Below are 288,358 nucleotides of genomic sequence, written 5' to 3'. Positions count from 1 at the left end.
TTCCAAGACAGAGCCCAGAGGGGAAGGCAACCAAAAGGCTGATGAGCTAGCCAAGGAGGGAGCCAAAACAGTGGAGTTTTGGGATCCATATGAGTTCAGCCCAGTAGCAGCAATCCGGGACAAAGGGGGAACACAAGGGAGTGTAGGGGTAGCATTGGCTCCGGACTTGAGGAAAGTCCAGGCAGAGGATCCCGTCCTCAAGGTTGTCCTGGAACAGCTGGCTAGGGGAGAAAAGGTAGAAGGCCCGTTCGGGGCAGTGGGCATTTCTTTAAAGGAGGGTATGCTTTTCAGGGGGGATCAGTGGGTGGCTCCAGAACAGCATGTAGACGATACCCTGCTAGCTTCAAACACGGAAGAACAACATGAACAAGATTTACGAGCTCTGCTGGACCACCTTCGGCTGAAAGGACATAAAGCCAGCATCGACAAAGCACAAATATCCCAAGAAGAGGTTGTATACCTGGGACAAAAGATTTCACAAGGAAAGAGAGAACTTACCCAGGATAGAACTGCGAAAAAAACACCACTATTCAGGAACTAAGGTCTTTTTTGGGATTGTGTAACTTCAACAGAAATTGGATTGACTCCTTCACACAGCTTGCTCAGCCATTGAATGATATCTTAAAGGGGAAACGTGCCTCTAAAGAAGCCATCACCCTCACGAAGGAACAGCAAGAGGCCTTCCTGAGTTTGAAAAAGGCCTTGTGTTCGGCACCAGCTCTGGGAATCCCCGACAATGATAAGCCATTTACCCTGTTTGTCCATGAGAAAAAAGGATAAATGATAGCTATACTGACACAAGAACATGGGAATCGGCAAAGACCAATTGGCTATTATTCGGCAACACTGGATGCGGTAGCCCTCGAATGGGGAAGTTGCCTAAGGGCCATGGAAGCTACATGTCTAGCGGGAATGATCACTGCCGGTCTAGTCCTCAACCAAAAGCTTATTGTCAAGTGCCCCCACACCGCACACACTTTGCTGTCTATCAATAGAATGTCTCAGGTGACGGCAGCTAGATGGACCCGCTGGACAGCATTTTTGGAAGCTGCTAATCTTCATATCGTTCGGGCCAGCCCGGTTAATCCCGCAACTATGCTCCCGATGTCAGAATCGAGGGAGCAAGAGAGGGGAGAATGTGAAGAGCATGACTGAATGGAGATTTTAAAAGAAACAGAAGAAGCAGCCTAAGCAGCAGAGGAGCCTCTGCACAACCCAGACCTCATCCTGTTTACAGATGGTTCCTCCTTTGTTGACAATGGTACCAGAAAAGCAGGATGGGCAGTTACAACCTTATATGAGGTAGTGGCAAAAGGATGTTTACCCTCAGGAACGTCAGCACAACAGGCCGAGTTACGGGCTCTGTCAGAAACATGTCAAATAGCAGAAAGACAGACAGCTAATGTCTACACAGATTCGCGTTATGCTTTTGGAGTTGCTCATGACTTTGGTCTGTCATGGCAGAAAAGAGGATTCCTCACTGCTGCTGGTACACCTATCCGAAATGGAAAAGAAGTCCGAGACTTACTAGAGGCCATACAATTACCTCAGGAAGTGTCCATCCTGAAGTGCAAGGCCCATATCAAGGAAAATACCACAGAAGCACAGGGAAATGCCCTAGCCGACCAGGCAGCTAAAGATGTCGCCTCACAGGGCGCTCCCCCAGAAGAACCAACACAGATGTGCAGATTGAAAGCACTCAGGACTCTGACACGAGACCTTCAAACAATGCAAGGCGAGTGCTCCCGAGAGGAAAAATGGACATGGATTGAGGCAGGAAGTAAGCTATGTGAAGATGGTGTCTGGAGACAAAGAGTTAACGACAAGCCAGTCACGCCACAAGCGCTTATGCCTTTTTTAGCCCAGCAGATCCACTCATGGGGACACTTGGCCTCACAACAGATGACGGCACAGTTCCAGAAAAGTTGGTGGGGTCGGGGATTTAAAAAGCACGCATAGCTGGTAGCAGACCGCTGTGTGGTCTGCCAGAAAAATAATTCTGGACCCTTCACGGTAATGCCCCAACTAAGGCCCCCTGCCCCTGTCGGACCATTCTAGTATCTGCAGGTCGATTATATATCTCTCCCTCCATGCCAAGGAAACTAACATTCTTGTCATGGTCGACAGATTCTTTAGATGGGTAGAAGCTGTCCCAACTAAAAGAGCCACAGACAATCACACTGCAAAGGTCTTGTGTAAGGATTACATTCCCCGATGGGGAGTCCCGAGTAGCATTGACTCAGATCAGGGAACACACTTCACAGGTGCTGTCTGCCAAAAAGTCTATAGGTTACTGAACATTACGTGGGATTTACACTGTCCTTATCACCCACAATCATCAGGACAAGTAGAGCGAATTAATCGAACTCTGAAACAACGGCTTGCCAAATATCACCAGGAAGGAACACCATGGCCCCAGGCACTACCAATAGTGTTATGCAGCATTAGGGCTACCCCAAACAGAGCTAAGCCCATTTGAAATTGAAACAGGAAGACCCATGTCGCTTCCAGGAATTATCGATTTACGGAAAGCTGATGTTCACTTAATGAGTGACACTTTGTTATCATACTGTCAGAACCTAACCAAAACTATTAGTTCTGTTTCCCGACAGGTATCGGCAGCTTGGGGTAATCCACCCGAAGGAGGACACGACATAATCCCGGGAGTCTGGGTTTACGTGAAAAAGTTACATAAAGAACCTTTGGGTACCAAGTGGGAGGGACCTTACCAAGTGTTATTGACCACCCAGGCAGCTGTTAAAGTCCAAGGAAAGAAAGCCTGGATCCACGCTTTACACGTCAAACGAGCACCCATATCAAGAAAGACTGGATCAACTGGGCTTGTATTCACTGGAGTTCAGAAGAATGAGAGGGGACCTCATAGAAACATTTAAAATTCTGATGGGGTTAGACAGGTTAGATGCAGGAAGAATGTTCCCAATGTTGGGGAAGTCCAGAACCAGAGGTCACAGTCTAAGGATAAGGGGTAAGCCATTTAGGACCGAGATGCGGAGGAACTTCTTCACCCAGAGAGTGGTGAACCTGTGGAATTCTCTACCACAGAAAGTTGTTGAGGCCAATTCACTAAGTATATTCAAAAAGGAGTTAGATGAGGTCCTTACTACTAGGTGGATCAAGGGGTATGGCGAGAAAGCAGGAATGGGGTACTGAAGTTGAATGTTCAGCCATGAACCCATTGAATGGCGGTGCAGGCTAGAAGGGCCGAATGGCCTACTCCTGCACCTATTTTCTATGTTTCTATGTTTCTATAACTGATGCTATGATCTGATAAGGACATTTACTTCTTGCCAAATTTATAAATTTACTGTATTACTGACTGTAGGTATTCTAGGCATTTGCCTACTTCTTACTAGCCAACCCTCTGCACCAAAGGGAAATAGTAGAGTACCCAGGGAATTACATGTAAATACTTTTTTACATATGTCATATGTTTATGCCAAACAAGCTAACATTTCCAGTTGTTGGGTGTGTGCGCATATTCCTATTCACTCAAAGGGAGGGATTCCCTTGAGGCCAATTCCTTTGAATATCTTGGAAATGGCTGAGTGGATAATTAATCAAAACAAAACAGGCAATGCGTTTCAGGATACGGAAGACTGGGCACCTAAATGGAAGTCAGCAGGTTACAATCTGACTACCTTTGAAGGGGGATACCAATTGTGCTACAATAATTCCAAACGGCACCCATTTTTTGTTATCACTAATAAAACGGGGGTAGGTAGACCGGAGGAATTGGTCTGTCTGATTAGAAACATCAAAGGAGACCAAAATATGGGGTATAGTAACTGCTCTCGGAATTATAATGTAATCAAGCCACGGAACCGTCCAAACTGGGCCGATGTGGGAGTACTTAACGTAAAGGGAATTCTGAAGAAAAAAGATGGAAAAGCCTGGACAGGCCCCAGAGTGTTGATGACAAAGAAACAGCTAACATTCATTGCCTATAATGGCACCTATTGGGTGTGTGTCCACAAGACTTACCCTTGGCTGCCCCAGAATTGGATGGGATCCTGCTATTTAGCCTACATTGTGCCATATATGTATCATATAAAGTCCCTGTCGGAACATTTACACCATCCTAAGAGAGCTATCACAGAAACAGAGAGGTTCTTTGCCATTCTGGTCCCTGGGTATGGGGCCACCAAACTGGCAAGGGAATCCATTAACATGGCATCCGTTGTGGAACGCGTAGCCAATGATACCTCAGTGGCCCTAGTTAAAATCAATGCAGAAATGGTAGCAATCCGCACAGTAGCCCTACAGAATAGACTGGCCCTTGACTACATCCTAGCTGAAAAGGGAGGTACTTGCGTCCTAATCAAAACTGAGTGTTGCATATATATCCCAGATAGCTCCAAAGAAATTATCCACTTAGCGGAGCATATCCAAAAGGAGGTAGAAAAACTTAAGCAACCACCATCATTCACTTTGTGGAGTGGGGCCACTGGATGGCTAGGTTCAATAGGAACTTCATTGGTGGAAGGTGTAATTCTATTCATTATAATTATTTTACTTTTATATTGTTTGTTTATGTTGATTAAATACTGTTGCAACCAGGCGGCTGTAGCTGTTGTCCCACAGGTGAGATGCCTAGCAGGTCCCAGCAGACCGTCTGTATGTGGCACAGGGGTATGTTATGTTTAAGGGAAGGTTGTTTACTGGTTGAATTAAGATATTGATTTGGATTAAATTGAAATGAGGTTAATTAACCTAATAAAACCAGACTTTCATTGTGGCCACGATGGAATTCGGGCTGGTGTAAATTTGTGTGGAAGATACTAGTCTGGACATGTGGTGAAACACATCAACAAATTTTAGAAGGAAACTCTATTAGCATGTATGAAGTTATTTTGTAGAATGTTTAACCAGTGATACCTGATGTTTTATGATTCAGTTTTTGAAAGAATCAAAGGGGGGATTGATAGAGAATACAAGCAAGTTGTTAAGTTGGGAGAAACACAGACAGCAGTTAGATGTGTAGGTGTGAACTGGCATGATGCATTGAGCCATCAATCACATTTGACATCTCAGGACTTTGGGCTGAGAGCCAACCATGGGTTAACAACACATACTGTTGAATCAATTGAGCCAATAAGATGAAAGGGGGTGGATTCATTGTTGTAAGTTGATCCAGGTATAAATTCAGTCAGTTGAGCCATGTGCTGCCAATAAAAGAAAGACACGGCATGCTGCCAAGAAGCTTGTTGCTGCTGTTGAAATAAAGTTAATTTAAACTACAGTGGGTGATTCCAGAACAGCACCAGAGGGAATTCCTCCAGATAGCCCATGGGGGCCCAGGAATAGGACACCCAGGGCCGGAGAATACCTGGCAGAGGGTAGAACAGGCAGGGTGGTGGCCGCAACTGAGGGAGGATGTCCACGACTTTTGGGCAGACTGCCTGGTGTGTGCAGCGAACAACCCTGATCCCCAGAAAAGAAAGGTTCCCATGGGACACACAAGAAGGGTAGAGAGACCATGGCAGTTGGTTCGAAGTGGGTTGAAGCCTTCCCTTGCTGATCAGCCACAGCATTGGCGACGGCAAGGATCTTGGTAAGGGAAGTATTTATAGGTGGGGACTGCCACAGATTGTGGAGCTACTTCACAGGGCAGGTCATGCAGGCTACCTTGAAAGTGCTAGGGATAGAAGGGAAATGGCATGTGGCTCACAACTCACAGTCAGACCATCAAAGAAAGGCTGCGTGAGGAAACAGGATAGTCCCCTAAAAAGTGGTTTGAGGTCCTGCTGTTTGTCCTGATGGGGGTCCGAGCCAGCTTCTCTAGAAGCACAGGGTATTCCCCGCATGTGCTCATGACCTTGTAGGCTCATGTGCACGCCCACCCAAGTTCTGGCACTGGTTCTCACCAGCTAAGAGAGCCCAATACAGCCAACGCCTCACCGCTAACCTGGCCTGCCTTGACGACCCCGAGACGCAGAATGCCAAAGCGCTTGGTCTTCCCTCCAGGTCTCTATAACCAGTGCCTGCAATGAGATGCTCGGTTACTCAACCAGGAACCAACACCAGGACTGGTTTGATGAGAATGATCAGGAGATCCAAGAGCTAATAGATCATAAGTGCAGGGCATTTCTGAGCCTTAAACAACAAGCCAACGCGGAAGCAGCAAAGCAGCATTACCTACGGCTCAAGGCTGATGTCCAACAAAAAACCCGGGACCTAAAGAACAGGTGGTGGATGGATAAAGCACAGGAGATACAGCAGCTGGCCGACAACCATGATGTCGAGGATTCTTCATCGCAATCAAGGCCATCTATGGGCCAAACACCCAAGGCCCCACTCCACTGCTGCCCAAGAACGGGGAAATACTCATCAAGGACACCGAGGCAGTCAGGACCCGCTGGAAGGAGCACTTCGAAGATCTCCTCAATCGAGACTCTGCCTTTGACTCAAGTGTTCTCGACTCCATCCCACCACCACCAACACTGAGACCCCAACACTGCACGAGGAGAAAAAGCCATTAGACATCTCCAGAACAACAAGGCTACCGGTGCGGACGGAATCCCTGCTGAGGCATTGAAGTATGGCGGAGAGACACTGCTGGCGCAAATACACAACCTCATCTTTCTCAGCTGGAGAGAGGAGAGCATGCCGGGGGATCTCAGAGATGCAGTAATCGTGATCATCTTTAAAAAAGGGGACAACTGCGGCAACTACAGAGGAATCTCCCTGCTATCAGCCACTGGGAAATTCGTTGCGAGAGTCCTCTTCAACCGTCTTCTCCCTGTGGCTGAGGAGCTCCTCCCGGAATCACAGTGCGGATTCCGTCCCCTATGGGGCACAACAGACATGATTTTTGCAGCGCGACAGTTACAGGAAAAATGCAGAGAACAGCGCCAGTCCTTATACATGGCCTTCTTCAACCTTACAAAGGCCTTTGACACTGTGAGGATCTATGGAGCGTCCTCCTCAGTTTCGGATGCCCCCAGAAGTTCATCACCATCCTCTGCCTGCTCCACAATGACATGCAGGGCATGATCCAAACATCACAGACCCAATCCAAGTCCGTACTGGGGTCAAACAGAGCTGTGTCATCGCCCCAACCCTCTTCTCAATCTTTCTCGCTACCATCTCACATTCAACAAGTTCCCCGCTGGAGTGGAACTAAACTACAGAACCACTGGGAACCTGTTCAACCTGCACCATCTCCAGGCCAGATCCAAGACCAGCCCAACCTCTGTCGTCGAGCTACAGTATGCGGACGATGCCTGCGTCTGCGCACATGCAGAGGCTGAACTCCAGGACATAGTCGACGTATTTACTGAGTTATACGAAAGCATGGGCCTTACGCTAAACATCCGAAAGACAAAGGTCCTCCACCAGCTTGGCCTCATTGCAAAGCACAGCCCCCCAGTCACCAAGATCCATGGCGCAGCCCTGCACACCGTGGACCACTTCTCATATATCGGGAGCCTCCTATCAACAAGAGCGGGCATCAACAACGAGATCAAACACCACCTCCAGTGTGCCAGTGCAGCCTTCGGCCGCCTGAGGAAAAGAGTGTTTGAAGACCAGGTCTTCAAAACTGCCACCAAGCTCAAAGTCTACAGGGCTGTAGTAATACCTGCCCTCCTGTATGGCTCAGAGACATGGACCATGTACAGTAGACACCTCAAGTTGCTGGAGAAATTTCATCAACAATGTCTCTGCATGAACCTACAAATCCCCTGGGAGAACAGACACACCAACATCAGCGTCCTCATTCAGGCTAACATCCCCAGCATTGAAGCACTGACCACACTCGATCAGCTTCGCTGGGCAGGCCACATAGTTCGCATGCCAGACACGACACTCCCAAAGCAAGTGCTCTACTCGGAGCTCCTTCACGGCAAATGAGCCAAAGGTGGGTTGCGGAAACGCTACAAGGACACCCTCAAAGCTTCTCTGATGAAGTGCAACATCCCCACTGACACCTGGGAGTCCCTGGCCCAAGACCACCCTAAGTAGGGGAAGTGCATCCGAGAGGGCGTTGAGCACCTCAAGTCTCAACATAAGAACATAAGAACATAAGTACATAAGAATTGGGAACAGGAGTAGGCAATCTAGCCCCTCGAGCCTGCTCCGCCATTCAACAAGATCATGGCTGATCTGGCCGTGGACTCAGCTCCACTTACCCGCCGGCTCCCAGTAACCCTTAATTCCCTTATTGGTTAAAAATCTATCTATCTGTGATTTGAATACATTCAATGAGCTAGCCTCAACTGCTTCCTTGGGCAGAGAATTCCACAGATTCACAACCCTCTGGGAGAAGAAATTCCTTCTCAACTCGGTTTTAAATTGGCTCCCCCGTATTTTGAGGCTGTGCCCCCTAGTTCTAGTCTCCCTGACCAGTGGAAACAACCTCTCTGCCTCTATCTTGTCTATCCCTTTCATTATTTTAAATGTTTCTATAAGATCACCACTCATCCTTCTGAACTCCAACAAGTAAAGACCCAGTCTACTCAATCTATCATCATAAGGTAACCCTCTCATCTCCGGAATCGGCCTAGTGAATCGTCTCTGTACCCCCTCCAAAGCTAGTATATCCTTCCTTAAGTAAGGTGACCAAAACTGCACGCAGTACTCCAGGTGTGGCCTCACTAATACTTTATACAGTTGCAGCAGGACCTCCCTGCTTTTGTACTCCATCCCTCTCGCAATGAAGGCCAACATTCCATTCGCCTTCCTGATTAACTGCTGCACCTGCAAACTAACTTTTTGGGATTCATGCACAAGGACCCCCAGGTCCCTCTGCACCGCAGCATGTTGTAATTTCTCCCCATTCAAATAATATTCCCTTTTACTGTTTTTTTTTCCAAGGTGGATGACCTCACATTTTCCGACATTGTATTCCATCTGCCAAACCGTAGCCCATTCGCTTAACCTATCTAAATCTCTTTGCAGCCTCTCTGTATCCTCTACACAACCCACTTTCCCACTAATCTTTGTGTCATCTGCAAATTTTGTTACACTACACTCTGTCCCCTCTTCCAGGTCATCTATGTATATTGTAAACAGTTGTGGTCCCAGCACCAATCCCTGTGGCACACCACTAACCACCTATTTCCAACCCGAAAATGACCCATTTATCCCGACTCTCTGCTTTCTGTTAGCCAGCCTACTAGGATAGGTAACATGTATTAGCATGTTACCTATCCATGACTCCGCGTACCTTTATCTTCTGCAGTAACCTTTTGTGTGGCACCTTATCGAATGCCTTTTGGAAATCTAAATACACCACATCCATCGGTACACCTCTATCCACCATGCTCGTTATATCCTCAAAGAATTCCAGTAAATTAGTTAAACATGATTTCCCCTTCATGAATCCATGTTGCGTCTGCTTGATTGCACTATTCCTATCTAGATATCCCGCTATTTCTTCCTTAATGATAGCTTCAAGCATTTTCCCCACTACAGATGTTAAACTAACCGGCCTATAATTACCTGCCTTTTGTCTGCCCCCTTTTTAAAACAGAGGTGTTACATTAGCTGCTTTCCAATCCGCTGGTACCTCCCCAGAGTCCAGAGAATTTTGGTAGATTATAACGAATGCATCTGCTATAACTTCCGCCATATCCTTTAATACCCTGGGATGCATTTCATCAGGACCAGGGGATTGTCTACCTTGAATCCCATTAGCCTATCCAGCACTACCCTCCTAGTGATAGCGATTATCTCAAGGTCCTCCCTTCCCACATTCCCGTGACCAGCAATTTTTGGCATGGTTTTTGTGTCTTCCACTGTGAAGACCGAAGCAAAATAATTGTTTAAGATCTCAGCCATTTCCACATTTCCCATTATTAAATCCCCCTTCTCATCTTCTAAGGGACCAACATTTACTTTAGTCACTCTTTTCCGTTTTATATATCGGTAAAAGCTTTTACTATCTGTTTTTATGTTTTGCAAAAGTTTACTTTCGTAATCTATCTTTCCTTTCTTTATTGCTTTCTTAATCAATTTTTGCTGTTGTTTAAAATTTTCCCAATCTTCTAGTTTCCCACTTACCTTGGCCACCTTATACGCTTTGGTTTTTAATTTGATACTCCCTTTTATTTCCTTGGTTATCCAACGCCGAGAGCATGCAGAAATCAAGTGCAGGCAGTGGAAAGAGCATGCGGGAAACGAGTCCCATCCACCCCTTCTCTCAACGACTATCTGTCTTACCTGTGACAGAGTCTGTGGCTCTCGTATTGGACTGTTCAGCCACCAAAGAACTCACTTCAGGAGTGGAAGCAAGTCTTCCTCGATTCCGAGGGAGCGCCTTTAATGATGATGATGATGACAGTAATCACTCCCAGCTCTAGAACTAGTGTAACGTGGGAGTACGTCAAAAACACTTACAGATGCAGATCATCAGGCCCTGGTGATTTATCTGCCTTCAGTCCCATTCGTTTCTCCAGCACTATTTTCTTACTAATTATTATTTCTTTTAATTCCTCTTGCTCACTAGACCCTTGGTTCCCTAGTATTTCTGAGACATTATTTGTGTCCTCTTCTGTGAAGACAGAACTGAAGTATTTATTTAATTGTTCTGCCATTTCGTTGTTCCCCATTACAAATTCTTCCATTTCTGTCTGTAAAGGTCCTACATTTGTCTTCACTAATCTTTTTCTTTTTACATACTTGTAGAAACCTTTGCAGTCGGTTTTTATGTTCCTTGCAAGTTTACTCTCATACTCTATTTTTCCCCTCTTAATCAATCTCTTGGTCCTTTTTTGCTGAATTCTAAACTGCTCCCTATCCTCAGGCTTACTACTTTTTCTGGCAACTTTGTATAATTCCTCTTTGGATCTAATACTATCCTTAATTTATTTTGTTAGCCATGGTGGGACACTTTTCCTTTTGTGTTTTTACACCAGAAAGGAATGTATAACTTTTGCAATTCATGCATTTGTTCCTTAAATATTAGCCATTGCCTATCCACCGTCGTGCCTTTTAGTGAATCTTCCCAATCTATCATGGCCAATTCATTCCTCATACCTTTGTAGTTTTCTTTGTTTAGATTTAGGACCCTAGTTTCGGATTGGATTACTTCATTTTCCATCTTAATAAAGAATTCAATCATGTTATGGTCACTCTTCCCTAAAGGACCCCGCACAACAAGACTGTTAATTAACCCCTTCTCATTACACAATACCCAATCTAGGATAGTCTGTTCCCTGGTAGGCTCCTCAACATACTGGTCTAAAAAACCATCTTGTACACACTCCAGGAATTCATCTGCCATAGTATTATTACGAATTTGGTTTGGCCAGCCTATATGTCACCTACGATTACCGTAGTACCCTTGCTACATGCATCTCTAATTTCCTGTTTGATGCCGTCCCCTACACTACCACTACTGTTTGGAGGCGTATGGACAACTCCCACCAAATGTTTTCTGCCCCTTGGTGCTCCTTAGCTCCAGCCAGACTGATTTTACATTTTGATTTTCTGAGCCAATATCCTTTCTCACTTTTGTTCTGATTTTATCCTTTACTAACAACGCCACACCACCCCCTCTTCCTATTCAGTTCCCAACCCTGGTCACCCTGCAATCATGTGTCCGTAATTGCAACTATATCGTATCCAGAATCTAAGAACAAAAGTTCTGCGACAGATGAAAGCAGGCATACAGTCTGCATTCTGTGTGTGGAGCTGCAGGAGGAAAAAGCAAAATGAGGGAATTAGGGGACATTTACAACAGGAAGTTTTTATTTTTATTTTTAAAGCCTGATTTAAGCCTTTTAGCAAAAGACATGTCTAATTAACATATTTTTTTTTTTAAATTCCTCTCACACAACTGCAAAATGAAATGCAGGTACTTCAATTAGATTGAGGAAATGCATGAATAGCTAGAAAATGTAATTAAACTAATTCAGCTGTTGGTAACTCTGAGAGAAGTAAAATATGTGTTAAATATGGGTTAAAACTTTATCTGGAAATGGAAGTATTATTTGTTTGACAGTGATAAACTAACATGAGAAAGTTCTCTGTTAAAAGTAAGGGCTTTTTTAAGAACAGTAACTGCAATAATTTCAAGCAGGTTTCATTATTACCCAATGTGAATTTGTACCTACCGACTTTAAAAATGAGTTCTACAAGTATTTCCTTCTTTCCTCCTATGTGTACAGCATCTATCTGTGAGGGAGAAACATGCCTGCGTATGATCTTCTTATCATACATATCTGTGACAGTCTGGAGCAGAGAAACATACGTCGCAGGTAACAAATAAGAAGATTGGTGAACCATCAATGCCGCCTCATCAGAAGGAATAACTATCCACCAGAGAGAATGTACAGGGAGAGGCTATCTTTTGAAATGATGTCGGAGGAGTTATGTGTGAGGAGGCTGTGCTTCAGCAAAGAGGCAATCGGACGACCGTGTGACATGTTGAGGTTTGTGGTTGCCTGTTGCGCTTTGCTCTGAAAGAAGGACTAACTCTTAACCCTTTAGATGAACTCCCTGCTGAAATGGAAGATCTTGAAAATGTCCCTGTGGGGGTGCGTGAAGGGGAGGAGCAAGCTGTTGCCGAAAACAGAGCTGTCAGGGAACAGCTAGTCGCCAACACGTTTACGAGGTGATGATATTGTCGCCTCCTCCCTCCCCTGCTGTCCCAGCCCAGTAAGGCACAGAAAAGATGATACAGAATTTAAAGTGATAAATTCAAATTTTATTGCATCAAAGTTGTTATGTCTTTAGATGCTCTAATAATGACTCCACAAGGCAAATTATTGTACTTGAACTGTAGTGACCTTAATCCATTTAATGTAACTCCAGAGTGAGGATACCACATGGTGGACTCCCTTTTATACCTGGGTACCTGTGGTGTACAGGTGACCCCTGGGCCTCCACCAGTTGCACCCTCTGGTGGTGCCAGCATAGTGTACATAGTGTGAATCTTGTTAATGGTACCTCCGGTAAACAAGTCACCATCTTATGCAACTATGCAGTGACTACACAGAGAGTATATCTATAGTATACATATATAACATCACTCTCCCCAAGTCTTTTGTGCCAATACCTTTGCGCTGTGTGCTCTGGCTTAGCTCTCTCCAGACTTAAGTGCCAATAGCCCTTGCACCTTGGCTGTGCTTTAGCTTGGCTCTCTCCCTGTTAACCCCCAAGTCCTTATTGCTACACCGTTGGGTAGTGGTTACCAGTTGGGATAGTTCAATTATAAAGTGCAGCTTCAGTGGGTTCTGAGTGTGATCCATGTGTGTGTCCATGGCTACATACATCCATTTCCCCCCCAACATGTAGTTCATGCTGATGGCTCATCACATTCATATACATTCATATACATTTAAGTCCAGAAAAGGAAATTTGCATTTACATCATTGCATTTGTGGTACAGTTGTGAGGCAAGTACATTTGATTGATGAGATACATTGATGGAACATCTTTGGGATCAGTGCTGGGGTCAGCACCGGTGCGTGAGGACAAGCTAGTTCCAGAACTGCTGGAATGTGTCCAGGAAGCCTGGTGGCGGTGCGTTGCCCGGTGCTGGCAGTGGGAACCCGGTTGGCTCGAGTTGCCTGCTCTCGGGGCCTTTGCCATTGCTCCTAGTGTCGGGCAGGTTCACAGATGCCTGTGACCTCCCTGTCCTTTCCTTACGCCCCGGGTCGCTGCTGCTCCCAGAGGAGCTGTCATCCAGCAGTGCACAGGGAACTGCTAACTCGCTTGCCTGGGCGTTATTTAGTTTGGGATTCTGACTCGTCCCGGTCCCAATTGGGAGAACCGTTGTGGGTGACCCTTCGTTCCCGGGTGTAGTCTTGGTGGCAATGGGGTCTGGGGGTTGCGCCTTAGCGCAGTTTTCTCTTTCAGGCTCGTGGCGGTTGGTGTCATCGCCTGAGAGGTGGAGCCGATCAGGGGCAGGGTATCGATACCGATGCCGTTGCCCTCCTGAGATTGCTTGCTCTGCAGCTTGTCTATTTTAGCTGCTTGTGGCCACACTCTGTGGTACATCACTCTGGTCCCAGGGGCGCAGGCTACAGCATTGGGTAGCCTGCTGGACCTGTGTGCTTCCGATGGGTTTTTGCCCGCTACTTTGTCAGAATATAGTTGAAATCCTGCATTGTACAACGTTTCATTGCTTATGTAGATAAACTGTAGCTCCGATCACAATCGCATGACTTTTCTTTGCTTATTACATGTATAAAACTCAGATCATCAATTACAAGCTTTTTATTTAGCTCACAGTTGTTATTACATTGAGTGAGAATGTGGGACTGTACCTTTAAGTGTGGTGGGTTTCAGGCCTCCTTTAAGAGAGCCTTGCTATCTTTACCCCAATCCTCTTCTTCATTTGGTACCACGTGTTGCTCCATCAGCGCTGCACCTCGTGGTCTGGCCGCCGCCATCTTTTTCTTCAGCGCTTCACCTCGTGATTTGGACGCCATCTTTCTTCCATCCTAGATGTTGGCTGCTGTGATCCTGATCCTCTTCTCCCCGGGTTCTGCCAACGAAGCTGGGAAGTCGTGTTTGGATCCGATTTTCTTCCTCCAGAGTCCTGCCACTGGGGCCTGGAAGGTGCGTTCGGGTCGTCTCAGCTGGATCATCTCCACGCAGTCGTGCTGAGCGGTCTGTGCCTTGGGTGCTGAGCTGGCCTGCTCTCTGGTGCCGGGTCCACCCTCAGGTGGGGGCTTGCTTTGCCTCTGAGCACGGGGGACACCAATTGCAGGAGGGATGAAATCCAATGGATCTTCTCCATCCACCTTCTTCCGAGTAACATTGGTCATCACCTGCAACAATCCATAGTGGTAACTTGTGCACCGCGCCATCATGGAGCACCTTAATATTCACACTAGCAACGACTGGGATAAGTTCATTGGTGTAGGTGAGCAGCTTTGCTTGAACTGGGACCAACTTGGGTCGTTCAATTTGATTGTCCCATTGCCTCTCAAAGGCTTCTTGATTCATTATTAATTGGCTTGCCCCCGTGTCCACCTCTATGAAGACTGGAGCGCCATTTATCTCGACTTCCATTTTCAACGGGGAACATTCGGTGGTCAATGTAAACATTGCGTACACCTCATCGTGGAGCTGAGCTGCCTCTCTGACCACTTCTTCATAATCCGCGCTGGATTTATGGCCCTCTGCAGACTCTTCATCAACATGGTGAGTCCTATTTCTTTTACACATTCACTGGAGGTGGCCCTTTGTGCTGCACCCTTTACACACATCGTCCTTAAAGCGGCACTGGTGAGCCCGGTGATTTCCTCTGCAATGCCAGCATGGTGCTACCTCGGCGGACTCAGAATTAAGGGACTCGAGGGCCTGTTCTCTCTCCCCTGAGGAGTTTCACGTTCTATCGCCCTGCCTCTAAAAGACGCCAGTCTGTGTACAGTACTTGCCGGGTTTGAGTCCTGAGGATGAGTCATCCGCCGAGAGCCACAGGTCGAGGTCATGAATGCTTGGCTCATGGTGATGGCCTTCTGAGTGTGACTGTCGTATCCGCAGATAGTAACCTGTGAAGAAAGCCCTCGTGGCCGATTCCGATGAAAAGATATTCCATAGCGCTTCGGTGAGGTGTTCGCCGAAATCACATGGTGTCGCCAGCCTCCTGAGATCTGCAGCATATTTCGCGATTTCTTGGCCTTTGGCCCATCAGTGGGTGTAAAACTGGTGTCTGGCTGTGAGGATGCTCTCTTTGGGCTTGAGTTGTTCTTGGATCAGTGTTACAAGCTCCTCGTACGTCTTGGTCATTGTCTTCGCTGATGCCAGCAAATCCCTGACGAGGCCATAGTTGGTGATCAGGATAGCTCTGCGCCTATCAGCCAGTGTGGCCGGATCATCACCTGCCAGGTCGTTTGCTGTGAAGAAATGGTTCAGCCTCTCCACAAAGGTGTCTGAATCATTCCCATTGGTGTACTGCTGCAACGTACCAAGGTTAGCCATTTTCGCGTGAAAGTCCGTAATCTCATCGCCAACTGTTATGTCTTTAGATGCTCTGATAATAACTCCACGAGGCAAATTATTGTACTTGAACAGTAGTGACCTTAGTCCATTTAATATAACTTCAGAGTGAGGATACCACATGGTGGACTCCCTTTTATACCTGGGTACCTGTGGTGTACAGGTGACCCCTGGGCCTCCACCAGTTGCACCCTCTGGTGGTGCCAGCATAGTGTACATAGTGCGAACCTTGTTGATGGTACCTCCGGTAAACAAGTCTCCATCTTATGCAACTATGCAGTGACTACACAGAGAATATATCTATTGTATACATATATAACAAAAGTTTTTCATCTTTGTTAGATAATTGCTACTTTACAAACATTTTCAAAAGTCTTTGATAAAAACATGTAAACAGTTTAAAGTGATTGCTTTGGTTTCTTACTATAATAAAGACTCAATGAGATGTAAACTTATTTGCTACTTTTCCAACAGTTGTAACATTTGGTTGGTTGTTAATAAAAAAGTTAAATCAAAATTTCAAGTGACTAGGCTATAAATATTAAATAAAATAGTGAAATACAAAATAACACACCAACATAATAAAATGGGGAAATACTAAAAGAAAGGAAATTTAAAATGAGGTTTTTAGCACCTCAGTGACTTTTTATAACTTAGAAGCAGTTCAAAGATAAATGTAAACAAGCCCTTTCATTGAACCACAGCCATAAAACTTCACAATGAGCTCAGCTAACCAGATGATTAAGTCAGTTAAAAATAGAATTTTAAATAGGTTAAAAACATTTGAAATTTCTTATAACTATCGAAACCTTAGCAGATCGCATCAAATCATTACATTTCTTGCGGCATTGTTCCGCTGTCCGTGGAACGGTGGAGTTGGTGCTAACAACCATCGCAACTTCATTCCATGCTGCAATTTGTCCTTTCCGCAGTGGTTTCGACTTTGCGTTCCCAATGAGCCGGAGGCATTCCGCCTCAATCTGATTGACAAGTGTTGTCAGATCACTGTCAGAGAAATTCTGGGCCCTTTTCATGACAACGTTAGATACATCCATTTTGCTCATCTGTTTACTGATAATTATTACAAATTATTTAAAGGTTTTTAACAGTTTTTACATTGCTTTAATTATCTTTTAAAAGTGTTTAAAACTATTGAAATGTTTAAGATAAATTAGACAATCTTTAAATTATTCTAAAATATTAAAAAGTCTTTGAAAAATCTTATCTTTCAAAGCCTTGAAGTGATCTCTAAAGCTGCTGCAGCACTGAAGTAAAAAAAAACAGGGGCTTGGCCTATTTAAATGACCTCCTTTTGACAGCTCCTGTGGGCAGGGACAGTTTCCGAAGGAAGCCACAGGCTTCGCGTGTGCAGCGCTCGTGGGCGGCGTGACATCATACACTGCCCGGGAATCTTCAAGAGAGAAACGGAAACTCAGGAGGGCGCAGGAGAAGATGGTAAGTGCGTATTTTTTTCTTTAATTTACCCGATTGCCCCGCGGGAAGGCTGTGGACAGGGATTTCTAGGCCAATATGTTCAAGTTCTTCCAAAGGGATTGCAATTACACTGCTATTTCTTCATCATGGCTATTTCCTTCTTCAGCCAGTACTGTTACCTCATGAATTGAGCTGAAGGATAGTATCTGGTGTTCATTGTTCTTTACAGCTGCTTTCACACACTGGAGCGATCAGTGCTGAGTTTTCTGTTTGCTTTTCCCTTTGGAGATGTTTATTTTTTTGAAGGATTGTTTGAGGATCAATTTAAAGGATGGATGCTGATAGAACTATAGATCAGGAACACAGAGCTTTACTGGTACATGTCATTGAAATCTGATGTATAATTTTCTGTTTACGATGTACCCTGGGTGAAGTGTTTTCTGCAGTCAAATCCTTCCATATTTTATGATAACTTTTCTTTGAGTGTAGTCCATTTGGCTGCTGGTGCCATTGTCAATAAAAGATATAACTTTTGCATTCTCTTTCTGTTATTGTTTTTCAATGTGCCAGTACAGCAGGGAATCAAAGGCCATCAAAAGAATAATTGCAGTTGTTCAAAGAAACAAACACATTGCGTAACATAGCAGAAAAGTAGATTTTGAGTAGCAGGCCATGGATTGCTGTGGCATCTCATCAGTAAGAACCATTTTAAGGTAGTGCCATAATATCCAGATTCCATTGTAGTACCAGGCTTGTCAAGTGTATAATTGAACCGTCCTGTCATGGCACAAGTTAGAGAACTAAATGGTTCTTTGCTGACAGGGTGCCAGAATTTTGCATCTTACCTAATTACGCCATTGATAACAGCTGTCAGGTGTAGAGCAGCCCTTAATGGTTTTCCAGTGGCATATTTCACAGTGAAAATTGAAGTGTTTGATTTCAGAGATACTAATATTTGGAAAATAGTCAATCTCGGTTGCTTTCATCGGTCTATTGAACTAACTTCTCTCCTGCATGTAAGAGGGTTTGATTGAGAGTTCCACCCTGCATAAGGAGTCAATCGGTAAAGTACTTTTTAATGCCATGCCGCTGAGCCAAACAGACCAAAAAGGTGTGATATAAAATAAAGATGCACAAGATGACTGTCAGCTTCTGAAAGAGAGAGATAGATCAATGTATCCTTCATTAGGTCATGAGGAAGGTCTATTCCCCAGTTTAATGTGGGTTATCCATACCTCAGTCAATTTGGCAACAGTGGAACATAAGAACATAAGAAATAGGAGCAGGAGTATGCTATGTGGCCCCTTGAGCCTGGTCCGCCATTCAATGAGATCATGGCTGATCTGATCCTGGCCTCAACTCCACTTTCCTGCCTGCTCCCCATAACCTTTGACTCCCTTATCATTCAAAAATCTGTCTATCTCCACCTTAAATATATTCAATGACCCAGCCTCCACAGCTCTGTGGAGCAGAGAATTCCAAAGACATGAGGGTACAGACCACAGCAGTGGAATACAGGAGAACTCATTTTTTAAATAAAAAGAAAAGCAAAGCTTATCCCACCTTTTTTTATCCCATTTTAATGAATAACAGTACGAAGCCTGTTAATTTAGTAAATTATTGAATTTAGAAAAATGCTAGCATTGCCATAACTGTATTATGGTTCCATTATGAGCTTGCCTGAGTTGCTTTTTATTTAGTTATATCAATTGCTTTACTTATCTGCAGCAAATTAAAGGATGCCTTGAGACTTCGAAGAACAAAAAGATGCTGGGAATTTAGCCAGGTAAAGCTGAGACCATTGGAAAGGTTTGGATCAGAGATGGAAAAATAATAAAAGCATCAATTACAGTTGGGAAAAGCTGGAGCAATAGATGATTACATAGGAACAGGCGTAGGCCACTTAACGCATCAAGCTTTATCCCCTAGTTATCGTAAGGTGTCTTTTTATTCCTAATTGCCGACTCATTCCCATGCATTTTTTGAGGAGCCTCGCTGGTCAGTAGCACGGGACATAAAATTGATGCATCAACCTTAAAATTAAAGACTTTCAAGGCTAGAAATTGGTCTGCACCTGAAAACGAGAGCGGGGATCGCGATGTGGGATCAGTAATGCAGGCAGCACGCTAACTTCGTGATCCATGCTAATTAACATGATTGTGGAGTTCAGCACAGCGCTGACCACGCTATTGAGTGGCTGAATGCTCAGCAACGGCCCAGGTTTGTGTGAGGCTACAACAACAACAACTTGTATTTATATAGCGCCTTTAACATAGTGTAATGTCCCAAGATACATCACAGGAGTATTATGAGATAAGAAATTTGACACCGAGCTGCATAAGTAGAAATTAGGGCAGGTGACGAAAAGCTTGGTCAAAGAGGTATGGTTTAAGGAGCGTCTTGCAGGAGGAAAGAGAGGTAGAGAGGCGGAGAGGTTTAAGCAGGGAGTTCCGGAGCTTGGTGCCGAGGCAACAGAAGGCATGGCCACCAATGGTTGAGCATTTATAATCAGGGGATGCTCAGGAGGGCAGAATTAGAGTAGTGCAGATATCTCGGGAGGTTGTAGGGTTGGAGGAAATTATAGAGAAAGGGAGGGGTGAGGCCAGGGAGGGATTTGTAAATAAGGATGAGAATTTTGAAATTGAGGCATTGCTTAGCCAGGAGCCAATGTAGATCAGCGACATAGGGGTGATGGGTGAGCAAGACTAGGCCCAATTAAAGCTAGCCTGTTCTTCTTAATGGCAGTTTGCATGTCTTAAAGGGGAGGTGCATTCTGCCTGCGGCAGCTGATTCAATTGGTTGGGGAACAGAGTCACAACAGAAAAAAAACTTGCAATCCTCCCGAATTTGGGTCTCTTACCCCCCTCCTGATAGCCAGGGACCATCCCCAAACACCCCTAGCTGTGGCCTCCTGCCACTGGTAATCCCTCCTGCCCACCAGCCAGGCTGTTCATTTGGCCAGCTGCTGGGTGGGAAACAGACCTACAAAATGTTAATGAGTTCCTACCATTGAGATCAGCAGTACCTCCGTGTCCCTGGCCGTCTTCAGCCTTACTCGTATCCTCTCCACCTCCCTGTAAATATCGGGCCATCGTGCTTTAAGAATGTAGAATGCTTTTGAAGATTAATGCCCGCTGGCCAAGCAATCAGAATACATAGAATGCGTCTTTTGTCGATGAATGTTCTTAAATCAATTATATTTAATGTGCTTTCTACTGTTTGCACTATTATTTTATAATGCAACTTGCTGCTAAGTATCTGCTATTAACATCTCTGTAAGTTACAGCTGCTGCCAATAGCAGTTAAATAGTACATACTTCCACTTCAAATGTGTGAGCTGAATATTAATTTAATCAAAATGAGATTGATAAGGATAGAGCCAACGTGTTCAATTAACTGTAAAGAATACCGTTCATTATAATCATTCAGCTGCTCCAGTGACATGGCTGCAGTCATCCACCTGCATCCCATTACCATGTCTGAATTTCAGAATGGATGCTCTTCGAATAGTTGAACCTTCCAAGTTGTATCTCAGTGTCAGAAGTCAGTAATAACAACACAGGCATCTGAAGCTAGCGTAACTCAGTGATCTTCAGAGGAATATCTTTTGACATAATAAGCTATTTGATACCATCTCTTTACATAGAAACACAGAGGTCAAAAGTCAGCTAGAGAAGTAAAACATTCTTATCGCCCAATTGATGCCAGTCGCAGTATTTGATTATTATTGGTTGAATGAATGGCTCTAACATATTTGTTTTTAAAATACATGTAAGTACATTGTACGCAGTAAGTATCTTGTGATAGCTTGTAGAGGGCAACATGCTAATAGCCATCCAATGCAAAAGAAGAAATGTTTGTCTTGGGTTTCTGCGTCAAGTGCTGCAGTCATCCCTTCTGCCAGCTGAATGAATGGTACGATGTGCAATTAAAGGTTCACAATCCCTTTTTGTATAGTGTGATTGCTAATGCCATGCCAGGCCTGCAGATTGCAAGGAGGTAGATAGTCATTTAGTATCAAGTTGTTGCTATGGCAATCAATTCTGCAGTCGTACAATGACCTACTATTGACAGTTCACTGAGAACAGAGTTTGAATTGATCACAAGCAGCAGGTATGATTAGATTAACCACATAGTGATTTTTGTAATGATTTTTCTGCAGGTGGGTCACAACACATAAAATAAATCTGTCACTGGCTTAGATATATTCAGAATGCACAACTCAGCGAAGTGACATTTAGCTTTCATTTCAGCATCAATGGTGTTAACCACCGATATTAACTCGGAAACGGGTTGGGAGCTGGGAGTGGGGGTGATGGGGGGGTTTCCGATATCACGCGGGAGACCCGGAAGGAATTTCAGCACATCTTGTCAGTGGCATTTTAACTCAGCTTCCTCATTATCATTTTACATATGGGTTTGGTGGCGATTGTGCAGCAGCAGATGTGATATGGACCCGAACAACGCCATCTTAACTCCAGTATTTAAAGGGCCAATCCCAAGAAGTGCCTGTGGGAACCCAGCCAGAGCCACAAATGCGAGAGCCTGCTCATTCTGACTGGCTTCATTGCAGGCAACATTGACATAATTCCCGACCCTGCCAAACAAGCCAATTTGCGCACAGCAAGCTCACACAAACAGAAATGTGATAATGACCAGATAATCTGTTTTTTTAGTGATGTTGATTGAGGGATAAATATTGGCCGGGACACCGGGGGATAAGTCCTCTGCTCTTCTTTGAAATAGTGCCATGGGATCTTGTACGTCCACCTGAGAGAGCAGATGGGGCCTCGGTTTAACATCTCATCTGAAAGACGGCACCTCCGATAGTGCAGCACTCCCTCAGCATTGCACTGGAGTGTCAGCCTAGATTTTTGTGCTCAAGTTCCTGGACTGGACAAGCAGTTGTGAGCGCTGAGTATTTATTGTAGTATTCCCATGAGTTTTATTCAGCCCCTCAATTACTATTGTGTTCTCGTCTTGCTTTCGAGGGCGAGTTTCAGGCAGCCTAGGGAATCTGTGGATATGACGTTAAATTTAAAAGTGTGTTGAAATGTCACTTCAATTGAGCGATTAGCATATGTGAATAGCAACCCGCCTCTCCCGAGGCAGTTTCGCTCAACCAACCTGACACACTCGAGTCAAACACAGAAGTCAGCGGATTGGAGCAGGCTTCCGAACACGCTGACATTTTTGACATTTTTACCCCCCACACCTGCATCCAAACCCAGGCATGTTAAAATCCCCCTTATACTCTTACTCCAAAGTAGCAAGCATTAAACTGCGATTTCATAAATGGCATCTGTTATCCTGCTGGGGAGGGTTTTTTCGAGGAGGAATAGCGCAGAGGACATTAATTCTTGTAACAACTACAACAGCCTGTGTGAACAGCCAAGCATTCTGGGAACTGTGGAAAGTAGCTCAGAAGCATAGGAGGAAAAATTTAGGTCGTTTCCTAACGACTTTTCACCCGGCGCAGTGCCGCTACCAACTCCCGCAAAATTCTGTGGGAGTTTAGTGGTGGTGCTAACCAGTAACGCCTTGCTCCTACCGGTAGTGCCTCGGGCCGCTGCGATGGCAATTACCTCATCACCATGCGCAGCGACCCATTTTCGTCCAGCAGTGAAACTTCCTTAGCGCCCTGTAAAGCTGCTGCGGGCGATGCCTGCGATAGTTTGGCGGGGCGGCACTTCCACACCTAGCGCGGGTGGGGTGCTACTGAATTTTCAGCCCATAAACTATAGCTGCAATGACATCTAGCTCATGCTCATTTATTAATATTCAAAGGTTTTTGCAAATCGTAGGAGTCATCATTCTCTGCACAGCTACTGGAAGTCTAAATAGCACTGGAATTTTATAGGTGTATTCGGAAATAAATTACTTTCAGGTCGATGAAAAACGTAGGATGATTTTATAATTTAGACTCCTTGCTGACCTTGCTGTCAAAACCATTGACTAGACATTCCACTTTTGTGCAGAATGCCCAAAAATGGGTGTTATTTCCAGCGTTGGCGGTTAATATGGTTTTTGAGATCGCCGGATTATCACCCATTTTCAAAACCCCAACTTTCCACCTTATAAAATGGGCATTACCACGAGCGATGTGAAATGGGCGTTAGCGGTAACATTTTTTGACCTTTTGCCATAAAATGTCGGCGTCCATAACAACGCCATGGGAACAGTTGTTTCCCACGTTTCAGGAGGTCAGGGGTCGTCAATACATGTGCAGAAGAGCGAGAGAGAGAGAGGGAGCAGGGAGGAACTGAAAGCATGTGCAAGTGTGTTGTTTGGCTGTTGTGGGAGGCAGGAGGGAGATTTACCAGCAGCAAAAATAATTGAGTGCGCAAATAACATTGTTCGCACGGAGTTTTGGGGGAAAAAAATATAGTTAAAATGGAAGGGATGGAGCAGTCGACACAGCAAGCTGTGAGGTGGGAGAGGAACTATTGGGAGGAGGAAAATGAGCTCAGAGATTCTCCAACGAGGCAAATGCCTTCCTCCTGCAGGAGGTGGAGTCACGCTGGGGTCAATTGACCCGGGGGTGGGAAGCCCACCCCAAAGGTTTACCAGAAGATGTGGGCCGACATAGCTGAGGTGGTCTCGTCAGCGATGAACGAGGTGCGTGAGGGCAACCAGTGCCGCAAGTACTGGAACGACCTTATTGGATCCGCCAGAGTAAGTATTACATTTATTTGTATATATTTAGATATTTATATAATTCGAATTGTAAGTGTAAGAAGTGATTAAAATCAGATGTGATGTCTTGCACTTATACCGGGAATGTTTTACTCAAAACCTGCGTTGACAGTGTACGTCTTTCGGTAAAGAATGATAATTTTCGCAATAATCGTGATTACATATGTTGGTTATATGTTGTGTCAGTCTCTGTGACATTACCTAGCAATGAACTCATGCCATGCCATGCTGGTGTTACCTTTTACAGAAGAAGCTTTCGAAGAATAGGGCCAAGCAGCAGCGAACGAGTGGCAGGCCACCAGTCATCAGCGACTTCACCGACATCGAGGAGCGGGTGCAGCCACTAGTGGGGAGCCAACACCGGTCAGCCATACAAGCAGCAGCAGAACCTAATGTGATGCCATGTGTGTAAAGTATACACCATGGCGTGATGTAAAGTCAATAGATGCCACACCCCCTCATATCCAAACAATGATATATGATAGATGATTGATAAAAGTGTTATCTAAATAATGATGGCCTCATGAAAATCATTGCAATGCATAATTTGGTCATGGTCATGAAATATGATGTCTGTGATGATTTTGATAGCGTTGGTGCTTTTGTCGTGAATATGCTGTGTGTAGCATTGGAATCACCTTGTGACCCAAGCACCCCCTTCTCCTCTAATAACCTCATTTATGTTTTGCAGCTCAGCCAGCAGCACGGCCCCATGCTGCACCACCGAGCCAAGAAGCTGGGGCTCCGGCAGTGGACTCGCCGGAGGATCATCAATCTGGTGCTGAGGAGCCCCGATTCTCGCCCGTGGAGCTGCAGGGTGCCTTCTCCACGGACGACAGTGCCAACTTCGAGGAGCGTGCATCGCCAAGCTCCATACTCCATTCGACACTGATGACATTTAGTGCTCCTGCAGCCATGCCCTCCTTCACCGTGGAGGTAGCGGGTCCAAGCACCTTGCCGCAGGGCACCCCAAGTGTCTCCATGATGGCGCTGACCATGCGGAGGTTGGTTCAACGCCGGTCTGAGCGGGGACATGGTGCAGTTGTCCAGGAGGAATGTTGACATAGGTCAGCAGATCCTACAGGCAATGGGGACATATCCCAACAGATGACCAGCATGTCCGCCACCATGATCAAGTACTTTCGGAGGCGCTGGAGGTGATAACCAGGAACACTGGTGGCAGAGGGCTCCCAGTGGTCCCGGAGCGCAGCACTGCACCCCAAGTTGCCGCACCCCCATTGCCAATGACACATAAGAGCCAGGAGGAAGATCTTGCTTCTGGCTCGGAGCACGTTCCCACCTCGTGTCCATCCTCTCCCATATCCGTCCAAACAGCGGATCTGCCATCATCCCCCCCAATGAAGCATCGCCTGAGGAGCTTCTCAGCAAGGCAGCTTGGAGTCGGGAGGGGAAGGGGTAGTGATGGGGGTGATAAGCGGGCGGTTGGAAAGGAAAGTGAGGTGCATGGCCACAGCAGTTGTATTGGTCACAGTATTTTTATGTTGTGGTTGCTATTTTTTTGGGAGGTTTGGGGGAAGGGGGGAGGAGGGTACCTTGTTTTTTTGCATTTGTGTTCTATGATTATGAAGTTTTGTTTGAAATTTGAACACTTTTATGAATGATGTAAATATTATCAATTTGTTGTGGGTGGGGGTGGGATGGGGTGTTTTTTAAGTTATAATTATGATTTTATACAAATGTTCTCATTAAATGTTTTTTATTTCACATAACCTTGTTATGCATTGTCTCAGATACAACTGCTTCTCCCTGTAAGTGCGTGGGGAGTATGTTCTCATCCTCCTCCTCAATATGCCATCTCTTTGATTGGGCACATAATGATGTTGAATACACCTTCTGCCATCTCTAGTCTGCAGCATGTAATCATCAAGACAGGCAGAGAAATTACAGGCCCCATTACAATAACAATCAGTATTATATCTATTGTTCACAAACAATAAATTTACCAACTAAAACACCTAAAATAAATTCAAATCGTCCACAGTACAATAAGATGTTTGTTCAAATGTTCAAATCACCTTAAAAGAACTGCACGATACATCAAAACTCCCCGGAACTTTGTTAGATCTCTTAATTTTCAATGAAATGCAAACTCCGGTTGTAGTTTTAACATAACTTTTATTCTGGCAGCAGCAACAAGCTTCTGGCTGATTGCCAGTTCCTTTGTCTTTCTGAGAATACATGGCCAAAATGGCTGTTCTTATACTTTATCAATTTACAGAAAAGAACGCGCCTTCTTTGACCTTATTGGCTCAATTGATATTCTGTTAACCTTTAATTGGCTTGCTGCCAAAGGTCCTAAAATGTCAAGTTGATTGATGGCTTAATGCAACATGCTCCCACTCACGTAACAGCTCTGACTGGGAAGTCTGTGCTTTCTCATAGACTGCTTGTTTGAATTCTCTATCAATCCCCCCTTTGATACTTTCACAAACTGAATCATAAAACATCAGGTATCACTGGTTAAATATTCTACAAAATAATTTCATGCATGTTAATAGAGTTTCCTTTGAAAATTTGTTGATGTGTTTCGCCACATGTCCGGACTAGTAGCTTCCACACAAATTTACACCAACCCGAGTTCCATCGTGGCCACAATGGAAGTCTAGTTTTAGTAGGTTAATTAACCTTATTCCAATTTAATCCAAATCAATATCTTAATTCAGCAAACAACCTGCCCTTAAGCATAACATACCCCTGTGCCACTTACAGACGGTCTGCTGGGACCTGCAAGGTGTCTCACCTGCGGGACAGCAGCTACAGCCGCCTGGTCGCAACAACATTTAATCAACATAAACAAACAATATAAAAGTAAAATAATTACAACGAATAGAATTAAACTTTCCACCAATGAAGTTCCTATTGAACCTTGCCATTCAGTGGCTCTGCTCCACAAAGTGAATGATGGGGGTTCCTTAAGTTTTTCTACCTCCTTTTAGATATGCTCCGCTAAGTGGGTAATTTCTTCGGAGCTATCTGGGATATATGTGCAACACTCAGTTCCGAGTAGGGCGCAAGTACCTCCCTTTTCAGCCAGGATGTAGTCAAGGGCCAGTCTATTCTGTAGGGATACTGTGCGGATTGCTACCATTTCTGCATTGATTTTAACTAGGGCCTCTGAAGTATCTTTGGCTACCCATGCCACAACGGATGCCATGTTAATGGATTCCCTTGCCAGTCTGGCGGTCCCATACCTGGGGATCAGAATGGCAAAGAACCTCTCTGTTTCTGTGATAGCTCTCTTAGGATGGTGTAAATGTTCCGACAGTGACTTTACATGATACATATATGGCACAATGTAGGCTAAATAGCAGGATCCCGTCCAATTCTGGGGCAACCAAGGATAGGCCTTGTGGCCACATACCCAATAGGTGCCATTATATGCAATGAATGTTAGCTGTTTCTTTGTCAGCAACACTCCGGGGCCTGTCCAGGCTTTTCCATCTGTTTTATTCAGAATCCCCGTTACGTTAAGAATTCCCACATCGGCCCAGTTTGGGCGGTTCCGTGGCTTGATTACATTATAATTCTGGGAACAGTTACTATACCCCATATTTTGGCCTCCTTTGATGTTTCTAATCAGACAGACCGATTCCCCCGGTCTTCCTATTCCCGTTGTATAAGTGATAACAAAAAATGGGGGCCGTTTGGAATTATTGCACCACGGTTGGTATCCCCCTTCAAAGTTAGTCAGATTGTAACCTGCTGACTTCCATTTATGTGCCCAGTTTTCCGTATCCTGAAAAGCATTGCCTGTTTTGTTTTGATTAATTATCCATTCAGCCATTTCCGAGATATTCAAGGGAACTGGCCTCAAGGGAATCCCTCCCTTTGAGTGAATAGGAATATGCGCACATACCTAACAACTAGAAATGTTACCTTGTTTGGCATAAATGTATGACATATATAAAAAGTTATTTACATGTAATTCCCTTGGTACTCTACTATTTCCCTTTGGTGCAGAGGGTCGGCTAGTAAGAAGTAAGCAAATGCCTAGTATGCCTACAGTCAGTAATTGTCCTTATTAGATTTCAGCTTCAGTTACAGGTGCTCGTTCAATGTGTGAAACGTGGATCCAGGCTTTCTTTCCTTGGACTTTAACAGCTGCCTGGGTGGTCAATAACACTTGATAAGGTCCCTCCCACTTGGCACCCAAAGGTTCTTTATGTAACTTTTTCACATAGACCCAGACTCCCGGGATGATGTCATGTCCTCCTTCAGGTGGATTACCCCAAGCTGCCGATACCTGTCGGGAAACAGAACAAATAGCATTGGTTAGGTTCTGACAGTGTGATAACAAAGTGTCACTCATTAAGTGAACATCAGCTTTCCGTAAATCGATAGTTCCTGGCAGCGACATGGGTCTTCCTGTTATAATTTCAAATGGGCTTAGACCAGTAGTTCTGTTCGGGGTTGCCATAATGCTACATAGCACTATCGGTAGTGCCTGGGGCCATGGTATTCCTTCTTGGTGATATTTGGCAAGCCGTTGTTTCAGAGTTCGATTCATTCATTCTACTTGTCCTGATGATTGTGGATGATAAGGACAGTGTAAATCCCACATAATGTTCAGTAATCTACAGACTTTTTGGCAGACAGCACCTGTGAAGTGTGTTCCCTGATCTGAGTCAATGCTACTCGGGACTCCCCATCGGGGAATGTAATCCTTACACAAGACCTTTGCAGTGTGATTGACTGGCTCTTTTAGTTGGGACTGCTTCTACCCATCTAGAGACTCTGTCGACCATGACAAGAATGTTAGTGTATCCTTTGCATGAAGGAAGAGATATATAATCAACCTGCAGATGCTGGAATGGTCCGACAGGGGCAGGGGGCCTCAGCTGGGGCATTACCATGATGGGTCCAGAATTATTTTTCTGGCAAATCACACAGCGGTCTGCTACCAGCTGAGCATGTTTTTTAAATTCCCGACCCCACCAGCTTTTCTGAAACCGTGCCGTCATCTGTTGTGAGGCCAAGTGTCCCCACGAGTGGGTCTGTTGGGCTAAAAAAGGCATAAGCGCTTGTGGCGTGACTGGTTTGTCAGTAACTCTTTGTCTCCAGACACCATCTTCACACTGCTTAATTCCTGCCTCAATCCATGTCCATTTTTCCTCTCGGGAGCACTCGCCTTGCATTGTTTGAAGGTCTCGTGTCAGAGTCCTGAGTGTTTTCAATCTGCACATCTGTGTTGGTTCTCCTGGGGGAGCGCCCTGTGAGGCGGCATCTTTAGCTGCCTGTTTGGCTAGGGCATTTCCCTGTGCTTCCGTGGTATTTTCCTTGGTATGGGCCTTACACTTTAGGATGGACACTTGCTGAGGAAATTGTTTGGCCTCTCGTAAGTCTCGGACTTCTTTTGCATTTTGGATACGTGTACCAGCAGCAGTGAGGAATCCTCTTTTCCACCATAACAGATCAAAGTCATGAGCGACTCCAAAAGCATAACGCAAAATTAACTGTCTGTCCTTCTGCTATTCGACATGCTTCTGACAGGGCCCGTAACTCGGCCTGTTGTGCTGACGTTCCTGAGGGTAAACATCCTTTTGCCACTACTTCATATAAGGTTGTAACTGCCCATCCTGCTTTTCTGGTACCATTGTCAACAAAGGAGGAACCATCTGCAAACAGGATGAGGTCTGGGTTGTGCAGAGGCTCCTCTGCTTCTAAGGCTGCTTCTTCTGTTTCTTTTAAAATCTCCACGCAGTCATGCTCTTCACATTCTCCCCGCTCTTGCTCCCTCGATTCTGACATCGGGAGCATAGTTGCAGGATTTACCGGACGATATGGAGATTCGGAGCTTCCAAAACTACTGTCCAGCGGGTCCATCTAGCTGCCGTCACCTGAGACATTCTATTCATAGACAGCAAAGCGTGTATGGTCTGGGGACACTTGACAATCAGCTTTTGGTCAAGGACTAGACCTGCAGTGGTCATTACCGCTCGACATGTAGCTTCCATGGCCCTGAGGCAACTTCCCCATCCGAGGGCTACCGCATCCAGTTTTGCCGAATAATAGCCAATAGGTCTTTGTTGATCCCCATGTTCTTGTGTCAGTATAGCTGTCATGTATCCTTCTTTCTCATGGACAAACAGGGTAAATGGCTTACCACTGTCGAACCTCCGGTGCCAGAGGCACCGAACAAAATCTGTTGGCCATATCTATAACCGAGAAATATTTATGTTCCGGTTTGAGGGCATTAAAAATGGTGGAGGCATCTACGACCAAAGGAACTTTTTGATCAATACACTGGTTAGCTTTCCGATAATCGACAGTCAAACGCCAAATCTCATTAGATTTCTGTACCGGCCACACGGGGCTATTGGGGGAGCTATGCATTTTAATAAGCACCCCTTGTTTCTCCAATTGCTGAATAACCGGTAAGATTCCCGCGATGGCAGTTGGACTGATGGGATACTGTTTAGTGCATGGAGGCTTGGTCCCGGTAAATGACGCAGGCTCCATCTGGAGTAGGCCACAATCGTTCTTATCTTTAGCCCATATCGGGTGTTCCTTCAATCTTTCTTCCTTCAAAGTTCTAATTGACCATATCACCTGACCATCCTCAAAATGCAACGATGAATCTACTTGGATTAGAACGTCCATTCCCAAAAAGGGTTGATCTACTGGGCCTATCCAGACCGGCATGGTTCGTTCATGTGGACCCAGCCCTATAAGTACTGATGTTGTCCTTTTAATTTCCATTTTATGGCCCCCAACTCCATAGGCTGTACATGCCCTACCTTCCAATGGCAAAGAGTCTCCATATTGTAGGGGTAAGCATGTTAATTCCGCCCCTGTGTCGAAAAGACAGTCCACATCCTTATCGCCCACCCTCACAGTTATATATAGCCCATCTCCCCTCTGTTGTATTAGTGCGAGGAGGGGGGCCAGGATGGGCTCTAATCGTTTTTTGCTATCCCAAGTAACTCCTTCTGTTGTTGTATTGTCAGTCTCTTAAATGCTTCTATAAGGTCGCTATCTTGTGACAAGTCTGGTTTGTTGACTGAATTGTATCCCTGGCTGTGTCCTCTTTTCCGACCGCGACCTTGCTGTTTTGCCCTGCACATCTTGGCCCAGTGACCTTCTTTTCCACAATAATGACATTTTCCGGGTAATTTTCCGAATAACTGTTTATCAGAATCCTGGGATTTCCATCCCATAGCCTGTACAGCTCGGACTTTAGCTCCTATATCCCGATCTAATTGGTTACATCGATCCACCAATGCTGCAAAGGTAGTTCCTCTACCTTCCCAGTCCGGTAACACTACCTTAAGCATTTTGGACAATTCTGGCTTTAGACCCGCCACGAAAGCTGCTTTCAGGGGTCCAAGCAATTGTTTATCCATTTCCTCATCCGTATTATTCATACCCGAATGTTCTAGCCACGTGCATCTAAACTGCTCGTCATACTCCAGGACCTCTTCTGTTCCTTTCTGTTGGCAGGCTGCAATTTTTCCCCAGTCTGTCTTAGCTGGACTGAAGGCTTGCAGCCAGTGTTTAATCGCCTCCCACCCTGCGTTTAATTCTTACTCATCCTGCCCCAAAGCTTCTTCTACCTTGTCGTGCAATTTTCTTCCCTGTGTTTTTGGCACCATTATGGTCAAAATTTGCACTCCGTCCCAGGGATGAAGTTGATATGTATTTCTTAAGCGGTCCAATTGGTCCCACGTTTTCACTCCCCCTTTCTTTGGATTGGGCAATTCCTTGGACCATTTATCAATTTTCTCTGGGTCTGCCGGATCATGAAATAAGTATTCTGCATCCACCCTTTGGATTGGGCAATTACTTGGACAATTTATAAATTTTCTCTGGGTCTGCCGGATCATAAATAAATATTTTGCATACACCCTGTTCTTCGTTGTTTTTGTTCCGTCCTCATCCGCAGTCTCTTCTGATTTGACTAAAACTCGTCTTTTTTTAAACGGGGCAAAGCACACCCCTAATTCTTCACCCTCCGACCCTATTTCGTCAGAGGACTCAGAATCCATATCTATTCCTCGGTCGTGTCTTCGGGTTTGCGCTTTTAATTTATCCAGACATGAGTACCCTGGGAATCGACCGATGCATTTTCCTTTTCTGATTAGCAGGCGGTTAAGAAAGCAAATGTCATGTTGGCCTTCATCACGAGGGGATTTGAGTACAGGGGCAGGGAGGTGTTGCTGCAGTTGTACAGGGCCTTGGTGAGGCCACACCTGGAGTATTGTGTACAGTTTTGGTCTCCTAACTTGAGGAAGGACATTCTTGCTATTGAGGGAGTGCAGCAAAGGTTCACCAGACTGATTCCTGGGATGGTGGGACTGACCTATCAAGAAAGACTGGATCAACTGGGCTTGTATTCACTGGAGTTCAGAAGAATGAGAGGGGACCTCATAGAAACGTTTAAAATTCTGACGGGTTTAGATAGGTTAGATGCAGGAAGAATGTTCCCAATGTTGGGGAAAACCAGAACCAGGGGTCACAGTCTAAGGATAAGGGGTAAGCCATTTAGGACCGAGATGAGGAGAAACTTCTTCACCCAGAGAGTGGTGAACCTGTGGAATTCTCTACCACAGAAAGTAGTTGAGGCCAATTCACTAAATATATTCAAAAGGGAGTTAGATGAAGTCCTTACTACTAGGGGGATCAAGGGGTATGGCGAGAAAGCAGGAATGGGGTACTGAAGTTTCATGTTCAGCCATGAACTCATTGAATGGCGGTGCAGGCTAGAAGGGCCGAATGGCCTACTCCTGCACCTATTTTTCTATGTTTCTATGTCTCTTGACCGAATGATTTTTTCCATTCTTTAATTTCACCTTTAAGATCTTTAACTTCCGCTTCCGACTTTTCAAGTTCAAGTTTTTTCTGTCACAACTGTGCACAAACAGCCTGCAATTGGTCCTTTGTACTGGTCAGGTCCCTATCATATTGGGAACGCGTTATAATTTCATTACGCTGTCGGATCTGTCCCATAACGGTTAGGGACCACCTATTTTGCTCTTTATTTTTCATATGGGTCGGTTTTACCCAGACCCTTTTGATCTCGTCCAAGGACCATTGTCCTTTGGAGGTACCGTATTTTTGTTCGATCTTAATACAGGTTTTAGATAAGTTGAATTGTTGCTCTATGTATTCTTTCAACTGTTTGAGGATTTCATCTATCGAAACCTCAGATGGTGCCTGCCCACCTTTAACAGTTGTAGGCAATTCTTTGCTCTTATCTCCTGCTGCCATAATACTTATTTCTTTACTGGGGTCTCGAGGCGTAGGCTTTCCAGCTGATCAGTGGGTCGGTGATTAATTAACTAACACACCGCCGAAGTTAGACGTCTATGGGAGCTCGAGCCGACTACCAACCGGAGGGTTCGCAAACCGGAGGCTTTCGGAATCACGTAGAAGGAGAGGCGAATTTAGACTTTTGACTGAAGACTTTTATAAAGAGGAGTCCTTACCTCAGTATGTAGGTCCGATGTCCAAAATTCAGTTTATTCGCTCAGCGATCCTGTTCGCGACGCCAAAATTGTTAGATCTCTTAATTTTCAATGAAATGCGAACTCCGGTTACAGTTTTAACATAACTTTTATTCTGCCAGCAGCAACAAGCTTCTGGCTGATTGACAGTTCCTTTGTCTTTCTGAGAACACATGGCCAAAATGGCTGTTCTTATACCTGATCAATTTACAGAAAAGAATGCGCCTTCTTTGACCTGATTGGCTCAATTGATATTCTGTTAACCTTTAATTGGCTCGCTGCCAAAGGTCCTAAAATGTCAAGTTGATTGATGACTTAGTGCAACATGCTCCCACTCATATAGCAGCTCTGACTGGGAAGTCTGTGCTTTCTCATAGACTGCTTGTATGAATTCTCTATCAACTTGAAGCAACCTTTTATATGATCCGACCTCTGAGTTACAACATGGCATCCATACCGCTGGGTTTAGTTCAGGTGAGAGCAACTTTTTCTCAGTGTTTTTTTTGCGAGCGATATTTTCAGCGATATGTGGGCGAGGTGCCGAAAGTAATGCTCGCCGATATTATGGCCGTTAGTTTTGCCCATTCTGATCTTTACGACAAAAAAAGTGGGCGGGCGGTATTATTAATTCTCGGCGTTAACTAAATGCTGAAAGTAACACTGGGCGATAAGTGAGCGATACATGATCGTTAGTTTCCATTTTGTGCCTAAATGGGCGATATCTGGGCGTTATACCTCATCTCAGCGTTAAAATGGACGTTAAGTGGGCGGTATCGATGCAAAAAAAATGGAAAGTCGAAGCCCATAACTTTTAGCACATCAAATGGTCTCCTCTTTCAACTTTGCCACAGGCCGTACAGCTGCTGGTATGGGAGATACGGGATATGGCAGGGGTCGGCGGGGGTGGGGAGAGACAGAAGGGGTACAGAAAGCAAGTAGAAAGGGAGAAGGAAAAGAAACATATATTTATGCAAGAAAGGAAGGGAGAAAATTAGAAAGTAAGGAAAGGAGAAAGATAAAAGGAAATAAAGGGGAAGGTGAAAGGATGGACAGAAGGTGAAAGAAGAGGGATGAGTGATCTTCTGGAGAGAAGATAAGGAAGACCTAAGAAAACACTTTTTCGAAAAAAGGGCATTTTGCAGAGTTCCAGGAGGAGTGCTAGATTCAACTCGAGTGAGTGAGTATCTAAAAATTGCATCAAATCATTCATTTTTCTCATTATTTTATTTATACATGACCCCAAGCAGTACTACCATCTTTCTGAAATTCTACCTAAAACTGAACCATAGGGATCTGCAATTCAAATAAGCTTGAGATGACTTACAACGGCAGCTTTTTCCATTGGTGCCACCCCTGACAGCACATGTAGAGGAATTGGGAGAGCTCACTGTAGAACAGCCAATATTGACTTCTGCAGCTCGCCCGGCTGACAAAAGGAACGTGACAGCTAAATTGGCATGGACAGGTTTGTGGCCGAGATCAAAAGCAGCAGTTCAGAGGGGTGGAAATTGTCTGAAGTGGCAGAGGTTCTGTGCTGAATGAGAGCAATGCTTGCCTCAGTCCCAATTTAGAAAAGCTGAAATTTTCAATGTGAAAGGTGGATGGTGGATCCTTGCAAAGCAATATCATTCTGGAACGAACAGAGAAGAATCCAACCCTTCCCCTCACACTTCCCATCGCCTCTGCTTTTATTACAAAGTTCTTGGTTGAGATTTTTAGTCTCCGCAGTCTGGAATTTATGATTGACTTGGTGCCCTGGTCTGATAATCTCAGACAGCTGCTGGTCTTCATAATTCATTGCTTTCTCCATGCAAGCAGAAAGGGATAGAGATGGCAGATTCACGCCGATCAGTGAAAAAGATCGTTTGTACACAGTGATCTCAAGCTAGAGTTCCTGAGCCATCATAATGAGTTTGACCAAGTCAAGCATGTTCTGCAGAAATAAAAAGTCAAACATGTTCACTTTATGTTATTTCTTTTTACCTTTTTATTACCCGAGGGAGTCGCAGTAAGCTGAACTGTAAATATTGATATGAGAAGAGGAGTGGAAGGATATCTGCTTCGCAACTGCCAAAGTTTCCAGTAGTAATTATTAATGGGTGTTCCAGCTAAAAGTCATCGGGGGGGGAATTTGCGCAGTGTCCCGTGTGGGGGTGGTAACTTCCTGCGCCGTTTGTGATATTAGGGTTACCGCCCCCGAGAGCAAATTGGAGCGCAAAATAACGCACTCCACTTACTTTGTGGGGCGCGAGCAGGTTGGAAGGAAAAGGAGAGTGGCGGAGCGCTCTGTGCTGGGACGAGTAGAATGGGACCTCTCCTTCATAAAAGGGGAGAGCCAAACCTCTGACTCTGCGGGTCTCTACCTGGACCACCGTGGCATCAGCCCAGCACTCAGGTTAACCCACAATCTTCTGACTCAGAGGTGAGCCGTTAGCGTCACGGATCCCGCGTTCCATGATTCAATGCGCCGATTTAATTTGTGTGAGTGCCACCTCCCCTTGAAGTAGCGCCCTGCGAGCGGCCGACAGCCCGATAAGCGCCCCATGAAACTGTCCATGTCATAGCCCGGCGCAGCTTCAGCGGGCGCTCCCGAATTTTCGCTCTGGGGCAAAAACGGGTCATTGCGCACGGTGATGACGCCATCATCGCTGGCGCAGTGGAGCGGGGCACTGCCGGTTACTGCAGCCACTAAACCCCCGCCGAATTTAGCAGAAATCGTGAGCAGCGCCACGCCCGGGCGAAAAGTAATTTGCGCCCCGTTAAAGCGGGAGGTGCAAACAACTTGAATTGCTCCCCCATATTCTACACCAGTAACTCTATTATTTTGACCCTGATTTGTGTTGGCCAAGCCAAGGGGAACCAGTAGCCTTTGTCCTATATATTGGACCTGTCCTCAGGGCGATTAGGATCGGCTTATGATTTTTGAGGAGATTAAGTCCATTGTGTGGATCAATATCAATCTGAATCCAATAGGACTGCCCCTGGAATCAGGGATGGCCCACCTTACTGATCTCCTCCTGCATGCTGCATACTACACTTCAGGCATGTCGGCACACCGACAAAGATCGGCTTATAAAAGAGATCCAGGCAGAAATTACAATGTTTTTCTTCCAGTTCATTCAGGAAAAGTATGGTCTCCCTTTCAGGAGTACTGACCAAGGTTGTGCAGGTTACACCCAGGGCTGATTGCAGAGGATTCCTTTATCAGGATTCTGGATGTGACTGACAGAGGGTTTGATTCTTTGGGGATCATGTTTTTTTAGCCAGACTTCCCCACAAGTACAATCCTCTCCATCTCTTCTGGAAAGGAGCGCCTGCACTTGCTGTCTGCCGATGTTGTATCTCACTGTAATTCTTTCGACATCTTTTTTTCCTACTTTGCTCAACTTTTGAAGTATATAGGCATAAATCAAGAATTATTTTCATAACTAAGAGTCTTGAGCTGCCCTGTTTTTGTTGTTGCATCTGCAGATTCTACCAAGCCTTTTCTTTTCTTAGAGTTTACATTACTAATTAACAGTGACCAGGTTACTGGGCCCTTCTGTTCGACACTTTGTAATGACATTTCTCAGGTATGTGATAAGGGGCTTTATCTATGCAAATCTTCCATTTTGAAATAGGAAATGCACATTTCTTTGTTGGTATTGTTAGCTGTACTTTGAGAATTATAAACAAAAGCTTCTCAAACAGAAAGGGGGATGCACTGGAAATGCAGAACAAATATAGATAAAGGAAGAACAGAAATTGACAGCAACTATTTTGTGGGGATTTGCATCAGTATGGGGATGATTTTCTGCAATGGTTCACCTAATTCCCTGCCTTCATTTTGGTGGAAGATCCGTGGAAACTCTGTAAACAGTGTTTACGCTGTCTCTCTCCAGTGTCAGCTGTGGCTCAGTGAGTAGCACACTCGCCTCTGAGTCAGAAGGTTGTGGGTTTAAGTCCCACTCCAGGGACTCAAGTGCTTTTTGTGCTCAAGTCTCTGTAGTGGGACTTGAGAACAAAAATCTAGGCTGACACTCCACTGCAGTGCTGAGGGAGTGCTGCACTGTTGGAGGTGCTGTGCTTTCAGATGAGACGTTAACCCGAGACCCTGTCTGCTCTCTCAGGTGGACGTAAAAGATCCCATGACACTATTTCAAAGACGAGCAGGGGAGTTATCCTGGTGTCCTGGCCAATATTTATCCCTCAATCAACATCACTAAAACAGATTATCTGGTCATAATCATATTGTGGTTTGTGGGAGCTTGCTGTGCACAAATTGGCTGTCACATTTCCCATATTACAACAGTGACTACACTTAAAGAAAGACTTAATTGGCTGTAAAGCGCTTTGGGACGTCCAGAGGTTGTGAAAGGCACTGTATAAATGTATTTATTTATTTGTTTGTTTCTTTGTTTCTTTCTTTTTTTCCACTGGATCTTCTGCTGCAAGTTACGAGGAAAATTCATCCCCTCTCTAACCTGTCCATTTTCAATAGAACGAAAGAAAGGTATTTTTATATAGCGCCTTTCATGACTTCACAGCATCTCAAAGCGATTTACAGCCAATGAAGTACTTTTGAAGTGTAGTCACTGTTGTAATGTAGGAAATGTGTCAGTCAGTTATGCACAGCAAGCTCCCACGAACAGCAATGAGATAGGAGACTGGGGATTATTTTGAGTCTTGAAGTGTATTGTACATGCCCCATTTCTTGCCTGTTGTAGTGAGCGTTTGTTCTCAACAAGTAACTCAAAATATGTTTTATCCTGGTAGCATGCATACAATGATGCCATAAGAAATGTGATAGAGCAGACCATTGGCATGTTGACACAACAATTCCACTGCCTGGACTTACTTACCTCGGCCACCTGACCTTTATCCCTTGCCCCCGGTAGCGGCAGGCTACCCCATCCACGCCTCCTGCAACTGTTGGTGTTTTTGCCCGGCGCTGCTGCAGGGTCTGGAAGTCAATTTCGGGTCAATGAGGTCACGATTTCCAGGCGAAGGAGATTGGGACGCAACGACATAGCACCGCCGCAAAACTCCTGCTGAGTATGACAGGATTCTATGTTAGTGCCGCTCCCAGTTGCAAAAATATTTGTGCCCCATTAGTGCTTCCCAGAGGGCTAATGGGAGGGGCAAAGACAGCTAATTTTGTCCCTTAAATGCTGTGCTACTCTGCCTTATTGGACGCATTATAGGAGTCACAAGGAAAAAGCTTGGTCATGGGCATCTTGCTAGGGGTCCCCCTTGGTTGGGACGAGGAATAGGAACAGAACATGAGGCCAGGCAGAGCAGCACCAGCTGCTGCAGGAGAGGGACAGGGGGGGTGAGGTGGCATCCATCCCCTCTGTGGGTACATCCTTCTCTGGACCTCCTCCACCAGGACCTCCAGTGCTGTATCAGAGAACCTGTGCGCCTTCTCCCTTGGCCCCTGAGCCATCCTGCAATGGGCCATTGTAAGCCAGTCAGAGCACTCCACAGCTTCAGTGGAAGTGGGTGCAAGGTGCTCACATACACTGCTCCACGAGCATTTGGGTCTAATCAGCGCTTGAGTGCTAAACCTGCAGATGTCTGATTTAGCACCTCCAGGCAAGTTCAAATTATGGTAATCAGCAATTAGGACGAACGTTGTCTGCTAAAACCAGACTTTCAAACAGGCGTGTCTCATTAACACAGCATCCATTTAGCACCTGTTTTCATCCTTTGGCCAAAATAACTCCTGTTAACTTTGAATTAAGCTTTAAAATAGTTCCTGCTGGAATGAGTGGGCATTAGGATTGCATTTCACCTAACGCACAGAGGCAAAAATCACTGTATTCGTAGTTAGGACTGGTGAGACTGGTGAGCCTTGCAAATTATATCGTTGCACACTCCTCTAACCTCAAGCCACACCTTGGGAAGCAAATTTCCAGGTGAGCATGGCCCCCTTAAAGGTTACTGCAACTATAAGGTCACAAGTATATCTGGAGGGGTTGCTCAATATAGTTCCAACAACTTCCAAACAACATTAAAAAATTCAGCATCATTTACGCATTCTTCTTTAAAAAAAATGATGTGAATGGGGATATTAATTCCCCCATCCACAGTAGTTTGCATAATTTTACATGTTTTCACATTTAAATGGTTTCAGAGAAACAAGTGCATGATCACAGCTATAAATAATTAGCACAGTCTCACTGCGTGTTACCAGCAATAATAGCAAAAAGCCAGTTATTGTTCCCTCGGAGCCAGGATTACAATTTAACACCAACACCAAGCACTGCGGGTGAGGTTTAAGGTCACTTTATGAAATAAGCTTATGTATCTGCCGGAGCTAATTTGAATCCACGTACAAGTATTACATTTTCCTGCTGAGAGCTGGAGAGCTCGACGTGCCGCAAGTAGATTTTATGCAAATGATGAGGGCTCGGTCTGAACTGACAGTTTTATACTCCCGTAAATAAACAGCCCACAGCACTTTCTGGAATTGTGCGAACTGGAATGGGAGGGCCCAGGTGGAGGAATTGGCTGAAAATGGCATCTCGACGGGACATCGGAAGAAACCCCACCCCCGCGGAATTTCAAGCCGCAGAATTTAAGAAGTATGAACAAAAAGCAAAACACTTCAGTTGGCAGAAATCTGAAACAAAAGCAGAAAATGCTGAAGCCATTAGGTAGGCCAGGCAGCATCTTTTGAGAAAATACGAGCGAGCTGTCAGCAGTTCTGAGGAAAGGTTCTGAACTGTCGACTGATTTGTGTTTTCTCGACAAACGCTGCCTGACCCGCTAGGGGTTCCCACCCCTTTTTTTTAAAGTTTCTGTTTAAGAAATACGATCCTCTGTTCATGTGGTCTCTCAATTTTACCTTACTTGTTTTGCTTTGGCGTGTTAAGATAAATTCTTAGGCCTTGAATTTCCACGTGGACTCTCCCGCCCATAACTTCAGTGGGAGATCAGTGGAACTCCCAGAGAAAGGTATATACAGCTACGAGCAGCTGGTGGGAGATTGGGACAATCTGGTCAAAAATATTCATGACATTCAAAAATGCCGCTGAATGCTATAATGGAGGTGTTAGAACATAAGAACATAAGAATTAGGAGCAGGAGTAGGCCATTCGCCCTCCCGAGCCTGCTCCGCCATTCAATAAGATCATGGCTCATCTTCTATCTCAACTCCACTTTCCTGCACTACCCCCATATCCCTTGATCCCATTAATGTTCAAAAATCTATCGCTCTCTGTCTTGAATATACTCAATGACTGAGGATCTATAGCCCTCTGGGATAGAGAATTCCAAAGATTCACCACCTCTGAGTGAAGAAAATTTCTCCTCATCTCAGTCCTAAATGGCTGACCCCTTGTTCTGAGACTGTACCCCCTGGTTCTAGATTCCCCAGACAAATTCCCCAGCCATTTTGTTTCTTTGGCTTATTCTTTTCTTCTTAAGAACATAAGAAGTAAGAACAGGAATAGGCCTTTCGGCCCTTCAACCTGCTCCGCCATTCAATAAAATCATGTCCGATCTGATCCTGGGCTCAACTCCACTTCCCTGCCCTCTCCCCATAATCTTTGACTCCTTTATCATTCAAAAATCTGTCTATCTCCACCTTAAATATATTCAATGACTCAGCCTCCACAGCTTTCTGGGTAGAGAATTCCAAAGATTCGCGACTCTTTGAAGAAGAAAGTCCTCATCATTTCCGTTTTAAAAGGACGACCCCATGGCCAAAAAGTCCAAAAATAGCCAATAAGAACGGAGTGTGTATGTTCGATTTTCCCTGGACTCAGTTCTACTCCTGTGGAGCAGTACCAGGCACAGGCTGCTGTACCACACATCCCCATAACTCACTCATGCAGCATTGGTGGAGACTTGAGAGCACAACGCCCACATAATTTAATTGGCCCGGGGATGAGTGGAAGGAAAAGGAGATTCATTATATTGCCCAACTCAACACAGGCAAATAAGGTGCGGCTGGTAAAATGAAAATATTATTCAACTAACTTTCCTGTTCTTCAATAAAATGTTTTGTTCAGGGTTTGAACTAGAAAATATTTTTTTCACCTGTTACCTCCACGCTCCTTTCCTTCTTACCATCATATATGCTGCTGTCACCATCTTATGCTGCACCCCAGTAATCAATCATTAAGGGATATAGGGCTAGAATTTCTCCCAAATAACTATATTAACATTTTTTCACGTTATTCGTGATTAACGACTTTTTTTTCGCCGAAATAACACCAAAAAATAAACGGCTAAAATTTGCCAAACGTTTTGTAATGTTTGGCGGAGCGTTACAAAAAGCGTTGTTTATAACAACAAAAATGAACTTTTCTGTGATAAAAAAACACCCATTCTGCGCATGCACGGAAATTTATTTTTTTACCGCCCGTTTTTCACGTGACGGGTGCGGCCGCGCATGCGCAGTACAGTTCCAGGTCTGAATCAGCCATTTTTAAATGATATTTAAAGTTCTAGGAGAGTGCTCCACACTTCAACATAGATGCTGCAAGGTCAAAAATGCATGGTAATTTGGGAAGAAAAAGGACTAGGAAGTTTACCCAGGATGTAAATGAGGCCCTAGTAGGTACTGTAGAGAGAAGATAGGGCCTGCAACCCCCAGTGGCAAATCCTGTTCCCTCATGATGGCTTAGATGTGTAGCATGCAGCACACCAGCGACCTACTCAGGGAAGTATTGCAGGGAGCATCCAGGGTGGTCCAGGCATTGGCAGCGCAGCTTTAGAACTCCAATTGTCTTCTTAACGATGTTGCAGGTGGCTATATGGCTGTTATTGTAGCGATGTTCGCCTTTTCTCTGAGGGTTGCGGAGGGTGTTCATGAGCCAGGTGGTGAATCCGTAACCTTTGTCCCCCAGCATCCATAGAAACATAGAAAATAAGTGCAGGAGTAGGCCATTCGGCCCTTCGAGCCTGCACCGCCATTCAATGAGTTCATGCTGAACATGCAACTTCAGTACCCCATTCCTGCTTTCTCGCCATACCCCTTGATCCCCTTAGTAGTAAGGACTACATCTAACTCCTTTTTGAATATATTTAGTGAATTGGCCTCAACAACTTTCTGTGGTAGAGAATTCCACAGGTTCTCCACTCTCTTGGTGAAGAAGTTTCTCCTCATCTCGGTCCTAAATGGCTTACCCCTTATCCTTAGACTGTGACCTCTGGTTCTGGACTTCCCCAACATTGAGAACATTCTTCCTGCATGTAACCTATCTAAACCCATCAGAATTTTAAACGTTTCTATGAGATCCCCTCTCATTCTTCTGAACTCCAGTGAATACAAGCCCAGTTGATCCAGTCTTTCTTGATATGTCAGTCCCGCTATCCCAGAAATCAGTCTGGTGAACCTTCGCTGCACTCCCTCAATAGCAAGAATGTCCTTCCTCAAGTTAGGGGACCAAAACTGTACACAATACTCCAGTTGTGGCCTCACCAAGGCCCTGTACAACTGTAGTAAAACCTCCCTGCCCCTGTACTCAAATCCCCTCGCTATGAAGGCCAACATGCCATTTACTTTCTTAACCGCCTGCTGCACCTGCATGCCAACCTTCAATGACTGATGTACCATGACACCCAGGTATCGTTGCACCTCCCCTTTTCCTAATCTGTCACCATTCAGATAATAGCCTATCTCTCTGTTTTTATCACCAAAGTAGATAACCTCACATTTATCCACATTATACTTCATCTGCCATGCATTTGCCCACTCACCTAACCTATCCAAGTCACTCTGCAGCCTCATAGCATCCTCCTCGCAGCTCACACTGCTACCCAGCTTAGTGTCACCCGCAAATTTGGAGATACTACATTTAATCCCCTCGTCTAAATCATTAATGTACAATGTAAACAGCTGGGACCCCAGCACAGAACCTTGCGGTACCCCACTAGTCACTGCCTGCCATTCTGAAAAGTACCCATTTACTCCTACTCTTTGCTTCCTGTCTGACAACCAGTTCTCAATCCACATCAGCACACTACCCCCAATCCATTGTGCTTTAACTTTGCACATTAATCTCTTGTGTGGGACCTTTTCGAAAGCCTTCTGAAAGTCCAAATACACCACATCAACTGGTTCTCCCTTGTCCATTCTACTGGAAACATCCTCAAAAAATTCCAGAAGATTTGTCAAGCATGATTTCCCTTTCACAAATCCATGCTGACTTGGACCTATCATGTCACCTCTTTCCAAATGCGTTGCTGTGACATCCTTAATAATTGATTCCATCATTTTACCCACTACTGATGTCAGGCTGACCGGTCGATAATTCCCTGTTTTCTCTTTACCTCCTTTTTTAAAAAGTGGGGTTACATTGGCTACCCTCCACTCCATAGGAATTGATCCAGAGTCTATGGAATGTTGGAAAATGACTGTCAATGCATCTGCTATTTCCAAGGCCACCTCCTTAAGTACTCTGGGATGCATTCGATCAGGCCTTGGGGATTTATCGGCCTTCAATCCCAGCAATTTCCCCAACACAATTTCCCGACTAATAAGGATTTCCCGCAGTTCCTCCTTCTTACTAGACCCTCTGACCCCTTCTATATCCGGAAGTTTGTTTGTGTCTTCCTTAGTGAATACCGAACCAAAGTACTTGTTCAATTGGTCCACCATTTCTTTGTTCCCCGTTATGACTTCCCCTGATTCTGACTGCAGGAGACCTACGTTTGTCTTTACTAACCTTTTTCTCTTTACATATCTATAGAAACTTTTGCAGTCCGTCTTAATGTTCCCTGCAAGCTTCCTCTCATACTCGATTTTCCCTGCCCTAATCAAACCCTTTGTCCTCCTCTGATAAGTTCTAAGTTTCTCCCAGCCCCCGGGTTCACTGCTATTTCTGGCCAATTTGTATGGCACCTTCTTGGCTTTAATACTATCCCTGATTTCCCTTGGAGCCACGGTTGAGCCACCTTCCCTTTTTTATTGTTACGCCAGACAGGGATGTACAATTGTTGTAGTTCATCCATGCAGTCTCTAAATGTCTGCCATTGCCCATCCACAGTCAACCCCTTAAGTATCATTCGCCAATCTATTCTAGCCAATTCACGCCTCATACCTTCAAAGTTACCCTTCTTTAAGTTCTGGACCATGGTCTCTGAATTAACTGTTTCATTCTCCATCCTAATGTAGAATTCCACCATATTATGGTCACTCTTTCCCAAGGGGCCTCGCACAATGAGATTGCTAATTAATACTCTCTCATTACACAACACCCATTCTGAGATGGCCTCCCCCCTAGTTGGTTCCTCGACATATTGGTCGAGAAAACCATCCCTTATGCAGTCCAGGAAATCCTCCTCCGCCGTATTGCTTCCAGTTTGGTTAGCCCAATCTATATGCATATTAAAGTCACCCATGATAACTGCTGCATCTTTATTACATGCACCCCTAATTTCCTGTTTGATGCCTTCCCCAACATCACTACTACTGTTTGGAGGTCTGTACACAACTCCCACTAACGTTTTTTGCCCTTTGGTGTTCTGCAGCTCTACCCATATAGATTCCACATCATCCAAGCTAATGCTCTTCCTAACTATTGCATTAATCTCCTCTTTAACCAGCAATGCTACCCCACCTCCTTTTCCTTTTATTCTATCCTTTCTGAATGTTGAATACCCTTGGATGTTGAGTTCCCAGCGCTGATCATCCAGCTTTGGCCTTCTAGCTGACGCTCAAACAGCTTTGAGACAGTGCTCTCATGCAAGATGAAAGCATCATGGATGCTCCCTGCAAATTTTGCATTTACTGCCATGATGCGCTGAGTATGGTCGCAGACGACCTGTATGTTCAGCGAGTGGAATCACTTTCGGTTTCGGTAAACTTCCGGTTCCTCAAAAGGTGCTCGCAAGGCGATGTGCGCACAGTCAATGACAGCCTGTACTTGGGGAAGCCAGCAAATCATGCAAAGCCTATAGCCCTCTCATTCTGTACCTCCTTGGTCATTGGGAAGTTGATGAAGTCCTTCCTGTGTGCAAACAGTGCAGCAGTCACCTGGCGAATGCAGCGATGTGTAACGTACTGCAAAATGGAGCATATGTCCCCCGCTGATGCCTGAAAGGAGCCGGAGGCATAGACAGCAAGTGCAGTCCTCCTCACGCTTGTAGGCTGTATGTCTGCCTTTATGAGCTGGCATATCTCTGTGACCACCTCTTTTCAAAAGCGCATCCTTCTAACGCACTGTGCCTCAGACATGCAGGCATGAGCGCTGCTCTCCATAAGTCTGCGACCTCTTTGATTACGCTGATAATGCTGTTGAATAAGCCTTCTTCTAGTTCTCTGCTGGATAGAATAAGCAGTCAGCAAATATGGCACAGATAGAATAGGTCCCATTCTTTTCAATGTCCTTAAATGTCCTTAAAAACAAAGTAAAAACTCACTAAAAGCTCAATCTGTCAAACTCAGCCTTCCCTCCAAAAGCTTTCATTCACTGAACTGTTGCTCCATTTTCCAAGATGGCACCATTATCAATGATTTCGATCCGACTCGACCAGGTAAGACAAACTTTTTTGGTGCGGTATTTATCACAGTCCTTAAAAATGCCGTTAATGACCAAATTCACAAAAACGCGATATCATTATTTTAAACGCCTAGTGACGTCACAAAAGCAGTTTTGAAAAAAGGGAGTTGTTATTTTTTAATGACAGCGTTGTACCACTGGCCAAATGAGCAAAATATTGTTACATTTTTTTAACGACCAAAAAAACACATTTAGCGCAAAAAAATGGCTTTATCCTGGCCAAATTCTGGTCCTATGGGTTTATTGCATCTATGGGAGCTGTGTGAATAATATTGTGTGTTAACTCTGCTCTTCCCTAAGTAGCCCAACACAGATATGCTATGTGTTTAAATTGTTAAATGGCAGCTCTTTAATTACAAGTTAATGGAACCTTACAGGAGGCCAATAAAGAATCAATCATCATCGCACCCATCTCCCCCACCCCCCAGTGCTTCCAATCCCCATATCGATTCCATTGCTGTCAATTTTATAGAAGGCTTGATGTGCAATCACTTAACAGCCACAGCTAAGATGCTTTTTCGGTGGGTTTGTTGCAAGTGAGCTCATTATGTCTTTTGCACTCACCTCAGTCACCGTGGTCTCATATTTGAGATCAGGGGATGTAGATTGGCCATTACAGCCTCTGCAGAATAAAATCATCGGCCATCTAGTATGCCTGTTAAGCTCAATTTCTTCATCTTCAATTGGTAGCATGCATAAAAACTTGATTCCCAATTTCAAGAAATTACACAGTCAACTATAAAGAAAAACTGATTCAGTCACAAAGCCAATGCGCAAATGTTAAATATTACATTAGCTGCATTTGATAATTACAATCACATCTGTATGTTGCAGGAATATAGGACTTCAGTCTTCTTAGCATAAATGTAGCTACTTTTAATAAGTGAATAAAATCCTACTCCATGGATACCAAAAACTCTAATCCACCTTATTTTTAACAGTCCTTAATAACAGATAACATAGAATCATAGAATCATAGAAGTTTATAGCACGAAAGAAGCCATTACGGCCCATTGTGTCCATGCCGGCCAACAAGAGGCTATCCAGCCTAATCCCACTTTCCAGCTCTAGGTCCATAACCTTGTAGGTTATGGCACTTCAGGTGCACACCAATTATTTTTAAAATGTGGTGAGGGTTTCTACCCCTACCACCCTTTCAGTCAGTGAGTTCCAGACCTCCACAACCCTCTGCGTGAAGAAATTCCTATCAAATCCTCTCTCAATCTTCTACCAATTACTTTAAAGTTATGCCTCCTGGTTGTTGACCCCTCTGCTAAGGGAAATAGGCTCTTTCTATCCACTATATCTCGGCCCCTCATAATTTTATACACTTCAATGAGGTCTCCCCTCAGCCTCCTCTGTTCCAATGAAAACAAATCCAGCTGATTTATATTTGTCCTCATAGTTTAGATTCTTCAGTCCCAGCAACATCCTCGTAAATCTTCTCTGTACCCTCTCAAGTGCAATCACATCCTTCCTGTAATGCGGTGACCAGAATTGCACGCAGTACTCCAGCTGTGGCCTAACCAGAGTTTTATCCAGTTCAAGTATAACCCCCTGCTCTTGTATTCTATGCCTCGGCTAATAAAGGCAAGCATTCCGTATGCCTTCTTAACCACCTTATCTACCTGGCCTGCTACTTTCAAGGATCTGTGGACATGCAAACCAAGGTTCCTTTGTTCATCTATGCTTCTCAGTATTCTACCATTCAATGTGTATTCCCTTTCCTTGTTAGCCCTCCCAAAATGCATTACCTCACACTTCTCTGGATTAAATTCCATTTGCCACTGTTCTGCCCACCTGACCAATTGATTGATATCTTCCTGCAGTCCGCAGCTTTCTTCTTTATTATCAACCGCACAGCTGATTTTAGTATCATCTGCAAACCTCTTACTCATACCCTTATATTCAAGTCTAGATCATTGATGTATATCACAAAAAGCAAGGGACCTAGTACTGAGCCCTGTGGAACCCCACTGGAAACAACCTTCCAGTCGCAAAAACACCCATCAATGCAAAAGTGTGGTAAAATATGTGTTGTGCGAGTGGTGGGGTAATAGTCTGTGTTAGTCGTTAGTAGTGCAGGCCATCTAATCTTAATGATCTGCGCATGCAGCCAGTGCGACCTGCATTGTTCATTGGCGACATGTCTATCAGCGAGATGGAGGGGCCTGATATCGGGAGGAACTCACGCTATTTAAACTCAGCCAGCACCTCTTAATGGGGAGAGGATTGTGGCTGCAAGAAATGCTTTGAGGAAATGCTGTGTGAATGACTTAAGTGGCTGAAGCTGGGAGAGCGGGCACCAAGATTCTCACTTGGTGCAGGATTGGAGAGGAGGAGGGACATCCTTTATCCCCAATGGGCAGGAAGCCCTCCAGAGTGATGCTGAGGAGCATTGGGAGGAGTTCACCAATGAGGTTAATGCCAGGAGTATTGCTCGCAGGTTGTGGTTACAGTGCCGCAAGAAATTCAATGAGTTAACGAGAGTTGTCGTGTGGGCAGTGATGGAAAGGGGCAGAGTGGAGGCCAAGGCCACTGGTGACACTGGAGGACTCAATGAGCAGCGTTTCTTTATATCACATATGTCTTCTCTCCTCTGACTTCTCCATCATCCCACACACTCTGAAGAAGGTAATGGGCATACACCAGGAGGAGGGGGAGAGCTCCCATCAGCCCGAGCTCTCAGAGAGCAGCTCATAGAGGAGACTTCAACTAAGTCAGATCTCCCATTCCTCATTAACCACAGTCCCATAATCATTCATTTTACTTACAAACATCATCACATTGCCTTCCTTCATTGCACACTCTCTCACTTCCGTACAAACAAATAAATATGAACAGCAAATCCAAAACCAAACTTACCTATTAAATAATGGTATAATTTAGAGAAAATATAACTTAGTACCTGTCATTTTTGTTCCTTTGCCTACCCTGGTACTCCTACGAGGTGCTTCTGCAGTGGCTATTGTCATGTATCTCACACTACTGTACATAACTGTATCTTACCATGCTATACATGACTGTAACTAGAGATGACCTGTAACCACAATCTTACCTTACCACCAGGGGTGCACTTGCAGGAGATACTGGATACCTGTCCCAGACAAAGGTGCAGGTCCTGAGTGACCTTGACTTCAGCATGTGCCTCGTGTGAGTCTGTACTGCAGGGACAGGATTTTACAGCTATAGATTAGGAAGTGGAATTGTTTTAGAATTTGTCAGCCATGGCTCAGTGGGTAGCATTCTTGCCTCTGAATCAGAAGGTGTGGGTTCAAGTCCCATTCCAGAGACTTGAGCACAAAAATCAAGGCTGACACTCCCAATTTAATACTGAGGGTGTGCTGCACTATTGGAGGTGCCATCTTTCAGCTGAGACATTAAATGTAAAATATCCCAGGGCACTATTTCGAAGAAGAGCCGGGGAGATATCCCTGGTGTTCTGGCCAATATTTGGTGCAAAATCAACGTCCCTAAAGTCAAATAACCTGGTCAGTATTGTAATAGAGCTCCCCTATAGTGGACTACTGCTTCACCTAGTGGACTACTGATGTACACCAATTACTGATATAGATAAAATAAAAGGATCATGTGGCAAAGTCACATGATGATAGTTTTATGTATTGGAGCCATCTTGTAAAGTGTTGTTGTTAGTGATGTTGTAAGAATATATCACATTGATTCCCAATGATAAAACCATAAGCGGGTGCTTTTAGAAAGGAAACAGGCTATTTTCTTGATTGAAGCAGGCCCTGAGGTGTATGAAACCCTGAAATATTTGCTTGTTCCCTCAAGCTAAAGGAGACACTACTGACAGAGATTCTAACCAAGTTATAACAGCACTACAGTCCTGAGCCCCTGGAAATTGCTGAAAGTTATCGTTTTGGATCACAAAATCAATTGCATGACGAGGGTATCAGTGATTACATTGTAGCTTTAAAAAAAGCTATCCATTCCCTGTCATTTTGGAAACTTTCAGGACCAAGCATTGCATAACCACTTTGTTTGTTCGATGAAAAGTGAAACAATCAGAAGAAAATTGTTGACAACCCCTAATTTGACTTTTGTTTTAACTTGTAAGACAGCTATGTTGATGGATATGGCAGACCAATACTCCCGAGAATTTCGCACCATTTCCAGTCATCAGACAACCAAAATGAATTGCCTGCAGGTTAAAAGTCAAAGGCATTTGGGGCCCCAAGGCCTCAGCAACTGGCCAAGGTAACAGCACATTGAAGTCATGCTATTGGTGCCTGAGACAACACATTGCTCAAAGCTCTCCATGTGTGAAGGCAAAGTGTTTCTACTGCAAGAAATCTGTGCAGCTTACGAAGGCTTGCTGACTGAAGAGTAATCCGATGTTCAATGCTATAATTAGAAATCGGCAGTCATTACATAGCTTTGAAGAGAAGCAACAAGGTTTTGGAGATAAACGTCATCAGGAGCTCGAGTGTATCGAACAATAATTCGCAATGTATCGTCATCCAAGTAGACATTGCAAGAACCAGGATACCATGGAAATCGACACTGGTGCATCGTGAGCATTGTACCAGAATCGCTATATCTCGACAAGTTAAGTGATTTTCCATTGGAGAAACCGAGGAGAGAGCTACGAGGCTACTCAGGAGAGTAAATCCCTTTTGTAGGACTTATCACCATACCGGTGAAATACAAGGATCAGTTTCAAAGGTTGCCTCTCATAAGTATTGGCAGGAGACAAGCCTGCCTTGGTGGGGAGAAATTGGTTGGGATCACTGAAGCTGGATTGGAATGAGATTTTTCATGTTAAAATGAGATTTGCATCGAAAGATGACTTCATCAAGCAGTATCCGAATGTGTTCCATGAAACAGGCAGTCTGAACCAAAGCTTCAAGGTAAGTGTCAGAGTGCAAAATGATTCTAGACCAGTTTACTGTAAGACACGTCCCATTGGGAAGAATGTTCCCAATGTTGGGGAAGTCCAGAACCAGAGGTCACAGTCTAAGGATAAGGGGTAAGCCATTTAGGACCGAGATGCGGAGGAACTTCTTCACCCAGAGAGTGGTGAACCTGTGGAATTCTCTACCACAGAAAGCTGTTGAGGCCAATTCACTAAATATATTCAAAAAGGAGTTAGATGAGGTCCTTACTACTAGGGGGATCAAGGGGTATGGCGAGAAAGCAGGAATGGGATACTGAAGTTGAATGTTCAGCCATGAACTCATTGAATGGTGGTGCAGGCTAGAAGGGCCGAATGGCCTACTCCTGCACCTATTTTCTATGTTTCTATGTTTCTATGTTTCTATACCATACGCACTCAAAGAGAAAATTGAGCAAGAACTCGAAAGATTAGAAACTGAGATAATTATCAATACGTTAGAAGAAGTGTTCTATATTTCATACATTGATGAATTGCCAGTCATAGCTGAAGAAATTACTTAAGCAACTAAACCTGACCCAGTTTGTCAAAGGTGCATGATTGCATAGCAAATAGCTGGCCAAACCAGATGTCAGAGAAAGATATTCCTCCATACTTCGCTCATGCGAATGAATTGTCAGCGGATAAAGGTCGCATCATGTGGCTGTTCCAAAAAAGTTCAGGTCCAAATTGTTAGGAGATCTTCATGGCGAGCACCTGGGAATGAGCTTGACCAAGAGTTTTGCACGCAGTTACTTATGGTGCCATCTTCAGATAACGATATGGAGTACATCATCAGTCGGTGTACAACATGTCAATCAGTAAGCAAGAAACCACTATCAGTACCATTACAGCCATAGAAATGGTCACCCAGGGTGTGGCAAAGGTTACATGTAGATTTTGCTGAGCTAGAAGGAAAAGAATTGTTCATTGTGATTGATAGTTATTCAAAGTGCGTAGAGGTGATCCCGATGCAGAAATAACAAGTAAAACACGAGACAATTTGCGAAGAAAGTTTTTTTCATATCCCCTCCCAGAAGAAATTGTGTCTGATAATGGGCTGCAATTTTGTTCAGAAGAATTTGCACAGTTCATGAGCAGAAACGGTGTGAAATTTACCAAGGTTCCACTGTACCACCCTGCTGCAAATGGTGCAGCAGAACGCACATTACAAATTGTAAAATGTGCCCTCATTGAGCAAATGTTGGATCCAAATCCAAAGAAATGGCAGTTATTGTTGGACCACAAACTAGCAAACATACTAATTACTTATCATAACTGTTTTGTATCTGTAAAGCATGCACTCCCATGTTCTGCCACCAGAGAGCTCATCCAAGCATCCCTTGGCAGCACGATATATAAGGCAGCCCCTAAGGTCTATTCCTCACTCTGGAGTGTCTTATTAAAGACTGAAGTCACTGTTACTTTAACCTCCCTGTGTGCAGCCTCATCTGTGTTAGGAACACAATAACTGGCAAGGAGAATATGAATCCAACGCAAAGATGCAGCAAAGTGTGGGCATTCTGGAGAAGTTCTCAGAGGGTGAGGACTGGGAAGCCTATGTCGAACTTGCTAGACCAGTACTTTGTAGCCAACGAGCTGGATGGAGAAGGAAGCGCTGCAAAAAGGAGAGTGGTCCTCCTCACAATCTGCGGCGCACCGATCTACAGCCTCATGAAGAATCTTCTGGCTCCAGTGACACCCACAGATAAGTCATATGAGGAGCTGTGTACACTGGTTTGGGAGCATCTTAACCTGAGGGAGAGCGTGCTGATGGCGAGGTATCGGTTCTACATGTGCCAGCGATCTGAAGGTCAGGAGGTGACGAGCTACATCGCCGAGCTAAGGCGACTTGCAGGACAATGTGAGTTTGATGGCTACCTGGAGCAAATGCTCAGAGACTTTTTTGTACTGGGCATTGGCCACAAGAACATCCTACGAAAACTCTTGATTGTAGAGGCACCGACCCTCAGTAAGGCCATTACTATAGCACAGGCGTTTATGTCCACCAGTGATAACACCAAACAAATCTCTCAGCACACAAGTGCTAGCAATGTTCATAAATTAACTGGAACTGTGTTTGCGAGCAGAAATGTATAGGACAGAACCCACGAGCCTGCAACTGCCAGCAGGCCTCAGGTGACCCAGATGACTCAGAGTCCCAAACAAAGGATGAATGCAAGGCAATTCACACCTTGTTGGCGTTGTGGAGGTTTCCATTCAGCCTATTCATGCCGCTTCAAAGGGTATGTTTGCAAGAGCTGTGGAACAATGGGGCACCTCCAACGAGCTTGCAAATGAGCTGCAAGCTCTGCAAAACCTGCTCACCACCGTGTAGCAGAGGAAGATTGGTCCATGGTGGATCAAAGCAATTTCGAGCCTCAGAGAGAGGAGGCAAATGCTGAAGTATATGGGGTGCACACATTTTCGACGAAATGTCCACCTATAATGCTAAACATAAAATTGAATGGCTTACCTGTAGCCATGGAACTGGACACTGGCACTAGCCAATCCATCACGAGTAAAAAGATGTTTGAGAGATTGTGGTGCAATAAGGCATTCAGACCAGCCCTGAGCCCCATCCACACAAAACTGAGAACGTACACCAAAGAGCTTATCATTGTTCTGGGCAGCACCATGGGCAAGGTCACCTACGAGGGCACGATGCACGAACTGCCACTCTGGATTGTCCCTGGCGATGGCCTCACATTGCTTGGAAGGAGCTGTCTGGGCAAAATCCGCTGGAACTGGGATGACATCCGGGCGCTATCACATGTCGATGAGGCCTCATGTACCCAGGTTCTGAACAAATTTCCTTCCTTTTTCCGGGGCGAAGGCGCGGATCCACTTGGTCCCAGAGGCACGACCCATTCACCACAAGGTGCGAGAGGTACATCACATGGTAGAACATCAGCAGAGTTGTTTCTCAAATGACAGCCACGAACCAGGTTCTCATTCGTAAAGCCAAATTTGGCACAGTCAGTAGAAGAGAAACAATTAAGAGAGAAAGAAAATCACGAGAGAGGTAGAGTAAGAGAGAATGGTGTGAAATTGAATCGAAAGGTTATAGTGAAGAACCATCACCATAAATGGTTAAAGTGGTTACCAGGAACAGTAGTGAAAATATATTGCCCTCGCACATATTTGGTCAAGATGTTTGATCATGGACAGTTTAGGTTTGTTCACATTGATCATATTTTACCTACAGGTGTGGAAGGAGTTGAAAGTTGGAATGATTTGATTATTTCTGATGAGTCAGATCGTCTTATTACAAGTGGAATACCAGTAGCAAATCCTACACCAGGTGTTCTAGAAACAAGTCCAAGAGAAAGTCAGAATTTAAGTCTGAGTCCGAGTCAGGCAGACAAACAGTCTGAGGTTGTAGGGAATCCAAATGTGGATCAAGGATTGCCCTTGGAGGAAAACTCTCCTCAGGCTCAGGCTAGAATGTTCGAGACCAAGTTTGGAAAGTTCTGTTTGAGAGCGAAGGTATCCTCTTCGAGATAGAAAACCAGTGGTTAAATTTGATTTGTAAACATGGCAAAATAAGTCCATGGGCTAGAACCTCCATTTTTCTACTTATAACCCAAAAATGGGCATTATTTCCGGAGTGGGCATTAAAAAACGGTTTTCAGATCGCCGGCTTCTTGCCCATTCTCAAAACACCTAGTTTCCATTTTTGAAAATGGGCGTTACCGCGAGCGATATCAAATGGGTGGAAGCATTACATTTTTTTGACCTACTGCTGTAAAGTGTGGCCGTCCTTAACAATGGCATGGCAATGCTTCATTCCCGCAATTCAGGAGGTCAAGGGTCATCATGACATGGGCAGAAGAGGATACAAAGAGAGAGGGAGCTCAGAGGCACTGAAAGCGTGTATGTCTGTGGTGTGTGCTTGTTTGGCTGTTGTGGGAGGAACGACGGAGATTCACCAGCAGCAAAAAGCGTGCTAAGCACCAAGAACGTAGCTGGCACTGAGTTTTTCTCTAATAAATAAGATATAACATGGAAGGGATGGAGGAGACCCTGGAGCTGGTAGCCAGGAACACTCCTGGCAGAGCGCTGCCAGTGGTCCCGGAGCGCCGCACTGCACCCCAAGGTGCCGCACCCCCATTGCCCACCACACGAGAGCCAGCAGCAACATCTTGCTTCTGGCTCGGAGCATGTTCCCACCTCAGGACCCCCTCTTCCGTATCTGTCCAAGCAGCGCTTCGGCCGTCACCACCCCCACCCCTGCCCCCGGCCCCAATGAAGCATCGCCTGAGGACCACCTCGGCCAGGCGGCTTGGAGTCAGGAGGGGAAGGGGAAGGAGTAGAGGTGGGGAGGAGAAGCAGGGTGGGGGGGTGGGGGGGGTGGCAAGGATTGGTTTGTATAGAAATACTAATGATTTCAGCCTAATGTTTAAAAATGTTTTTTTAATTAACAAAACCTTGTAGCACATTGGCTCAGATAGCTGCACCATTACATGCTGGTGATTCCTTAACATCAAAGGGTATAATCACACATAACCTCAATCAACTTAAAATTTAACTGTCACCAAGGCGATGCCTACCATCGATGTATGACTTGCACACCCAGCAGTGTGTGAGCTTTGTAAATAACACCAATGTTCTTTCAGGCAAAGCGATCATTGATGAGCTCCTGACATAAGGCTCTTGCAGCTATCATGCCACCACAGGCCCTTTCATGCAGTCTACAGGGAGGTGGGGCCATGGCTTCAGCATCAGCCTGATTGTCTGGACCGATGTCAGCGTCCACTTCCTCGCCCTCCTCTTCCTCTCTCTGGTGAGGTGGACTGTCAGACAAATCAAGCAATTCTTGTCCCCTCCTGATAGCCAAGTTGTGTAGCTTGGAGCACAACACCACGAATTGAGCTACCTGCTCAGGGTGGTATTGGAGCTCGCCTCCTGAGTAGTCCAAGTATCTAAAGTGCTGCTTCAGCACTCCAGTGGTTTTCTCCACGATATTGCGAGTTGCTCTGTGGCTCTCATTGTATCGCCGCTCGGCCTTGGTGTGGGTGTCACGCAGGGGGGTCATCAGCCAGGTGGCAAGGCCATATCCTTTGTCACCAAGCATCCAGCCTTGACCTTGTGGCTCATTGTTAAACAAGTCAGATACAGTGCTCTCACTCAGGATGTGAGCATCATGGATGCTGCCCGGAAATTGAGCATTCACTGCCAGTATATTTTGCTGGTGGTCAACAATGAGTTGAACATTCAGGGAGTGGAATCTCTTGTGGTTCCTGAAAACCTCAGCATCCTGAAAAGGTGCCCGCATCGCGATGTGCGTACAGTCTATTGCTCCCTGCACCTTGGGGAAGTTTGCAATTTTGCAGATTGCTAGAGCCCTCTCACTCTGTGCCTCCCTGGTCATAGAGAAGCTGATCAAATCCCTCCTGCATGTGTATAGGGCTTCAGTGACCTGTCTAATGCAGCGATGTGTGACATGCAGAGAAAGTTCACAAATGTCGCCAACTGTGGCCTGAAAAGAACCCGAGGCGTAGAATGACAGTGCCGTGGTGACTTTGGCCTCGATGGACAGTGCAGTACTGATGGTGCTGGCAAGCTGCAGATCTCACCTTATCAGCTGGCATACCTCAGTGATAACCTCTTTGTGGAAGCGCAGTCTCCGAAGGCAGGTGGTGTAGGGCACGTTGAGGTAAAAATGCTTTTCCTTATACTTGGGGGGGTGTTACGTCTGGTCATCCTCATCTGTCTGTCACTTCTTACATTCACCAGGGAGGCACAGAGTGAGAGGGCTCTATGTATCTGCAGAATTGCAGAAAGGTACAGTTGAGCATTCCTTCGGCGATGTCGAGTCTGCTGTGTGTATTTGTTCACCAAGAGAGGGTAAGAAAGGACAGGCCCCATTGCAGTAGCTCTCTGTTTTCCACCGATTGCTCACAAACAAGGAATGCCCCGACAAAAACACATCTCTTCAATTCCAATCGGTCAGTGTGGTCAAGATGTTTTTACAGATGATCACATCAAATCCAACGACCTGCAGAGTACATCCGAACTCCGCCGAGGTTGAAGCACAGCAGCCTTTTAAAGGATGCGACCTGTTATCTAGAACATGGCGTCCATAACGCTGTGATTCGTTCTGGTTAGTTTCACATGTTATGGGTGTTTTTGTGTGCGAGGTGGTGAAATTGACGATGGGCGATCTCCATGGCCGCTAGTTTGGGTAAGTATGCTCTTTACGATAAAAAACAGTGGGCGGGCGTTAATATTGAATCTCTGCATTAATTCTGTGCGGAAAGTAATGCTGAGTGATATTATGGGTGTTGAATTCATCCATTCTGCTGATTCCGCCCAAAAAAAGTGGGCAGGCGGTAATATTTTTTCTTGGCGTGAAGCACATGGGGAAAGTAATGCTTGGTGATAAGTTTCCGAAAAATGCCCGCCAGTTTCCATTTTGTGCCAAAATAGTTGATATTTGGGCGTTATGATTCATTTCTGCGGTAAAATGGGCGTTAAGTGGGCATTATGCATACAAAAAAAGTGGAGGTTCTAGCATATCTTTTGTTGTGTATAACCATGCAAGTTATGAATGCTTATTATTTTGTTATGATTAATTCTTCATTAAGGAGGGAGAAGTGTCATAAAGATACCCCTAGTACTGCTAGGTACTAGGGACTACTGCTCCAGTTAGTGGACTGCTGATGTAAAGCAACGACTGTTATAAATACAATAAAAGGATCATGTGGCAAAGTCACATGCTGACAGTTTTCTGTATTAGAGCCATTTTGTAGATTGTGTTTGTTAGTAATGTCGTAAGTATATATCACAAGTGTCACATTGCTGCTTGTGGGAGCTTGCTGTGTGAAAATTGGCTGCAGCATTTCCTACCTTACAACAGTGACTACAAAAGAGGCAATATACATCCAAATCTTTCTTTCTCTCTTTCATTGGAAGGTGGCTGAGATTCCAGTGAGGACATGCCAGATGACCTTGGAAGATGACCTCGAGCAGCATTAGGCCTAGAGGACATGGCTGCAGACTACACCATCTCATCCTGGGCTGCAGGAGTCTGGGCCAGCTGACTGAAGGACACTGATGGAGTGGCAGACGGGGTATGGGGGTGGTGGGTGGGGGGGAGCAGGAATGCTGTCATATGGTTTTAATAGTGTGGAGATAGATAGGGATAAAATCAACGTTGGTGGTCAATATGTGTAGTTGTTCACAGAATGAACTCAGGACTATCTTACTGCTTAATGAGGTGCGATCTTGATGCTGCACTCAGGCCTTTCAGTGGCAGGACAATGGGTCATCGGTCCATCGGTTTCATTTGATTACACCTGGCAACTTGCTATTTCCCCAGAGGCACCAAGATCAGCTGGCTCGGATGTAATCTCTGGTGTAAGATATAGCCTGGATTGCCTATCCATGTTTAGTTAGATATTTTACGTTTTCGAAAGGCTAAGTATCCCAGCATGCCTCTCCAAAAAGCCAAGAAATCCTTGATGAAATGTCAGCATCTATCAATCTCCAGAGTGATTGCTTGCAAGGCGAATCAGCCCTTCTGCGCATGCACACTCATCCAGGAGGAGCCTGGAGATAATTTTTGGACTGCGCTTGTGCGCTCGATTGGTCGCGCATGCACCTAGACTCCAGAGAGCCGACTGGAAGAGGAAACCGGAAGTGGGGCCTGCAATCAATCTCCCACAATAGCCAGATGTAACAGGGTACGAATAACAAAGTGAGAGGGAAGTCCTTGATTTGATCTCGCAAGCTATCACTGTGATTATTTCCCTAGTGTTCTTATGCATAAGGCTTGTACTTCACTAGTGAATCAACTTGTTAACTCTGTAACTCCTGTGTGTTCCTTTAAATCTGTCAACAAAATATACTCGTTATTGGTTTAGTTTCCTTCGGAATTTCTGACAGGTTACGAAGAATGTCGGATGCGGGGAAGGGAGGCAATTGGGTGGAGTCAGCATCAGCCCCAGAATTTATGTGTGGATGGGAGGAACATTCCTGCTCCTCTCAGCTCCACAATAAGGGAGATTTAAAAAAATTAAACTTCCCTTTTAGGTGGCAACCATCTTCAGTCCATTTAAGCTTGCATGGCACATGCTGCAGTCAGTCACACACAAATATTTCAAAGGTGGTCTCAAACTGACATTAAGCCCCCTATTTGCATACGTAGATGACCTGGGACTAGATTTTCCACTTTTTTTGCTTTGTTACCGCCCACTCTGAAGTTCTTCTCAGGTAATGTGACCATCTCAACAGTCATCTTTTCAGACTCTGGATGATTGGGGTTTACTGTAGGTGTATTTTAGTGTGGAAATTATTGCTTCAGATCAATCGCTATTGTACTTTCATTGGAATGAGGCCAGCCATTTCTCAGCCTGCATCGATTAATATTCAGATGCTGCAGAGTGCAAATGACACAACATCTAATGCACATCATTATGTGCCCAATTTAAGACGTGCCAGAATGAGGACTTCCAGACCATACAGACCCCGCACGTACAGGAAGAAGAGGTCTTACCTCGACGTATCCGAGCACACCTGCCTTCGGAGACTGCGCTTCCACAAAGTGGTGATTATTGAAATATGTGAGCTCATCAGGCCACATATACAGCCTGCCATCAGGACATCAGTGTTGTCGAGGTCAAGGTCACCGCGGCAGTCTCTTTCTACGCGTCTGGTTCCTTTCAGGTCTCCGCAGGCGAGATTTCCCCTCTGTCTCACCATGCCACACATCGCTGAATTGGACAGGTCACGGAGGCCCTGTACATGGGTAGGATGGACGTTATCAGCTTCCCCATGACCACGGAGGCTCAGACTGACAGGGCTAGAGCATTCTGACGCATTGCTAAGTTCCCCAAGGTTCAGGAAGTGATACATTGCACTCACATCGCCATGCGGGCACCTTTTCAGGACCCAGAGCTTTTCCGTAACAGAAAAGGATTTCACTCCCTGAAGGTCCAACTAGTTGTTGACCACAACCAGATAATAATGGCAGTTAATGCCAAATGTCCGGCCAGCTTTGCTGAGGCTCACATCCTACGTGAGAGCGCTGTCTCTGACATGTTTAAGAGTCGGCCACAAGGACAATGCTGGATGCTTGGTGACAACCGATATGGCCTCGCCACCTGGCTGATGACCCTCCTGCATGACACCCACACCGAGACCGAGAAGCGATACAACCAGAGCCACAGAGATACAAGCAAAGTGGTCCAGAAAAAAATAATTCTGCTTAAGCAGCACTTTAGATGCCTGGAGCACTCAGGAGGGGAGCGACAATACAACCCTGAGCAAGTAGCTAAATTTGTGGTTGTGTGCTCGATGCTGCACAACCTGACTATCAGGAGGGGACAAGAATTGCCAGAAGGAACTGATGATCCACCTCAGGAGAGAGAGGAAGAGGAGGACGAGGGGCTGGATGCTGAGCAAGGGCCAGACAATCAGGCTGACTATGCAACCATGCCCACGCCCTGCTCCAGACCGAAAGGGCCCGTGGTGGCTACATAGCTGTAAGACTATTAGGTCAGGAGCTCATAACTGAACGATTTGCCTGAAAGAACGTTGCTGTGATTGACAATGCTGACACACTGCTGTGTGTGTGCAGCTCAGACATCAATGGTGGGCATCACCTTTGTGCCAGTTAAAGTTTAAGTTTATTGAAGTTAAGTTTTATTTAACCCTTTCATGTTAAGGAGTCACCAGTGTGATTAAATGGCAGACATTTAGAGACCGCATGGATGAATTACAACAATTGTACATTCCTGTCTGGCGTAAAAATAAAAAAGGGAAGGTGGCTCAACCGTGGCTATCTAGGGAAATCAGGGATAGTATTAAAGCCAAGAAAGTGGCATACAAATTGGCCAGAAATAGCAGCGAACCTGGGGACTGGGAGAAATTTAGAACTCAGCAGAGAAGGACAAAGGGTTTGATTAGGGCAGGGAAAATGGAGTGCGAGAAGAAGCTTGCAGGGAACATTAAGGCGGATTGCAAAAGTTTCTATAGGTATGTAAAGAGAAAAAGGTTAGTAAAGACAAACGTAGGTCCCCTGCAGTCAGAATCAGGGGAAGTCATAACGGGGAACAAAGAAATGGCAGACCAATTGAACAAGTACTTTAGTTCAGTATTCACTTAGGAGAACACAAACAACCTTCCGGATATAAAAGGGGTCAGAGGGTCTAGTAAGGAGGAGGAACTGAGGGAAATCTTTATTAGTCGGGAAATTGTGTTGGGGAAATTGATGGGATTGAAGGCCGATAAATCCCCAGGGCCTGATGGACTGCATCCCAGAGTACTTAAGGAGGTGGCCTTGGAAATAGCGGATGCATTGACAGTCATTTTCCAACATTCCATTGACTCTGGATCAGTTCCTATCGAGTAGAGGGTAGCCAATGTAACCCCACTTTTTAAAAAAGGAGGGAGAGAGAAAACAGGGAATTATAGACCGGTCAGCCTGACCTCAGTAGTGGGTAAAATGATGGAATCAATTATTAAGGATGTCATAGCAGCGCATTTGGAAAATGGTGACATGATAGGTCCAAGTCAGCATGGATTTGTGAAAGGAAGATCATGCTTGACAAATCTTCTGGAATTTTTTGAGGATGTTTCCAGTAAAGTGGACAAAGGAGAACCAGTTGATGTGGTATATTTGGACTTTCAGAAGGCTTTCGACAAGGTCCCACACAGGAGATTAATGTGCAAAGTTAAAGCACATGGGATTGGGGGTAGTGTGCTGACGTGGATTGAGAACTGGTTGTCAGACAGGAAGCAAAGAGTAGGAGTAAATGGGTACTTTTCAGAATGGCAGGCAGTGACTAGTGGGGTACCGCAAGGTTCTGTGCTGGGGCCCCAGCTGTTTACATTGTACATTAATGATTTAGACGAGGGGATTAAATGTAGTATCTCCAAATTTGCGGATGACACTAAGTTGGGTGGCAGTGTGAGCTGCGAGGAGGATGCTATGAGACTGCAGAGTGACTTGGATAGGTTAGGTGAGTGGGCAAATGCGTGGCAGATGAAGTATAATGTGGATAAATGTGAGGTTATCCACTTTGGTCGTAAAAACAGAGAGACAGACTATTATCTGAATGGTGACAGATTAGGAAAAGGGAAGGTGCAACGAGACCTGGGTGTCATGGTGCATCAGTCATTGAAGGTTGGCATGCAGGTACAGCAGGCGGTTAAGAAAGCAAATGGCATGTTGGCCTTCATAGCGAGGGGATTTGAGTTCAGGGGCAGGGAGGTGTTGCTACAGTTGTATAGGGCCTTGGTGAGGCCACACCTGGAGTATTGTGTACAGTTTTGGTCTCCTAACTTGAGGAAGGACGTTCTTGCTGTTGAGGGAGTGCAGCGAAGATTCACCAGACTGATTCCTGGGATGGTGGGACTGACCTATCAAGAAAGACTGGATCAACTGGGCTTGTATTCACTGGAGTTCAGAAGAGTGAGAGGGGACCTCATAGAAACGTTTAAAATTCTGACGGGTTTGGACAGGTTGGATGCAGGAAGAATGTTCCCAATGTTGGGGAAGTCCAGAACCAGGGGTCACAGTCTAAGGATAAGGGGTAAGCCATTTAGGACCGAGATGAGGAGAAACTTCTTCATAAAGAGAGTGGTGAACCTGTGGAATTCTCTACCACAGAAAGTAGTTGAGGCCAATTCACTAAATATATTCAAAAGGGAGTTAGATGAAGTCCTTACTACTCGGGGGATCAAGGGGTATGGCGAGAAAGCAGGAAGGGGGTACTGAAGTTTCATGTTCAGCCATGAACTCATTGAATGGCGGTGCAGGCTAGAAGGGCTGAATGGACTGCTCCTGCACCTATTTTCTATGTTTCTATGTTTCTATGTGTGTAACACTCCAGCTATCTGAGACAATGCGCAACAAGGTTATGTTCAATTAAAAACATTTTATGCGACCATTGGTCTGAAATCATAAGTATCACGGGCAAAACCACCCCACCCCCACCCCACTTTTTCGACCATTGACATCAATCAAATGGTCAACATGTCCAGCAACACAGAATGCAAATGCAAAGTAGGAGGGTGACTCGCTCCCCCATGCATTACAACAAATTGCATACACCCAGATGGAGATATAACACAGCCATCACCTGCAGACACGCATCTCACTTTCTTACACCCTTCCCGTTCTTGTCCCCACCTCTACCCCTTCCCCTCCTATCTCCATGCTGCCTGTCCAAAGAGATCCTCAGGCGGTGCCTCATTGTGGGGGATGAAGGCAAAGGCCATGGTTGCACGGGTGCAGGAGCGGGGGGTGCCAAGGTGGAAATAGTCTCGGATCCAGATCAAGATCTTGGTCCTCCCTCTCATGTGTTGTTGGCACTGGTGGTGCGGAACCTAGGGCTGGAGTGCCGCACTCTGGGACCACAGGGAGGCCCATGCCAGCAATGTTCCTGGCCATCGTCTCCAGAGCCTCCGCTATCCGCGGAATGTACTCAGTCATGGTGGCCAGCTGTCAGGATATGCCCACCAATGCATTGAGGATCTGGTCACCAATGTCTACAGTCCTCCTGGACAACTGAACCATCTCTCTGCTCTCATGTGGCTCTTGTGGGACAGACCTGCCGCGTCCACAAAACCTCCGAGGGGTCGGCGCCGTCCTGGGGACAAATGGGGTGCCCTGTGGCGAGGTGCTTGGGCCCGGTAACTTCAGAGTGGAGGCGGGAATGACCGGAGGATCACTAGATGGACTTGGGGTGGAATGGCTTCTGGAGCGTGGCGATGCAAGCTCCTCGAAGTCCGCGCTCTCACAGACCCAGCGGATTGACGGGCGAGAATCGGAGCTCCTCAGCACCAGATGTAGGATCAATCGCCGAGTCTGGCCCCATGTCCCCACCTTCTGGCCTCTGTGGTACTGCCTGGGGCCGTGCTGCTGGCTGAGCTGCAAAACACAAATGAGGTTATTAGAGGAGAAGGGTGTGCTAGGGTCACATGGTAATTCCAGCGCTGCACACAGCATATGCACAACAAAAGCACTACTGCTATCAAAATCATCACAGACATCACATTTCATGACCATCAACACATTCTGCATTGCAATGATTTTCATTAGGCCAGCATTATTTATAGGACAATTTTAGAAATCATCTGTGATATATTATTGTTCGGATATGAGTGGGTGAGGCTGTATTGACTTTACATCGCGTAATGGTGTAAACTTTACTCACGTCGCATCATTTCAGGGTCTGCAGATGCTTGTCCGGGGGTGCTTCCCCATGAGTCCAAGCACCCGCTCCTCCATCTCAGTGATGTCGCTGGTGACTGGTGGCCTCCCCACCCGTTCACCTCTGCACAGACCTCATCATCGATAGCTTCTTCTGTAAAAGGTGACAGGATGACATGACATGAGATCATTGCGTGATATCATTGCTAGATACTGTCACAGACACTGATACAACACATAACCGACAAATGTAATCATGATTATTGTTAAGTATGGAAGAAGTCCACAAGACTTAGTACTGTGAGCTAAAACTGATGTGACCTTAGTCTCTTTAATACAAGTCCAGAATGCCTAAGCAGCATGGCAGACAACCTTTTATACTTGCTTGCACGAGGTGTGCAGGTGACTCTTGAGCCTCCAACAGTTGCGCCTGCTGGTGGCAGGTCTTACACAGTAACAATGTTTACATACATAACATCACTCCCCCCCAAAATCTTTGATACAAATTATTTACAAGTTGAGACGATCCGGAGCCCTACGCTCCCTGGTTGATCGTCTGATTCAAACTCTGGCATGGGTGTGTTGGTCGGACCATTGCTGCACTGCGGCGTGACTGGTCTGACAGGACTGTTGGGAATGGTGGGTTCATCCTCTTGATTGACAGCGAGGTCGATTGCTGGTTGGTTGTATGTTGGTGGGTCTATGATGGTGATGTCCTCTTCAGGTTGTTCCTGGTTGTCGGTGAACCACAGTTTGGTCTGATCCAAATGCCTTCTGCACATTTGTCCATGTAATGTCTGTAAGCTTGTAATGTTTGTAGCTCCACACTATGGATGTGGATGTATTGTGTACAGCAATTGCACAGAACCAGGCGGATTTCCAGAGGCTTCCGAGAGAGCTGCCTGCCATGTAGGAAGCTGTGTGTGCTGTGCTCTGTGAATATATCACATTTGGCGGCGAGGTGAGATTTTTCGGATGATTTAAAGCTTAAATTTTGTTGGAGAAGGATTCAGCCAGCCGACAGAGAGACTTTGGAAGTTTCTGTCTTTGGAAAAAAGCTACAATATCCGAGGTAAAATACAGCACACGATGTGAACAGCTCGAGATTAAAATGGCAGGTGTAATCGGACATTTGGGGGAATTTAGACATGACGGGGAATGTTTTAAAGCGTACGTGGATCGGCCAGAAATGTATTTCACTGCAAATAACATAATCGAAGTTCCAGACAATGCAGTCCAGAACCGGGCTGTGTTGGAACGTAAGAAAGTGATCTTCTTATCGGAGGTGGGTCCGGCTTTATACGAAACCCTTGTAAATCTGCTTGTGCCTGACGAGCCAAAGGATACAACGCTTAAAGAGATTTTAACGAAGCTGGAACAGCACTATAACCCCAAACCGTTAGAAATTGCTGAAAGCTATCGTTTTGGGATTCAAGGTACCAATGGAAATTGACACGGGTGTACTGGAGTCGCTGTACCTCGACAAATTGCGTGATTTCCAACTGGAGAAATCCAAGATAGAGCTGCGAGGCTACTCGCGGGAGAAAATTCCTGTGGTAGGTCGTATTACAGTACCGGTGAAATATGAAGATCAATTTCAGAACTTGCCTCTAATAGTAGTGAAAGGAGACAAGCCTGCTTTACTCGGAAGAAATTGGTTGAGCTCAATGAAGCTGGATTGGAGTAAGATTTTCGTGTGGAAGCGAGATTTTCATCAACGGATGAGGTTATCAAGAAGTATCCGAAGGTGTTCTGTGAAACGGGCAGTCCGATCCAAGTCTTCAAGGCGAGTGTCAGGGTACAGAAGGACGCTAGATCAGTTTACTATAAGCCACATTCCATACCATATGCACTCAAGAAGAAAGTTGAGCAAGAACTCAAAAGACGAGAGACTGAGAACATTATTTGTAAGATAGATCGATGTAATTGGGCTACACCCATTGTTGTTGTACCTAAGTCCGATGGTAAGGTAAGATTGTGTGGTGATTATAAAGTAACCGTAAACCAGGTTCTAAAGGGTAATGTCCCCAATACATTGCCGAAACTAGAAGATTTGTTCACAACACTGACAGGTGGTCAGATCTTCTCAAAACTGGATCTTACGAATGCCTACTTACAGCTTGAACTAGGTGAGGAGTCCAAGTCATGTTTGATATAAATACTCATCTAGGCCTATATCACTTTAATAGGCTATTGTTTGGAGTGTCTTCCACCCCTCTCATATTCCAAGGGGTGATGACCCAGATTTTGCAAGGTACTGAAGGGGTAGTATGTTATTTGGATGACATACTAATTTCAGCACCAAATAGGCAAATTCATAATAACATATTGAATGAAGTCCTCAAACTGCTAGAGAAGCACAGGATACGAGTGTCTGCTCATAAGTGTGAGTTATTTAAAAACTCAGTGGAGTACTTAGGATACAGAGTAGACAAAGAAGGTTTACATCCAACCATGGAAAAATTGGATGCGATCAGAAATGCACCTACTCCCAGGAATGTCATTGAATTTCGTTCATTCTTGGGTCTTTTGAACTATTATGGGAAGTTCCTACCAAATTTGGTTACGGTATTACATCCACTGAATGAACTTTTTAAAAAACAGGTCCATTGGAAGTGGTCAAAAGAATGCGATATGGTATTCAAGGAGTGTAAAAGCAAATCGGTAGAGAGCACCATGTTAGTTCACTATGATATAACTAAGGAGATTAAGCTAGCATGTGATGCCTCTCCGTATGGAGTTGGGGCAGTAATCTCTCATGTATCACGGAGTGGGGAGGAGAGATCAATTGCTTTTGCTTCATGCACTCTTAGTGCCAGTGAGAGTAATTATGCGCAAATTGAAAGGGAAGCTTTGGCATTAATTTTTGGGGTCAAGAAGTTTCACAAATACTTGTATGGTCGTAGTTTACCATCATTACCGATCATAAGCCCCTAACAGCAATCCTCCAACCAAAGTCCCCAGTTCCAACATTAGCTGGAGCCCGAATGCAGAGATGGGCTTTGATTTTGTCAACATATACATATGATATTGAATACAGATGATCAGCTGACCACAGTAATGCTGATGCAATGTCTAGATTGCCCTCCCCATCACAAGTTACACCTGATAGAGAAGACATTTTTTATTTTTCATACATTGATGAACTGCCAGTCACAGCTGAAAAGATTGCTAGAGCAACCAATCATGACCCAGTGATGTCAAAGGTGTATGAGTATATTGCAAATGGATGGTCAAACCAGGTAACAGACAAAGATACACATCCATTCTTCATTCATAGGAATGAATTATCAGTCGATAAAGGTTGTATCATGCGGGGTACAAGAGTGATTATACCAAATAAATTCAGGTCCAAATTATTAGGAGACCTCCATGACCAGCACCTGGGAATGTGCTTGACCAAGAGTTTTGCATGCAGTTATTTATGGTGGCCAGGTCTTGATAAAGATATAGAGTACATCGTGAGTCAGTGTACGACGTGTCAATCGGTAAGCAAGCAACTACCACTACAGCCATGGAAATGGCCTCCCAGGGTGTGGCAAAGGCTACATATTGATTTTGCTGAGTTAGAAAGACAACAATTGTTCATTGTGATTGATAGCCACTCGAAGTGGGTTGAGGTGTTTCCAATGTGGAAAATAACAAGTAAAACATTGGACATTTTGCGAAAATTATTTTCTTCATTTGGCCTCCCAGAAGAGATTGTTTCGGATAATGGACCACATTTCATTCAGAAGAATTTGCACAATTCACGAGCAAAAATGGTGTGAAACATACCAAGGTTCCACCATACCATCCTTCTTTGAATGGTGCAGCAGAGCGCACTGTACAATTTGTAAAACGTGCCCTCATAAAACAAATGTTAGATCCAAATCCAAGGAAACAACAGTTGTCATTGGATCACAAATTGGCTAATTTTTTGATTACATATCGAAATACTCCTCATACAACTACTGGTAGAACTCCAGCAGAGTTGTTTCTCAAATGACAGCCACAAACCAGATTCTCGTTGTTAAAACCAAATTTGACAAAGTCCACAGAAGAGACACAATTAAGACAGAAAGAGAATCATGATAGAGGTAGAGTCAAAGAGAGAAGTGTGAAATTAAACCAGAAGGTTAGAGTGAAGAAACATCACCATAAATGGTTAAAGTGGTTACCAGGAAGAATGGTGAAGATATGTGGTCCTCGCACATATTTGGTAAAGATGTTTGATAATGGACAGGTTAGGTTTGTTCATATTGATCATATTTTACATACAGGCATAGAAGGAGTTGAAGGTGGGAATAATTCAATTATTTCTGACTCATCAGATAGTTTTGATATACCAGTAGCAAATCCTAAATCCAATGTACTGGAAACAAATCCAGGAGAGAATCAGAATGAAAGTCTGAGTCCGAGTCAGGAAAACAAATAGCCTGAAGTTAGAGTGAGTTCAAATGAAAATCAAAGAAATTCCATGGAGGAAAACGTTCCTCAGGATGAGCCTCGAATGAGTTTAGATTCGACACCATGTTTGGAAGGTTCTGTTCGAGAGCGAAGGTATCCTCTTCGAAACAGAAAACAAACGGTAAAGTTAAATTTGTAAATATGGAAAAAAATGAATTTATATCCTGTGTTATGTATAAACATGAAAGTTATGTATGATGTTTGTTATAATAACTTCTTCATTAAGGAGGGAGGTGTAATGTCTGTAAGCTTGTAATGTTTGTAGCTCCACACTGTGGATGTGGACGTATTGTGTACTGCAATTGCACAGTTAATAATTAAACAGAACCAGGCAGATTTCCGGAGGCTTCCAAGACAGCTGCCTGCCATGTAGGAAGCTGTGTGTGCTTGTGCTCTGTGAAGATATCACAGTCCATTCAATAGTTTGACTATAAACACTCTATTCCCCTCCTTGGCCAAGAGAGTGCCAGTGGCCCATTTGTGAGCAAGACAGTAATTAAGGATAAATACAGGGTTGTTAACATCAATGTCATGCGATACAGCCGTGCGATTGTGGTACATGTTTTGCCAGGTACGCTGGGTTTCCACATGATCATTTAGATTTGGGTAGACTAGGGGCAGCCTGGTTTTGAGTGCTCTCTACATTAACAATTCTGGAGAGGGAACCTAGTGAACGAGTGGGGTCGCGTCTGGTAGCTGAGCAGAACCCGAGGTAAGCAGATCTGCAAGGAGCCTTCCGTCACGCATTTCAAGCTCTGCTTCATAGTTTGGACTGCCCATTCTACCTGACCGTTGGATGTGGGCTTAAATGGGGCAAACCTGACATGCTTGATGCCATTGCGGGTCATAAACTCATTGAATTCCGAGCTGGTGAAACACTGTCCATTGTCACTGACAAGGATGTCGGGCAAGCCATGGGTGGCGAACATAGCCTGGAGGCTTTCAATGGTGCCAGTGGATGCACTGGATTATGCATTCAATCCATTTAGCGTAAGCGTCCACTACAACTAAAAACATCTTTCCGAGGAAGTGGCCAGCAAAATCTACGTGAATCCTGGACAGCGGTTTGGAGGGCCATGACCACAGACTCAATGGAGCCTCTCTTGGTGCATTGCTCAATTGTGAGCACGTGTTGCACTGGTGGACGCACGACTCTAAGTCTTAAGTCAATGCCGGGCCACCAAACATGCGACCTGGCGATAGCCTTCATCATGACTATGCCTGGGTGGATATTGTGTAGCTCACGTATCAATGTTTCCCTGCCTTTTTTTGGCAAAACCAAGTGATTACCCCATAAGAGACAATCCGACTGGATGGACATTTCATCTTTGCGTTGGTGAAACAGCTTAATTTCATCTTGCATTTCATTGGGAATGGCCGACCAGCTCCCATTGAGGACGCAACTTTTTACAAGTGACAGCACAGGATCCTGGCTGGTCCAGGTCCTGATCTGGCAAGCAGTGACGGGTGACCCCTCGCTCTTAAAAGCATCCATGACCAGTAGTAAGTCTGCGGGCTGCGCCATTTCCACCCCGGTAGTGGGCAATGATAGCTGACTGAGGGCATCAGCACAGTTTTCATAGAAACATAGAAACATAGAAAATAGGTGCAGGAGTAGGCCATTCAATCTTTCTAGCCTGCACCGCCATTCAATGAGTTCATGGCTGAACATGCAACTTCAGTACCCCACTCCTGCTTTCTCGCCATACCCCTTGATCCCCCTAGTAGTAAGGACTTCATCTAACTCCCTTTTGAATATATTTAGTGAATTGGCCTCAACTACTTTCTGTGGTAGAGAATTCCACAGGTTCACCACTCTCTTTATGAAGAAGTTTCTCCTCATCTCGGTCCTAAATGGCTTACCCCTTATCCTTAGACTGTGACCCCTGGTTCTGGACTTCCCCTACATTGGGAACATTCTTCCTGCATCTAACCTGTTTAACCCCGTCAGAATTTTAAACGTTTCTATGAGGTCCCCTCTCATTCTTCTGAACTCCAGTGAATACAAGCCCAGTTGATCCAACCATTCTTGATAGGTCAGTCCCACCATCCCGGGAATCAGTCTGGTGAATCTTCACTGCACTCCCTCAAGATCAAGAATGTCCTTCCTCAAGTTAGGAGACCAAAACTGTACACAATACTCCAGGTGTGGCCTCACCAAGGCCCTGTACAACCGTAGCAACACCTCCCTGCCCCTGTACTCAAATCCCCTTGCTATAAAGGCCAACATGCCATTTGCTTTCTTAACCGCCTGCTGTACGTGCATGCCAACCTTCAATGACTGATGTACCATGACACCCAGGTCTCGTTGCACCTCCCCTTTTCCTAATCTGTCACCATTCAGATAATAATCTGTCTCTCTGTTTTTACCACCAAAGTGGATAACCTCACATTTATCCACATTAAACTTCATCTGCCATGCATTTGCCCACTCACCTAACCTATCCAAGTCACTCTATAACCTCATAGCATCCTCCTCGCAGCTCACACTGCCACCCAACTTAGTGTCATCCGCAAATTTGGAGATACTACATTTAACCCCCTCGTCTAAATCATTAATGTACAATGTAAACAGCTGGGGCCCCAGCACAGAACCTTGCGGTACCCCACTAGTCACTGCCTGCCATTCTGAAAAGTACCCATTTACTCCTACTCTTTGCTTCCTGTCTGACAACCAGTTCTCAATCCACGTCAGCACACTACCCCCAATCCCATGTGCTTTAACTTTGCACATTAATCTCTTGTGTGGGACCTTGTCGAAAGCCTTCTGAAAGTCCAAATATACCACATCAACTGGTTCGCCCTTGTCCACTTTACTGGAAACATCCTCAAAAAATTCCAGAAGATTTGTCAAGCATGATTTCCCTTTCACAAATCCATGTTGACTTGGACCTATCATGTCACCTTTTTCCAAATGCGCTGCTATGACATCTTTAATAATTGATTCCATCATTTTACCCACTACTGAGGTCAGGCTGACCGGTCTATAATTCCCTGTTTTCTCTCTCTCTCCTTTTTCAAAAAGTGGGGTTACATTGGCTACCCTCCACTCGATAGGAACTGATCCAGAGTCAATGGAATGTTGGAAAATGACTGTCAATGCATCTGCTATTTCCAAGGCCACCTCTTTAAGTATTCTGGGATGCAGTCCATCAGGCCCTGGGGATTTATCGGCCTTCAATTCCATTAATTTCCCCAACACAATTTCCAGACTAATAAAGATTTCCCTCAGTTCCTCTTTCTTACTCGACCCTCTGACCCCTTTTATATCCGGAAGGTTGTTTGTGTTCTCCTTAGTGAATACCGAACCAAAGTACTTGTTCAATTGGTCTGCCATTTCTTTATTCCCTGTTATGACTTCCCCTGATTCTGACTGCAGGGGACCTACGTTTGTCTTTACTAACCTTTTTCTCTTTACATATCTGTAGAAACTTTTACAATCCTCCTTAATGTTCCATGCAAGCTTCTTCTCGTACTCCATTTTCCTTGCCCGAATCAAACCTTTTGTCCTCCTCTGCTGAGTTCTAAATTTCTTCCAGTCCCCGAGTTCGCTGCTATTTCTGGCCAATTTGTATGCCAGTTCCTTGGCTTTAATACTATCCCTGATTTGCCTTGATAGCCACGGTTGAGCCACCTTCCCTTTTTTATTTTTACACCAGACAGGAATGTACAATTGTTGTAGTTCATCCATGCGGTCTCTAAATGTCTGCCATTGCCCATCCACAGTCAACCCCTTAAGTATCATTCGCCAATCTATCCTAGCCAATTCACGCCTGATACCTTCAAAGTTACCCTTCTTTAAATTCTGGACCATGGTCTCTGAATTAACTGTTTCATTCTCCATCCCAATGCAGAATTCCACCATATTATGGTCACTCTTCCCCAAGGAGCCTCGCACAATGAGATTGCTAATTAATCCTCTCTCATTACACAACACCCAGTCTAAGATGGCCTCCCCCCTAGTTGGTTCCTCGACATATTGGTCTAGAAAATCATACCTTATGCATTCCTGGAAATCCTCCTCCACCGTATTGCTTCCAGTTTGGCTAGCCCAATCTATGTGCATATTAAAGTCACCCATTATAACTGCTGCACCTTTATTGCATGCACTCCTAATTTCCTGTTTGTTGCCCTCCCCAAGATCACTACTAATGTTTGGAGGTCTGTACACAACTCCCACTAATGTTTTTTGCCCTTTGGTGTTCTGCAGCTCGACCTATATAGATTCCACATCATCCAAGCTAATGTCTTTCCTAACTATTGCATTAATCTCCTCTTTAACCAGCAATGCTACCCCACCTCCTTTTCCTTTTATTCTATCCTTCCTGAATGTTGAATACCCCTGGATGTTGAGTTCCCAGCCCTGATCATCCTGGTGCCACATCTCTGTAATCCCAATCACATCATATTTGTTTACATCTATTTGCACAGTTAATTCATCCACCTTATTGCGGATACTCCTTGCATTAAGACACAAAGCCTTCAGGCTTGTTTTTTTTAAAACCCTTTGTCCTGTTAGAATTTTGCTGTACAGTAGCCCTTTTTGTTCTTTGCCTTGGGTTTCTCTGCCCTCCACTTTTCCTCATCTCCTTTCTGTCTTTTGCTTTTGCCTCCTTTTTGTTTCCCTCTGTCTCCCTGCATTGGTTCCCATCTCCCTGCCATATTAGTTTAACTCCTCCCCAACAGCACTAGCAAACACTCCCCCGAGGACATTGGTTCCGGTCCTGCCCAGGTGCAGATCGTCCGGTTTGTACTGGTCCCACCTCCCCCAGAACCGGTTCCAATGCCCCAGGAATTTTAATCCCTCGCTGCTGCACCACTGCTCAAGCCACGTATTCATCTGCACTATCCTGCGATTCCTACTCTGACTAGCACGTGGCACTGGTAGCAATCCCGAGATTACTACTTTTGAGGTCCTACTTTTTAATTTAGCTCCTAGCTCCTTAAATTTGTTTCGTAGGACCTCATCCCTTTTTTTACCTATGTCGTTGGTACCAATGTGCACCACGACAACTGGCTGTTCTCCCTCCCTTTTTAGAATGTCCTGCACCCGCTCCGAGACATCCTTGACCCATGCACCAGGGAGGCAACATACCATCCTGGAGTCTCGGTTGTGGCCGCAGAAACGCCTATCTATTCCCCTCACCATTGAATCCCCTATCACTATAGCTCTCCCACTCTCTTTCCTGCCCTCCTGTGCAACAGAGCCAGCCACGGTGCCATGAACTTGGCTGCTGCTGCCCTCCCCTGATGAGTCATTCCCCCCAACACAACGCAAAGTGCTGTATCTGTTTTGCAGGGGGATGGCCACAGGGGACCCCTGCACTACCTTCCTTGCACTACTTTTCCGTGCCTGGTCTGTGGCGGATAACATAGTCATAGCCGGATAATGTTAGTGACCATCTTTGGATGCGGGAGGAAGCATTGGTTTTTATACCTTTGCTTTCTGAAAACAGCAAAATGAGCAGTTTGTGGTCAGTTTCATGCTCAAACCGAAGTCCAAATAGGTATTGGTGCATTTTCTTAATCCCATATACACATGCTAACGCCGCTTTCTTGACCATACTGTAGGCTCTTTCAGCCTTGGACAGATTTCTAGACGCGTGTGCAACCTGTTATGTATTTAACCATTTGTAAGCTGCGTGACACCTGACCACCAGAGGGCCCACCTGTTGGAGTCCTTGGAGTCCCAAGGAATCCCAGCATCTCTTGGGAGCAGAGTATATAAGCACGCCACCCACGAGGTACCCGCACTCTGGAATCTTATTAAAGGAGCTAAGGTCACACTTGCTCATTACGCACATTACTCAGTTTCACCCTTTATTGTGAATGTATCAATTGGCGACAAGGTAACTAACAACCGCACGAAAATGCAAAGATCCGTCAGCATCCTGGAGAAGTTCTCAAAAGGGGACGATTGGGAGGCCTTCGTGGAGAGACTCGACCAATACTTCGTGGTCAACGAGCTGGAAGGGGACGAGAACGCTACCAAACGAAGGGCGATCTTCCTAACTATCTGTGGGGCAACAACCTATGGCCTCATGAAGAAGTTCCTGGCCCTGGCAAAACCAACAGAGAATTCCTACGAAGAATTGTGTATGCTGGTCCCGGTGTACCTAAATCCTAATGAAAGCGTTTTGATGGCGAGATATCGGTTCTACACGTGTCAACGATCGGAGGGCCAGGAAGTGGCGAACCTCGTCGCCGAACCATGGCGCCTCACAGGACATTGTGAGTTCAAGGGAGAACAAATGCTCAGAGACTTTTTTGTACTGGGCTTTGGACATGAGACAATCCTTCCAAACTGTTGACTGTAGAAAGTCTGAATCTTAGTAAAGCCATAAAGATAGCCCAGGCATTTATGTCCACCAGCGACAACACCAAACAGATTTCGCAGAACAAAGATGTTTCGGCCAGTACTGTGCATAAAGTAACATCGGTCTCGAGCTGAAATGTACATGGCAGAACGTACACACCGGCTGCTGCTGCCCAACCTCAGATAACCCAGTGTCCGTCATCAATCGTTAATGCGAGGCAGTTAACACCCTGTTGGCGCTGCGGAGGTGATCATCGGCCCCATCAATGTCGTTTTAAGCACTATGCGTGCAATGGTTTCAGAACAATGAGACATCTCCAATGAATAGCAGGCGAGCTGCAAACCCTGCAAACCACCACATTGCAGAGGAAGATCGATCTACAGTGGATGAGGTTGAATTGGAGAATCGTGTTCTACGAAATGTCCACCAATAATGTTGAAAGTTGAACTGAACGGCATTCCAGTATCTATGGAGCTGGACACGGGGGCAAGTCAGTCCATTATGAGTTAAAAGGCCTTCGACAGACTGTGGGGCAAAAAGGCACACAGGCCCAAGCTCAGCCTCATTCATACCAAATTAAGGACTTACACCAAGGGAACTAATTCCTGACGGAGCAGTACATGAACTCGCTGTGGATTGTACCGGGGATGGCCCCACGTTGTTTGGCAGAAGCTGGCTGGTAAAAATCCGTTGGAACTGGGACGACATCTGAGCGCTTTCGTCCGTCAACAATGCCTCATGTACCCAGGTTCTGAGCAAGTTTCCATCGTTGTTCGAGCAAGGCATCGGAAGCTTCTCGGGGGCGAAAGTGCAGGTCCATTTGATTCCCGGTACACGACCCATCCACCACAAGGCTCGGGCAGTAACGTACATGATGCATATAGGTAGATACAGATAGATAGATTTTTAACCAATAAGGGAATTAAGGGTTACGGGGAGAGGGCGGGTAAGTGGAGCTGAGTCCACGGCCAGATCAGCCATGATCTTATTGAATGGCGGAGCAGGCTCGAGGGGCTAGATGGCCTACTCCTGTTCCTAATTCTTATGTTCTTATGTTCTTTTGATGCGTGAAAAAGTGGAAATTGAGCTGGACAGGCTACAACGTGAAGGCATCATCGTGCCGGTGGAATTCAACGACTGGGCCAGTCCGATTGTCTCAGTACTTAAGTAGGACGGCACGGTTAGAATTTGTGGGGACTATAAAGTAACGATTAACTGTTTTTCACTGCAGGACCAGTACCCACTACCCGAGGCGGACGACCTATTTCAACCCTGGCTGGAGGGAAGACATTCACCAAGCTGGACCTGACCTCGGCCAATATGATGCAGGAGTTGGCGGAGTCTTCGAAAGGCCTCACCTGCATCAACACACACAAAGATCTGTTTATCTACAATCGGTGCCCGTTCGGGATTCGGTTTGCCGCAGCGATCTTCCAGCGGAACATGGAGAGCCTGCTAAAGTCGGTTCCTTGCACAGTGGTCTTCCAGGACGACATATTGGTTGCAGGTCGGGACACCCTGGAGCTCCTGAAGAATTTGGAGGAGGTTCTTAGTCAGTTGGATCATGTGGAGCTCAGGTTGAAATGCTCAAAATGTGTTTTCCTGGCACAGGACGTTGAATTCTTGGGATGGAGAAATGCAGCAGATGGTATCAGGCCCACTGATGCCAAGACGAAGGCCATCAAGAACACGCTGCGACCACAGAACGTGACGGAGCTGCGGTTGTTCCTGGGACTCCCTAACTATTTTGGTAATTTCCTACCTGGTTAAGCACCCTGCTAGAACCCCTACATGTGCTACTGTGCAAGGGAGACGACTGGGTATGGGGGAATTCACAAGAGGCTGCCTTTAAGAAAGCCAGAAATCTGTTGTGTTCTAACAAACTGCTTGTTCTGTCGATCCCTTGTAAACAATTAGTGCTAGTCCTGTCTATCTCTTATGAAGATGCGGGGTCGGGTGCGTGCTACAACAGGCGAACGAATCGAGGATTTTGCAACTGGTCGCGTATGTGTCCAGGAGTTTGTCCAATGTCGAAAGGGCCTACAGCATGGTTGAAAAAGAAGCTCTGGTGTGCATTTACGGGATAAAAAAAATGCACGAGTACTTATTTGGCCTCAAGTTTGAGCTTCAAACTGACCACAAGCCGCTCATATCGCTATTCTCTGAGAGCAAAGGGATTAATACCAATGCCTCTGCCTGCATCCAAAGATGGGCACTCATGCTGTCGGCATACAACTATGTAATCTGCCACAGGCTGGGCACAGAGAACTGTGTAGATGCTCTCAGTCGGCTGCCATTGCCCACCACTGGGGTGGAAATGGCACAGCCAGCGGACTTGCTCATGGTCATGGAGGCATTCGAGAATGAGAAGTCCCCTGTTACGGCCCACCAGATCAGGACCTGGACCAGCCAGGATCATTTACAGTCCTTGGTAAAAAACTGTGTCCTCCATGGGAGCTGGTCCGGTGTCCCAGCGGAGATTCAGGAGGCGATTAAGCTGTTCCACAGACGCAAAGACAAGTTGTCCTTGCAGGCAGACTGTCTATTGTGGGGCAATCGCACACCCACCCAGGCATCGTAATGATGAAACCCATAGCCAGATCCCATGTGTGGTGGCCCGGCATCGACTCAGATTTAGAGTCATGCATGCGCCAGTGCAACACTTGCTCTCAGCTGAGCAATGCACCCAGAGAGGCACTGCTAAGTTTGTGGTCGTGGCCCTCCAAACTGTGGTCGAGGATGCGGGCACATTCCTGGGCAAAATGCTTTTGGTTGCCGTGGGCACTTACTCAAAATGGATTGAATGTGCAATAATGTTTGTAAGCACGTCCACGGCCACCATTGACAGCCTATGAGCCTTGTTTGTCACACACGGCTTGCCTGATGTCCTCGTCAGTTACAATGAGCTGTGCTTCACCAGTGCTGAATTCAAGGAATTCATGACCCGCAACGGGATCAAACACATCATATCTGCCTCGTTCAAGCCCGCATCCAACGGCCAGGCAGAACGGGCAGTTCAGACCATCAAGCAAAGCTTGAACATGTGTCGGAAGGCTCCCTGCAGACCGGGTTGTCTCGAGTGCTGCTCAGCTACCGCACCAGACCCCACTCACTCACCGGGGTTCCCCCAGCTGAGCTGCTCATGAAAAGGGCGTTTAAACAAAGCTCTCTCTTGTCCACCCTGATCTCCATGATCACGTGGAGGGCAAGCGGCATCAACAAACTGTGTACCATGACCGCGCAAATTTGTCACACGATATTGAGATCAATGATCCTGTGTTTGTGCTCAATTATGGACATGATCCCAAATGGCTTGTTGGCACTCTCACAGCCAAAGAGGGGAGTAGGGTGTTTCAGGTCAAATTGGCCAATGGTCAAACGCACAGAAAACATTTGGACCAAATCAAATTGTGGTTCATCAACAGCTACGATCAACCCGAAGAGGACACCACCAGCTTTGACCCTCCAACACACACACAAGTGGCAACTGACATCACAGTTTACCACAAAACCAAACTCATCATCCCCAGCAGCCCGGCAAGGCCGGCTGCCCAACAGCCCAGTGAAGAACTAACCAACTCACCCACACCCGCAGACGATCGACAAGGGAACATAAAGCCCCAGATCATCTCACCTTGTAAATAAGTGTACTGTTGACTTCACGGGGAGTGATGTTATGTATTTAACCCTTTGTAACCTGCATGACACCTGACCACCAGAGGGCCCACCTGTTGTAGTCCCAAGGGATCCCAGCATCCCTCGGGAGCACAGTATATAAGCAGGCCACCTACGAGGTACCCGCACTCTGAAATCTTATTAAAGGAGCTAAGGTCACACTTGCTCATTACGCACAGTACTCAGTTTCACCCTTTATTGTGAGTGTATCACAACCAGTTGGAGTTTGCCCGATGCATTGGTTTGCTGTAACACACAGCCGACCTCGTATGAAGATGTATCACAAGCTAGCACTAATCGTTTACAGAACAAGTAACTTATTAGAACAAAGTAGATTTCTGGCCTTATCAAAGGCTGTCTCTGGAGATTTACCCCAAACCCATTCATCACCCTTATGTAGCAACATGTGCAACGGTTCCAGCAAAGTGCTTAACCCGGGTAGAAAGTTACCAAAATAGTTGATGAGTTCCAGGAACGAACGCAGCTCTGTCACATTCTGTGGTCTGAGTGCATTCTTGATCGCCTGTCTTAAAGTCCGTGGCACTGATGCCGTCTGCCGCAATCTTTCTCCCCAAAAATTCAACCTCTGGTGCCAGGAAAACACACTTGGAAAGTTTCAGCCTGAGTCCCACTCTGTCTAGTCAACTTAGAACCTCTTCCAGGTTGTGCAGGTATTCGGTGGTGTCCTGACCGGTGATCAGGATGTCATCTTGAAACACAACGGTGTGCGGAACCAATTTCAGCAGACTCTCCATGTTCCTCTGGAAGATGGCAGCAGCCGAGCAAATCCCAAAAGGGCACCTGTGGTATATGAACAGTCCTTTGTGCGTGTTGATGCACGTCAATCTTTTCGAAGATTCAGCCAGCCCCTGTGTCATGTAGGCGAAGGTTAGGTCCAACTTGGCAAATGACTTCCCCTCCTCTAATGTTGCGAACAGATCATCTGCCTTGGGTAGCGGGTACTGGTCTTGTAACGAGACTCGGTTGATCGTTACCTTGTAGTCTCCACAGATTCTGACCGTTCCATCGCTTTTCAACATCGGAACAATCGGACTGACCCACTCGTTGAACTCGACTGACGATATGATTCCCTCTCGTTGAAGTCTGTCCAGTTCGATCTCGACTTTCTCCCTCATCATATATGGAACCACTCGAGCCTTGTGATGAATGGGCCTTGCATCGGGGACTAGATGGTTCTGCGCCTTGGCGCCTGTGAACTTGCCGATGCCTGGTTCAAATAGCGACAGAAACTTGCTCAGCACTTGTGCGCACGAGGCATTATCCATTGAAGATAGTGCCTTGATGTCGTCATAGTTCTATCGAATCTTTCCCAGCCAGCTTCTGCCAAATAGTGCTGGGCCATCGTCTGGTACAATCCACAATGATAAATCATGCACAGCTCAATCGTACAAAACCTTAACTGCCGCACTGCCAATAACTGGTATGAGCTCTTTGGTGTAGGTGTGCAGCTTTGCCTGAATCGGGCCCAGTTTGGGCCTTTGTGTCTTGTTGCCCCCCAATTTCTCAAAAGCCTTCTGGCTCATAATTGACTGACTCGCCCCCGTGTCCAACTCCATTGATACTGGAATAGCGTTCAATTTGGCTTTCAGCATGATAGAAGGACTCTTCGTGGTGAAGGTGTGTACCCTATTCACTTCTTCCTCGGGTTGAGTTGCCTCTCTTGTTTGTTCTGCGTGATCCACACAGGATCGATCATCCTCTGCCGACTCTGCCACGTGGTGAGTCGCAGCTCTCTTGCATATTCGCTGGAGGTGCCCCATTGTTTCGCAGCCTTTGCACACATAGTGCTAGAATCGACATTGATGGGCTCGATGATTACCCCCGTAGCGCCAACATGGTGATAATGGATTTGCATTCACGCCCGATGACAGACTCTGAATCATCCTAGGTCTTGCAGCTGCAGACATGTAGGCCCTGCCATATGCAGTTCTGCCTGCTAGCTACGTTATTTTATGCACATTACTTGCCAGTGAGCCTCGATGCTGAGAAGATATCTGTCTGGTATTATCGCTCATGGATATGAATGCTTGGGCTATTGTGATAGCCTTGCTCGGGTCTAGGGATTCGGCGGACAGCAGCTTGCGAAGAATGACCTCGTAGCCGATGCCGAGCACAAAAAAGTCCCGCAGCATTTCCCCCAAAAATCCAGCAAATTCACAAGTTCCTGCAAGGCGTTTCAGGTCAGCGACATAACTCGCACGTCCTGGCCCTCAGAGCGGTGGTGCGTGTAGAAGCAATACCTGGCCATTAAGACGCTCTCCTTCAGCTTGAGGTGGTTCCAAACCAGCGAACACAACTCTGTACATGTCTTCTCTGCTGGTTTCTTCAGTGCTAGCAGATTCTTGATGAGGCCGTATATTATGGACCCACACACGGTGAGGAGAATTGCCCTGCGCTTGATCGCTTTATCGTCCCCATCCAGCTCGTTAGCCATGAAGTAATGGTCGAGATGCTCAACGAAGGCTTCCCAATCATCACCCACTACAAATCTCTCTAAAATACCAATGGCAGCCATGACCGTGTGAAAGTTCATAATCTATTACTCGTCGCCAATTGTTAAGTATGGAAGAACTCCACGAGACAAGTACTGTGAGCTAAAACTGATGTGACCTTAGTCTCTTTAATACAACTCCAGAGTGCCTAAGCAGCATGGCAGACAACCTTTTATACTCCCTTGCATGCGGTGTGCAGGTTACTCATAGGTCTCCAACAGTTGCACCCTCTGGTGGCAAGTCTTACACAGTTACAATGTTTACATACATATAATTATTATGATAATTATCACGCTTTACCTAAAGACGTACACCCTGACCGCAGGCTTTGAGTACAACATTCCCGGTAAAAGTGAAAGACCTCATATCTGATGATAATCACTCATGACTGATACAAATAAAATGATATAAATACATAAGTACATGTAAATAAATGTAATACTTACTCTTGCGGATCCGACAAGGTCGTTCCATCATTTGTGGCATTAGTTGCCCTCACTCTGCTGATTCAAAAACAAAATGCTACAGATGCTGGGAATCTGATACAAATTGTTAGACACACTCATCAAAGCAGGCACCATTTAGGGAAAGAAAAACAAAGTTAAAGTTTCACATTCTGATGAAAAACCATTGACCTGAAACGTTAACTCTGCTTCTCTCTCCCCAGATGTGGACTGGCTTGCTGAGCATTTCCAGCATTTTATGTTATATTAACAAGGCTGGCCATGCATGGCCATGTGAGAGTTATCTTCCTTTTCTAGCTGACTCTCCACATTAACAGATGTCACTGTCATGGCTGACAGGAGCAGCTTGGCTCAGGGAGCTGGCCTGTGACAATGACTGGATCAAATTGCACATTGCAGAGACCTTGAATTAATCTCCAACAGGCCGGATCAAATTACAGTTTCCATTCAAACTGCTGGTTGTGTCTTGTCCTCAAATGGGACCAACTAAAAATCTGGACCAACCCACTTGTGGTGCAAATAAACACAGTCATGTCTGTTTCAGGCACACATCCTGGACAGCTAATCAGGAGTCTTTAATAATATAGTGGGCGGCATGGAATGAACTTGCCGTATTGGACCTTTAAGCACCTGTTTAATGCCAGTAGTACTTGTCCTGGTTCTGGAGATGATGCGACAAGTAAGCAACCTAAAGTTGGAGAACATATAAGGGTCAATGATACATATGAAGATACAAAAAGAGTAGTGAGAAAAGACCATTAGGCTCATCATTGCTCACTCTTTCATTGGATCCTAGTCCCTTTTTTTTACCACTGATGCCAATCGTGCTGATGGTTTTTCTTTACAATTCCTTTCCTTATAATAATGCAGTTAGATTTACAGTCAGAACATCTAAAGAAATAAAGACTCAAAAACCCAGGTTGGATTCTAAAAGCACATCTCTGATTCTCTAGGATGTCCTAACCCCAATGTTGGTCCCTTGGGCCATTCGCCGAGCCTAGTCAGACCCAGTCACAAGCTGCTCCATGGGTCTTTCACTGGGTTCTGAGGCAGAATTAGGGGGTATAAGATTTGAATCACAGGTCACACACAGATTACCCAAAGGATCTTAGGGATCATAGGCCATTACCGAAAAGGTTTTAGGAATTGTTGTGTATCTGTAAAGCATGCACTCCCATGTTCTGCCACTAGGGAGCTCATCCCCTGAAGTCCCAAGGGATCTCAGCATCCCTTGGGAGCACTGTATATAAGCTGGCCCCAAAGGCCTGTTACTCACTCTGGAGTGTCTTATTAAAGACTGAGGTCACTGTTACTTTAACCTCCCTGTGTTCAGCCTCATCTGTGTTAGGAACACAATAACTGGCAATGAGAATACGAATCCAAAGCAAAGATGCAGCAAACTGTGGGCATCCTGGAGAAGTTCTCGGAGGGTGAGGACTGGGAAGCCTTTGTCGAACAGCTAGACCAGTACTTTGTAGCCAACGAGCTGGATGGAGAAGGAAGCACTGCAAAAAGGAGAGCGATCCTCCACACAATCTGCGGGGCACCAACCTACAGCCTCATGAAGAATCTTCTGGCTCCGGTGAAACCCACAGATAAATCGTATGAGGAGCTGTGTCTGCTGGTTTGGGAGCATCTTAACCCAAGGGAGAGTGTGGTGATGGGATGGCGATGTATCGGTTCTACACATGCCAGCGATCTGAAGGTCAGGAAATGGCGAGCTACGTCGCCGAGTTAAGGCGACTTGCAGGACAATGTGAGTTTGATGGCTACCTGGAGCAAATGCTCAGAGACTTTTTTGTACTGGGCATTGACCATGAGACCATCCTACGAAAACTTTTGACTGAAGAGGCACCGACCCTCAGTAAAGCCATTGCGATAGCACATGCGTTTATGTCCACCAGTGATAACACCAAACAAATCTCTCAGCACACAAGTGCTAGCAATGTTCATAAATCAACTGAAACTGTGTTTGCGAGCAGAAAAGTACAGGGCAGAACCCATGAGTCTACAACTGCCAGCAGGCATCAGGTGACCCAGCTGACTCAGAGTCCCCAACAAAGGATGAATGCAAGGCAATTCACACCTTGTTGGCGTTGTGGAGGCTTCCATTCAGCCTATTTATGCCGCTTCAAAGGGTATGTTTGCAAGAGCTGTGGAACAATGGGGCACCTCCAACGAGCTTGCAAACAAGCTGCAAGCTTTGCAAAACCTGCTAAGCACCACGTGGCAGAGGAAGATCGGTCCATGGTGGATCAAAGCAATTTCGAGCCTCAGAGAGATGGGGCAGATGCTGAAGTACATGGGGCGCACACATTTTCGACGAAATGTCCACCTATAATGCGAAACGTAAAATTGAATGGCTTACCCGTAGCCATGGAACTGGACACTGGCGCAAACCAATCCATCATGAGTAAAAAGATGTTTGAGAGACTGTGGTGCAACAAGGCATTCAGACCAGACCTGAGCCCCATCCACATGAAACTGAGAACGTACAACAAAGAGCTTATCATTGTTCTGGTCAGCGCCATGATCAAGGTCACCTACGAGGGCATGGTGCATGAACTGCCACTCTGGATTGTTCCGGGCAATGGCCCCACACTGCTTGGAAAGAGCTGGCTGGGCAAAATCCGCTGGAACTGGGATGACATCCGAGCGCTATCACATGTCGATGAGGCCTCATGTACCCAGGTTCTTAACAAATTTCCTTCCCTTTTTGAGCCAGCCATTGGAAACTTTTCCGGGGCAAAGGTGCGGATCCACGTGGTCCCAGAGGCACGACCCATTCACCACAAGGCGCGAGCGGTACCTCACTATGGGCCCAAGTTTCCACAAGAAAAAAAACGGGCGCCTCTCCGAGCTGGGCGCCCGTTTTTCGCGCCTAAAACGGTGCCTAAAAAAATCCTCGGTATTCTCCACCTACTTATAGGTCCTGTGGCACTCGGCGCAGCCAGCACGAGCTGTGGGGGGGCGGAGCCAGGTCCCGGCGTCGAACTGTGTGGGAGGGGCCCGAAGCACGCAGCCCCTAGCCCTGGCTGAATGGCCTCACTGGGGCTGCGTGAATGAGGCTCCTCCCACGGCCAGCTCCTGCTCCCCGCCCCCGACAAGACCCGACACCCGCTCCTCGCCGACCAGACCTGACCCGACACCCGCTCCCCCCCCCCGACCTGACCCGACACCCGCAACCCCCCCCCACCGACCCGACCCGACACCCGCTCCCCGCCCCACCCCGACACCCACTCCCCGCCCCCCGACACGCGCTCCCGCCCCTCCCCGACCCGAGACCCGACACCCGCTCCCCCCCCCGGCCCGACACCCGCTCCCGCCTCCCCCCGACCCGAGACCCGACACCCGCTCCCCCCCCTGACCCGACACCCGCTTCCCCCTCCCCCCCGACCCCCGCTCCTGTTCCCCGACCCCCCCCTCTTCCCCCCCTTCCCCCCCTCCCCCCTCCTTCCCCCCCTCCTCCCCCCCTCCTCTTCCCCCATCTTCCCCCCCTCTTCCCCCCCTCTCCCTCCCCTCTCCCTCTCCCTCCCCTCTCTCTCCCTCGTCTCCCTCTCTCTCCCCCTCTCTCTCTCCCTCCCTCCCCTCCCTCTCGCTCTCTCCCTCCCTCCCCTCCCTCTCTCTCTCTCTCTCTCTCTCCTCCCTCTCTCTCTCTCTCCCCCTCCCCTCCCTCTCTCTCTCTCTCCCCCTCCCTCTCTCGCTCAGCGGCACAAACGGCTGCAGAATTCTCCCTGGCTGAAGCACTTTCACACAGGTAGGAAGATGGTTTATTTAATCTTTTCTTGGCTTATAAATGTTTATTCAGGTTGGATTTATTTGTATAATATTTGTAGAAGTATAAATAAGGATTTATTGTCGAATTTAATGAGTTCCCTTCCGCCCCCCCTCCCCCCCACCACGTTCTGGACGCCTAATTTGTAACCTGCGCCTGATTTTTTAATGTGTAGAACAGGTTTTTTCAGTTCTACAAAAATCTTCACTGGCTCCATTCTACTTTAGTTTGGAGTACATTTTCACTGTGGAAACTTTCAAATCAGGCGTCAGTGGCTGGACACACCCCCTTTTGAAGAAAAAATTCTGTTCTAAACTAAAACTGTTCTACTTGACTAGAACTGCAGAAAAAAAATGTGGAGAATTGCGATTTCTAAAATAGTCCATTCTCCACCAGTTGCTCCTAAAAATCAGGCGCGAATCATGTGGAAACTTGGTCCCATGATGAGGGAGAGAATGGAAATCGGGCTGGACAGGCTGCAATGCGAGGGCATCATCTCCCCAGTGGAATTCAGCGAGTGGGCCAGCCCGATTGTTCCAGTACTCAAAAGTGATGGCACGGTCAGGATTTGCGGCGATTATAAAGTAACTATTAATCGTTTCTCGCTACAGGACCAATACCCGCTACCTAAGGCAGACGACCTATTGGTGACGCTGGCAGGAGGCAAGACGTGCACCAAGCTCGACCTGACTTCGGCCTACATGATGCAGGAGCTGGAGGAGTCTTCGAAGGGCCTCACCTGCATCAACACGCACAAGGGACTGTTCATCGACAACAGATGCCTGTTTGGAATTCGGTCGGCTGCAGCGATCTTCCAGAGAAACATGGATAGCCTACTTAAGTCGGTACCACTCACGGTGGTCTTTCAGGACGACATATTGGTCACGGGTCGGGACAGCGCCGAGCATCTACAAAACCTGGAGGAGGTCCTCCAGCGGCTGGATCGTGCAGGGCTGCAGCTGAAGAGGTCGAAAGGCGTATTCATGGCAACAGAAGTGGAATTTTTGGGGAGAAAGATCGCAGCGGACGGCATTCGGCCCACAGACACCAAGACAGAGGCTATCAGCAATGCGCCCAGGCCACAGAACGTCACAGAGCTCCGGTCGTTCCTGGGACTCCTCAACTATTTTGGTAACTTCCTACCAGAGTTAAGCACCCTTTTAGAGCCCCGACATGTGTTATTGCGCAAAGGTGAGAACTGGGTATGGGGAAAAAAAAGTAATTGCTTTTGAGAAAGCCAGAAACATTTTATGCTCCAACAAGCTGCTTGTATTGTATAACCCATGTAAAAGACTTGTGCTAGCATGTGATGCGTCGTCGTACGGAGTCGGGTGTGTATTACAACAAGCTAATGTTGCGGGGATCTTGCAACCTGTCGCCGATGCTTCCAGGAACTTGTCTAAGGCCGAGAGGGCCAACAGCATGATTGAGAAAGAGGCATTAGCGTGTGTATTCGGGGTAAGGAAAATGCACCAGAACCCGTTGGCCTCAAATTTGAGCTGGAAACCGATCACAAGCCCCTCACATCCCTGTTCGCTGAAAACAAGGGGATAAATATTAATGCCTCAGCCTGCATACAAAGGTGGGCACTCGTGCTATCAGCGTATAACTATACCATCTGCCACAGGCCAGGCACCGAGAACTGTGTGGATGCTCTCAGTTGGCTAACATTGCCCACCACGGGGGTGGAAATGGCACAGCCTGCAAACTTGTTGATGGTGGCGCAGCCCCAAGACTTGTTGATGGTCATGGAAGTGTTTGAAAATGATAAATCACCTGTCACGGCCCACCAGATTAGAACTTGGACCAGCCAAGATCCTCTGCTGTTCCTAGTAAAAAACTGTGTACTGCATGGGAGCTGGGCCATCAACCCCGTTGAAATGCAAGAGCCAATCAAGCCGTTCCAGCGGCGAAAGGACGAGCTGTCCATTCAGGAAGACTGCCTGTTGTGGGGTAACTGTGTAGTGCTACCAAAAAAGGGCAGGGAAACGTTCATCTCGGAACTCCACAGCACATACCCGGGTATAGTAATGATGAAAGCGATCGCCAAATCCCACGTGTGGTGGCCCGGTATCGACTCTGACTTAGCGTCCTGTGTACGGCAATGCATAATATGTGCTCAGTTGAGCAACGCGCCCAGGGAGGCACCACTAAGATTGTGGTCCTGGCCCTCCAGACCATGGTCGAGGATCCATGTTGACTATGCGGGCCCGTTTCTTGGTAAAATGTTCCTGGTGGTGGTGGGTGTTTTTTCAAAATGGAGTGAATGTGAAATAATGTCGGGGAGCACCGCCACCGCCGCCATTGAAAGCCTGAGGGCCATGTTTGCCACTCACGGCCTGCCTGACATACTGGTCAGTGATTACGGGCCATGTTTCACCAGTGCCGAATTTAAAGAATTCATGATCCGCAATGGGATCAAACATGTCACCTCGGCCCCATTTAAACCAGCCTCCAATGAGCAGGCAGAGCAGGCAGAACAAACCATCAAACAGAGCCTTAAACGAGACACAGAAGGCTCACTCAAAACTCGCCTGTCCCGTGTACTGCTCAGCTACAGCATGAGACCCCACTTGCTCACAGGGGTGCCCCCGGCTGAGCTACTCATGAAAAGGACACTTAAAACCAGACTCTCGCTGGTTCACCCAAACCTGCATGATCAGGTAGAGAGCAGGCGGCAGCAACAAAATGTAAGCAATGGTCGCGCCACTGTGTCACGGAAAATTGATCTGAATGAAGCTGTCTATGTGCTAAACTATGGATATGGCCCCAAGTGGATCGCGAGCACGGTGATAGCTAAAGAAGGGAGTAAGGTGTTTGTAGTCAAACTAGACAATGGACAAATTTGCAGAAAGCACCTGGACCAAACGAGGCTGCGGTTGACAGACTGCCCTGAACAACCCACAGCAGACATCACCTTTTTCAAGCCCACAACACACACCAAAAGGATCAACGACACCACCCCAGACCAGGAAATCAAAACCATCATGCCCAACAGCCCAGCAAGGCCAGGCTCACCTAGCAGCCCTGCAGGGCCAACAACACGCCAGCCCAGCGAGGGCACAGCCATCACAGCAGAACAGACATATGTACCGCAGCGGTCTACCAGGGAAAGAAAAGCTCGACCGCCTCACCTTGTAAATAGTTTTCATAGAAACATAGAAACATAGAAAAATAGGTGCAGGAGTAGGCCATTCGGCCCTTCGAGCCTGCACCGCCATTCAATGATTTCATGGTTGAACATGCAACTTTCGTACCCTATTCCTGCTTTCTCGCCATACCCCTTGATCCCCCTAGTAGTAAGGACTACATCTAACTCCTTTTTGAATATATTTAGTGAATTGGCCTCAACAACTTCCTGTGTTACAAAATTCCACAGGTTCACCACTCTCTGGGTGAAGAAGTTTCTCCTCATCTCAGTCCTAAATGGCTTACCCCTTCTCCTTAGACTGTGACCCCTGGTTCTGGACTTCCCCAACATTGGGAACATTCTTCCTGCATCTAACCTGTCTAAACCTGTCAGAATTTTAAACGTTTCTTTGAGATCCCCTCTCATTCTTCTGAACTTCAGTGAATACAAGCCCAGTTGATCCAGCCTTTCTTGATAGGTCAGTCCCACCATCCCGGGAATCAGTCTGGTGAACCTTCACTGAACTCCCTCAATAGCAAGAATGTCCTTCCTCAAGTTAGGAGACCAAAACTGCACACAATACTCCAGGTGTGGCCTCACCAAGGCCCTGTACAACTGTAGTAACACCTCCCTGCCCCTGTACTCAAATCCCCTCGCTATGAAGGCCAACATTCCATGTGCTTTCTTAACAGCCTGCTGCACCTGCATGCCAACATTCAATGACTGATGTACCATGACACCCAGGTCTCGTTGCACCTCCCCTTTTCCTAATCTGTCACCATTCAGATAATAGTCTGCCTCTCTGTTTTTACCACCAAAGTGGATAACCTCACATTTATCCACATTATACTTCATCTGCCATGCATTTGCCCACTCACCTAACCTATCCAAGTCACTCTGCAGTCTCATAGCATCCTCCTCGCAGCTCACACTGCCACCCAACTTTGTATCATCTGCAAATTTGGAGATACTACATTTAATCCCCTTGTCTAAATCATTAATGTACAATGCAAACAGCTGGGGCCCCAGCACAGAACCTTGCAGTACCCCACTAGTCACTGCCTGCCATTCTGAAAAGTACCCATTTACTCCTACTCTTTGCTTCCTGTCTGCCAACTAGTTTTCAATCCATGTCAGCACACTACCCCCAATCCCATGCGCATTAACTTTGCACATTAATCTCTTGTGTGGGACCTTGTCGAAAGCCTTCTGAAATTCCAAATACACCACATCAACTGGTTCTCCCTTGTCCATCTACTGGAAACATCCTCAAAAAATTCCAGAAGATTTGTCAAGCATGATTTCCCTTTCACAAATCCATGCTGACTTGGACCTATCATGTCACCTCTTTCCAAATGCGCTGCTGTGACATCTTTAATAATTGATTCCATCAATTTCCCCACTACTGATGTCAGGCTGACTGGTCTATAATTCCCTGTTTTCTCTCTCCCTCCTTTTTTAAAAAGTGAGGTTACATTGGCTACCCTCCACTCCATAGGGACTGATCCAGAGTCTATGGAATGTTGGAAAATGACTGTCAATGGATCCGCTATTTCCAAGATCACCTCCTTAAGTACCCTGGGATGCAGACCATCAGGCCCTGGGGATTTATCCCATCATTTTCCCCAACACAATTTCCCGACTAATAAGGATTTCCCTCATTTCCTCCTTCTTACTGGACCCTCTGACTCCTTTTATATCTGGAAGTTTGTTTGTGTCCTCCTTAGTGAATACCGAACCAAAGTACTTGATCAATTGGTCTGCCATTTCTTTGTTCCCAGTTTTGACTTCCCCTGATTCTGACTGCAGGGGACCTATGTTTGTCTTTACTGACCTTTTTCTCTTTACATATCTATAGAAGCTTTTGCAGTCCATTTTATTGTTCCCTGCAAGCTTCCTCTCGTACTCTATTTTCCCTGCCCTAATCAAACCCTTTGTCCTCCTTGTTGAGTTCTAAATTTCTCCCAGTCCCCGGGTTCGCTGCTATTTCTGGCCAATTTGCATGCCACTTCTTTGGCTTTAATACTATCCCTGATTTCCCTTGATAGCCACGGTTGAGCCACCTTCCGTTTTTTATTTTTACGCCAGACAGGGATGTACAATTGTTGTAGTTCATCCATGCGGTCTCTAAATATCTGCCATTGCCCATCCACTGTCAAGCCCTTAAGTATCATTCACCAATCTATCCTAGCCAATTCACGCCTCATACCTTCAAAGTTACCCTTTTTAAAATTCTAGACCATGGTCTCTGAATTAACTGTTTCATTCTCCATCCTAATGTAGAATTCCACCATATTATGGTCACTCTTTCTCAAGGGGCCTCGCAAACGAGATTGCTAATTAATCCTCTCTCATTACACAACACCCAGTCTAAGATGGCCACCCCCCTAGTTGGTTCCTCGACATATTGGTCTCGAAAACCATCCCATATGCACTCCAGGAAATCCTCCTCCACCCTATTGTTTCCAGTTTGGTTAGCCCAATCTATATGCATATTAAAGTCACCCATTATAACTGCTGCACCTTTATTGCATGCACCCCTAATTTCCAATTTGATCCCCCCCCCCCCCCCAACTACACTACTACTGTTTGGAGGTCGGTACACAACTCCCACTAGCATTTTCTGCCCCTTGGTATTCTGTAGCTCCACCCATACCAATTCCACATCATCCAAGCTAATGTCTTTCCTTACAATTACATTAATTTCCTCTTTAACCAGCAACGCCACCCCGCCTCCTTTTCTTTTCTGTCTATCCTTCCTAAATGTTGAATACCCTTGGATGTTGAGTTCCCAGCCTTGGTCACCCTGGAGCCATGTCTCCGTGATGCCAACCACATCGTATCCGTTAACTGCTATCTGCACAATTAATTCATCCACCTTATTCCGAATACTCCTCGCATTGAGAACCTTCAGGCTTGCCTTTTTAACCCACTTAGACCCTTTAGAATTTTGCTGCAAAGTGGCCCTTTTTGTTTTTTGCCTTGGGTTTCTCTGCCCTCCACTTTTACTCATCTCCTTTCTGTCTTTTGCTTCTGTCTTCATTTTGTTTCCCTTTGTCTCTCTGCATTGGTTCCCATCCCCCTGCCATATTAGTTTAATTCCTCCCCAACAGCACTTGCAAACACTCCTCCTCGGACATTGTTTCAGTCCTACCCAGGTGCAGACCGTCCGGTTTGTACTGGTCCCACCTCCCCCAGAACCAGTTCTAATGCCCCAGGAATTTTAATCCCTCCCTGCTGCACCACTGCTCAAGCCATGTATCCTGTGATTCCTACTCTGACTAGCACATGGCACTGGTAGCAATCCCAAGATTACTACTTTTGAGGTCCTACTTTTTAATTTAGCTCCTAGCTCCTTAAATTCGTCTCATAGTACCTCATCTCGTTTTTTACCTATATCTTTGACTTTGGGGGGGAGTGATGTTGTGTATCTGTAAAGCATGCACTCCCATGTTCTGCCATCAGGGAGCTCATCCCCTGAAGTCCCAAGGGATCCCAGCATCCCTTGGGAGCACTGTATATAAGCTGGTCCCGAAGGCCTGTTCCTCTATATGGAGTGTCTTATTAAAGACTGAGGTCACTGTTACTTTAACCTCCCTGTGTGCAGCCTCATCTGTGTTAGGAACACAATAGGAATCATAAGTAATTTTAATAAGGAGCGGTAGTTCAAATAAAGTCAAACACAACACACAATCGGGATAGACATAAGACCGTGACAAGTAGCTGGTACTGATCCCGATCGGGCAGATGGCTGACGTGCGCGAACAGCTCTTCTATGTGTGGTCTGCCCTGAAAAGCACTTTAGATATCTCTTTTATTCTTGTTTTAGAGGTGGACCTGGGGTAAAATAATCGACAGGGTGCCCAATGGTTCGTCAAGTTCTTTGTCACAGCTCTTAGTTGAAACCTCCTTTTCACATGTCTTTCCTGTTTATACTTACTGAAGGCCCATCCCTCCTGTTCTTGTCCTCCCAAGATTGGAGTCAGACATGCCATTCTTGGCCTTCAGATGTTTGGAGCTGCTTGTTAGCAGATATTTATGTTTTGCTGTTCAAGTAGCTTTAGCCATTGTGCCATGGAATTAATCCTTCAATGTTCTAATATCCGCAGGGAATCAAATACTTAAGCAAATTTTAAGCATTTATCCAATTTGTCGAACACCAGTCTGAATAGACTTTTGTGTCTCAAGTTATTTCTTCCAATTCACAATTTCTTACAATCCACGATTTCTTACAGGTGACTGTTGCAGCTGCCAACTCGGTACCACTGGTTGCTGTTGGGAGAACTGTAATCAGAAGACCCCAAGGTCAGAAAATCCTCCGTACCTGCAAAGGTTATTTAAGACTTACTGAGCACTGGTCTGAAAGGATTCTCGGTTCAAGGCTTAGTGCCAACTTCCTCGGGTGCCACTTGAATTGGGCACCCATGCTGAAAGGGGAAGAAAATTGAGGCAGGAAACTGGGAATGCACATTCGCATTACAATGCCATTTCCCAATTAGGGAAGCCCTGAACATCCTGGGGCAGTGTAAAGAGAGCAGCTCCCTTGAAAATCAACACAATCCAGGCACTGCAGATGGAAATATTCAAGTCTCACCTTACTTAAGGAAGGATATACTAGCCTTGGAGGGGATACAGAGACAATTCACTAGGCTGATTCCGGAGATGAGGGGGTTACCTTATGATGATAGATTGAGTAGACTGGGTCTTTACTCGTTGGAGTTCAGAAGGATGAGGGGTGATTTTATAGAAACATTTAAAATAATGAAAGGGATAGACAAGATCGAGGCAGCGAGCTTGTTTCCACTGGTCGGGGAGACTATAACTAGGGGGCACAGCCTCAAAATATGGGGAGCCAATTTAAAACTGAGTTGAGAAGGAATTTCTTCTCCTAGAGGGTTGTGAATCTGTGGAATTCTCTGCCCAAGGAAGCAGTTGAGGCTAGATCATTGAATGTATTCAAATCACAGATAAATAGATTTTTAACCAATAAGGGAAGTAAGGGTTATGGGGAGCGGGCGGGTAAGTGGAGCTGAGTCCACGGCCAGATCAGCCATGATCTTGTTGAATGGCGGAGCAGGCTCGAGGGGCTAGATGGCCTATTCCTGTTCCTAATTTTTATGTTCTTATGTTCTTATAAGCATATGATGAAATGAAGGCTAGTAACAAAGAAAACCAAAAACAATAGTAAAACCACAGAAGAGAAATTAAGAGATATTAGGAGGATAAAGAGAAAGAATTTAAAAAAAATGTGATTAGCACAAAGGATAGTGATAAAGATGTATCAAAAGCAAGAGGTTAGTCGATAAGTGAGAATATTAAGGGACAACGATGGTAATCTTTATAAAAGAGAATAAAAGAATACCGGGGCTGCTTAACAGGTATTTTTGTCTCTGTTTTTTAATAAAGGAAGGTGAAGAAAAGATTGCAGAAATTCCAGAGAAGGACAGGAAGGAACACTTAATAGATATATAAATAAGAAAAAGAAGATTTTATTAAAGCGTTAGTGGGATTTTAAATTGTTAAATCACCAGGCACACATTCCCGAATACTGAGACAGGAATTGCAGAAAATTGGAGACACTGGCAAATCTGATAGCCCTGTTCAAAAAAGGGATAAGTTAAATAACTACAGACTAGCCAGCTTCACATTCAGATTGGAAAACTGCTATAGACCATAATAAGGGATAATACTTGGCAAGGTATAGGCTAATCAAGGGCCAATCAATACAGATTTTTAAAAAGGTAGGTCACGCTGGACTAATTTTAACGATTTCTGCAAGGAAATTACTAAGAGTTAAAAAAAATAGAAAATACGGTGGATGTGATATAACTGTATTTTGATTTTCAAAAAGCATTTGATAACTGCCACAGAGCAAACGAGCATAAGAATTTGGAGTAGGAGTAAGGCCATACGGCCACTCGAGCCTGCTCCGCCCTTCAATAAGATCATGGTTGATCATTGACCTCAACTACACTGTCCCGCCCTACAACAACAACAACAATTTGTATTTATATATCACCTTTAACATAATAAAAGACGCTTCACAGGAGCATTATCCCCATATCCATTGATTGATAGAGTGCCCAAAACTCGATCGATCTCTGTCTTAAATATAATCATCGACAGAGCAACAACAGCTCTCTGGGGTAGAGAATTCCAAAGAGTCACAAACCTCTGAGTGAAGAAATTCCTCCTCCTCTAACTGGCTGATCCCTTATCCTGAGACTGTGCTCCCTAGTTCTACAATCTTCAGCCAGGGGAAACAGCCTCTCAGCATCTAGCCTGTCAAGCCCTGGAATAATTTTATACATTTCAAGGAGATCTCCCCTCATTCTTCTAAACTCAAGAGAATATAGGACCATTCTGCTCCATCAATCCTCATAGGACAGCCCTATTATCCCAGGAATCAATCTCATAGAATCATAGAAGTTTACAGCATGGAAGGAGGCCATTTCAGCCCATCATATCCGTGCTGGCCAACAAGAGGCTATCCAGCCTAATCCCACTTTCCAGCTCTAAGTCCATAACCCTGCAGGTTACGGCATTTCAGGTGCACATCCAAGTACTTTTTAAATGTGGTTACGGTTTCTGCCTCTACCACCCTTTCAGTCAGTGAGTTCCTCTGTATGAAGAAATTCCCCTTAAATCCCCTCTAAACCTTCCACCAATTATTTTAGATTTATGCCCCCTGGTTGTTAACCCCTCTGCTAAGGGAAATAGGCCCTTTCTATTCACTATATCTAGGCCCCACATCATTTTATATACCTCAGTGAGGTCTCCCCTCAGCCTCCTCTGTTCCAATGAAAACAAATCCAGCCGATCTAATCTAGTGAACATTTGTACCAGCCACTCCAAGGCAAGTATATCCTTCCTTAAGTAAGGAGAACAAAACTGTGCACAGTACTCCAGGTATGGTCTCATCAAAGCCCTATATAAGTGCAGCAAGACTTCCTTACTCTTATACGCCAACCCCCTTGCAATAAAGGCTAACATATCATTTGCATTCCTAATTGCTTGCTGTACCTGTATGTCAACTTTCTGTGATTCATATACAGGGTCCCCCAAATCCCTCTGCACCCCAACATTTATTAGTCTCTCACCTTTTAAATAATATTCTGCTTTTAAATTCTTCCTACCAAAGTGGATAACTTCACATTTCCCTACATCATATTCCATCTGCCACCTTCTTGCCCATTCACTTAACTGGTCTATATCCATTTGCAGCCTCTTTGCATACTCCTCACAGCTTACTTTTCCACCTAGCTTTGTATCATCAGCAAACTTGGATACATTACACTCAAACCTCTCATCTAAGTCATTGATATTGATATAAATTGGGCTCGCTACCAGGTCCCTTCCTTTTTGTGGTATATATCAATGATTTAGACTTTAATATAGGGGACATGATTAAGAAGTTTGCAGAAAATTGGCCGTGTGGTTGATAGTGTGGACGGAAGTTGTAGACTGCAGGAAGATATCAATGGACTGGTCAGGTGGGCAGAAAATTGGCAAATGGAAGTCAATCCGGAGAAGTGTGAGGTAATGTATTTGGGAAAGGCTAACAAGGCAAGGGAATACACAATAAATGGTAGGATACTGAGACATGTAGAGGAACAGAGGGATCTTGGAGTGCATTTCCACAGATCCCTGAAGGTAGCAGGACAGGTAGACAAGGTGGCTACGAAGGCATACTTCTTAATATTTTCCTTTATTAGCCAAGGCATACAATATAAGAGCAGTGAGGTTATGCTATAAAACACTAGTTAGGCTACAGCTAAAGTATTGCATACAATTCTGGTCACCACATTACAGGAAAGATGTGATTGCACTAGAGAAGGGTACAGAGGAGATTTATGAGGATGTTGCCAGGACTGGAGAGTTTTAGTTATGAGGAAAGATTGGATAGGCTGAAGTTGTTTTCTTTGGAACAGAGTGGGCTGAGGGTAAACCTTATTGAGGGAGCGGGCCGGTAAGTGGAGCTGAGTCCGCGTCCAGATCAGCCATGATCTTGTTGAATGGCGGAGCAGGCTCGAGGGGCTAGATGGCCTACTCCTGTTCCTAATTCTTATGTTCTTATGTTCTTATGTAGGTGTATAAAATGATGAGGGGCCTTGATAGAGTGGATAGGAAGGACCTATTTCCCTCAGCTAAGGTCAATAACCAGGGGCCCAGGAGGCATAGATTTAAAGTAATTGATGGAAGGATTAGAAGGGATTTGAGGAGAAATTTTTCCCCCTGAGGTTGGTGGGGGTCTGGAAATCACTGCTTGAAAGGGTGGTAGAGGCAGAAATCTTAATCACATTTAAAAAGTACTTGGGTATGCACTTTAAGTGCCATATCATACAGGGCTACAGAAAAAGTGGTGGAAAGTGGGATTAGGCTGGTTAGCTATTTTTCAGGTGGCTCAGACACGATGGGCCGAATGGCCCCCTTCTGTGCCATAGATTTCTATGATTCTATGATTATAAATAACTAAGACCCAAGCACTAATGCTTGCGGCACTCCACTAGTTACACCCGGCCATCCCGAAAATGACCCATTATTCTTTATTTTCTGTCCGTTAAAGCAATCCTCAATCTATGCTAATATATTACTCCCAATTTCATGAGCCTTAATTCTGTCTAATAACCTCTTGTGTGGCACTTTATTGAATGCCTTCTGAAAATCCAAATATACTACATCCACTGGTTCTCCCTTATCTACCCTGTTAGTTATACCCTCAAAAAACTCGAATAGATTTGTCAAACATGATTTCCCTTTCATAAAACCATGTTGACACTGCCTAATGCTATTGTGATTTTCCAAGTTATCCTGTTACACTGTCCTTAAGAGGCAATTTGTTGTGGAAATGAATGAAGGCTCATGCTATCAAAGGTAAAGTGATGATGTGAACAGAGGGACAGCTAAAGGATAGAAAGCAGAGATTCTGGGTCTGGAATTTTCAGATGAATCTGCAGCCTCTTTTTACCAGGGGCACAGGCCTTGTCAGTGCTTGGGAAGGCAACAGCAACTCTAAATTTTTTAAGCCACTGCATGATACCAGGCAGCCACTGTGACATGTCACATAAGTCAATCAGCAGTGTCCCATTGCATTACGCACATGATGGATGTCCTGTTAGGCAGGTCTCATATCCTTCCCCATGAACCTGCCAAAGCAGAGATAGTGAGCACTCAAATTTTGTTGAACAGCACGATTCCCACAATTGACGCCACCCATGTGAGTGATGCTAGCTACAATGCTCTGTACGTGAATGCTTGCTACCCTGGAAGTTGTCCTGATTCTTTGGTTCTCCGACAATCACAAATACTTGCATTGTTCAGTCAGTACAATGAGTCCGGATGGTTGCTAGGAGACCAGAGCTACCCTGGCTGACGACACTATTCCATCATCTGAGGACAGACACTGACAACGGGCTCATGCATCATTGTTGAACAGACTATCAATATTGTGAAGTTCTGTTTCTGTTGCCTGGATAGATTGAGGAGAGCTTCACAATACAGCCTAGTAACAATGTCAAGAATTATAATGGCATGCTGTATGCTGCATACTTTTGCAGTTCAAAGGAATTGGATCTTCCATCTGACAGAAGATAAAGTGGAAGAAAGTGACGAGGGTGCCCAGCAGAGAGAGCAGGACACACAGGACAACCTGTTGCCTGCACTCGTGGGATTTAACAGGAAATTATCAACAATTCTTTCCAGTAGAGAGGATGTACCACATTTCCAGAAACCATAATAGATTTGATGAGACTGCTTTGCTGAGAGATAACCATTAATCAAATCTGTAGTACATTTTACATCCTTTCAGGGAAAGGGCATTTACAAAGTTTGATAATACAATACAGAGAAAACTACCGGCCTCCACAAAAATAATCCACAAACACCACACCAATCTGCAAAGTGTTTTCACATTTATTGATGGTCTTTTCATTATGTCCGATTGCTATTTCTCATCATTGTGTCAATTCCTTGTGCCTAAAACTCTTCTCACACATGAACCTAAATTCCCAGGTGGCAGCACGTCAATATCCAGAGGTTGTGAGGTGATTGGCTGGGATTGTTCTGATGGAGCCGTCGAGGTTTGAGTGGCACTTGTCTCAATGATGCTGATGTCATTGCAGGACCTGCTTCCAGCGTTGTGTCTCTTGCACGTCCGAAGCCCATCAAGCCCAGCCCAGAAGCTTCCTTTTGTGCTGGTATTTGAGGGGCTGGGTTAGAAATATAGAAACATAGAAATTAGGGGCAGGAGTAGGCCATTCGGCCCTTTGAGCCTGCACCACCATTCAATAAGATCATGGCTGATCATTCAACCTCAGTATCCCTTTCCTGCTTTCGCTCCATAACCCTTAATCCCTTTGGCCGTAAGGGCCATATCTAACTCCCTGTTGAATATATCTAACAAACTGGCCTCAACAACTTTCTGTGGTAGAGAATTCCACCGCAGAGGTTAACCACTCTCTGAGTGAAGAAGTTTCTCCTCATCTCGGTCCTAAATGGTTTACCCCTTATCCTTAGACAGTGACCCCTGGTTTTGGAACTCCCCAGCAATGGGAACATTCTTCCTGCCTCTAACCTGTTCAAACCCGTCAGAATTTTATATGTTTCTATGAGATCCCCTCTCATTCTTCTAAACTCCAGTGGATACAAGCCCAGTTGATCCAGTCTCTCCTCACATGTCAGTCCTGCCATCCCGGGAATCAGTCTGGTGAACCTTCACTATATTCCCTCAATAGCAAGAATGTCCTTCCTCAGATTAGGAGACCAAAACTGAACACAATATTCCAGGTGTGACCTCACCAAGGCTCTGTATAACTGCAGTAAGACTCCCTGCTCCTATACTCAAATCCCCTAGCTATGAAGGCCAACATACCATTTGCTTTCTTCACCGCCTGCTGTACCTGCATGCCAACCTTCAATGACTGATGTACCATGACACCCAGGTCTCGTTGTACCTCCCCTTTTCCTAATCTGTCATCATTCAGATAATATTCTGTCTTCCTGTTTCTGCCATGCATTTGTCCACTCACCTAACCTGTCCAAGTCACCCTGCAACCTCTTAACATCCTCCTCACACTCAACCGTCACCCAGCTTAGTGTCATCTGCAAACTTGGAGATATTACAATCAATTCCTTCATCTAAATCATTGATGTATATTGTAACTAGTGGGGACCCAGCAGTGAACCCTGCGGCACCACACTGGTCACTGCCTGCCATTCTGAAAAGGACCCGTTTATCCCGACTCTCTGCTTCCTATCTGCCAACCAGTTCTCTATCCACATCAATACATTACCGCCAATACCATGTGCTTTAATTTTGCACACTAACCTTTTGTGTGGGACCTTGTCAAAAGCCTTTTGAAAGTCCAAATACACCACATCCACTGGTTCTCCCTTGTCCACTCTACTAGTTACAACCTCAAAAAATTCCAGAAGATTTGTCAAGCATGATTTCCCTTTCATAAATCCATGCTGACTTAGACCGATCCTGTCACTGCTTTCCAAATGCGCTGCTATTTCATCATTAATGATTGATTCCAACATTTTCCCCACTACTGATGTCAGGCTAACCGGTCTATAATTCCCGTTTTCTCTCTCCCTCCTTTTTTAAAAAGTGGTGTTACATTAGCTACCCTCCAGTACATAGGAACTGATCCATAGGGTTGATAAGAAACAGCAACATCTGTGACCACGTGAGAACAGATTGAACAGTGTCAAGTAAGGCATGAAGCATGCTCTTAAGGAAATCGATGGAAGAAGCTATGTTTGCCACTATAAGCTAGTGGACAGGCACAATAAATAATTATAAAAAAGCTAATGTAATGTTAGCCATATCTCTATGGCGCTGGAATTCAAGGTGGTAGAAGTTAAGTTACAGCTATACAGAACACTGGTTAGATCCCATCTAGAGTATTGCATTCAGTTCTGAGCACCGTACCTCTGGAAGGATATATTGGCCTTGGACGGGGTGCAGTGCAGATTCACCAGAATGATACTGGGACTAAAAGTGTAAAATTATGCGGACAGGTTGCATAGACTCTTGACTATAAAAGATTAAGGGGTGACCTAATTGAGGTGCTTAAGATGATTAAAGGATTTGATCTCATGACAACAACAACAACTTGTATTTATATAGCGCCTTTAACATAGTGAAACATCCCAAGGCGTTTCACAGGAGTATTATGCTTTAACAATTTGACACTGAGCTGCATAAGTAGAAGTTAGCGCAGGTGACCAAAAGCTTGGTCAAAGAGATATGCTTTAAAGAACGTCTTGTCTTGAAGGAGGAAAGAGAGATCGAGAGGCAGAGAGGTTTAGGCAGGGAGTTCCAGAGCTGGGGCCTAGGCAACAGAAGGCACGGTCACCGATGGTTGAGTGATTATAATCAGAGTGCTCAGGAGGGCAGAATTAGAGGAGCACAGACATCGCGGGGGGGTTGTGGGGCTGGAGGGAGATTACAGAGATAAGTAGGGGCAAGGCCATGGAGGGATTTCTAAACAAGGATGAGAATTTTGAAATCGAGGCTTTGATTAACCGGTAGCCAATGTAGGTCAGCGAGCACAGGGGTAATGAATGAAGGGGACTTTATGCGAGTTAGGAGATGGGCAGCCGAGTTTTGGATCACCTCTAGTTTACGTAGGGTAGAATCATAGAATCATGGAAAGTTACAGCATGCAAGGAGGCCATTTTGGTCCATTGTGTCCATGTCGGCCAACAAAGAGCTATCCAGCCTAATCCCACTTTCCAGCTCTTGGTCCATAGCCCTGTAGGTTACAGTACTTCAAGTGCACATCCAAATACTTTTTAAATGTAATGAGGCTTTCTGCCTCTACCACCCTTTTAGGTAGTGAGTTCCAGACTCCCACAACCCTCTCGATGAATAAATTTCCCTTTAAATCCCCTTCAAACCTTCTACCAATTACTTTAAATCTAATACCCCTGGTTTTTGCCCCCTCTGCTATGGGAAATAGGTCCTTCTGTCCACTTTATCTAGGCCCCTCATAATTTTATACACCTCAATAAGGTCTTCCCTCAGCCTTTTCTGTCCCAAGGAAATCAAACCCAGCCTATCCAATTTTTCCTCACAACTAAGATTCTCTACTCCCGGCAACATCCTCGCAACTCTCCTCTGCACCCTCTCTAGTGCAATCACATCATTCCTGTAATGTGGTGATCAGAACTGCACGCAGTACTCTAGCTGTGGCCTAACTAGTGTTTTATACAATTTAAGCACGACCCCCCTGCTCTTCTATTCTATGCTTCGGCTAATAAAGGCAAGCATTCCGGGTATGCCTTCTTAACCACCTTATCCTCTGGCCTGCTACCTTTGGGGATCTGTGGACCTGCACTCCAAGGTCCCTTTGTTCCTTTACACTTCTCATTTTCCTACCATTTAATGTGTATTCCCTTTCCTTGTTAGCCCCCACAAATGCATTACCTCGCACTTTTCTGTATTGAATTCCATTTGCCACTGCTGTGCCTACCTGACCAGTTTATTGTTATCTTCCTGCAGTCTACAACTTTCTTCTTCATTATCAACCACGAAGTCTATTATAGTATCATCTGCAAACTTCTTAATCATACTCCCTATATTCAAGTCTAGATCATTGATGTACACCACAAAATGCAAGGGACCTAGTACTGAGCCCTGCGGAACGCCACTGGAAACATCCTTTGTCAACCATTACCATCTGCTTCCTGCTTCTGAGCCAATTTTCAATCCAATTTGCCACTTTGCCCTGCATCCCATGGGCTTTTACTTTCGTGACCAGTCGACCATGTAGAACCTTATCAAAAGCCTTGCTAAAATCCATATACACTACATCAAACACACCACCCTTATCTACCCTCCATGTTACCTCCTCAAAAAATTCCATCAAGTTTGTTAGACATGAACTTCCCTTAACAAATCCGTGCTGACTATGCTTGATTAATCCATGTCTTTCTAAATGAAGATTTATTCTGTCCCTCAGAATTCTTTCCAATAATTTTCCCACCACTGAGATTAGGCTGACTGGCTTGTAATTACTCGGTCTATCCCTTTCTCCCTTCTTAAACAAAGGTACCACATTAGCATTCCTCCAGTCCTCCATCACCACACCTGAAGCCAGTGAGAATTGGAAAATGATGGTCATGGTCCCTGCTATTTTCTCTTTTGCTTCGCTTAACATTTCTAGGATACATTTCATCTGGGCCTGGGGATTTAGGCACATTCAAAGCTGCTAAACCCTTAATACTTCTTCTCTCACTATGTTTATTTCATCTAATATTTCACACTCCTCCTCCCTGATAGAAATGTCTGCTTCACCACTGTCCTTTGTGAAAATAGACGCAAAGTATTCATTAAGAACGGTACCGATGTCTCCCGCCTCCACACGCTAATAGGCCTCTAATAGGCCCTACCTTTTCTTTAGTTATTCTCTTACTCGTCATATATTTATAAAACATCTTTGGGTTTTTCTTGATTTTAATTGCCAAGAATTTTTCATGCTCTCTCTTGGCTTTCCTAATATCCTTTTTAATTGCACCCCTGCTCTTTCTATACTCCTCGAAAGATTCTGCAGTGTTTAGCCCTCAGTATCTGTCATAGAAACATAGAAACATAGAAAATAGGTGCAGGAGTAGGCCATTCGGCCCTTCTAGCCTGCACCGCCATTCAATGAGTTCATGGCTGAACATTCAACTTCAGTACCCCATTCCTGCTTTCTCGCCATACCCCTTGATCCCCCTAGTAGTAAGGACCTCATCTAACTCCTTTTTGAATATATTTAGTGAATTGGCCTCAACAACTTTCTGTGGTAGAGAATTCCACAGGTTCACCACTCTCTGGGTGAAGAAGTTCCTCCGCATCTCGGTCCTAAATGGCTTACCCCTTATCCTTAGACTGTGACCTCTGGTTCTGGACTTCCCCAACATTGGGAACATTCTTCCTGCATCTAACCTGTCTAACCCCGTCAGAATTTTAAATGTTTCTATGAGGTCCCCTCTCATTCTTCTGAACTCCAGTGAATACAAGCCCAGCTGATCCAGTCTTTCTTGATAGGTCAGTCCCGCCATCCCGGGAATCAGTCTAGTGAACCTTCGCTGCACTCCCTCAATAGCAAGAATAGAAACATAGAAACATAGAAAATAGGTGCAGGAGTAGGCCATTCGGCCCTTCTAGCCTGCACCGCCATTCAATGAGTTCATGGCTGAACATTCAACTTCAGTACCCCATTCCTGCTTTCTCGCCATACCCCTTGATCCCCCTAGCAGTAAGGACCTCATCTAACTCCTTTTTGAATATATTTAGTGAATTGGCCTCAACAACTTTCTGTGGTAGAGAATTCCACAGGTTCACCACTCTCTGGGTGAAGAAGTTCCTCCGCATCTCGGTCCTAAATGGCTTACCCCTTATCCTTAGACTGTGACCCCTGGTTCTGGACTTCCCCAACATTGGGAACATTCTTCCTGCATCTAACCTGTCTAACCCCGTCAGAATTTTATATGTTTCTATGAGGTCCCCTCTCATTCTTCTGAACTCCAGTGAATACAAGCCCAGTTGATCCAGTCTTTCTTGATAGGTCAGTCCCGCCATCCCGGGAATCAGTCTGGTGAACCTTCGCTGCACTCCCTCAATAGCAAGAATGTCCTTCCTCAGGTTAGGAGACCAAAACTGTACACAATACTCCAGGTGTGGCCTCACCAATGCCCTGTACAACGGTAGCAACACCTCCCTGCCCCTGTACTCAAATCCCCTTGCTATGAAGGCCAACATGCCATTTGCTTTCTTAACCGCCTGCTGCACCTGCATGCCAACCTTCAATGACTGATGTACCATGACACCCAGGTCTCTTTGCACCTCCCCTTTTCCTAATCTGTCACCATTCAGATAATAGTCTGTCTCTCTGTTTTTACCACCAAAGTGGATAACCTCACATTTATCCACATTATACTTCATCTGCCATGCATTTGCCCACTCACCTAACCTATCCAAGTCGCTCTGCAGCCTCACAGCATCCTCCTCGCAGCTCACACTGCCACCCAACTTAGTGTCATCCGCAAATTTGGAGATACTACATTTAATCCCCTCATCTAAATCATTAATGTACAGTGTAAACAGCTGGGGCCCCAGCACAGAACCTTGCGGTACCCCACTAGTCACTGCCTGCCATTCTGAAAAGTACCCATTTACTCCTACTCTTTGCTTCCTGTCTGACAACCAGTTCTCAATCCATGTCAGTACACTACCCCCAATCCCATGTGCTCTAACTTTGCACATCAATCTCTTGTGTGGGACCTTGTCGAACGCCTTCTGAAAGTCCAAATATACCACATCAACTGGTTCTCCCTTATCCACTCTACTGGAAACATCCTCAAAAAATTCCAGAAGATTTGTCAAGCATGATTTCCCTTTCACAAATCCATGCTGACTTGGACCTATCATGTCACCTCTTTCCAAATGCACTGCTATGACATCCTTAATAATTGATACCATCATTTTACCCACTACCGATGTCAGGCTGACCGGTCTATAATTCCCTGTTTTCTCTCTCCCTCCTTTTTTAAAAAGTGGGGTTACATTGGCTACCCTCCACTCCATAGGAACTGATCCAGAGTAAATGGAATGTTGGAAAATGACTGTCAACGCATCCACTATTTCCAAGGCCACCTCCTTAAGTACTCTGGGATGCAGTCCATCAGGCCCTGGGGATTTATCGGCCTTCAATCCCATCAATTTCCCCAACACAATTTCCCGGCTAATAAGGATTTCCCTCAGTTCCTCCTCCTTACTAGACCCCCCGACCCTTCCTCAGGTTAGGAGACCAAAACTGTACACAATACTCCAGGTGTGGCCTCACCAATGCCCTGTACAACTGTAGCAACACCTCCCTGCCCCTGTACTCAAATCCCCTTGCTATGAAGGCCAACATGCCATTTGCTTTCTTAACCGCCTGCTGCACCTGCATGCCAACCTTCAATGACTGATGTACCATGACACCCAGGTCTCTTTGCACCTCCCCTTTTCCTAATCTGTCACCATTCAGATAATAGTCTGTCTCTCTGTTTTTACCACCAAAGTGGATAACCTCACATTTATCCACATTATACTTCATCTGCCATGCATTTGCCCACTCACCTAACCTATCCAAGTCGCTCTGCAGCCTCACAGCATCCTCCTCGCAGCTCACACTGCCACCCAACTTAGTGTCATCCTCAAATTTGGAGATACTACATTTAATCCCCTCATCTAAATCATTAATGTACAGTGTAAACCGCCTTTTTTTTCTTGATCCTAACTTGTATGTCCCTAGACATCCAGGGGCTCTAGGTTTGTTAGTCGCACCCTTTTTCTTTAAGGGCGCATATTTGTGGGAGGCCAGCCAGGAGTGCATTGGATAGTCAACTCTAGATGTAATAAAAGCATGGATGAGGGCTTCAGCAGTGGATGAGCTGAGGCAAGGGCGGAGACGGGTGATGTTATGGAGATGGAAATAGGTGGACTTAGTTATGTTGCGGATATGTGGTTGAAAGCTCACTTCAGTTGCAAACAGTTTGGTTCAGCCTCAGACAGGAGTAGGGGAGAGGGATGGAGTCAATGGCTAGGGAACGGAGTTTGTGGCAGGGACCGAAAACAATGGCTTCGGTCTTCCCAATATTCAGTTGGAGAAAATGACTGCTCATCCAGAACTGGATGTCGGACAAGCAGTCTGACAATTTAGAGACCGTGGAAGGGTCGAGAGAAATGGTGGTGAGGTACAGCTGGGTGTCAACAGCGTACATGTGGAAACTGATGCTGTGTTTATAGATGATGTCACCAAGGGGCAACATGTAGATAAGAAATAGGAAGGGGCCAAGGATAGATCCTTCGGGGACACCAGAGGTAACTACATGGGGGCAGGAAGAGAAGCTGTTGCAGGTGATTCTCTGGCTCCGATTAGATAGATAAGAATGGAACCAGGCGAGTGCAGTCCCACCCCGCTGGATGATGGTGGAGAGGCATTGGAGGAGGATAGCATGGGCAACCAAGTCAAAGACTGCAGGCAAGTCAAGAAGGATGAGGATGCCTAGTTTGCCTTTGTCACAATTACAAAGGATGTAATTTGTGACTTTGATGAGAGCCGTTTCAGTATTGTGGCAGACGCGGAAACCGGATTGGAGGGATTCAAACATGGAAATGTGGAAAAGATGGGCACAGAGGGATCAAGGGTTGTTTTTTTGAGGCGAGGGATGATGATGGCAGATTTGAGGGAGGGGGGGCAGTATTGAGAGCGAGTTGTTAACAATGTTAGCTAACATGGGAGCCAGAAAAGGAACTTGGGTGGTCAGCAGTTTGATGGGAATAGGGTCAAGGGAGCAGGAATTTGGTCTCATGGACAGAATGAGCTCGGAAAATGTCATGAGGGGAGATCAGAGTGAAACTGAAGAAAGATGTGAGGTCATGGAGGATCCTTAGAGGAAGTTTGTCCCAGTGGGCTAGGGGAAAGACGGGATGTGGCAGAGGCAGCCGAACAGATGGTCTCAATCTTAGAGTCAAAGAAGTCCAAGAGCCTCTCACACTTATTGTCAGAGGTGAGGGTGGAGATTGGAGAGATGAGTTTAAAAAGATGGTTAGCAGTGGAGAATGGAAGCCGGGTCAAGAGCATGACCTGATATTGCATTATGTGGTCCGGCCACATCTGGCGGTGAATGGCTGAACCAGTTGTTCCCAATATCCGTTCAATACAACATCCTTGCACTTAAGGCAGCGAAAATAAGGTCTGTACTGGGGGAATGGCCAGGGTGAGAGAGAGTAATTGTTTTAATAGGGACTAGGGCATCAAAGTGGTGGTGAGGGTGTGATTGAGCAGAAATGTCATGGTGAATGGAAGGCCAAAGAGAAGAGTATGCTGCCAATGTAGCAGTAAAGGAGGAGGTAGTAGCGATGTTGAATAGGATAAAAATAGATAAAGAGGAGGTACTTAAAAGTTTGTACTCAAAGTAGAAAGGTCACCTGGTCCGAATGGGATGAATCCTAGGTTACAGAAGGAAGTAAGTATGGAAATTTCAGAGGCTCTGGCAATAATCTTCCAATCATCAATGGATGTGGGGGTGGATTGGAGGATTGCAAATGTTACACCCCTGTTTAAAAATGAGGAGAGAGATAAACCCGGTAATTAAAGGTCAGTCAGCCTAAGGTCGTAGAGACAATAATGCACAACAAACTTAATTGGCATTTGGGAAAGTATTGGCAAATAAATGAAAGTCAGCACAGATTTGTTAAAGACAAATCATGTTTGACTAACTTTATTGTGTTCCTAACACAGATGAGGCTGCACACAGGGAGGTTAAAGTGACCTCAGTCTTTATTAAGACATTCCAGGGTGAGGAACAGGCCTTAGGGGCCGGCTTATAAATGTCTGTTCTGGTGTGTTGGCTGTGCCCTGGCTGGGCTGGCGTGTTTTTGGCCCTGCAGGGCTGCTGGGTGAGCCTGGTCTTGCTGGCTGTTGGGCGTGATGGGTTCAATTTCCTGGTCCGAGGTGGTGTCGTTGATCCTTTGGGTGTGTGTTGTCGGCTCGAAAAGTTGGTGTCTGCTGTGGGTTGTTCAGAGCAGTCTGTGAACCGCAGCCTCGTTTGGTCCAGGTGCTTTCTGCAAATTTGTCCATTGTCTAGTTTGACTACAAACACCCTATTCCCTTCTTTAGCTATCACCGTGCCCGCGATCCACTTGGGACAAACTTGATCGAGTTCTTTGATGAAGTAACAGAGAGGATTGGTGAGAACAGTGCGGTTGATGTTGCATATGTGGATGTTCAAAAGGCGTTTAACAAAGTACCACATAATCGACTTGTTAGTAAAATTAAAGCCCATGGGATTAAAGCGGCTACGCATGGATACATAAATGACGATGTCAGAAATCTGAGAACAGTGCTGAATGTTGTTTTCCAGACTGAAGGGAGGTATACAATGGTGTCCCCCAGGGGTTGGTATTATGACCACTGCTATTTTTGATATATATTAATGACCACGACGTGGGAACAAAGGGCATAATTTCAGGGCTTGCAGATAAAATGAAACTCAGAAATGTAGTTAACAATGAGGGCTGGTAACCAGAGGTCACAGATTTAAGGTGATTGGCAAAAGAATCAGAGGTGACATGAAAAAACATTTTTTTTAACACAGCGAGTTGTTGTGATCTGAAATGCATTGCCTGAAAGGGCGATAGAAACAGATTCAATAGTAACATTCAAAAGGGAATTTGATAAATTCGTGAAGAGAAAGAATTTTTAGGCTATGGGGAAAAAGCAGGGGAGTGGCACTAATTGGATAGCTCTACCAAAGAGCTGGCAGAGGCACGATGGGCTGAAAGGCCTCCTTCTGAACTGTATCGCTGGATTTTCAGCTTTGTTCATTTTGGGGCAGTAATGGCGGCGGGGTGGTAAAGTTTTCGCCCAGAAATAGTTGGCGGATCAATCAGCAAAATTGGACAGTTGGCCCCCGAGTGTGGGACAGAGCACTAAGGGAGGCGTTGCACACCTCTCTTAGGGTGCTAGGCCGGCTGAGCATGCGAAAATCCCAAGCTAAACAGCTGGCCTTGGAGTGCTTTAAGAGAGGCCTGGGGAGAAGGAAACAAACCTGAAATAAACCATCAAAAACATTCCCAATAAATAACTCATGCCACCAGAACATAAATCGCAAACAAAATAAAAATAAAAAACAATCACACTTATCTGAGGTGGACATTAATTACCTCACTTCAGCCGCTACAGCTCAGACCGCACGCTTTCACAGGCGGTCCCTCTACGGAGTGCTACGGATCGGGCGGGAAACAAAAATTGAGCCGGTGTCACAACCAGGGATGTTGCACACCGGCTCGCCTCTTCCAGGCGGTAATGCTCCCTGCCCCGCCGAAAGCGGCCCCGAAAACTCCGGCGGAACGCTGGAAGCTGGGCACCCACCGGAAGAGTTCACCGCCGCCAGTGCCGCCCCTCCAGGGCGAAAAGAGACGCGGCAACAAGTGGAAAATCCAGCCTTACATTCTATAATTCCATGATAGGGAGAAATTATTTCCTCTGGTGGGGGAGCCCAGGTCAAAGTAGCATAACCTTAAAATTAGTTGTTCAAGGGTGATGTCAAAAGCACTTCTTCACACAAAGGGTAATGGAAACCGGGAACTCTCTCCCCCAATATACAGAGGCTGGGGCAACTGAAAATTTCAAAACTGAGAGTGATATATTCTTGATAGGCAAGCATATTAAGGGTTGTGGCACCAAGGCGGGTAAGTAGAGTTAAGATACAGATCAGTCATAATCTAATTGAATGCCGAAACAGGCTCGAGGAGCTGAATGGCCTCCTGCTGTTCCTATGTTTTCCTATGTGTAATGCATTTGCTTCATGGGTTCATTGCTTAAGAATTCATAGCAACACATTACTATTAAGAACTAGTTGGTTTATTAGCAAAGGTTTAACAATCACACTACACATTACCAGTTCACCCAACAGGCTCATAACCATCTGCCTCATCATGAATCCCCTGAACCCAACTGACTGGGGTTTCATTGAGTCTTGTGAACATCTCCCTAAACCACTCCCAACTCAACAGTTCTACAACTATTTTGTAAAACAATAATCAAGTGCCCCCTTATTAAAGGGGCACTAAAACCAACAACTTAACCAATAAAACGTTTAAAACAATAATTGTTCGAATTAAAATTTGTTTGCCAGGGCTCATAATGCACTCCAGTCCCTCTGGTGCGCATCTCTCGCAGAAGGCTGCGAGCGTACTAGTGGACACCGCGTGCTCCATCTCCAGGGACACCCTGGCTCAGATGTAACTGAGGAAGAGAGGCAGGCATGAGTTAGATACAGAGTAAAGCTCCCTCTACACTGTCCCATCAAACACTCCCAGGGCAGGTGCAGCACAGGTTAGATACAGAGTAAAGCTCCCTCTAAGCTGTCCCATCAAACACTCCCAGGGCAGGTACAGCATGGGGTTAGATACAGAGTAAAGCTCCCTCTACACTGTCCCATCAAGCACTCTCAGGGCAGGTACAGGGGGTTAGATACAGAGAAAAGCTCCCTCTACACTGTCCCAACAAACACTCTCAGAGCCAGTACAGAAGAGAGGCAGGCAGTCTGGCTGAATGACCCCCTTGACCGCCCGCTGCCTGGTGCCCAGGAGCAGGCCCATGAGGAGGCCTTCTGACCTGCCCGCTCCCCACCGCACAGGGTGCCCAAAGATCTGGAGTGTGGGACTGAAGTGCAACCAGAATTTGATGAGCAGCCCCTTCAAATAATAGAATAGAGGCTGCAACCTTGCATACTCTACATTCACGTGGAACACAAACTCCTCTAGACCGCAGAAATTACAGGCAGCCTGGGAGTCCATGAACCAACTTAAAAACTGATTGCATGGGACTGCTCCATGCAACACCCTCCAGGCAAAATCCCCAATAAATAAAGGGATTTATAAATAAATAGAGAGCACTCCATTGGGGACCTCCACCTCCTCCGGATGGCAAGATGCTGCACCATGGCGTGTACGGATGGCAGACGAGGATGGCAAAGTGAAGAGTGTGCAAGAGCAGCCTGTACAGGAATCCCCTCTGTGCAGAACTGAAAGGCACAGAGGGGTTTCCCGTAGGAGGCTCAAGTTGTGAGGCGCCGGCTCCCGAGGGAGTTTTCGGGGCTTGGCGCCGATGAGGAATTCCATCCGGATCGGGGTCAGTTCGGACGGGATCACCCCACGTACTTGAGCATGCTTGACACACCTAACAGAGTCAGGGCCCAGTGCTATTTTTAGCGACTCGATGGCATTGGCCGCGCGCCAGATGTCGGCCCAGGATAGGCGTTGTGCCAGCACATCTGGCACCATCCAGCCCGCTCCGCCGCCATCGAGCAGGTCCCTGACCCTGGTCACCTCGCCAGCCACAGCCCTCTCGTCTGCCTGCCACCTAAAACAGCGGTCATGGAAGTACGGATTCCTGAGCAGCGACTCCCGAAGGACAGCCGTCACTCCAGATGGGGGAGAACTGCGCTTGGTGGAGACTTTGTTCCAGACCCTGATGAGTTCCTGGTAAAAGAAAGGCAACCCTGGACGCCTCCCAGGTTTACAAACAGGAGCTGCGTGTTGTAATTGAGGCAGTACTGCTGGCGGATGAAATGCATCGCCAGCGCACACCATCTAGGAGAGAGCTCGACGTACAGGTATCTCTGCAGGATCTGAAGATGGAAAGTCGCATGCTGGGTGCTGACGCACACCAACGCCCGACCGCCCTCCCTAAGCGGGAAACTCAAAACTGCAACAGAGACCCAGTGCTTCCTGTTGTTCCAGAAGAAGTCGACCAGCTTCTTCTGCATCTTGGCGACTGTCATGTATGTATGCTTGGGGTTACTAGCCACCAGGTGGCGCCACTGTTGGAGGTCATTGGGATGTACACACTTGTGTGCGGCCCAGGTATAAAAGGCAAACCATCATTTAGTGTAATCACTTTGGGCCTTAATAAAGCAGAGCCAGGTTTGTACCTGTGTTGGTTTACAGTATTCAGTCTATTGAGTTATTACATATACAACATTTGGCGACGAGGTAACTTAAGAACCTTTGCATGCAAAAGAAAATGAGCATAATTGGAATGCTGGAGAGATTCGTGGAGGGAGAGGACTGAGCAGATTTTGCAGCTCGTCTGGACTAGTACTTCGTGGCCAACAAAATGGAGGAATCCACTGATGCTGTTAGGCGCAGGGCGGTCTTCCTCATGGTTTGTGGTCCAAAAATCTATGGACTCATAAAGAATCTTCTGCAAGTCCAACAGACAAGGACTATGAGGAATTGTGTGTTCTGGTGCATGACCATCTCAAACCAGAAGAAGGCATCATCATCTCATGATATGGATTCTACACGCACGTTCGTTCTGAGGACCAGGATGTGTCGAAATTCGTTGCTGACATAAGACGTCTAGCTCGACCATGTAAGTTTGAAAACGCATTGGGAGACATGCTGTGGGACCTTTTTGTAATTGGCATTAACCACGAGGTGATCCTGCGTAAGCTACTGGCGACAGAGACGCTGAATTTGAGCAAGACCACCACGTTTGCGCAGGCATGCATGACGACGGACAAAAACTTAAAGCAGATATCATCGAAAAATTGGAACTCGGCAAGTTTTGTAAACAAGATTGTATCATCATTTGGCAGAGCTGCATATGGCAGGACCTACTTGACTGCGTATGCAAAACCTGTGACTTCCCAAAGTCTGCCAACGGGAATGAATCCGATTTCACCATGTTGGTGTTGTGGGGGCAACCATCGGCCTCATCAGCGTCGGTTTGAACAGTACATTTGTAAAGGCTGTTCAAGACTGGGGCATCTCCAGCGCATGTATCTGCAACTGAGCAAGTGTGCTGCGACACACCGCATGGAGGATGATGAACAGTATAGCGCGGATCCGGATAGGCAATCCGAGATACCAGAGGAGGAAGTCTATGGATTGTATTCATTCCTAACAAAGAGCCAATCGATAATGATTAATGTGAAACTTAACGGTGTGCCAGTACCGATGAAATTGGAAACAGGTGCGAGTCAATCAAAATAATGAGCCAGAGGACATTTGACCAGCTGTGGAATACGAAGGCTATGAAGCCTAAGCTGAGTCCAGTCAATGCCAAGTTGCGTACGTACACTAAAGAACTCATAACGGTGATTGGCAGTACAGTAGTCAAGCTATCGTATGATGGTGCAGTTCATAATTTACCATTATGGATTGTTCCAGGCAATGGTCCTACGCTGTTCGACAGGAATTGGTTCAAAAAAGTCAAATGGAATTGGTACGATATTAAAGCATTGTCGTTGGAAGATGAAACTCCATGTGCTCAAGTGCTGAGCAAGTTCCCCTCGCTGTTTGAACCAGGCATCGGCAATTTCATGGGAGACAAGGTTCAGATCCACGTGGACTCGGATGCAAGACCCATCCTTCATAAAGCTCGGGCGGTTCCGTACATGATGAGAGAGAAGGTCAAAATCAAACTGGATAGACTCCAGGATGAAGGGGTCATATCACCGGTCGAATTTAACAAATGGGCCAGACCCATTTTTTCTGTTGATGGCAGTGTCAGGATTTGTGGAGACTACAAGGTTATGATCAACCGAGTTTCGAAACAGGATCAATACACGTTACCGAAAGCTGATAACCTGTTTGCAACACTAGCCGGGGGGAAGTCGTTCACTAAACTGGATCTGACGTCGGCCTATATGGCACAGGAACTGGTCGAGATGTCGAAGAAACTTATGTGCATCAACACTCATGAAGGACTGTTTATCTACGACAGGGGTCCTTTCAGAATTCACTCAGCTGCAGCCATATTTCAGAGGAACATGGAGAGTCTGCTGAAATCCATCCCTAGAACTGTAGTGTTCTAAGATGACATCCTGGTCACAGGTCATGACACTGCCGAACATCTGAACAACTTGGAAGAGGTTCTACATCGTCTGGATAAAGTGGGACTCAGACTGAAATGTTCGAAGTGCATCTTCCTGTCACCAGAATTTGAATTCCTGGGGAGGAAAATTGCTGCTGACAGCATCAGGCCTACGGACTCGCAAACCAAGGCCATCAAAAATGCACTCAAGCCTCAGAATGTGGCGGAGCTGCGTTCGTTTCTTGCTCTACTCAACTACTTCGGTAATTTCCTACCTAGTTTGAGCACTTCATTAGAGCCACTGCACATGCTGCTAAGAAAAGGCGACAACTGGGTTTGGGATGCGTCTCAAGATAGAGCTTTTGAGAAAGCTACTAATCTGTTTTGCTCTAACAAGCTGCTGGTACATTATGATCCATGCTGCTTCGTCATATGAGTTAATTGTGTGCTCCAACAAGCTATTGAGTCAGGTAAACTACAATCTATTGTGTATGCTTCTAAAAGTTTGTCAAAGGCAGAAAGATCCTACAGCATGGTAGAAAAAGCAGCGCTAGCCTGTGTGTATGGGGTTAAAAAGATGCATCAGTGTCTGTTTGGTCTTCAGTTTGAACTGGAAACAAATCACAAGCCACTCATTTCATTGTTTTCGGAAAACAAAGGTATCAATACCAATGCATCGTCCTGCATCCAGAGGTGGGCGCTGATATTATCTGCCTATGATTATGTCATTCGCCATAAACCTGGCACCGAGAATTGTGCCGATGCACCGAGCCATCTGCCGTTGCCCACACCGGAGGTGGAGATGGCGAACCTATTATTAGTTATAGATGCTTTTGAAAGTGAAGGAAGCCCTGTCACGACTCAACAAGTTAAGACCTGGACCAGCCAGGACCCGATATTATCGGTTGTGAAATGTGTCATTAGTGGTGATTGGTCTGCCATACCCAAGTAAATGGGTGATGAGACCAAACCTTACAATCGTCGCAAAGACAAACTATCTATTCAGTCAGAATGTTTATTGTGGGGTAATCGTGTTGTTATGCCTAAAAAAGGCAGAGAGAAATTTGTACATGAACGACATAGCACTCATCCCGTATTGTCATGATGAAAGCCATTGCCAGGTCTCATGTATGGTGGCCTGGAATTGATTCTGATCTGGAATCATGTGTGCATCAGTGCAACACTTGCATGCAGCTAAGTAAAGTACCGGCGGAATCACCGCTGAGTCTGTGGTTGTGGCCATCTAAACCATGGTCCAGGATCCACATCGACTTTGCAGATCACTTCCTGGGAAAGATGTTTTTAGTTGTGATGGATGCATATTCCAAGTGGATAGAGTGTATAATCATGTCATTCAGTACATCCATAGCTACCATTGAGAGCCTTCGTATCATGTTTGCCACTCATGATCTGCCTGACATTGTTATAAGTGACAACGGACATTGTTTCACTCGTCTGGAGTTTCAAGAGTTCATGAAACTCAATGGTATCAAACATGTGAGGTCAGCACTATTCAAACCCACATCTAATGGTCATGCAGAGCGTGCTGTCCAAACCATCAAGCAGAGTATGAAACGTGTAACTCAAGATTCACTGCAGACTCGCTTGTCATGCATATTGCTTAATTACAGGACAAGACCCCACATGCTTACTGGGGTCTCCCCTGCTGAACTGTTGATGAAGAGAGTTCTCAAGACCAGGCTCTCTCTTGTCCACCCTGACTTGAATTATCATGTTGAATACAGACGTCAAAGTCAGCAGTGGTATCATGATCGTGCTGCTGTGTCACACGACTTTTCTGTTCATGATTCTATATACGAACTAAATTATGGTCAAGATCCCAAGTGGATCGCCGGTACTGTTACGGCTAAGGAGGGTAACAGAGTGTTTATCGTCAAGCTCAAGAATGGGCAAACATACAGGAAACATGTTGATCAGATACGAATGAACCGGAACAGACTGAGGAAGACACAATCGGTGACCAAGAAAGGCAGAGAGAAAGTTGTACATGATCTACATAGCACTCATCCCTTAATTGTCATGATGAAAGCCATTGCCAGGTCTCATGTAGTCAGCGGCACATGGATGAACCGGAACAATCTGAGGAAGACACAATCAGTGACCAACCAACCTACCCTCAGTCATCAGAGGACTCCGCTGTCATCAATGAATCTGGACTTTCATCAATCCCTGACATGGTCATTGCCACTCGCATCAGATCGACTACCCAGCCCCCAGTCATAACAGACTCAGAACGCTCACCCAAGGCTGGAGTTGAACTGAGACAATCAACTTGGGAGCGGAAAGCCCCGGACCGTCTCAATTTGTAAAAAGACTGTTACTAATATCTTAAAGGGGAATATTGTCATATATGTATGCTTGGGGTTGCTAGCCACCAGGTGGCGCCACTGTCGGAGGTCATTGGGCTGTACGCACGTGTGTGCGGCCCTGGTATAAAAGGCAAGCCATCATGTAATGTAATCACTTTGGGCCCTAATAAAGCACAGCCAGGTTTGTACCTGTGTTAGCTTACAGTATTCAGTCTATCGGTTTATTACATACACAACAGTGACAAATGCAGGGGGAGGGGTCAAAGCGGCTACCAGCTGGTTTATGACTAGCGTTCGACCCCTGTAGAACAGCACTTGGAGCAGACCTGTCCAGTGCCCTTGGCGAGCAGGGACATTGGCCTCCAGCTCCTGCCAGTTCGCCGGCCAGGCTTCCTCGTCAGGGCTAAGGTAGACTCCCAGATAGAGGAGATTGGTCGTGCTCCAGGCAAAAGGCCTGAGCTCCTCCAGCAGGGAGTCCACCTGCCACTGACCCACCAGGAGTCCGGAACATTTCTCCCAGTTGATCCTCGTGGAAGATGCAGCCGATTAAATCTCCTGGCACTCATGCATCCTCCACAGGTCAACGGGATCCTCGATCATGAGGAGCATGTCATCGGTGTAAGCCGAGAGGGCGACTTCCATGCCGGCCCTTGCAGAGCCAGTCCCATCAACCTCGTCCGCAGGAGGCGCAGGATAGTCTCCACGCAGACGGCATATAACTGGCAGGAAATGGGGCATCCCTGGCGCACCCCTCTCCCAAAGCGAAGGGGCGTCGTCAAGGACCCGTTAACCTTAATTAGACACTCCACGGTGGCGTACAATAATTGGATCCGGGCGACGAAATGCGTCCCGAACCCGAAAGCACGCAGAGTCCCGAACAGATACTCATGATCCACCCTGTCGAACACTTTCTCCTGATCCAGGGAAAGGAAAGCGATTGACAGACCAGCCCTCTGGGAATGATGGACCAGGTCCTGGACCAGTTTGATGTTCGAAAAATGGCACCTCTGACAGCACAGCACTCCAGTGGGAGTTTCAGCTAAGATTTATGTGCTTAAGTCCCTGGAGTGAGAGTTGAACCCACAACCTTCTGATCAGAGGTGAGCCATAGTTGACAGAATCTTCAGCAGCTCTACAACTATTTTGTTGAATTCTGTAAAACATAAATCATTAACTCAAATGCCCCCTGATTTAAGGCGGGGGTGGGGTGGGGGGGAGCACTAAAACAGAAACTTTCAAACAAGTGCCCCCTTGTTTTTTGAGGGCACCAAAACACAACTTATACAAGTGCCCCCTGGCTAACAGGGGGTGGCGGGGGGGTGCACTAAAACCAACACAATAAACAAATTCAATTTTGGACATCAACTCAATTCAAATCAAAATTTGCTTGCCGGGGGTGATGATGCACTCCAGTCCCTTCGGCGCCCACCTCTCGCGGAAGGCCACGAGCGTACCGGTGGACATCGCATGCTCCATCTCCAGGGACACCCTGGTTCGGATGTAACCACGGAAGAGAGGCAGGCAGTCGGGCTGAACGACCCTCTCGACCTGGACCGGCTGATGGCCCCCTTCGCCATGCCCAGGAGTAGTCCTATGAGGAGGCTTTCCGACCTGCCCGCTCCTCTCTGGAAAGGGTGCAGAAAGATCAGGCCTGAAAGGTAACCAGAATTTGAGGAGCAGCCCCTTCAGATATTGGAACGGGAACTGAAACCTCGTACACTTAAGAAAAACGTGCAACACGGACTCGTCTAGACCACAGAAATTGCAGGTGGCCAGGGAGCCCGTGAACCGACTTAAAACTTATTGCACGGGATTGCTCCATGCAACACCCTCCAGGCCAAGTCCCTAATAAATAAGGGGAGGACTCCCGCATAGAGAGCACTCCAATGGGATTCCCCATCTCCTCCGGATGACATGGCGTGTCCGGACGGCAGACGAGGATGGTAATGTGGAGAGTGTGCAAGAGCAACCCATACATGAATCCCCTCTATGCAGAACTGAAAGGCACGGAGGGGATTTCCCGGAGGAGGCTCAAGTTGTAAGGCGCCGGCTCCCGAGGGAGGTTTCGGGGCTTGGCGCCGATGAGGAATTCTGTCTGGTTGGGTATCAGTTCGGATGGGATCTCCCCACTTGCTTGGACGTCCTCGACACACCTAATGGTGTCAGGGCCCAGTGCTGTTTTTAGCAACTCAATGGCATTGGCTGCGGGTGTGGGCCCAGGATAGGCGTGTGCCAGCTCATCTGGCGCCATCCAGCCCACTCCTCCGCCATCGAGCAGGTCCTGACCCTGGTCACCTTGCCAGCCACAGCCCTCTCGTCCGCCTGTCACATAAAACCGGGGCATGGAGGTACGGATTCATGAGCAGGGGCTCCCGAAGGATAGCCACCACTCCAGACGGTGGAGAACTGCGTTTGGTGGTGACTCTGTTCCAGACCCTGATGAGATCCTGGTAAAAGACAGGCAGAACCCGCATGGCAGTCTCGACGCCCCCCAGGCTCACAAACAGGAGCTGCGTGTCGTAATTGTGGAAGACCGCTGGCGGAAGAAATACGTCGCCAGCGCACGCCACCTAGGAAGGGGCTTGATGTAGAGATATCTCTGCAGGGTCTGAAGACGGAAAGTCACAGCCTGGGTCAGCAAATCTACAACTCTTTTTGGGGAGTACAAATCAACATTAGATCGAGTGCCCCCCGATCTGGGGGACACTCCAGACATTTATAACAACCCTCTTTTTTTGGTTTTTTTGGGGGGTTTTTTTGTAGGTTTTTTTTTGTGTTTTTTTTAGGGCATTAAAATTAAATATTTTACAAGTGCCCCCTATAAAAGTGGAGGAGGACACTAAAACCCCGGCAATTAAAACAAATTAAACTTTAAAACATAAAATCAAATTAAAATTTGGTTGCCGGGGGTGACAATGCACTCCAGTCCCGCCGGCGCCCACCTCTCACGGAAGGCCGCGATCGTACCGGTGGACACCGCGTGCTCCATCTCCAAGGATACCCTGGCGCGGATGTACACGCGGAAGAGAGGCAGGCAGTCAGGCTGAACGACCCCCTTGACCGTCCGCTACCTGAACTGGCTAATGGCACCCTTGGCCGTGCCCAGGAGCAGTCCTACGAGGAGGCCCTCGGACCTACCCGCTCCCCTCCGCACAGGGTGCCCAAAGATCAGGAGTGTGGGACTGAAGTGCAACCAGAAATTGAGGAGCAGCCCCTTTAAATAATGAAACAGGGGCTGCAACCTCGCACACTCCATAAAAACATGGAACACGGACTCTTCCAGACCGCAGAAATTGCAGGCGGCCTGGGAGCCCGTGAACCGGCTTAAAAATTTATTGCACGGGACTGCTCCATGCAGCACCCTCCAGGCCAAGTCCCCGATAAATAATGGGAGGACTCCCGCGTAGAGTGCACTCCATCGGGGACCCCCGCCTCCTCCGGACGGCAAGATGGTACGCCATGCTGTGTCCGGACGGCAGACGAGGATGGCAAAGTTGAGAGTGTGCAGGAGCAGCCTGTACAGGAAACCCCTCCGCGCAGAACTGAAAGGCACGGAGGGGATTTCCCCGAGGCGGCTCAAGTTGTGAGGCGCCGGCTCCCGAGGGAGGTTCCGCAGTTTGGCGCTGATGAGGAATTCCGTCCGGACGGGGGTCAGTTCGGACGGGATCTCCCCACGTGCTTGAGCCTCCTCGATACACCTAATGGAGTCAGGGCCCAAAGCTGTTTTTAGCGACTCGATGGCATCGGCCGCGCGGCGGACGTCGGCCGAATTTAGGCGCCGTGACAGCGTGTCTGGCGCCATCCAGCCCGCTCCTCTGCCATCGAGCAGGTCCCTGACCCTGGTCACCTCACCAGCCACAGCCCTCTCATCGGACTGCCACCTAAAACCTCAGTCGTGGAGGTACAGATTCCCGAGCAGCGGCTCCTGCAGGACAGCCGCCACTCCAGCCGGTGGAGAGCTGCGCTTGATGGAGACTTTGTTCCAGACCCTAGTGAGTTTCTGGTAAAAGGCAGGCAGCCCCCGGACGGTGGTCCTGATGCCCCCCAGGCTCACAAACAGGAGCTGTGTGTCGTAATTGAGGCTGTACTGCTGGCGGAAGAAATACGTCGCCAGCGCACGCCACCTAGGAGGGGGCTCGACGTAAAGGTATCTCTGCAGGGTCTGAAGACGGAAAGTCACAGCCTGGGTCAGCAACTCTACAAACCTGTGATCATAACCACAGGTGCATACATTACACTCTATTTCACTGCAAAGGCAACGTTTTCCCTTCCAACCTCATCCTGATGCTGTGTTGACACAGAAATCTCCCGGATTGCCCCATTTACCAATGTGCTACCGATCAAGATCATGGACTGTTTCATCTTTTCTACTGTCTCCAACCTGAGCGGAGACTGTCTCCACTGCTTGCAAATGAGATTTGTGCTTTCAAATCATTGTTGTTTTGAAGATCGGACCTCAGATCTGGGTACTTGGTTTCATCAGCCATGGACAGTTGCTTCTCTCTTACCCTTCCCATGGAGAGACATTTGTTCCTCTTTATCACCTCACAACTTCTCCTGCTCACAAGTCCTTTGTGCTCCAGCCTATGGCTCATTAGTTGCATCTTCCTGAGTAGGTGTAACTGGGCTGGTACTTGAATAAAAAGTTAACTTGATGGAATTGGTGAATTAGTTGTCGAAATGGGCATTCTGGAGTTCTTTCTTTCTTCAACCTTTCTGCATCTGTGAGGAATACAAAAGGCAGTTATTTTAGGAGCATGCAATCTCACTTGTGACTGAGCAATAATAGGAAGCCTTACAATTAATCAGAATGTCTGAAGACTGCCATCATTCCCACTACTGTAGGTGATCTACTTGATTACCAGTCTAATCTTGATAGTTCTCCTCCAATTTCCTCATCTCCTAATACCTCTCTGGTGTGTCTGCCCAGGGGTTGGGGGGATGGGGTGGGTGGGTGCAGTTGGTGAGGTAATTTGTGCATATTGACTGTCTCATCCATCTCTTTCTTTACATCATGTGACATGGATGGTGTGGAGATGAATTGCGCTTCTGGTATTATTTTAGGATCAACATGGCTTACCCCTGCCTTCACTTGCCCTGGACAACCTTGTGTGATCAGTAAAATGTTTCCAGCACTGTGCTGTCGTTCGTGGCATGGTTGAGTCCTCTCCCTCCACATTGCCTGCGTTCTCCTTTTCTGGAGCTTACTGGCTTGGATATCAAAGAGTCCTTCCACTTATTTTTGCCACCACAACCCCCACAGAAGATTTGGAGAATCTTCAGGCTTTGCTCACACCAGACACCCTGCTCCTCACTCTACCATTTGAAACCTCTTCTGATGCTCTTGTTCTCTCTCTCTCTCTCTCTCTTTCTTACACAATTTTATGTGATTTCAAATTGCTGCAGTTAAACGGTATTTCCCTCCTTCCAAGTGGTGGATCACTAGTCAGGAGCAGGGATCTGGTGTTACACCGACCCTGCAGATAGCATGAGGAGCCCGTCCACTAAAATGGTCTTGACTGCCAGACCGTGAGTAGGTGGAAATATTACCCCACCATTGTTCCCATGAGCCCAGGAAAGTTCAGACCTAGGAGTAAATAGCTGTTTCCTCAATTGGCAAGATGCAAATAGTGGCAGACTCCAAAGATTTGTACTGCGGCCTCCGTTATTCTCCATTTATATTAAATTATTTGACCATGGGTATTCATAGAATAAACACAAAATCTGCTGATGATACCAAATTAGGGGATATGAAAACTGTGAGAAAGAATGGAGGAGACTACAGGAGGATTTCGATGGGTTCGGGGAGTAGGCAAAAATGTGACAAATGCAGTTCAACAAAGATAAATAATACAGAGAATGGAAATATAAGCTACATGGTAAAATTCTCAAAGGAATTGAGGATCAGAGAGATCGCAAATACAGATACACAGCTCTTTAAAAAAGAAAATGCCGATTGAAAAAAGCCATAAAAAGAACAAATGAAATTTCGGATCTGAAATTCTGTGGAGACAGACAGGCAAACCTTCCAGGGAAATTATGTCAATAGTTGAACATGACCTCTCCTCGGGTTTACGCGAGACGCCAACCAGAGTTGTGCTGGGAGACTGGTAAAACCCCCGCCATGGAACTACAGAGCCTTTAAGTTTTATACATAGAGCGATTGGCCCCGATATTTATGGGAGGTGGGAAGGGTATGGGTGAGACCGGAAAAGGCTGAAGAGCCCGGCAAGGCCAGGGACCTAATGGTCTGGCCTATTTTAATGACGGAACCTCATTAACATTTTGTAGGCCCGGCAGCCAGCCAAATGGCCAACTGGGCCGACAGGCGGGAGGGACCACCAGTGACAGGAGGCTGCAGCTGGGGACCCGTGAGGACGGTCCTTAACAATCAGGTGGAGGATGAGAGGCTTCGATCAGAGGGGGCAACAATGTTGGAATGCTGGGAGGAGGTCAGCAATCGGGGCTGGGGGGGGAGGTCGAAGGCTTCCATCAGGGGCCTGGAGGTACCACTCCTGATCCTCCTGGCCCACGAGGAGTGCTGAAAGAGGCTCTTACCTTCAATTCACTGCCAAGTTTCCGGACCCTGAGGAAACCCGTGCAGCAGCAGAAAATTTCAAACCAGCTCCTGGTGGGATTGTGGGAGCCCTATTTAAATATGTTAATTAGGTGCCCTGCCTCTCCACGGCCAGGCACTCAGACACCCTGATGTCCAGGAGGCTGGTTGGGGTCAATTGCCGCGCATTTCAACTTTTAACCTCCTCTCTCCAGCTTTCATGGGGGGCGGGGGGGGGGGGGGGTGAGGGGCGGCTGGATAGACAGGGGATTAATATCGAGACTATTGAATGTAAAAACCGGGACATAATGATGATTGTGTACAAACTTGCCACAATTGGAGTATTGTCTGCTGATTTGGGCAACGCAGAGCAGAAAAAGTGAAGGAGCCATGAGAAAGTTGCAATGTAGGTTCGCGAAGGATGAGAGAATATAGTTATGAGAAGAGACTCGGAAAGCCTCGGGATGTATTGACAACAATGAAGACGGTTAAGGGGGGGATTCAGTAACGTGGAGCATAGATTTAGGATAAAAATTAGAAATATGAAGGGGAGATTAGAAGATTCTTTGATATAAAGGGTTATTAGAAAATGAAATACATCACCACATGTGACATTTGAAGCTGCGTCAATCCCAACATAGAAGAGTTGCATAAACATCTGAAGAAGAAAAATATTAAATGGTTCAGAGGAAGAAAACGGGCGAAGGTTGATAGCACTGATGGATGTAAATCAAGCGAGCTGCTTTGTCCTGGATGGTATTGAGCTACATGAGTGATGTTGGAGCTGCACTCATCCAGGCAAGTGAAGAGTACTCCATCACGGATTTGTTTCTGTGCTTAAATTCCTATGCTTCTATGAAACTAACTTAAAGGTACCATATAAATACAAGTTGTTGCTGTTGTTTAAAATAAAGTGATTCTTCAGACTTTTAATTCATTTCTGGGATATCGCTGGCAAGGCCAACATTTATTGCCCACCTCTAATTGTCCTTGAGAAGGTGGGGGTGAGCTGCCTTCTTGAACCGTTGTAGTCCATGTGGTGAAGGAACTCCCACAGTGCTGTTAGGGAGAGAATTCCAGGATTTTAACCCAGCGACAAAGAAGGAATGGCAATATATTTCCAAGTCAGAAGGGTGTGTAACTTGGAGGGGAACTCGCAGGTGATGGTGCTCCCAGGCACCTGCTGCCCTTGTCCTTCTAGGTGTTGGAGGTAGTGGGTTTGGGAAGTGCTTTTGAAAAAGCCTTGGGGAGTTGCTGCAGTGCATCTTGTAGATGGCACACACTGCAGCTACTGTGATGCAGTGGTGGAGGGAGTGAATGTTTAAGGTGGTGGATGGGATGTAAATCAAGCGAGATACTTTATCCTGGATGGCATTGAGCTACTTGCATGTTATTGAAGGCAAGTGGAGAGTATTCCATCACACTCCTGACTTGTGCCTTGTAGGTGGTGGAAAGTCTTTGGGGAGTCAGGAGGTGAGACACTCAGGGTAACAAGGACACCGAATGTACTCGGGGTGGGGGACTTTAATGTCCATCACCAACAGTAGCTCGGTAGCACCACAACTGACCGAGTTGGCCGAGTCCTGAAGGACATAGTTGCCAGACCTTTTTATTTATTTATTAATTCACGGGATGTGGCCGTCGCTGGCAAGGCGAGCATTTATTGCCTGTCCCTAATTTCCATTGAGTGTCTTCCTGGGTCATTACATAGGGCATTTAAGAGTCAACCATGTGCTGTGAGTCCGGACTTACATATAGGCCAGACCAGGTAAGGACGGCTGATTTCTTCCCTTAAAGGACAATAGTGAACAAGATGGGTTTTTACAACAATCCAGTAGTTTCATGGTCACCATTACTGACACTAACATTTTATTCCAGATTTATTTAACTGACTTTTAAATTCCCCAGCTGCCATGGTGGGATTTGAACTCACATCTCTGGATCATTAGTCCAGGTCTCTGAATTACTAGTCCCTAAACGTTCCCTGAACTATATATTCCATGACTATATAATCCCACTGTGGAGGATCCCTCTTCTAAGCTAGCCTCTAAGTTACGCATGGTGCGGATTTCTGAGCTGATGCCTGTAACAGTGGTAGCCATTGACACAGTGCATTCTTCCATGATCTCCTCCTCCTTGTCCTGTGGGGGGGTGGTGGAGGGCAGGGTGGAGGGGACAAGTAACATCTTGCTTCTGGGAGCCTGCAATGATAAAGCTGGAAGGGTCAGGGTGCAGCGCAAGTGGCAGAAGGAGGATGTGTGTAATGAGACCATTTGGAACTTGTGAATGAAAATGGCTTTGGGTGATTAGGGATCAGGAATAGTTGTACATCTGCAAGAAAGCTGGAGTGGCCACATACACCGAGGCGAGATGCCCCCTGTTCTGCCTCTGGCCATGTGGTTTGCCACTCCCCTCCTGATTACCACCCGCACTGCCTCCTCAAAGGGAGTGATGCCATGAAATTGTGCTTCACCTCCCCTGGCCAGGTTCTGGCACCTATTATATGCTAATTTTCCTGGAAGAAAAAGAGTGGTGCGTGTGAATGAGTGTATTGGCAGGTGTGCGTTTGTGTGTGTGATGCTACCCATGGTTGAAGAGCTGTAAGATGTGTCTGATGTGTGAGTAGTGCCTGTGAAGGATATAATATTCTAGGGTGTGCGAATGTCAGTGTAAAGTTGTAGATGGTGGTGATGCAGTTATTGAGAAGTGTGTTTGTGAGATGGGATCTTACCTTGACCATTCATTAGATTTCTTCCGGCACTGGAGTCATGTCCTGAGGCCAGGTCTCTTGGCTGTGATCCCCCAGGTGATCTCCTCCCACATGCGGCGCATCAGCTACCTCTGTGGCCTCCTTCCCCCCTACAGCGAGAGGACATCCCTCCTCCTCTGCACCTCCTCCACCAGGACCTGCAGTGCCGCTTTGGAGATTGTGGGCAGCCTCTCTCTTGCTCCTAGCCGCATCCTTCCACTGCCAGCCATGGCATTTCACACCTGGAATTTGGTGCGAGTAGCCCACATATACTACTCCACTCAGTGTATGAGTGCTAAACCTGGTTAGCACCTGCAGACTCGTTTAATTCATGATCATCATCAATTGGTCAAAAATTGCGTGCTAAATCCAAACTTTCAAATGGGCTTTTGTTATTAGCACAGCACCCAATAGCGCCTATTTTCACCCTTTGGCCAAAATAATCAACCCCCACCCCGCCCCAGTTTGTATGTAACTTGGGTTATTATCTGCTAGAACATTAATGCCTAACAAATATGAGGGCTGAGCTTCCTGGCCTCCCTCCTCCCCAATAATAAAGAAGAGCTGCGGACCCGAAGTGCTGTGGAGGCCCAGTCTCATCAGGATTTACATGACCCTGGGCTAATCCTGCATTGACTTGACCACCGGCAGGACCTAATCAAGTTAATTTGATGAGTTGGCCTCAGAAGTCAGGAGCTTCTGGGGTGCTGATGGAGTCTGACAGAAGAAGAGATTTATAAAAGAAGAAAAGTCTTTGGCCTGCCTCTGGAATCCGCCTTCAGACCCACCGATTGGCAGAAGTCTGTAGGCAGGCCACACCTCCATCTAATTTGGGGGAGAATACATCAAATAATAACCTTAACTAATCCTTAAAACAGAGTGAAAAATGATCAAGCCCCGTAGTTCATGTGCATCACAAAAGGCTTGTGCCCTCGGTGAAATTATCTATTCAGATCTGCAAAATCAGCCTTTTTTCTTCACATCTGTTCAGTCTATTCAGCCTTCTTGTGTGAAATTCAAGGTTTTACTACACTTCCTCAATCTGAAGGTTACTGTGTCATTTGAAACAGAGTACACACTCTCTCATTTTCTATTCATGACAAATGCTTCCTGTACAGCCTGTGTGCATTTATATGGTTAAACAAAACCAGAATGAGCAAGGAAGTGCAAAGAGAACGGGGAAAGCAATTGAAGTAGAAGAGATCTCTTTGGTACAGTACTGCTGTACAGAAAATCAATTTAATAACCTTCCTGTTGCACTATATTTAGCTTAACCAATCTATATAAAACAAAGGCTTCATACTCAACACTCAAGAGAGAGGCTGAATACCACAGACCAATGTTTTTTCCTTTTTCTTACTGACTACATTGTGCACTCAAATATATAATGGAGATTTTGTGCACACTTCTGCCGCTTTGGTGAAGGAAGGGAGTTCGGCAAGAGAAATGGTGTACATTTAAGGAAATATTTCACAACTCTCAAGAAAAATATATTCCAGTGAGGAGGAAAGGGTGTAAGAGAAAAAAAATAGCCATCCGTGGCTAACTGAAGAAATAAAGGACGCTTTCCAATTAAAAACAAGGGCATATAAAGTGGCCAAAACTAGTGGGAGGAGAGAAGATTGGGAAGTTTTTAAAAGCCAGCAAAGAATGACTAAAAAAATGATTAAGAAACGGAAGATAGACGATGAAAGTAAACTAGCACAAAATATAAAAACAGATAGCAAGAGTTTCTATAGCTATATAAAAAGGAAAAGAGTGGCTAAAGTAAATGTTGGTCCCTTAAAGGACGAGACCAGGGAATTAGTAATGGGGAACATGGAGATGACAGAAACTCTGAACAAATATTTTGTATCAGTCTTTACGGAAGAGGACACTAACAATATTCCAACAGTAGATAGTCAAGGGGCTATAGGGGGGGAGGAACTTAACACAATCACAATCACTAAGGAGGTGGTACTCAGTAAGATAATGGGACTAAAGGCAGATAAATCCCTTGGACCTGATGTCTTGCATGCTAGGGTCTTAAGAGAAGTAACGGCAGGAATTGTGAATGCATTGATTGTAAGTTTCCAAAATTCCCTGAATTCTGGGGAGGTCCCAGCAGATTGGAAAACCGCAAATGTAATGCCTCTATTTAAAAACAGGAGGCAGACAAAAAGCAGGAAACTATAGACCAGTTAGCCTAACATCTGTGATTGGGAAAATGTTGGAGTCCATTATTAAAGAAGCAGTAGCAGAACATTTGGAAAAGCAAAATTCAGTCAGGCAGAGTCAGCATGAACTTATGAAGGGGAAGTCATGTTTGACAAATTTGCTGGAATTCTTTGAGGATGTAACAAACAGGGTGGATAAAGGGGAACTGTGGATGTGGTCTATTTGGACTTCCAGAAGGCATTTGATAAGGTGCCACATAAAAGGTTATTGCACAAGATAAAAGTTCATGGGGTTGGGAGTAATATATTAGAATGGCTAGAGGATTGGCTAACTAACAGAAAATAGAGAGTGGGGATAAGTGGTTGATTCTCGGGTTGGCAATCAGTAACTAGTGGGGTGCTGCAGGGATCAGTGCTGGGACCCCAACTAGTTACAATCTATATTAACGACATGGAAGAAGGGACCGAGTGTAATGTAGCCAAAAAAAAATCTGCAAAAGGACATAGACAGGCTAAGTGAGTGGGTAAAAATTTGGCAGATGGAATATAATGTTGGAAAGTGTGAGGTCATGCACTTTGGCAGAAAAAAAAGCAAAGAGCACGTTATTATTTAAATGGAGAAAGATTGTAAAGTGCTGCAGTACAGCGGGACCTGTGTGTACTTGTGCATGAAACACAAAAGGATAGTATGCATGTGCAGCAAGTGATCAGGAAGGTCAATGGAATCTTGGCCTTTTTTGCAAAGGGGATGGAGTATAAAAGCTGGGAAGTCGTGCTACAGTTATACAGGGTATTGGTGAGGCCACACCTGGAATACTGTGTGCAATTTTGGTTTCCATATTTACAAAAGGATATACTTGCTTTGGAGGCATTTCAGAGAAGGTTCACTAGGTTGATTCCAGAGATGAGGGGGTTGACTTATGAGGAAAGGTTGTGTATATGGGCCTCTACTCATTGGAATTCAGAAGAATGATAGGTGATCTTATCAAAACATATACGATTATGAGGGGGCTTGACAAGGTGGATGTAGAGAGGATGTTTCCACTGTTAGGGGAGACTAGACCTAGAGGGCATAATCTTAGAATAAGGGGCCGCCCATTTAAAACTGAGATGAGGAGAAATTTATTTTCTCAGAGGATTGTAAATCTGTGGAATTTGTTGCCTCAGAGAGCTGTGGAAGCTGGGACATTGAATAAATTTAAGACAGAAATAGACAGTTTCTTGAATGATAAGGGAATATGGGGTTATGGGAAGCGGGCATGGAAGTGGACCTGAGTCCAAGATCGGATCAGTCATGATCGTATTAAATGGTGGAGCAGGCTCGAGGGGCCATATGGCCTACTCCTGCTCCAATTTTTATGTTTTTACGTTCTTATAAGAAAATGGAAACTGGAATTCTGATGTGAAAGTAATGATGCCACCTATATAAATAAATGGGACTGTTTTGGCGAACAAAAGAAAACTAATACAGGAGAGATGGATTGTACCTAAACAATGCAGGAACAATGATACATGGAGAATATTAAGGTAGCTACTAAGAATTATTTAAGATTCTTAGGGAGGTGGGCTGGGAGAAAATTGGATCCCAAGCAAGATTGATTGAAGATTGGAAACGAGCCAATAGGCTAGAGATTTATCAGGCACGAGATCCCGTTGACAGGCAGACACTGTCAGCTGTGGCTCAGTGGATTGCATACTTGCCTCTGAATGAGAAGGTTGTGGGTTCAACTCCCACTCCAAGGAGTTGAGCACATAAATGTAGGCTGAAATTGCATTTTTCAGATGAGACGATAAACCGAGGTCCTGTCTGCCTCCTCATGGCACTATTTTGAAGAAGAGCATTATCTAACGTGACCTGGCCAATATTTATCCCTCAATCAACATAACGAAACAGATTATCTGGCCATTATCACATTGCTGTGCGCAAATTGGCTGCTGCCACATTACAACAGTGACTACACTCCAAAAGTAATTCTATTGGCAGTAAAGTGCTGTGAGCGGTCTGGTGGTCATGAAAGGCGCTGTATAAATGCAAGTTCTTCTTTCTTAAAAGAGGCAAATCTATAATTGGGTGCAAAGATATGAATGCTTGCACCATTAAGAATAAGATGGCAAAACTTGAGAGTCTTGTTGCAGTAAGAAACAAAACTGTAGTAGGAATATCAGATAATCCTGGTGGACGATAACCCATACGACCTACATCTACAGATTGTTCAGGAAAGGTAAAGAGGGATGTGGTGCAGTTCAAATTGGCTGAGGTAACTGATCGGTTAAAGAAGATGATTCTATGGGTGGCATAAAGCCAAAAAGTAAAATATTTTGATTGAAAAGCTTTAATATTAAAAGAACAATGCTAACGCTAAGCAATTGGCACAGGAAAACCCCTGAGGAAATTCAGCTCCTAACAATTTTAACACCATTCTAACAAATAATCCTGTGTATTTCTAAAATGGTACAACCTAACCACACTCTACATTAATATGCAAATGTAAGAAGGTCCACTAGAGTAAAAGAGAGCCAAAGGGGATAGATGGTTGGTCTTTCAGATCTATACTTCATATTTCATAACTGAGTTGGGGTTCATGTTCAATTTTTAGATGAAACAAAGATCTTGAGGAAACAATACATGAAAAAAAGGATTTGTGGGATAAAGAAATAATCCCAAACAAAATTCAGCTGGAACCAGAAAAGTCTGGTTACCAATGGAAATATTTGGTTTGTAACATGCTAAAGTTCCACAGGGCTACCACCAGTCTCCTGCTATTTATATCGTTTCTCAAGGGCTTCCGCTCCTTCCCCAGTAGAAGACCACTGGTAGCTCCATGGAATCTCAGGGCCATGAGGTAAATATTTCTCCATTTATACGTTTATATATCAATGTGGACTATAGGGAGGAAACTTCAGTCGAGAGATTGGGTCTCCGTTCTCTTGAAAAAAGAAGGTGGAGGGGTGACCTAATAGAGGTCTTTAAAATCACAAAAGGTTTTGATAGAGCGGATACAGAGGAATGTCCTTGAACGTGTTGTCCCAGAGCTCCATGTTTGAATCCCTTCAATTTGTTTTTCTCCCCTGTGACAGTACCGAAACGGTTCTCATAAAAGTCACAAATGACATACTTTGTGAATGTGACAAAGGTAAGTTGTAAAGTCCTGACCCTGCAGTACAGACTTACATGAGGCACATGCTGAAGTCAAGGTCACTCTGGACCTGCACCTTTATTTCACAGCTCTCGAGTGCCACACTTGCCTGAGACCTGCCTTTATATACCTGTGTGGAACAGGTATGCAGTGTCTCCTGCAAGTGCACCTCTGGTGGTAAAGTATGCTTGTGGTTACAGATCATATCTAGTTACAGTCATGTATAGCATGGTAAGATACAGTTATATACAGTAATGTGAGATACATGACATCACCCTCCCCCAAGGTCTTATTGTCTTTATAGATTCAGTCTCTCAGGTGGTCTACGCTCTCGCGTGGAGCGTCTTAGTTGTGGTTCAGTTGTTTGCATTGGTGCCTGTTTTTCTTTTGGTGTGATTGCTGGTATCTCGCCTGGGCTGTCTGTTTCGTTCAGTATGATTGCTGGTATCCCGCCTGGGCTGTCTGTTGAGACTGCCCTTTCCTCAAGTTGTTCCCTCTGTGTGGTGTGAGTTTCACATTGTAGTCTGCCTCTGGTTCTGCAGTGTTGTTGGTGAATCTACTTTTTACTTGGCCTACATGCCTCCGGCAGGTTTGGCCATTGTCCATTTGTACAACCAGTAGCCTGTTTCCTTCCTTGCCTGTTACTGTCCCTGCAAGCCATTTGGGACCCCTGCCATAGTTTAGCACAAACACTTTGTCCCCTATCTCATTCCACCTCCTCCTCAAATTTCGGTCATGGTACTCAGTTAGCTTGCGGCGCTTTGCCTCAACAATTTCATGCATGTCTGGGAGGATTAACGAGAGCCGAGTCTTTAAGGTCCGTTTCATCAATAGTTGCGCGGGGGGAACCCCAGTCAACGAATGCAGATGAGATCTGTATGCCAGCAGCAGTTGCGACATGCGGCTCTGCAGCGTGGGACCTTGGATTTTTAGCATGCCTTGTTTAACGATTTGCACTGCTCGCTCCACCTGGCCATTGGAGGCCGGCTTGAGCGGTGCTGTCTTAACTTGATTTATGCCGTGGTCAACTATAAAATCTTGAAATTCTGCGCTGGTGAAGCACAGACCATTATCACTGACCATTATGTCAGGAATTCCGTGCGTTGCAAACATGGTTCTAAGGCTCTCCACAGTGGTGGAGGTGGTGCTCGAGTTTAAAATGGTGAACTCGATCCACTTTGAAAATGCATCAACGACTACGAGGAACATTTTGCCCATGAATGGGCCCGCATAGTCTACATGCACCCGCGACCACGGTTTGGTGGGCCAGGGCCAGGGGCTTAGAGGGGTCTCCCTGGGGGCATTACTGAGTTGGGCACAAATGGTGCACCGCCGGACGCAGAGCTCCAAGTCTGCGTCAATGCCAGGCCACCAGACGTGGGATCTGGCTATGGCCTTCATAAGGACGATCCTCGGGTGCTCGCGGTGGAGCTCCCAGACAAACGCCTCTCTACCTCGCAAGGGCATAACTACTCGGCTGCCCCACATCAGGCAGTCTGCCTGTAGTGATAGTTCATGCATGCGCCAATGGAAAGGTTTGATCCCCTCGGGGCAGGCATCGCAAGCCTCTGCCCAGTCACCAGTTAAAACACATCTTTTGACTAAGGATAACATGGGGTCGCTGGTCGTCCAGGCTCTGATTTGGCGAGCCGTCATGGGCGAACCTGTGGATTCAAAGGCATTGATTGCCATGACCATCTCACAGCTCTGTTCATCGGACCCTTCCGTGGTCGCCAGAGGTAGCCTGCTAAGCACGTCAGCACAGTTGTCTGTGCCTGGTCTGTGCCTTATGTTATAGTCGTAGGACGCCAGCATGAGTGCCCACCGTTGAATTCGCGCCGAGGCGTTGGCGTTTATTGCCTTGCTCTCGGATAGGAGGGACGTGAGGGCTTGTGGTCGGTTTCTAACGCGAACTTGGCCCCAAAAAGTTATTGGTGCATCTTTTTGACACCATACACGCACGCGAACGCCTCCTTCTCTACCATTCCGTACCCGCGTTCCGCCCGCGAAAGTGACCTGGAGGCATAAGCAATGGGTTGTAATTTACCTGCATCATTGACATGCTGTAAAATGCACCCAACCCTGTATGCTGATGCATCACATGTAAGAACTAGCTTTTTACCTGGGTCAAAAAAGGCTAAAACACTGGTGGAACATAGACGTTTGCGTGCCTTATTGAAGGCGCGTTCTTGGGCGTCCCCCCAAAACCAATCGCACCCCTTTCTGAGTAGCACGTGGAGAGGCTCCAGCAGCATGTTCAAGTTCTGCATAAAATTCCCAAAGTAATTGAGTAGCCCGAGAAAGGCGCGCAGTTCCGAGACATTCCGGGGCCTGGATGCCAGACGAATTGCTTCGGTTTTGGATTCTGTTGGGCGAATTCCATCAGCGGCAATCCTTCTGCCCAAAAATTCAACTTCGGGCACGAGAAACAGACACTTGGATTTCTTAACTCTTCGGTCTACCCAATCCAATCGACTTAGTACTTCCTGCAAATTGCGGAGATGGGAGTCGGTGTCACTGCCCATGATGAGTATGTCATCTTGAAATACAACCGTCCCCGGGATGGACTTGAGCAGACTCTCCATGTTGCACTGGAATATAGCAGCTGCCAACCTGATGCCGAATGGGCATCGATTGTACATAAAAAGGCCTCGATGTGTGTTGATGGTGGTGAATAGCTTAGACTCTGTCAGTTCTTGCGTCATATACGCAGATGTGAGATCTAGTTTCGAGAAAAGTTTTCCTCCAGCCAATGTGGGAAATAGGTCTTCTGCTCTGGCCAGTGGGTATTGGTCCTGTAGGGAGAATCTATTTATGGTAGACTTGTAATCCCCACGGATTCGTACGGATCCATCAAGCTTCATGACTGGGACGATGGGACTTGCCCAGTCACTAAATTCCACGGGTGAGATAATACCTTCCCGCAGAAGCCGGTTCAGTTCGTGTTCAATCTTTTCCCTCATCACATAAGGCACAGCTCTAGCCTTGTGATGGACCGGTCTGGCATCCTGTGTGATGTAGATTTCAACTTTAGCCCCTTTGAAGGTGCCCACACCTCGCTGAAAGAGATGTTCAAAACGACTTAGAACTGTTGAGCAGGTGGTCCGTTCCTCTGACAATATGGCGTGAACATCATCCCATTTTTAATTTAGTTTTGCCAGCCAGCTTCTCCCCAACAGTGCTGGGCGATCTCCGGGGACAATTCACAGGGGAAGTCGGTTCACCGTCCCTTGTGTGTGACTGAGAGCATGGCACTGCCAAGGACTGGGACAATTTCTTTAGTTTGGTGTCGATCCTTGTGAGTTTTGGTCTGTTGCTTTTGTGCGGCCACAGCTGTTCAAATTGTTGGATGCTCATGAGAGATTGACCAACTCCCATGTCCAGTTCCATGCTGATGGGTATCCCGTTGAGTAGGACCCTCATCATTATTGGAGGCGTCTTGTTGTAAGAATAGTGGACATTGATCGTGTTGACCTGCTGTACCTCGGTGTCCCGGACACTGTTCCCACAGTCTTCTGGTCCGCTTTCCGACCCTTCCGATTCGTATACCAGCCGAGCTGCTGTTTTTCTGCACATGCAAGCCAGATGCCCTGTATAGTTGCAGTTTCTGCAAACAGCATGCTGAAATCGACACCCCCTTGTTGAGTGCCTTCCCCCACATCTCCAGCAAAGACCACTTTCATTGTTTCCGAAGGATGAGCTGCATCTGGCTGATCTCTCTTGAGCTTTTCTCAGTCTGTAGTTGATTGCTCGCATTGTGGGTTGATGAGGTGTGAACAGCCGTTCATGTGGTCCTTGATGGCTTCTGGCGCCACTGCCTGCTGTTGAAGGCCTGCTCTCCTGCCTTTGTCTGTGTGTGGGGGTAGCGGCTTGCTTCACGCTGTGAACCCCTTGTTCCAATGTTTCGTTAGTTGTCGTACCCGCAGTGTAGATCAACCTCGTTTCTTCTTCTCCTGCCAAGAATGTCTGTGCGACCAGTGCTGCTGCCCCTAGGGTCAAGTTCTTGGTCTCTATAAGCTTTCGGAATATGCCTGCATGGCCTATTCCTTCAATAAAAAAATCTCTCAGTACTTCTCTCCTTAGTTCATCAGAGAACTCACATAAACTAGCCAGCCTCCGAAGTTCCGCCACAAAGTCGGGTATGCTCTGGCCCACACAGTGTCTGTAGTTGTTGAACCTGTGTCTGGCCATGTGTAGGCTGCTCGCTGGCTTCAGGTGGTCTCTCACAAGTGTGCTCAACTCCTCAAACGGCTTGCTTGCTGGTTTCTCGGGTGCCAGTAGGTCCTTCAATTGAAGCGTATGTTTTCGAGCCACACCTGGTCAAGAGATGGGCTTTTCTCTTGTCTGCCTTATCGTCGCCCAACCAGTCTTTGGTTACAAAGCTTTGCTGGAGCCTTTCTATAAAGTCATCCCAATTGTCTCCAGCATTGTATTTCTCATCTGAGCCGTTGGTAGCCATTCTGTGGATTCTGTGATCCTGTAACTCATCGCCACTGTAAAGTCCTGACCCTGCAGTACAAACTTACACGAGGCACATGCTGAAGTCAAGGTCACTCTGGACCTGCACCTTTATTTCACAGCTCTCGAGTGCCACACTTGCTTGAGACCTGCCTTTATATACCTGTGTGGGACAGGTATGCAGTGTCTCCTGCAAGTGCACCCCTGGTAGTAAAGTATGCTTGTGGTTACAGGTCATATCTAGTTACAGTCATGTATAGCATGGTAAGATACAGTTATATACAGTAGTGTGAGATACATGACATAAACGATCGTTCCTCGTCCTCCTGGACCTGTCTGCAGCCTTTGACACAGTTGACCACTCCATTCTCCTCCAACAACTCTCAACCACCGTTCAGCTGGGTGGGACTGAACTCACCTGGTTGCATTCTTATCTCACTAATTGGAACCAGAAAATCTCCTGCAATGGCTTCTCTTCCCACTCTCGCATCATTACCTCTGGTGTCACCCAAGGATCTATCCTTGGTCCCCTCCTATTTCTCATCTATATGCTGCCTCTTGGCGATAGCATATGAAAACACAGAGTCAGTTTCCACATGTACGCTGACAAAACCCGGCTCTAATACAAAAGGAAAATACTGCGGATGCTGGAATCTGGAACAAAGGCACTTTATAGCCTTCTGACACTTTGTAAAGTTCTGGGAAAGGCAATTTACAGCGTTCTGGACTCAATATCGAGTTCAAAAATTTCAGAGCATAGCTGTTACCAATCTTTGGCTCCCTGTCCCACAAACACCACCCCGCCCCACCACCGCCCCCCACCCACCCCCCACCCCCAGAGCCTGTTTCTTTCTTTCTTTTTTTCTCGTTGTCTCTAATTGTAGTTAATTGTCTTTATCCCACCATTCACACCCTATCTTAACTAATGTTTTTCTAATTCCTGACATTACCATTTGAAATTGCACCATCGTCCCTTTTGTCTCTTTAATCTCTCTTGTCTTCCAACCTATCACAGACCTTCCCTTTTGTTCTTTCTTCCCCTCCCCCTTTCAGTGCTTGTTAAGAATCTGTTCTTTCCGAACACTCTCCAGTACTGACGAAGGGTCATTGATCCGAAACTCTGCTTTCTCTCCACAGATGCTGCCTGCCCTGCTGAGACACCCAGCTCTACCTCTCCACCACTTCTCTCGACCCCTCCATGGTCTCTAAATTGTCAGACTGCTTGTCCAACATCCAGTACTAGATGAGCAGAAACTTTCTCCAATTAAATGTTGGGAAGACTGAAGCCATTGTTTTTGGTCCCCGCCACAAACTGCGTTCCCTAGCCACTAACACCATCCCTCTCCCAAGCAAGTATCTGAGACTGAACCAGACTGTTCGCAACCTAGATGTCATATTTGAGCCTGAAATGAGCTTCCGGCCACATATCTGTGACATAACTAAAACTGCCTATTTCTACCTCCATAACATTGCCCGCCTCCACCCCTCCCTCAGCTCTTCTGCTGCTGAAACCCTCATCCATGCCTTTGTTACCTGTAGACTTGACTACTCCAAAGCATTCCTAGCTGAGCTCCCACATTCTACACTATGTAAACTTGGCAGCTTGTGTCCTAACTCGCATCAATTCATGATCACCCATCACCCCTGTGCTCGCTGACCTACACTGGCTCCCTGTCAAACAACGCCTTGATTTCAAAATTCTTGTTTATAATCCCTCTATGACCTCACCCCTCCCTATCTCTGTAATCTCCTTCAGCCTCACAACCCCCGACATATCTGCGCTCCTCAAATTCTGCCCTCTTGAGCATCCCTGATTATAACTGCTCAACCATCAGTGGCCGTGCCTTTGGCTGCTTGGGCCTTCAGCTCTGGAACTCCCTCTCTAAACTTCTCCACCTCTCTACTTCTCTTTCCTCCTGTAAGATGCTCCTTAAAACCTATCTCTTTAACCAAGCTTTTGGTCAACTGTTGTAATTTTTTCTTTTGTGGCTCGGTGTCAAATTTATCTGTTTTGTCTAATGTCGCTACTGTGAAGCGCTTTGGGACATTTTGCTACTTTAAAGGCGATATACAAATAATAGTAGCTGTTGTTGTGGGGAAGAGCATAACTAGAAGCCATCAATATAAGATAGTCACCAAGAAATCCAATCGGGAATTCAGAAAAAACTTCTTTAACCAGAGAGTGGTGAGAATGTGTAACTCGTTGCCACAGGGAGTGGTTGAAGCGAATAGTATAGATACATTTAAGGGGAGGCTAGACACGCATATGAGGGAGAAGGGAATAGAGGGTTATGTGAATAGAGTTAGATGAGGAAAGACGGGAGGAGGCTCGAGTGGAGCATAAATGCCGGGATGGACTGGTTGGGCCGAATGGCCTGTTTCTGTGCTGTATATCCTATGTAATCTTGTGTAATTTTCACGGTGTTTTATCAGGATGGAATAGAACGTTAGGGGCAATGCTACTACATAGTATGTTCACATTCAAAAGAGCCTTCAGATCAGTGTTTTATCAATCATCACTTAAAGGCCTCATAATTTACATAAAACAATGAAATATTCTTCAGAATCACTGAAAGAAAAGAGAGCTGTAGGACTTTGTTCCACAAGAAGGAATATCGATGGCATTCGGGCAGATTTTCAGTTTGTCAGCCATTAAACTAATTTTAATGAAAATGGTAATTAGGTTTTTCCTATAAAGGAACACCAAACCTCAATGCCAGATGGGTTTTTATAACAATGTGGTAGTTTCTAGTTTTTTATTCCAGATTTTAAAAATTGAATTAACTGAATTTAAATTCCCCAGCTGCCATGGCGACATTTGAACACGTCTCCAGATCGTTAGTCTTGGCCTCTGAGATTACTAGTCCAATAACATAACCACTATGTTACCGTACCTGTAAAGTTAAAATTCTACCCCATTCTTTCAATGCCAATGTTTGTATTTTAATTTTGGCCAATTGATTTGCATTTTTGTTTAATTGAAACAATTTTTGCTCAGCATTGAAGATTGTGGAGGGTGGGGGAGTGAGTAATTTAACTTTGGTGGGGCAGATTTACACTGCATTCATTGTAAAGGATAACTGGGCTGGGTGTATAACTGTGATATATTCTTCACGACATCACAAACACACACATACACAAGATGGCACTACAGGAACTTGCCATGTCACCTTGTCACATGATCCTTCATTGTATTTACATCATCAGTTGCATTACCACAGTAGTCCACTAGTTGGAGCAGTAGTTCTCTAGGGGGAGCTCTATATTACAATAATAAGTGGCCGATCTGCTCCCGCCCATTCTGTGCCCCTGCTAAAGCTGAATTTTACCCCTTTCATCATTGAAATGTTTTTCACAGTCCCAAAGTGTTCGAGCTGCTTTGAGAACTGTTGATTTTTGTGGCAATAATTGACTCTTCTGAATAGTAGCATTTTAGTCTTTGTGCCCCAAAGTACATCTGTCAGTTATTTCACAACGATGTATACAGCCAATATGAGGAATGTGGTTTACTCCATAGAGCTGCAACGGCTGTTACTGTCTAAGGCGGAGAGGTAAAAACAGCCCACATGCGCCTTTAATGTAGTAAAATGTCCCGAGACACTTCACAGGACCATCATCAAACAAAATATGATCAAGTGGTAATTAAAGCAATAATTGCCAATTACTGTAGCTGACAATGGCTTGTCTGTCTCAGTTTTATGGCAGATAATTTGGCAATTGAATGATTTCCTCAGAACCAATAGATATTGCCCTCCTACCTGCAACCTGGAAGACAAGCTTTTCTAACTTTGAAAGTTTCATTCTAACTCATTAATATAATTTTTTTTTCGTGAAATGATATGAGTGAAATTATCCCAATGCTGCAAATAACTAGCAGAACTAATCAATGCAGTGTGTTAGTAAAAGATCCTGTCCAAAGTCAGAAACAGTTTTGGCCTCCTTCCCCAAGGAAGGATATATTTGCCATTGAGGGAATGCAACAAAGGTTCACCAGACTGATTCCTGGTATGGGTGGGATTGTCCTATGAGGAGAAATTAAGTAGACTAGGCCTATATTCTATCGAGATAATCTCATTGAAACATACAAAATTCTTACAGGACTTGACAGGGTAGATGCAGGGAGGGTATTTCTCCTGGCTAGGGAGTCGAGAACCAGGGCTCACAGTCTCAGAATAAGGGGTTGACCATTTAGGACTGAGATGAATTTAAATTTCTTCACTCAGACGGTGACTCTTTGGAATTCTCCACCCCAGAGGGCTGTGGAGGGTCAGTCATTGAGTATATTCAAGACAGAGTTCGATAGATTTTTAGATATTAAGGGAATCAAGGGATATGGGGACATTGCGGGAAAGTGGAGTTGAGGTTGATGATCAGCCATGATCTTATTGAATGGCTGAGCAGGCTCGAGGGGCCGAATGGACCACTCCTGCTTCTATTTCTTATGTTCTTATGTAAGGGTAGATTTTTTGGCCAGAGGGATTGATCATTGCAACGCACATTTGAGGGCTGGGTAAACTGGGCAACGATCCTTTTCACCGTATCCTGACCCAATTAACACTGTGGATGACCTTCCAGCCTAATTTGCTTTAGTGAGCTTTAATATAATGATATAATATGTGTTAATAACACCACTGTGCTATCCCATCTGCTGAGCGCTCCACTCAACCTCTTAAAGGGGTGAGGTTTTTTTTGTATGTTCTTTTTATTTTCATTTTTCCGATAGCTTTGTGCTGCTGGTTTTTGTTGCTTGTTTTTGCTTTTTTGTCTGATTTTTGTTTCTCTGATACTTTCACTTTGTCTTTTTTGTCATCAGAATATGTAGAGAACATAGACAAAATCCGGGCTGAATCCGGGCAAAATTACTTAAAAGACAACTGCAATTGAACATTTTACGAGAGTTCAACAGAACAATAGAGCGTTAAAAAAAAACAAGGCTATTTACAAAGGAGCTCTTGCATTGCTAACTTTCCCTCCAGCTCAGTGACTAAAAATATATCTAAAGTGAAGCAAGCCATGGAGTCCTGTCAACAACTGAAATTAAAATTAATGAGTCTGTTTTTAAAGCACCATAAATGCAATATATTCATGTTGAAGTGGTATGAGGTGAAAGAAGGCCAGCCAGGCCTTCTTTCATCAGTAGGTACCAAAACCAGAATGCCTACACCTGCCATTCTGCCACCAGCTGGATCTACAGGCTGAGCTGAAAATGACTGAGGGCAACTACCTCCACAGTCTCCAGGTCAATACAAAGCCAGTTTCATTTGCTGCCAGGACACCAGCAGCCAAGCTTCTACATAGGGATTGACATTGCCAGAGTCAGTCAAGATCCCGCCACCCTCAACCTTTCTGCCTCTGCCTCCTTGCAGTCTATCAGACAGATCATCAGAAACTATCAACTAATGTGTTGCCCACAGGTGACTGATGCATTGATCAGCATTGTTAGCACTTTTGTCTCCTTTACAGCTGGGTGGGACTGCCCTCGTCTGGTTCCATTCCTATCTATTCAATCGTAGCTAGATAATCTCCTGCAAGGCTTCTCTTCTTGCTCCCACACCAGGGCCGGAATCTTCCCAGCCCTGTGAGTGTGGGTTTGGAGGTGGGCTCACTCTCAAAATGGCCGTGATTGACAGCGGGTCGGGATCCCACTCTGAACCCGCCTCTGTGTCAGTTTCTCAGCTGTCAGGTCTGCCTGCGGATCGTAGACTCGACACCAAGCAGTGGGCCAGTTAATTAAGGTACTTGACACATAGTTTAGTGCTATTTAAGAGGATTAAAAGTAGGCACTTACAATTTTACCAACATTTTGACGAGTTTGCCATCCCTTGGGGAACATATCAGGTAAGTGGAGTTGGGTTCTCAGTGACTCTCCATTGCTTTGGCAAGTTGCCAGCTGCAGAAGTGGTATAAAAGCTTCCATTTCACAGCGGTTCACTTTCCAACATCAGAAGATGAAGCCTTCAGGCTTTGGAAGAAACTTTTGAGCTATATGCAATTTGGAAGTGTTTGCAGTGAACTCTCTAATCACTGTCACCTCCTTGGAGCAACCTGTCTCACCACTGACAGATCACTTCTGTCATTTCAACCTCACCTGCCTCTATTCCAGCAGCATCGGTGCCCTTAACAAAATCTGACCTTGGTCCTCAGAATTCCATGATGAACAACCCCAACACCAACAGCACCAAGCACACCAGCATCACCAACAACACCTATGCAATCACCTGATGCTGCACAGTACACAAGCCATCAGCACACGACCACATTGCTACCCCGGCTGCCACATAATGCGTCAAGTTGGCACCACCCCACACCAACACCATAACCATCCCTGCAATGCCCAAGCCATTCCTTTCACATTCATCATCATTGTGCAGGGTACCCTTATGTCTCACCATTCACTGCAACTCACTAATCCACTTCCAAAGGTACAAACACACGTGTCCAAGAACATAAAGTGTTCAAAATAAAGATTTAAATGTTTGTCAACACATTAGCAGAAAGTCTCCATGAACATTGTCTAAAAGATCCAAGTGCCTACCCTTGTGTGTTGTTAGTTGGTATGATTGGACAAGGATGAGGGTGAGTGTGAAGGGTGGCTAATGAGATGGGGATGTGATAATGCAGACAGAGAGAGAGGGATGGGTGGAGGTGCAAGATCAGTTAGTGTGAGTAAGGATGTGCAGGAGTAGGGTAAGGAAGGCAGAGTGATGGGGATGTGATCAGTGGCACAGCAAGATAAGGTTGAGTGTGCTTTGCAGTAACATTTCATGATTGACTGAAATTAGTGAAAGGTTTGTGCCACTCCAGCCAGGTCCTCCTGACGACATCCATGCTTGTGTCATCCTGTGCAATGTGCACCCAGGCTGCGTTAGTGTCCTGGGGTGGTCTCTTCCGTCTATTGGAAGGGAAGAGAACCTCCCTGCATGCTGATTCATGGAAGAGCCTGGGTGCAACCGTGCACCTTTGTGCAATGCTTGTCAGTGTTTGCAGCACCTCAATGCTGTAGTACACTGACAGTACAATTGTCAACATCAATGTGGTCATGGTCCCTTTAAGGAAACCGACCGATGACACGTCATCAGATGACGTCATCAGACAGGTTTCCTGTTAATTGGTCGGGAACCCCGCCGGGTGGGCTTAACAAGCCCCATCAACGGAAGATTGCTGTGAAAGTGCGGGCTGGAGCCGGTAGCACGTTCCCCACACGCCACCGATGACGTCCGCACCTAACCCACCCCCGTTGGTTAAATCGCAGCCCATTACCACTGGAGTCCGCCAAGGATCGATCATTGGTCCCCTCCTATTTTTCACCAATTGTTGCCCCTCAGCAACATTATCTGAACATACAACATTAAGTTACACATGTACATTGATGACACCCAGCTCAACCTCACTACCACCTCTCTCGACCCCTCCACTGCCTCTGATTTGTCATGCTCCTTGTCTGACATCCAGTATTGGATGAGAATGAAATATTGGGAAGAAAAAAGCCATTGTCTTCGGTCCTTGTCATAAACTCCGTCCCATAGCCACCAACTCCATCCCACTCCCTGGCCACTGTCTGAGGCTGAACCAGGACCTTCTCAACCTTTGTGTCCATGCTCAGAGGAAGGCTTCCTGGATGGCTCATGTGGACATGAATGAGTGTTGAAGGATTGTGTCATTTTTTTAATAACTTCTCCCTTTGAAGTGAAGGGGAATTGATTACAGTCATTAACTACTTGTCGGTAACCTAATGTTCTCATCAACCATGCATCGAGGTTGATTCATGCAGGATGACTGAGTGATAAAACATCTGAACTGATTTTGAACATTTTTTCTTTACTTTAAATCAAACAAATCTGAACTCATTAAAACCTGGAGCCATAACCAGGCATAAAAGCTCCTTTGGCCTCATATTTAACAATGTTGTATAAGTTTCTGTTAATATTACTGTCTTTATCCCTAACCTAAAGCTCAATACAGCAAGATACTTATTCCAAAATTAGATCCAAACTTCCGTATACATCTAACTAATCATATCGGGCCGAAATTGCCCTTTTGCGCAGGGCCACTTAGCGCAGCTGGCCAGCGATAACGGAGTGTTAGAGGGTTTTTGCCCGGGGGCAATGGGCCAGAGCACTCCCGCCGGAATTGCTCCCAGGACTCGGAGTGCACAATGGGCTTAGCACCACGCCCCGCGATTAGCACAGCGGCGCACGCACGGCGATGATGTCTTCGCTGTGCGCACCGACCCCTTTGCACCCCGCAGGGGAAATTGCTCTGTGGGACTGATGTCAGTGCGGGGGCAATGTCACCAATAGCTTCTGGGTGTGAGAAGTTGTAGTGGCTGTGGCGCGCCGGCCGCCCTTAAAGGGGTGATGGTGCTGTGGCGGCCGCTATCATTTTTGTGTCAGACAACTTTTCAGTCAGCCCGACAATGGCGGCCGCTGGCACGGCCGAGACCTTCTCTGATGGGCCAGTAGGAGACACTATTAAAAGTGGGATCAGCCTTTTTAAAGATTTAAGGGTCAGTTTTCCAGCCAATGATTAGCCTGGATTATAAAGATTCATTCTGGTTGCATCTATGAAGTGGCCAAGGTTAACCTCTGTTCTGAAGATCATGAGAAATCTGCAAAGCGCTTGCTATTGGCAAGCGAACTCATCCAAATGCTATTTTATCCCCCTCCTTTTTCCAAAACTCTTATGCCTCTGCATATCAATGAAAGAATAATCTATAAAATTAATTTTTGATTGCTGCTGACCAAATTCATTGTACTAGCTGATAATCTAATGTGAGAAGGTTATTCCTCAGGTTATATTTAGAAAAGAACACGGGCCTAGAAATTGCTTACCTTAGCGGTGATCATTAACGCTGGTTTTCTGGATAAAAATGGCGGGAGATGGTGGCCACCACTTTGACAGCGCTGGCCCCTGAAATGTAAATTAATAGATCATGATGTCAACCAGCGGACAACATCTGACTTGACGCCAAGATTGCAAATTTGGACCTTTTCGCTCAACATTATGCTGAGTCCTAAGCATGCACAGTGAAGTATGCGTGAAGCAGCCTTGTAGAGATACTTTCAGCGCTTCCTAAAGGGACACAGTTTGGATTTAAGCTTTCGGACTTACATATTTTATTGAAGTAGTGGCTTGGTGCAATAGATGTTAAAAGTTTTGAAAGTGTGCAGGGAGTGCAGGGAGTACTGCCAGACACTTGCAAGGCTTTGGATAGTAAAGGAAGGTCTCTGAGAAGAAAAAAGTGCTGGAAATGCTCAATCAGTCAGGCAGCATCCGTGGAGAGAGAAACAGAGTTAACGGCTGTAATTTTATGGCATCCATGCAGGTGCAATTGGAGGTGGATCAGGAGGGAAATGTGAAATAACTTGGAGCAGGTCGGTAAGCTGCCATCACCCCACCCCCACGAACCTTTCCCTCGGGCGCGTTTGCCGGCGCGGCAGCAACCCAAACAGCAGAGGGGGCCGAGGTAAATTAGATGATTATGATGTCAAGATGCTGCCTGACCTGCTGAGTGTTTCCTGCATTTTCTGCTTTTATTTCAGATTTCTAGCATTTTCTCACAGAGGGAAGAGGAAAACACAGAAGAGGAAGATGCAGGAGAAGGAATCAGAAGGAAGGATGCATCCCAGACAGCCCTTTCTGGCCGGGGTATCTGCAATGGAATCATCCACCTGCAGTCCCAGTGACCACAACCCCAATTCCCCTTTCAGCATTAGTCCCACATCTTACCTTCCCTTTGGTACTGACCATCACAGCGTCCTCTTAGCCACAATGCTGAATTAAAAGCCACCACACAGCAAGCTTTCCAATCCAACTTTATACATCCATTCATCCAATATGACATGCAGAAATCATCTAATCACCCTTGTGCATTACCTTCGTGATTGTCTTGCGCTTGCCTTTGTCTATCATAGTGATGTAACACAGTGCTACCCCAGTGGCTGCAGCATGGCTGGTGGAAGACAGCTGACTTTCAGTGGGGGGGGACTTTCAGTGAAACTGCCCTTGCTGGATGATCTTGACAAACTGGTGGCTGCGAGTGTGAAATTGAGTGTTGGTGTTTCTTCTTCTTCGTCTTCTTCACTCTCCTTTCCCTCTTCTTGGTCAACCATTAGCTGGGCAGGCTGGATTTCTTGGGTGTGTGAAATGAGAAAGGCACAAGGGTGGAGTTGTGGTGAGGTGAGGGCAGGAAAGCAAGAGTTGCATGCTTACACCATGCGCACCTTGTAAATCAGAAGATATTGTGGGATGAGGGGGAAGTGGGTTGTGAGAAGGAGGATAACCTACAAGGTAAGCTTTCAGCCCCGCCGCTGGTCAAAGGTTCAGCCATGCCGCTGCCAAGAATAGCGAGCACTGTCTCCTCCGAGGGGATGAGGTAAAGCTCAGAATGGGAGGTGTGCCTCATGTTTGGTACAGATTTTTGGTAGATGCGTGATGTGGGGGGGTGGGGGTGTCGTGCATTGAGCAGTGTGAGGCTAGTGGTGCAGTTCATAGGAGACGGATTCACTGACCTTGATCACTGGTGTGAGGTTATGAAACATCTTTGGGCACGGGAGCCAGGTCATGGGGCCGACACTGCTGGCCTTGTGATGGCCTATGTGATGTGGTCCCACATTCTCCTTTCTGAAGGGCCTCCTCGCCCCTGTGGGTAGATGGCATGTGTTGCAGTGTTGATCCCCTGCACAAAACTGGAGTGCTGCGTGTGAAACCCTGGGTGTCCCTTCCCTGGCTTGTTGAGCCATTTGTGTTAGTGCTGGAGCACTTTTCCCTTTTTGTACATGTGGAAGGCAGTTCAGCTTTGAGAGTTAAAGGCTGCCTTTTTGGAATTACTTTTAATGTTTATTTCTTTTTCAGAAGGCAGTTGAGCTCTAAGGGTTAAAGACTGCGGGGCCGAAATTGCCCCGCATCCCGATCGAGAGTGGTAAACTATCAGGACGGAACTTTTATCGCCTGGCTCAGAAGTCCCGCCCCGACGCAGAATTGGGCTCCACATCCTAGAAAGGGCGCTCCCAGGGCGGAAGCACGGCGCTGAGTGCAGCGTCATGCTCTGGTGCGCAGTGGTAACGCGCTACAATGTCCCTCCCCTTCATTTAAAGGTACCGACACTGCTTTCTAAAATGACAGGCTAGCTTTAAGAGCACGCTGCTCTTGCCCCAGGAACGCTATGGCCATGCTATATTGAGCCTGCAGCTGAGAGTACCACCGGAAACAGAGTGTTGCACTGCAGGTTTTGCGCTACACAAATGTAAATCAGCAGGCAGCACTGAAATGCCGGTGCTGCCTGCGTTATTATTTCAGGCAGCCGTTAGCTTTGGTCCGCGGTGGCACCGGTAGATTTACGGCCTACTCCAATTTCTAGGCTTCTATCTTATAGTTATTTCTTTATTCTTATTATTAAAAGAAAAAAACTTTTAGTTTAAAATTAAATACAGAAGTTCACTTAAAGTATCAGTTGAAAAAAGATTTTGAAACTCTCAATTATATGCTAATATGTATTAGTCACTAAGGGGATCCCTGCATTTTAGTGGATAATTGAATTTCCATTGTATCTGCATTCACTCTATAATTTCCATTCTTTATTTTAAAAGCTTGTATTATGCGCCTCCACACTTCATCTTCTTTTGGCAATGAAAGTAGCTAGAAAAATCCCTAGTAATTGATGGTATACAGCCAAGGATCCTGATGGAAGTGGGGGGAAATGTTGGCGATGCAGGCCATAATTTTCCAAACTACTTTGTGAGGGATAATAGTGCAGATCAATTGACCAGGAATAAAACATAAAATTATAGGCCGGTTACTTTTACTTCAGTTGTTTAAAATATGGAATTAAACTGCTATGTATTTTGGGAGTATTAGGGCCAGTCAGTAAGGATTTCTAACAGGCAGTCCATACATGATCAATCTTACAGAAGGTTTCGTAGAAATTACATAGAGGATAGATGATGGAAATACAGTGAATGGGGGCGATTTTCGGCAGCGTTTATAAGTGTTAACGATCGTCCGAGCTAGCCAACCTGGGGTCTTGAGAGCTGAAACAAGATCTAGCCCACGGTTAGCGCAATACACCATCTTGGTAAAGGAGTTGAAGTCAGTACTAGGAACAGCCATCCGGAAGATCATTATGGGGCTGATTATCATTTAAAATGCCTGCTAGCGCTCAATACAAAGGCTGCACAGAATGTTGGTGGCTAGCGCTTGTGCTAATACTCTCTCCTAACAGCGACTAGCCGTTTAGGAGTAATTACGGTGTTAATGTGGATTTCAAGCGCTACTTAAAGTGATAGGCATCACTTCACGTTCACTGCTGGAGCTGTGACAAGGACCTCTGATTCACATCGGGAGACTTTCTGGGACACTCTTTCAAGATTTCAACCAAACCTCGAGCAACATTTATCCCACAAATTCTCTGAGGACTTCACCTGAAAAGAGTAAGTGCTGTGGTACTCCACCTTATAGGAGTCAGCATGAGAAAGGGAGTGCTTGGTGATCGGCATCTTGCTCAGGGTTCCCCCTTGGTTTGTAGGAGGAATGGGAGGAGGATATGAGGCCCAGCTGAGCCCACTGTGGGTACAGGGCATCGCTCCTCCTCTGGACCTCCTCCACCAGGACCTCCAGTGCCGTATCCGAGAACTTGTGCGCCCTTTCCCTCGGTCCCTGTATGCCAGCAAGAGCACTCCACACCTTCAGTGGAAATGGGTGCGAGCAGCCCACATATAACTGCCCCATGAAAATTTGGTCTAATCAGCACTTGAGTGCGAAACCTGCAAGTGTCTGGTTTAGCACCTCCAGGCAAGTTCAAATTATGGTAATTTGCAATTAGGACCAAAATTGCATACTAAATCCACACTTTCAAACAGTCTTATTCACACAGCACCCATTTAGCACCTATTTTCATTCTTTGGCTAAAATAAACCCCAATGTGCTTTATATCGACTTTCAAAAAGCACTTGGGGATAAAGTAACACATATAGATTAAGTGCATCGATAAAGCCACATGAAATTAAGGGGACTGTGCCACATTCTATTGATAAAGAGATTGTTAGCGGGCAGAAAGGAAAGGATTGGGATAAAAGTAAGTTTCTCAGACTGGAATGATGCAGTGACTGATGTTCCACAGGGTCTGTTGGGACTGCTGTTAATTACTATATACATAAATGATTAGGAATTTGGAAGTGAGGGAGCAATATCAAAATTTGCTAATGACACCAAACTGGGGGTGCGGTAAATTTTGACGATTGATTTGAACAGTTGTCGGAGGATATGAATAGATAATCAGGGCGGGCAGAGAGCCAGTCGATACAGTTCAAAAGTAGAAAAATGTGAAGCAATACATTTTGCAAGTGAGAACAAGGGAAGGAGGTACACCTTGAGTGATGAGATTATACATGGAGTAGAGGAGCAGGGGGACCCGGGTGTTCAGATTTGTAGGCCATTAAAGTGGCAGTGCAAGTATATCAAGCTACAAAAACAACGATCAGAATACTTGGGCTGCCAAATGCGGCACCTTTGTGCCAGTAGTTAAAGCCGATATGCAGAAAAAATGGTGGCCGCCTCGCTTCCGCCCACATCTGACGTGGCCGGCGCTGTTTGCTATCTTGGTGAGGGCGATATCATGGGTGAGATGTGCATGCACAGTATGCACAGTCGGCAGATCATGACGCACGGCCTGCCATTTTCAACGTGGCTACTACAATCAATGCTCTCTGTTAAAGACGTACAACTGAATCTAAGTAGGACCCCGCCCCATCAGCGCTATTTAAAGGGATACATCCAACTTATAAGTAATTTGATTATTTCTCTTGTACTGGCTCTTGCAGAGTTTATATGAGTACAGGATTGCTTTAAGAGAGTTCAAAAATTGTTAAAATGTACAGGGAGTGCTGCTGTACGTTGGGATGGCATTGGCCCCTACTGGAAGGCCTCTGATTACACCACTTGTTTCCAGTCATGGGGGCTCTACTTGCAGTCCCCCTCGTACAGCAGCATGATAAGAAGTTGAAACAGAGGCGGCAAAAACAAGATGCTCACAGAGGGAGGAGGCGGAGGGGCAGGAGGGCCTGCAGGAGGCCTTCCCCACCTAGGGTCTTCAGAGAGCACCTTAAGCCAGGACCAGTTTTTTCAGCAGCTCCACTTCACCAAGGAGGTGGTCACAGAACTCTGCAACTTCTTGGAACCAGTCCTGCAGCATCAGAGCAGGGCGACAACGACACTGCCAGTGGCCCTCAAAGTCACCGTGGCCTTAATTTTTCACCAGCAGATCTGACCAGGCTGGAACAGGCGACATAGCTAACACCTCGCAGTTCACTGTCCATTGCTGCATCTGGAAGGTCACAGAGGCTCTGTACTGCAGGAGAAAGGACTTCATTGTCTTCTCTCTAAACAGAGAGAAGCAAGAGGAGTGCGTATGTTGCTTTGCCAGGATATTGGGCTTCCTCATGGTGCAGGACGCTATCGACTGCACACACATGAGCGCTGCATATCAATGCTGAGATGTATCATAAAGCAATGAGTACCACTCATTTAATGTGCAGTTGGTGTGTGACCATGCCCAGCACATCATGCTGGTGAATGCCAGCTATTCTGGCAGCAATCATGATACCTTCATCCTGAGAACACTCTTCCAGCCACCACGTCAAACCCGAGGGTGGCTGCTTGGAGACAAGGACTCTATACCTGGCTGATGACTCCGCTCCACAAACCCACAACTCGTGCCCAGTGTTCATATGATGAGAGCCATGCTGCCACCAAGAACATCATCGAGCAGATCATTGGAGTGCTGAAGCAACAGCTCTGCTGCCTTGACCACTCGGGGGGAGCCCTCCAGTACTTGGCGGAGCTGGTGTCCCATTTTCTGCTGGTCTGCTGCATCCTCCACAATTTAGTCTTAATGTGGGCGGACCATTGCCACCATGGGCTCTGAGACCACATCAGGAGGAGAAGGAGGCAGAGGAGGAAGTGAAGGGGAAGAGAAACATAGAAACATAGACATAGAAAATAGGTGCAGGAGCAGGCCATTCAGCCCTTCTAGCCTGCACCGCCATTCAATGAGTTCATGGCTGAACATGAAACTTCAGTACCCCCTTCCTGCTTTCACGCCATACCCCTTGATCCCCCGAGTAGTAAGGACTTCATCTAACTCCCTTTTGAATATATTTAGTGAATTGGCCTCAACTACTTTCTGTGGTAGAGAATTCCACAGGTTCACCACTCTCTGGGTGAAGAGGTTTCTCCTTATCTCGGTCCTAAATGGCTTACCCCTTATCCTTAGACTGTGACCCCTGGTTCTGGACTTCCCCAACATTGGGAACATTCTTCCTGCATCCAACCTGTCCAAACCCGTCAGAATTTTAAACGTTTCTATGAGGTCCCCTCTCACTCTTCTGAACTCCAGTGAATACAAGCCCAGTTGATCCAGTCTTTCTTGATAGGTCAGTCCCACCATCCCGGGAATCAGTCTGGTGAATCTTCGCTGCACTCCCTCAATAGCAAGAATGTCCTTCTTCAAGTTAGGAGACCAAAACTGTACACAATACTCCAGGTGTGGCCTCACCAAGGCCCTGTACAACTGTAGCAACACCTCCCTGCCCCTGTACTCAAATCCCCTCACTATGAAGGCCAACATGCCATTTGCTTTCTTAACCGCCTGCTGTACCTGCATGCCAACCTTCAATGACTGATGTACCATGACACCCAGGTCTCGTTGCACCTTCCCTTTTCCTAATCTGTCACCATTCAGATAATAGTCTGTCTCTCTGTTTTTACCACCAAAGTGGATAACCTCACATTTATCCACATTATACTTCATCTGCCACGCATTTGCCCACTCACCTAACCTATCCAAGTCACTCTGCAGCCTCATAGCATCCTCCTCGCAGCTCACACTGCCACCCAACTTAGTGTCATCCGCAAATTTGGAGATACTACATTTAATCCCCTCGTCTAAATCATTAATGTACAATGTAAACAGCTGGGGCCCCAGCACAGAACCCTGCGGTACCCCACTAGTCACTGCCTGCCATTCCGAAAAGTACCCATTTACTCCTACTCTTTGCTTCCTGTCTGACAACCAGTTCTCAATCCACGTCAGCACACTACCCATGTGCTTTAACTTTGCACATTAATCTCCTGTGTGGGACCTTGTCGAAAGCCTTCTGAAAGTCCAAATATACCACATCAACTGGTACTCCTTTGTCCACTTTATTGGAAACATCCTCAAAAAATTCCAGAAGATTTGTCAAGCATGATCTCCCTTTCACAAATCCATGCTGACTTGGACCTATCATGTCACCATTTTCCAAATGCGCTGCTATGACATCCTTAATAATTGATTCCATCATTTTACCCACTACTGAGGTCAGGCTGACCAGTCTATAATTCCCTGCTTTCTCTCTCCCTCCTTTTTTAAAAAGTGGGGTTACATTGGCTACCCTCCACTCGATAGGAACTGATCCAGAGTCAATGAAATGTTGGAAAATGACTGTCAATGCATCCGCTATTTCCAAGGCCACCTCCTTAAGTACTCTGGGATGCAGTCCATCAGGCCCTGAGGATTAATCGGCCTTCAATCCCATCAATTTCCCCAACACAATTTCCCGACTAATAAAGATTTCCCTCAGTTCCTCCTCCTTACTAGACCCTCTGACCCCTTTTATATCCGGAAGGTTGTTTGTGTCCTCCTTAGTGAATACTGAACCAAAGTATTTGTTCAATTGGTCTGCCATTTCTTTGTTCCCCGTTATGACTTCCCCTGATTCTGACTGCAAGGGACCTACGTTTGTCTTTACTAACCTTTTTCTCTTTACATACCTATAGAAACTTTTGCAATCCGCCTTAATGTTCCCTGCAAGCTTCTTCTCGTACTCCATTTTCCCTGCCCTAATCAAACCCTTTGTCCTCCTCTGCTGAGTTCTAAATTTCTCCCAGTCCCCAGGTTCGCTGCTATTTCTGGCCAATTTGTATGCCATTTCCTTGGCTTTAATACTATCCCTGATTTCCCTAGATAGCCACGGTTGAGCCACCTTCCCTTTTTTAAAAGAGGAGGAGGAGGAAGGAAGGAGGCAGCCTGCAAATCCCTGTTCCGGAAGAGCTGTCCATGAGCACATCATCAGATTCCGATTCCCCTGAATGAAACCCCAGATCCACATTCTCAACAGTTCCGCACCTTACCGTCCCTCTGTCATGGAATATCACAGCATACCCTTGGCTACAATGCTGAAATGAAAGCCACCATCAAACAAACATTCAAAATATACTTTATAAGTGATTAATTCAATTATTACATCATATAGTCAACTAATCACCCTTGTGCATTCCCTTAGTGTCTGTCTTTCCTGTGCCTTTACCTACTCTAGTGCCCTAGTGGTTGCAGCATGGCAGGTGGAAGGCTGTTGACTTTCCATGGATAACACTACAGATGGCCTTGCAGGATGATCTTGAGCAGTTCTGGGCCTCGAAGGCCCATCTGTAGACTGCACCATCTCATGGGTGCCAGCAGTCTGGGCTGGCTGGCTGACAGGCAACAGCAAAGGCACTGGCGGAGTGGCAGTGGTGGAAGTACGAATGCTGTCATCCTGAAAGAGGACAGCTGGTTCGAGCTCCACAGAACCACTGCCTCTCCCCCAGAGAGGCGCCTCAACAATCCTAATGGGTTGAAGGACAGATTACTGGACTGGTGTGAGACCCTGCAAGCCCCTTTCTACACTGATAAACCCAGCCATGATGGCAGCAGTCTGAGCTGGCAGTAAGCTGGGCCTGCAGGTGAGCAGTCTGAGCTTCCACTGCGGCACTGAGATGTTGGGTTGCTTCCGCTTGTGCTGCAATGAAAGCTGCAACATCGCCCATCATACCCAGCATCATGATTGGATCCACAAGTGCTCTAATGGAGTTGCCGATCAATCCCACCCTGGAAATCATAGGCTGCAAGCTCTGTGCAAAGCCCTGTGAAAGGTTGGTGCCCAATTCCTCCATGCTCCTTGACATTGCACTCAGGCTTTCTGGAAGACGTGTCATTGCACTAAACATCTCTATCTGCATGCCCATCACCCTTCTTCTGAAGGCCACCCCATGGAAGTCCTCACCTGAGTCCTCTGCAACAAAACCCAGGAGCTGACACCTGTGCTACCCTTTCCCCCTGCCCTGGCTGAAGCCCACTCGTGCCCAGTGACTCACCACGTGCAGATCTCGTCTCTCTACTACCTTCCAAAGTTTGCACAGTGCCATTTTATGAGCTGATGCCTGGGAGTGTCAGATGGAATGGTGTTGTCTCCTCTCTATCACTTTCCTCCTCTAGTTGCTAATGCTCAGGCTGTTCTTAGATATCTGAATGGGGAAAGGCACAAGGGTCGGGTTGTGGTGATGGGACTGGGAAAGCAAAATGTGCATGCTTACAGCAGCTTGTAAGTGGGAAGAGATTGTGCGATGAGGGCGAAGTGGGATGTGAGAAGAATTAGGTATGACGATACCATCATCATCAATGTTTTCAGCCCCATCGCTCACCACGGCCTCAGTGATGGCCCCTCCCATTATATCGAGAACCGTCTCCTCCTGCTGGTTCAGGTCTTGCAGCAGTGCCTGCACACCACGCCCTCCCCCCCACCCGCTCCCTCCGCCCCCCCCCCCCCCGCCCCCTGCCACCCCACCCCACCACCCCTTAGCTCCTGCTTGCACTGGTTATGCACCACCTTGTCCTGGAAGACTAAGGTAAGTGTGTCAGTGAGTGTGATGCAATGAGGTTCAGTGATGTGCCTGACATGTTTGAATAGCTGGCATTGTGTGCAAGGTGTGAGATGTGGGTTGCTACATTGGTAAATGTGTGAGGGTGAAGTGAAGCTATAGCTGTGCAGTATGAGTGGTATTTGATAGAGAATGTGGGTAGGTGTTGAGGAGCTGGAGTCCGAGCTGCAGACATTGCGAGACATCAGGGAGGTAAAAAGTTACCTGGGCCTTTTGCTCCAGGATGCAGCCACACCCTCCAGATTAAATACTTTAGAATTGACACGTGGTCAGGGACAGGGGGGTGTGACTGTGAGTGAAGCAGATAAGGGGATCCAGGAGGTAGTATTGCAGGAGCCTCAGTCCCTGCACTTGTCCAATAGATTTGAGGTTCTTGTAACGCTTGTGGACAAGTGTGCAGACTGCGGGGTGGATGAGCAGATTGACCAAGGCACCATGGTGCAGACATCTATTCAAGTGGGGGGAGTAAAGAGGCAGGTGGTTGTAGTAGGGGACAGTATCGTTAGGGGGATAGATAGGGTTCTCTGCAGCCAAGAGCATGCGTCCCGAAGGCTGTGTTGCCTACCTGGTGCCAGGGTAAAGGACATCTTCTCCAGGCTGGAAAAGAATTTGGAATGGAAGAGGGAGGACCCAGTTGTCGTGGTACACATAGGTACCAATGTCATAAGTAGGACTAAGAAAGAGCATCTGCTGAGAGAGTTTGAACAGCTAGGGACTAATTTGAAAAGCAGAACCACAAAGGTAATAATCTCTGCATTATTACCTGAGCCACGAGTAAATTGGCATAGGGTTAATAGAATCAGAGAGATGAATGCGTGGCTCAGAGGTTGGTGTGGGATAAGTGGCTTTCGATTAGTTGGGCACTGGCACCAATATTCGGGAAAGAGAGCTGTTCCATGGGGACGGACTATACCTGAACTATGCTGGCCCCAGAGATCTAGCGAACTGACGAACTAGGGAGGTAGATAGGATTTTAAACTAAATAAAGGGGTGGGGGGAGGATGGTCACAGTAGAGAGCAATCTAGAATGCTAAAGAGAAAAGAAAAGGAACCAATGCAGGAAAGTAATTGTGTTAAGGATAACCAGATTATGTCAGGAAGGGACAGAGCATTCAAATAAAAGAGTGCACTAGCAAATAGGCTCCAGGTAAGAAAAAAATAGTGATAAGACAAATAGAGCTATAGTACAAAATAATTTTAAGATGTCTAATAATGTTAAAAAGACAAATTTAAAAGCATTGTATCTGAATGCACGAATCTTCTGTAATAAGTTAGACAAATTAACAGCGCAAATAGATGTAAATGGATACGATATAGTTGCAATTACGGAGACATGGTTGCAGGGTGACCAGAGTTGAGAACTGAATATCCACGGATATTCGATATTTAGGAAGGACAGGCAAAAAGGAAAAGGGTGGGGGCATTGTAAGTAAAGAATAAAATCAGGCCAATAGTGAGAAAAGATATTGGCTCAGAAAATCAAAATGTCGAATCAGTTTGGGTGGAGCTAAGGAGCACCAAGGGGCAGAAAACATTGGTGGGAGTTGTCTTTAAGCCTCCAAACAGTAGTGGTAGTGTGGAGGACGGCATCAAACAGGAAATTAGAGATGCATAAAGCAAGGGTACTACATTAATCGCAGGTGACTTTAATCTTCATATAGACTGGCCAAACCAAATTAGTAATAATACTGTGGCAGATGAATTCCTGGAGTGTGTATGAGATGGTTTTTTAGACCAGTACGTTGAGGAGCCTACTAGGGAACAGGCTATTCTAGATTGGGTAATGTGTAATGAGAAGGGGTTAATTAACAGTCTTGTTGTGCGGGGTCCTTTAGGGAAGAGTAACCATAACATGATTGAATTTCTTATTAAGATGGAAAGTGAAGTAATCCAATCTGAAACTAGGATCCTAAATCTAAACAAAGGAAACTACAAAGGTATGAGGAATGAATTGGTCATGATAGATTGGGAAGATTCACTAAAAGGCATGACGGTGGATAGGCAATGGCTAATATTTAAGGAACGAATGCATGAATTGCAACAGTTCTACATTCCTTTCTGGCGTAAAATCACAAAAGGAAAAGTGGCCCAGCCATGGCTAATAAAAGAAATTAAGGATGGTATTAGATCCAAAGAGGAATTATACAAAGTTGCCAGAAAAAGTTTCAAGCCTGAGGATTGAGAGCAGTTTAGAATTCAGCAAAAAAAAACAAGAGATTGATTAAGAGGGGAAAAATAGAGTATGAGAGTAAACTTGCAAGGAACATAAAAACCGACTGCAAACGTTTCTACAGGTAAGTAAAAAGAAAACGATTAATGCAGACACATGTAGGTCCTTTACAGACAGAAATGGGAGAATAAGTAATGGCACAACAATTAAATGCATACTTTGGTTCTGTCTTCACGGAAGAGGACACAAATAACATCTCAGAAATGCTAGGGAACCAAGGGTCTAGTGAGCAAGAGGAATTAAAGGAAATGATAATTAGTAAGAAAATAGTGCTGCAGAAACTAATGGAATGAAGGGAGATAAATCCCCAGGGCCTGATGATCTGCATTCCAGAGTACTAAAAGCCGTAATCATGGAAATAGTGGTTGTCATCTTCCAAAATTCTATTGAATATGAAACAGTTCCTGCAGATTGGAGGGTGACAAATGTAACCCCACGATTTAAAAAAGGAGGGAGAGAGAAAACAGGGAACTACAGACCAGTTAGCCTAACATCAGTAGTTGGGAAAATGCTCGAGTCTATTATAAAGGATGTGATAACAGGGCACTTAGAAAATACCTATGGGATTAGACAAGTCAAATTGGATTTATGAAAGGAAAATTGTGTTTGACAAACCTACTGGAGTTTTTTGAGGATGTAACTGATAGAATAGATAAGGGAGAACCAGTGGATGCAGTGTATTTGGATTTTCAGAAGGCCTTTGAGAAAGTCCCATATAAGAGGTTAGTGTGCAAAATTAAAGCACATAGGATTGGGGGTAATATATTGGCATGGATTGAAAATTGGTTAACTGAATAGGAATAAACGGGTCTTTTTCGGGGTGGCGGGCAGTGACTAATGAGGTACCACAGGGATCAGTGCTTGGGCCCCGGCTATTCACAATATATATAAATGATTTGGATGAGGGAACCAAATGTAATATTTCCAAGTTTGCTGACAACACAAAACTAGGTGGGATTGTGAGTTGTGAGGAGGATGCAAAGACGCTGCAAGATGATTTAGATAGGTTGAGTGAGTGGGCAAACACATGGCAGATGCAGTATAACGTGGATAAATGTAAAGTTATCCACTTTGGTAGGAAAAACATAAAAACAAAGTATTATTTAAATGGTGATAGCTTGGGAAATGTCGATATAAATTGGGACCTGGGTGTCCTTGTACACCAGTCATTGAAAGCAAACATGCAGGTGCAGCAAGCAGGAAGCCAAATGATATGTTGGCCTTCATTGCAAGAGGATTTGAGTACAGGAGCAAGGATGTCTGACTACAGTTATACAGGGCCTTGGTGAGACTGCACTTGGAGTATTGTGTGCAGTTTTGGTCTTCTTACTTAAGAAAGGATATACTTGCCATAGAGGGAGTGCAGCGAATGTTCACCAGACTGATTCCTGGGATGGCAGGACTGTCGGATGAGGATCGATTGAGTTGACTAGGCCTGTATTCACTAGAATTTAGAAGAATGAGAGGGGATCTCAGTGAAACGTATAAAATTCTGACTGGGTTGGATAGACAGGATGCGAAGACAATGTTTCCCCTGGCTGGGAAGACTAGAACAAGGGGTCACAGTCTCAGGATACGGGGTAGGAAATTTAGGACTGAGATGAGGAGAAATGTTTTCACTCAGAGAGTGGTGAACCTGTGGAATTCTCTACCACAGAAGGCTGTGGAGGCCAAGTCACTGAATATATTTAAGAGGGAGATAGATAGATGTCTAGAAACAAAAGGCATCAAGGGGTATGGGGAAAAAGCGGGAACATGGTGTTGAGATAGAGTGCTAGTCAGTGTAGGAATAGCAGGATAGTTCAGATGAATTCATGGCTTGAGGAATGGTACAAGGTGGAGGGATTCAAATTCCTGGGACATTGGAACCGGTTCTGGGGGAGATGGGACCAGTACAAACCGGACGGTCTGCACCTGGGCAAGACCGGAACCAATGTCCTAGGCAGAGTGTTTGCTAGTGCTGTTGAAACTAATATGGCAGGGGATGGAAATCTATGCAGGGAGGCAGAGGGAAGTAAAAAGGGGGCAAAAGCAAAAGGTAGGACGGAGAAAAGTAAAAGTGGAGGGCAGAGAAATCAAGAGCAAAAAACCAAAAAGGACCACATTACAATATAATTCTAAAAGGACAAAGACTGTTAAAAAAACAAGCCTAACGGCTCTGAGTCTCAATGCGAAGAGCATTCGTAATAAGTTGGATGAATTAACTGCGCAGATAGCTGTTAAAGGATATGATGTAAGTGGGATTACGGAGAAATGGCTCCAGGGTAACCAAGGCTGGGAACTCAACAACCAGGGGTATTCAATATTCAGGAAGGATAGACAGAAAGGAAAAGGAGGTGGGGTAGCGTTACTGGTTAAAGAGGAGATTAATGCAATAGTAAGAAAGGACATTAGCTTGGATGATGTGGAATCTATATGGGTAGAGCTGCGAAACACCAAAGGGCAGAAAACATTAGTGGAAGTTGTATACAGAACTCCAACAATAGCAGTGAGGTTGGGGATGGCATCAAACAGGAAATAAGGGATGCATGCAATAAAGGTACAGCATATAATCTACATATTGATTGGGCTAACCAAACTGGTAGCAATACTGCAGAGGAGGATTTCCAGGAGTGTATAAGGGATGGTTTTCTAGACCAATATGTCGAGGAACCAACTAGAGAGCAGGCCATCCTAGACTGGGCCTTGTGTATTGAGAGAAGATTAATTAGCAATCTTGTCGTGCGAGGCCCCTTGGGGAAGAGTGACCATAATATGGTAGATTTCTTCATTAAGATGGAGAGTGATACAGTTAATTCAGCAACTATGGTCCTGAACTAAAGAAAGGTAACTTCGATGGTATGAGATGTTAATTGGCTAGGATAGACTGGCGAATGATACTTAAAGGGCTGACGGTAGATCGGCAATGGCAGACATTTAAAGATCACATGGATGAACTACAACAATTGTAGATCGCTGTCTGGCATAAACTTAAAACGGAGAAGGTAGCTCAACTGTGGCTAACATGGGAATTAGGGATAGTGTTAAATCCAAGGAAGAAGCATATAAATTGGCCAGAAAAAGCAGCAAACCTGAGGATTGGGAGGAATTTAGAATTTAGCAGAGGAGGACTAAGGGTTTAATTATGAGGAGGAAAATAAAGTATGAGAGTAAGCTTGCTGGGAATATAAAAACTGACTGCAAAAGCTTCTATAGATATGTGAAGAGAAAAAGATTAGTGAAGACTAATATAGGTCTCTTGCAGACAGAATCAAGTGAATTCATAATGAGGAACAAGGAAATGGCAGACCAATTGAACAAATACTTTGGTTCTGTCTTCACTAAGGAAAACACGAATAACCTCCCAAAAATACTAGGGGACCGAGGGTCGAGTGAGAAGGAGGAACTGAGGGAACTGAGAGAAATCCTTATTAGTCAGGAAATGGTGTTTGGGAAATTGATGGGATTGAAGGCCGATAAATCCCCAGGGCCTGATAGTCTGCATCCTAGAGTACTTAAGGAAGTCGCCCTAGGAAGTAGTAGATGCATTGGTGGTCATTTTCCAACATTCCATGGACTCTGGATCAGTTCAGGGTAGCTAATGTAACATCGCTTTTTAAAAAAGAAGGGAGAGAGAAAACAGAGAATTAAAGACCGGTTAGCCTGACATCGGTAGTGGGGAAAATGCCGGAATCAATTATTAAAGATGTAATAGCAGCACATTTGGAAAGCAGTGATAGGATCGGTCCAAGTCAGCATGGATTTATGAAAGGGAAATCATGCTGGACAAATCTTCTAGAATTTTTTGAGGATGTAACTAGCAGAGTGGATAAGGGAGAACCAGTGGATGTGGTGTATTTGGACTTTCAAAAGGCTTTTCACAAGGTCCTACACAAGAGATTAGTGTGCAAAATTGAGGCACATGGTATTGGGAGTAATGTAGTGATGTGGTTAGAGAATTGGTTGGCAGACAGGAAGCAATGAATGGGAATAAACGGGTCCTTTTCAGAATGACAGGCAGTGACCAGTGGGGAACCGCAAGGTTCAGTGCTGGGACCCCAGCTATTTATAATATATATTAATGATTTAGATGAAGGAATTGAACGTAATATCTCCAAGTTTGCAGATGACACTAAGCTGGGTGGCAGTGTGAAATGTGAGGAGGATGCTAAGAGGCTACATGGTGACTTGGACAGGTTAGGTGAGTGGGCAAATGCATGGCAGATGCAGTATAATGTGGATAAGTGTGATGTTATCCACTTTGGTGGCAAAAACAGGAAGAAAGATTATTATCTGAATGGTGACAGATTCGTAAAAGGGGAAGTGCAACAAGACCTAGGTGTCATGTTATATCAGTCATTGAAAGTAGGCATGTAGGTACAGCAGGCTGTAAAGAAAGAAAATGGCACGTTGGCCTTCGTAGCGAGAAGATTTGAGTATAGGAGTAGGGAGGTCTTGCTGCAGTTGTACAGGGCCTTGGTGAGACCTCATCTTGAGTATTGTGTGCAGTTTTGGTCTCCTAATCTGAGGAAGGACATTCTTGCTATTGAGGGAGTGCAGCGAAGGTTCACCAGACTGCTTCCTGGGATGGCAGGACTGACATATGAAGAAAGACTGGATCGATCAGGCTTATATTCATTGGAATTTAGAAGAATGAGAGGGGATCTCATAGAAGCATGTAAAATTCTGACGGGATTGGACAGGTTAGATGCAGAAAGAATGTTCCCAATGTTGAGGAAGTCCAGAACCAGGGGTCACTGTCTAAGGATATAGGATAAGCCATCTAGGACTGATATGAGGAGAAACTTTTTTATCCAGAGAATGGTGAACCTATGGAATTCTCTACCACAGAAAGTTGTTGAATTCAGTTTGTTGGATATATTCAAAAGGGAGTTAGATGTGGCCCTTATGGCTGAAGGGATCAGGGGGTATGGAGAGAAGGCAGGAGTGGGGTATTGAAGTTGCATGATCAGCGATGATCATGTTGAATGGTGGTGCAGGCTCGAAGGGCCGAATGGCCTGCTCCTGCACCTATTTTTTATGTTTCTATGTTTCTATGTTTCTATCAGCCATGATCATGTTGAATGGCGGTGCAGACTTGAAGGACTGAATGGCCTACTCCTGCTCCTATTTTCTAAGTTTCTATGTGAGTGTTGAGGGTGTGGTGCATTGAAACGTATGTGAGCCTCGTGGGGGGATATGGCATTTGAAGATGCATTCACTGGCCTTGACCACTCATGTGAGATCATTAACCTCCTTTCGAACTGGATCCAGGTCCTGGCAGAAAGATTGGTGGCAATGATTACTTCAGCAATCTGCTCCCATTGCCTTCATGTTGTCTGTCTGGAGGGCCTCCTGGCCCTTTGTGGGTCGAGGACCTCTCTCCTCCTCTCAACAACCTGGACTAAGGCCTCCAGCGCTGCGTCCGAAATCTGAGGTGGCCTTTCTCTGCCCTGTTGCGACATTGGTACCATCTCCTTTCCTGAGTTCCACCAAGAATGAGGTGCTTCTTTCAGAAAGCACATCCCTTTTAAGAATTGCAGACATCAGTTCACTCTGCAGGCAACCTTTAAATAGAGATCAGACTTGCCACGATATTGGACGATATGTGCTGAGCCAACCAGCAGCACATTCAATGCTGGGCTCAGCCTTTAATCATGTTAATTAGCAGTGCTGACTGCATTACTTTCAATGAGAGCGGGCAGATTGCGCATCGCGATCCCTGTGGCCATATTCAGGCCTTATCGAATTTAATCCCATTGGATTTGTGTCTAGAGGCACGGGGAAAAATTTATCTCTGCCAACAGATTTACTGGTATCATCGGCAACTGGAGTTAGTGACAGCTGAAAATGGCAGCAGAGTTACCAATCAAAATTCGCACTGGGGGGTTGGCGATGTGTAGCGCAGCGTTAACTTACCATGAAACACCCACCTGGTGGCGGTAACGGAGGCCTCCGACCTGAAGTTCCCATCCACAGACTGCATTGCAGCTTCTTACAGGTTCTGGGAGCGAGGCTGTGGAGTGCGCTCGGCATTGTGGCCGATTAAAGGGGCTATGATATAAAGGGATACTGCATTCGGAACTAATAAAAATTACAGTGAAGTAAAAAAATTCAGCTTTCAGCCCTTACAAAATTACAATTAAAAATTTGCCATTAAAAAGAAGTCCCAAATGGGACTCTTCAGCACTTAAATCTGAATTTCTTTCTCTAACTCAATAAATGGGAAAGGTGCTTCAGCACGAGCACAAATGGTTCAGCAAGCCAAGGAAGTGATACCCAGTGTCTCGCACATAGCACTTCAGTTTTGTGCAAGTTACAACCCATAGGGGCTAGGAGGCCTTCCAGAAAGATGGATGTTGGACTTCATCACCGAGATACTCAGGTCGCCTTCACCACCTGGCTCCAGTGCCCAAAGAAGCTTCATGACCTCAGCCAGTGGTCCATGTCAGTGAATGCATCTACAAAAGCTGTCACCTACCAACTGCATCACTAGCCTCAAACACTGCACAAGGCATGGCTCCCCCTACCAGCCACCTACCAACAAACTGTACCAATCACAAGGCACATCTCCCACTCTTAGCCGCACCTCTCCCCCTTGGAGGAGATGGTGCATGTCATTCTTATCAGGGGCATGGCTGAGCCCTTGGCCTGCAGCAGGGCTGAAAGGTTACAAGATGCTGCTATCCTCATACGTTATCCTCTTTCTGGCATGCAACTCTTGCTTTCCCACCCTCCCCTCACCACAACTCCAACCTTGTGCCTTGTACATTAACAGGCACTCCTAAATGGCAGTCTTCATCGCTTAAAGCAGAATTGCATTCTGTACTTAAAAAAAAGGCTAAAATTGCTTCAGCACTAACACAAATGGTTCAGCAAGCCAGAGAAGGGGCACCTTGTGTCTCGCACGCAGCACTCCACCTTTGTGCAGGGAGTTAACATTGCAAGAGAGTTCCATTACCCACAGGGGTCCTCCAGAAACAAGGATGTAGGAGCAGATTACCGAGGCTGTCACTGCCAGCAGTTTTGCCCCCATGACCCGGCTCTGATGCCCAAAGAAGCTTCATGACCTCAGACCACAGGTCAAGGTCAGTGAATGCATCTTCAAAAGTCATCTCATAGCACTACACCACCAGATTCACATGCTTCCTAATGCATGATTCCCCCTCAAATTTACTCACCTACCAACAATCTGTACCAAAGATGAGGCACACCTCACATTCCTAGCTTCACCTCACCCCCTTGGAGGAGATGGTGCTTGCCATTTTTGGCAGGGGCATGGCTGAGCCCTTGGTGAGCAGTGGGGCGGGAAGGATAGAAGAGGCTGCTATCCTCATATGTTATCCTCCTTCTCACATGCACCTCTTGCTTAAACCCCCCTCTCCTCACCACAACTCTTCCCTTGTGCCTTCCTCATTTCACACACCCAATAAATGCAGCCTGCCCAACCAGTGGTTGACTGGGAGAGGAGGAGGAGGAGAAGGAGAAGGAGGAGAAGGAGGAGGAGGAAGAGAAGGAGGAGGAGAAGAAGGAGGAGAAGGAGGAGGAGGCGAAGAAGAAGAAGACTAAGATGAAGAAGATGAAGAAGAAGAAGAAAGAGAAGAATGATTTGACACTCCAACCATCAGCTCCTTATGGTTGACCAGTAAAGACGTTTGTAGTGTCCCCACCTGAAAGTCAGCAGCCTTCCACCAGCCATGCTGCGGCTACTGGGGTAGCACTGTATGACATCAGTAGGATAGGCAAAGGCTCACATAAGACAGTCACTAAGGGATTGCATAATAGTGATGAGTTGATTTATTGATGTCATATTGATAGACGTATATTGATGGATTGGAAAGTTTGCTTTGTGGTGGCTTTTATTTCAGCATAGAGACCAAGAGGACGTTGTGATGGTCAGTAACAGAGGGAAGGTGAGGTGTGGGACAAATGCTGAAATGAAAATTGGGGTTGTGGTCACTGGGACCGCAGGTGAATATTTCTATCCCAGATATCCTGGCCAGAAAGGGGCTGTCTGGGATGCATCCTTACTTCTGCTTCCTTCTCTTCAGCCTCCTTCTCTTCTGTTTTTTCCTCTTCTGACTCTTCCTCTTGCCTGTGCGAGCGGATGCTGTAAATCTGAATTAACAGCATAAAATGCTGGAAATACTCAGCAGCTCAGGCAGCAGCTCAACCTGAGATGTGAACTCTGTTTCTCTCTCCACAGATGTTGTCTGACCTGTTGAGTATTTGCAGCATTTTCTGTTCAGTGATCTTCTTTTACAATTAAGGGCCTTGAAAGCACCCTGCAGCACTCCCTACATACTTGTAAAACTATTCTCTTGAAAAAAGAAGACTGAGGGGTGACCTAATAGAGGTCTTAAAAATTATAAAAGGTTTTGAAAGAGTGGATAGAGAGAATGTTTCCACTTGTGAGGAAGAGCATAGCTAGAGGCCATCAATATAAGATAGTCACCAAGAAAGCCAATAGGTAATTCAGAAGAAAATTCTTTACCCAGAGAGTGGTGAGAACGTGGAACGCGCGGCAACAGGGAGTGGTTGAAGTGAATAGTATAGATCCATTTAAGGGTGACTGGACAAACATACGACGGAGAAGTGAATGGAGGGTTATGTTGATAGATTTAGATGGGGAAAGTGGAGCACAAATGCCAGCATGGACTGGTTGGGATGAACGGCCTGCTTCTGTGTCGTTGTAATCCGATGTAATCCTATGTAATATCTATTGCAGCAAGCAATACTGCTTCAATAAAATTTAAAAAACGCAGTTGAAAAGTTTAAATGTAAACTCACCTGAAAGATGTGTGCATCCCTTTAAGAGGGGTTGACAGTCTCTGTCTCTGTCAGTCTGTTTGCATGCTGGATTTCCCTGGTGTGGTTATGGCTCCCGTCTGAACTCAGTGCTAGGGTCAAAGTTGACTGTGGTGACGTTAAGTCGGCGTGTGATATCACCACTCCGCCATTTTTTTGGTAGGGTGTTACGAGGATGTCAAAATAGAGGATGTCACAGGACCCACCACCAGCTGCCGATAGACTGGTAGCTGCAGCTCTTTCACCATTTTTTGCCGATAACAGGTGCCGTTAATTGCCAAAATTTTAGCCTGCGGAATACAAAAGCAAGGAGGTAATGTTGAACTTTCACAAGATGTTTGTTTGGCCACAGTTGGTGTAGTGCCTTCTTTGGAAGCCTGGCCCATCAGAATCAGCATCTGAGTACTCTGTAGCAGGACTAGTGTGCAACCTTGCCCTCAGGCAAGCTGGCACCTGTGGGGCCCAAGCCCCCTGCTCTTACTCCTGTGCTCCTCTTCCTCCACTGGCCAAGGCGCGTTGACATTCTCAGCAGGTGGAATGAAAGACATGGACAGGTGTTAGCTTGTGGTGTGAAGAGAGGAGAGAGAAAGAAGTGGGTGTTGAAAGCATCTTCAGCTTATCATGCAGAGTGTGTGGTTGAGGGAGAAGTGAGGAGAGAAGGAGGAGTAGTTATGACTGAATCCCGCATGGCGTCTCTTTCAGGATTGCCAGATGCCACGGCCTCCACTCTGCCCCCTCCCATTATAGCTGTCTTCGAGGAGGGAGAGGTGTTATATATGTAAACATGTAAATACCTTGTGTAGCCACCAGAGGGCTCATCCCCTGGAGTCCCAAGGGATCCCTTGGGAGCACCTGCACTTAAGGAGGACTCACAGGCTGGAGAGGTGCTCTGGAGACCTGCAATAAAAGACTAAGGTCACAATTAACTTTGAGCTCACAGTATCTAGTCAGACTCTCTATTCATACATAACAACTGGCAACGAGATACAGATGACGAACCCAATGATGCAGAGAACAGTGGGCATCCTGGAGAAATTTTTGGAGGGAGATGATTGGGAAACCTTGGTGGAGCGACTTGACCAATAATTTGTGGTCAATGAGCTGGAAGGCGAAGGCTGCCAAACGAAGGCCGATTCTCCTCAACCGTCTGCGGACCACTAATGTATGGCCTCATGAAAAATCCGCTTGCTCCAGCGAAACCCACAGAGAAATCGTATGATGATTTGTGCACACTGGTCCGGGAGCATCTGAACTCGAAGGAAAGCGTTCTGATGGCGAGGTACCGGTTCTACACCTACAGAAAGTCTGAAGGCCAGGAAGTGGCGATCTTTGTCACCGAGCTGAGATGCCTTGCAGGACATTGTGAATTTGAAGGACATTTGGAGCACATGCTCAGGAACTTCTTCGTACTTGGCATTGGCCATGAAATGATACTTCGCAAACTTTTGACTGTGTAAATCCATCGCGATAGCCCAGGCAGTCATTGCCACCAGTGACAATACGAAGCAAATCTCTCAGCACACGAGTGCTGCTGCAAGTACTGTGAACAAAGTGATGTTATTTTCAAATCGCAACGTACAGGTCAGGCCCCACATGCATGCAGCTGCATGTCCGCAGATGTCTCAGAGTCCCCCATCAAGGGTGATGAATGCAAGACCATTAACACCTTGTTGGCGCTGCGGAGGTGATCATTGTTTCCATTCATGCCGCTTCAAAGGGTACGTTTTCAAGGACTGTGGAACATTGGGAAACCTCCAATGTACGTGCAGGCGAGCTGCAAACCCTGCTAATACTGCAAACCACCATGTTGCAGAGGAGGACAGATCCACGGCGGATCACGACAAACCAGAGCCTCAGACCAAGGAGGCAGAGGTATATGGGGTGCACACATTTACCACAAAGTGTCCCCCAATAATGCTGAAGGTTGAATTAAATGGACTCCCGGTGTCAATGGAGCTGGACATGGGCGCGAGCCAGTCCATTCTGAGCAAAAAGCCCTTCGATAAATTGTGGTGCAGCAAGGCCTGAAGGCCAGTCCGAGAAACATAGAAACATAGAAAATAGGTGCAGGATTAGGTCATTCGGCCCTTCGAGCCAGCACCGCCATTCAATAAGACCATGGCTGGTCATTCCCTCAGTACCCCTTTCCTGCTTTCTCTCCATACCCTTTGATCCCCTTAGACATAAGGGCCATATCTAATTCCCTCTTGAATATATCCAATGAACTGGCATCAACAACTCTCCTGCGGCAGGGAATTCCACAGGTTAACAACTCTCTGAGTGAAGAAGTTTCTCCTCATCTCAGTCCTAAATGGCCTATCCCTTATCCTAAAACTATGTTCCCTGGTTCTGGACTTCCCCAACAGCGGGAACCTTCTTCCCACATCTAACCTGTCCAGTCCCGTCAAAATCTTATACGTTTCTATGAGATCCCCTCTCATCCTTCTAAACTCCAGTGAATAAAGGCCCAGTTGATTCAGTCTCTCCTCATATGACAGTCCAGCCATCCCTGGAATTAGTCTGGTGAACCTTCGTTGCACTTCCTCAATAGCAAGAACATCCTTCCTCAGATAGGAGACCAAAACTGAACACAATATTCCAGGTGAGGCCTCACCAAGGCCCTGTACAACTGCAGTAAGACCTCCCTACTCCTATATTCAAATCCGCTAGCTATGAAGGCCAACATACCATTTGCCTTCTTCGCTGCCTGCTGTACCTGCATGCCAACCTTCAATTGCTGATGAACCATGACACCCAGGGTTTCATTGCACCTCCCCTTTTCCAAATCTGCCGCCATTCAGATAATATTCTGCCTTCGTATTTTTGCCACCAAAAATGATAGCCACACATTTATCCACATTATACTGTATCTGCCATGCATTTGCTTACTCACCTAACCTGTCCAAGCCACCCTGCAGCCTCTTAGCGTCCCCCTCACAGCTCACACCGCCACCCAGTTTAGTGTCATCTGCAAACTTGGAGATATTACACTCAATTCCTGCATCCAAATCGTTAATGTATATTGTAAAGAGCTGCGGTCCCAGCACTGAGCCCTGCGGCACTCTACTCGTCACTGCCTGCCATTCTGAAAAGGACCCATTTATCCCAACTCTCGGCTTCGTGTCTGCCAACCAGTTCTCTATCCACGTCAGTACATTACGCCCAATACCATGCGCTTTGATTTTGCACACCAATCTCTTGTGCGGGATCTTGTCAAAAGCCTTTTGAAAGTCCAAATACACCACATCCACTGGTTCTCCCTTGTCCACTCTGCTAGTTACATCATCAAAAAATTCCAGAAGAGTTGTCAAGCATGATTTCCCTTTCATAAACCAATGCTGACTTGGACCGATCCTGTCACTGCTTTCCAAATGTGCTGCTATTTCATCCTTACTGATTGATTCCAACATTTTCCCTGCTACTGATGTCAGGCTAGCCGGTCTATAATTATCCGTTTTCTCTCTCCCTCCTTTTTTAAAAAATGTGTTTACATTAGCTACCCTCCAGTCTATTGGAACTGATCCAGAGTCGATAGACTGTTGGAAAATGATCACCAATGCATCCATTATTTCTAGGGCCACTTCCTTAAGTACTCTGGGCTGCAGACTATCAGACCCCGGGGATTTATCGGCCTTCAATCCCATCAATTTCCCTAACACAATTTCCCGCCTAATAAGGATATCCTTCAGTTCCTCCTTCTCACTAGAACCACTGTCCCCTAGTACATCTGGAAGTTCATTTGTGTCTTCCTTTGTGAAGACACAACCGAAGTATTTGTTCAATTGGTCTGCCATTTCTTTGTTCCCCATTATAAATTCACATGAGTCCGACTGCAAGGGACCTACATTTGTCTTCACTAATCTTGTTTTCTTCGAATATTTGTAGAAGCTTTTGCAGTCAGTTTTTATGTTCCCTGCAAGCTTCCTCTCGTACTCTATTTTCCCCCTCTTACTTAAACCCTTAGTTCTCCTCTGTTGAATTCTAAATTTCTCCCAGTCCTCAGGTTTGTTACTTTTTATAGCCAATTTATATGCCTCTTCCTTGGTTTTAACACTATCCTTAATTTCCCTTGTTAACCATGGTTGAGCCACCTTCCCCGTTTTATTTTTACTTCAGACAGGGATGTACAATTGTTGAAGTTCATCCATGTGATCTTTAATTGTTTGCCATTGCTTATTCACCATCAACCCTATAAGTATCCTTTGCCTGTCTATTCTAGCCAATTCACGCCTCATACCGTCGAAGTTACCTTTCCTTAAGTTCAGGACACTAGTTTTCGAATTAACTGTGTCACTCTCCATCTTAATAAAGAGTCCTGACTCCCATTCGCACTAAACTGAGAACTTACACAAAGGAACTGATTCACGTAATCGGCAGTGCTACTGTAAATGTCTCCTACGATGGAGCGGTGCACAAGCTACCACTCTGGGTGGTACCGGGCGATGGTCCCATGCTGCTCGGCAAGAGCTGGCTGGGAAAGATATGCTGGAATTGGGATGCTGTCTGAGCACTCTCATCCGTTGACGACACTTTGTGTGCCCAGGTCTTAAACAAGTTCCCCTTGCTGTTTGAATCAGGCATCAGGAAGTTCCAAGGAGCAGAAATGCAGATCCATTTGATTCCGGGGGCGCGACCCATCCATCACAAGGCGAGATCAGTACCATACATGATGAGAGACAGTGTGGAGATCGAGCTTGACTGGCTGCAACGAGAGGGCATCATTTCGCCGATCGAATTCAACGAGTGGGCCAGTCACAGTCCTCAAGGAAGACGGCACCATCAGAATCTGTGGTGATTACAAAGTAACTATCAATCGTTTCTCCCTACAAGATCAATATCCACCACTAAAGGCAGATGACCTTTTTGTGATGCTAGCGGGAGGACAGACGTTTACGAAGCTGAACTTGACCTCGGCCTACATGATGCAGGAGCTAGAGGAATCATCGAAGGGCCTCACCTGCATCAACACGCACAAAGGTCTCTTCATTTACAACAGATGCCCGTTTGGGATTCGATCAGCCGCGGCGATATTCCAGAGAAACATGGAAAGCTTACTGAAGTTGGTCCCGCACACGGTAGTCTTCCAGGACGACATCTTGGTTACAGGTCGGGACACAGTCAGCATCTGCAGAACCAGGAGGAGGTTCTTAGTCGACTCAACCTTGTGGGGCTCAGGTTAAAATGCTCAAAGTGCGTTTTCCTGGAACCTGAAGTGGAGTTCCTGGGGAGAAGAATCGCAGCAGACGGCATCAGGCCCACTGCTTTGAAGACGGAGGCAATCAAGAATACACTGAGGCCACAGAACGTGACGGAACTGTGGTCGTTTCTCGGACTCCTGAACTACTTTGTTAACTTCTTTCCAGGTCTCAGCACACTGTTCGAACTATTGCATGCTTTACTGTGTAAAGGAGATGAATGGTTATGGGGTAAAAGCCAAGAAAATGCCTTTGTAATAGCTGGAAAATTGCTATGCTGAAACAAATTGCTTGTGTTGTATGATCCATGTAAGCGTTTGGTACTAGCATGTGATGCGTCATCATATGGCGTCGGCTGTGTATTGCAACAAGCTAATGAATCTGGGAAATTGCAAACGGTTGCTTATGCATACAGAAGTCTGTCTAAGGCTTCAAAGAGTTCAAAGAGTTCATGACCCGTAATGGAATCAAACATGTTACATCTGCCCCGTTCAAACCAGAATCCAATGGTCAGGAAGAGAGAGCAGTGCAAACCATCAAGCAGAGCTTGAAGATGGTATCTGAAGGCTCACTGCAGACTCACCTATCCCGAGTCCTGCTTAGCTACCGCACGAAACCCCACTTGCTCACTGGGATTCCACCGCTGAACTGCTCATAAAAGGGCATTTAAGACAAGGCTCTCGTTAGTCCACCCTGATCTACATGAACAGGTAGAGAGCAGGCGGCTTCAACAAAGTACATATCATGATAGCGCAAATGTGTCATGCGAAATTGAAATGAATGATCCTGTATTTGTGTTGAACTATGGACAAGGTCCCAAGTGGCTTCCCGACACTATTGTGGCCAAAGAGGGGAGCAGGGTGTTTCGGGTCAAACTTTCAAATGGACTCATTCACTGGAAACACTTGGACCAAATCAAACTCAGAATAACGGACTATCCAGAGCAACCTACATTGAACCCTACCTTCTTTGCCCCCCAACATACACACCAGTGGCAATCGACTCTGCGGTTGACTACGAAGCAGAACCCATCACCTGCAGCAGCCCAACAGGACTCACCACACCAGGCAGCCCAGTAAGGCCAGCTGCACAGCAGCCCAGCCCAACAAACAATTCACCAAAACCAGCATTTGCATCGAGACGATCAACCAGAAAAAGAAAGGCCCCAGATCGACCTCACCTTGTAAATAGTTACACTATTGATTTTGGGGGGAGTGTTGTTATTTCAGTAAACCTGTAAATACCTTGTGTAACCACCAGAGGGCTCATCCCTTGGAGTCCCAAGGGATCCCACAATCACTTGGGTGCATCTGTACTTTCAGAGGCCTCACAGGCTGGAGAGGCACTCTGGAGACCTGCAATACAAACTAAGGTCACACTTTACTTTGAGCTCACAGTATCCAGTCAGACTCTTTATTCATACACAACAAGAAGGTGCGCAGACTCCGGTGGCAACTTGTTACCTAGTATTGTGTGTGACTGTTTTCTGCAAGCAAGAGTGAATCTTGTGAGGTGTTTGGAGAATGTGTCTGTCATGACAGTATAGCTGACTATGCGCAAGATGTGGTAAGTGAAGTTTGTAATAGTTGAGAGGTATGTGAGGATGAGAAGAATGTTTAGTGAAGTGTGGTGCAGTGATCGGTACAGAATCCTAACCAAATCCTTGAAGGTGGCAGGGAAAGTTGATCAGGCAGTTCAGAATGCATACGGGATACTTGGCTTTGTAAATAGGGGCATTGAATACAAAAGCAAGGAAGTATTGCTAAACCTTTACAAATCACGAGTTGGGCCTCAGCTGGAGTATTGTGTACAATTGTGGGCACCACACTTTAGGAATGATGTCAAGCCCCTGAAGTGGGTACAGAGGAGCTTTACCAGCAATGAGCGAGTTCAATTACGTGGAGAGAATGGAGAAGCTGGGAGTGTTCTCCTCAGAGCAGAGAAGGTATAGGGGAGACCTAATCCAGGTGTTCAAAATTATGAGGGGTTTGATAGAATTTGGGAGAAACTATTTCCTCTGGCAAGTGGATCAGTAACCAGAAGTCATAGATTTAAAATAATTGCCAAAGAACCAGCGGAGAACTGAGGAGAAATGTCTTCACACAGAGAGTTGTTAAGATCTGCAATGCACTAACCGAAAGAATGGTGGAATCAGATTCCAAAGTAACTTTTAAAAGTCAAGTGGACATGTATTTGAAGAGACTAATTTGCAGTGTTATGGGGAAAAATTTGGGGGCTGGGAATAAATTGGACTGCTCTTTCAAAGAGCCGGCACATGCATGGTGGGCTGAATGACCCACTTTTGTGCTGTAAGTTTCTGTGATTCTTTTCATGGATTGTTGCTTTCGGTTGTGACATTAAACTGAGGTCATGGCTGCTTCCTAGCTAATGTGTGCCATCTGTGGCTCAGTGAGTAGCATTCTCACTTCTGAGTCAGAAGGTTGTAGGTTCAAATCCCGCTCCAGAGACTTGAACATAAAAATCTAGGTGAACACTCCAGTGCAGTGCTGAGGGAGTGCTGCACTGTTGGAGGTGCCGTCTTTCAGATGAGATGATTACCCATGTCTGGTCGCTAAGATGGATGATAAAGGTCCCATGGCATTAATTTGAAGAAGAGCAGGGTAATTATCCCTGGTGTCCTGGCCAACATTAATCCCTCACTGAAACAGATTATCTGGTCATTATCACATTGCTGTTTGTGGGAGCTTGCTTGTGCAACAGTGACTGCACTTTAAACGTACTTCATTGGCTGTAAAGCATTTTGGGATGTCTGGTGGTTGTGAAAAGTGCTATATAAATACAAGTCCTTTTACGATGATAATTTTCAAACTTATATTTTTAACATTGCCTTCTGCTGTTTTAATATCTTTTAACTATTTTTAAGTTTAATATTTTCCTATTTTTGCACAATATGATAGGTGGCTTAACAACAGGGGAACCAGAGATAATGGTAACGAGGTCAGAACAACAGAACACCCGTAGAAAAATTACAATACCTCAATATATTTATTTGCACTGGCTCCATTAAAAGCATTCCATTTTTGTGTTGCATTTCTTTTCCTCCAGTGTTGTGTGTTCATTTATTCCCCACAGTTTAACCTTCGCAATCTGATGCATTGATTTTATTGCCTCTTGCTCCTGCCCCAGTGCAGTAGAACATTTGATCAGAATGTGATGTTTGTTACTCAAATGTTCTACCATCTCAGACTCTCTATTAAAAACTAGATCCAGTATAGCCTCGTAAGCTGCTTTCAAGAAGCTGTCCTGAAATAGCTCCATCATTTACATCTTTGTGCTTAAAGGGATCTATCCTCATTCCACTTCAGAATAATGAAGCCTTGTGGTATAAAACTGTGCTGTGTGATATGTGCTAATACTCTAAACCACTCCCTGATAAAGTGCAACATCCCCACTGACACCTGGGAGTCTCTGGCCAAAGACTGCCCTAAGGGAGGAAGTGCATCTGGGAGGGCACTGAGCACCTCGAGTCTCATCGTCGAGAGCGTGCAGAAATCAAGCGCAGGCAGTGGAAAGAGCGTGCGGCAAACCTATCCCACCCTCCCTTACCTCAACGACTATCTGTCCCACCTGTGACAGGGACTGTGGTTCTCATATTGGACTGTACAGCCACCTAAGGACTCATGTTAAAAGTGGAAGCAAGTCTTCCTCGATTCCGAAGGACTGCCTATGATGATGATAATGATGATGAATACTCTGATATGAAAACCCTTTGCCTGTCATTTTAACAGAAATGTTAACACATTTATTTCAGTTTGTTATTGGTATGCCACAGCTTGATTTTATCTTCCGACGGTCCAGAATTGCTGCACTCTTTCAGAATCAAGGCAAGCTGCTTACTGGAATCAGGATATCTAATACACCGTGGCTTCTAACAACATAGAACAGGACCAGTAATAAAGTGGAGGAATGCCCCAACAAGGCTCACCTCCACATTTGAACTGAAATTGAATAAGTAATTGGCAGGCTGAAGTGAAAATTCCAGGTATCTAGACAGACCTGGGGGCTCCCTCCAGTCTGCTTCCAATGTTCTCTTGCAAAATGTGGTGTCCTGCGGTGACCTCCACAATTCTGTTCTTTCGCAAATTCTGGAAATGAGATTTCTACAAAGGAAGCAGAGGTGAATCTCCCACATAGCACAACTCGGACATGAGAAGGTCACCGCAGGATCACACACAGCTGCTGGAAGAGAGCTGCAAGGCAAACTCATCGGAGAGGCTTTCAGTAAACTCAGACCATGTTACAGCGATACAATAATTGTAATGCTCCACATAGTTCAAACCTACTACCGCTCACAATACTCCATCCATCATTAAATGTCATAATAACTTCTTCACTCAGAGATTTGTGAACCTGTGGAATTCTCTACCACAGAAAGTTGTTGAGGCCAGTTTGTGAGATATATTCAAAAGGGAGTTAGATGTGACCCTTAATGCTAAAAGGATCGAGGGATATGGGGCTCAATTTTGCACAACCCCTTTTTTTGGCTCACTTACCTTTGGGCACTGGAAATGGCACCAGAAAAAAGTCGTCCCATCCTGGCCGCTCTTCCGAATCCCCGGAGTCCCAGAGTGGTGTGCATTGTGAAGTGGGGGGCAGAGCAACAGCCCAGCGCCAAAAACAGTGCCGGCACCTGCGCGCATGCGCAGTGAAGTCTGCGCGCATGCTCCTGCCCTCCCAGCGTGTCCTGCGGGCTGTCCCCGATCTGATCTCGCCGCACCGTATCCCCGGCCAAATGGCCTCTCGCACCAGCCGGCCGGCCCGCTGGGTTCCTGGGCCGAGGTAAGACTTAAGTTTTATTTTTTATTTATTGATGGTTTTGCTTGAGAGTTTTGATTGGGGGTGGGGGAGGGGGGGAGGAGGAGAGTTTTTTTTCGGGGGGGGGTGAGAAAGAGTGTCTTGATCGGGGGGGGGGAAACTTTAAAAAAAAACTTGATTCTGGCATAAAGGTAGGACTTCCATTTTTTATTTGTTATTGATTGATTGCTTATTACTTTTTGGCCTTTGTTTAGTGCTTAGTAACTCTTGGTGTTGGTCTCCAGCTTCCTTCTATTTTTTTATTTGTTATTGAATGCTTATTTTTGTGCTTTGTTTAGTGCTTTGTAAGTCTTGGTGCTTTTAATGCACTAACCTGCACCGATTTCTTAACTGCCCAAAAGGTTTTTCGGAGCTGGCCACATATGCTGACCTAAGTCGCTTTGGAGTAAGTTTTAGCTGGCCAACGTGGCAAAACTGGTGTAAGTGTCTGGGAACGCCCCCTTTAAAAAAAAACTGAACTAAAAAAAAATCGTACCTAACTGACTTACTCTCGAGCAAATTTTGGGGGGAAAATGGCATTTTTTAACTTAAGCCAGAAAAAACAACTTACTTCAAAAAAATTGATGCAAGTCATGGCCAAAATTGGGCCTATGGAGAGAAAGCAGGAATGAGGTACTGAAGTTGCATGATCAGCCATGATCATATTGAATGCTGATGCAGGCTTGAAGGGCCGAATGGCTTACTACTGCACCTATTTTCTATGTTTCTATGTTTCTATAAAATTCATCTACAAATCTCTTTTTTCCATTCATGTGAGGCTTTAAAATAAAATCACAAAAATCATAAATATATTTGAAACAACAAAAAGCATGTAAGGTTTCTGGAAGTTTATAACTGAAGAGTCACTTATTTTCATCGCTGCACACTCTCCTTATGCTTTCATTAGTTTTCCATTGTCCAATTCTAGCACTTCAAGATACCACCAAGAGCCAGATATTTTTATTTTATTTATTGTTAACAGGATGTGGGCATCACTAGTAAGGCCAGCATTTATTACTCATCCTCAATTACTCTCAAGAAGGTGGTGGTGAGCTGCCCTTTTGAACCACTACAGTCCTTGTGGTGAAGTTAAACCCACAGTGTTGACTTTGTCATAGCAGTTTGGTACAACTGAGTGGCCATTTCAGAGTTAGTTAATTAACTGAATTTAAATTCCTCTTGGTGCCATGGTGAACTCACATCCCTGGATTATTAGTCTAGGCCATTGGATTACTAGTCCAGTAACATAACCACTATGTATCGTACCCATATGGATGACTGCTGTGTCGTATGTAGGCACCTTTAGTAATGACTCCACGAGGCAGGATATGGTGTTTTAACTGTGCAGTCCTTTATTAGCAGCTCCTGAGTGCTCACAACAGCTGTGTGTTCCTTTTTATACTGGGTTACCTGCCGTGTGCATGCAACCCCTGGGTTTTCAGCAACAGCACCCTCTAGTAAGGTGTGTACAGTACAAGGGTACATTCAATGTTGCATGACAGTGTTACAGACATCACACAGTAAACAGGCATGCCTACACAACAACTGCTCTATATGGTTACGAGCCTCATGGGACAGGTGTCCTCTCAGGGCCAGTAAATTAGTGACAGACTGCTACTTTTGGTTGAGAATCCCCATAATCTTGACCTGCTGATGTTCTTCTATCTGTGAAGGCTTTTGAGGGGACAGAGCCAATAATTCCCTGGTGCAGCTGTCCTGAAGGAAGGCAGAAATTGGTGGTCTATTTTCTTCTCCCATAAGGCAATAGATCAAGATATTGATTACCATTGATTTGTTGGAGAACAGACATTACTGAATTACTAATATCTTGTAATCACCGAGAGAGAGTATTCTGAATATCTTGTAGGCCTGCTCAGTATCAGTTTCGCAAAACAAGGGATCGGCTATTTAAGACTGAGATGCGGAGGAGTTTTTCACTCAGAGAGTTATGAATCTTTAGAATGCAAGAAAGTGGAGTTTCTGGACGTTCTGAGGGTTTTTGGACATTAACGTTTGTTCTCTACAAACATAACAACGTAAGAATTAGCAGCAGGAGTTGGCCACATGGCCCCTCGAGCCTGCTCCGCTATTCAATAAGATCATGGCTGATCATCGACCTCAACTCCACTTTCCTGCACTGTCCCCAAATCCCTTGATTCCCCTCGACTCCAAAAATCTATCTATCTCAGCCTTGAATATACTCAACACGTCAGCATTCCCAGCCTTCTGGGGCAGACAATTCTAAAGATTCATAATCCTGAGTAAAAAACTCCTCCTAATCTCAGTCTTAAATGGCTGACCCCTTATCCTGAGACTCTGCCCCATATTTCTAGACTCTCCAGCCAGGGGAAACAAACTCTCAACATCCACCCTGTCAATCTCCCTCAGAATCTTGGATGTTTCACGGAGATCACCTCTCATTCTTCTAAACTCCAGAGAGTATAGGCCCATTCTACTTAATCTCTCCTCAGAGGATAACCCTCTCATCCCAGAGATCAATCTAATGAACCTTCATTGCGCCACCTCGAAGACATGTATATACTTTCTCAGATAAGGAAGCCAAAACTGTGCACAGTACTCCAGGTGTGATCTCACCAAAGCCATGTACGATTGTAGTAAGACTTCCGTGCTCCTGAACTCCAACTCCCTTGCAATAAGGCCAACATGCCATTTGCCTTCCTAATTGCTTGCTGTACCTGCATGCTAACTCTCTTGGTCTCCTGTACAGGACCTAAATCTCTCTGAACATCTACATTTAATAGTTTCTCACCCCTTAAAAATATTCTGCTTTTCTACTCTTCCTACCAAAGTGAATAACCTTACATTTCCCCACATTATACTCCATGAACCAATTGCTGCTGCAGGCCCTTCCATATCTCTTTCCCCAATATCTCAACTGAGTGGGATTCCAAGATCTCCATGGCCTTTTCCTCCTGCTGGGTTAATCAATGGAGATCGGCTTTCCTCATTCTATAACTTGTTGTTCATGTGAATTTAGTGCAATTTTTTTCTACATAGAAAGAATGTTTGTTACTTTCAGATGCAGACTGCTTTACTTGATCTGTTGGAGAACTCATCTCTTATGGGGTTTCCATGAATGAACCGACTCACCTGATGGCATGCGTTGCGGTATTCTCCAGCCATACAATTTAATTCTTCCATACAAAGGAATCAGAGCAGTTCATTGAGTTCACAGGGTGTGTGCATTATTGCAGTTTTAAGATCTGTAGACTATAAAGTTTAAAGCATAGCTTGCTGCCATCACACCTTTGTTAACCTTGTGAGGTCATTAAACTTTTCCCTGCCCTGGCGATATGTCCATGAAGTTTGGGAGCTGTCACTCACTGCCCATATCACGTTCTTCTACATGGTTCTGACTGTTGTGTCTTGCCACACATCCCCTGCTGTGTTTTAATTTCACTAAAATAAACATTAGTCACTCTCTTAAAAAGTTTGCTAATCATCTTTTAGTTGTTCTTTTGGAGCCGTGCCTTCTGGTTCTATTTTAAGTGCAGTCCATCTTTACCTCCTGCTGTTGTGCTATCAGAATGACTTTGCCTGCATTTTCTGGTCCGAACAGGTACAGGGCACCAATTGTTAGTAGGGTGCGGGCCTTCGTCCTGCCCAGCCATGTTCAAATGAACTTCCTTCATGACATCTGGTAGGATCAGCATTGAGTCAATAGGTGGTCAGGAGATTTTCCCTGTTGCATGACCAGGAATGGATAGCGGTTCTCAGAATATTGAGAACAAATTCTGTTTAACTGAATAGAAAAATGCTGCTGGCAGAATAAAATGACTGGGCAGATACAAAAATATTCAAACAAACACAAAAGCAAAATATGGTGGATGCTGGAATCTGAAATAAAAACAGAAAATTCTGGAAATCTCAGTGTGTGAGGCAGCATCCGTGGAGGAAGAAACAGAGTTAACGCTTCAGGTCGATAACCCTTCGTTAGAACTGGCGAATGTTTGAAATGAACAGATTCTTATGGAGCACTGAAAGGGGGAGGGGAGGAAAGAACAAAAGGGAAGGAAAACAGGAGAGATTTGAGAGACAAAAGGGATGATGGGCCGACTTGAAATCAGGCCAACAAAAATATTCATGTTGAATGGCAGTAACAGTAATGGCTGCCCCTAGCGAAGAAAACCATGTACATTTGTTTCTCGATTAATTCTTCTCCCATTACTCTTTCCCATTTCCTACATTACAACAGTGACTACACTCCAAAAGTACTTCATTGGCTGTAAAGCATAAGAATATAATAAATAGGAGCAGGAGTAGACCATTTGGCCCACGAACCTGCTCCGCCATTCAATATGACCATGGCTGATCTGATCATGGACTCAGCTCCACTTCCCTGCCTGCTCCTCATAACCCTTTACTCCCTTATCGCTCAAAAATCTGTCTATTTCTGCCTTAAATATATTCAATGACCCAAATCCACAGCTTTATGGGGCAGAGAATTCTATAGATTTACAACCCACTGATTCTCCTCATCTCAGTTTTCAATGGCGACCCCTAGTTTTAGTTTCCCCTATGAGTGGAAATATCCTCTCTGCATCCACCTTGTCGAGCCCCCTCATTATCTTATATGTTTCAATCAGATCACCTCGCATTCTTCTGAACTCCAATGAGTATAGCGCCAACCTACTCAACCTGTCCTCATAAATCAACATCCTCATCTCCGGAATCAACCTAGTGAACCTTCTCTGAACAGCCTCCAATGCAAGTATATCCTTCCTTAAATACGGAGACCAAAATTGGACACAGTATTCCAGGTGTGGCCTCACCAATAACCCATGCAGTTGTAGCAGGACTTCTCTGCTTTTATACTCTATCACCCTTGCAATAAAGGCCAACATTCCATTTGCCTTCCTGATTACTTGCTGTACCTGCATACAAACGTTTTGTGTTTCATGCACAAGGACCTTCAGGTCTCTCTGTACTGCAGCACTTTGCAAATTTTCTCCATTTAAATTATATTTTGCTTTTCTATTATTTCTGCCAAAGTGGATAACCTCACATTTTCTCACATTATACTCTATCTGCCAAATTTTTGCCCACTCACTTAGCCTGTCTATATCCCTTTACGTCTTCCTCACAATTTGCTTCCCCATCCATCATTGTATCATCAGCAAACTTGGCTACATGACACTCAGTCCCTTCATCCAAGTCATTAAAATAGATTGTAAATAGTTGAGGACCCAGCACCGATCCCTGCGGCACACCTCTAGTCACTTTGTGCCAACCGGAAAATAGCCCATTTATCCCGACTCTCTGTTTTTTGCTAGTTAACCAATCCTCTATCCATGCTAACATATTACCCCCAACCCATGAGGTCTTATCTTGTGCAGTAACCCCTTATGTGACACCTTATCAAATGCCTTCTGGAAATCCAAATACTCCACATCCATTGGTTCTCCTTTATCCACCCTGCGCATTACATCCTCAAAGAACTCCGAACAGCAAATTTGTCAAACATGATTTACTTTCATAAAACCATGCTGACTCTGCTTGATTGAATCATGCCTTTCCAAATGTCCCGCTTCTGCTTCCTTAATAATGGACTCCAGCATTTTTCCAATGACAGATGTTAGGCTAACTGATCTCTTGTTTCCTGCTTTTTGTCCGGTGGTCGTGAAAGGCGTTATATATATGTAAGTCTTTCTTTCCTTTCTTTCTTTATCACATCCACCCACACCCCCCTTGCAAAAACAAAAGGGCAGGGTGTGCTGACTCTTCTTCTTGCACTACAAGCAACACTTCCACAGAGGCCTGACCAAGATGAAGGCCATTGCAGCAAATGTTCTTGAATACCCTTAATTTGTAAACAGCACTGGGAATGAAATACTGTCCCAAATGGAACACTTCTACGCACGATATCTCAGGCAGGAGAAAGAAGAATTATTGCTGACAGTTTGGGTGAGATTATATTCCCAAAGAACACTTTGGGGCCAATTTTCATCAAGGTCTCCGCCCGCCCAAATGCCGTACAAAGTGCTGCCGATGGCCGCCGAGCTACTGGACGGTACTTTGAGCGGGATATTCATCTCTGAGGTCCCTTGAAGGTAGGCGGGTGGCAAATGGATGAAGTACGCCGCTAATCTGGGTGGCAGTGGGTGGTAGGTCTCATTTTCGGCGACAGAGGCACTTGCTGCCCAAGTGCCGCCGATGATGGAGTCAGACACACGGAGGGTCAAAGGCCTGAAAAGAAAATCACCAGTAACAATTACAAAAACTATCAGGAAACCTTCAGGGGACTCCATGCAGACAAGTCGCTGTGGAAAAAAATGTTAAACTTTTCACTTACCTTTTTTTCAGGTTCTTCATACTTACCGTCGGGGACAGACCAGCCTCCGGCCAGTGGTGCAACCCCATTCTGCCGCCGAGTCCCGCCGACTCCCGCCCACAGGAATCTGGGAGCTCGGCAGGTGGGAGCTCAGTTGCACCACTCGGCTGTCCACTGATGTCAGCAGGCGGTTCCGGCGGCTCTCTCCTCCTGCCTGCTTCCGCCTGCTCCAGGCCACCTCCAATGTGGCACTGGACAGACCTTCAGGAGGAATGTCGACGAGATTGGGCGATAGTCTGCGGAAGCGGGCGGTGGGCTGATGAATTTCAGGCCCTTTAATACTAACGGTTACAGATCAAAAAATTTCAGCATAAGCCATAAAGTAAATAAGATCATTTGTGTAACCATAACTTGAGATTGTTTTCTATTATCAAGAGTAATTTCTCCGCAGTGAGAACAGGCAATCAATTTATTGAGTCCAAATGAAATCTTTACTGAAAATGCCTGGACTCCAGATGCCATATAACAGTATTATTATAATTGATCTCATCAGCCCAAAGAAATTTATAAATCATGAAATAATTCTGTGGATTTAATATCTTCCCTTTGTTGAACTAAGTATGCGCCGACTTTATCTGCTCGCTATAAATAGCTGAGGATCTCAAAATGTTCTATTGAGTTCAATTGCATTAAAATATGCCAAAGAACTCTTATGCTAAATTCCCATTACTACAAGTGGATTTACAGGTACAGTGCAAAGCACAGTGTTGCCGATTTTATTAAATGGAAGTCGTTATTTTAAATAATTTTTTTTACCATTATAAGTACAATACAGATGATTCATTTATGTCTGCTACTTTAATACCTAATTTTTTCCAAATTACTCCTCTAAAAGATGAATATGCACTTAACAACAGATACCAAGGATACAATTCTGCTTGTGATCTTTACTGTTTAAGTCATATTTTTTTAAGGATGGAGAAGATGTATAGAGATTTCTTCAATTTCAGCACTGCATGTTCTGTTCTTCTGAAGCAGGTCTTTTTCTAGAAAGGTCAGCACAAATGTCCAGAAACCATCTGGGAAATGTGGAGAGGACACAGCCCAATGTAAGCATTTAAACTTGTATCAGTGCCACTATTAACTCCCAGCTGGTCCTGAGAGCTTCCTTTATCCCTGGACAGAATGGTTTGGTACGTTTTCAGATAGAAATGATGCTAATATTACATTAAGAGAGCTACATTAGTGTAATGTATTTGCTTCATGGCTTCTTTGCTTAAGCATTCATAGCAGCACATTGCTATTAAGAACTAGTTGGTTTATTAACAAAGGTTTAACAATCACACTACCAGTTCATCCACTCAGCTTATCTCATTGTGGATGACCTAGATCCAGTTGGCTGGGGTTTTATTGAGCTTTATGAATATCACGTGACTGGTTAAGCCACTCACAATGCAACAGCTCTATAAAACTGTGAGCTTATTCCCAGGTGCATACATTACAATTAGTAATAGTGTTATAACTATACCATTATCACTAAACTACCTGAACATATAAGTCTTGTTTCTAGCATGTCCAAAACTCCTCAAAGTGTTAAACTTCAGAGTGTGATATATACAAAGAGTGTGTGTCATCCTTGAAATCCCTGATTGGCTCAAACAGCAGCACCTAACCAAACTTTAAAAAATGCTTGAAAACAGATGAAGAGAGCCAGTCATTGCCTGGTGGGTTCCAGCCTATCCCCCAAAGAAGGAGCCAGGGTGCACATGCAGTTGCCAATCTAATGCCTTAAGAGGCCAACAACCCATTCTCTGCAGCACCTCAGGAGATGGAAGCAACCTTTGGTGCTTCAGAGGTTTTATCCTTTCCAGATAATCTGTTTTAGCGATGTTGATTGAGGGATAAATATTGGGCAATAGATCAAGGATAATTTCACTACACTTCTTCAAAATAGTGCCATGGAACCTTTTATATCCACTGGAGAGAGTAGACGGGGCCTCGGTTTAACGTCTCATCTGAAAGACGGCACCTCCAACAGTGCAGCACTCTCAGCACTGCATTAGAGTGTCAGCCTAGATTTATGTGCTCAAGCTTCTGGAGTGGGACTTGAACCCACAAACTTCTGACCCAGAGGTGAGAGTGCGACCCACTCAGCTACGGCTGACATATTTCAGGGGTTTTCTTCTTACATCCAAATTTCCTTCAGTAATTAGCCTCTAGTTATTCAGAGTCCATCCGTATAGGTATAGTTAGACAGGTAGAAGATTGGATTTCTGCTTTTCTCCCACTAGAATTTATAGCCTTAAAGAGTCCCGTTAGATTAGACATAGCTCAGGGCAATTTAGGCCTATTAGTAAAAAGACTATCAAAATGTAAATAATCCATTATGATTATATAATGACACATTATGCATATATGGTGCAACACTCCTCTCAGTGTATTCTCTGAATGACCATGAAGAATTGCACTTTGTGAATTAAAAGTTTGTAAGTGACAACAACTTTCAAAATATCTGTGATTTACTGAGACGTAACCTGTGAGAATGGATTACTTCTATTAACCTCGGAAATATGCATTTATTGACACAATCATCTGTGAAAGAATGCCAGGGAAATAATAGGTTACAAGGTCATTATGCCAAAAAGTAGTTCAATTCCTGAAGATTCCAGAGAAAATATTCTAGAACCGTTACTGTGTGGCCAAAGATCCAGGAGATAGGGGAAAGGGGCTGAGAAGAAAAATGCCATCTCATGGGCTACTCTGGTCCATCTTCATTGAAAACCTAAAGCCTGAGGTGAAAATACAGATACATCTCAGATATTCTCATCATCTTCTCCCTGTTGGATCCTGTTTTCTCCTCTCTCACCCTCTCCATTGAGACAAATAGAAAATAGCAAAGATGTTCCATGGAGACTCTCCCGATCAGCTGCTGTAACAAGGGCTGAAACCCCGTCTATGGGTTCATCCAAGGGTTTCCGCCAATCTTCTGCTGAAATTACAGCCGCAGATCAGAAGATGCATCGAGCAAATGCCCAGCAAATGTGATCCTAAAATGAACAAGGCTTTCCTGAAGAGACAACTAAAATATTGTATATTGTGAGCAGAGGTAATGGTGGGAGGCTCAGTAAATGATAGAATCATAAAATCATAGAGATTTATGGCACAGAAGGAGGCCATTCAGCCCATCGTGTACACGCCGGCTGACAAAGAGCTATCCAGCCTAATCCCACATTCCAGCACTTGGTCCATAGCCCTGTCGGTTACAGCACTTCAAGTCAATATCCAAGTACTTTTTAAATGTGGTGAGGGTTTCTGCCTTTTCCACCCTTCAGTCAGTGAGTTCCAGACCCCCACCACCCTCCTGAACTCCCCTTTAATCTTTCTCCCAATTACTTTAAATCTATGCCGCCTGAATATTTTGCGACAACAGATTGAAAGAGTAAATTGCTTCGCTTGAAGGATACTGAAAAAGGAAGGCAAAGCTTGGGTTCATTATTTCAGCTGAAAATGACACCAAATGCCAGGCTTAAAGGCCTTGATTGTAACTGGGGGCTAGTTGTCAGCAGCTGAGTTTTGATTTTGTTCAAAACTCACCCTCTCTAGAAAGAAAAAGACGTTAAACTACATCTGCATTACATCTGCTCTCTCAGGTGGACGTAAAATATCCCATGGCACTATTCCGAAGAACAGGGGAGCTATCCCTGGTGTCCTGGCCAATATTTATCCCTCAACCAACATAACAAATACAGATTATCTGGTCATTATCACCTTGCTGTTTGTGGGAGCTTACTGTGCGCAAATTGGCTGCTGAGTTTCCCACGTTACAACAGTGACTACACTCCAAAAGTACTTCATTGGCTATGAAGCACTTTGGGATGTCCGGTGTTTATGAAAGACGCTATATAAATGTAGGTCTTTCTTGCTTTTAACTCCTGGGTCTCATTCAAAGGACACCAGCCGACTTACCATCCATTCGAAGCGGGGAGTCGCCGGGACGCGGCGCTAACTCACGGTGCCTGAACACCACCTGCCAAGAGCAGGTAAGCCAATGGGCGAAACTTAGGTGAAAACTGGAGACTTTAATGCAACCCAGATCTCACAGCTGCAGCACCTCCTAAGACATGCTCCACTTAGGAATGAGGAAATGTAGAGGTAAATCGAGAGATGGGGAATCTGAGGACACTGATTCCTTTCAATAAATCCTAAAGAATTGTATCATAGGTGGATTACAGCAAAAAAAATCTCAGCGGTGCAAATTGAAATCCAGGAACCTTTGTAGTGTCCATGAGCTTTATATCAGCCTTGGTTAAAATTACTGTCAGTCTGTATGTTTACTCCTAATAGATATATGAACGTTGGCTCTAAATAATATTTAAAAAAAATGTCAGGTTGCAATCGCCAATATGTAAAAAAAAAAAGAAAATTGCAGTATCAGCAAACTAAAATAGATTTATAATTTTTAATGTGGAATAACAGTTAACCGTTCAAGGACTTTATGTGCCTTACAGCCTTTGAAACAGCCAAGCTCATTGGTACTTACAGCAAAGCCTGAAAAATGTGTTCCATTTGACAGCTCCATCGATGGCTCGGTTGGTGAAGGATGCTGAAAAAGAAAGGCAAAGCTTGGGTTCATTATTTCAGCTGGAAACGGCTGCCACCCAATGTAGAACTGAACCAGATGGACGAGGAGATCTGAGGCAAAACTAGCAGATCTCAGCTGTGCTGGTGAAAGGGCATAACCATTGACCCCAGCTCCCCTGATTTATCCCTGAGGTGAGAGGGCTGTCCTATGAGGAAAGGCTGAGTAGATTGGACCTATACTCTCTGGAGTAAGGAAGAATGAGCGGTGATCTCATTGAAACATATAAGATTCTGAGGGGAATTGACAGAGTAGATGCTGCGAGGTTGATTCCTTTGGCTGGAGAGTCTAGAACCAGGGGTCCCATCTCAGAATAATGGGTCGGTCATTTAAGACTGAGATGCGGAGGAATTTCTTCACTCAGAGAGTTGTGAATCTTTGGCATTCTCTACCCCAAAGTACTGTGGATGTTGAGTCATTGAGTATATTCAAGGCTGAGATAGATACATTTTTGGACTCTAGAGGAATTAAGTGATATGGGGATAGGGCAGGAAAGTGGAGTTCAGGTCAAAGATCAGCCATGATCATACTGAATGGCGGAGCAGGCTCAAAGGACTGTATAGCCTACTGCTGCTCCTAATTCTTATCCTACAAATTAATTTGAATAGTGAATGTAAAAATTGACAATTTTTTCCCATTTTTAAATTAGCTACACAAATAAACACAAAGGCCTGGAGTTGCACTGTTGCACAAAATCAGCCAAACCAGGAATTTCAAGTGCAAGTTATGTTCAGCCCAAATTGAGTTTCCATGATCTTTTGCACTGGTTTGAAAAACATCACGCTGGAAGCTGGCCTTACCCACCCACAAAATTAGTCACGGCCCCAGATCGAATTAATCACCATGGCAAGCATACACTAATTGCATCCATTTTCTGGCCTTCAAAGAGGCTCTCAAAATTCTATTCCATTCTCCAGTTTAACCATCTCTGTTATGTCTGCTCTGACGACGCCACCTTCCATACCAGTGCTTCCGATATGTCTTCCCTTTTCATCAATCAAGGATTCCCCTCTATTGTGGTTGACATGACCCTCAACTGTGAACGTTCCATTTTTCGCATTTCTGCACTCACCCCTTCCCCTCCCATGACAGGGTTCACCTTGTCCTCACCTTCCACCCCACCAGCCTCCACATTCAACGGATCATTTCCACCACCTCCAGCATAATCCCAACATCAAACACAAATTCACCTCCCCTTTCAGCATTCTGAAGAGTCCTTGCTCTCCGTGACATCCTGGTCCACTCCTCCATCACCCCGAACAAATCCTCAACTTCGCATGGCACCTTCTCATGCAAACGCAAGAGATGCAATACCTCCCGTTTTCCGTCCTCCCTTCCACTATCCAGGGCCAAAACAATCCTTCCAGGTTAAACAGCGATTTACTTTACTTGTTTCAATTTATTATACTGTATTTCCTGCTCATGTTGTGGTCTCCTCGACATTGGGGAGACCAAACGTAGATTGGGTGATTGCTTTGTGGAACACCTCCGTTCAGTCCATAAATGTGACCCCGAGCTTCCGGTCGCCTGTCACTTTAATTCTCCGCTCCACTCCCTCTCTGACTTCTCTGTCCTCAGTCTCCTACATTGTTCCAATGAAGCTCAATGCAAGCTCAAGGAAAAGCACATCATCTTTCAATTAGGCACTTTACAGCCTTCTGGACTCAACATTGAGTTCAACAATTTCAGATCATAACCTCTGCCCCCATTTTTCCAGATGGCAACTATTGTTGGTGACTCTGCTTAACCCATTTACACCTCCTCTAGGCCCATCTTCTGTTTCTTTACCTGTCCTATTACCATCTCCTTTTGCCTTGTGTAATGTATGTCCAAAAGGTCTGCCCACTACCAGAAGGCAATACCATCAGAGGTCCTAGTGTCATAGGTACACTCGTGCTGGGCCCAGTATATAACCTGAACTTCATCTTTGTATCTTCACTTCTGGAAGCCATTAAAGACTGACCAGGTTACACCTGTTCACTGGATCACAGTACGGAGTTCATTGTATCATTTCATACACCACAACTGGCGACGAGGCAAATACGAATCCATGTAAAAGTATGGCAAGCACAGCACGATTGAGTACTGTTAGAATTCTCGCAAGATTCAATGAGGGAGAGGATTGGGGAGATTTCACAGATCGTCTTGACCACTATTTCATGGCAAATGACCTAAACAAAGACGAGGATGTAGAGAAGCGCAGGGCGGTTCTTCTCACCGTCTGTGGCCCCACGATCTATGCACTCATAAAGAATCTGCTCTCACCCATTTTTCCTACAGAAAAGGATTACAAAGAACTGTGTGCTCTAGTTCGGGAACACCTTAAACCCACAGAAGGAATCCTCATATCCAGATATCGCTTCTATACACACATTCGTCCAGAAGGCCAGGACGTAGCAGCATTTGTTGCCGACCTGAGACGTCTTGCAGGGCCTTGCAAATTTGGGCCAGCGTTGGAAGACGTGCTGCGTGACTTTTTCGTGATCTGGGTCAACCACGAGGCGATCTTAAATAAGCTGCTGGCTGCAGAGTCGCCGGCCCTCAGCAAGGTCAAGGTCATCACCATCGCCCAGGCTTGCATGTCCATGCAGAAAAGCACGAAGCAGATATCGCGACAAAACAGGAACTCCACGACAAGTACTGTGTACAAAATTGTATCGACGGCCGGCAGAGCTGCACATGGCAGGGCCTACTCGACTGCGGCTGCAAGACCGGGAGCTGTTCAAAGTTCGCCATCGAGGGCCTACTCAACTGCGTATGCGAGAATGGGAGCCGCTCAAAGTTCGCCATCGAGGGCCTACTCGACTGCGAATGCGAGAACGGGAGCCGCTCAAAGCCCGCTATCGGGCGCAAATCCGAGTTCAATGTGTTGGCTGCGGGGGCAATCACTGACCCCATCAGTGTCGCTTCAGGCAGTATGTATTCAGAGGGTGTACGAAGACGGGGCATCTTCAGCAGACGTGCCCACAGTGGAGCAAGCGAGCTGCGACACACCATGTGGATGATGATCAATTCAGCATGGATCTGGCGATGCAGCCCGAGGCATTTGAGAGCTCCGAGGAGGAAGTATATAGCGTATGTGCGTTCCTAACAAAGAGCCAACCAATAATGATGGAGGTAAAATTAAACGGCATGCCGGTATCCATGGAATTAGACACGGGTGCAAGTCAATCGATAATGAGCCAGAGGACTTTCGAAAAACTGTGGGAGACCAAGGCAGAGAGACCCAAGCAGAGTCCGATAAATGCGGAGTTGCGTACCTACAGCAAAGAGCTCACACCAGTGATCGATAGTGCAGCAGTAAGAGTGTCGTACGAGGGAGTGGTTCATGATCTACCATTATGGATTATCCCAGGCAATGGCCCATTGTTATTCGGCAGGAGTTGGCTCGAGAAAATAAAATGGAAATGGTACGATATCAAAGCTTTGTCATCAGCAGATGATGATTTGTGTGCTCAAGTGCTGAGCAAATTTCCCTCACTGTTTGAACCGGGAATTGTCAGCTTCAAGGGAGCCAAGTTGCAGATTCACCTAGGCCCAGACGCAAGACCCATCCATCACAAAGCCAGGGCGGTCCCCACATGATGAGAGAAAAGGTCAAGCTCGAATTGGACTGGCTACAACGCGAGAGACCAGCCCCATTGTTCCGGTGTTAAAGAGCGACGGCACAGTCAGGATTTGTGGAGACTACAAGGTCACGATAAAACAAGTTTCGAAACAAGATCAGTACCCACTACCTAAAGCTGATGACCTGTTTGCAATGCTAACCGGGGGAAAATTGTTCACCAAATTGGATCTAACGTCGGCCTACATGACACAGGAACTGGTTGAATCATCAAAGAAACTTACGTGCATCAACACGCACAAAGGATTGTTTATTTACAACAGGTGCCCTTTTGGCATTCGTTCAGCAGCAGCCATATTTCAGAGAAACATGGACAGCCTATTGAAATCCATCCCCAGGACCGTGGTATTTCAAGATGACATCCTAGTCACAGGTCGTGACACCGCCGAGCACCTGCACAATCTGGAAGAGGTTCTGCGTCGTCTGGGCAAAGTAGGACTCAGGCTGAAACATTCGAAGTGCGTTTTCATGGCACCAGAGGTCGAATTCCTTGGACGAAAGATCGCTGCAGATGGAATCAGGCCTACAGATGCAAAAACAGAGGCCATCAAAAATGCGCCCAGGCCCCAGAATATGACGGAGCTGCGTTCGTTCCTGGGTCTTCTCAACTACTTCGGTACCTTCTTACCCAAATTGAGCACAGTCTTAGAGCCTTTGCACAAGCTGCTCATGAAAGGAGATGACTGGGTGTGGGGTGAACTTCAAGACAGAGCCTTTGAGAAGGCTAGAAATCTGTTGTGTTCCCACAAGCTACTGGTACTGTATGACCCATGCAAGCATCTAGTTTTGACCTATGATGCGTCGTCCTATGGGGTCGGCTGCATACTCCAGCAAGCCAATGAGTCAGGCAAACTACAACCAGTTGCATACGCGTCTCGAAGCCTGTCCAAGATGGAAAGAACCTACAGCACGGTAGAGAAAGAGGCTTCAGCATGTGTTTATGCGATAAAGAAAATGCACCAGTACCTGTTTGGGCTTCGCTTCAAGCTGGAAACCGATTACAAGCCGCTTGTAATCAGAACATAAAGGTGTCAATAACAACGCGTCATCTCGCATCTAGAGGTGGTTGATTACATTATCTGCCTATGATTATGTCATTCGCCATAGACCAGGCACCAACAACAGCTGATGCATTGAGCCGGTTTCCATTGCCCACACCGGAAGTGGAAATGCCAATGCCCGCAGAGCTACTCATGGTCATGGATGCCTTTGAGAGTGAAGGGTCACCTGTCACTGCTCAACAAGTTAAGACCTGGACCAGCCAGGATCCGACCCTATCGGTTGTCAAATGTTCTGTTCTTAACAGGGACTGGTCGACAATCCCCAAGGAAATGGATGATGAAACCAAACCGTACAGCTGTCGCAAAGATGAGCTTTCCATCCAGTCTGACTGTTTACTGTGGGGTAATCGTGTTGTAATGCCCAAGAAAGGCAGGGCGAGATTTGTACGGGAGTTACATCGTACGCATTCCAGTATTGTCATGATGAAGGCTTTCGGCAGGTCCCATGTTTGGTGGCCTGGCATTGACTCGGAATTAGAATCATGCGTGCATCAGTGCAGTTAAGCAATGCCGCAAAGGAAGCTCCGCTCAGTCTGTGGTCATGGCCATCCAAACCATGGTCTAGAATCCACATTGACTTTGCGGGCCTCTTCTTCAGTAAAATATTTTTTGTGGTGGTGGATCATACTCCAAATAGATAGAATGTGTGATCATGTCATCCAGCACTTCCACTGCCACCAATGAGATTCTGAGAGCCATGTTTGCCACACATGGTCTGCCAGACATCGTTGTCAGTGACAACAGATGTGTTTCATGAGCTGGTGTTTCAAGAGTTCATGAAACGCAACAGCATAAAACATGTGAGGTCAGCCCCGTTCAAACCTGCATCCAATGTTCAAGCGGAGCGGGCAGTTCAAAACATCAAGCAGAGCCTGAAACGCGTAACTCATGGTTCCTTACAGACACGCCTGTCATGCATACTGCTCAGTTACAGGACAAGGCCACACACGCTCACCGGAGTCCTGCCTGCGGAACTATTGATGAATAGAGGCCTCAAAACCAGGCTCTCTCTAGTCCATCCTGACCGTAACGATCATGTCGAAACCCAACGTCAAAGCCAGCAGTGGTATCACGACTGCACCACAGTGTCACATGACATATCTGTAAATGACCCAGTGTATGTACTTAACCATGGTCAAGGGCCCAAGTGGCACCCGAGCAATATTACGGATAAGGAGGGCAACCGGGTGTATATGGTTAAGCTCAAGAATTGGCAGATGTGCAGGAAACACATTGATCAAATCAAGCTAAGACACACTGATGAACCGGAACAGTTGGAAGAAGACACCGCCAGCTTAGACGACCAACCAACTCACGTCCAGCCATCAGAAGAACCCACTGTGGTCAACGCCCAGCCCCAAGTCGTGAGAGACTCGGAAAGCACTGGGATTGTACTGAGATGGTCAACCAGGGAGCAAAGGGCTCCGGACTGTCTGAACTTGTAATATGGACTTGTGCCAAGAACTGGGGGGGCGGGGGGGGGGGGGAATGATGTAATGTATGTACATAAGGTCTGCCCACCAACAGGGGGCACTACCGTCAGAGGTCCTAGGATCATAGGTACCCTCGTGCTGGGCCCGGTATATAACCTGAACTTCACCTTTGTATCTTCACTCCTGGAAGTCATGAAAGACTGACCAGGTTACACCTAGTCACTGGCTCACAGTATGGAGTTCATTGCAATTTGTTTCTCTCTCTACAGGTGCTACTTGACCTGCAGACTATTCCCAGCATTTGCTGACTTTTTCTCAAAATTAAGCTTTTTCAAGCGCAAGGACGCTAAAAATGTTTTAATTTACTAAGAAATGGACTACTGTATACTAATGTAACGAGGAAATGATTCTGTACAATTTGTTTAAATCATTTTCAGTTATTTAAAATCTGGTTAATCACAGGTGGTGGACTAGACACTCTGATTTAAATGCTTATTTTTTGTAATAAAAATTTGCATAGAGTTCTTTAGAAATAAAATTACATTAAAAATATTCTTAAATATATCAAGGAATAATTTTAAAGTAATTTTTTTTCTAAAGAATTATATGCAAATGGGCTTGAGTGGAAACTTGAGCATAAAATTCACTTTTGAAAACAATTGCAATTTTGAGCGCAATTTGCACCGAATCGCCTATTGCTCATAATGCAGAGACTCTTGGCCAAAATATTTAAACATCACAATTCTTGAACCTTTGCTGACCCTTTGGATGACTTGAATGAACCATTATCCTACATAGTAGCCCTTCTAGAACATATCGTTTACTATTAGAATTGTGAACATCTTAGCAGCATTTGTCGCATTTTTCAGTCATAAGAAGATAAGAATTAGAAGCAGGAGTCGGCCATACGGCCCCTCGAGCCTGCTCCCCCATTCAATAAGATCATGGTTGATCTTTGACCTCAACTCCACTATCCCTTGATTGCTCTCGAGTCCAAAAATCTATCTATCTATCTCAGCCTTGAATATACGCAATGACAGGCCTTTGGGGTAGAGAATTCCAAAGATTCCAGTCGTGTATTTATGGGTATGTACCTGGGCCTGGCTGAATTTGCGTTTGTTTGCATTAATTTTTCTTGGAAAATTCAAATCAATGGATCCATTCTTTTCTCTCCCCTTTTACAATGTGCTGCATAGGAGTGAGCAGAGTTGTCATGAAAGGCTGGTTACAATGGTATCTTGTTGGTATTACTCACTGACCTACACTGGCTTCCAATATTGAGACATGTAAGATAATGAGGGGACTCGACAACATGGATGCAGAAAGGATGTTTCCACTCATGGGGGAATCTAGAACTAGGGGGCATAGTCTCAGAATAAAGGGTCGCCCATTTAAAACTGAGATGAGGAGGAATTTCTTCTCTGAGGATTATAAATCTGTAGAATTCTCTACCCCAGAGAGCTGTGGAGGCTGGGTCATTGAATATATTTAAGGTGGAGATAGACAGATTTTTGAGAGATAAGGGAGAAAAGAGTTATGGGGAGCAGGCAGGGAAGTGGAGCTGAGTCCATGATCAGATCAGCCATGATTTTATTGAATGGTGGAGCAGGCTCGAGGGGCCGAATGGCCTACTCCTGCTCCTATTTCTTATGTTCTCATGTTCTTAAGCCATGCCTCAATTTCAAAATTCTCATCCTTGTTTTTAAATCCCTCCATGGCCTTGCCCTTTCCTATCTCTGTAATCTCCTCCAGTCCCACAACCACCCGAGATATCTGCGCTCCTCTAATTCTGCCCTCTTAAGCATCCCTGATTATAATTGCTCAAGCATTGGTGTCCTTGCCTTCTGTTGCCTCGGCCCCAAGCTCTGGAACTCCCTGCCTAAACCTCTCCGCCTCTCTACCTCTCTTTCCTCCTTCAAGATGCTCCTTAAAACCTACCTCTTTGACCAAACTTTTGGTCACCTGCGCTAATTTCTCGTTATACGGCTCGGTGTCAAATTATTTATCTCATAACACTGCTGTGAAGCGCCTTGGGACTATTCACTACGTTGAAGGCGCTTTATAAATCTAAGTTGTTATTGTTGTTGTAGTTGTCCACTAAACACTGGAGAACAAGTTAGGGCTGGTGCATTTAGGTGTAATTGAGTTTTTAATGACAAGGTCAACCATAATTACTGCCAAACAACCTGTCTGGCTCTGAAAACTTAATTTTTCAAGTGTGGAGTTTTATTCGTTCAAAATTTAGTTAGCCTTGGGGATTTAAAAAACAATTATAATAATTATTTTTTAATTTTTCTGTCTTTTTCTTTCATTTCTCCCTCTTATTCCCATCTTTCTTTTCCAATCATTATTTTGTTTCATATACATGATTCAACATAGTTTATAATTCCTGGTTTATACTCCTTGGTTTAGACTCTGCCAGCATAAAATTGGAATTGGTAGCATCCATTGTTTGGGTGAGACATAACAACATAAGAATTAGGAGCAGGAGTACACCATTTGGCCCCTCGAGCCCTCTCTGCCATTCAATATCATGGCTGATCTTCTACCTCAACTCCACTTTCCTGCACTGTCCCCATATCCCTTGATTCCCTTAATATTAAAATAGCTACAGGTGTTATTTGGGGTCCAAAATGGCGTTCGAAGCGCGTGCACATTCTTCTGCCATGACTCTCATCTTGGTAAAGGACAAACAGGCCTCCTATTCCCACATCTGAAGCAGGCGTTTACGTAAATAAGGGGCCTAATGCCTGCTTCTGGTCCCTGCTGCAACTTTGGTTTGCCCTGAGACAGGCAGCACCAGTGGTGATTGCCCCTGTGAAAACCAACTCTAAACACCACGTAAGCAAAAAAAAAAGTTACTTACCACAAGTACCGCCACTCCCAGTCTTGAGATATCCAACCTCATACCCAACTTTGTTAGGGTTAGATGAAGAGGGATGGATAGGAGGCTCGTGTGATGCATAAACATCAGCATAGACCAGTTGGGTTGAATGACCTGTTTCTGTCTGTACATTCTATGTAATGACATGAGTACACATCATTCCACGAAGTTGAGGATTTAATGCCTGATTATATTACAGAGGACTAATGGCTAAAAATTCGTTATCTCCCATTTTGGTCGGGAACACCGCCTGGTTGGTAACTTTAGTGCCTGCCGATCTTTAGCGCTGCTGACCGCGATATTCAGTTTTAGTGCCCCAAGAGGGAAGTGGAGCGCTGAAACAGGCATTCCACACTTCTCTAAGGATGCTAAAGTGGAAACGTGGGAGCGTTAATGAAGTTCAGGTGCGCTAATACCCACATCCTGGCACTTAAAGGGGAGGTTACCTGGACCATCTGTAAATCTTCAGTAAATGCAAGGGAGCAAAATTTAACATCAGCAGCAATGCAAGGCAGCAGAGAAAGTCAAAGCAGTGGAAACGATGTTGAAAGATATCTCTGAATCTTACCTGACAAATACCAGACTGCTCATCCCTTTAAATAGTGCCCCGTGAGCGACTCTGGGAGGCCTGACGCATGCTTTTTCTAGCATGATTAGCGGCAGGCAGTAGGTGAGGCGAACCAACTGAAGTTTGCATCCACGTCGCTAATGGAGGGCATTGCACACTCATTGACATCGCGCTCTGGGCGAGGTGCTAAGTGTTATCGCCGCCGCCAAAACTCAACTGAAGTTCCCGGGCGGCGTTAAATTTGCGGCGCGCGGGCAGTAGGCCATTAGCAGACTTTTACCGCCCCATCTGAATGCTAACGGGTGCCACTAAACAACTGAATTTCTAGCCGTAAGGGCTGTATTTTCGGCTTTGCTGATTTCAGAGCGGTAATGGCGGTGGGGCGGTAAAGTTTGTGCCCGGAAACAGTTTGCTCCTCAGTCCTCAAAATTGGGCAGCTGGGCCCTGAGTCTGGGGCGCAGCGCTAAGGGAGGCATTATACACCCCTCCTAGGGTGTTAGCATGGGAAAATCCCGAGCTAAAGAGCCAGCCCGTGAGTGCTCCGAGAGACGCCTGGGGAGAATAAAATTAATCTGAAAAAAACCCCACAAAAATATTCCCAATACATAGCCCCTGACACCACAACATAAATTGCAAAAAAAATTCAAAGAATTAACAATCATGCTTACCTTAGGACCACATGGCTTACCTCACTGCAGCCGGTATAAGGTCGGAACCTCCGTTTTCCTCGGCGGTCACTGCGGGGCATACGGGTCGGACGGGTCTCAAAAAGCGGGTCGGTGTCACAACCAGGGGCGTTGCACACTGGCGCAGCTCTTCTGGGTGGCACTGCTCCACACCATCGCAAAACTGGCCCCAAAAAACCCCGTGGGGCGCTGGAGGCTGACCGCCTGCCCAGAAAATCTCACCGCTGCCATTGCCGCCGCTCCGGGACTAAAAACAGAGTGGAAAAAACAGAAAATCCACCCCTAATTGTCTTAAAAAAATGACTTCCTTTAAAACAATTTTTTGTTTCTGAGGAAGGAAATAAATTCTAAATCTGCACTGCATTGAATTATACTGTTTTACCTCTGGTGTCCCTATAAAGGTATCCTGCTATGAAATGGTGTTGGAAATAGAATGCAAATTGACTAATGATTTTTTGTGCTGTGGGTTACATTCCTCAGCCCATAAGATAGATTTTTCACAGGACTGTGGGCTCAGTTTGTCCCAAGCCCATTTTCTGTCATACTGCCAGAGTTACGCCCATTTTTCTGGGCCAGAAATGCGGCAGAAATAATTTGCCAAAGTTTCCTCAATCTATAATGCGAATTTGGTGCCGCGCAGTGTGACCAGTCAACTTGGGGCGGGGGGGGTGGGAGGAGAGGGGTCTGGGGTAGAGCCTGATGTCTGCACCAAAAAACAATGCCGCACCTTTTGAGCGGGAAAAAAAAGTTAGGTTTTTGATGTCGTTCCAATGGATGCGCATGTGCAGTACAGTTCCAATTTGGTAATTGGACATTTTTAAAGAGTTGTGTGTGTGAGAAGGAGTGCTGTGTGAGAGCATTGGGAAAATCACAGCTGCAGCAGTACAAGATGCAATGCAGTGTAAGGACCAAGAATGTCTTACAGGATGAAGTGGAGGCACAGTTACTGTGATTGAGAAAAGATGGCAGGAGCTGGACACCAGCAGAGGTCACATAAAAGTTCCACCCAAAGAAATGACGAAACGCTTGAACCAAGTTGCAAAAGATTACTGTGCAGTGATGACCACCATGAGATCTGGAGGCCAGTTTAAAAAGAAATGGCAGGACCTTGGTCAAGTAGTTAGTCTAAGTAATATTTTCATTTATTTAATGGAATTGCAATTGTAAATGTGACCATCTGTATATTTCCCACCCAGCAGAAAGACACACTCTTTAAAAGTTAGGTTTTCATCTTTGCAGTGGAAAGTGGCACATAATAAAAGGGAAAGAACTCGAACAGGAGGAGGCCCAGCAAATCTGCAGCCACTGACATCCTTGGAAGAGAGGGCCGCTGCTTTGATGGCTCCTGCCTAGAAAAAAGCACAGTATTGCACAAGCTGGGCCCACACTCGAGGGAGAGGGTATGTCTTGCAAATTCATCGTGGTCCTTCAAATCAGCCTGCTGCCTGGCCTGCGATGTGTGAGCCTACTCATGCCACCCACCCTGCCCCCTCCTCTGCTGCTAACCATTTGACTGTTCTGTTATAATTTGCAGAACTTGAGGTTAACCCTGAAAATGCAGAAGAAGATTCAGGCACGGATGAGCCTGAAGAGGAGAACATCTTCCAATCCCACCCTCCAGATGAAAAACATAGGCGTGAGGGGGAGGGGATGGAGCTGGATGAAGCTCCCACTGTTGTACTGACTTTGGAGGCAGTGCTGCTCATGGAGGTGACAGCCTCTTCCGTGACTAGTGGTTTGAGTGTTGGTGGGACATTCCACGGTTTCACAACTTCCGAGGCTGCAGGTCCCAGTGGTGGGGTGCAGCGAGGAACACCAGGGTCCCACCTTCCAAGGCTGCAGGTCCCAGTGGTGGGGTGCAGCGAGGAACACCAGGGTCCCACCTTCCGAGGCTGCAGGTCCCAGTGGTGGGGTGCAGCGATGCACACCCAGGGCCCCAACTTCCGAGGTTGCGGGTCCTAGTGGTGGGGTGCAGCGAGACACACCCAGAGCACCATCATTCCAGGCTGCGGGTCCCAGTGGGGTGCAGCGAGCCACACCCGTGGGGAGGAGTGGAAGGCGAGCTCGACTGCGCTCTCCTGAGGTGCAGGATCTAACAGATGTGCTTCAGATGATGTTATTGAGTGCGGAGAGCATTGACCTTACCCGATCACTCCTGGACGCCATCAGTGGGGTGAGTGATGAGATAACGGGACTGTCAGGAAAAATAACAGCAATGACATGAGAAATGGGAACGATATCCGGGACCATCAGAGAGGGAATAGTGCCCATGAGGGAGAGAATGTCAGAGCTAGTGTAAACCACATTACTGACCATGAGGGAGGGAATGTTGCAGGTAGATCAGACAGTTTTGCTCAACATGAGGGTGGTATTGTTGCAGGGCATTGAGACATTGTCAGGGAACATGAGGGATGGCATGTCGGAGTTAGTTGCTGTAATAAGGGAATACTCCCAGATCCCGCATCCATTGACAGAATCAACTGTCACTCCCACTCCAATCCCCACACCAGCCTCTGAAGTTCCCAAGGCCTGGCCCTCCAACTTGCCACCTGGGCCCTCCAACTTGTCGCCTGATGCCGACATCCCCCTGCCCCCCGCCTCCCCCGCTCCCCCTCAAGCAGTGCGCAGCACCCAAGATGTTAGAAAGAATAAGCTTGGGACCAAGCCCAGAAACACTGCATCACCGCCTGTGGGCAGGGCTGGTGGAGTGTCCTAGAGCAAAACTATCTGAACTACCTGCAACATTTCCTCCCTCATGGTCAGTGACATGGTTTGCACTACCTCTGACATTCACTCCCTCATGGCCACTATTCCCTCACTTAGAATAAGGGGAGGAGAGATGGGTACAGCCTTTCTTTGCTGCTGCTGCCACTGTTGTTATTGTTTTTGTTATTATTATTATTGTTGTAACTGTTCTCAAATTAAAAGTTTTTTGTAAGTTATGTAAATTTATAAGTTTATAAGTGATCTTAAAGAGTGATCTAAAAGTAAAGTTTCATACAAGAATAATTTAATTAAAGTTAAGTTAAGTACATTGTAAACTTTAACACAACACAAATTACAGAACAACTCCAAATAGTGAACATTGTCATTGAGCCCTCAGGCATCACTAAAGCATTCACGGATGAGCTGTTGGCGCAAGGCTCGAACAATCTTAAAGGGGCAAGATGGCCCGCCCTCCTCCGCCGCCGTGCTCCAGCCTCAGGCACTTGCATGGCTTCCTCATCCTCGTCATCATCCTCCTGCTCAACATCTGCATCTTCCACATCATTATCATCAGCCACTCTCACTGCAGGTGGGTCTTCGACTACTGGATGCTGCTGCCTCATGATGGCTAAGTTCTGCAGCATGCAGCACACAACAATGAACTGACCGACTATCTCAGGGAGTACAGCAAGTAGCCTCCAGAATAGTCTAGGCATTGGAACCACTATTTCAATAAGCCAATGGTCCTCTCTATGATGCTACATGTCGCAATGTGCGACATGTTGTATTCACGGTCAGCTTCCCTCGAGGTTACGCGTAGGAGCGTCATGAGCCAGGTGGCGAGGCCGTACCCTTTGTCTCCCAGTAGCCAGCTCTGCCCTTCTAGCTGCTGCTGCTGAAGCATGGCAGATATAACGCTATCGTGTAGAATGAACGCATCATGGGTGCTCCCAGGGTATTTTGCATCAACTGGCATGATATGATGCATGTCGTCACACACGAGCTGTACATTAATGGAGTGGAAGCCTTTTCTGTTCCTGTACATCTCGTAATCCTCCAAAGGTGCTTGCAAGGTGATGTGGGTGCAATCAATGCAGCCCTGTAACTTTGGGAAGCCATCAATCCTGGAGAAGCCCACAGCCCTGTCATGGATTGCTTGGGCAGTCATGGGGAACTTTATGAAGTCATTCCTCCGCGCATACAGTGCAGCCGTCACCTGATGAATGCAGACATGTGTTGCATGTTGAGAGATGGTGCACACATCCCCAGTTATAGCATGAAACGATCCAGAGGCATAGAATGGAAGTGCAGCTGTAATCTTCACTTCAACTGACAATGCAGTCCTCCTGATGCTTCTTAGTTGCAGGTCTGCTTTGACCAACTCACAGATCTCAGTTACAACTTAATTGCGGAAACACAGCCTTCTGACACAGTCTGCATCACTTAGGTGGAGGTACGAACGCATGTCTCAATATACCCGAGGTGGGTAAGGCCTCCTGCCTAGCACCCTACGGGCTCTGATGTGCCTGATGAGATGAAGTCGAATCAATTGTCTCCTACATAGCACCATGATGCAGAAGGCTCGCACAAGGTATGGCATTGTCAGTATTGCCCACATACTTAAATTTAACCTTTGAAAGAAGCTCAAAATGGTAGGAAAGCCAGCAGGCAGGACAGGTTTGCAGTTCTCTCTCTCCTCAAGTTCTGTATGGATGGACCACATCCAAAGGTCTTGTGACTTATCCTCTCTTCCCTCCCTTAACTAATTGGAGTCTTGTGACTTCTCCGCTTCTCTCTCTCCCCCTCCCCCCCCACCCCCCCACACTCAGTGCAGTCTCCGTTGCAGAAGCCTTCCGATCGGCACCTCGCTCTCTCTCTCTCCTTGCACCCCCCCCACGGCTTGTTTTGTAGCCGAGCCCCGAGTTCCTGTGTCCGGGCGCAGGGCCGATTCTGCCGGCCAAAGCTATGACCTTCCAGCCCTGCTTCAAGACGTTCGGTCGTCAGTAATAAAATGAGAAAACTTCTGAAATCGAACAAATTGACACTTCTATGTTGATAGGTAGAAAAAGTTGAACTTTATGATTGATTTTGACAGTGTTCTTGACTCCCTCCAAAGACTTCGATTTAAAAACAATGGCGTCATTCAGCACCGATTTCTCAATGTGCGCTAGTTTTCTTAAGAGGCCAGAAGGTTTTTCGGAGTGGCCAGATATGCCGATGTAGGAGGAAAAAATCTTAGCCAAACTGCGAAAAATTGAAAAAAACAGCGCAGACATGAGGGAATGTAAAAAAAAAACTGATCTAGAAAAATTGGGGCCAAGTTTCGGCCTGAGTTGCTCCTGTATTTTTGGAGCAACTGGTTTAGAATGGAGTATCTTTGAAATTTGAATTCTCGGCATTTAGTTTGCCCCAGTTCTAGTCAGTTAAAACAGTTTCACTTTGGAACAGAATTTATTTTTCAAAAGGGGGTGTGTCCGGCCACTTACGCCTGTTTTCAAAGTTTAGGCAGTGAAAACTTACTCCAAACTAACTTAGAATGGAGTAAGTGAAGATTTTTGTACGTTCGAAAAAACCTTGTCTACACTTTAGAAAATCAGGCGTAGGTTACAAATCAGGCATAGGGAATGGTGGGGGGGGGGGATTAAAGGGAAGTTTACAAACATTAAACACTTAAGTTTTACAAATAAAGAGCCATCATCAATAATAAATGATAAATACATCAATAAATCAACCAATAAATCAATCAAAAAAATTAATAAAAAATAAAAAACATTTAAAAAGTCAATAAATAAAACATTTTATACTTACCGACTGCAGCACCGGGAGCCCTCCAACAGCGTGCTGGGATGGCCCCCTCAGTGTGTCTCTGTCAGTGTCTCTATCTCTCTGTCTGTCTGTGTGTGTGTGTCTTTCACTCTCTGTCAGTGTCTGTGTTTCTGACAGCGAAGGGAGGGGGAGAAGGGGGATGGGGGAGGGGGAGAAGGGGGTAGGGGGGAGAGGGAGTAGGGGTGGGGGGAGGGGGAGATGGGGGTGGGGGGGAGAGGGAGTAGGGGGTGGAGGGAGGGGGAGAAGGGGGGTGGGGAACAAGTGGGGGGGAGGGGGAGAAGGGGATGGGGGGAGGGGGAGAAGGGGAGTGGGGGGGAAGGGGGGTAGGGGTGGGGGGAGGAGGAGGAGGAGGTGGGGGGAGGAGGAGGAGAGGGGGAGGAGGAGGAGGAGGGGGGTGGGGAGGAGAAGGAGGAGGAGGGGGTTGGGGAGGAGGAGGAGGGGGAGTGGGGGAGGAGGAGGGGGTGGGGGAGGAGGAGGGATGGGGGAGGAGGAGGGGGGGAGGAGAAGGGGGGAGGAGAAGGGGGAGAGGGGGGAGAGTGGGGGAGAGGGGGAGAAGGGAGAGAGGATGGAGGGAGGGAAGGAGAGGTGAGGGAGGGAGGGAAGGAGAGAAGAGGGAGGGAAGGAGGGAGGGAAGGAGGGAGAGAGGGAGGGAAGGAGAGAGGAGTGAGGGAGGGAAGGAAAGAGGGTGGGAGTGAGGGAGGGGGGGGAAGGGAGAGAAGGAGGCTGAACGGCCGGGCACAAGACTTTGGGCTTGATTTACAGGTAGGTGGCGTCAGGAGGGGCGCGGAGGTCTGGGGGGGGGGAACAGTCACGGAGGTCCGTGGGGGGGGCAGTCGCGGAGGTCGGGGGGGTGGTAGTCGCGGAGGTCGGGGGGGGGGTGGGAGAGTCGTGGAGGTCGGAGGAGGTTAGAGTCGCGGAGGTCGGGGGGGGGGGAACAGTCACGGAGGTCCAGGGGGGGGAGTCGCGGAGGTTGGGGGGGTGGTAGTCGCGGAGGTCGGGGGGGGTGGGAGAGTCATGGAGGTCGGGGGAGGTTAGAGTCGCGGAGGTCGGTGGGGGGGAACAGTCATGGAGGTCCGGGGGGGGAGTCGCGGAGGTCGGGGGGGGGAAGAGTCGAGGAGGTCGGGGAGGAGTCACGGAGGTCAATGGAGGGGGGGGGAGAGAGAGTCGCGGAGGTCCGGGAGGGAGGGGCGCGGAGGTCCGGTCGGGTGGGAGGAGCTTTATCCACGCAGCCGCAGTGAGGCCATTCGGCCAGGGCTAGGGGCTGCGTGCTTCGGGCCCCTCCCACACAGTTTTGGGCGCCTGGAGATACTGCACATGCGCGCCCATTGTAGCACGCATATGCAGAGGTCCCAGCACTGTTTTCAACGCAGAGACCTGGCTCCGCCTCCCACAGCTCGTGCTGCGCCGCGTCCAGCTCCAGAGGACCTGCAGGGAGCCGGAGAATAGGTACGTTTTTTTAGACGCACTTTGTTGCGCGAAAAATGGGCGTCCAATTCCGAAACTTGGGCCCATATAACGAAGTCAGTTCCCTGGCACAGATCACAGGGAGAAATTTGGAAAAATATAAATATGCCAGAAAAAACGGCGTGCACTAAAAAAACGGCGCAAATTACCAGGGAAAATTGAGCCCAGTATTCTCGTCTTATATTATCACAACAACATTCTTAATGAACTGTATAAGCTGTGTTTCCTTCAAATGCTGTGCCACAGTCTCCTCAGTAAGCATGGAACAGGAAATTTAAACTAACCACTGAAATTGGTCCCTGTCCTAATGATTACGATGGCAACTGCAAAACCAGTAATCTTTTTTGAGGAGATATATGTATGACATCTTTTGTGATAGTAGCGTAATCCACCATATTGAAATGTTATTACCATTTTGCGAACAGTTTCAAAGTTTGTAGCTTTGAGTTATGAGCTAGGCTGAAGATAGCTAGTTGGTGTTAGACTGCTATATACCAGTTCCCTATGAGATTAAAGTCATTCCTGGGGGTGTACCTGAACTTAATGGAAAAACAGGAAACGTTGATGTTCAAGGCTGTATATAGCTCAAAAAGATTAAACAGAATATCAATTAACCTGCAAGTATCAAATAGAATAAAAAGATAATAAATTCACATTGTTAGGACACAATGAAATTGCAATCTAAACCACTATGTGATCTCATCAATTTTGTCGCTGTGTTGCACCATCACAACTGTTACAATCCCCATGGTTCATTTATAAATCAAGTTTAAACAAACCAGATATGTCAAAAATCTTTTATTGAAAGGGGTATAAAATGCATGAATTCAGAATCAATAACAATGAATTAAGCAAGCAAAATGTTTTAACAAGTAGGCACACGGTGAACTGAACTTCAGTTTTCGTCAGTGATTGGATATCGGCCAATGCAAGGTCCATCGGGATAAGTGTGCCTTTGTCATGTCCTGATTCATTGCCTAGGTCACAGCCGCATGGTCCGTCAGGTTTAATTCTTGTTTTTCCTTCTGGAGGTTTGATCCGACTGAGTGGCTTGTTCGGCCACTTCAGATTACAGTTGAGAGTATCATCCATGATCTAATAGAATGCGCAGCAGGCAAAAGGGCCAAATAGCCTACTCCTGCTCCTATTTCTTATGTTCTTATATTCTTAAAACCGCTACATCACTGTATTTTAGAAAAGCCAAGCCAGTTGATGTTTTCAAGCTAAGCCATGTTTTTGTTAAATGCTATTTCAGTAAAGAAAGGGGATTCACATGGCGATACATTTCATATTTCAGGAGATAATAGACAGAGCAAGGCTTCTTTGGTATGATCCCAGGCTCATTCCAATGTTCAACTAGATTTCAAGCAGAAAAAATGTACTCTTTCGATGGTATCAGACCCGAGGATGGTTACAGGAGTGAAAGTGATTATAAACTGAAGAAAGTATCAGAGAGATAAAACTTGAAAATTTTAACTTGTTTTAAACAAATAACAAATTGATATAACAAACATAATTATTCAACAAAATATGGCACAGGAGGACAAAAATAACTATGGACATTTTTAATAGTCAGTCTACCCTAAATACCAGAACAGATAAAGGGATTTTTAATTCCTTTTTACAGCACAGTTTTATCTTAACTTAAAATGAAGATTATCCAAAAGATAAAGATGTAAAAGCTGAGATTGTTCTGTGATTGAAACTAGTTCTCCAAAGAAGTCAGACTTTTGTTTCCAGACCTGACTGAGGCAATTATTGACCTAGAAATCTGGCCGTGCAGCCCACATTTTTCAGGTGCTAGATGGCCTCTTAAGCTTTCAATATGGTGGACGGCAAGAGCACACGCCTATCGCTGATGCTACACTCCTCCCCCCCACCCACCCCCAACTTCACCCTTTGCTACCTCCCAACCCAATCATTCATGGCTCCCTCTTCACCCGATCGTCCCCTTTCCCACCCTTTCTCGGTCCCCCCTTTTCTGACCCAATCACCCCACTTTCTGACTGGTCACATCCCTTCCACTTTAATCAATTATCTGAGGGCCACTGCTGGCATTGCAGCAGCCCACTCTTCTATTTCACTTTGCCGCGAGCTGTGGGTTAGTGTTTGAAGCTTGCCGGCTCTATGGTCTTGGGTCCCGAGGCCAATATCGGATGTGCCTCAGGCCTCACCATTCAAGCTCCCTGTGTGCCTGCATTTTAGGCCATTTTTCTTCCTTAGGATGTGTAGTGCTGTACATTTTTGTTACCATTTGTCTTCTCCTCAACATTTATTTTGCTTGTCAAGTTTGAAGTCAAAGAATTTCCCTCCACAGAAATTGATAGCTTTGTACGAAATCTGTAATTTAATTCTGATTTCTTCTGAAGTCAGTTTCACTATTCCTAAAGAAACTGAAAATCACTTCTTCTTCTACATTGTTATGAGCGAGAACAAGTTAAGCTACTTTAGACAACTTTGAAAAGCATTTCCTTCCATCAGGGTTAGTCATATCAAACCACAACCCATCGATTCAATTTCCCTCATTGCCACATTATTCTCAAACTGACTCATTCAATGGATTTCAAATCCTTGAATTTGTCCTGTAACAAGTCTATGTCAGATGATGAGAAGCTGAGAACATTTGTATTCTGTGTAAGAAAACACTCCTCGTATCTCAACTGTGCTTTCATCCTGTCTGCTTACAATTCACTTTATCGAAGGACTTCATCCTGTCGTGGAAAATTCATTTATAAATTTGCTGTTATTTTCTCAAAGAGTGTTCCTTCCACTGAATGAAGAGTATCCATCTAAAAGGCTGATAGATTATGTGGGTAACTGTCATCTTCACTGATTAGTTGGTTGACTGGCAAAGTGAACCATTATATAAACCGGATGATTTTCATTTCCATTAATTTATATAACCAGCAGCCAATCTGCATCTTCAGTTTTATACAGTTTTATTCAGGCTGCAAGTTGAAAATCTACCCCCATGTCCCACTTTAGCTAAGAATTGTTTGGTTGATAATCCAAGGTAGAGTTCTATATTGCATGCACCTGTGGGTATGCTCACAGGTTGGTAGACCTGTTGAGCTGTGAATGGCTTAGCCAGTCATGAGATGTTCACAAGACTTAATAAAACCCCAGCCAGTTGGGTTCAGGAGATCCACGATGAGGCATGTGGTTGTGTGCCTGGTGAACGAACTGGTAATGTGTAGTGTGATTATTAAACCTTTGCTAATAAACCAACTAGTTCTAAATAGCAAGTGTTGCTATGAATTCATAAGCAAAGAACCCATGAAGCAAATACATTACAAAGTTCACCTTGTCGAGTTGAGAATTGCTAGATAAATCACATTCAAAATGGTCGTATCATTCAAAGATCTATCATTATTTATAAACCTACCTGACATTTTCCTGGAGGCTGCACAAGTTCATGACAAGAATGAATACTGGGATCACCCCTTTGGAGTCATTTACAAATTAGTAAATAAGGACAGTGTAGCCAGGGAGAGTGCCAAATAAATATCTGTAAGATGATTGGGAATTTTTTTTTGCTATCATTTGAAATGAGCTGAAGAGTCTTCTTTAAGCCAAAAGTAGTATTTTGAATCTACATGAGTTCCAATATTACGATGACACAAAGCTCCTAAATCAAACATCTGGCATCAATGCATTTAATGGCTTTTTTTCATTTAATGTTAGAAAACCCATTTAGGTCTGACTTTCTAGATTGTGAATATATGAACCAGTAAATACAGGTCTGCCATTATATTTTCCACATTAAATTTAGTACTGAAACACATGCTCTTTTTCAGAAACACTGCATAATAGAGTTTGGTCATCCCAAGGCAGAACATTTTCCTTTCTCAGAAATGTTACACAAGATACTTTCGAAGTATTTGCAGTGGAATTGTTTGTACTGAGGCACATATCTTCTTAGGCGATCCCTCGTATCGAGGATGACTTGCTTCCATGCCAAAAAAGGATGAGTTCACAGGTGTTTCAATGAAGAACCTAATATTCCAGGTCATGAACTATATGTTGAAGGGTGGAAGATGCCTGTGCGTGGATTTTTTTAATGTGTGGTGGCCGTTGCACACCAGCCGCCACATGGGCTTGACAGAACTAGGTCTTGATCCAGTGGCAAGGATTAACCAAGATGACTGGAGACCAGCTCTGCTGCACGGATCTAGTATGCACACATATTGCAGAGTGGGCTGGCCTGTGCTGCCCTTGGGCCCTCGCCTCTTCTGGGCCCTAAACTAATGCCTCTACTAGTTCCTGATCACGTCGCTCTGCAATCTCGCGCTGCTCCTTCGCCCTGACTTCGCCGCTCCTGCTGTGCCTGCCCACGCTCCAATCAGTGACCTGGATTATAGTGACCTCCAATCCAGTCACTCTCTTCACAGCCATCGCCCTCCTGGATCGGCTCGCGCTCCACCTTGTAGTGGTATGCCGTCATGCTGCTCCTCCTTTTAAGGCCCCGAGTTGCTGCTGATGGCACATATAGTTTGTACAGTAAAGACCATTGTCGAGAATTTCCTTGGGAGTTCTCCCGATCAGCTGCCATAGCTTCATAGGAGGACTGGCAGAAAGCACATGATTCCGCCAATCTTATGGTGGCCGATTGGGAAAGCTACTGAGGAACTTCTAGGCATATATTTCTGTGCAATGACAAAAATACCACCTGCAATGCAATGCGTCACTCAAATAGAATCCCGGAAGCCTTGTGGTGGTTTTCTGATATTGAAAATAATGGCAGTCATTGGATCCAGTTTTAATAAATATTGGTCCTTACTGCCATCTGTACAAATGAAATATGAGGTGAAGCTTTTTATCTTCACCAAAGAATCTTCAATGAATGTGGGTGAGAAGACTTCATTCGTCACACATGGAGTTTTTGCCATGGAGCATTGAAACAATTGGGAGGTTTTGCTGTCAAGCAACATATTCAGCAATAAAGAGGCTCCAGGCTTGTTAAAGATTGTGCTTACCAACATGTAGGGGTCAATTTGCTCAATGTAACTTCGGCTGAAGTATGGCAGACATCCTGTTTATGTGCATAAATGTGACTTCAGCTGAAGCGCTGAGGGAATTCACCTGTTAAACACTCAAAAGGGTGAGATAATTCCACAAGGCTAAATAATCCTTATGCTACTCATGAGATGCTGCAGCCTTGCTCACTGACCTCCTAACTGCTAGTAATGCTAACTCCTGGATGAGGAAAAAGCACAGGAAAGAAAATGTAGTCAATCTCAGGACAGTTTCTGAAAAAAATCATTCCTGGGATGTGGGCATTGCTGGCAAAGTCAGCATTTATTGCCCATCCCTAATTTTGAGAAGTTCCTTCCTGACTCCATAAAAAAGAAATAACTTTTGATTTATATAATGCCTTTCATTCCTCTGGACATCCCATAACAGCCAAGAAGTGAATTTGAAGTAATGTAGGAAAAGTGACAGCCAATGTGAATCCAGAAAGATCCCACAAGCAGCAATGTGCTAATGACCAGATAATTTATTTTAGTGATGCTGGTTGAGAAATAAATGTTAGCCAGGACAAGTCAGGAGAAGTCCTCTGCTCTTCTTCAAAATACTGCCACAGCATCTTTTATGTTCACTTGAAAGGACAGACGGGGCCTTGTTTAATGTGTCATTTGAAAGGTGGATAAGGCAATCATCCTAGATCCAAGTGAACTCAAACAAACCACACACACCCAACTTCTTCCACTTTCTGGAACTTTTAGTGTCAGCTGTGGCTCAGTGGGTAGCACACTTGCCTCTGAGTCAGAAGTTTGTGGGTTCAAGTCCCATTCCAGGGACTTGAGCATGTAAATCTACACTGACATGGCAGTGCTGAAGGAGTGTTGCACTGTTGGAGGTGCCATCTTTCAGATGAGACATTAAACTGAAGCCTCATCTGCTCTGGATGGAAAAGATCCCATGGCACTATTTTGAAGAAGAGCAGGATAGTTATCCCCAGTGTCCTGGCCAATATTTATCCCTCAATCAACATAACAAAAAGCAGATTATCTGGCCATTATCACATTGCTGATTGTGGGAGTTTGCTGTGCACGAATTAGCTGCCATGTTTTCTACATTACAAGAGTGACTACACTCCAAAAGTACTTCATTGGTTGTAAAGCACTTTGAGACGTCTGGTGTTTGTGAAAGGCGCTATTTAAATACAAGCCTTTCTTTTTTTCTTTTTGTCAAATCCCACTTGCCATATCCACCAATATTGTATTTCAGAGCTTGGTAACCCTCTGAGCAAATAAATACTGGCATCTAACTTGAATATTGTATAGACATGTCCTCTAGTCTTAATCTAGTCTATGCAATTGATTTGTTTTTTTACAATCTAAATCCCATCCTTTCATAATGTTGTATACGTCATTTCTCCAAAATGAATAACCTAACTGTCTAAGCCCACCTTCATAACTAAGAGATCCACCTTTAGGTATCATACTTGTTGCCTTCCTTAAACCCTCTCTAAAGCCTCAGAATCCATTACCAGGTATGAAGAGCACAAATAGGTACAACACACAAATGACAGAAGAAGCAAAGCCTTATATAATTTAATGTTAATGGCATGAAGTTTAATGAGGAAGGCGGGTTGGGAACGGCAGGGGAGGCTCCGAAGCGGTCACCCAGCCACATATGACAGCAATGTGTTAGGTGGCAACTAGGTATTAAATGACAACTGATCAATAATGGATGTTCTAAATTGGACATCAATATTCTATTCCTCATTGACTTCCAGTTCATTATTCCCCATGCGTTTCACACTGTGCAATTTAAAGTTATTATTGTCTTCTGCAGAACCTTGTCTTGGTGGGCATATTATAAAATGGTCCCAAACTTTCAATTTTATAACCATTAATATTGAAAAATCAAGGGATGCCTGTCATGTATGTACTTTTGGGATCACGAGCCACTAGATGGTATCACTGTTGGAGGCCATTGGGCTGCCGCACGTGTGTGCAGCCCAAGTATAAAAGGCCAGCCGTTTTGTATATTAGTCACTTTAGGCCTTAATAAAGCAGAGCCAAGGTCATACCTCTTGGAGTTATACAGTACTCAGTCTAACAGTTATTGCATACGCGAAGAGGCAACAAGAACCTTTGTATGGAATAAATGAGCACAATTGGATTATTGGAGCGATTTCTGGAAGCAGAAAATTGGGCAGACTTTGTGAGCCATTTGAACCAGTTCTTCATGGCCAACAAAATGGAGGAGGTCGGTGACGCAGATCCTCACGGTTTGCGGTCCAAAAATGTATGATCTGATAAAGAATCTACTCCTGCCTGTGAGTCCAACAGAGAAGACATATGAAGAATTGTGTACACTCGTACAGGACCACCTTAAGCCAGACGAAGGCATCATCATCTCGAGATACAGATTTTACACGCACGTTTGCTCAGAGAGCCAGAATGCACGCAATTCGTTGCCAACCTGAGACGTCTAGCGGGACTGTGTAAGTTCGGGGCTGTGTTGGCAGACATGCTGCGGGACCTCTTTGTAATCAGCATCAACCATGAGGTGATCATGCGTAAACTACTGCCGGTGGAGACATTGGACTTGAACAGGGCCATCACGATCGCTCAGTCATGCATGACGACAGATAGAAGTCGAAAGCAGATATCAGTGAAAAATCGAAACACGGCAAGTATGGTAAATATGATTGATTTGGCGTTCAGCAGAACGGCACACGGAAGGGCCTACCCGACTGCGTACGCGAAACCTGTGGCTGCCCAAGGTCCGCCAGCGGGAATGCATCCTATTTCTCCGTGGTGGCGTTGTGGGGGAAATCAGCGGCACCAGCTGTGTCGATTTAAGCAATATAGTTGCAAAGGCTGTCTGAGAATGGGGCATCTCCAGCGCAAATGTCCACAGATGAGCAAGCGTGCTGTGACACACCACGTGGAGGATGATGGTCAGACTAGCGCGGATCCGGATACGCAATCCGAGATACCAGAAGAGGAAGTGTATGGACTGTACTCGTTCCTAACGAAGAGCAAACCGATAATGATCAACGTGAAATTTAATGGGGTGCTGGTATCGATGGAACTGGACACGGGGGCGAGTCAATCGATAATGAGCCAGAGGGCATTCGACAAGCTGTGAGATACTAAGGCTGCGAGGCCCAGGCTGAGTCCAGTCAATGCCAAGTTGCGCACGTACACCAAAGAACTCATAACGGTGATTGCCAGTGCCACAATTAAAGTGTCGTATGACAGTGCAGTTCATGAGTTACCGCTATGGATTGTCCCAGGCAATGGCCCAATGCTGTTTGGCAGGAACTGGCTTGAAAAAATCAGATGCGAATGGAATGACATCGAGGCGTTGTCGTCGGAGAAAGATACACGTGCCCAAGTACTGAGCAAGTTCCCCTCGCTGTTCGAACCAGGCATTGGCAACTTCACGGGAGCCAAGGTGCAGATCCACATGGACTCGGATGCAAGACCCGTCCATCATAAAGCTCGGGCAGTGCCGTATATGATGAGGGAAAAGCTCGAAATCGCACTGGACAGACTCCAACGTGAAGGGATCATATCACCGGTTGAATTTAATGAATGGGCCAGCCCCATTGTTTCTGTGCTGAAAAGTGATGGAGACATTGTACTTGAACAGGGCCATTACGATCGCTCAATCATTCATGACGATGGATAAAAGTCTAAGGCAAATATCAGTGCAAAATCGAAACTCAGCAAGTATGGTAAATATGATTGATTCGGCGTCCGGCAGATTGGCACATGGCAGGGCCTACCCGACTGTGTACGCAAAACCTGTGGCTGCCCAAAGTCCGCCAGCGTGAATGCATCTGATTTCTCCGTGGTGGCGTTGTGGGGGATATCACAGGCACCGGCAGTGCCGATTTAAGCAATATAGTTGCAAAGGCTGGCTGAGACTGGGGCATCTCCAGCGCAAGTGTCCACAGATGAGCAAGTGTGCTGTGACACACCACATGGAGGATGATGGTCAGATGAGCGCAGATCCGGATACGCGATCCGAGATACCAAAGGAGGAAGTGTATGGACTGTACTCATTCCTAACTAAGAGCAAACCGATAATGATCAATGTGAAATTTAATGGGGTGCCGGTATCGATGGAACTGGACACAGGGGTGAGTCAATCGATAATGAGCCAGAAGGCATTCGACAAGCTGTGTGATACTAAGGCTGTGAGGCCCAGGTTGAGTCCAGTCAATGCCAAGTTGCACACATACACCAAAGAACTCATAACGGTGATTGGCAGTGCCACAATTAAAGTGTCATATGATGGTGCAGTCCACGAGTTACCGCTATGGATTGTCCCAGGCAATGGCCCAACGCAGGAATTGGCTTGAAAAAATCAGACATCAAGGCATTGTCGTCGGAGAAAGATGCATGTGCCAAAGTACTGAGCAAGTTCCCCTCGCTGTTCGAACCAGGCATCGGCTACTTCACAGAAGCCAAGGTGCAGATCCACGTGGACTTGGATGCAAGACCCATCCATCATAAAGCTCGGGCAGTCCGCATATGATGAGGGAGAAGGTCGAAATCGAACTGGACAGCCTCCAGCATGAAGGGAACATATCACTGGTTGAATTTAATGATTGGGCCAGCCCCATTGTCCCTGTGCTTAAAAGTGATGGCACAGTCATAATCTGTGGAGACTACAAGGCTATGATCAACAGGGTTTCGAAACAGGATCAGTACCCATTACCGAAGGCTGATGACTTGTTTGCAACACTAGCCGGGGAGAGGTCATTCACCATACTGGACTTGATGTCGGCCTACATGACACAGGAGCTGGTCGAGACATCAAATAGACTTATGTGCATTAACACGCATAAAGGACTGTTTATTTATCACAGGTGCCCTTTTGGAATTCGCTCGGCTGCAGCAATATTTTAGAGGAACATGGAAGACTACGGAAGTCCATTCCCAGAACCGTTTTGTTCCAAGATGACATCCTGATCACCGGTCGTGACTCCGAGCAACTTCTGAACAACCTGAAGAGGTTCTACATCGTCTGGACAAAGTGGGACTCAGACTGAAACACTCGAAGTGTGTCTTCATGGCACCAGAGGTCGAATTCCTGGGGAGAAAATTTGCTGCTGAAGGCATCAGGCCCAAGGAAGCGAAAACCAAGGCCATCAAGAATGCACCCAAGCTGCAGAATGTGACGGAGCTGCGTTCATTCCTGGGTCTACTCAACTACTTCGATAACTTCCTACCTAAATTGAGCACCTTATTAGAACCACTGCACATGCTGCTAAGAAAAGGTGATAATTGGGTGTGGGGTGCGTTTCAGGACAGAGCTTTTGAGAAAGCCACTAATCTGCTTTGCTCTAACAAGCTGCTGGTACATTATGACCCATGTAAACGTTTAGTATTGGCCTATGATGCTTCATCATATGGAATTGGTTGCGTACTCCAACAAGCTAATGAGTTGGGTAAACTTCAACCAGTCGATATGCTTCAAACATTTTGTCTAAAGCGGAAAGAGCCTACAGCATGGTAGAGAAAGAAGCACTAACCTGTATGTATGGGGTTAAAAAGATGCATCAGTACTTGTTTGGTCTTCGGTTTGAACTGGAGACAAAACACAAGCCGCTTATTTCCCTGTTCTCTAAAAACAAAGGTATCCATATCAATGCTTCAACCCGCATCCAGAGGTGGGCGCTGACATTATCCGCTTATGACTATGTAATTCGCCATAGACCTGGTACCAAGAATTGTGCCAATGCTTTGAGCCATCTGCTGTTGCCCACACCAGAGGTGGAGGCTCCACAACCGGCGGACCTATTGTTAATTATGGATGCGTTTGAAAGTGAAGGAACCCCTGTCACGGCTCAACAAGTTAAGACCTGGACCAGCCAGGACCCGATTTTATTGGTAGTGAAGAATTGCATCCTCAAAGGTGATTGGTCTGCCATACCTAAGCAAATTGCGAGGAGACCAAACCTTACATTCGTCACAAAGTCAAACTGTATTTTCAGTCGGATTGTATACTGTGGGGCAATCGTGTTGTTATGCCCAAGAAAGAGAGAGAGAAATTTGTATGTGAGCTACAGAGCACACATCCCGGCATTGTAATGATGAAAGCCATCGCCAGGTCTCATGTATGGTGGCCGGGAATTGACTCTGAGCTGGAATCATGTGTGCATCAGTGCAACACTTGCATGCAGCTCAGCAAAGCACCAGCAGAATCGCCGCTGAGTCTGTGGTCGTGGCCGTCCAAACCATGGTCCAGGATTCACATAGACTTTGCAAGTCCCTTCCTGGAGAAGATGTTTTTAGTTGTGGTGGATGCATATTCAAAGTGGATAGAGTGTATAATCATCTCATCCAGCACATCCACAGCTACCATTGAGAATCTCAGTGTTATGTTCGTGACACATGGTCTGCCTGACATTGTAGTTCGCGACAATGGGTCGTGCTTCACCAGTCAGGAGTTCCAAGAGTTCATGAAACTCAATGGTATCAAACATGTAAAGTCAGCACTGTCCAAACCTGCATCCAATGGGCAAGCAGAACGTGATGGCCAAATCATAAAGCAGAATATGAAGTGAGTAACCCAAGGGTCACTACAGACCCACCTGTCATGCATACTGCTTAGTTACAGGACAAGACCACACACACTTACCGGGGTCTCGCCTGCTGAACTAATGATGAAGAGAGGTCTTAAGACCAAGCTATCTCTTGTACACCCTGACCTGAATAATCATGTTGAATATAGAAGACAAAGTCAGCAAGAGTATCACGATCACGTAGCTATGTCATGCAATATTTCTATAAATGATCCTGTATATTTTCTGAATTATGGTCAGGGTCCCAAGTGGATTGCTGGTACTGTCATGGCCAAGGAGGGCAACAGAGTATTTATTGTCAAACTTAAAAATGGGCAAACATGCAGGAAAGATATGGATCAGACGAAGCTGTGACACACAGACGAACTGGAACAGTCAGAGGAAGAGACAATCGACGACCAACCAACCTACCCTCAGTCATCAGAGGACTCAGTGGTCATCAGTGAATGGGACTTTCAATCACTGACATGTTCAATGAAAATGGACTTTCAATTCCTGACATAGCCATTGCCACTCCCACCAGGTCAGCCACCCAGCCACCAGTCACAACAGACTCTGAACACTCACCCAAGGCTGGAGTTGAACTGAGACGGTCAACCCAGGAGCATAAAACATTGGACCGTTTCAATTTGTAAAAGACTGTGTTAATATCTCAGAGGGTGGGTATTGTTATGTATGTACTTTTGGATCACTAGCCACTAGATGGCATCACTGTTGGAGGCCATTGGGCTGCACGTACGTGTGTGCAGCCCAAGTATAAAAGGCCAGCGATTTTGTATATTAGTCACTTTGGGCCTTAATAAAACAGAGCCAAGTCCATGCCTCTTGGAGTTAAACAGTACTCAGTCTAACAGTTAATGCATACACAACAATGCCGATGCTGAGGCTCTAATTATGTGCTTAAAAGCAAAAAATTTACCACTTATTTGCAAGAGCAGTTAATTAAGAAGCTGAGGTCAGTGGGGTTATATGCATCTCATGCAATTGACATTTTGAACATATCAACTGTACGGGAATAGTTCAATGTGTGAAATGAATGAGGGTTAATTACCATGTCAATAGGAATTGGAAGATAAGTGTCACCTAAGACCATTCCGAATCCGAATACCATGGCCTGGAATTTCTAAATGGATTCTTCTAATCTCCCGCCATAACTTTGCTGAAGGATTGGTGGAAAGCTCTGAGAAATGGTGTGAATGACCCAAGCGCCAGTTCTCCGGCATTTCCGCCAATGGTCTTACCAAAGGAGACCGAGGGTCTCTGTGGACATTCTCACACAGTTGCTGGTACAGCACAGTAGGTATTGGTTTCAAAGCAGTTATAATGGAGAAAAAACATCTTGGGGAAGGAAAATTAGGGAAAAAATTTACACGGGAGAAATTCCACAATGGGTGTTAAATTCCACCGTGATTCCTGTGGAATTAAGGAACTTTAGGGCCCTGCTTTAGACTTAAATCATCATGTTTTTCTATCAATGGATGAAAGTAGTATTCCGTTAAGACTGATTTTTTTCCTGGTGGTTCAGATGCTTCTTTATGTTTCCTTATATACTTGTGATCCTGAAGGGCACTTCTCCAACACTTGAAATAATTTTGCTGTTGACACTGTGCCAGAGAAGTCACACGATGCTGATCATTGAGTTTTGACTATATTTTTCGCAGAGCTAATCAATCACATAATTTCATCTGAAGGAAACAATGTATTAGGCTCTTTGTTTGGAGATTTTAAGTCAAGTACTTCATATTGACTGACACTCTGCTCCTCATCATCCACCGTTATTCTGATGACGTGTTAGCTCAATTTTAGATACTCAATTGGAGAAAAGTGTGTTGCCTGGCAACTTCACAAATTGGCTAATGCATGGAATCATGTTGAATTTTGAATCAGGGAAAGATTTTACTTGAAGTAAATCATAGCTGCTGTTATGAACAAAGGAAAAGTGGAGAAAAATTATAATTTCCTTCAAATAACACAAGTATGAAGGCAACCGAAAGATAGCAGCTTTGTGTGTAAGTCAGATCTTAGAACCAACCACGATGGATATCTTTTGCAAACAAGTAAAAGTTTGTTGCTTATCTGCTCCTATCTCCAATGCCATTTTAAAAATTATACATAGAGCTTAAACGTACAGGTCATTCTAAAAGTACAGTATTGTGTGATCATTATAATGATTATTGATTTCTCAGAGCAGGAAGAGAATATCAATGTCTCTCATTTTCCATTCCTTTCACAGGGTTGAGGTGTTGTGTTTAGTTTATTTTTTGCCATCTCCTATCCTGACTAATTTTCCACCCTGCCTCCCCGCCCCCCCCCCCACGAGGACTTTGGGGGTGAAATTCCGTATTGCTGGAAAATAGACACGGCACTGAGATATATGATATGCCTACATCCATTCATGGAGCGCAGGCATCTTGTGAACTTTGTGCTGCCTGCTAATTATAATGATCACAGTGCACAGCATAGCACTTGGTCTAAATCATTGATTGTTCATGTAAATCATCATGCTCTTACTTGGTAATTTACTGGGAAATTCACCTTCTCCAGTGGTATCTGTCTCATTAGTTTCCTCTCTGATTTCTATCCGTCTTCCCAGAAGTGGGTATTAATACACATATGTTTCACACTTTTCAGGCCAGGAGTCCACATTTGGGTGTTCGGTCATTTTCTTGTGACATTAGCTGGCAAGTTCTCGGTGAACACAGGGAGACCACATGTGGGAGGCACCTCATTTTTTCACATAGCATCTCAGGTGGCCAACGGCTGGATGGCCAAACTAGACATCCCATTATAAGCTTTTCCCTTCATATAAAACAACAGCAATAGACAGATCTGTTTCTGTTAGTGGGCATGCTTCCAAGGGCTGTGGAAGAAACCTATCAGGTACATGTGAATATTACATTATGTCATTAACAATACTCCTCAAATATTCCGAGAAGGACTCCGGTCGGTGGCGTTGAACTGAAGAAGGATTTTAGGATTGAGTGAAAGATACACTCGAGCTGTTTTGAGCTTAAGGGTAGAGTGGAAGACAAGAAAGAGCAGAACTATTAAAAATGCTATAATTATAGGATGGAACAGGATAGGATAGAAAATTGTTCATGTACCATCTATGGCATAAGGTGCTATTACACTCCTAGAAACATTGACCACCACTCCGAGTGGGGGAACCATCTGACATGTCTACACATGTGGAGAATCACTTTCCAAATTATATCACGGGACACCCACAGTCCAACCCAGGAAGTTTAAAACCCATGTGGATTTTGCAAACACTGACAAGTAGGCAAAGGCTAAGATAATTTTGGCTATGAGGAAAGATTGGATAGAGTAGGTTTGTTTTCCTTGGAACAGAGAAGGCTGAGGGGAGATCTAATTGAAGTGAATAAAATTATGAGGAGCCTGGATAGAGTGGATAGGATGGACCTATTTGCCTTAGCAGAGGGGTCAACAACCAGGGGGCATAGATTTAAAATAATTGGTAAGAGGTTTAGAGGGGATTTGGGGGAAATTTCTTCACTCAGAGGGTGGTGAGGGTCTGGAACTCACTGCCTGAAAGGGTGGTAGAGGCAGAAACCCTCACCACATTTAAAAAGTACCTGGATGTGCACTTGAAGTGCCGTAACCTACAGGGCTATGGACCAAGAGCTGAAAAGTGGGATTAAGCTGGATAGCTCTTGTCAGCCTGCACGGACACGATGGGCTGAAATGGCCTGCTTCTGTGCTATAAATTTCTATGATTCTAAGATATGTTGAATATCTGTGCAAAACATTGACATTTGGCATGTGCGTTCATGTGCAAGTGAATAGCTGTCATGTAAGTCACAAATTAGGTAGTCTGATCATACTAGAAGTCCAGGTCTGAAGCCTGTCCAGAACTGATATTCAAACCCAGCTCCTTAATTGTCCTTCTACAATCGATCACTGCAATTGGTCAGGGTTCTGTGACTGACAGAAAATTGCAATTTGCATATTTAAGCATCAGGTGGGCGAGTCGTTCGCCCAATTACAGGTCTGTGTTGAAATTGCATCAGGTAGGCTATGAGCATCAATGGGACAGCCAAAATGTTCCCTATCTCTCCCCCAAGCCTACCCCCCTGCCCAATTTTGCAGCCAGGTAAAATCATCCCCCATCATCCCCAATATTAAGGCTAACCATGCATGTGTTCCTGGCATTGACAGACTATCATAAAATCAAAGCTACACGATATACATTTTTTTATGGTTAAGAAGGTCACAGTAGTTCATAAAACGTTCAGTATGAATAGGGCTAAAAATTTATTGGCTTGGCGCCACCAGCTGGCACCGGACAGGGCCACTAACGGACCACTAAGCACCTACCGATGCAGCGGCACGCTGTTCTCGCTTCCCAAAAACTTCGATGGAGTGATGGGGGGCGGCGCTAAGAGGTAGCGCTGTGCACTCTAGTGCCACCCACGTGGTGACGTCATCGAGTGTGCAATGCCCCCTTATCGTGGAAAAATTTAATTGACTGGCAGGCAGTGTTACCGACAGGGAAAGCAGGTGGTCCCACGAAGCATCTGGGCAAAATGGCTGCGGAAGAGAAGGTAAGTGGCTGCAATCAACTTTATTAATTTTAAATTACACTACTTACCTGTTTGATTTATCTGCCTTGCTTTCTCTGCAGGTTTGAGCACCTCCTCTTCAGGCGCTACGATGCCGGCATCCTAGGGCCACAATTTCAGCAGGCCTCCTGCACTACCACCCCGTTAGCACCCTAAGGTTAGAGTGGAATGCTTCCCTTAGTGCTCCATTCTCCTCTGAGACCTCGCATAGTGAATATCCCGGTTGGAGGCGGTAAACATCGCCCAACACTAAAATTATGACCCAGGCGGTGTCACCGCCTCAAACCGGGCTATAACGAATTTCTAGCCCTCTACCTATGGCCGTGAATTTCCTCGGAGCTGCTCCTGGACCTTCGCCGGGAAGTCCGTTTACGTATGTAAATGGAGTGTCCGCCATCATCATCAGTTTTCGTGATGTTGGTTGAGGGATAAATAATGGGCATGGACACCGAGAAGAACTCCCCTACTCTTCTTTGAATAATGCCCTGGAATCTTGTAAGTCCAGCTGAGAGGGCAGATATGGCCTCGGTTTAATGGAGTGATTATTTGCACCACATTTTTGGCTTTCTTTGTACATGCATGCCCATTTGGTACTGGGGGGAAGAAGGTCAGGAACATGTTGAGAAGGGGGGCCAGGGACTTTTTTTTTAGGGGGTGGGCATCAGGAACTTGCTGCAGGGGGCAAAAGAAGGTCAGGAATCTGGGGGTGGCAGAGGGGAGAAAGTGAGGCATTTGTTGGAGAGGGAAAAGATGAGGAACTTATTGTGGGAAGGTCAGGAAATTTTGGGGGGGAAAAGTCAGGAACTTGTTGGGGAGGCGGGCCAGGAACTTGTTGGGTACGAGGAGAAGGTCATAATCTTGAGGGTGACCTCTGTCTGTTCTCTGAAAACAGTATGGTGAGCTCTGGAGCTTGTCAGTCAGAGTGAATGGATCAAATTACTCATTCCAAAGTATTTGATTACTCAGGCAGGATCTAATTACACATTCCAGACAAACTGCTGGGTGTGTCATATCCACCAAATGGGACCAATCAGAAATCTGATCTTGTCATCCAAGGGGACCAGTCAGAACTTTGGTGTTGCAAATGCATACTGCCTCGGTTTAATGTCTCATCTGAAAGACACCCTGTCTCGTGTGGAACTTGAACTCACAACTTTCTGACTCAGAAGCAAGAGTCAGCTGACACCTGCCCGAATGTAGGAGGACTTATCATACAACAAGCCGAAGTGGGGCTCACAGTATCGTTTCCCAAATTGCAGTCAGTCTTTGAGAGATCAGCTGCCATTAGGAAAGCAAAAACTAAACCAAAAATCATCACAGGATAAAACATGTGTTCATCATCCTATTCCCCCCACCAATAGAGCCGCAAGATGCCAATTCCAAAATGCTTAGTCCCCAGGCAGAGTGGATGCAGAGGGAGCACCATTGTGACACTGGTTTTATTATAATAACCCTGTTTCCATGATTTGGGACAGGGTCATTAGCATATAATTACTCCAGCTCTAAGACTTGGGATGGAATCAGTGCTGGGGCAGACTGGCAGGTGGAAAATCCACATCACCAACTGCAGGTTTGGCAATGGTGCACAAGCATTTTCCAGCCCCATATGTTTCAAAATAGCATTATCATGGTGGATTTTCTCACCAGTTGAGACTCGAGAGGTGTCCTTGAAAGTACACAATTCAGACCTCCACAAAATAACCTCGGTGTCAGCTTGAGGGACTGCCAATATATTGTCCCATGGCAATCTGTCCAACTCTTGATTCTGAGTGAGTGTTACCCTGTGGAGGCTATCTCCATTGAGAATTACTTGCTAAAAAGCTCAAGACACAGCCGTGGCTCAGGTGATTGCACTTTTGTTTCTGAGTCAGAAGGTTGTGGATTTAAGTACCATGACTTGAACACAAAACCTAGGCTGACACTTCAGTGCAGTACTGAGGGAATGCTGCTCTGCTGCAGGCTATGTCCTTTGTTATGAGACGAAAAACTCTGCCCTGTCAGGTGGACATAAAAGATCCCATGGTAGTATTGAATATATTTAAGGTGGAGACAGACAGATTTTTGAATAATAAGGGAGTTAAGGTTTATGGGGAGCAGACAGGGAAGGGGAGTTGAGATCAGGATCAGATCAACCATGATATTGAATGTCGGAGCAGGCTCAAGGGGCCAAATGGCCTGCTCCTGCTCCTATTTCTTATGCTCTTATGTATGTCAGCCGTGACTCAGTTGGTAGCACCCTTGAAAGTTGTGGGTTCAAAGCCCCACTCCAGAGACTCAAACACAACATTCTAGGCTCACACTCCAGTGCAGTAAGAAAGAAAGAAATAAAGACAGACTTGGATTTTTTACAATGCCTTTCACGACCACCGGACATCTCAAAGCGCTTTACAGCCAATGAAGTATTTTTGGCATGTAGTCAATGTTGTAATGTGGAATGCTGCACTGTTGGAGCTGTCGTTTTCGGAAGCGCTATTAAACTGAGGCCCCCGACTTCTCTCTGAAGTTGATGTAAAAATATATTGGCCGTTCCTTCATCATCGCTGGGTCAAAATCCTGGAATTCACTCCTTAACAGCACTGTGGGAGCACCTTCACCACTCGGACTGCAGCGGTTCAAGCAGGCGGCTCACCGCCATTTTCTCAAGGGCAATTAGAGATGGGCAATAAATGCTGGCCTTGCCAGCGATGCACACATCCCAGGAATGAATGAAAAAAAACATCCCATAGCACTATTTCAAAGAAGAGCAGGGGAGTTATTCCCATTGTCCTCAACATAACAAAGGAGATTATCTGGTCATTATCACAGTGCTGTTTGTGGGAACCTGCTGTGCGCAAATTGCTGCCATGGTTCCCACATGACAACAGTGACTACATTTCAAAAGTACTTAAATGACTGTAAAGCACTTTGAGACATCTGGTGGTCACGAAAGGCACTATGTAAATGCAAGTCTTTCTTTCAGAGGTTTTTTATGGGGGGGGAATGAATACGGCTCCAACTTTGCACTCTGTTGACATCGAAGACAGGGAAGACACCAGTGCTCATTCACTCAGGCCTCAGACTAAAACTGCAGTCGGGCATCAATGATGTCATCAGGGCCCAATCTGGATACTTAAAGCAGGACCCTGTGCCTTCCGGTAGGTGTCCTGTGTGCCTGCTGAGAACAGCAGATTAAATTGCAATTCCAGGGGAAGGCAGTAGAATTCTGAGGGGGTAATATGTGCCCTTATTCTAAGTGCCCTCCATCTGGTTTGCACTGCGTGGGGGTGATGTTAACATTCCCCGGACAGTGTGGCCTGGTTATTAACAGGGGCGGGTTATGTACGTGGAGGCGGTGGGGGGGGGAGGGGCGGAGCGTGGCGGCGCGAAGTTTCGGACAAGAAACCCAGATGGGAAGTCCGGGTTTCCCGGCATGCTGTGAAGTTTGAACTCTTTTGGCTTTTGGCCCTGACAAGTTCCCTGCCTGATTGACAGCTTGGCTTCCAGTCAGGTGGGGACGGCTCTGGAGCAGGCCTTAGGACGAGATAGGCCCAATTCATTAATTCTAAAATTGTTCATGAGAAATCAGAAAAAAACACTTTCTTAACTGTGAAAATGTCTATTAGATACTTCCATTAACAGTGCCTGTTCCAGTAAAAAAAAACAGTTTTTCTAGCCTTTATTAAAAATCATAACTTCTAAGATGAAGTATCCTTCACGATAATTATTACGAGTCCCTGTTGCCTCCACCATCTACACCGATCTGGTGTTCACATTGATGCAGTTTTGGTCTCGGTGAAGCCCATCCTTTCTGTATAACCTTCCCCTGCCCTCACACTCATCCCAATGCTGCAGAAATCTGAAATGTTCCCCTCTACACCACATGTCAAGTCACGTGTTGATGTGTTCAATCTGCTTCTCCCTGACTGGCCAGCTGTATGGCACTAGAAGTAATCCTGATAACGATGTCATGTATCTTACATTATTATATATAACTGTATCCTAACATGTGATACATGACTGCAATAAGATATGACCTGTAACCACCAGCTACCTTGCCACCAGGGGTGCACTTGCAAGAGGCAGGTATATAAGGGCAAGTCTCAGGCAAGTGCAGCATTCCAGAGCTGTGAAATAAAGGTGCAGGTCCAGAGTGACCTTGACTTCACTACATGCCTCGTGTGAATCTGTACTGAGGGGACAGGACTTTACAGTGGCGATGGGTCCACAGAATGGCGAACAACGGATCAGATGAATAGTACAATGCGGGAGACAATTGGGAGGACAATAGGGAGCTCCAGCAAAGCTTTGTAACCAATGACTGGTTAGGCGACGATAAGGCAGACAAGAGAAGAGCCCATCTCTTGACCAGCTGTGGCTCGAAAACATACGCTTTAATGAAGGATCTGTTGGCACCCGAGAAAACAGCAAGCAAGTCGTTTGAAGAATTGAGCACACTGGTAAGAGACCACCTGAAGCCAGCGAGCAGCCTACACATGGCCAGACACAGGTTCTACAACTACAGACGCTGTGTGGGCCAGAGCATACCCGACTTCGTGGCGGAACTTCGGAGGTTGGCTAGTTTATGTGAGTTCTCCGATGAACTGAGGAGAGAAATGCTGAGAGATTTTTTCATCGTAGGAATAGGCCATGCAGGCATATTCCGAAAGCTCATAGAGACCAAGAACCTGACCTTAGAGGCAGCAGCACTGGTTGCACAGGCATTCTTAGTAGGGGAAGAAGAAACGAGGTTGATTTACAATGCAGGTACGACAACTAACAAAATATTGGAACAAGAAGTTCACAGCACTAAACAAGCTGCTACCCCCACACACAGACAAAACCGGGAGAACAGATTCTCGACAGCAAGCAGAAGCCATCAAGGGCCACAGGAACGACCGTTCACACCTCATCAACCCACAATGCGAGCAATCAACTACAAACTGAGAGAAGCTCAAGAGAGATCAGCCAGTCGCAGCTCATTCTTTGGAAACACTTTGAACAATGGAACAGGTCTGTGCTGGAGGTGTGGGGCTGGGCACTCGGCAAGGGGATGTTGATTTCAGCAGGTTTTTGCAGAAATTGTGAATATACAGAGCATTTGGCCAGCATGTACAAAAAAACGGCAGCTCGGCTGGTATACGAATCAGATGGGTTGGAAAGCGGACCAGAGGATGGTGGGGACAGTACCCGGGACACCGGTGTACAGCGGGTCAACACGATCAATGGCCGCTGCTCCTACAACAGGACGCCTCCTATAATGATGAGGGTCCTACTCAACGGGATATCTCTCAACATGGAGCTGGATACGGGAGCGAGTCAATCTCTCATGGGCGCTCAACAATTTGAACAACTGTGGCCGCATAAAAGAGACAGACCAAAACTCACAAGGGTCGACACCAAACTAAGGACCTACACCAAAGAAATCGTACCAGTCCTCGGCAGTGCCATGCTCTCTGTCACATACAAAGGGACAGTGAACCGACTTCCCCTGTGGATTGTCCCCGGAGACCCCCCAGCACTGCTGGGGAGAAGCTGGCTGGCAAAATTAAACTGGAAATGGGATGATGTCCATGCCATGTCGTTAGAGGAACGGACCTCCTGCTCAACAGTTATAAAGCGATTTGAACATCTCTTTCAGCCAGGTGTGGGCACTTTCAAAGGGGCCAAAGTCAAAATCTACATCACACAGGATGCTAGACCGGTCCATCACAAGGCCAGAACTGTACCCTATGTGAAGGGGGAAAAGATTGAACACAAATTAGACAGGCTTCTGCGGGAAGGCATTATATCACCTGTGGAATTTAGCGACTGGGGAAGTCTCATCGTCCCAGTCATGAAGCCTGATGGATCCGTACGAATCTGTGGGGACTACAAATCTACCATAAACAGAGTCTTCCTACAGGACCAGTACCCGCTGTCCAGAGCGGAGGACTTATTTGCCACATTGGCTGGAGGTAAACTTTTCTCAAAATTAGACCTCACGTCTGCGTATATGAAGCAAGAATTGACCGAGGAATCCAAGCTACTCACCACCATCAACACACATCGAGGCCTTTTCATGTACAATCGATGCCCATTCGGCATCAGGTCGGCAGCTGCCATATTCCAGCGCAACATGGAGAGTCTGCTCAAGTCCATCCCGGGGACGGCTGTATTTCAAGACGACGTATTTATCATGGGCAGGGACACCGACTCCCATCTCTGTAATTTGGAGGAAGTACTAAAGCGGTTGGATCGGGTAGGCCTACGAATCAAGAAATCCAAGTGCCTGTTTCTCGCACCCGAGGTTGAATTTTTGGGCAGAAGGATTGCCGCTGATGGAATCTGCCCAACAGAGTCCAAAACAGAAGCAATTCGCCTGGCACCCAAACCCTGAAATGTCTCAGAACTGTGCGCCTTTCTCGGGCTACTCAATTACTTTGGGAACTTTATGCAGAACTTAAGCACGCTGCTGGAGCCTCTCCACATACTACTCAGGAAGGGGTGCGACTGGTTTTGGGGGGACGCCCAGGAACGCTCCTTCAATAAGACACGCAACCTTCTGTGTTCCAACAGTGTTTTGACTTTCTTTGACCCAGGTAAAAAGCTAGTTCTCACATGCGATGCGTCAGCGTATGGGGTCGCGTGCGTTTTGCAACATGTCAATAGTGCGGGCAAACTACAACCCATAGCTTATGCCTCCAGGTCACTTTTGCGGGCGGAGCGTGGGAACGGAATGGTAGAGAAGGAGGCGCTCGCGTGCGTGTATGGTGTCAAAAAGATGCACCAATAACTTTTGGGGGCCAAGTTCGCGTTAGAAACCGATCTCAAGCCCTCATGACCCTCCTATCCGAGAGCAAGGCAATAAACGCCAACGCCTCGGCGCGAATTCAACGGTGGGCACTCATGCTGGCGTCCTACGACTATAACATAAGGCACAGACCAGGCACAGATAACTGTGCCGACACGCTCAGCAGGCTACCCCTGGCGACCATGGAAGGGTCTGACGAACAGGACTGAGAGATAGTCATGGCAATCAATGCCTTTGAGTCCACAGGTTCGCCCATGACGGCTCGCCAAATCAGAGCCTGAATGGCCAGCAATCCCATGTTATCTTAGTAAAAAGATGTGTCCTAACTGGTGGCTGGGCAGAGGCTCATGATGCCTGCCCCGAGGAATTAATACCCTTTCACACGCGCATTCATGAGCTATCACTACAAGCAGACTGCGCCTGATGTGGGGCAGCCGAGTAGTCATGCCTCTGCGAGGCAGAGAGGCATTTGTTCGGGAGCTCCACCGGGAGCACCCGGGGATCATTCTCATGAAGGCCATAGCCAGATCCCACGTCTGGTGGCCTGGTATTGACGTGGACCTGGAGCTCTGCGTCCGAAGGTGAACCATTTGTGCCCAACTCAGCAATGCCCCCAGGGAGGCTCCACTGAGCCCCTGGCCCTGGCCTACCAAACCGTGGTCGTGGGTGCACGTCGACTATGCGGGCCCATTCATGGGCAAAATGGTCCTCGTCGTTGAAGATGCATTTTCAAAGTGGATCGAATGCACCATTTTAAACTCGAGCACAACCTCCACCACTGTGGAGAACCTCGCAACCATGTTTGCAATGCAAGGAATCCCTGACATATTGGTCAGTGCTTCACCAGTGCAGAATTCCAAGACTTTATAATTGACCACGGCATAAATCACGTCAAGACGGCACCGTTCAAGCCGGCCTCCAATGGCCAGGCGGAGAGAGCAGTGCAAATCATTTAACAAGGCATGCTTAAAATCCAAGGTCCCATGCTGCAGGGTTGCCTGTCGTGACTGCTGCTGGCATACAGATCTCATCCGCACTCATTGACTGAGATCCCCCCCGCGCAACTGTTGATGAAAAGGACTTTAAAAACAAGGTTCTCATTAATCCTCCCAGACATGCACGAAATCGTTGAGGCAAAGCGCCGTAAGCTGACTGAGTACCATGACAGAAATTCGAGGGGGAGATGGAATGAGATAGGGGACAAAGTGTTTGTACTAAACTATGGTAGGGGTCCCAAATGGCTTGCAGGGACAGTAACGGGCAAGGAAGGAAACAGGCTACTGGTAGTACAAATGGACAATGACAAAACCTGCCGGAGGCATACAGACCAAATCAAAAGCAGATTTACCAACAACACTGCGGAACCAGAGGCAGACTACAATGTGGAACCCGCATCACACCTGGTGGACAGACAGAGGGAACAACCTGAGGAAAGGGCAATCCCAACAGGCATCCCAGGTGAGTCAACAACAATCACACCAATCAAAACAGATAGCCCAAGCGAGATACCAGCAATCACACCCAAAGAAAAACAGACACCAAGGCAAACAACTGAACCACAACTCAGACGCTCCACGCAAGAGCGTAGACCACCTGAGAGACTGCACCTATAAAGATAATAAGACCTTGGGGGAGGGTGATGTCATGTATCTTACATTATTTTATATAACTGTATCCTAACATGCTATACATGACTGTAATAAGATATGACCTGTAACCACCAGCATACCTTACCACCAGAGGTGCACTTATAAGAGACAGGTATTTAAGGGCAGGTCTCAGGCAAGTGCAGCATTCCAGAGCTGTGAAATAAAGGTGCAGATCCAGAGTGACCTTGACTTCACTACATGCCTCGTGTGAATCTGTACTGAGGGCACAGGACTTTACAATAACATTACTTGGGGGTCCTGCTTGTTAATCCAACAGCTACCTCTCAAACTCACTTTGCGAGATCTCCATCTTGCCTAGGCCCCATGCGACCACACTTTTCCAATTGTACTGCTGCAACTGTACAGGGTACTGGTGAAACCACACTGAGAGTACTGTGTACAGTTTGGGTCTCCTTATTTAAGGAGGGATATATTTGCATTGGAGGCAGTTCAGAAAAGGTTCACAAGGTTGATTCCTGAGATGAAGGGATGCCTTATGAAGAAAGTTTGAGCAGGTTGGGTCTATACTCATTGGAGTTGAGAAGAATGTGAGGTGATATTGAAACATGTAAGATACCTAGAGGGCTTGACGAGGTAGATTCGGTGAGGATGTTTCCACTCATGGGCGAATCTAGAACTAGAGGGCATAGTTTAAGAATAAGGGGTTGCCCATTTAGAACAGAGATGAAGAGGAATTTCTTTTCTCAGAGACTAGCTTGGAATCACGTGGGCCTGGGCCACCAGTCACTATATAGTATTCTCTCAGAGGGTTACAGGAAGATGTCTGTGGGTAACATGAGCTCCAGCGGGGTGCCAAGGATTTAGGATGCAGCCATGCAGAACTTGGAGGAGCAAGATGTGAGATGGATCCTGCGGTTATATTGGTGAACGAGAGATGGCAGAACACATAATTGCTGTCAGTACTTTCACCAGGACTTGGCTGCAATGCCAAATGAAATTTAACAATGTCACCAGGAGTGTCAAGATAAGACTCCCCTTCACATCTCTCATACTTTCTTCATAGTCCATCAAGGGCCTATGTCTGTCTCAACATTAGCAATCTTTCCCTTCCCCTTCACTTTGCTGCACCCCTTTTCTGCTTGCACTCACACACTCAAAAGCTGTTGCTGCTTTCACAATTATTTTTCCCTTTTGACCACGCTCTCTACTTCTTCTAGTCATCCACACGATGGCAAGAAGGCAAATTTATGTCAAAAGCCCTTGTCCAGGGCACGTATTAACTCACTGACACTCTTCTTGCAAGAGGAGCTGGCACACAACAGGAGGTAAACAGCCAGCACAGGAGGAGATGATGCCACACAGCAAACACTGACATTGTTGGAAGAAGCCACCAAGGACATCATCAGAAGATACACAGCAGTGAGCATTGGAGATGGCGAGGCTGGAAGCTTGGCAGAACATGGTATGTTTGCATCTTCCCTGCCTTTTCTCGCACTATGTAACTCCTTCAGTCACGCATTTACACAGTCACACATTGAGTATGGCCCAGTACCTAGGGCCACAGACTGATGAGGATAACCATGAATATGATGCACCATCACTCACTCTTACCTTAGAAACATAGAAACATAGAAATTTTATAGCGCAGAAGGAGGCCATTTCTGCCCATCGTGTCCACGCCGGCCGAAAAAGAGCTGCACGGCCCTTGATAAGCAGCCCTGAAGGTTACATATAAACCTATGAACAATGACGGAATGGCAAAGAGCACCCAGCCCAACCAGTCCACCCCACACAACTTGACACCCCTTATACTGAAACATTCTACACTCCACCCCAACCGGAGCCATGTGATCTCCTGGGAGAGGCAAAAACCAGATAAAAACCCAGGCCAATTTAGGGAGAAAATAATCTGGGAAAATTCCTCTCCGACCCATCCAGACGATCAAAACTAGTCCAGGAGATCAAACTGGCCGTATTCTATTCCCTGCAGTACTTACCATTATATCTGCGCCGTGCAACAAAAGGTTATCCAGTCTAATCCCAATTACCAGCTCTAGGTCCGTAACCCTGCAGGTTACAGCACTTTAAGTGCCCATACAACCATCTCCTAAAAGTGATGAGGGTTTCTGCATCCACCACTCTTCCAGGCAGCGAGTTCCAGATCCCCATAATCTTCTGTGTAAAGAAGCCCCCCCTCAAATCCCCTCTAAACCGTCCACCAACCACCTTAAAACTATGCCCCCTCGTAATAGACTCCTCCACCAATGGAAATAGACCCTTACTATCCACTATGTCCAGGCCCCTCAATATTTTGTACAACTCAATGAGGTCTCCTCTCAATTGCCTCTGTTCCAATGAAAACAAACCCGGCCTATCCAATCTGTCCTCATAACTAAGATTCTCCATTCCAGGCAGCATCCTAGTAACTCTCCTCTGCACCCTCTAGTGCAATCACGTTCTTCCTAAAATACGGTCACCAGAACTTCACGCAGTACTCCAGCTGTGGCCTAACCAAAGTATTATACAATTTAAGCATAACCTCGCTGCTCTTATATTCTATGCCTCGGTTAATAAAGGCAAGCATTCCGTATGCCTTCTTAACTACCTTATCCACCTGGCCTGCTACTTTCAGGGATCTGTGGACAAGCACTCCAAGGTCCCTTTGTTCATCTACACTACTAAGTGGCCTACCGCTTAATGTGTGCATCCTTTCCTTATTAGCCCTCCCAAAGTGCATCACCTCAAACTTCTCTGAATTAAATTCGATTTGCTACTGCTCTGCTGCGCACCTGACCAGAAGATTGATATCCTCCTGCAGCCCATGACTTTCCTCTTCATTATTAACCACACAGTCAATTTTAGTGTTGTCTGCAAACTTCTTAATCATACTCCCTATATTCAAATCTAAATAGTTGATATAAGAACATAAGAATTAGGAACAGGAGTAGGCCATCTAGCCCCTCGAGCCTGCTCCGCCATTCAATAAGATCATGGCTGATCTGGCCGTGGACTCAGCTCCACTTACCCGCCCTCTCCCCGTAACCCTTAATTCCCTTATTGGTTAAAAATCTATCTATCTGTGACTTGAACACATTCAATGAGCTAGCCTCAACTGCTTCCTTGGGCAGAGAATTCCACAGGTTCACAAGCCTCTGGGAGAAGAAATTCCTTCTCAACTCGGTTTTAAATTGGCTCCCCGGTATTTTGAGGCTGTGCTCCCTAGTTCTAGTCTCCCCTACCAGTGGAAACAACCTCTCTGCCTCTATCTTGTCTATCCCTTTCATGATTTTAAATATTTCTATAAGATCACCCCTCATCCTTCTGAACTCCAACGAGTAAAGACCCAGTCTACTCAATCTATCATCATAAGGTAACCCCCTCATTTCCGGAATCAGTCCAGTGAATCATCTCTGTACCCCTTCCAAAGCTTGTATATCCTTCCTTAAGTAAGGTGACCAAAACTGCACGCAGTACTCCAGGTGCAGCCTTACCAATACCTATACAGTTGCAGCACGACCTCCCTGCTTTTGTACTCCAGCCCTCTCGCAATGAAGGCCAACAATCCATTCGCCTTCCTGATTACCTGCTGCACCTGCAAACTAACCTTTTGGGATTCATGCACAAGGACCCCCAGGTCCCTCTGCACCTCAGCATGTTTGTAATTTCTCCCCATTCAAATAATATTCCCTTTTACTGTTTTTTTTTCCCAAGGCGGATGACCTCACACTTTCCGACATTGTATTCCATCTGCCAAATCTTAGCCCATTCGCTTAACCAATCCAAATCTCCTTGCAACCTCTCTGAGTCCTCTACACAACCCGCTTTCCCACTAATCTCAGTGTCATCTGCAATTTTTGTTGCACTATACTCTGTCCCCTCTTCCAGGTCATCTATGTATATTGTAAACAGTTGTGGTCCCAGCACCGATCCCTGTGGCACACCACTAACCACCGATTTCCAACCCGAAAAGGACCCATTTATCCTGACTCTCTGCTTTCTGTTCGCCAGCCAATTCTCTATCCATGCTAATACATTTCCTCTCACGCCACGTACCTCTATCTTCTGCAGTAACCTTTTGTGTGGCACCTTATCGAATGCCTTTTGGAAATCTAAATACACCACAACCATCGGCACACATCTATCCACCATGCTCGTTATATCCTCAAAGAATCCCAGTAAATTAGTTAAACATGATTTCCCCTTCATGAATCCATGCTGCATCTGCTTGATTGCACTATTCCTATCTAGATGTCCCGCTATTTCTTCCTTAATGATAGCTTCAAGCATTTTCCCCACAACAGATGTTAAACTAACCGGCCTATAGTTACCTGCCTTTTGCCTGCAGAGACGTTACATTAGCTGCTTTCCAATCAGCTGGTACCTCCCCAGAGTCCAGAGAATTTTGGTAGATTATAACGAATGCATCTGCTATAACTTCTGCCATCTCTTAATATCCTGGGATGCATTTCAGCAGGACCAGGGGACTTGTCTACCTTGAGTCCCATTAGCCTGACCAGCACTACCCCCCTAGTGATAATGATTGTCTCAAAATCCTCCCTTCCCACATTCCTGTGGCCTGCAATTTTTGGCATGGATTTTGTATCTTCCACTGTGAAGACCGAAGCAAAATAATTGTTTAAGGTCTCAGCCATTTCCATATTTCTCATTATTAAATCCCCCTTCTCATCTTCTAAGGGACCAACATTTACTTTAGTCACTCTTTTCCGTTTTATATATCTGTAAAAGCTTTTACTATCTGTTTTTATGTTTTGCGCAAGTTTACCTTCGTAATCTATCTTCCCTTTCTTTATTGCTTTTTTAGTCATTCTTTGCTGTTGCTTAAAATGTTCCCAATGCTCTAGTTTCCCACTAACCTTGGCCACCTTATATGCATTGGTCTTTGATTTGATACTCTCTTTTATTTCCTTGGTTATCGACGGCTGGTTATCCCTTCTCTTGCCGCCCTTCTTTTTCACTGGAATATATTTTTGTTGCGCTCTATGAAAGAGCTCCTTAAAAGTCCTCCACTGTTCCTCAATTGTGCCACCGTTTAGTCTTTGTTTCCAGTCTACTTTAGCCAACTCTGCCCTCATCCCACTGTAGTCCCCTTTGTTTAAGCATAGTACGCTCATTTCTGACACAATTTCCTTACCCTCAATCTGTATTACAAATTCAACCATACTGTGATCACTCATTCCGAGAGGATCTTTTACTAGGAGATCGTTTATTTTTCCTGTCTCATTAAACAGGACCAGATCTAAGATGGCTTGCTCCCTTGTAGGTTCTGTTACATACTGTTCTAAGAAACAATCCCGTATGCATTCTATGAATTCCTCCTCCAGGCTAACCCGTGCGATTTGATTTGACCAATCGATATGTCGGTTAAAATCCCCCATGACTACTGCCGTTCCTTTTACACATGCCTCCATTATTCCCTTGATTATTGCCCGCCCCACCGTGAAGTTATTATTTGGGGGCCTATAAATTACGCCGACCAGTGACTTTTTCCCCTTACTATCTCTAATCTCCACCCACAATGATTCAACATTTTGTTCATTGGAGCCAATATCATCCCTCACAACTGCCCTGATATCATCCTTTATTAACAGTGCTACCCCACCTCTTTTCCCTTCTTGTCTATCTTTCTGAATCGTCAGATACCCCTGTATGTTTAATTCCTAGTCTTGGCCACCCTGCAACCATGTTTCTGTAATGGCCACCAAATCATACCCATTTGTAATGATTTGTGCCGTCAACTCATTTACTTTATTTCAAATGCTGCGTGCATTTAGGTAGAGTGTTTACATCCTAGTTTTTAAACCATGATTTTTAGTTTTGACCCCTCCTGTAGCCCCTTTATATTCAGTGGCCCTTTTTGTTTCTTGCCTTGGGCTTCTCTGCCCTCCACTTTTACTCATCTCCTTTCTGTCTTTTGTCTCCTTTTTGTTTCCCTCTGTCTCCCTGCATTGGTTCCCATCCCCCTGCCATATTAGTTTAACTCCTCCCCAACAGCACTAGCAAACACTCCCCCTCAGACATTGGTTCCGGTCCTGCCCAGGTGCAGACCGTCCGGTTGGACTGGTCCCACCTCCCCCAAAACCTGTTCCAATGCCCCAGGAATTTGAATCCCTCCCTGCTGCACCACTGCTCAAGCCACTTATTCATCTGTGCTATCCTGCGATTCCTACTCTGACTAGCATGTGGCACTGGTAGCAATCCCGAGATTACTACTTTTGAGGTCCTACTTTTTAATTTAGCTCCTAGCTCCTTAAAATCGTCTCATAGGACCTCATCCCTTTTTTTACCTATGTCGTTGGTACCAATGTGCACCACAACAACTGGCTGTTCTCCCTCCCTTTTTAGAATGTCCTGCACCCGCTCTGAGACATCCTTGACTCTTGTACCAGAAAGGCAACATACCATCCTGGAGTCTCGGTTGCGGCCGCAGAAATGCCTATCTATTCCCCTTACGATTGAATCCCCTATCACTATCGCTCTCCCACTCTTTTTCCTGCCCTCCTGTGCAACAGAGCCAGCCACGGTGCCATGAACTTGGCTGCTGCTGCCCTCCCCTGATGAGTCATCCCCCTCAACAGCATTCAAAGCAGTGTATCTGTTTTGCAGGAAGATGACCGCAGAGGACCCCTGCCCTACCTTCCTTGCACTGCTCTTCCTGCTGGTCTTCCATTCCCTAGCTGGCTGTGGACCCTTCTCCTGTGGTAAGACCAACTCGCTACATGTGCTACTCACGTCATTCTCAGCATCGTGGATGCTCCAGAGTTAATCCATCCTCAGTTCCAATTCCGCAACGCGGTCCGTCAGGAGCTGGAGGCGGATACACTTCCCACACATGTAGTCGTCAGGGAAGTGTCCCTGAGTTCCCACATGGTACAGGAGGAGCATAACACGTGACCGAGCTCTCCTGCCATGCCTTAATCCTTAGATACACTTAAATTGGCACAACAATGTTACAGTTTACTTTCGGATATAAAAAATAAAAAGAAAAGCTACTCACCAATCACCAGCCAATCACTTACCCCCTTGGCTGTGACGTCACCTTTTGATTCCATTCTACTTCTTTTTTGCCTTCTCGCCCCGCTGCAGCTGCACCGGTACGTCTTTTATAGGTCGCTCCGACGCTGCTCCCGCCTCTCGCCAACTGCCGCTGCCTGTGGAACACCCGCTGGGCCTTTTATAGGTCGCTCCGATGCTGCTCCCGCCTCTCGCCAACTGCCGCTCAATATATATATCACAAAAAGCAAGGGACCCAATACTGAGCCCTGAGGAACTCCACTGGAAATGTCTTTCCAGTCACATAAACATCCATCAACCATTACCCTTTACTTCCTACCTCCAAGCCAATTTTGGATTCAACTTGCCACTTTGTCCTGAATCCCATGGGCTTTTAACCTTCATGACCAGTCTACCATGTGGGACCTAATCAAAAGTTTTGCTAAAGTCCATATACACTACATCGTATGCACTACCCTCATCGACTCTCTTGGTTACCTCCTCAAAAAATTCAATCAGGTTAGTCAAACACGATCTTCCCTTAACAAATCCATGCTGACTGTCCCTAATTAATCCTTGCCTTTCCAAATGTAAATTTATCCTGTCTGTCAGGATTTTTTCCAATAATTTTCCCATCACTGCGGTTAAGCTGACAGGCCTGTAATTACTCGCCCTATCCCTTTCTCCCTTCTGAAACAAGGGTACTACATTAGCAGTCCTCCAATCCTCCCGCACCATGCCCAGATCCAAAGAGGACTGGAAATGATGGTCAAGGCTTCTGCTATTTCCTCTGTTACTTCGCTCAACAGCCTGGGATGCATTTCATCTGGGCTAGGGGCTTATCTACTTTCAAAGCTGCTAAACCCCTTAATACTTCCTCTCTCACTATATTTATTTCATCCAGAATATCACACTCCTCCTCGATAGCAGTATCTGCATTACGTCTTTCCTTTGTGAAAACAGATGCAAAGTATTCGTTAAGAACCTTACCAACATCTTCCGCCTCCACACAATGATTACTCTCATGGTCTCTAATAGGCCCTACCCTTTCTTTAGTTACCCTCCTACACTTAATATATTTATAGAACATCGTAGGGTTTTCCTTAATTTTACTAGCCAAGAATTTCTTGTGCTCCCTCTTAGCATTCCTAATATTCTTTTTAATTTTGCCTTTTAACTTTCTATATTCCTCTAAAGATTCTAAAGTAGTTAGCCATTGTATATGACATAAGTGTCCCTTTTTTACTTTATCCTCCCCTGTCAGTCCCGAGACATCCAGGGTGCTCTAGAATTATTATTCCCAAACTTACAAAGCATCAACACAGGTCACTGTCTAAATTGCATGGCAGCACATGTGACTTAGATAGTAGTGTAAGGGACTGCATTGGGGGTTTCACCAAACACAAGTGAGCTGGAGCAGGTTAGCAAAGAAAGAAAGTCAAGGAAGGAGCTAAGGGAGGGCTTGTTTGTGTCCTAGCTCTGTTGAAGAGTACAGAGATGCAGACAGACTTCAGGAACCTAGCCTTTACATAGAAGCATGTAGAATTTACAGCACAGAAACAGGCCATTCAGGCTAACTGGTCTATACCGGTGTGTATGCACCACACAAGCCACCTCTCACTTTTCTTCATCTCACCCCATCAACATATCCTTCTTTTCCTTTCTCCCTCATGTACTTATCTAGATTCCCCTTAAATATATGTATGCTACTTTTCTTAACCATCCATGTGGTAGCAAGTTCCATATTATAACCACTCTCTGGGTATTGATGTTTCTCTTGAATTCCTTATTGGATTTATTGGTGATTATTTTATATGTATAACCCTTAGCTTTCGACTTACCAACAACTGTAAACATCTCTTCTTCTTAAAGAAAGATGATTTTATGCACCAGCGAATGGTTAATTGGAACATAAGAACATAAGAACAGGAGTAGGCCACACGGCCCCTCGAGCCTGCTCCGCCATTTAATACGATCATGGCTGATCCGATCATGGACTCAGCTCCAGTTCCCCGCCCGCTCCCCATAACCCCTTATCCCCTTATCGTTTAAGAAACTGTCTATTTCTGTCTTAAATTTATTTAATGCCCAGCTTCCACAGCTCTCTGAGGCAGTGAATTTCACAGATTTACAACCCTCTGAGAGAAGAAAGTTCTCCTTATCTCAGTTCTAAATGGGCGGCCCCTTATCTTAAGATAATGCCCTCTAGTTCTAGTCTCCCCCACCAGTGGAAACATCCTCTCTGCATCCACCTTGTCAAGCCCCCTCATAATCTTATACGTTTCTATAAGATCACTTCTCATTCTTCTGAATTCCAATGAGCAGAGGCCCAACCTACTCAACCTTTCCTCAGAAGTCAACCCACTCATATCCGGGATCAACCTAATGAACCTTCTCTGAACTGCCTCCACAGCAACTATATCCTTTCGTAAATATGGAAACCAAAACTGTACGCAGTATTCCAGGTTTGGCCTCACCAATACCCTATGCAGCTGTAACAAGACTTCCCTGTATTATGTCTTAAATAAAGCAATGTGACTGAGTACTGTAGATGTGAGTAAGTGTGACCTTAGTCTCTTTATTCTAACTCCAGATTGTTGGTACAGCATGGGAGACCTGCTTATATACAGTGCTCCCAATGAATGCTGGGACCCTTGGTGGCTGTAGAATGCTGGTTACATAGTGTTGCATACATAACTTCACTTCCTCCCAAAGTCAATAGTGAGACGATCTGGGGCTTTCCGCTTCCTAGTCGATCGTCTCGGTACAAATGCAGGTGCAGGTGAGTTGGTTGGTCCTTCGTTGGGCTGCTGCGCAGCTGGCCTTGCTGGGCTGCTGGGGATGATGAGTTCAGCTTCGCGGTCAACCCGTGATGTCAGTTTCCACTTGTGTGTGTGTCGGAGGGTTGAAGTTGGTGGTGTCCTCTTCAGGTTGCTCGTGGCAGTCTGTGAATCGCAGTTTGGTTTGGTCCAAATGTTTTCTGCAAGTTAGTCCATTTGCGAATTTGACCTGAAACACTCTACTTACTTCTTTGGCTATGACCATTTGTGACCATGTCCATAGTTGAGTACAAATACAGGGTCATTGACTTCAATATCACATGACAAATTTGCGCGATCTTGGTACATGCTTTGTTGATGCCAACTGCCGTCGACATGATCCTGGAGATCAGGATGGACTAGAGAGAGCCTTGTTTTGAGCACCTTTTTCATGAGCAGCTCGGCTTGGGGAACGCCTGTGAGTGAGTGGGGTCTGGTGCGCTAGCTGAGCAGGACGCGCGACAGGCAGGTCTGCAGGGAGCTTTCTGACACCCATTTCAAGCTTTGCTTGATGGTTTGGACTGTCCATTCTGCCTGGCCGTTGGATGTGGGCTTGAACGGGGCAGATGTGACGTGCTTGATCCCATTGCGGGTCATGAATTCCTTGAATTCAGTGCTGGTAAAACATGGCCTGTTGTCGCTGACAAGGACATCAGGCAGGCTGTGCATGGCAAACATGGCTCGTAGGTTTTCGATGGTGGCAGTCGACATGCTTACAGAGATTATCGCACACTCAATCCATTTTGAATAAGCATGCACAACAACCAAGAACATTTTGCCTAGGAACGGGCCAGCGAAGTCAACGTAGATCCTAGACCACGGTTTGGAGGGCCATGACCACAAACTTAGCGGTGCCTCCCTGGGTGCATTGCTCAGTTGAGAGCAAGTGTTGCATTGGTGCACGCAAGACTCCAAATCTGAGTCAATGCTGGGCCACCACACATGTAGCTTTCATCATTACTATGCCTGGGTGGGTGCTGTGTAGGTCGCGTATGAACGTTTCCCTGCCTTTCTTGGGAAAAACCACGTGATTACCCCACAAAAACACTCCGCCTGTATGGACATTTCGTCTTTACACCGCTGGAACGGCTTGATCTCTTCATGCCTCTCTGCTGGGATGCTGGACTAGCTCCCATGGAGGACACAGTTTTTTGCAAGGGACAGTAAAGGATTCTGGCTGGTCCAGGTCCTGATCTGGTGGGCCGTAATGGGTGACTTTTCGTTTTCAAATGCATCCATCACCAACAGCAAGTCTGCAGGCTGTACCATTTCCACCCCGGTGGTGGACAATGGTAGCCGACTGAGAGCATCAGCGCAGTTCCCTGTGCCTGACCTGTGGCAAATAGTTATATGCAGACAGCGTGAGCGCCCAGCTTTGGATGCGAGCAGAGAGATTGGTATTAATACCTTTGCTCACTGAGAATAATGATATGAGCGGCTTATGGTCAGTTTCTAACTCGATCATAAGCCCAAACAGATACTGATGCATTTTTTTAACCCCGTAAACGCATGCCTGAGCTTCTTTTTCAATCATGTTGTAGGCCCTTTCGGCCTTGGACAAGCTCCTGGACGCAAAAGCGACCGGTTGCAATTCGCTTGCTTGTTGTAACGCACATCCGACCCCGTACGAAGACACATCGCAAGCTAGCACTAAAAGTTTCCATGGATCATACAAGACAAGCAGTTTGTTGGAACATAACAGATTTCGGGCTTTCTCAAACGCTGTCTATTGTGATTTCCCCCATACCCAGTCATCTCCCTTGCGTAGCAACATGTGTAGAGGTTCTAACAAGGTGCTTAACCCAGCTAGGAAATTACCAAAATAATTGAGGAGTCCCAGGAACGTCACATGCAGCTCCGTCACATTCTGTGGTCTCGGCGCGTTCTTAATGGCCTCCGTCTTGTCGTCGGTGCATTTGATGCCATCTGCCGCAATTCTTCTCCCTAAGAAATCGACCTCTGGTACCAGGAAAACACACTTCGAGCGTTTCAACCTGAGTTCCACGCGATCTAGCCGACTTAGAATCTCTTCCAGGATCTTCAAGTGTTCAATGGTGTCCTGACCTGTGATTAATAATTTGTCCTGGAAAACCACGGTTCATGGAACCAACTTTAGTAAACTCTCCATGCTCCTTTGAAAAATAGTCGCGGTCGATCGAATCACAAACAGGCATCTATTGCAGATGAACAGACCAGAACCGACGGAACGGATTCCGGAACCACTCGTTCTCCAGGAGCAGGTTGTTAAAATGCCAGTACCAAGCACTCCCCCATGCGCGGAGCAGAGCGAGCTCTGCCCACACCAGGTGGTGGTCCGAGTACTGCACCAGCTACATGGAAGCCGCCGAAACGCAGGAGATGTACGCAAGGGAAATGTAAAGGCGCTCGATTCTGGACCTTCCCCCTCCAGACTTCACCCAAGTGAAGGTGCTGGAGTCAGGATGGAGATTGCGCCACATGTCCACCAAGTTGAAGGACCCGACCAGCCCCCACAACTTCCCCATTGCAGCCACGTTGTGGGGCACCGGAGCGGTCCCTCGCCTCGAGGGTGCAGTTGAAATCCCCCCCCGAGGATAATGCACACGCCGACATCGAATGAGCCAAAAAGAGAGGACACTTCTTCAAAGAAGCGCACTTGCTGTGCACTGGTCTGGGGGGTGTACAGGTTCACTAGGTGGAGTGGCACAACCCCCAGGCAAACAGTGAGATGGAGCAAGAGGCCTGGGACAGGCTCCTTGATTCCCAGGATCTTCGGGGCCAGCAAGATAACCACCCTGTAAGAAGTGGTTGCGAGGTGGCTCATGGTGACCTCTCTTTGCTATGTCAGGAGCCACATAAGCTTGTCTCCTGGAACAGTTTTGGTTTCCTGCAGGAAGCACACCTCATACTTCCCTTCCTTAAGGAGCGAGAAGTTAATAAATCTGCAGTGCACCTCTCTGCTGCTGTTGATGTTGAGGCTAGCTATGGTTATAAGAACATAAGAAATAGGAGCTGGAGTAGGCCATCTGGCCCCTCGAGCCTGTTCCACCATTCAATAAGATCATGACTGATCTGATCTTGGCCTCAACTCCACTTCCCTGCCCTCCCCCCATAAGTTTGACTCCCTTATCTTTCAAAAATCTGTCTATCTCTACCTTAACTATATTAAATGATCCAGCCTCCACAGCTCTCTGGGGTAGAGAATTCCAAAGTTTCACGACCCTCAGAGAGAAGAAATTCTTCCTCATCTCCGTTTTAAATGTGCTAGCCCTTATTCTGAAACTATGCCCCCTAGTTCTAGATTCCTCCACGAGGGGAAACATCCTCTCTGCATCTACCCTGTGAAGCCCTCTCAGAATCTTATGCGTTTCAATAAGATCACCTCTCATTCTTCTAAACTCTAATGATTATAGACTCAACCTGCTCAATCTTTCTTCATATGACAACCCTTTCATCTCAGGAATCAACCGTGTGAACTTCATGTTATCTTCATGACAAGAGCACAGTGCACCTCTACTTAACGTACTGTGGAGAGGGAGCAGAGTCACGCGTTATCCTCCACTCCCTCAGCAGCCCAGTGAGGAATATCTTGAGCTGATGCTGCTCACAGTGGCTCACATCCTTGACTATGCTCGGAGTCTTAACAGCAGTGCGGACAGACCCGATGAGCAGCACTAACTCCGACCATCTGTTGAGGGCCAGCTAGATTTTAAAGCAATGAACTAGGCAACCAACCAGAAATTCCCGGAGTTCCTCAATGGGAATGAGAGAAGACTCGGTAGGGGATAAACTCCATTCCCAGTTCCACCAGTACACCTGACACCAGAGTCCGAGATGTAAAAAGGAGGCACTCTACTTCCTTGCCATCACCCAATGACTCAGTGGATGGGGTGTTTTTATTAAAGCCATCTACCAGATCAAGCAGTTCCTGTGAGCTATCAGGGTGAGGCTAGGCAAGCACAGCCTCACCGATCTCGCCTGCCGCAGCCCCCAGGACTTTGGACCAAGCGATGAGAGATGGTTGTGATGCACCAGTAGGTGGATCTCCATGGGCTGGGCTTTCTTCCCACTCCTGTGAGTCACAGGCCAGACAGAAGTATCTGTCTCACCCTCCTGAGGGATGGGTGACTCCCGCCAATGGCGCGTGGTGGTGAGCCACAGGACCCGCGACGGGCACCGACTCCACTTCCATGAAGGGACCTCCCTCTTCTGGGTCCTCCTGGGTTACGGGGAGCGGGGAGGAAAGTGGAGTTAAGGCAAAGATCAGATCAGCCATGACCTTATTGAATGGCAGAGCAGGCTTGAGGGGCTAAATGGCCTACTCCTGCGCCTATTTCTTATGTTCTTATGTTCCTGCGCTTCCAAAGAGCAGCGCCTCTGTTTTATTCTGAGGGGACACGGAGGTAGGGAGACCTCCATATCTGCCGAGGCCTTGACTTCCACCCCCTCCAACTGCTTTTTCTTGGGCCCGACTGTGGCTTGTCGGTTCCCCACAAGAGCGGGTATGGTCGCGGGCTCGGGATCCCTTGCGCTCACGGTTACCATTACGGGGTTAGGGATGAACGTGGGTATGGGGCCATACAGGTCATCCAAGGGACTCACCACAAAATGTTTTTTCTTTAGCCGTGCCTTTCTTCCGCACGGACACTCTGTCTTTCCCCTAGGTCGGAGGCTGCTATGACATTGGCCTCCGACGATGCCCACGCATCTGCTGGGTCCGATGCACAGACGGGAGCAGCGGGAGAGGAGCGGCGGCGGTACCTGCCTCGGCTGCTTTGGCTGTTTTAACAGCCTGGGAAGCTGAGCAGTTTTTACGTATGTGCCCCATCTCCTTACAGGCGTGGCACTGCACATTGTACAAGATGTCATGTATGTAACAACACTGCAATACTGTATATACGTAAGAAATGCACACCTTGACCACAGGGGGTGAACTTGTGGGAGACACTCCTCACCTGGGCATCCAGGTATATAAAGGGAGGTCCCACGCAGGGTCATCACTTCTTGGTCCTGTGAAAAAAGGTTCAGGTCATGGAGTGACCTTGTCCATAGAATATGCCTCGTGTGGATTTGTGGTATTGTGTAAGGACTTTACACAAAGAATGCTCTATTTATGTGTTGATGCAGGTGAGGTCTTTTGAAGATTCCGCCAACTCCTGCGTCATGTAGGCTGAGGTCTGATCCAACTTGGTGAACGTCTTTCCTCCTACCAGCGTTACAAATAGGTCGTCTGCCTTGGATAGCGTGTACTGGTCCTGCAGCGAAAAACAGTTACTTGTTACTTTATAGTCCCCACAAATTCTGACTGTGCCATCGCCCTTGAGAACCGGAACAATCGGACTGGCCCACTTGTTGAACTCAACCGGCGCGATGATGCCCTCTCATTGCAGCCTGTCCAGCTTGATCTCCACTTTCTCTCACATCATGTATGGCACTGCCCGTGCCTTGTGGTGGACGGGTTGTGTACCGGGAACCACATCGATCTGCACCTTCCCCCCCGAGAAACTTCTGATACCTGGCTCAAACAATGATGGAAACTTGCTCAGAACCTGGGCACATGAGGCGTCATCGATGGATGAAAGCGCTCGGATGTTGTCCCAGTTCCAGCAGATTTTTCCCAGCCAGCTTCTGCCGAACAGTGTGGGGCCATCTCTTGGTACAATCCATAGTGGTAGTCCGTGCACTGCTCCATCACAGGAGATTTTTACTGCTGCGCTGCCAATTATCAACTCTTTAATGTAAGTTCTCAGCTTGGTATGTATAGGGCTCAGCTTGGGCCTGTGTGCCTTGGTGCACCACAGCCTGTCAAAGGCCTTTTTGCTCATGATGGACTGACTCGCACCCGTATTCAATTCCATGGAGACTGGAATTCCGTTCAGTTTGACTTTTAACATGATCGGTGGACATTTTGTGGTGAAGGTGTGTACCGTGTACACTTCTGCTTCCTCGGTTTGAGTCTCTTGTTCAGTTTGATCCACCATGGATCGGTCTTCCTCTGCAACATGGTGGTTTGCATGGTTTGCAGGGTTTGCAGCTCGTCTGCACATTTGCTGGAGGTGTCCCATTGTTCCACAGCATTTGCACGCAGTGTTTGAAGCAGCATTGATGGGCTCGATGATCACCTCTGCAGCACCAACAAGTTGTTAATTGCCTCGCATTAACGCTTGATGGTGAACTCTGAGTCATGGGGTCATGCAGCTGCAGGCGTGTACGTTCTGCCATATGCATTGCTGCCTGAAAATGATGTTACTTTGTGTGCAATACTTGCCAATGCATCTTTATGCTCCGAAATTTGTTTGGTGTTATCGCTGATGGACATAAATGCCTGGGCTATTGTTATGGCTTTGCTCAGGTTCGGTGTTTCAACAGTCAATAGTTTGCGAAGGATAACCTCATGGCCAATGCCAAGCACAAAAATGTCTCTCAGCATTTGTTCTAGGAATCCATCAAATTCGCAATGTCCTGCAAGGCGCCTTAGTTCGACGACGTAGCTCGCCACTTCCTGGCCTTCAGACCATTGACATGTGTAAAATCGATACCTTACCATCAGAACGCTCTCCTTCGGGTGCTCCCAGACCAGCGTACACAATTCTTCATATGGTTTGGTTGTTGGTTTCACCGGAGCAAGAAGATTCTTCATGAGGCCATAGGTTGTTGCCCCACAGACTGTGAGGAGAATCGCTCTTCGTTTGGCAGCATTCGTACTCCCTTCCAGCTCGTTGGCCACGAAATATTGGTTGAGTCGTTCCATGAAAGCTTCCCAATCATCCCCTTCTGAGAATTTCTCCAGGATACCAACAGTTCTCTGCACTCTCTGCATGGTTTGTTATCTCGTCATCAGTTATTATGTCTTAAATAAAGCAATGTGACTGAGTACTACAGACTTGAGTAATTGTGACCTTAGTCTCTTTATTCTAACTCTAGCGTGTTGGCACAGCATGGGAGGCCTGCTTATATACAATGCTCCCAAGGGATGCTGGGATCCCTTGGGACTCCAACTGATACGCCCTCTGGTGGCAGTAAAATGCTGGTTACATAGTGTTGCATACATAACACTCTGCTTTTATACTCTCGCCCCTTTGCAATAAAGGCCAAAATTCCATTGGCCTTCCTGATCACTTGCTGTACCTGCATACTTTCCTTTTGTGTTTCATGCACAAGTACCCCCAGGTCCCGCTGTACTGCAGCACTTTGCAATTTTTCTCCATTTAAATAATAACTTGCTCTTTGATTTTTTTTCTGCCAAAGTGCATGACCTCACACTTTCCAGCATTACACTCCATCTGCCAAATTCTTGCCCACTCACTTAGTCCATGTCCTCCTGCAGCCTCTTTATATCCTCCTCACACATTACCCTTCCTCCCATCTTTGTTTCGTCAGCAAACTTGGCTACATTACACTTGGTCCCCTCTTGTAAGTCGTTAATATAGATTGAAAATAGTCGGGGTTCCAGCACTGATCCCTGCGGCACTCCACTAATTACTAATTACCAACCACAGAATGAACCATTTATCCCGACTCTCTGTTTTCTGTTTGTCAGCCAATCTTCTATCCATGCTAATATATTACCCTCAACCCCTTGAACTTTTATCTTGTGTAGTAACCTTTTGTGTGGCACCTTGTCAAATGCCTTCTGGAAGTCCAAATACACCAAATCCACTGGCTCCCCTTTATTCACCATGTTCGTTACATCCTCAAACATGACTTCCTCTTCATAAATCCATGCTGACTTTGCCTGACCAAATTTTGCTTTTCCAAATGTCCTGTTACTGCTTCTTTAATAATGGACTCCAACATTTTCCCAACCACAGATGTTAGGCTGCTTTTTGTCTGCCTCCTTTTTTAAATAGGGACGTTACATTTGCAGTTTTCCAATCTGCTGGGACCTCCCCAGAATCCAGGGAATTTTGGTAAATTACAACCAATGCATCCATAACCCTGCCGCTACTTCTCTTAAGACCCTAGGATGCAAGCCATCTGGTCCAGGAAATTTATCTGCCTTTAGTCCCATTATCTTACTGAGTACCACCTCCTTAGTGATTGTGATTGTGTTAAGTTCCTCCCCCCCTATAGCCCCTTGACTATTCATTGTTGGAATATTGTTAGTGTCCTCTACCATAAAAACTGATACAAAATACTTGTTTGGAGTTTCTGCCATCTCCATATTCCCCATTACTAATTCCCCATTAATTCACTGCACTGGCTGACAAGGAGTTTCCATAGCATGTTGAATAGTCTTCTCCTTCTTAGGCAGACCCTCGGAGTCGAGGATGACTTGTTTCCACATTAACATGAGTTCTAAGGTGGCTGGTGAGTCCACTGTGGGATCTACAGACACAGGTGGGGCAGGTGGTGGTTGACGGGACGGGTGGGTGGAGTGCTTAGTTTGTCATATGCTCATTCCGCTGTTTGTACATGATATAGTATAGTGGAGTCTACTACCAATTGGTGTAGAGTTCTCACACCCAGTCGAGGCATTCTGCTGTTAACTATGTATTGGGTGGTCATCTCAATGGCCACTACACCCGCAGGAGCCTATGACACCAATAATATCATCTCTCAGGAATGTTTATGCTGGGGCCATTGTAAGGAAAGGGTTAATTCTTTATATTAACATAGCTTTTGCCTGTGTCTTTTTTAAATTTGTTCACGGGATGTAGCATCACTGGCAAAGCCAGCATTTATTGCTTGCGAAGGTGGTGGTGAGCCGCCTTCTTGAACCGCTGCAGTCCATGTGATGAAAGTACTCCCACAATGCTGTTTGGGAGGGAGGTCCAGGATTTTGACCCAGCGATGATGAAGGAACGGCGATATATTTCCAAGTCTGGATGGTGTGTAACTTGGAGGGGAACTTGGGGGCAATGGTGTTCCCATGCTGCTGCTGCCCCTGTCCTTCTAGGTGGTAGAGGTCAGGGGTTTGGGTTAATTAAGTTTCTGTAAGAAGGACAGTTTAAATTGAAAGGAATTCCAGTCAGAGAGCTTGAGGCATTAACAAGTTACTGCACAGTCACAAAACAGGCAGTCTGATTCAATACAGAAGAGACAAGCCGTTAGGAGATGGCTGCTTCAGCCCATAGATCTTGCAGCTGGCAGATAAGTGACATGTTTGACCATCAATTCAAGAAGTTAGAATTTCAATCGCTCAACCTGCTAACTCCTCCGAAAACCTTGATAATGAATGTTGTCTACTGTTTCCAGTTGAATGAGTTGAGCGACAGACAGCTCAGTCAAGGTAAAGCCATGATAAATTCTGCGAGTGATATTTTTTAAACTAAAGTTATCGCAGCTAATTGGATGAGGTAAATGTAGAAACATGCAAATTGTCATGGGGCCAGAGTGAAAGAAAGGCTGCAAAGGAGGGTGTTTGGAGAGATATCTCAGAATTCAATGAGGCCTGGCCAGATGATGAACCCCCTTGGGCTCAATAACTGTAACATGCCAATTCTCAGGTGAACTCGTAAGGTATGGCAGTGGGGCAGTTAAGTGCCTATGTCATTATTGTCAAATAATAGTGATCAGTCTATGCTTAATTCCTAAGATTGGCAATAAATGCCGTTGAATCTGCTTATCTTGAGGAATTACTTATAAACTTATCAGTAAGAAGATCTATTCCTTAACAGTTGACACCCCAGATGAAGGGGTAAAGTGTTGTCATAGTTCACAGAACAGAGATTTAAGGATCGCAATCTAACTTCTCTGCTAGGTAGAAAAGTGCCCTGAGCAACTTATAAATAAGAACATCCATTCCCCAACACCCTGCAGATTCTGGGCTCAACCACCTCCTCTGCCTTGGAGAGGTTGGGAGATTAAGATGGATGGGCTCGCCAATTGGATCACAGATCTCGTAGAGGCTGCTTTCCCACAGATCTGTGCTGACCCCAGTCATGGGGACATTCGTGCAATGGAAATGGAACATGATGCCATCTCTCATAAAGATAACATGGCTGGACCTCCCTGAGTGCTGATCCAATGCCAGCCCTGGAACCAGAAGACAGTTGGTCCAGATTGCCCTGGAATTCTGAAGTTGGGACCTCTCCTACCTGAGTATCTAGAGGTTGCTGACGAGGAGCGCCTCATGGATCCTTGAGTGAGCCACAGCAGTCTTCCACCTTCCATGCCGGACCCACTGGGGGAATGACCTCATAAAAGCACTAGAGTAAGTAAGTGAGCTCTTCAGACAGATCCTAGCTGCTCACATGGGGGTAAAAAGCATTGGGCCGAAAATTGTGGTGGGAGGCTACCTTCGTACGAATGCCTCTGACCTGAAAAAAATCTACAAAACTACCTATTGGTCTCAGAGGAATGTAAGATTCCAGTCTGAGGCCTTCATTCGCTGCGCAGATGTCTTCCACGTACGTAAGTCTAGATTGGAATCACGTGGGCCTGGACCACCAATCACTATGTAGTATTCTCATTGTTAATATTGGGAATTCTGTTTGTATGGGCTCCCATTACTATCAATGAGAATAACCCCTAAAACAAGAAACACAGCACAATAAATTTAAAAAACACCTCACATATTTAAATTTATTTGAAATTTATGTTTTAGAAAAAAAATATTTTGGGGAAAACAGTTTTAACGTGTTTTAATAGGGTTAAAATAAACTTCTCTTAATGTACAGGGTTTTTAATATAAAAATGAATGATCAAATTTAATTTTTCTATGTTTTAAAAATGTTACGCTGGTAAAAGTAAGCTTGCTTTTACCAGTCATAAAAGTTCGAAGGACATTCACTGGGAAAATGGGAAAATAGCCCAATCTCTGCTGCGCGGATATCCTTCCTGCGGGATGTGTAGAATCTATTTTGACAGATCGGAAAAACCCGTTCTCTGCGGATGCGCATTGCGCCCAAGAAATGGCTTTTTCCTGGCCTCGTGGGTGTGTGCGCACATTGTACGCACCCGGCGAGGATGCAATTTTCAGCCCAATATGTAGGTCTTTCTGTAAGTCAGTAAAAGCACGCTGCTGCTTAAAATCTTTCTGTGCAGGAGTATTCCTGTATTAGCTGCTGATCCTGCAATGTCAGTTCACATGAATATCAATTTGGGGATCTGGACAGATGCTCTTTATTTTTGGATGGGAGAACTAGGACATATGCTGGACATGACTATTAATGCAGGCTGTATGCATTGTTCAGATCAAGTTCTCTTGAATGACTTGCTGCCAAACAGCTCCTCAGCAAACTCCATGTCATGTGTCCTCTCCTTCGTCCTACTGAAGGTGCTCCTCCAAAGGTGGCTCCAGGTATTGCCCTCGTTGCAGAGAAAAGGTCTGCAGCATACAGCAAGCAACAATCAGAGAAGACACTGTGTGGGAGAAATTCCCCAGTGTCCCATTTGGGGGCGGTAACCCAGTCGAGGAGGGACCTCCTGCGTTCATCACGGAAATCCCGCCATGGCCACGAAATTGGGGTTACCGCCTCTCACAGGAGGTGGAGCGCAATGTCAGGTGCTGCACTTCTTGTTGGGGCGGTATCTGGGGCGCTACGCGGCTGCTCCGAGTAGCGCTGATGCGTTTCAACGCCCTTCCCCTTCCGTTAAAGGGGAGGGCCACTGTGAACTCTACAGGGCCTATACTGGGCCACCAGGGCAGTGTGGTGCCATGGCTGCAGCCTGGCATCGAGATGGAGAGCCGGGCTGCACGATGGACCATCAAGATGGGCCAACCTGTGAGTCGGTCAAAACGACAAAATGGCGACGCGTGGCACAGCGCACTTCCCCTTTAACTTCTGCCCCGCAAGTGGATGTCGGCCTGGTTCGCAACACACGAGGCTGGCAGTGACACTGCTTGCAGCAGTCTCGCGCAGCGCCAGCAATTTTCATCGTGGGGCAAAAAAGATCGCCATGCATGGTGATAATGTCATCACTGGTTATGAGGCAGCCAGGGGCGCTACGAGCGAGGCGCAGCGCTACAGTGCTCATGCCTCCGCTAACTCCCGTGCAATTTCACGGGAGACGGTAGAACCCCCCCCCACCCCACCCCACCCCCGAGTGAAAACTGGTTCTCACCCCATCGGCACCCCCCATGAACCTGATTGTAGGGGACTTCTACAATGGGTTCTTAAGTGGAGTCACGAGCCATGTGCGTAGGGATTTGCTGTCATCTCCAAGCTGCCAGCTTTTAACTTGTTGTGCAGGGGCAAAGAGCAAAGTGATGGAGAATTGTGACAATATAAAAGTATCATGGCAGCTGCCAGAAAAATGGGCACAGACCTGCAGGATTTATTGCTGGTCACACACCACTTGGCCATTAATCATGTGGAAGCTCATGCAATTCCTGGAGACATTTATTTTGTTTCAAGGAGCCTGCAGGGCAGCATGGCTGCAATGAAACCCTAGAGTTGAAGGACTCCCGCAAACATGGCAAATCCAGAGCCCAATCAAAACCTTCTCATGCACTGCAGCTCAGATAATTGCTGCTATGTTGTTCTCAACCTATAAGCTCTGTTGGACTGTGTATTGGGGGAGGCAGGTCACTGCAGGAGGCAGTGCAGCTTACCGGGGGAAGGGAATGATTCCTGCAACAATGCCTACTTCTATTTGTTCTCCATCCATCTGCAGCTCTGTTTGCTCCTTATCCTCCTCCTCTCCTCCTCATCCTCTTCCTTCTACTAATCTCCTCCTAATCCTCCTCCTCCTCCTCCTCTCCTAATCCTCCTCCTCCTCCTACTCGTTCTCCTCCTCTTCCTCCTCCTCCTTATCCTCCCAGTGTGGGATTCATAGGCACCCATCAAAAAAAATCTGCAATGCTGGAAGACCCTGAGTAGTTCAGAACCTACAGTCGCAACTGCAAGTACTTCAAAATTCTTTCTCATGAAATTCAGATTCTACTGCAAGAAAATGCCTCCAAAAGCTCTGAACAGCTTTACCCAACAGGAGGTTTGGATCCCTGTAAATGGCATTTGTAAGGGCTGTCTCAGGACTTCTACTGCTCATGTTTATCCACTGTTTCACAGCAACAGGACAAATCTAATTATTTTTTTGTTACATGGTATTCCAAAATTTTATCAGGCTTTTGGAGCTTATTTACTGTGCAGTGTTTTGTAAACTCCAAGAAACAGTGGTGTTGATATACTCAATTGTTTGAAATGTACTATGCTCGGTTCTAGCTGTGTGTACCGAAACATCTGCACTGCAAGCATGTTCATACATTATACAGAAATGTTTTATGTCTGGGGTCAATTCCTCAGATGGACGATCACAGTGAGAAGCAATGTTTGCCGGAAGCTCTGGTCAGGAAATTGTGGGTCCACAGCTACTGATTTTCAATGCACTTTTTAAAAATTCATTCTTGGGGTAGGCATTTATTGCCCATCACTAATTGCCCTTGAGAAGGTGGTGGTGAGCTGCCTTCTTGAACCCCTGCAGTCTGTGTGGTAAAAGTACTCCCACAGTGCTGTTAGGTAGGGGTTTCAGGATTTTGACCCAGTGATAATGAAGGAGTGGCGAATTATTTTCAAATCAGGATGGTGTGTGACTTGGAGGGGAACTTGGAGGTGATGGTGTTCCCATACACCTGCGGCCCGTGTCCTTCTAAGTGGTGGAGGCTGTGCTTTTGGGAGGTGCTGTTGATGAAGCCTTGGCAAGTTACTGCAGTGCATCCTGTGGATAGTGAACACCATAGCTACGGTACACTGATGTGGAGGGAGAAGATAATTAAGCCAGTGGATGGGGTACCAATCAAACAGATTGCTGTGTCCTGCATGGTGTTGAGTTTCATTGAGTGTTATTGGAGCTCTACCTAGCTAGGCAAGTGGACAGTATTCCATTACACTCAAGACTTGTGTCTTATAGGCGGTAGAGAGGCTTTGGGCAATCCGAAGGGGCAGCCACTCGCCACAGAATACCCAGTCTCTGACCTGCTCTAGTAGCCAGGACATTTAGGGGCTGGTGCAATTCAGTTTTGGTCAGTGGTGATGCCCAAGATATTGAGGGTGGGGGATTCGGAATCCTAATTCCATTGAATATCAAGGGAAGGTGGTTATGCTCGCTCTTGTTGGAGATAGCCTGACACTTGTGTGGTGACAAATGTTAAATTGAATTAAATTAAATGAATGGACAGAAATTCAATGGCGAATGTCATTGTTCACTGGGAGCACTGATCAGAGATCAACTCTTCTGTTACTGCTTCTGAGGTCTAATACGTCAACTTTCAGTGCCATTTTGTAGCAACTAAAATTTACTTTAAGATGGTGGACAATGACTATTTTGAATATGGCATATCAGTTATTAAAAAAAAATCAAACTTTGGATTTGAAAGTTGGTACATTTGAACCCTGGGGAAATAATGTATTCCAGTGGGCTAGAACTTCATTGTTGCATATCCCAGACCCCTTATGGAACCTACCTCAGACTGATGGAATATAAGGCTAATGAAATATTGAAAGGACGAGAATACAAGGGGGTAGAAGTCATGCTACCACTATAATAAACCCTGGTTAGACTACACCTGGAGTACCGTGAGCAGTTCTAGGAAGGATATATTCGCTGTGGAGGGAGTGCAGCGAAGGTTTACCTGAATGATACCTGGACTCCAGGGTTTAAATTAATAGGAGAGATTACACAAATTAGAGTTGTATTCCCTGGAATTTAGAAGGCTAAGCAGTGATCTGATCGAAGTTTTCAAGATATTGAGGGGAACAGATAGGGTAGATAGAGAGAAACTATTTCTGCTGATTGGGAATTCTAGGACGAGGGCGCATAGTCTAAAAATTAGACCCAGACCTTTCAGGAGTAAAATTAGGAAATACTTCTACACACAAAGGATATTAAAAGTTTGGAATTCTCTTCCTCAAATGGCAATTGATGCTAGAGCAATTACTAATTTTGAATCTGAGATTGATAGCTTTTTGTTAACCAAAGCTATGAAGCAATATGGAGTTAGGTCGCAGATCAGCTAAGATCTCATTGAATGGCAGAACAGGCTCAAGGGGCTCAATGGCCTTATCCTGTTCCTATGTTCCTATGTTCCAAAGACTTCTTCCTCTGTGGTCTAGAATAGTCAGAAATAGAATGAGTTTAAACTCACACTAAGGGCCCAAGTTTCGGCTGGAGTTGCTTCTATTTTTGGGAGCAACTAGTTTAGTTTGTAGTATCTTAGAAATCGCAATTCTCGGCATTTGGTTTGCTCCAGTTCTAGTGAGTTAGTTTAGTTTCGTTTTAGTTCATTTTTTTTTCAAAAGGGGGCGTTACAAGCCACTTATGCCTGTTTTGCAAGTTTAGGCAGCGAAAAATTACTCCAAACTAACTGAGAATGGAGTAAGTGTCGTCTTTTCTACGCTCAGAAAAACTTTGCGTACACTTTAGAATTAGGCGCAGGTAGCCAGAGATAGAGGGGAAAGGGAAGTTAGAGGGAAGTTAGGGGATTTCCCAAAGCATTAAACACTTCACTTTTAGCAATAAAGAGCCATCATCAATAATAAATGATCAATCAATAAATCAATAAATCAATAAACTAAAAAATCAATCAATAAATAAAAAATAAAACATTTCTACTCATCTACTGCAGCACTTATCCGTTTGGGAGCACCGGGAGCCCTCCAACAGCACATGCAGCCCTGCCTGCTGAAGAGCTGATCAGGCGGGCCCCGCTGCCGAGGAGGAGTTCGGGTGGGGCCCGCCACTGAAGAACTGCTGTTTGGGCAGGCCCTGCCACCGGGGAGGAGTTCGGGCGGGCCCCGCCGCCGAAGAGCTGCTGGTCGGGTGGGCCCCGCCTCCGAGGAGGTGGTCGGGTGGGGCTCGCCAAAGAGCGGGTCGGGCTGCTCCATCGCGGAGGAGGTGTTCGGGCGGGCCGGCGAGGATACCTCCAGGTAAGGGCAGTGGCGATGAGGCGAGGCAAGCCCGATTTAGGGGCGGTGAACATCGCGACGTCCCTTCGGCCAGGAATAGGGTCGCTCGGAGACAGGACGCACTGGGAGGGCCAGGAACCATTGTTCACTGCGCATGTGCGCAGCTGCCAGCACTCTTTTCAGCACAGGGCTGTAGCCCCGCCCCAGATGATTGTGCTGCGCCAACTGCTAAACAGGCCTGTTGAACACTGAGAATTGGGAGGGAAGTTTTAGGCGCGCTTTTAATTCTACAATATAGGTGGGCCTCTCAGAGGTGCACCATTCTGCAGGACAGACGAAACTTGGGCCCTATAAACCCACTGATCACCGAGCAGAAATCACACTAAACTAGAAACCTCTATCCGAGAGGACATAAAGAAGGCTGGTGTGGGAAATGAAAAAATATAATTCTACTTTGCCGTTGATGTTGAGTTGAAGTTACATTATTGGGGCACAGGAGCAGAAGTTGTGTCAACTGTCTATTCTATAGAGCAGGGGAAAACTAGATTCTGACGCAGGTTGCCAAAAGTTGAATGTTCTGTTCCTCAGCATTAATACCGCCCACCTTGATAAGTACATAAGAAATGGTAGAAATTTTAATGATTGAGCCCTTTAAAAGTGCAAGTCTTGGCTCAGTGCTCACACTCTCACCTCTGATTCAGAAAGTCATGGGTTCAACCACCACTTCAAAGCACATAATCCAGGCTGACACTTCAGTGCTATATTAAGGGAGTGCTGCACTGTTGTAGGTGCCATGTTTCAGATAAAACATTAAACCGAGATCCCATCTGTTCTCTCGGATGAATATAAAAGAAGCAGCACAGGAGAGTTTATCCTTCAACCAATACCACAAAAAAAAGATTATCTGGTCATTACCTCATTGCTGTTTGTGGTACACTGCTGTGTGCAAATTGGCTGCCATAGTTTTTTACAGTACAACAGTGACTACACTTCATTGGCTGTAAGGCAGTTTGGGATGTCGTGAGGTCGTGAAAGGCACTATATAAATGCAAGGCCTTACCTTTCCATTAAATCAAAATTCAAATTGTAACTTGCTCATTTCTCGCATAAGTAAGAAATAGAATGGTTTTATCTGGGAGACAGGATCTTTCCCAATGACTGGGAATTGAAAGTTAGCATGCAGGTACAGCAGGCGGTGAAGAAAGCAAATGGTATGTTGGCCTTCATAGCTAGGGGATTTGCGTATAGGAGCAGGGAAGTCTTACTGCAATTGTACAGGGTCTTGGTGAGGCCACAGCTGGAATATTGTGTTCAGTTTTGGTCTCCTAATCTGAGGAAGGACGGTCTTGGTATTGAGGGAGTGCAGCGAAGGTTCAGCAGACTGATCCTCAGAATGGCAGGGCTGACATATGAGGAGACTGGATCAACTAGGCCTTTATACATTGGAGTTTAGAAGGATGAGAGGGGATCTCATAGAAACATATAAAATTCTGACGGGATTGGACAGGTTAGAGGCAGGAAGAATGTTCCCGATGCTGGGGAAGTCCAGAACCAGAGGTCACAGTCTAAAGATAAGGGGTAAGCCATTTAGGACCGAGATGAGGAGAAACTTCTTCCCTCAGAGAGTTGATAACCTGTAGAATTCTCTACTGCAAAAAGTTGTTGAGACCAGTTCGTTAGTTATATTCAAAAGGGAGTTAGATGTGGCCCTTACGGCTAAAGGGATCAAGGCGTATGGAGAGAAAGCAGGAAAAGGGTACTAAGGTTGAATGATCAGCCATGATCTTATTGAATGGTAGTGCAGGCTCTAAGGGCCGAATGGCCTAGTTCTGCACCTAATTTTTATGTTTCTATGGGCCCAAGTTTGCCCCCGCGCTTAGAACGGTGCACCTCATGGAAGTGTGCCGACTTTGTAGAAGAAAAACTTACCTCGGTATTCGCCCCGCTGCTGGAACATTGCAGGCCCTTGGCGCAGCGCAGCACAAGCTGTGGGGGGCGGAGCCAGGTCCCGGCACTGAAAACAGTCAGCGTGCATGTGCAGTAGCTCCAGGCCGCCGAGGCTGCGTGGGAGGGGCCCGAAGCATGCCACCCCTAGCCCTGGCCAAATGGGCTCACTGGGGCGGCGAAGATTGGACTCGGGCCTCCCTCCTCTTCATCTTCAGCTCCCACTCCGTCTCCGCCCCTCCCCCACCCCCCTGCCGTTCAGGTTCTCTGCCGCTCACCCCCGTTCAGGTCCACTCCTGCCCTCCCGCCCCCCCACCCAACCTCCTCCCTCCCATTCAGCCATTCCTCCTCCCTCTACGTACTCAGCGGGGCCCACCCGCCCCAACTGCGCCGCCCAAAATCTTTGGCCCAGCTTCCTCTCGTCGGCCGGGCCCGTTCAGCCTGCTCCCCTCCCTCCTCTCACCACCCCCCTCCTCTCCTCCCCTCCCTCCCCCCTCCTCTCTTCCCCCTCCCCTCCCTCCCGGCTCCTCTTCCCCCCCTCCCTTCTCTCCTCTCCTCCTCCTCTCTCCCCTCCTCTCCTCTCCTCCGCTCCCTTCTCTCCCCTCCTCTCCTCCCCTCCCTCCCCTTCCTCTCCCCTCCCCCCTCCTCTCCCCCTCCCTCCTCTCTCCTCCCCTTCCCTCCTCTCCCCTCCCTCCCCCCTCCTCTCCCCCCTCCTCCCCTCCCCTTCCCTCCTTTCCCCTCCCCTTCCATCCCTCTCCCCCTCCTCTCCCCCCTCCTCTCCTCCCCCCTCCTCTTCTCCCCTCCCCCCCTCTCTTCCCTCCCTTCCCCCCCCCTTCTCTCCCCCCTCTCCTTCTCCCCCCCTCTCCTCACTCCCCCCTCTCCTCTCCCCCCCTCTTCTCTCCCGCCCTCCTCTCTCCCCCCTCCTCTCCCCTCCCTCATTTCAAGGTTATTTGGTATCAGGGAGTTTTCTGGCAAGTACAAAACTCCCTCATTATTTTTGACACACTTCAAACAACAACACTTGCTAAAAGTCGTGGGGGCTGTACTGGCAGCAGGATCAGCGATGGAGGGAGCGAAGGCAGCAAGAAAGATGGGACCATGTGCGCAGAGTGAGGAGGGTCATCAGGGCTCTCAACAGGAGGCGTACCCTCCTAGCATCTTCCAACAGCACTTCTGATACACTGCTCCTCGCTTAATTGAAGGTATTAGGAGGCTTTACTTCACCAAGGAGGTGGTCACAGAACTCTGCCATTTCCTGCAACCAGACTCCGATCCTCAGATCAGGGCGATGATACCTCTCTCAGTGGCAGTCAAGGTAATCGTGGCCTTCAATTCTTTACCAACCTGCAGCAGGAGACATAGCTAATATCTCTCAGTTCGCTGCATCATCATCAACATATCATCATAGGCAGTCCCTTGGAATCGACTTGCTTCCACTCTTAGAATGAGTCCTTACGTGGCTGAACAGCCCAATACGAGAGCCACAGTCCCTGACACAGGTGGAACAGATAGTTGTTGACGGAAGGGATGGGTGGGACAGGTTTGCTGCCCACTTCTTCTGCTGGCTGCGCTTGTTTTCTGCATGCATTCGGTGATGATACTCGAGGCGTTCAGCGCCCTCCCAGATGCACTTGCTTCCCTCAGGGCAGTCTTTGGTCAGGGATTCCCAGGTGTCGGTGGGGATGCCGCACTTTATCAGAGAGGCTTTGAGGGTGTCCCTGTAACGTTTCCTCTGTCCATCCTTGGCTCGTTTGCCATGAAGGAGTTCTGAGTAGAGCACTTGCTTTGGGAGTCTTGTGTCAGGCATGCAGACAATGTGGCTTGCCCAACAGAGCTGGTCAAGTGTGGTCAGTGCTTCGATGCTGGGGATGTTGGCCTGGTCGAGGACGCTAATGTTAGTGCGTCCGTCCTCCCAGGAGGATTTGTAGGATCTTGCGGAGACATCGTTGGTGGTATTTCTCCAGTGACTTGAGGTGTCTACTGTATGTGGTCCATGCCTCTGAGCCATACAGGAGGGCAGGTATTACTACAGCCCTGTAGACCATGAGCTTGGTGGTAGATTTGAGGGCCTGGTCTTCGAACACTCATTTACCTCAGGTGGCCGAAAGCTGCGCTGGTGCACTGGAGGCGGTGTTGAATCTCTTCATCAATGTCTGCTTTTGTTATTAAGAGGCTCATGAGGAATAGGAAATGGTCCACGTTGTCAAGGGTCATGCCATGGATCTTGATGACTGGGGGGCAGTGCTGTGCATCGAGGACAGACTGGTGGAGGACCTTTGTCTGATGGATGATTAGCGTAAGGCCCATGCTTTCGTATGCCTCAGTAAATACGTTGACTATATCCTGGAGTTCAGCTTCTGAATGTGCGCAGACGCAGGCATTGTCCGCGTACTGTAGCTCGACGACAGAGGTTAGGGTGATCTTGGATCTGGCCTGGAGATGGCGAAGTTTAAACAGGTTCCCACTGGTTCTGTAGTTTAGTTCCACTCCAGCGAGGAGCTTGTTGGCTGTGAGGTGGAGCATGGCAGCAACGATGATTGAGAAGAGGGTTGGGGCGATGACGCAGCCCTCTTTGACCCCTATCCGGAAGTGGATTGGGTCTGTGATGGATTCGCTGGTAAGGATCACGGCCTGCATGTCGTCGTGGAGCAGGCGAAGGATGGTGACGGACTTTTTGGGGCATCCGAAACGGAGGAGGACGCTCCATATACTCTCACGGTTGACAGTGTCAAAGGCCTTTGTAAGGTCGAAGAAGGCCATGTATAAGGGCCGGCGCTGTTCTCTGCATTTTTCCTGCAGCTGTCGCGCTGCAAAGATCATGTTTGTTGTGCCCCGTAGGGGATGAAATCCACACTGCGACTCCGGGAGGAGCTCCTCGGCCACAGGGAGAAGACGGTTGAGGAGCACTCTAGCGACAACTTTCCCAGTGGCTGATAACAGGGAGATTCCTCTGTAGTTACCGCAGTCGGACTTGTCCCCTTTTTTAAAGATGGTCACGATCACTGCCTCTCTGAGATCTCCGGCATGCTCTCCTCCCTCCAGATGAGAGAGATGAGGTCATGTATCCGTGCCAACAACGCCTCTCCGCCATACTTTAGCGCCTCAGCAGAGATTCCATCCGCTCCCGTAGCCTTGTTGTTCTGGAGCTGTCTTACAGCTTTTCCTACCTCATGCAACGTTGGGGTTTCATTGAGGTGGTGGTGGGTCGCATGCTGCAGGATGGATTCAAGAACACTCGAGTCAAAGGCAGAGTCTCGATTGAGGAGATCTTCGAAGTGCTCCTTCCGGCAGGCCCTGACTGCCTCGGTGTCCTTACTGAGTGTTTCCCTGTTCTTGGCCAGCAGTGCGGTGGGGCCTTGGGAGTTTGGACCGTAGGTGGCCTTGACTGCGATAAAGAATCCTCGCACATCATGGCTGTCGGCCAGTTGTTGTATCTCCTGTGCTTTCTCTATCCACCACCTGTTCTTTAGGTCCTGAGCTTTTTGTTGGAACTCAGCCTTGAGCTGCCTGTAATATTGCTTTGCTGCTCCCGAGTTGGGTTGTTGCTTAAGGCACAGAAATGCTCTGCGCTTGCGATCTATTAGTTCTTGGATCTCCTGATCATTCTCATCAAACCAGTCCTGATGGTTTCTGGTTGAGTGACCAAGCGTCTCTTCGTAGGCACTGGTTATGGAGGCTTAGAGGACAGACCAAGCACTGTGGGCATTCTGCATCTCGGGGTCATCAAGGGTAGCCAGGTTAGCTGTGATGCACTGGCTGTATAGGGCTCTCTTAGCTGGGTCTTTAAGTCCCCTGGCATTGATTTTTTTGCGGCACTGCTTCTGCTGTCCCCTCCGCTTTGGGGCTTTGTGGATGTCGATGATGGATCGGATTAGGCGGTGCTCCATCTAGCAGTCGTCAGCTCCTGTCATGCGCACAAACTTGCGATCCCTGGCTCGGATGATGACATAGTCGAGCAAGTGCCAGTGTTTGGAGTGAGGGTGTCGCTGCATCCAGGAGGTCACAGAGGCTCTCTACAGTAGGAGAAGGGATTACATTTCCTTCCCCATCAGAGAGAAGCAGGACGAGCATGCATGTGGCTTTGCCAGGATAGCGGGCTTCCCCATGAGGCAGGGCGCCATCGACTGCACACATGTGTCTTTGCATGCATCGCATAACAACCCTGAGACCTTCTGTAATTGCAAAGGCTACCAGTCACTTAATGTGCAGTTGGTGTGCGACCACACACAGTGAATCCTCAATATCAATGCCTGCTATCCTGAAAGCAGCCAGGTGTAAGTGGTTTTGCCCTTGGTGGTTTTGAATCACCCTCCTTACAACAGTTCTAGACCCTGGGAATTATAGCGGTGAACAGAAATACACAGTTATAGCCAGATCATTCGGTCTCAACCGTCACAATGCTTTTATTCAAGTTAAAGCACACACCTGCTTCCAGTAAAACACACCTTGGTGGAGTAAAACAAACAGACACAGTACAACACACAACCCTGGCCTGTCTGAACAGGCTGAACAGGCCCCTATCGCGAAGTACCCACGACTAAAACACCCCTGCTCGGATTCAAAAGTGCACCACCGAATCTGTCCAACAGAATTGTGCGTTTGCCTATGATCCTTGCAGAAAATCTCGCCACTAAACCCCTAAGATTTGGTTGAGACACATGACACCCTTTCACACTATGCGGTGGTTTTAAAGATGTGTGGGCTGGGATAAATGCTCACCAATTACCCCTCTGGCTTACTCGCTGCTTCTCCTGATGAGGTGTATTTTCTGGTTCTATACCAATCTGTGGTATTAAAGTCCAGTATCAAGGTCAGCTTCCTAGTCGAAATAGCAAGGCTCTCTTTGCTTGGAGATGGTGTTTCTTCTTTCCATCATAGATGGAGTGCTCAGTCCTTGTGCATTGAACGAAGCGAGTAAGCGTAGAAGAGGAGAGAGAGAGAGAGAGAAATGGCAGCCAAAACCTGCCACTCTTATACCTGCAAAATGCTTCTTCTCACACCAAAAGTTCAACTGTCCTTCGCCTGAGGCAGTAAACTAAAAGAGCAAAATTAATGTCTTCGGCCTGTTCCTTTGTTACTGGGCTGTTTCCGCAATAAGGCTTCAACAGGTCTGGGTGGCCGAAAAGCTTTCTTTGTGTCTTGAGCACCGACCAATTTGCTTGATCTCTCACTGATTGCATGATAAAGGGCCTGTCCATCAACCATCTTCCTGCCATTTCAGCCATTGATTCCCACCCACCTGATGTGTATTTCTGTGGGACATGCTTGGACCTGTCCCACATCAGGTTGTCTGCTTCTCTGCAGTAACAGCAAATTAAAGCAATGTCCAAAACTTTAAGTCCAAAAGTTTATGCTTTTGCTGTCGATGTTTTCGCGGAATTCTTACACAGGATGCTTTCATCCTGCGCCAGACTGGTGTGCCAGCATTCTTCCAGCCACCACGTCAAGCGCAAGAGTGGCTGCTTGGAGACCAATGCTATCTGCTCTCCATCTGGCTCATGACTCCCCTCCACCACCCCGGCACATGTGCTCAGCATTCATACAATGAGAGCCACGCTGCCACTAGGAACATCATCGAGCAGACCATTTTCCTGCTGAAGCAACGGTTCTGCTGCCTTGACCGTTCGGGAGGAGCCCTCCAGTACTCGCCAGAGCGGGTGTCCCATTTCGTGGTGGTCTGCTGCACGCTTCACAACTTGGCCGTCATGAGAACGCAGCCCTTGCCAGCAGGCATTGTGGGACCACCTTAGGAGGAGGATGAGGGAAAGGAGGATGAGGTAGATGAGGAGGAGGAGGACGAGGAGGGAGGGATGAAGCAGTCAGACAATCGGACTTCCGGATGGTTGGTCCATGACTGCCTCATCAGTCTCTGATTCGAATGAATGAAACCCCAGATCCCCGTTGCTCATCACATTCCCATCACACCGTCCCTGACACCAGCCATATCACAGCGTCCTCCTGAGCACAAAGATGAAATTAGAGACACCACAAAAGATTCCAAATACAATTCATACATTCATCTATACACATATCACACATATTATATCAAGACTATTAATTAATCACCCTTGTGCAATCCCTTAGTGCCTGTCATTCGTGTGTCTTTCCCTACTTTAGTGCTCCTGCGCAATGCGCCCACAATGGGTGCAGCAGGGCTGGTGGAAGGCTGTTGTGTTTCTGTGCAGGAGACTTCTGATGGCCTTGCAGGATGCTCTCTACCAGCTCTGGACCTAAAAGGCTCAGCTGTAGACTGCACCATCTCAGGCTGGGCGGCAGCAGTTGGGGCTGGCTGGATGACAGACAGCAACAAGAGCAATGGCGGAGTGGCAGTGGTGGGCTCAGGAATGCTCTCATCCTGAGAGAGGACAGCAGGTTCCTGCTCCACTGACCTACTGCCACTCCCCCGGGGCAGCACTTCAGCATTGCTAGCAATCTGTTGGAGCATAGATCATAGATTGCTGGCCTGCTGCAACACCGTGAAAACCCCGGTCGATGGTAGTAGACCCAGCCACAATGGCAGCAGTCAGAGATCGTGTGGCATCAAGCTGATACTGCACGACAACGGTCTGAGCTTGGATGCCACCAAGCAGAGACTGCATGAGAACAGTCTGAGCTTCAGCTGCAGCACTAAGACGTTGGATCGCTTCCGCCTGTGCTGCAGTGGAAGCTGCCAGATTGTCCATCACAGCCGGCATCAGGCCTGCATCGTCATGGTTTCTCTGGGAGTGCACCATCGTCTACAGACTGGAAATGATGGGCTCCATGCTCAGCACAGAGCCCTGTGCAATGTTGGAGGAAGACTCCTCCACATTCTTGCCACTGTTGAGAGGCTCTCGGGCACCCTTGCCATTGCACCCATCATCTCCGTGTGCCTGCCTATTACCCTTCTTCTAAACCCCTCCCCATCAAGGTCCTCTTCTGAGTCCTGTGCAGCAGAACTTGCACACAAACTCGCCCTCCGAGGGGGATTGTCCCCGAGCTATCCTTTACCCCTGGCCTTGCTGCAGCCCACACGTGCCCGGTGCCTCACCCTGTGTAGATCCCACAGCTATACTAGCTTCTAAAGAACATGTAGTGCCAATGTTGGAGCTGATGCCTGCAGTGAGAGATGCATTGATGCGTTGTGTTCTTCCTCCTCTTCTGGTGCCCTCAGAGACAGGCTGCTCATGTGCTTGCTCATTATCTGAAAGCATAAAGTCACAAGAGTCAAGTTATGGTGAGGAGGGGGGAGGGGAAGCAAGACATGCATGCATAGAGCATGAGTAGCTTGAAAGTAAGAAAAGTTTGTGGGCTGAGGGGAAAGTGGGATGTGAGAAGAAGGAATAGGGATAAACATACCCATGTTGTCCTCAAGGAGGCCAATGTCGGTGGTCACGGTGCCCACGACCTGGCGCCCAATGATTTGCAGTACGCAATTCTCCAGGTCACTCCGATGTGGGCTTGCCCCTGCCTGTCCTTTCCTGCTTCCTCCTGTTGTGAGCCACCTTAACCTGCAAGAGAAAGGAAAGTGCGTGAGTGAGTGTGGAGCAATTTGGAAGATGTGCCTGCCTATAGTTCAATAGCTGTCATTGTTGTAGGGTGTGAGATGTGGGTGTGAGTGTTGCTAGATAGAGATTGTTGGTGGGTGCATGCTGGGGGTGTGATGCTTTTGGGCAGTGTGTGAAGACTCTGGTTCAGATGGTGGTACGTATAATTTGCTGAAGCCATCTCTCACCCTGACTACCCGAGTGAGGTCATTAAACTTCTTCCTGCATTGGGTGTGTGTCCTGGGGACCATAGTGCTGCCTATGACGTGGTGTGCACCCTTCCTCAGCATAGTGCAGAACACTCGTGGCGAGAGCCTCCTGCTAGTTGGCAGGTACAGACTGCCTGCCTTCACTTGACCGTGGAAACCAAAGCCTCCAAAGCTTCTTTGGAGAACCTTCAGGCTCCCCTTTAAGTAGTGGATGAAGCCTGTGGCAATGATGAGTTGCAATTAAACTGCCCCAGATATTGGTCCAGCTTTTCAGTCTAACCCCAATGAGCTTGGGTTTTAGATGAGAATCGGGACTGCGAACATTTTGATGAGGAATGTGGACGAATTTTGCGTGCATTCTGGGCGATTTTCAGGTGGCACTACTTAATCAGTTTTAGTCTGAACACTGCCTATTTCTTAGCTATAACAAATTTCTAGCTCTAGGGGTTTAGATATGGTAATGCCGATCTGTTTTTTATTTGCACAATTGTATCCACGCATATTAGATCTTGAGGATAAATTGCATAACAGTAATAAATCCTGTGATTTTTCACATTATTAAACCACCACCCTGTTACTCTGGAGACCTTAGAATTTAGATGCTGAATCATAAAATTCTTGCTGAGTGCAGGCTCTACACTCACTGCAATAGATTCAGCTTACAATGCAGGAACCATGCACTGAAAATACTGCTGAGCTCCGAGTCAAGCAATGATTAGAAAGAATGCTAAATGTGTTTTCAATCAAGTATTACTTGTAAATGATAAGGTCATTCTATAAACCGTAACAATAGAAAAGGACAATGGGGAGTCATTGCAAAGTTTTATCCATTATAGTGGCTCGCAATTCCTATTTTTCTGAATGGGAGCAATGACTGTATTTTTGTCAAGGTTAACAAAATCCAGTGATGCACAATTTTTAAAAGTTGACTCTTGAGAATGCATTTTTGATTAAAAACTTGCAGCCATTCACGATGCACCTGCAAAATGAACAGCTAGTGGGCCACTTAACTGGTGAAAATGTCAGAGAATTCATTAATCTAGCCGTGGGGTGTGTAATTATTACTGGAGAATGACTCCACGGCAGAAGATAAAATTACATCTTAATGAGCTGCAAATACATGTTAACTCTGTAATGGATTTTTGGTGTGGGAGGGCAAAATCCCAAATATGCAAAAGAGGAGGCAAGTAAAGGAACATGTCACAGAGAATGTTGTTGTGACAACCAGGAGTTAAAGCTGGCAAAACTGAAGAAAAAAAGTTATACACTTAAAGATCACCAAGGTAAACATGAATGCCATTATAAAATATCATAGGGGAAGGAAAGAAAGAAGGAAATATAGAAGGAAGGAAAGAAGGAAAGAAGGAAGGAAAGAAAGAAGGAAAGATAGAAGGAAGGAAAGAAGGAAAGAAAGAAAGAAAGAAAGAAAGAAAGAAAGAAAGAAAGAAAGAAAGAAAGAAAGAAAGAAAGAAAGAATTCCATTCTGTGGTGAGACTAGAGAAGCTGGATTGTTATGAAGGGTTGTAAATAAGGAGAAACTGTTTCCACTAAACTCGCCACTGAAGGTTAGGGCTCATAATTAATAGTGTAAGTACCCTTTTAATGATGTGATAAATGTGATATATCTTCTCTACGACACCACAAACACACACTTACAAGATGGCTTCAACCCAGGAACTTGTCAGATGCTTTTATTGTATAAATATTAGCAGTTACATTACCATCGTAGTCCACTAGGTGGAACTGTAGTCCACTAGGTGGAGCTCCATGTTAGCATAAATGTTAATGCAATGCAAATCAATCTCTTCAGCCTAGAAAGAGAACAATTTAAACGTTTGAGTCTCATTCCTGCATGTAGTAAATTCTACTTAGAGATTTAAAAAATTTCAAATTTTGGAATATTTTTCTTACTTTTCCGTGGTCTCATTTTTCTTTCTCTTAATCAAATCTTTCTTTTCTTCTCTTTTGGCATTGAATCACCATATTTCCTTCTCCATTGTTCCGGTTTCTTTCTCAATGCTCCAATCTCATTGGTTAAGGAGATACACTGTTGGTCTCATCATTCACTAATTAAGTAAAAATGGAAGATTGTAGCAAAAGTAAGCGTTGGTCCTTTTAAAGGCTGTGGCAGGATGGAGAAATTAAATGGTGAATAAGGAAATGGCAGATATTTTAAACAAATATTTTGTGTCTGTTTTCACAGTAGAAGACACAAAAAGAATACCAAAAAATAGTGAAGAACCAAAGGGCTAATAAGAGTGAGGAGCTTAAAAGTAATTAATTTCAGTCGAGAAAAAGTACTGAGAAACTAATGGGACTAAAAGCTGACAAATCCCCTGGATCTGACGGCCCACATCTAAGGGCTCTAAAAGAGGTGGCTGCACAGATAGTGGATGCATTGGTTGTGATCTTCCAAAATTCACTAGATTCTAGAACAGTCCCATCTGCCACCTTATTGCCCACTCACTTAACCTGTCTATATCCCTTTGCAGGCTATTTGTGTCCTCCTCACAGCTTACTTTGCCACCTAGCTTTGTATCATCAGCAAACTTTGATACATTACAATGGGCCCTTCATCAAAGTTATTAATATAGATTGTAACTAACTGAGGCCCCAGCACTGATCCTTGCAGCACTTCATTAGTTACAGCCTGACAACTTGAAAATGACCCATTTATCCCTATGTTTTCTGTTCGTTAACCAATCCTTTATCTATGCTAATATATTACCCCCAACCCCATGAGTCCTTAGCTTCATAAGAACCTTTTATGTGGCACCTCATCGAATGACTTTTGGAAATCCAAATATACTATATCCCTTGGTTCTCCTTTATCTCCCCTGCTAGTTACATCCTCAAACAACTCTCATAAATTTGTTAAATGCAATTTCCCTTTTATAAAATTGTGTTGACCCTGCCTGCCTAATCATATTGTTATTTTCTAAGTGCCCTGATACCACTTCCTTAATAATGGATTCGAGCATTTTCTCCACGACTGATGTCAGCCTAATTGGCTAGTAGTTCCCTGCTTTCTCTCTCCCTCCTTTCACGAATAGTGGGGTTACATTTGCTACCTTCCAATCCGCTGGGACCATTCTAGATTCTTGCGAATTTTTGGAAGAATCTTTGGAATTTTAGAAGACACCCAGCTCTACCTCGCCACTACCTCTTTCGATCCCTCCACTGACTCTAAATTGTCTGACTGCTTGTCCGACATCCATTACTGGATGAGCGGAAATTTCCTCTAATAATATGTCCTTACTATACAGTACAAATGCACACGAGGCCCATACTAGAGAGAAGGTCACTCTGTGACCAGTAACCTTTATCAGCCAGCACTGAAGTGGAGAAGATGGGTGGAGCTTCCCCTTTTATGCCTGAAAGTCCAGGTTAGGAGTGTCTCCCACAAGTTCACCACCTAGTGGTCAGTGTTCTCACGGTGTACAACTTAGGTCAGTTTATACATGGATTGCAATGACAGTTGAACACATGACATCACCTCCCCCGCAAAGTCTTATTGGGATCACAGGTTAAGTCTCTCTAGTGGTTTACGTTCCCTTGCAGAGCGCCTGAGTTGGGGCTCCGGTTGTTGGGCGCTGGCCTGAGTGTCTGCTGTTTGCGGTACCTCAGGCCTGCCCGGACTGCTCACAGTGACTGGGCTCTCCTCCACTTGGTTCCGGTGTTCGGTCACCTGTGTTGGAGTGAACTCTACATCGTGTTCTTCCTCTGCTTCTTCTGTGGGGTTGCTGAACCTCCTTTTTGTTTGATCCACATGTTTGCGGCAGATTTGTCCATTGGTAAGTTTAACGACCAGAATCCTATTCCCCTCTTTGGTAATCACAGTGCCTGTGAGTCATTTGGACACTGCAGCGTAGTTGAGGACAAAAACAGGGTCATTGACATCGATACATCGCGCCCTCGCATTCCCGTCATGATAGTCACATTGTAACCGGCGCCTGCTCTCAACAATTTCTTTCATGGTGGGGTGTATAAGGGATAACCTGGTTTTGAGCGTTCTTTTCATTAGCAGCTCTGCGGGTGGAACCCCTGTGAGCGAGTGTGGTCGGGATCTATTGGCCAACAGGAGGCGTGATAAGCGGCTATGTAGGGAACCCACTTGGATCCTGAGCATCTCCTGTTTGATTATCTGCACTGCTCGTTCTGCCTGGCCATTTGAGACCGGCTTGAACGGTGCCGTTCTGACATGGTTGATACCATTTTCTGCCATGAAGTCCTGGAATTCAATGTTTGTAAACCACGGGCCATTGTCGCTGACCAAGACGTCCAGTACACCATGGGCGGCGAACATTGCCCATAGATTTTCTACTGTGGCAGAGGATGTGCTTGAATTGAGAATGTCACATTCGATCCATTTGGAGTAGGTGTCAACTACAACCAAAAACATTTTTCCCATGAAAGGACCTGCGTAGTCCACATGAATGCATGACCAAGGCTTGGCAGGCCAGGACCACGGGCGAAGGGGGGCTTCCCTGGGCGCATTGCCCAGCTGAGCACACGTGTTGCACCTGCGAACACAAAGTTCCAGGTCTGCATCTATCCCTGGCCACCAAACGTGTGACCTGGCAATTGCCTTGAACATGACAATGCCCGGGTGCTCATTGTGAAGTTCTCGGATGAACGCCACTCTGCCCATCTGGGGCATGACTACTCGGTTTCCCCATAGTAGAGTTCATCCTTGCATCTGTGAAATGGTTTAAACTCCTCAGGGCACGCCCTGTACGTGGCTGCCCAGTCCCCATTCAGCACACATTTCTTGACTAAAGACAGTAGCGGGCCTCGATTTGTCCAGACTTTGATCTGACGGGCTGTCACGGGTGAGCCTTCGCTTTCGAAAGCTTCAACAGCCATGACTATCTCAGCAGCATGCTCGGTTGCTCCCTCGGTGGTGGCTAGTGGGAGCCTGCTGAGTGCATCGGCGCAGTTTTCAGTGCCCGGTCTGTGCCGAATTGTATAGTCATAGGCGGCTAAAGTGAGTGCCTACCTCTTTATGCGGGCCGACGCATTTGCATTTATGGCTTTGTTGTTGGCCAAAAGGGACTTTAGGGGTTTGTGATCTGTCTCCAGCTCAAATTTCTTGTCAAACAGGTACTGGTGCATTTTTTTTACTGCATATACACATGCAAGCGCTTCCTTTTCTACCATCCCGTAGCCCCTTTCTGCCGGGGACAGACTTCTGGAGGCATAAGCTACCGGCTGTAACTGACCCTTGGCATTCACATGCTGCAACACACACCCGACCTCATAGGACGACGCATCGCACGTTAAAACAAGTTTTTTACATGGGTCATATAGCGTTAACAGATTGTTGGAGCATAACAAATTTCGTGCTCTATCAAAAACACTTTCCTGGCTGTCCCCCAGACCCATTCGCGACCTTTGCGTAGGAGCACTTGTAGCGGCTGTAACAGCATGCTCAATTTGGGAAGAAAGTTCCAAAAATAGTTCAGGAGCCCCAGGAATGAATGCAGCTCCGTCGTGTTACGGGGTCTGGGTGCACTCTGGATCACTTCCGTTTTGGATGCAGTAGGTCTGATCCCATCTGCTGCTACCCTCATCCCCAGGAATTCTACCTCTCGAGCTAGGAAGCCGCACTTCGCCTTTTTCAGTCGCAGACCTACCCGGTCCAGTCTGCGTAGCACCTCCTTCAGGTTGTGGAGGTATTCTTCAGTATCGCAACCCATGATGAGGATGTCGTCTTGAAAAACCACTGTCCTGGGAATCGACTTGAGGAGACTTTCCATGTTTCATTGAAAGGTCGCGGCGGCTGAGCGAATCCTGAACGGACATCTGTTGTACTCAAACAACCGCTTGTGTGTCGTTATGGTGGACAGCTTCTTCGACTCACTCACCAGCTCCTGGGTCACGTAAGCTGAGGTCAAGTCCAATTTTGATAAAAGTTTGCCACCGGATAGCGTCGAAAAGAGGTCCTCCGCTCTCGGTAGCGGGTACTGGTCTTAGAGTGATACCCGATTGATGGTGGCCTTGTAATCACCACATATCCTGACCGACCCATCCGCCTTGAGCACCGGCACGATCGGGCTCGCCCAGTCACTGAATTCGACTGGCGAGATGATGCCTTCCCTCAGCAGGCGGTCCAATTCGCTTTCTATTTTTTCCCGCATCACGTACGGCACCGCTCTGGCCTTGTGGTGTACTGGCCTGCCGTCCGGGTTTGTGTGAATCACTACTTTGGTCCCCATGAAAGTGCCAATGCTGGGTTGAAATAGTGAGTCAAATTTGTCCAGGACCTGTGAGCATGATATTTGCTTCACAGAAGACATTGCATTGACATCGTCCCATTTCCAGTTCATGAGAGCAAGCCAACTCCTCCCCAGCAGTGCGGGACCGTCCCCCGGGACAATCCAGAGTGGCAACCTGTTCTCCGAATCTTTGTGGGTCACGACTACCGTGGTGCTGCCAAGCACTGGAAGGATCTCCTTTGTATATGTCCGTAGCTGTGCGTCAATCGGCAATAATTTTGGCCTCCTGGCCTTGGACACCCACAATTTGTCAAATTGTTTGATACTCATCAGTGACTGGCTGGCCCCCGTGTCTAGCTCCATTGATACTGGGATGCCATTGAGGAGCACTTTCATCATTATCGGTGGCGTCCTGGTGTATGAACTGTATATGTGCTCTACATGAACTTGTTGAACTTCCGCTTCCAGCAATTTCCCCCAGTGTCCATTTGGCCTCGTAGGGCTTACATCGGGCCTGTACTCCTCGTACATCAAGCTGGCTGCAGGCTTCCTGCACATACGCGCCAAGTGACCGCTGTCATTGCAGTTTCTGCAGGTATATTGCTGATACCTGCAAGCTCTAGCTGTGTGTTTGCCTCCACACCTCCAACATGAACCGTTGTTGGAAACAAAAATATCCATTACCAGTCGATCATCTCTGACTGTCCCTGTAACTGTCCTTAAACACACCATTGACAGGTGTTGATGGCCCCATTACTGACCGCATTGTCCATTGCGATGGCATGAATCGCCGTTCAGCTAGCCATTTTCTCTGTTGAATTCCCCCTTTGTGTTTGACTACATGCTCTGGCATGTCCGATTGCCCCTGTCTGCCTGGAGAAATTAACAATGTTGACTCCCTGTCCATTTGCTGCATTTAAACCAAGATTTTTGTCAAACATCATTCTGTTCTCTTACTCCCCTGAGATAAATGTCTGGGCCATCAAAGCCGCCATTTCCAGGGTCAAGTCTTTGGTCTCAATCAGTTTTCTGAAAACCCCAGTGTGCCTGATGCCCTCAATAAAAAAGTCTCGCAGCATCTCCGCCCTGCATGCATCTGGAAACTTACATAGGCTCGCCAGTCGCCGGAGATCTGCCACGAAGTCTGGAACGCTTTGTCCTTCCCGCCGCTGGTGCATATAAAACCGGTGTCTCGCCATATGGATGTTGCTCGCCAGTTTAAAGTGTTCCCCGATCAACTTACTGAGCTCTTCAAAAGTCTTTTGTGCTGGCTTCTCTGCCGCTAGAATGTCCTTCATCAGGGAGTACGTCCTGGATCCACAAATCGTCAGAAGATGAGCCCTGCGTTTGTCGGCCGAATCCTGTCCCAGCCATTCCTTAGTGACGAAACTTCGCTGTAGTCTCTCAATAAAACCGTCCCAATCATCACCAACACAACTCTCATCTGTGCTGCTAGTGGCCATGCTCGTGTGGTTTAAATCCCAGTTTCTCGTCGCCAATAATATGTCCTTATTATACAGTACAAAAGCACATGAGGCCCATACTAGAGGGAAGGTCACTCTGTGACTAGTAACCTTTATTAGCCAGCACTGAAGTGGAGAAGATGGGTGGAGCTTCCCCTTTTATACCTGAAGGTCCAGTTTAGGAGTGTCTCCCACAAGTTCACCACCTCGTGGTCAGTGTACAACGTAGGTCAGTTTATACATGGATTACAATGACAGTTGAATACATGACATCCTCCAAATAAATATTGGAAAGATTAAAGTCGTTGTTTCAGTCGCCATCACAATATCTGTTCCCTATCCACCGACTTCATCCCTCTCATTGGCAATTGTTTGAGGCTGAACTAGACTGTTCTCAATCTTGGTGTCACATTTGACCCTGAGATGAGCTTCCGACCACATATCAGCACCATAAGAATATAAGAACATAAGAAATAAGAGCAGGAGTAGGCCATTTGGCCCCTCAAGCCTGTTCTGCCATTCAATAAGATCATGGGTGATTTGATCTTGGCCTCAACTCCACTCCCTGCATGCTCCCCATAACCCTTCACTCCCTGTACTAAGACCACCTATTTCCATCTCCATATCTTTGCTCAACTCCAACCCGCTTCAGCTCATCCACTGCTGAAACCCTCATCCATGCTTTTGTTACCTCTAGACTTGACTATTCCAACACACTCCTGGCTGGCCTCCCACATTCTAGCCTACGTAAATCTGAGCTCATTCAAGTCCCGTTCACCCATCTCTCCTGTGCTCACTGACCTAGACTGACTCCTGGTTAAACAAAGCCTTGCTTTTCAAATCCTCAACTGCCAAGGCCCCAAGCTCTGGAACTCGTTCCCTAAACCTCTCTGCCTCTCTACCTCTCTCCTCTTTTTAAGACCCTCCTTAAAACCGACCTCTTTGATGAAACTTTTTGTCATCTGCCCTTACATCTCCTTATGTGGCTCGTTGTCAAATTTTGATTGATAATGAAGTGCCTTCGGAGGCTTTACTGCATTAAAGGCATGACATAAATATAAGTTGTTTATGTTTTAAAGATCGGCCCTATGGGGTCTGTGGTGTTTGGAGAATCATAACAACAACAACTTGTATTTATATAGTGCCTTTAACGTAGTAAAACGTCCTAAGGTGCTTCACAGCAGTGTTATAAGACAAAGCATACATTTGACACTGAGCCACATAAGAAAAGGTTGTGGAAGGTTAAAGAGGTAAGTTTTAAGGAATGTCTTAAAGGAGGAAAGAGAGGCAGAGAGGTGGAGAGGTTTAGGGAGGGAGGTCCATAACTTAGGGCCAAAACAGCTGAAGGCACAGCCACCAATGGTTGAGTAGTTATAATCAGGGATGCTCAAGGAGGGCAGAATTTGAGGAGCGCAGACATCTTGTGGGGTTGTGAAGCTGAAAGTGATTACAGAGATAGGGAGGGGTGTGGCCATGAAGGGACTTGTAAACAAGGATGAGAATTTTGAAATCGAGGAGAACTTGTGATTTGTACCATGTTGTTCAGGTAATCTCTGATGTGAATGTACCCATGCACAGTACATAAATGAGAGTATCCATGTAGATAATTGTGTTTATTTACTCATAATATACTACCTGCAGTCTTTGTCGAATATTGAACGCACAGTCACCTTGCAGCTAGAACCAAAGACCACCGCTCAGTAGAACATCAGTAGAGATGCAGAAACTGCAGAAGAAGATCACAGTGATTTTAAGTTTGAGAGCAGGGAGAGGCACTGAGAATTGATAATGAAGGATAGCAATGGTGGCTAATGAATTGGCAACTGATGCAAGGTGGAGGCATACATGTTGAGTGCCCATGCTGAGTTGTAAGAGATTTGGACATTAATCGGCCTGCTTTGATACAGGATCTGTTACAACAACAACAACTTGTATTTATATAGTGCCTTTAACGTCCCAAGGTGCTTCATAGGAGTATTATGAGATAAAAAATTTGACACCGAGCCGCATAAGTAGAAATTAGCACAGGTGACCAAAAGCCTGGTCACAGAGGTAAGTTTTAAGGAGCGTCTTGAAGGAGGAAAAAGAGGTACTGAGGCAAAGAGGTTTAGGCAGGGAGTTCCAGAGCTTGGGGTTTAGGCACAGCCACAAATAGTGGAGAAATTATAATCAGGGATGCTCAAAAGGGCAGAATTGGAGAAGCAGATGTCTCGGGGGTTGTGGGGCTGGAGGGGATTACAGAGATACAGAGGGGGCAAGGCCCTGGAGGGATTTGAAAATAAGGTTAAGAATTTTGAAATCGAGGCGTTGCTTATCCGGAAGCCAATGTAGGTCAGCGAACACAGAGTGATGCGTGAATGGGACTTGATGCAAGTTAGGACACGGGCAGCCGAGTTTTGGATCATCTCTAGTTTACATCACGTAGAATGTGGGAGGCCGGCCAAGAGTGCATTGGAATAGTCAAGTTTAGAGGTAACAAACGCATGGATGAGGGCTTCAGCACAGATGAGCTGAGACAAGGATGGAGACGAGCGATGCTACGGAGGTGGAAATAGGCGGTCTTAGTTATGCTGGGGATATGTGGTTGAAAGCTAATTTCAGGGTCAAATATGACGCCAAGGTTGCAAACAGTCTATTTCAGCCTCAGACAAAAGTTAGCTTGATTGCATGGAGAAATAATTTGCTTCCTTACACAAGACTATAGAAGTTGCTGGGCTTAATACGGGAGAGTTCAATGCATCGATAAATACCATCAGCTCCTATCCAAGCAAAAACATGAAGGAACAGTCCACCATTGAATATATATGCACCAGGACAGACTGGCAGGGTAGTCCCATCCCACTGCACTTCTGGTGGCACAGAGCTCCATCAGGAATTGCTCAGGTTACAGATTCATTTGACAAGAAGCATTTTCAACATGCTGCCGACCATCAAAAGGAACTTCCTTTCTCAAATAATTTACGGACAGCAACCCTGCCTGGTTCATGAAATTGGAATGTTGTTGATTAGCCATTTTGGGCTTTGTGAAAAGAACAGCCTCCATTTTAGACCCGAAGCTTCCTGAAACTAAATTAAAAGTAAATGCAGAGTTTCTTAATTTTTGTCACAATAATATGCAATGGATTACTTTGAAATCCTACTTATAGTTGCTTATACATAGCCAATGATCATAGCTATTCCCCGTGGCAGGACTGAAGCCTGAGAACATGTGCCTACCTATCTACAGCTGACGCAAAGGAGAGAGACAAAGCATTTTGAAATGTATGCCAAATTATAGCACATGTTATAGCAGAAGGTTTGACATAGAACAGAGGATATCATCCCTTTATCTCATCAACTGGTCAAAAGCTTCTTGAAAAGTCATTCCAATTATTTGTGTTTTCCAAGTGATAGCTTTTCAACAACTCCATCACCATAGTAACATGAGCACGTGGACTCATCTGACTTACTTTAAAAAAAATAGAGTGAGGAAGAGTCATTATCCCTTTTCAGTGATTCCCTTTTGACTTTAATTATCTGCTATCAAGTGCCATTGGACACAATAGGCACCCATCTATGAGTGAAACATTCAGCCTTTGTTGAGAATTAACCTGTGCTCTGCCAAATACCTCGTTCAAATATTTTGACAAACCTTACTGCTCCAAAATGCTGCATTTAATTTCAACCTTAACATTACAGTCTATCAAAAACCACTAAATCCAGTGGATACCAAGATCCCCAGTCCATTCAAGTGTTTGCCAGTGCTGTTGGGGAGGGGTTAAACTAATATGGCAGGGGGATGGGAACCAATGTAGGGAGATAGAGGGAAACAAAATGGAGACAGAAGCAAAAGACAGAAAGGAGATGAGTAAAAGTGGAGGGCAGAGAAACCCAAGGCAAAAAACAAAAAGGGCCAATGTACAGCAAAATTCTAAAGGGTCAAAGTGTAATAAAAAGGCAAGCTTGAAAGCTCGGTGCCTCAAAGCGAGGAGTATTCGGAACCCAGGAGAGGACTCTGAGCTAGTGAGAGTGGGTGAGAGCGCAGATGAACAGGACCCCAAGAATGCAAAAGGCAGGAGGCAACAGAACAGAGTAGCACTGGGGTAAGTGTAAAGCACAAGGTGATAGGAAGGGACAATATGTATGAATATAAAGGGGCTGCAGGAGGGGTCAAAACTAAAAATCATGCTTTAAAAACTAGTATTAAAACACTCTACCGAAATGCACGCAGCATTCGAAATAAAGTAAATGAGTTGATGGCACAAATCATTATAAATGGGTATGATTTGGTGGCCATTACAGAAACGTGGTTGCAGGGTGGCCAAGACTGGGAATTAAACATATGGGGGTATCTGACAATTCGGAAGGATAGACAAGAAGGGAAAGGAGGTGGGGTAGCTCTGTTAATAAAGAATGATATCAGGGCAGTTGTGAGAGATGATATTGGCTCGAATGAACAAAATGTTGAATCATTGTGGGTGGAGATTAGAGATAGTAAGGGGGAAAAGTCACTGGTGGGTGTAGTTTATAGGCCCCCAAATAATAATTTCACGGTGGGGCGGACAATAAACAAGGGAATAATTGAGGCATGTGAAAAAGGAACGGCAGTAATCATGGGGGATTTTAAACCACATATCGATTGGTCAAATCAAATCGCACGGGGTAGCCTTGAGGAGGAATTCAAAGAATGCTTACGGAATTGTTTCTTAGAACAGTATGTTACAGAACCTACAAGGGAACAAACTATCTTAGATCTAGTCCTGTGTAATGAGATAGAAAAAATAAACGATCTCCTAGTAAAAGATCCTCTCAGAATGAGTGATCACAGTATGGTTGAATTTGTAATACAGATTGAGGGTGAGTAAGTAGTGTCTCAAAGGAGCGTACTCTGCTTAAACAAAGGGGACTACAGTGGGATGAGGGCAGAGTTGGCTAAAATAGACTGGGAACACAGACTAAACGGTGGCACAATTGAAGAACAGTGGAGGACTTTTAAGGAGCTCTTTCATAGTGCTCAACAAAAATATATTCCAGTGAAAAAGAAGGGCGGTAAGAGAAGGGATAACCAGCCGTGGATAACCAAGGAAATAAAGGAAAGTATCAAATTAAAAACCAATGCGTATAAGGTCGGCAACTAGAAGATTGGGGAAATTTTAAACAACAGCAAAGAATGACTAAGAAAGCAATAAAGAAAGGAAAGATAGATTACGAAAGTAAACTCCCGCAAAACATAAAAACAGATAGTAAAAGCTTTTACCGATATATAAAATGGAAGAGAGTGACTAAAGTAAATGTTGGTCCCTGAGAAGATGAGAAGGGGGATTTAATAATGGGAAATGTGGAAATGGCTGAGGCCTTAAACAATTATTTTGCTTCGGTCTTCACAGTGGAAGACACAAAAACCATGCCAAAAATTGCTGGTCATGGGAGTGTGGGAAGGGAGTACCTTGAGACAATCACTATCACTAGGGGGATAGTGCTGGACAGGCTAATGGGACTCAAGGTAGACAAGTCCCCTGGTCCTGATGAAATGCATCCCAGGATATTAAAAGAGATGGCGGAAGTTATAGCAGATGCATCAGTTATAATCTACCAAAATTCTCTGGACTCTGGGGAGGTACAAGCAGATTGGAAAGCAGCTAATGTAACGTCTCTGTTTAAAAAAGGGGGCAGACAAAAGGAAGGTAACTATAGGCCGGTTAGTTTAACATCTGTAGTGGGGAAAATGCTTGAAGCTATCATTAAGGAAGAAATAGCGAGACATCTAGATAGGAATAGTGCAATCAAGCAGACGCAACATGGATTCATGAAGGGGAAATCATGTTTAACTAATTTACTGGAATTCTTTGAGGATATAACAAGCATGGTGGATAGAGGTGTACCGATGGATGTGGTGTATTTAGATTTCCAAAAGGCATTCGATAAGGTGCCACGCAAAAGGTTACTGCAGAAGATAAAGGTATGCGGAGTCAGAGAAAATGTATTAGCATGGATCGATAATTGGCTGGCTAACAGAAAGCAGAGAGTCAGAATAAATGGGTCCTTTTTGGGTTGGAAATCGGTGGTTAGTGGTGTGCCACAGGGATCGGTGCTGGGACCAAAACTGTTTACAATATACATCGATGACCTGGAAGAGGGGACAGAGTGCAGTGTAACAAAATTTGCAGATGACACAAAGATTAGTGGGAAAGCAGGTTGTGTAGAGGACACAGAGAGGCTGCAAAGAGATTTAGATAGGTTAAGCGAATGGGCTAAGGTTTGGCAGATGGAATACAATGTCGGAAAATGTGAGGTCATCCACCTTGGGAAAAAAAAACAGTAAAAGGGAATATTATTTGAATGGGGATAAATTACAACATGCTGCCTGGGGGTCCTTGTGCATGAATCCCAAAAAGTTAGTTTGCAGGTGCAGCAGGTAATCAGGAAGGCGAATGGAATGTTGGCCTTCATTGCGAGAGGGATGGAGTCCAAAAGCAGGGAGGTCCTGCTGCAACTGTACAGGGTATTGGTGAGGCCGCACCTGGAGTACTGCATGCAGTTTTGGTCACCTTACTTAAGGAAGGATATACTAGCCTTGAAGGGGGTACAGAGACGATTCACTAGGCTGATTCCAGAGATGAGGGGGTTACCTTATGATTATAGATTGAGTAGACTGGGTCTTTACTCGTTGGAGTTCAGAAGGATGAAGGGTGATCTTATAGAAACATTTAAAATAATGAAAGGGATAGACAGGATAGAGGCAGAGAGGTTGTTTCCATTGGTTGGGGAGACGAGAACTCGGGGGCACAGCCTCAAAATACAGGGGAGCCAATTTAAAACTGAGTTGAGAAGGAATTTCTTCTCCCAGAGGGTTGTGAATCTGTGGCATTCTCTGCCCAAGGAAGCAGTTGAGGCTAGCTCATTGAATGTATTCAAATCACAGATAGATAGATTTTTAACCAATAAGGGAATTAAGGGTCATGGGGAGCGGGCGGGTAAGTGGAGCTGAGTCCACAGCCAGATCAGCCATGATCTTATTGAATGACGGAGCAGGCTCGAGAGGCTAGATGGCCTACTCCTGTTCCTAATTCTTATGTTCTTATGTTCTTATGTTCCAAAAATATTCAAAACACTTGCGCTGAAAAGATAGTGAGAGGATGGGAGGTTGTAGCTTACACCTATTCAGCACGTACAGTGGGATTTCGAACGGCAACTTATTTGCTGTTTAGAACCCTTTTTAATTGTAATAAGCAATCTTATTCATGGGAGGTATATGTAGCTCTGCATATGTCATGTGCATTCAGTCACACCCAGGACTCCAGCCATGTGTTGTTGTAGTTGCTCCTGGTGGTGTTTGCGGAGTTTAGAGAAGCAGAACCATCTAGCTGCTCTTTTCAGTAAGTCAGGTGCGGCCTGCCCGATACCTCTACACACAGAGAACAGTGAATCCACAAATCCAAGGCCCGTGCCTTATTACCACTTCCTTTGCCCGATTCCCTCCTCCCTGATGGGGCTCACTTGCACTCGTTTGGAGGATGGTGAGCCCCACCTCTCTTGGTGGAACAGCCTCCCCTGTTGTGGTGGAACACTTCCAGACCAAAGAAGCAGGAACTCTCAGACTAGGGAGTCCCAGTGCCCAACTCTGACCCCTTGGCTTCATTGGCCTTGTATAGGGTGGGCAAAGATTCTTCCCCTGACACGAGTGACTGGAAACTCCCGAAGTAACGTCGGCACATGTGGGCTGCTGCTTTTTTTCAGTTGGTTCCAATTGACTCCCACCAGAGTTAGAGCAGAAGTTCAGCAGGTCACTTGAGGAAATTTAAAGCCATAAGGATTGATTCATTGCACCACTTTTACTAACTTTGATGGAAGAAAATACAAGAAAGGATACCAGAGAATGCCTCGGAGGTGTACTCCTCACATCTATCATTCGCAATGTATCACATCTACAAGCTCAGACATAACGACCAGACAACGTGGGAGGAGAACTGTTGTGTATCTTTAAAGCATGCACTCCCATGTTCCGCCACCAGGGAGCGCATCCCCTGAAGTCCCAAGGGATCCCAGCACCCCTTAGGGGCACTGTATATAAGCCGGCCCCTAAGGCCTGTTCCTCATTCTGGACTGTCTTAATAAAGACTGAGGTCACTGTTACTTTAACCTCCCTGTGTGCAGACTCATCTGTGTAAGGAACACAATAACTGGCGACGAGTATACGAATCCAACGCAAAGATGCAGCAAACTGTGGGAATCCTGGAGAAGTTCTCGGAGGGTGAGGACTGGGAAGCCTATGTCAAATGGCTAGACCAGTACATTGTAGCCAACAAGCTGGTCGGAGAATGAAGCGCTGCAAAAAGGAGAGCGGTCCTCCTCACGGTCTGCGGGGCACTGACCTACAGCCACATGAAGAATCTTCTGGCTCCAGTGAAACCCACAGATAAGTTGTATGAGTAGCTATGTACACTGGTTCGGGAGCATCTTAACCCGAGGGAGAGCGTGCTAATGGCGAGGTATCGGTTCTACACGTGCCAGCAATCTGAAGGTCAGGAAGTGGTGAGCTACGTCGCCGAGCTTTGGAGACTTGCAGGACAATGTGAGTTTGATGGCTACCTGGAGCAGATGCTCAGAGACTTTTTTGTACAGGGCGTTGGCCACGAGACCACCCTACGAAAACTTTTGACTGTAGAGACACCGACCCTCAGTAAGGCCATTGCGATATCCACCAGTGATAACACTAAACAAATCTCTCAGCACACAAGTGCTAGCAATGTTCATAAATTAATTGGAACTGTTTTGCGAGCAGAAATGTACAGGGCAGAAACCACGAGTTTGCAACAGTCAGCAGCCCTCAGGTGACCCAGATGACTCAGAGTCTGCAACAAAGGACGAATGCAAGGAATGTTGGCATTGTGGAGGCTTCCATTCAGCCTATTCATGCCGCTTCAAAAGGGATGTTTGCAAGAGCTGTGGAACAATGGGGCACCTCCAACGAGCTTGAAAATGAGCTGCAAGCTCTGCAAAACCTGCTAACCACCACGTGGCAGAGGAAGCTCGTCCATTGTGGATCAAAGCAATTTCGAGCCTCAGAGAGAGGAGGCAGATGCTGAAGTACACGGGGTGCAGACATCTTCGACGCAATGTCCACCTCTGCTCAATGTAAAATTGAATGGCTTACCCGTAGCCATGGAACTGGACACTGGCGCTAGCCAATCCATCATGAGTAAAAAGATGTTTGAGAGACTGTGGTGCAACAAGGCACTCAGACCAGCCCTGAGCCCCATCCACACGAAACTGAGAACGTACACCAAAGAGCTCATCACTGTCCTGGGCAGCATCATGATCAAGGTCACCTACGAGGGCACGGTGCACGAACTGCTACTCTGGGTTGTCCCGGGTGATGGCCCCACACTGCTTGGAAGAAGCTGGCTGGGCAAAATCCGTTGGAACTGGGATGAAATCTGAGCACTATCACATGTTGATGAGGCCTCATGTACCCAGGTTCTAACCAAATTTCCTTCCCTTTTTGAGCCAGGCATTGGAAACATTTCCGGGGCGAAGGTGCGGTTCCACTTGGTCCGAGAGGCACGACCCATTCAACACAAGGCGCGAGCGGTACCTCACATGATGAGGGAGAGAGTGGAAATCGAGCTGGACAGGCTGCAATGCGAGGGCATCATCTCCCCAGTGGAATTCAGCGAGTGGGCCAGCCCGATTGTTCCAGTACTCAAAAGTGATGGCACGGTCAGGATTTGCGGTGATTATAAAGTAACTATTAATCATTTCTCGCTACAGGACCAATAGCCGCTACCTAAGGCAGACGATCTATTTGCGACGCTGGCAGGAGGCAAGACATTCACCAAGTTCGACCTGACTTCGGCCTACATGAGACAAGAACTGGAGGAGTCTTCGAAGGGCCTCACCTGCATCAACACGCACAAGGGACTGTTCATCTACAACAGATGCCCGTTTGGAATTCGGACGGCTGCAGTGATCTTCCAGAGAAACATGGAGAGCCTACTCAAGTCGGTACCACGCATGGTGGTTCTCCAGGACGACATATTGGTCAAGCGCGAGACACCGTCGAGCAACTACAAAACCCGGAGGAAGTCCTCCAGCGACTGGATCGCGTAGGGCTGCGGCTGAAGAGGTCGAAATGCATCTTCATGGAAACAGAAGTGGAGTTTTTGGGGAGAAAGATCGCAACAGACGACATTCGGCCCACAGACGCCAAGACAGAGGCTATCAGGAAGGCGCCCAGGCCACAGAATGTCACAGAGCTGTGGTCGTTCCTGGGACTCCACAACTATTTTGGTAACTTCCTACCGGGGTTAAGCACCCTCTTCGAGCCCCTACATGTGTTATTGCGTAAATGTGAGAACTGGGTATGGGGAAAAAAACAAGTAATTGCTTTTGAGAAAGCCAGAAACATTTTATGCTCCAATAAGCTGCTTGTATTGTATAACCCGTGTAAAAGACTTGTGCTAGCATGTGATGCACCGTCGTATGGAGTTGGGTGTGTATTACAACAAGTTAACGTTGCAGGGAAGTTGCAACATGTCGCCTATGCCTCCAGGAGCTTGTCTAAGGCCGAGAGGCCCTACAACATGATTGAGAAAGAGGCATTAGCGTGTGTGTTCGGGATAAAGAAAATGCATCAGTACCTATTTTGCCTCAAATTTGAGCTAGAAACCGATCACAAGCTCCTCATATCTCTGTTCGCTGAAAACGAGGAGATAAATACTAATGCCTCAGCCTGCATACAAAGGTGGGCACTCGTGCTATCAACGTATAACTATACCATCCGCCACAGGCCAGGCACCGAGAACTGTGCGGTTGCTCTCAGTTGGCTACCATTGCCCACCACGGGGGTGGAAATGGCGCAGCCTGCAAACATGTTGATGATAGTGCAGCCCGCAGACTTGTTGATGGTCATGGAAGCACTTAAAAATGATAAATCACCTGTCACGGCCCGCCAGATTAGGACTTGGACCAGCCAAGATCCTTTGCTGTCCCTAGTAAAAAACTGTGTACTGCATGGGAGCTAGGCCAGCATCCCCGTTGAAATGCAAGAGCTAATCAAGCCATTCCATCGGCAATAGGATGAGCTGTCCATTCAGGCAGACAGCCTGTTGTGGGGTAGCCACGTAGTGCTATTCAAAAAGGGCAGGGAGACGTTCATCTCGAACCTCCCCAGCACACACCCGGCTATAGTAATGATGAAAGCGATAGCCAGATCCCAAGTGTGGTGGCCCGGTACCGACTCTGACAGAGTCCTGTGTATGGCAATGCAGCGTGTGTGCTCAGTTGAGCAATGCGCCCAGAGAGGCACCACTAAGTTTGTAGTCCTGGCCCTCCAGACCATGGTCGAGGATCCATGTCAACTATGCGGGCCTGTTTCTCAGTAAAATGTTCCTGGTGGTGGTAGATGCTTTTGCAAAATGAATTGAACGTGAAATAATTTTGGGAAGCACCGCCACCGCCACCACTGAAAGCCTGAGGGCCATGAGGGCCATGTTTGCCACCCACGGCCTGCCTGACATACTGGTCAGTGACAACGTGCTATGTTTCACCAGTGCCGAATTTAAAGAATTCATGACCTGCAATGGGATCAAACATTTTACCTCGGTCCCGTTTAAACCAGCCTCCAATGGGCAGGCAGAGTGGGCAGTACAAACAATCAAACAGAGCCTTAAACGAGTCACAGAAGGCTCACTCCAAACCCACCTGTCCTGAGTACTGCTCAGCTACCACACGAGACCCCACTCGCTCACAGGGATGCCTCCAGCTGAGCTACTCATGAAAGGGACACTTAAAACAGACTCTCGCTGGTTCACCCCAACCTGCATGATCAGGTAGAGAGCAGGCAGCAGCAACAAAATGTAAATGATGGTCATGCCACTGTGTCACGGGAAATTGATCTGAATGACCCTGTTTATGTGCTAAACTATGGACATGGTCCCAAGTGGATTGCGGGCACGGTGATAGCTAAAGAAGGGAGTATGGTGTTTGTAGTCAAACTCGACAATGGACAAATTTGCAGAAAGTACCTGGACTAAACGAGGCTGCAATTCACAGACTGCCCTGAACAACCCACAGCAGACACCACCTTTATCGAGCCCACAACATATACCCAAATGATCAACGACACCACCGGACCAGGAAATTGAACCCATCATGCCCAACAGCTCAGCAAGGCCAGGCTCACCCAGCAGCCCTGCAGGGCCAACAACATACAGCCCAGCGAGGGCACAGCCAACAAACCAGAACAGACATTTATACCGAGGCAGTCCACCAGGGAAAGAAAGGCTCCTGACCACCTCACCTTGTCAATAGTTTTCACTATCTAAAAGCATGCACTCCCATGTTCTGTCACCAGGGAGTAGATCACCTGAAGTCCCAAGGGATCCCAGAATCCCTTGGGAGCCCTGTATATAAGACGGCCCCTAAGGCCTGTTCCTCACTCTGGAGTGTCTTAATAAAGACTGAGGTCACTGTTACTTTAATCTCCCTGTGTGGAGTCTCATCTGTGTTGGGAACACAATAAGAACTGCCTTTGTAATTTAGCAGGAAGACACACAGAGCTATGCCATCCTGCAGATAACCTTGATAACAAGGGAAAAACTCCCTACAGAGCACTATGGGAGACATCTGCACTGTCAGCTCATTTCCGTACACAGATTCATCAGAAAAGTCACTGATGTATTGTTTAGCAGAGTCAACTTGGTCATTATTATTTTTCTTCAACAAGAATAACAGCATGAGAGAACTGCCCACTTTCATCTCATTGCTTAATTCCCCAAAGTGCAGGGGGTTATTGAAGGTGATGATGTGGCCATCTGAGTCCCAGGACATAATGGGCTAGAATTCCCACTGAGGTAGTTTCGATACCAGAGGTGAGTCAGGAAGGATTTCCATTTGCTATCCAGCCTTTCCATGACACCAAACTATTATCCTGGGTCAGGGCTCATTAAAGATGAAGGGTGGGCTCCCAAGGAGAACTCACTGCTGCCAGGGAGCAAAATGTGGCAGTCCAGAGAACTATAGACCAGTTAGCTTAACTTCGGTGGCAGGAAAGATAATGGAATCTTAACTCAAAGGTGTAACAGAAAAACATGTAAAAATTGAAAATATAATAAAAAGTAGTCAGCACAGATTTCAAAAGGGAAGGTGATGTTTGATCAAACTGCTGAATTCTTTGAAGAATTAACAGAGAGTAGACAAGGATAATGTAATAGATGTAATATATTTGGATTTTCAACAGGCTTTTGATAAGGTAGACACATGGCTAAGGACAGAGCTTGCAGAATCAGGGGACCAGTCACAGAATGGATAGCAAGCTGGCTATAAAATGGAAAACAGCGTGTGGGGTTAAAGGTAGTTACTCAGACTCGTGGAAGGTGGAAGTGATTTCCCATAGAGATGGGTGCTGGGACCACTGTTTGGACTCAGAAATTAGAAGTACAATTTCAAAATTTGCAGGTGACACCAAATTGGGGTTATCGTTAATACTGAGAAACACTGCGACAAAATATAAGATGTTAATAAACTTGGAGAATGGATGTATAAATGGCAAATGAATTTGAATATAGATAAGTGTGTGGTAGTGCATTTTGGTAGGAGGAATAAGGAGGTCATATACTCCTTAGAAAATAAAAATCTAAATGATGTAAAAGAGCAAAGGGATCGCGGAGTACAAATACACAAATCACTCGGAGTGACATCATTTGAATCCGAGTTGCTGATTGGCTGCATATCTTGGAGCATGGTGGAGCCCAGTGAAGGGGTCGGGACCCAAGAGCAGGAGCGGGAGAAGCAGCGGTCGGAAGCAATGAGGAGTAGAGGTCGGGACTGGCGAGGAGCGGAGGTTAGAAGTGGCAAGGAGTAGAGGTCAGAAGTGGCGAGGAGCGGAGGTCAGAGGCGATGAGGAGCAGAGGTCGGAAACGACGAGGAGCGAAGATCAGAAGCGGGGAGGAGCGGAGGTCAGAAGCGGCGAGGAGCGGAGGTCAGAAGCGGCGAGGAGCGGAGGTCAGAAGCGGCGAGGAGCGGAGGTCAGAAGCGGCGAGGAGCGGAGGTCAGAAGCGGCGAGGAGCGGAGGTCAGAAGCGGCGAGGAGCGGAGGTCAGAAGCGGCGAGGAGCGGAGGTCAGAAGCGGCGAGGAGCGGAGGTCAGAAGCGGCGAGGAGCGGAGGTCAGAAGCGGCGAGGAGCGGAGGTCAGAAACGACAAGGAGCGGAGGTCGGAAACGAGGAGGAGCGGAGGTTGGAAACGAGGAGGAGCGGAGGTCAGAAGCGGCGAGGAGCGGAGGTCAGAAACGAGGAGGAGCGGAGGTCAGAAGCGGCGAGGAGCGGAGGTCGGAAACGAGGAGGAGCGGAGGTCGGAAATGACGAGGAGCGGAGGTCAGAAGCGGCGAGGAGCGGAGGTCAGAAGCGGCGAGGAGCGGAGGTCAGAAGCGGCGAGGAGCGGAGGTCAGAAGCGGCGAGGAGCGGAGGTCAGAAGCGACGAGGAGCGGAGGTCAGAAACGACAAGGAGCGGAGGTCGGAAACGAGGAGGAGCGGAGGTCGGAAACGACAAGGAGCGGAGGTCGGAAACGAGGAGGAGCGGAGGTCAGAAGCGGCGAGGAGCGGAGGTCAGAAGCGGCGAGGAGCGGAGGTCAGAAACGACAAGGAGCGGAGGTCGGAAACGAGGAGGAGCGGAGGTCAGAAGCGGCGAGGAGCGGAGGTCAGAAGCGGCGAGGAGCGGAGGTCAGAAACGACAAGGAGCGGAGGTCGGAAACGAGGAGGAGCGGAGGTTGGAAACGAGGAGGAGCGGAGGTCAGAAGCGGCGAGGAGCGGAGGTTGGAAACGAGGAGGAGCGGAGGTCAGAAGCGGCGAGGAGCGGAGGTCGGAAACGAGGAGGAGCGGAGGTCAGAAGCGGCGAGGAGCGGAGGTCGGAAACGAGGAGGAGCGGAGGTCGGAAATGACGAGGAGCGGAGGTCAGAAGCGGCGAGGAGCGGAGGTCAGAAGCGGCGAGGAGCGGAGGTCGGAAACGATGAGGAGCGGAGGTCGGAAACGAGGAGGAGCGGAGGTTGGAAACGAGGAGGAGCGGAGGTTGGAAACGAGGAGGAGCGGAGGTCAGAAGCGGCGAGGAGCGGAGGTCGGAAACGAGGAGGAGCGGAGGTCAGAAGCGGCGAGGAGCGGAGGTTGGAAACGAGGAGGAGCGGAGGTCAGAAGCGGCGAGGAGCGGAGGTCGGAAACGAGGAGGAGCGGAGGTCAGAAGCGGCGAGGAGCGGAGGTCGGAAACGAGGAGGAGCGGAGGTCGGAAATGACGAGGAGCGGAGGTCAGAAGCGGCGAGGAGCGGAGGTCGGAAACGAGGAGGAGCGGAGGTCAGAAGCGGCGAGGAGCGGAGGTCGGAAACGATGAGGAGCGGAGGTCGGAAACGAGGAGGAGCGGAGGTCGGAAACGAGGAGGAGCGGAGGTCGGAAACGAGGAGGAGCGGAGGTCAGAAGCGGCGAGGAGCGGAGGTCGGAAACGAGGAGGAGCGGAGGTCAGAAGCGGCGAGGAGCGGAGGTTGGAAACGAGGAGGAGCGGAGGTCAGAAGCGATGAGGAGCAGAGGTCGGAAACGAGGAGGAGTGGAGGTCGGAAACGAGGAGGAGCAGAGGTCGGAAACGAGGAGGAGTGGAGGTCAGAAGCGGCGAGGAGCGGAGGTCGGAAACGAGGAGGAGCGTAGGTCTGAGGCGGCAAGGAATGGAGGTCGGAGGCGGTGAGGTGCGAAGAAAGGGACCAACGAGGAGCATCCTATGAATTCCAGGGGGAGAGGTCCTGTGGGAAGGTGGGCGGTGGACAGTTGGAGTATCTTTGTATTTGTATGTATGTACTAGGCTAATGCAGTGGAGCATGGTCTCCAGTCATCTTGGATCCCCTTGCCACTGGACCAAGACCTTGCTCTGTCAAGTCCATGTGGTAGCTGGTCTGCACCAACCACCCCACATTAAAAGAATGCACGCACAGGCATCTCACACCGTTTAAAATGAAGTTCGGGACCTGGAACATCAGGACCCTCATGGACAGTCCCAACAGCAACAGACTGGAATGTCGTACTGCAATCGTTGCCCAGGAACTCAGATGTGATAACATAGACATCGGCGCCCTAAGCAAGAACCAGCGGGAAGGAGAAGGCCAGCTCAGGGAACAAGGTGGAGGTTACATCTTCTTCTGGAGAGGTAAACTAGAAGAAGAACATTGCCTCTATGGGGTAGGCTTCGCCATAAAAAATGTGCTATTTAGCCATCTCAGATACTCCCCTTGTGGGATAAATGAACGCTTGATCACCCTTCGGCTAACTCTAGCCCAGAACCAGTGCATTACGGTAATCAGTACATACACCCCAACATTGGAAGCTACAGATGAGATCAAAGAGGAATTCTACTTCAACCTTGCAGAATCCCTGTCCCGAGTCTCAACAGGCGACAAGCTGATCCTCCTTGGCGACTTTAACGCCAGAGTTCGAAAGGACACAGACCTCTGGGGAGATGTGATCGGCAGAGAGGGGTTAGGGAAAAACAACTCCAATGGTAACCTCCTGCTGACGAAATGCTTAGAACATGGCCTTGTCATAACCAACACCTTGTTCGTCAGAAAGACAAATACAAGTCTTCATGACAACACCTTCGATCCAAGCATCTGTTAGACTACGTCATCGTCCGAGCGAGGGGCCATAAGGACATGCACATCATCCATGCCATGACAGGAGCTGATGACTACTGGATGGACCATAGCCTAATCTGTTCAATGATGTCCATCAATATTACCCAAAAACAGCGGCGGCAATAGAAACAATGCCGCAGGAAAATCAACGTTGGAGCACTCAGAGACCATGGTAAGAAAGCACTATTCAGCCAGCGCCTCACTACCAACCTGGCGACTCAAAATGATCCAGAGACGCAGAGTGCTCGCAGCGCCTGGTCTACCCTCAAGGCCTCCATAATTAAGACCTGTGAAGAGACGTTCGGTCACTCGACCAGGAAACACCAAGACTGGTTCGACGAGAATGACCAGGATATCCAGGAGTTAATAAGATGCAAGCGCAAGGCATTCTTGAATTGGAAATATCAAGACAACTCGACTGCAAGAAAGAAGATCTACAGACGTCTGAAGGCCGAGGTCCAACAAAAAACCCGCGACCTAAAGAACAGATGGTGGGTGGAGAAAACGCAGGAGATCCAACAACTAGCTAACAACCACGACGTGCATGGATTCTTCAGTGCAGTAAAGGCCACCTACAGCCCAAGTGCCCAAGGTCCTACCCCACTGTTGGAAAGAATGGAGATGTGCTCATCAAGGACAGATAGGCAGTCACTGTTCTTTGGAAGGAGCACTTTGAAGATCTCCTTAACCGAGATTCTGTCTTTGACATGAGTGTACTCAACTCCATCCCACAGCATGTTACACGCTACCATCTCAAACTTGCATGAGGTTGAAAAGGCCATTCGACAACTGAAGAACAACAACACCTCAGGAGCAGATGGAATACCCATCAAAGCATTAAACATGGTGGAGAAGCACGATTGACGCGAATACATGAGGTAATTTCTTTTATTTGGAAGGAGGAGAGCATGCCAGGGGATCTCAGAGACGCAGTAATCGTAACCATCTTCAAGAAAGGGGATAAGTCCGATTGCAATAAATATAGAGGAATTTCCCTACTCTCCACCACAGGAAAAGTTATCGCAAGAATCCTCCTCAACTGCTTTCTTCCTGTGGCAGAAGAGCTCCTCCCAGAGTTGCAATGCGGATTCCGCCCACTAAGGATCACAATGGACATGATCTTCACTGTGCGACAAATTCAGTAGAAATGCGGGGAACA

Source organism: Pristiophorus japonicus, chromosome 1 (genome assembly GCF_044704955.1).
Source record: "Pristiophorus japonicus isolate sPriJap1 chromosome 1, sPriJap1.hap1, whole genome shotgun sequence".
NCBI classification, from domain to species: Eukaryota; Metazoa; Chordata; class Chondrichthyes; family Pristiophoridae; genus Pristiophorus; species Pristiophorus japonicus.
The sequence above is the reverse complement of the archived record's forward strand: the minus strand, read 5'-3'. Positions refer to the sequence as shown.